The sequence below is a fragment of the Cynocephalus volans genome, chromosome 9, assembly GCF_027409185.1.
Source record: "Cynocephalus volans isolate mCynVol1 chromosome 9, mCynVol1.pri, whole genome shotgun sequence".
In the NCBI taxonomy this organism is placed as follows: Eukaryota; Metazoa; Chordata; class Mammalia; order Dermoptera; family Cynocephalidae; genus Cynocephalus; species Cynocephalus volans.
The window spans coordinates 5,007,733-5,296,090 of NC_084468.1; the positions used below are offsets into that span (position 1 = coordinate 5,007,733).

The window sequence follows — 288,358 nt, forward strand, 5'->3', positions numbered from 1 at the left end:
CATTATTAATTCTTTTAACTGCAGCAAAATATATGTAACATAAAATTTGCCGTTTCAACCATTTTAGGTGTCCAGTTCAGTGGCGTTAAGCACATTCACGCTGTTGTACACATCACCATCGTCCATCTCCAGAACTTTCTCGTCTCCCAAACAGCAACTCTGGGCCCACTGAACGCCAACTCCACCCTCAGCCCTGATAACAGATATGCTACCTGCTATCTCTGTGCCTTTGTCTATTTGGGATATTTCCTAAAAGTGGAATCACACGATATTCGTATTTGTCTGTTTGTGACTGGCTTAATTCACTTAACATAATGTCGTCAAGTTCCATCCATGTTGCAGCATGTGTCAAAATTTTATTCCTTTTTAAGGCTAAATAATATTCCATTGTATGTTTAGACCACAGTTTACCTGCCGATAGACATTTGGGTTGTTTCTGATGTTGGAGGTAGGGTCCAGGGGGCCCGATAGTTGGCCTCAACCCACCCTGTCCTCTTACCAGGTTCTCGGCTCTGCCATAGGAAAGAATTCAAGGGCAGAGTCACAGTAGACAGTGAGAACAGGTTTAGTATAACAGATAAGAAATACAGGTTCCACAGACAGAGTGCGGCACAGCTCCAGAGACTGGGCAGGGCCCACAACAAGTGTAACATAGAAGTAAGTTCAGTGCAGACATCAGGTCTAACACAAAAGCAAGGAAAACATACTGAAAGTTCAGTACACAGTGCAGGCTGGCTCGAGAGAGTGAGCAGCCAGTCCAGTGCAGGCTGCCTCCAGGACAGTGAGCAGCAGCCCAGCCTCCTGCTGGGATTTGGCTTTTATAGTTTCTCTGCCTAATGAATATTCATTTAAGGGGGTGGCTTCCAGTTACGTAACATTAGTCTTGCACATGCTCGGCCAGTTTCTTCCTGGAGCTTGTTCATTGGTCAGACCCTATCACATGCACCAGGCACATTTAAGAATATTCTTAGTCTCTATTGAGCGTGCCCAGCCACTGGATTTGCATAAGCCCCTGTCTCATTTTCCCCTTGTTGATGCTAAAAATAGGTCTAACTGGCAACAGTAGGTTTCCTCCAAGGGAGAGCTCAGAGGAGGGGGCCTGAGACCTCAGGGAGTGGCTGGAAACCAGTGCCCAGAGAAACCGAGCATTTCCTGTCTCATTTCCACCTTTGGGCTGGCGTGGGTAATGCTATGAACACTGGCACACAGGTATCTGCTGGAGTCCCAGCCTTCAATTCTTCTGAATATATACCTAGGAGTAAAACTGCTCATCGAAAATTTTTAAAAAGGTATTTCTAACTTTCAAAACTCTTCAGTACTGTGCCCTGGGATATCACCTGATTATCTAATAAGTTAGTGGAAACCAAAAGATTCCCAAAGCAAAAGACTGATTTCTCAACAGAAGCTCCTGGAAACCGCAGCCTGTTTCTGGAGGCACAGCTCCAGGATGCACGGGGCTTCCTCCTGGTCGTCTCTGCACAGATGTATTCGGCTCTGCTGTCTGACCAGCTGGGGAGGCGGAGGACAAAAACGACAACAGCCCAGCTGACTCTAAGCCCGGCAACTCGCTAGTGATCTGGGGTGGATTTGAGGATTTCCATGTGGCAGGTTTACAAATCCAACGGTCAGACCGAGATGAGGACCAGCCCGCACCTCCGGGACGCAGGCTGGATTCGGTCAGGTGGAAAGCCCTGCACGCAACTCTCTGAACATGTGTTACCTCACAGACAGCCTTCTCGTAAATTCAGGAATCCTAGCTGATGCACCAAAGTAATGGAATTACACTTGATTTTCTAAGGTATACAACAGTGATCTACTGTTTGGGGGTTGGTTTTGCAATAAAGTTTTGACTATCGGCAAAAAAAAAAAGTTCAGCAAAAATGCTATCAAAAAAAGAATCCTGGGGTTAAAAATGGGCAGCGGTAGAATCAGGGAGGGAAATCAGATGTTGGTTACATTTGAAACGTAAAAGAACAGCAGGACTGGGGCTCCCCGTGCCAGGACACACACAGAGACTCACGTGGAGGAAGGGGCTCCATGCCCAGCACCCAGAATGAGGGGGGCTCCAAGCACAGAGGCAGGAGCGAGACCAAAGTTAAACCAGAGGTCCTCCTGTGGCCCATGAGGGGCCTGGTGGACAATGACAGATGAGTGGTGCAGAGACGGAAGAGGCAAAGGCTGTGCCGGGTGGCAGCAAGGGAGCCTGGGTGCCACCGTCCATGGCTGCTAAGGCCAGGGGCAGCCGATTTCCTGTCTGACTTCACAAAGGCCTCCACCAGTTTGCTCGCATCCGCACTCAGCCACTCAACATATATTTCCTTGACATCTCTCAGGGGACAGGTGTTCGTTCTCTGCCCGCCAGGAGCTTCAGTCTAGCGCTGAGGACACCCCCTAGTGCAAAGGCCACTGCCACGCCTGGGGATAGCCAAAACAGTCATACTCTGGATCCCCAGAAGTGAGGGGGGCCATGGTCAGCCCTGGTCAGTGGACGCTGAGCTCCTTCTGAGCGAGCTTCCTCTCTTGAAGGCCACCTGCTCTGGATGGTGCCACTTCAGGACAACAGACCCTGTCCACCAGGATTCTTGCGTGACTCGATGGAGCAGAGCCAGGATACCACAGACACAAGCATGGCCCAGAAATAAGCTGCTGGGGTGGCAAGCCTCAAGACTTTGCAGCCTGTCTGAAGTGGCCGCAAGTCCTGATTATCGTCACCAGCATGCTGGGCACATGGTTTACCCTATGAGCAACTCCTTGTTTGAAAATTGTCCCTGCAAGACCCTGGAGACAGATGAAGGGACATGTGGCCAGTGCTGGCGTGCAGCAGGCATGAGCCATGGCACTGCCTACTGACCATCACCTCCTGAGGCCACACTCCTCTCGGGGGCTGGGAACCTCCTCCAAAGAACTCTTCAAGCTGGGCAGGAATGACCCCTTTTGTGTGCCTGGCACTACTGTTATTGTGCATGGGATGGGTTTGCAGTCTCTGAAAGAGTATGTGGCCCAGTGACTGCGCTGCTGAAAAGAAACTCTGTAGGGAGAAGCCAAGCTCAAGGGCCTGGTCCTGCTCTCACTGCTGGAAGTGTCCTTTTAAGGACATCTGTGTGGTTGTGTTGGGGAGGTTGAAGGCAAGGGTGATTTTTCCAGGTGGAAGGCTCCCTGGGACACGAGACAGCTTAGGAAGGGGAAACAGTCTTCACTAAAGGGCAGGGCTGGAAGAAACACGTTGGCGCGGGGTTCCGAGGCCTGCTTGGCCACGTAAGCATTGTTTAGTTGAGCTTGGTGCATATGTCCTGATCATTGGTTTTAAAGGTCAGGCTGGGCTGTGTGACTTGCCAGGGTTGCCTTCTCTTGCATGCAAGCTTCTTCCCAGATGAACTGTCTTCCCTCTCTTAGAACTGGATGCAGCAACGTCAGAGAAGTGATTGTCCAGAATTGCCAAAGAGTCTTCCAGAGCTGGAAGGAAATTTGGAGATCAAGGCCAAGTCAGCTTTGGCCAAGTGAAATGAGAATCAGGACCATTATGAAGAAATTTAATTAAAATAAAAGGCACATCATAAACTTTGACTGATAAACTCCAAATAGAGTTATTATTACCTTGGTCAAATTACCTAGGTAATTGCTTTCATTTTTCACTGTATATTGACAAAAAAGACCAAGCTATTCTAAAAATCTGACTTCTAAAATGTATCCATTTCATCTTCTGGATCCCTCCTAAAACTCTTTCCAAATGACTCAATGTGATAGCTAGCTATTGCTGCATAACAAATTACCCCAAAACCTCATAGCTCCAAAAAACAAACAACCCCTCAACTTTTGGTATTTGCTGTCTTTTCATGTCAGTCATTCTGGGGGGTGGGGGTGGTTTCACATTGTGCTTTTAATTTCCGTTTTCCTAATGATCAGTAAAACTAAACACATTTTCCGTGTTTATGGGTAATTTGGCTATCTTCCTCTCTGAAGTATCCCAGTGTTTCCATAGGGTTATCTGTCTTTTCCTTAACGAGCTCTAGTTGTCTATATTTTCTGGATACAAGTCCTTTTTTGGATATTTATATACTGCAACTACCCCTCCCACTCTGAGGGTTTCCATTCCATTCTCTTGACAGTATCTTCTGATGAACAGTTCTTATCCTCAATGCAGTTCAATTTATCAGTTTCTTACTTCATGGCTAGCACTTTTTGAGTACCGTTTTCAGAAATCTTTATTTGATCCTCGGTCACAGAGATGTCCTCCTGTGTTTTCCTCTAAAAGCTTGATTTTTTTTTTTCACCTTTCACACTTAGATCCGCAATCCATATGGAATGGGTTTTTTATGTATGGTATGAAGCAGAGGTCAGGATAAGTCTTTTCCATATGAAGATCCAGTTCACCCAGAATCATTTATTAAAAAGACCATTTCCCCCTTGAGATGGGCTTCCTTTTATTTTTTGCTTTACATGTTTTGGATTGTTAGAAGTGATTACAACAACCTTTCATCACCTTAATAATTTAAATATGTATGTATGTCTATATTTGTTAATACCCGTGCAGAAGATTAGAAACATTTAAATGTCCACATATGGCAATTAGATTAAATAAATTATGATTTCATGAAGGTAACAGACCACCATGGAGCCATTGAAAAGGGTGAGTAGATCTGTGTGTACAGACATGAACAATCTGGAGGGTGGAATAGTTACTAGTTACATGAAAGAAAAAATGAGGAGAGGAGTGTGAATAATACACAACATTTGTGAAAAATGTGTGTGTTGTACACATGCACATGACTGTCAATGTGTAAAATATCTCTGCAGGCACCCACAGGAGATGGTAATAGTGGTTGCCCTGCAAGGTAACTTAGAGATGCGCACAGGAGGGGAACTGTCCCCAAATGTAGTTTTAAGTGGTTTGAATGATGATTTTGCAAGACAACTTGAGCTGCTTTGTGCAGAATGGAATTGGAGGTGGGGGAAGTCCAAGTGTGGAAGTCAGGGAGGAGATAAGAGCTTGGGGTGCAAGCGGGGTATATTGGTGGTGTGGAGTGCAGGAGTAGCTGTGGCTGGGGCAGGAGGTGGGTGTCTTGGGTATATGTTGAAGAGTGCCCTCTGTTACTAGGAACCTGCAGCAAGCACCACCCTAAACAGTAACACTTTCAAATCAACCTCATTAAAGTCAGGTACAAGGCAAGAATGACCCCCATCTGCTAAAATTCAACAATAATTAAGTCAAGACAAATGCAATACGACAAGAAAATGAAATGAGAGGTAAATAACAGAAAAGAGGAATGAAGAAGCCACAGCTGATCATGCAGTTGCTTGAAAAATAATGTTAATCAACTGAAAACAATTAAAAATAAGAGTTCAGTAAGGTGTAGTGAGTTTGGGGATTTCAGGGCTGATCAAGGAAAAAGAGACGACCACAGATGGCAGTAGCACACAACAAGCTTTATCTGAGCTACGTTTGTATGGTTTGGATGGGGACATTCAAGGGACAACAGCACTGGGTCACACCCAGAAGGGAGAAAGGCAGGGGAATCCCGGGGAGAGGGGAGTCAGGGAGAGGGGAGTCAGGGAGAGGGGAGTCAGGGAGAGGGGAGTCAGGGAGAGGGGAGTCAGGGAGGGGGAGTCAGGGAGGGGGAGTCAGGGAGGGGGAGTCAGGGAGGGGAGTCAGGGAGGGGGGTCAGGGAGGGGGAGTGAGGGAGGGGGAGTGAGGGAGGGGGAGTCAGGGAGGGGGGTCAGGGAGGGGGGAGTGAGGGAGGGGAGTGAGGGAGGGGGAGTCAGGGAGGGGGAGTCAGGGAGGGGGAGTCAGGGAGGGGGAGTCAGGGAGGGGAGTCAGGGAGGGGGGTCAGGGAGGGGGAGTGAGGGAGGGGGGAGTGAGGGAGGGGAGTGAGGGAGGGGGAGTCAGGGAGGGGAGTCAGGGAGGGGGAGTGAGGGAGGGGGAGTGAGGGAGGGGGAGTGAGGGAGGGGGGAGTCAGGGAGGGGGGTCAGGGAGGGGGAGTGAGGGAGGGGAGTGAGGGAGGGGGAGTGAGGGAGGGGGAGTGAGGGAGGGGAGTCAGGGAGGGGGAGTGAGGGAGGGGGAGTGAGGGAGGGGGGTCAGGGAGGGGGAGTGAGGGAGGGGGGTCAGGGAGGGGGGTCAGGGAGGGGGAGTGAGGGAGGGGAGTGAGGGAGGGGGAGTGAGGGAGGGGGAGTGAGGGAGGGGGAGTGAGGGAGGGGGAGTGAGGGAGGGGGAGTGAGGGAGGGGGAGTGAGGGAGGGGGAGTCAGGGAGGGGAGTGAGGGAGGGGGAGTCAGGGAGGGGGGAGTCAGGGAGGGGGGTCAGGGAGGGGGAGTGAGGGAGGGGGGAGTGAGGGAGGGGAGTGAGGGAGGGGGAGTCAGGGAGGGGGAGTGAGGGAGGGGGAGTGAGGGAGGGGGAGTGAGGGAGGGGGGAGTCAGGGAGGGGGGAGTCAGGGAGGGGGGTCAGGGAGGGGGAGTGAGGGAGGGGAGTGAGGGAGGGGGAGTGAGGGAGGGGGAGTGAGGGAGGGGAGTGAGGGAGGGGAGTCAGGGAGGGGGAGTGAGGGAGGGGGAGTGAGGGAGGGGAGTCAGGGAGGGGGGTCAGGGAGGGGGAGTGAGGGAGGGGAGTGAGGGAGGGGAGTGAGGGAGGGGGAGTGAGGGAGGGGGAGTGAGGGAGGGGGAGTGAGGGAGGGGGAGTGAGGGAGGGGGGAGTGAGGGAGGGGGGAGTGAGGGAGGGGGAGTGAGGGAGGGGGAGTGAGGGAGGGGGGTCAGGGAGGGGGAGTGAGGGAGGGGGAGTGAGGGAGGGGGAGTGAGGGAGGGGGAGTGAGGGAGGGGGAGTGAGGGAGGGGGAGTCAGGGAGGGGGAGTCAGGGAGGGGGGAGTGAGGGAGGGGGGTGAGGGAGGGGGAGTGAGGGAGGGGGGTGAGGGAGGGGGAGTGAGGGAGGGGGAGTGAGGGAGGGGGAGTGAGGGAGGGGGGTGAGGGAGGGGGAGTGAGGGAGGGGGAGTGAGGGAGGGGGAGTGAGGGAGGGGGAGTGAGGGAGGGGGAGTGAGGGAGGGGGAGTGAGGGAGGGGGAGTGAGGGAGGGGGAGTGAGGGAGGGGGAGTGAGGGAGGGGGAGTGAGGGAGGGGGGTCAGGGAGGGGGAGTCAGGGAGGGGGCGTCAGGGAGGGGGCGTCAGGGAGGGGGCCAGGGAGGGGGGCGTCAGGGAGGGGGAGTGAGGGAGGGGGATTGAGGGGGGGATTGAGGGAGGGGGTCAGGGAGGGGGAGTCAGGGAGGGGGCGTCAGGGAGGGGGGCCAGGGAGGGGGGCGTCAGGGAGGGGGGAGTGAGGGAGGGGGAGTGAGGGGGGGAGTGAGGGAGGGGGGTCAGGGAGGGGGCTCCCGTGTCCGGGGGAGTCTCTGGCTTAGAGAACTCCAAGGGGCAGGAGACATTTGAGGTCTTCCACAGTCCCAGGGTTTGTCTAATCTGTGCCAACCACCTGTTGGGTGTGGTTTGATGGGGGGGAAGGGACAAAGCAGGCAGGCCCTAAATGGCTGAAAATATGCTTCTCTGTATTTAAAGCAATTGGATGTGTAGAAATTTGCGTTTGGAGCTAGTGGGCTTTGAGCTAACAGTCCCAGCCTGCCATGAAGAAGTAATCAACACGGTGCCGATACACAGGCACCATCGTCCCCCATTGACACAACATAAGGTGACCAGATATAAGACCAGCATCTGAAGACCACGAGGTTCCCGCACACCAGCAATGGCCAAGGGGAAATGCAAAGGAGCAGCCCACTCAGAAGAGCTCGCAACCGAGGCAGCACCTAGGGTAACGCTAACAAAAAATATGTGCAAGAAGACAACAAAATCTTCCCTAAAAATCTTTTAAGAGCATCTGAGTAAAAGGAGAATGATACCATTTTTCTGGAAGAGACGACTGGATGTTGTAAAGATGCCAGCGCTCCCCCAATTAGTCTCTGCACTTAATCCTGTCACAGCTGAAATTCCAGCGGATATTCATGGGACTGAGAAGTGGACCCTAAAGTTCACCTGAAAGAGAAAAAGGAAGTAAAAACGAGACACTTGGTTTTAAAGGTGAAAAAAGGAAACAACCTAAGAATGTTCACAAATAGGGAAATGGTTAAATAAATTAACAGTTGCTGGTAAAGAATGCGTTTACTGGCGTGGAAATAAGGTTTTAAAAGGCAGTTGTAGAACACTGAAATCACATGATGCTGTTTTTACTAAACCCAAGCTGTCTCTGCCTACGGGTGTGTACGCGTATGTACACGTATGTGTCTGTGTGTGCACACGCACACCCATGCATATGTAAATGCCCAGGAACGCATCTGGAAGGATACACGACAACCTTGAAAAGTAGTAGATCATTCCAGCAGTGAGGACTTTCATTCTGCATTGTTTGGACTTTCACAAGAAGGTATTCGCTTATTACTTGTACAATTAAAATCTTTTTATATATTTTTATAATGCAGAGGGTTTTACCCGGACCCTGTCGTGGCTGGTGTTTCTGATAAACCTGAGCAGCCCTGAGCAGTAGGTCAGACAGACGTGGTTTTCTTCCATCTCTTTCCGCCTGTGCCACGAGACCTTCAACCACGTGCCTCACCTCGCAACGCGGCTCCTCCAGACGGATGAAGCCCCCCCACCCCCGCCTTGCAGAGCAGCCACCGAGCTGAGACCATGAAGGCGGAGCACTCGGCCCAGGGTGTGGCATGCAAAGCCGTGATGCGCGAAGCTGCTGTGCTCATTTGCACCCTTGTTATTGCTGAAATCACTGTCATCACCACACGCACGATTATTGAGAACCCCGTGGCAGCAGCCCATAGGCAGCGCATACGTCTGCCCGAGCCCCCTCCTGCCACAGATGAGCAGATCTGTTACCTGTAGCCTGGGGAAGTGGGTGACATGGGGTGGGGTCGGCCCAAGCTCTCCCACCTACAGCTGTGCATCCTCTCACCAGTGGTTCAGACTCCAGGGCCTCCATTCTCTCATCTAGAAAACCCCACTGGGTTATGGTGGAGCAGGCACGCTGTGGGTGTCAGGATGGTACAGTTGCAGGAGGGATGGAAATGTGGGTGCTGGAAAGAGTGTGGGTCCAGGGCACGAGAGACTGGAGCCCACCCCTTACTCCCTCATCTGTCAGCTGGGGTTATGATGCAGCCTCAGATGTGACTGTGGAGATTTGTTTTAGTGAGGTCCATTAGTTATAAGTGACACACGACCAACCCAAACAACTTAAGCAAACGAAGCTAATTTGTAGTTGGTTTTCAGTGCAGGGACGGATCCTGAAGTGCCCCACAGGAGTGAAGAAAAGGCCACCAGAACCAAGGGGCTTGGGCACTGCAGCAGGACTTGGACCCTTGGATGTGGGTCCCCAGACCTCCCATCTCCACTCGTCTCTCCTGGTCTCTGGCAGCAGCCAGAGTCCCTCTGGGGAGGCCGTGGGAGCAGAGAACACAAGGTTCCACACAGCCTCTTCCCAGCACAGGGACCCTGGCAGGGAGGAAGCTGCCTTTTCCCAGCTCCTGTATAGCATTTCCAGGGAAGGTTCCAATTGGCCCTGCCTGGGCCAGTGCCCAGTCCTCCACCAATCACTGTCACCCAAAAGATGGGATTCTATAAGAGGCCTGGGCCACAGGCACAGCCCTCTGGGCGGGGACACAGTGTGTGGCAGAGAAAGGGAATCAAAAACATGCTGAAGTTAAAACAAAGAAAAAAAGCAAAATAATGACCAAACGAGAGAAAACCACCACTGTGACTGCAGGACCCAGTGGGTTAAGGTTTGTGACGCCGTGGAAGAGGTGCTCAAGAATGCGGTGGCTGCTGTCGTGATGGAGCACTGGCAGGCGAGGGTCCCCTCCCCCTGCCATCGCTGCCACCAATCACCAGCAGTAAATCGTCTCAGAAACACTTCAAGATGGAAGTTCTGCGCATCTTCAAACCCAACTTTTGAGAAACGGCGTCTGCCCGAAGCATGTTTGCTGCAGGCTCTGGTTGCACAAGAAAATCCGGGGCTGGCAAAGCACACAGTGGGAGGTGGGGCCCGGGTCAGTGACGGTGGGCGGCTGGCCCTCTCCCTGGGGTCCCAGCCCCGGCCAGCCTCTGATCTGCTTCTCTGCTGTCTCAGGCTTTGTTTCTGTTGAAAGGAAAATCTTTCATTTTGAAAATTCCCTTTGGAGAAAGAGTTCTCCAGGCTGCCATGCTTAAGGGAAAAGCAGCCAAATCCGGGAAGCAGCTCTGACTTTCAGCATCCGTGGTGAGGGACAGAGTTCCCACCTAGCCATGACAGGGGTTTTTCTACGCCACCCTGCAAAGGCCCTCATTTGCGAACCCACTTGCTCCACAGTGGGGCTTGTGCTGAGCACCAGGGGCCCTGAGGGGCCCTCAAGACAAGGTGTATAGAGGAGACCCTGCTGCCCTCAGGGGCAGGGAGACCCATGGAAAACGCAGAGCAGGGTGGGTTGAGAGAGGCACAAAGGGGGAGAAAGTTGTGGGAAAAGAGGGGCCGGGAGGGCTGGGCGCACAGTGACCATCTCTAGCTTGTGCCTCTGGCCCCCTTGCCCAGCTCTACCCATCCCCAGTCACATGCTCAGGATGGGCCTCTTTCTAACAGGCACAAAGGCACCCTATGGACTAAGGAGTCAGTGTGGCCAACAGCTGGGACAGGGAGAGGGAAGAGGCAGCCCGAGAGGTCAGCTGGCCCCACAGGGTATAGTCGGCTGTGGCTGGGACCGCATGAGACGGGAGGCTGTGCAGGGAGGATGATCAGGGCCCTGCCGGCCACTGTGCTGAGAACAGAGTGGGCTTGGGGGCGAGGGCAGAGACAAGGACTGAAGAAGCGGCAGCTGTCACCCACCAGAGGCTGGCCCTGTCCCCACAGTCGAGCTGTAGGTCCTGCTAATGGATGGTGTGGAGCACGAGAGTGAGAAAACGCCAACAAGGGTGACCTTGCTGGGTCTGAGAGGGGGGACCTCAGCCCAGCAGGGTGGGGGATCGGAGCTGGGCTGTGGGCACTGCCTACTGGACGTGCCCATCAGATACACCCGTGACCTGTCAGGCAGGCAGCTGGAGGGGAGGCAAAATCCATCAGCACAGAGGCACAGAGGTGGGTCTAACCTCTCAAGGGCCCAGGACACCCCCTAGCGCCAAAGTACACGCAGAAAAGAGAAGCCTGGAAGACAGAGCCCGGGGGTCCCTTGCTGCCACACCAGGAGGGCAGGTGCCAGAGGTAATGGGGAAGTCTGCTCTCATCTCGCACCTTCAAAACACACTTGCAAATCCAAAGCACACAAAGTCGCTTTTTACTATTACGTTGTTTTAAGAGCTGGGCTAAATGATAGGTTTAATCTCCCCCATATCAGAGCATAGAGATGGAAAGCACGTCCAGGGAGTGGAATTGAGTGGTGGGGGGAGAGACAGCAGGAGCAGGGGGTGGACCCCATGGCGAGTTCTGGGAAGGCACCCCTTGCCCCACCCCCGCGCCTTGGGGGTTGGAAGAACACTGGAAACCCAGAGAGACTGAGGCTTCCAGGAGCAGAAAGGACCTGAGCCTCAACCCCAAAGGAGTTGCCCCTGCAGGGGTAAAAAGGGGAAGTGGAGGCAGGGTTGGTCTAAAACAGGCCCCAGGAACACAGGAGGGGAGGCTAACACCTTTAAATAATCCTTCCTTAGTTTCCACCGTTTCTGTAGTAAGTGCCCATTATTTTTATAAGGAGAACCTTGCCTTCCTGCCAGCCCCCACCCACGTGGCTTTTCACGTTCTGACTTCTGTCTGCCTAAGGACTGACTCAACCATCACACAGAGGGTTCAAATCACAGTGGCCTCGTTAGGAACAATTTAGTCGGCTTCAGATTCAAATTATCTCTCCTGTCCTCGGGCTTTTTACAAAGCTCTACTGAGATCCCAAGGAGTCTTCCTCTGTCCCACCCTGTCCTTTGTTCCCCCTGACACCCCATCGCTGTGCCGCCCTGGCTGCATCACGCTGGTGCAGGCACCTGCACACCTGGATTCCACCAGATCCAGACAGCCACATCTGTCTTTCAGGTATTCTCGGGAAATGGCTGTTAACTAACTGTGCAGCTGATTATCCCAGTCCCTCCCATGAAGTCTGGCTCTTTTCGCAACAAGTTATTTCAACTTGAATGTCTGTGGCCCCTTCTGGTGGTATTTTTCTTACCAAGAGCATCCTTTTGCATTTGGAGCCAGTATGCTGGGGACAGCAGCAGTGAATTTGCTGCCAGGTGGTCAGCTTCCCCTTAAGCTCGGAACCTCAGTTTCCTCTGGGTGGTGGGTCCAGGGGCATCAACCATAGAATCTACACCAAAAAACAAAAACAGCCGGAAGGAGGCGTGATGATGAGAATGGGAATAAAACTGCATGACGAATCCATTCTGTGTACCCAAGTTCAAAGCAAAGCTGATAAAATGGGTAGAGTAATGCCCGCCTCACGGGATCAGGACTGGCTCAGTGAATTAAACTGCTTCTCCAGTCTGGGTCTTGCAAGGTCAAAATCAAGGTGGCAGCTGGGCTGGGCTCTTACCTGGAGGCTCTGGAGGAGAATCCGCTTCCAGGCTCACTCCAGTACTTGATGGAGTCCAGTTCCTTGCCGCTGCAGGTCTGAGGTCCCCATTTCCCAGCTGGCTGTAGCTGAAGGCCACTCTCTGCTCCTAGAGGTCACCCCTGGTCTCCTCACATGGCCCGTCCATCTTCAAACCACAATGGTGGTGTGAGCCTTTCTCACACATCAAACCCAACATCACTCCATCAGGAGGGAGAAACTCCCTGCTGTTGAAGGGCTCACAAGGTCAAGCTGCTCGGAAAATCTCTGATCTCAGGGTTAAATGGCTCGGGACTTCACCTCCTCTGCGAGATTCCTGCACACCAGCACCCAGGTTAGTGTCTGACTGAAGAACAGGGGTGGGACTCTCGGGGTCCATGTGCAGAATTCTGTCTGCCACCCCATCATACCCTCATCTTCCTAAATTTGCTCACTTCAAAGTTGAGTAAAAGAATGAAAATCCATCTTCCTGCTGAGAAATCATCGAGCGCATGGCAGCAGCAAACACTCTGGATTAGACAGACGCAGCACTAATGCAGAATCCGGGATCGGTCAGGAGAAATACGCACACTTCTGCCTTTCTCTGCCCACATGACCTTGTGCAAGGCCCCTAACCCGGCTGAGCCGGCCCCTCCCTACTGCGGCGCTGGCCGACCCCCGGCGACATCTTTGAGGCACCGGGCACAGAGCCTGGCACTTGGCCGGCACCTGGCTGAAACTTTTTTCCTTTTTAAACAGCACCCTATCCTTGTTGGGGTACCACCTGCCGCTGAGTTTCCTCTTCCTGCACCCCAGCCCTCCCGCGCTGGTCCGCCCATGCCCATGCTGGACGTGCGCTGAGACGGCTGACCCGGGAGTCCTCCCATGCAGGCAGCTGCATCTCCACGTGGCGATGACGTGCACCGAGAAGCGGGACCCAGCAGGTAGGAGCCAGGAGGGGAGGCTCCCTTGGAAGCAGTTCCTGAGGTGGCCACGAGGTGGCAGCACAGGCAGGCCTCAGCTCGGGGAAATCCCACTGGTTTGGAGAAGGACACAGGGCCCAGCCGTGGTTCAGGGTCCCCAACGTGGCACCGCCACTGGGACAACCCGTGCCTGTTCGTCTGGCGACACAGCGGCAATAACCCTTTTCATCAGTCTCTACACTGCAGGATGCTCATCCGATTCACTGCAAGTTCCAAAGAGGAAGGAAACGAACATTTTCATCTCTTTTAAACCTCACAGCAAATGATAAGATCCCAGTTTTACACGTGAGCAAGTGAAGGTTGAGAGCAATTAAGTGACGTGGTCACAGCTGATAGACCAGAAATTTGCTCTGACTGAGCTCAGCTATATTCCAAATAGCCTTGGGGAATCTGGAACAGAGAGACAGGCACAACCACACACTCTGGAACTGTTACCACTACTACTTTTAATCTCCCACCAGGCTGACCAGCGCCTATGTATCTGGTGACCCTGACTCATATGCCTGTACCTAGAATGCAACCCAGAACCAATCGCTAACTTGTGTGATGCTATGTAACCAACAGAACGAAGATGTGCTGATTAAGGGACCGTCCTCTTTCAACCTCTTCATCCTTCACTTCCCTGTGATTATAAAAATACTGAAACCCAGGCTGAAAATTAGAACACAGAATTCAAATCCTCTTGTATCTATATTTTCCCAGGCTGTGGTCACACATACTGGCTCAAATAAACTCTTTGATATTTTATCAGTGCCTCAGGATCTTTTCCCAGGTCGACACAGCCAATGAGAAACATGAGATGTATTTTAAATTTTATTCCAGAAAGTTTCAAACATATTCAGAATAGGAGAAAATAGTTATAACCTCCACATTATTCATCACCCAGCTTCAAACATTCTCAACATTTTGCCACTTATGTTTCACCTATCCTCATTTTTTTTTAACTGAGTATTTTTATAAAGCAAATTCCAGACACTGTGGCAATTTATTCTAAATACTTTTGTTTGCATCTCTAAGGATTAGGACATTTTCACATGACCACTTGGCCATTATCTCTCCCCAAGAAAAGTATCAATAACTCTGTATTAGGAGAGCTCATTGCTTAAAAAGACCCTGGCACCTTCTCTCTCTATCTCTCTATCTCTCTTGCTTCCTTTCCCCATGTGATCTGCTTGTACCCGCCGGCTGCTGCCACTTTTCGCCATGAGTAGAAGCAGCCTGAGGTCCGTGACAGATGCAGCTGTCCCAGAATCTAAGTGAAGAATGGATTTCACAACGTCCCTTACTTGTTTAGCTGGATTCCTGAACTCACCTCCCTGGGAAGAGGCATCATGACAGCACGGAAGTCCAGCCAGCCTGGGGCCCATGCCAGATGCACCTGTCCCAGAGTCGAGAAAGAGTTTTTTGATTCCCATTTATAACCCTCCCTGCCATCTTCTCTTCCATTTCTGCAACGCTGGGAAATCAGAACTGTAAAAGCTTTGGCCCAGCCCAGTGAGCACAGAGTGGGGAGATGTCTGGCAAGGGAGGCGGAGACTCGGCAGAAATCACACACCCTGTGGGGCCGCCACTGCGTGATCCAGCAGGTAGGCTCCACTGCAGGCACCCAGCTCCATTCCCAGCCCCGCCTAGTGTGCTCGGAGAAGGGAGACGTCCGGCAGGGGAGGCGGGAACTCCATGGGGACCACACTGCTGCCGCAGGATCCAGCAGCCCAGCCCAATGTGTACGGAGCACAGAGATGTCCAGCAAGGGAGATAGAAGCTCCATAGAGTCCACACACCCTGTGGGGGGGCCGCCGCGGCGTGATCTAGCAGCAGGTAGGGTTCACTGCCACCACCCAGCTCCATCCCAAGCCTGGCCTAGCGCGCACAGAGCAGGAAGACATCCTGTAGGGGAAGGGGAAGCTCTGCAGAGACCACACACTCTGCGATGGCTTGGTGCATCCCAGCAGCCCGGGCCAGAGCACACGGAACAGGGAGAAGTCCTGCACAGGAGGTGGAAGCTCAGCAGAGACCACACACTCGGAGGTACCGCCCCGTGATCCAGCAGCCCAGCAGAGTCCAAGCTGACCGGAGAGGTGGCTCCCCAGAGAGGCCCAAGACCCGAGGCAACCACACATGCAAGGCACTAGAGGCCAACTGAGCAGTCACTGAGGTAGCCATACCAAATTGGCAACCACAGCAACATCTTAGTTAGTCAATAGTGTCAAACCGGTGGACTGTGAAACCCCCTGCCACAATGAATAAACATCAAAAAAAAAGATACCAGAAATACAAAAAATCAAGAAAGTACACCACCAAAAGTTAATAAATCTCAAGCTCTAGATCCTATAGAACAAGAAGCCCTTGAAATGACTGACAAGGAATTTCAAGTGATAATTCTAAGGAAACTGAATGAGATACAAGAAAACTCAGCTAGACATCATGATGAAATGAGGAAAAGTATACAGGACCTGAAAGAGGAAATGTACAAGGAAATCAATGTCCTGAAAAAAAATGTAGCAGAACTTGCTGAACTGAAGAAGTTATTCAGCAAAATAAAAAACACAACGGAGAGTTTGACCAGCAGGCTTGTGGAAGTTGAAGAGAGAACCTCTGAACTTGAAGATGGGCTGTTTGAAATAACACAAGCAGACAAAAAGAAAGAAAAAAGAATCAAAGACATTGAAGAAAATCTGAGAGAGATATCAGACAACCTTAAGCACTCAAATATCCGAGTCATGGGTATTCCAGAAGGGGAGGAAAAAGGAGATTCCATTGAAAACATATTCAACAAAATAGTGGCAGAAAACTTCCCAGGTATAGGAAAAATCACAGATCTTCAGATCCAGGAAGCTCAACGATCTCCAAACATATTCAACCCAAAAAGGTCTTCTCCAAGACATGTTGTAGTCAAATTGGCAAAACTCAAGGCAAAGAGAGAATCTTAAAAGCTGCAAAAGAGAAGCATCAAATCACCTATAAGGGAGCCCCAATCAGGCTAACATCAGACTTTTCATCACAAACTCTAAAAGCTAGAGATGAATGGGATGATATTTTCAAAATACTAAAAGACAGAGATTGCCAGCCAAGAATACTCTACCCTGCAAGGCTATCCTTCTGAAATGAAGGGCAAATAGTATATTAATCGGACAAACAAAAACTGCGGGAGTTCACCACCACACAACCACCCTTACAAGAAATTCTCAAGGGAGTACTGGGTTTGGTTCCTGAAAAATAACTACCACTGCCATAAAAACCCAAGAAAAATCAAAACACTAGTATAATAAAAATGGCATTCATGAAGAGAAAACAAACAAACAGAAACACTCTCTACAACCTAAGGAACCAACAAACACAGAAAACAAACAGTAAATCAGAAAGCAAGGAACAAAAAACACCTAAGACAACCAAACAATCAATAAAATGCTAGTAATAAATCAACACTTTTCAATAACAACTCTTAATGTAAAAGGCTTAAATTCCCCAATCAAAAGACACAGACTGGCTGACTGGATCAAAAAGGAGGACCCAACTATATGCTGCCTACAAGAGACCCACCTCACCCATAAAGACTCACATAGACTAAGAGTGAAAGGATGGAAAAAGATTTACCATGCAAACAGAAAAGAAAAATGAGCTGGAGTAGCTATTCTTATATCTGACAAAATAGACTTTAAACTAAAAACCATAAAAAGAGACAATGAGGGACACTACATAATGATAAAAGGACTGATCCATCAAGAAGACATAACAATCATAAATATGTACGCACCCAATGTTGGAGCAGCCAGATTTATAAAACAAACTCTATTAGACCTAAAGAAGGAAATAGACACTAATACCATAATAGCAGGGGACCTGAACACCCCACTATAAATATTGGACAGATCATCTAGGCAAAGAATCAGCAGAGAAACACAAGATCTAAACAATACTTTAGACCAATTGGACTTGGCAGATATCTATAGAACATTTCATTCAACACCCTCAGAATATTCATTCTTCTCATCAGCACATGGATCATTCTCCAGGATAGATCACATATTAGGTCACAAATCAAGTCTCAACAAATTCAAAACAATTGAAATTATCCCATGTATTTTCTCAGACCACAATGGATTAAAACTAGAAATCAATAACAAATGAAACTCTGGAAACTATACAAACACATGGAAATTAAACAGCATTCTACTTAATGACATAAGGGTCCAAGAAGAAATCAAGCAGGAAATCAAAAAATTTATTGAAACTAATGAAAATAATGATACATCATACCAAAACCTGTGGGATACTGCAAAAGCAGTATTAAGGGGGAAATTTATTGCATTAAATGCTCACCTCAGAAGAATGGAAAGATGGCAAGTGAACAACCTAACACTTCACCTTAAAGAACTAGAAAAACAAGAATAATCCAAACCTAAAGTTAGCAGATGGAAAAAAATCATTAAGATCAGAGCAGAACTGAATGAAATTGAAACCCAAAAAACAATACAAAAGATCAATGAATCAAAAAGTTGGTTTTTTGAAAAGATAAATAAAATTGACAAACCATTAGCATGCCTAACAAAAAAAAAGAATAGAGAAGATTCGAATAACAAAAAGTAGAAATGAAAAAGGCAATATTACAACAGATCCATCTGAAATATAAGGAATCATTCGAGACTACTTTAAACAACTATACACCAACAAATTTGAAACCCTGGAGGAAATGGATAAATTTCTGGACACACACAAGCTCCCAAAACTGAACCATGAAGATGTAGAAAATCTGAAGAGACCAATAACAATAAAGGAGATTGAAACTGTTATCAGAAGGCTCCCAACAAAGAAAAGCCCAGGACCAGATGGATTCACAGCAGACTTTTACCAACATTCAAAGAGGAATTGACACTGATTCTTTAAAAACTATTCCAAAAGATTGAAACAGACGCAAATCTCCCAAACTCATTCTATATAGCAAACATCATCCTTATACGAAAACCAGGTAAAGATATAAGCAAAAAAGAAAACTACAGGCCAATATCCCTGATGAATATAGATGCAAAAATCCTCACTAAAATACTAGCTAACAGAATACATACAGCAACACATACGTAAAATTATTCACCAGGATCAAGTGGGATTCATCCCAGGGATGCCAGTTTGGTTCAACATTCGCAAATCAATAAATGTGATATACCATATTAATAAAGTCAAACACAAGGACCATATGATCATCTCTATAGATGCTGAAAAAGCATTTGATAAAATTCAGCACTCATTCATGACAAAGACCCTCTATAAGTTAGGTGTAGATGGAAAGTATCTCAACATAATTAAAGCCATATATGATAAACCCACTGCCGATATCATCCTGAATGGGGAAAAGCTGAAAGCTTTTCCTTTAAGAACAGGAACTAGACAAGGATGCCCACTCTCACCACTCCTATTCAACATAGTGTTGGAAGTACTAGCCAGAGCAATCAGAGAAGAGAAGGAAATAAAGGGCATCCAGATTGGAAAAGATGAAGTCAAACTGTCCCTGTTTGCAGATGACATGATCCTATATATCGAACAGCCTAAAGTCTCTACAAGAAAACTCTTGAAGTTGATAAATGATTTCAGCACAGTAGCAGGATACAAAATCAACACACAAAAATCAGTAGCATTTCTTTTCTCCAATAGTGAACATGCAGAAAGAGAAATCAAGAAAGCCTGCCCATTTACAATAGCCACCAAAAAAAAAAAATACTTAGGAATTGAGTTAACCAAGGATGTGAAAAATCTCTATAATGAGAACTACAAACCACTGCTGAGAGAAATTAGAGAGGATACAAGAAGATGGAAAGATATCCCATGCTCTTGGATTGGAAGAATCAACATAGTGAAAATGTCCATACTACCCAAAGTGATATACAAATTCAATGCAATCCCCATCAAAGTTCCAATGACATTTTTCTCAGAAATGGAAAGAACTATCCAGACATCTATATGGAATAATAAAAGACCATGCATAGCCAAAGCAATGCTGAGCAAAAAAAAATAAAGCTGGAGGCATAACACTACCTGACTTTAAGCTATACTACAAAGCTATAATAACCAAAACAGTATGGTACTGGCATAAAAACAGACACACTGACCAATGGAATAGAATAGAGAATCCAGAAATCAACCCACACACTTACTTCCATCTGATCTTTGACAAAGGCACCAAGCCTATTCACTGGGGAAGGGACTGCCTCTTCAGCAAATGGTGCTGGGATAACTGGATATCCATATGCAGGAGAATGAAACTAGATCCTTACCTCTCACCATATACTAAAATCAACTCAAAACGGATTAAGGATTTAAATACACACCCTGAAACAATAAAACTTCTTAAAGAAAACATAGGAGAAACACTTCAGGAAATAGGACTGGGCATAGACTTCATGAATACGACCGCAAAAGCACGGGCAACCAAAGGAAAAATAAACAAATGGGATTATATCAAACTAAAAAGCTTCTGCATAGCAAAAGAAACAATTAACAGAGTTAAAAGACAACCAACAGAGTGGGAGAAAATATTTGCAAAATATACATCTGACAAAGGATTAATATCGAAAATATATAAGGAACTCAAACAACTTTACAAGAAGAAAACAAGCAACCCAATTAAAAAATGGGCAAAAGAGCTAAGTAGGCATTTCTCTAAGGAAGATATACAAATGGCCAACAGACATATGAAAAAATGCTCAACATCACTCAGCATCCGGGAAATGCAAATCAAAACCACACTGAGATACCATCTAACCCCAGTTAGGATGGCTAAAATCCAAAAGACTCTGAACGATAAATGCTGGCGAGGTTGCGGAGAAAAAGGAACTCTCATCCATTGCTGGTGGGACTGCAAAATGGTGCAGCCTCTATGGAAAATGGTATGGAGGTTCCTCAAACAATTGCAGATAGATCTGCCATATGACCCAGCTATCCCACTGCTGGGAATATACCCAGAGGAATGGAAATCATCAAGTCGAAGGTATACCTGTTCCCCATTGTTCATCGCAGCACTCTTTACAATAGCCAAGAGTTGGAACCAGTCCAAATGTCCATCATCGGATGAGTGGATACGGAAAATGTGGTATATCTACACAATGGAATACTACTCAGCTATAAAAATGAATGAAATACTGCCATTTGCAACAACATGGATGGACCTTGAGAGAATTATATTAAGTGAAACGAGTCAGGCACAGAAAGAGAAATACCACATGTTCTCACTTATTGGTGGGAGCTAAAAATAAATAAATAAATTCACACATACACACACACACAAAAAAAAAACTGGGGGGGAAGAAGACATAACAACTACAATTCCTTGAAGTTGATATGATAAGCAAACAGAAAGGACATTGTTGGGTGGGAGGGAGGAGAGGGAGGAGGGAGGGAGGTTTCGATAATGGGCCACAATAATCAACCACATTGTATATCAACAAAATAAAATTTTAAAAATAAATAAATAAATAACTCTGTATTAGCATTTAATACCCAGTTTATATTCAAATTTCCCCATCTCACAAACGTCTTTTTTACCCTTAATTTATTCTATCATGATCCAAATAAGTTCTACATTCAATCCAATTATGTTTTTTAAACTCACTTATTCTCTAACAGTCTCACTTCCTTTTCTATTTTCTCCAAGACCTAACCAATTAATAAGCAGGGTCATTTGACCTGTAGAACATCCCACATTCTGGATTTGGCTGTTTGCTCCCTTCTGCAGGTGGCACAGTAACTGGCAACCATTACGTGTTCAATCAGCATTAGCTGAATGAATGGTTTTAATGGGAGCAAAGCAAAAGAATAGAGGCTTGGTCCTCAGAAATGTAAGACAGCAGGCAGCAAGCACTGCACTCAGGGAGGCCACAGACTCATGCCCTGGGATCCTGAGGAGGCCGCAGGCTCCAGCCCCAGGATCTTGAGGAGGTGGCAGGCTCCATCTCTGGGATCTTGAGGAGGCCGCAGGCTCCTGCCCCAGGATCTTGAGGAGGTGGAAGGCTCCATCCCTGGGATCTTGAGGAGGCTGCAGGCTCCTGCCCCAGGATCTTGAGGAGGTGGCAGGCTCCATCCCTGGGATCTTGAGGAGGCTGCAGGCTCCTGCCCCAGGATCTTGAGGAGGTGGAAGGCTCCATCCCTGGGATCTTGAGGAGGCTGCAGGCTCCTGCCCCAGGATCTTGAGGAGGTGGAAGGCTCCATCCCTGGGATCTTGAGGAGGCTGCAGGCTCCTGCCCCAGGATCTTGAGGAGGTGGCAGGCTCCATCCCTGGGATCTTGAGGAGGCTGAAGGCTCCTGCCCTGGGATCTTGAGGAGGTGGTAGGCTCCTGCCTTGGGATTTTGAGGAAGCCACAGGCTCCTGCCCCAGGATCTTGAGGAGTAGGCAGGCTCCTGCCCTGGGTGTAGGCTGTCAGGACTGCACCACAGGCCACCTGAGGGACGACATTAGGAACGTAAGAACATGAGGCACGTCCTCTTCCAGCACCTCTGCTTCTTTGTGAGCACGTGATATAGTAGCACTGACCTCGTCAGATCAATGAAAAAACACTGAATTTATGAGCTTTGGTTGTGTCCAGGAGTTTTCCTATGCGCTCTTCTTGCTTTGGTTTCATGTGTTTCGAGAAAACTGAAGGTAATAGGAGGAAGCAAAACAAAACACACATCCATATTCCCACTGTCCAACATCAAAACTGCTCACATCCTGTCGCATCTGCTGTTTTACTGAAGCCGGTAGAGGTGGAGACCCTTGCTCGTCCCCTCCTCCTGCACAGACAGGGCAGCCGCCCTCAGGGATGGGAGCCTGCCACACGGGTTTCATCCGCTGTTGTCTCAAGCGCCTGTGACTGCCGCCCGGTTGCCCTCTGCCCCGAGCCCGACGTCCTTCTCCCGTCCCGCGGACACCGAGTGCCCCGCTCGCGTGCTGCACCGGCGCAGCGATGGCGACCGCGCTTCCTCCCCATTGGCTGTCCTCTGGGCCCCGCCCCTCCCGCAGAGAGGCTCCTCCCACTATTCCCTTCACCTTTCACCTCCTCACCTTCTGGGGCTCAAGAAGGCCTCAGTCCCCGCCCACCAGAGGCACGGTGCTCGGCCGCGACCCGCAATTATTGGTGACTATTGCCCGTCGATCACAGGAGAAGCGGCCGGCGATTGGCTGAAGAGAAGTAGTAGGCGGAGAAGTAGGCGCGCGGTATGCGCGCATGCCCGGTGCGTGCGCAGTGACGGCGGCAGGTAGCGGCGGTCATGGCGGCTCGGTGCGTGAGGCTGGCGAGGCACAGTCTCCCGGCTCTGGTGTTGTCTCTCAGGTAAGGGGTGCCCGACCTCCCCGGGCTGACGCGGGCTGCGGCTCCTCAGCGCTGCCGGCACGGGGCTCGGGGACGAGCGGGAGTGGCCACCTGGGCCGGGCAGCGCGGGGCGTTAGGGCGCCGCGGCCGGGAGCAGGGTGGCCGCAGCGCGGGGCGTCCGAGATGGAAGGGACGGTGGCCCACGTGTGCGTGTGACCAAGTGGCCGCGGCGACCTCGTGGGCGCGCACGGGAGCAGACGTGGCCGAAAGCGGCCGGAGACACCCGAGACTCGCCCCGGGCTCGCGGCGGGCAGGGCTCGCTCGTCCTTTGCTAGCTGCGGGCACAGCTCGAGGCCGCGCCGGGACGGTGCCTCTGGTAGGTCGGTGTCGCTACGCGGCCTCCCACTCGGCCTCGAATCCTCCTGCACCCCCGCCTTCTTGGGAGCCCGAGGTCAAGAGAGCGACAGGAGCCTGCCCCTTGGGGGAGGGAGCCTGTTACCCAGCGCGCACTTCACGGCCGGGGTCGCCAGAGTCGGCGTCCTCGCTGCTTTTCTTTTTCTTTCAATCTGCGGCTTCTGCGTTTTGAAAGTCTTAGGTCAGAAGTTAGTGTGGCAAGTCTTCGTATCTTCTCTGCTGGAGGAACTGCCTGGAACCAAGTTATTGATTAGAGAAGCTGCTCTGGGCCACACGTTGGGTGGAAGCTGGGCAGAGTGCGAGCTGGTCTTTCCAGGCAGGGGTATGGGATTAAGGGGTGAGTGCCAGCTTAATAAATTACACATTTTAAACATGGGGACCAAGAGCAGTGACCCATCTACAATACTCGAGTAAAAAGACTTTTTCCTCAAGTAATTTGTGGTTTTGTATTTGGAATTAATTATCGGGAAAGTGACCACCAACTTAGCATCATTTGTGTCTCTGAAATCGTGCTTTTGTGGAAAGATGTTCAACTAGGAGGAGAGCTGAATGGTAGTCGTAGCTCTCACAGTAACTAGGCTTTCTGAGACTCAGTTTTGCTCTGAAAACGGGACAGCTCTGTCTCTGGGTCCTGTTGCATCCCACACCCCGCTCGCTGCCAGACCCTTTGTTGGTTGTGCTCAGGAGAGGACCTGTGCAGAGAGCAGAGCTGACCCGAAGAAAGAACTGTGTGACTGTCACACACGCAGTGGCCTGAACAACTAGAGGAGAAGGCAGGCTTCACAACAGAACACTCAGTTTTTAGATTCTTAGCTTTTTTAAATCAGAAAAGTAAAATAATCACGATTTGTAAGAATCACTATGCTAATAATAAATAAAAAAATTTTAAGCAAAAAAAAAAACAATCATCACTCTTGCCCCCATGGTAAATAGACTGTGATAGATCTTTCCACTCCTTTCTAACGGCATAAGAAACATGAATGTACACAGGATTTCTAGTTTGTCTTTTCAAAAATGAGATCGTGTTTTGTGTATTTCTCTGTAAGTTGCATTTCTTACTTAACAGAATACCCATAGTGCTTCCAAGAGAGGGCAGTTTAACTCATTCTTTTTAGTAGCTGCATGGCATTACAGATTGTGGAAGCAACAATTTGTTCAACTGTTTCCTTACTGATGAACATTGTTTCCAGCTGGTGGCTGGTGGCTGCACGGTGTTGCAGTAAACATCTTTATATGTGTATTCTATGTACTAATAGCTTTACTGTTCATTGAGGTAGTTTTCTTTAACCTGTGAAGGAAATGGAACAAAGTTTTTTCTCAGATTGGAATGTGGTTTTATTTTAGTTTTTTTGATGGCTGGCAGGTATGAGGATCTGAACCCTTGACCTTGATGTTATAGCACTGCACTCTAACCAACTGAACTAACCGGCCAGCCCCCCATTTATCACTTTTAAACCCCAAATTATAGTTCTTTGTGTATACTTATGTATATACTTGTCTTACCTTTTTTGCATGACAGTAAGTGCCCTGTGGGCAAGATCTCTGCTGGGTCTATCTTTGTCATCAGTGTCAACAGTGGGCCTCATATCCAATAGTAGCTCCTCTATAAGTATGTGGTGAGCTGTGGATGACTACATCTCAGAAGTCACTGTACAATGGAAAGAAGAGGAGGAAAGTACTGTAATTTGGTACAGTGATATATTAGTTTGGCATGTATTGCAGAAGAGTGTGTGTGTGTGTGTGTGTCTGTGTCTGGCCAGTACTGGGATCTGAGCGTGTGTGTGTGTGTGTGTGTGTGTGTGTGTGTGTGTGTGTGTGTCGCCAGTACTGGGATATGAGCCCTTTACCTTGGTGTTATCAGTACCACACTCTACCAACTGAGCTAACCAGCCAGCCCTGCAAAAGACTTTTTTTATAAATAAAAAGTTTCTATACATCACATACAGTTTACCTTTATTAGATAGAAGATAAACTTTTTTCCCAACAAGTCAATAGCAAATAGTTTGAAATTATTCTAAATTTCTGAAATCATACATTTGACTTTAACAAGCAGCAGAAAAGCAAAGTGTTACCTTCTAATGTGTGGGCTTTTCTCAGGCCTTCTCCTCGGTTGTTGTGCACAGCTACAAAACAGAAGAACAATGGCCAGAACTTGGAAGAGGATGCGGGTCAAAATGAACAGAAGACAGATCCTCCCTCCACAGAAAAGATCCTCCTGGAAGAGAAGGTCAAGTTAGAAGAGCAGCTGAAAGAGACGATGGTAAGACTCACAAGCTCTTGTGGGATGTGTGCTCTGTTGCAGTTTCTCACATGGTCTACATGAAAGGGTCCAAGTTTCATTGATGACAGACCCAAGCCAGAGGGATCCAGTAGTGCAGTGGGCTCAGGTCGCAAGTTACTGCCAAAGCAGGGACTAGACCCAAATCTTTTGTTGCTCTGGTTCTGGCTTGAGAATAATCTTTACGTACTACATTTATTATATTGAGTTAAGAACTAAAATGATCTTTGCAAATGAGGAATACTCAGTATGGTTGTTTCAGCTGGAACTTAGGAAAGAAACCAGAAAATTTCAAGTACTGTACAAGAATTGGGAGCAGGAGTGTGGTTATGCAGTGCTCTCAGGGCAGGAGTTTTATGTACTACTTAATATGGCTTATTATCCATGCGAAAAAGCATATAGATGGCACACGTCCAGTTCTTTAAGGATTTAAGAATGGTGACATCAAATATTTATGTGCTGGTACTGTTCTAAGCACTTTATATACACAGTAGTCCCTTTATCCTGGGGGGACACATTCCAAGACTTCCAGTGGATGCCTGATACTGCAGGTAGAACTGAACCCTGTATGTGCTGTGTTTTTTCTCACACATACATAACCTGCGATAAAGTTTAATTATAAGTTAAGCACAGTAAGAAATTAACAATCATAACTAATAATAAAATAGAACAATTATAACAATACTCATAACTGCATGCAATTTTAAAACCTATGAATTATTTATTTCTGGAATTTTTCATTTTATATTTTTGGACCATAGTTGACAGCAAGTAACTGAAACCATGGAAAAGGGGGGTCTGGTGTGTTAATCCTCACTGCAGTCCTATGAGTAAACTGTTAATATCCTTATTTACAGATGAGGAAACTGAGGCACAGAAAGGCTAAGGAAACTTCCCAAGTTTCACCTAGCTACCAAATAGCAGAATCAGGGGTTCCACCATCCACCTCTCATTCCCCCAGCAGTGTCCAGGATAGCAAAACAAGTCTGCCCACCTCGTGATGTTGACCCTCAAGGGCCAATCTTGGCCCCCAGCCCTGAGGAATAGGGAATTCCTCAGAGCCCCTTTGGAGAGAGGCCCTCAGAGCCAGAGTTTGAAGTGGGACCGTCTAGCCTTTGAGCCCTTACTTTTAACCACCACACTATAATTGCCTCAAGACTGAAAATACATGCAGTGTCAAGAGACAGCCACCCCCCACCCAAGTAATTTATAAATGTTAAAAATAGAAAAGCTCAGGAGATGAGTGAGCTTATAGGAAAAGCGGTGAGAAATGAGGAAGATACTGGAACTCGGGTAGTTACCACACAGTGAGTGAGTGAACTGAGCCACCTCCAGGCAACACTGAAGATACCCAAGTTTCATTGATGGGGTTTTATCTCTGATGGGATAGAGACCTAAACTTTCCGCTCCCATTCGTCATCATAAACCTTTCCTCCATGGTGTGGGAACTTGAAATGGGTCAGCACCTAACTAGGGTTCTAGGGTTCCCCTAAGTTGGACATCTGCTGGGAAATTAATGGTTCTTCCTTGAGGGGAGATGAGATCATCAGAATCACAAGGAAGTAGAAGTTTTTTCTTGCCCTTTACCGAGCTGTACACTTGAATGAGAATGAATATGTGACACCTTGACACTTTTCCCCCTCACTGGAAATGCTGACACAGGTTCAAGTTACTGTTATTATCAAGCTGCATTGTTTCAGTCCAGAATCTCAAAAGTAATAATAGATGTTATTTGTATTTTGACTTGGAGTTTGTTATATTATCATTTTTAAATCAAGCTTGCTTTCCTATGAATTTGTTCCACATTTTAGGTAAATTTCCTTTTTCCTTTTTGCCTATTTTTTTAGGAAAAGTATAAACGAGCTTTGGCAGATACTGAGAACTTGCGGCAGAGGAGCAAAAAATTGGTGGAGGAGGCAAAATTATATGGTAACTTTAAACCTTACATGGTATTGAACCTGGAAAGAAGATACCTGGGGTGGGGAAGGGGAGGGAGCACGCGTACGTAAGCATCAAAGAGCGAGGCTAGGCAGGGGCAGGGACGGGAGGCCCGGCAGTTGCATTCCATCCAGGGTTTTTAGATGGGTCAGCAGAACAGCTCTCTGTTGAGGAGCAGAAATCACGCAGTTGTGATGAGTGTGTAGGATGGAGGGCAAGGAGGTGCAGGCTGCTCCGTAAGGAGCACGTTCACTGCGCTTCCACATGAAGACCTTGGCGTGAGCCTGGAGCTAACTCTAGCAAGTTGGCCTCTGTGATGCCCTCCCTCTAGCCACCCAAGAGGTACTGCTGATACTGCTTCAGAGCTCCGTGCATGCTGTCTGCATTGTCACTTTTGGGTACTTTGGTCACTGTCCTTCCCATTTTACAGTTGACATATTGAGGTTTAATGACTTGGCACACATCACAAAGCTAGTAATAGCACCTATGGAAGGCTAGTGCTCCCAACTCCGTTCCTGTGGTTTTCAGTGGACATGAGGCCACCGTTTGAGGGCTTACTGTGGATCTATACATAACTGTCCCCTGGGTTATAGGTGAGGAGCCTAAGGCTTACAGTGAGAGGTTAAATAAATGGCTTGCCCAAGGACACAGGGGTAAGAGGCCAATGGGAACTAAGACTCAGATCCCATCCTGCTGCCACATTCAACACAGATAACAAATCCCTCCTTGGAACACTGTTTTCCTAGAGGCTGTCGTCTCAGTTTCCTCGTATTCTTCCTCTCCACTAGTCTGAGCTGTAAAAGTCTAGTTTCCTTGGGACTTGGTACCAGGTTTCTTCTCCCTGGGTGTCTTTTCCATTCTCACACAGGTTTCTACTTCCAGCTCAAGTATTTCTTCAGAGTTCTAATCTCATCCGACTACTTGACATCTTTGCTTGGCTGTCTCAAGGGTTTGTTTGTTTGTTTTTTAATGGCCAATGTGATAGTGTCAGAGGTATTTTAACCTTAATTTTTTCCCCTTAATTTTTGTGATTCCTTTCTTCCTCACTTTAGTGATACCGGGTCTCATCCCAGAAAAGGCTTTTGGGATTTTGTTGTTGTTGCTCTAAATTGTCAAGCCGTTGAGATCCTAGGGCAAATAAATGATTTGACAAGTTATCACTGACTAACCCTTGCAGGAAGTAGACATTGCTCACAGTTTTGAATTGTCCCGTGTGGTGGATATGGAATGCAAACTATCTTCTTTAACCTCATTTAGGCATTCAGGGCTTCTGCAAGGACTTATTGGAGGTTGCAGACATTTTGGAGAAGGCAACACAGTGTGTTCCCAAAGAAGAGATCAAAGATGACAACCCTCACCTGAAGAACCTCTACGAGGGGCTGGTAATGACTGAAGTCCAGATTCAGAAGGTGTTCACAAAGCACGGCTTACTCAAGCTGAACCCCGTTGGAGCCAAGTTTGACCCTTATGAACACGAGGCCTTGTTCCACACGCCGGTTGAGGGGAAGGAGCCGGGCACAGTGGCGCTGGTCAGCAAGGTGGGGTACAAGCTGCACGGGCGCACCCTGAGACCTGCCCTCGTGGGGGTGGTGAAGGAGGCTTAGCTGCCTCCCGCAGGGTTTTTATTTCAAGTCATTTGCTATAACTCTTGAAAGGCGGCTTCATCTTTTCTCATCCACGAATACATTTGATCTTTTCCCAAACCTTGTTGGAAAGCTTAAGTAACCAGTGGCTAAACCAGAAATTAAGCCAGTTGCACAGTTGTGTTAATGAACTCTAATTTGGGAGTCTGTTCACTGATTTTTAGTGCCACATGTTTAATAGTCCCACATACTGAAAGAAGTGGGCCAGCGGGACACTACAGGACTTCTAGAGTACCATGAATAATAACATTGTATCTGCTCAAACTCTGGTGACATCCAAGTCTCTTAAACAAATAAAAGGTCTTCGGGAAGTCTGCTGTTTGGCTACCTGTCTGCGCATGTCCGCAGTGTGTCTTCTGCAGCTTACGGTCCCACGCGCGTCACTGGCATAGTTAGCCTGCTACACGTTTCACTCAGGGAAGGAAAGGTGAGGGTTGAAACATTTTTCTTGCTAAAAAAGAATGTGTGGTGACCTTTGTGAAGATTTATGAGTTCATTTATAAATCAGTCACTACCTAGCTGTTAACAGTGACCCGGCTTTTCCGTGGAAATATAAAAGGAGCATGCATGCTTTGACAGTTCTCACCACCTTGAGTTTGACAGAATCAATTCCTTTTTCCCTGTTTTGTTTCTACAAAATGTAGAAATGTTTAAATCTATATTCAATAGTTACTAACAACCTCAAGGTATATTTCCTAGTAAGATGGATTTTCTCAAAATATGAGGACTGCATGCTTTGGATACAGATGCTCCTCAACTTACAGTGAGCGTGACACCTGATAAACCCTTCACAGTTGAAAATATTGTAAGTTGAAGATGCATTTAATACGCCTAAGCTACCAAATAAAGCTCAGCCTAGCCTAACTCGAGTGTGCTCAGAATACTTACATTAGCCTGCAATTGGACAGAATCATCTAACACAAAGCCTGCTTTATAATAAAGGGTTGAACACCTCATGTGGTTTGTTGATGCTGTGCTGAAAGTGAAAAGCACAATTGCCATGTGGGTGCCTGAAGTACGGCTTCTACTGAATGCGCATCGCTTCTGCGCAGTAAGTCAAGAAATCCATAATCTAACCATCGTGACTCAGGGACCGTCTACTTTAAATGTTAATGTGTAATTTTTAAGTTTTATTTAACAGATTAAAGCCCTCACGTTTATTTTCCTACTTTCTGATACGATTTGTGTCCTTTGGTGGAGACCCTTGAGCCACTGAGGTGAGTACAACCTAGCTTTCCCATCCTATCTGCTCCAGCCCCAAGGCTGTCTCCATGACAGATACATGCTTCCACTAGGGAGGGAGAGCAGCTTCCACTGACTGGCTATGCCTGGGCCTCCGTTGCGGGGAGATGTGTGGCCTTGCAGCGTCTTAGAAGAACACGAGACAGAAAGGGGACTGGAAACACTCAGGAGACACAACAAGAACATACACAATTTGTGAAAGTTGACTGTAGCCAAAGGACCTTCTATTATTTGTTTACATTAGTATCTAGGGCTTAGGAAGAAAGGGGAGTGAGAAAGTACCTGTTACTAACTAGAAGAAGCAACCTTCCTCTGCCTTTGGTTCCAAGAGCTGCTTCTAGGATTGAAGGGCAATACTGGTAAGTCCGTTTACTGCATAAAAAAAAACGTGGCATAGTCAATGCAGTTTGCTTGGAATTTTGAAAGATGCAAGTAATAGTTCCATAATTAAAATTTAAATTTATGCCATTTCCAGACATTTTCTTCCTTTTAAGCTACCTTAAATTATTTGGTCAAAAACGTACCCCAGAAATAAAGGCAACGTGTATTAGAGAAAACATGCCTAGGAGTTACAGCGGTGCTTATTTTTATACTGTGCAGCTGGGAGTACATCATTTTACCTCCCTGGAACTCACCTATAAAGTGAAGGCTGAAGGAGGGAAGTCACTTCAAGCTAGTTTCTATGAATGTGGCAGTCCCCTCCCCATCACCTCCAGCTGCAACTGCTAAGAAGCACTCGACCTGGACAGTCTGGCTTACATGTGGCAAAATATTTCTTTACAGTTAGCTTCAATCATCCAGTCACCACTAATAGGAAAACAGCTTTTAATTATGTGCAGTTACAGTGGAAATTAAAGGCTTGTTGATGTTCTAATCAAGTTACTGGATTTTGCATAGTTGCAAAATGGGTAAGTTTTAGAATGTGGACAATCAAAACCAGAACTGAAAGTATAGCAGAACTTCAGAGGCACGTGAAAATCAGCCCAGCTCACGGGAGGCTTTTCTTTCTCCGGACATACTGCTGCTTTCAGGGAGTGGCTGTGGCATGAAAGAGTTTTTGCTTAGCAGAAAACATCTTTTAATGTTTTGGAGAAAAAACTGGTTTGATACAGAAGTGCCAAATGAACATGTCACATGAGATTTTTGCATCGTGGTTTTGGATGTCTGAAAAGATGTCCAAACTGAGACTTGGAGGAAGAAGTGATAAGAAGAAAGCAGTGACACTATTTTGTTCTCAACTCGTTTAATATGTAAAAGGGAAATAAAAATGGTAGTCAGTTTCGGTTTTTGATACATTCGTGGAATGTTGGTCATCCAGAGAGCATTATTTCAAATAGCTGAAGAATTAATTTTTTTGACTCAAAGACAGTTTGTTTAAATTCTAAAATGACCTAATTCCATGGGATTATGGTGGCTAATTTACCATGAGAATTAAATATAAAAATGTCGAGGCTCTGAGCTAACAGCAGAGGTAAGGACTAATGTGACAGTAGTAGCTGGTGTTGATGGGACAAGAGGCAACCAATAATAAAATGACTTCTCCCTTGTAACAGTGTTAACATTTTAACATAAATTAATTATACATTCATTATGGTGTTTTAGAACAGTCAAGCCTAAAATTCTTCATACCATCATCCAAAAGATATACATACTAAAAACGTGCTTAAGCACAAAGTTTTTCACTTGACAGCTCTTGGCCTGGGCCATACACATTTACAGGGACCTTCTGCTTCTCAAGCTTAATATTAAGTCTGGTAATCATTTTATATAAAAATAAGACTAAAAACCTCACCAAGCTAGGATTCTGGTGTAGAAAATCAATGAATGAGACTCCAGAATAGCTAAGGCCAGTCGTTCTCCAACTTCAGCTTGGCATCCCAGTCATGTGGGGGCTTGTAAAAGCAGCCAGAATTTCTGAATAAAGAGGACCTGAGAGTCTGCATTTATAACGAGTTCCCAGGGGACACAGGCTGCTGCTCCTGGAACCCCACTTTGAGGACCACTAGCTAAAACAACTAAAAACAGCACCATCTCCATCACTGTTCAGTGGTAGACAATGTCAGCTCTGTCGACCGTATTTATCCTGCAGGGGACAATATGGAGGTGGCCCTCATGACTAACACCACTGCTATCTTCTATTGTCAAAGAGAACCACCGAGCTTAGCTAATGGAGCACTTCTCTGCCAGCACGCAATGTATCTCACAACTAAAGCCACATCTGATACATTTGAAGTGTTTTATTTAATGCTGAAAAATTTATCCTAGGGGACAGAAGGATGTAAGAAGAAAGGAAAAGGCACCAGAATTAAGTCATCCTCGGCAATGATGAGGTGTGTTTTCCTCTTTTCTTGCAAATAACTTCACTTTAATGTAACTTCCAACCCAAACACTCTGGGAAGTAAACAGTCTCTCGGTACCTATGGGGGATAGGAGAAGGCAAGACAAGCTCTAGGGAGGGGGAGCCGGGGTCATGGTCACTCCATGGACTCGACAGCAGGGTCTTGGACAGGGGAGTCCTGAGCAGCCAGAAACAACTTCCTAAGGTCTCAGGAACAAGGTACCATGTGCGTCCTTGAAAGAGGGCCCTGGAAAGAACTTGTAACCAGGCTGGGAAGAAGCCACTCCTGCACCTGACTGAAGGCAGTGGCCGTGCAGCAGCAGCCAGGCCCCCAGGTCACACGCTGGTGCTGCTAGGCCGGGTGGCCTGCGCACTCTAGTGCATACCTGGCCAGGCAGGCATGGCCACATTTCCTGTGACTGGGTACTTGCAGCTGTGATGAAACTTGAGGAGCTAGTACCAGACCTCAGAACTCTCAGCCTTTTTAAAACGGGTGCTTCCGAGTAAAATACACTGCTGGTACTAACAGCAGCAATAGGCAGCCATGGGAAACTGCTTTAGAGCATCTGGCAGTCTATCCTGGTCCTTGTGCCCTTGCCACTATGTGCTCTTCCATTCCTGGGGACGTGGCCATGCTCCCAGAGCCTGCCCGAGGCACTGCTCTGCCCACAGTAAAGTGAGGCAAGGGTCGGTGTCGGGATCTGGGACCCACAAGCTTGGCCTTTGCCACTGCCAGTAGTTAAGTGGAAGCTCGCTTGGTCACTGTGCTCAACCAACAGCTGCTGCCTCTGCAGTCTCTAAGCAAATGTCATCCTGTCGCTGTCCTCTGGTCTCACTCTCTCCATCTGCCACACAGCAGAGGAATCTGTGCCTGGCCCACCTCCACATAAAGTGCCATGTGCCTGGCCGCGTTGGGACAGCCATGGCAGCAGTGGGTGGGGCCCACCGGGGAAGAGCTGTGCCCCCAGCAGGAAGTTGATGGCTTGTCGGTCGTGCAGGAAAACGGTACTCCTGTTACCCACAGCACAACAGGTTTTGTACCCAAAGGGAAGAAAGCTCACAAAATAAAAGTAAATTCTCCAATCTCACAATACTCTCCAAACTGAGCACACGAAGGCAAATCGTCATCTTAAAGTATCACTTTCAGGAGTAAGTTAAGAGACACGTCTGCTCCCCATGACCTAGCGTAAGACTGGTGCTACTGGGAGTGCTGCTTTCAGAGGACCATGAAGAGAATCTTTTAAAAGGACTCAATTTGTTTAAAAAGAGCAACAGTGGAGGGAAAAAGCACTTCGTCCCCCTCCCCGAGTCCTTTTGGCTCATGAACTATTTTAGCATCACTCTCCCGGCTTCAGGAAGCATCCCTGGATATCCAGCCACTCTCTGTGAGGAAATTTAAAATCCTTTTCTTTAGGACTTTGTCCAGATAGCTAGGAAGGCGGCTTTTGGAGGGGATGCCCTGTCGCTTCTGGAGGTGGTCCTTGATGATGATGGTTTTCACAGTCACGTAGCGGGCTGGGCTCAGGTTGACCGAGCTGCAGAGCGCCTTCTCACGGTCGGACAGGAGCTCGAAGCCGGGCAGGTGCTCGATGGCCGCGAAGTCCCCGTCCTTGCCGTCCTCCTTGCCCCTCTTGGCGCCGGCCAGGCTTTTGTTCTCCTTCCTCTTCTCGCGCTTGTGCCGGGCAGCCTCATACTCGGCCGACTCCTCCATCTTGGTGATGCCGTTCCGCCGGTACCTCTGCAACTCTCTGATCTTGGCCCGGAGCATTTTCTCCTTGTGCATGTTCTCAAACAAGTCGTCGAACTCCCTGCACGACATGAACTGGTAGAGCGGCCTCAGCTTCAGCCGCAGCTCCTTCTCCTCCTTGGTGATCTTGCGCTTCAGTGTCCGCTCCTTGTCCTTCTTGTCCCTGCCTAGAAAGGCTGGCACCAGGTTGTAGTCCCGGGCGATGTTCTTGCGTCGCTGCCGCTCCTTGAGCTTCCGCACGTACATGTCCACGTGGGCGCGCTTGAGCTCAATCTCCACATCGTCGTCGTCGTAGTTGACCGAGAGCCCACTGATGAGCGTCTCGGCGTCCTGGTCGTACTCGATCTCATAGTCGTCCCGCAGCGGCATGTAGCCCAGCTGCTGCTGCTCGGCCACCGAGATGTCCAGGGGAGGCAGTGGGGTGGTGAGGCTGGGCGAGAGGGGGCCTCCGCTGGGGCACGTGTGGTCTGTCACCCGGTTGGGGATGGTGTCGGGGATGCAGGCCTTCCCCAGGTTTCCATGAATGTACATGCTTACATAATGCTCCATCACTTCTTGGGGTGTCCGAGAAGCGCCGACGTGAGCAGCCATGTCCTCCTACAATGACAAAGGTCAGAAGTCATTTCCACACAGTCAGAGTGTCACACTCATGTTTCACACACATTCAGGTAACACTTGCGCAAAGACTTCCTATGAACATCGTTACACCTCCCGAAAGGCATTCACAGTTACAAATTCTCTCCTGAGCTGGCTTCATGGCAGGGATGTCAAGGAACCCGCGCCGATTTTGTACGTGGCACAAGGTGTGAACTTGCCCAAGGTCATGGGGTTAGCTGGTGGCAGAACTGAGACCAGACCCCTGTCTGGGACCTGTCCCTTGTTCTCGTTCCTGAAGCAGGACTAGCAGAGCCCGCCTGGTACTGGCCATTTCGCCCCACTGCAAGCCCTGCACTCTCAGGGACTGTCTGTCTGAGCTTCACAAGGACATAGGTGGGCAGGGGCAGGGAACGCCTGAACCCTCCTCATTCATAGAATGGTCTCGTCTGAGGATGTAGGGCAAAGTCCAATCCATGACCCAGGCCCCAGCTACAGGAGGGGACCTTGTTCTACTGTGTTACCTGCCTCCCAGGACAGAAGGGCCAGGTACTTGTCCTGGCTGCACACCCCACCCCACCCCACCCCTGGCCTCTGTGCTTCAGGAGGGCCAGCTTGTCCCTTTCCTAGGCAGAGGCTTTTCAAGGGAGAAGGCCTTCTTTTCTATCACGTTCCACAGTTACAAAGCTGAGAACTGGCCACAGGCTGAAAGCATTCATCATTCCTACAAGAAGGTAGCTCATAAATACAAGTTTATTAATGGGAGGAAACAGTGTAAGTCCCTCGATCTTTTCCTTCTGTCGAGAGGCCTCTTCCTCAAAGTCAACCACTAAAGCCACTTCAGAAAGTAACTGCCCCACATGCACACTCATTCACCGGCTGCCACTTCTCCCCACTCGCGCCTGACTGCAGCAGGCCTCGGCCCTCCAGGCTACGGGAAGCTGCTTCCACCCAGCGCTGCCACGCAGCTCCACCAGCATCACCAGCTGGTCTCGCACCCGCGGAGGCCCAGATGGAATCCAAGGAACCAGCCAGTCCATGTAGGCTGGCAGCTGACCCCAAGCTGGGCATCGTGGGACAGGGAAGCATTCCTGGCTCAGTGAACAGACTCCATCTGGGGCTGCGTCTGGGACACACGCCTGAGCCGCAGTGCTGGGCCCCTGCCCACTAGTCCTGGGAATGTTGTGGCTGGGACCTATGGGGCAGAAAGAAAGAAGGCAGTCCTGAGAACTAACTGTGGGGTCTCTGAGAATCGGAAGAAGAAAAGCAAAGGTAAGAACTAAAAACGAATTCTAGTTTTCTGGGGATGAATTATTTACACAATTTGTTCTTTTAAAAAAATCACTATTTGTATCAGATCCACTCATTTTATTTTCCCAGGAAGCATGTGGTCCACACCACCAAGTCACAACTATCCCCAGCATCTGTTACCACTCTGTGTGACCCAGGCTGGCCACTGCACATCTCCGAGCCTCGGATCCTTCCAGCAGAGGAGTAGGCAGCCCGTCCACCTCACATGGGCATGACAAGGCTTCAGACACAGCTGGGCTCCCCGCAACAGCCCACCACCAAGGCAGCCAGGGCCGAGGCCACTGATGGCTCCTTCTCCTCCCCCAACCCACCCTGGGGCCAGGGAGCCCAGTGATGATCTACACTGGCCTCTGGGACAGGGAGAGCTATAGCCATTTCTATTAGTGGAAAAGCATCCCTGACAACCCACCCTTTTGCAAGGGACGGGTCATGCCAGGTAAAAGCCCTGGCGGACCTGCTCGGAGGTGTCTGGAGAGCGGAAAGAAATGACCTGCCCAGCACCTCTCATCTGCGTTTCCACCGCTCGGTGGGCACCACAGCAGAGGCAACCTGGGCCTGAGCAGCTTCCCCAGCCCTCAGCGCCAGCCTCTGTCTGAGGCTGGGATGAAGAACCACTGCACACTCTCCAGCCTCAGTTTCAACTTTCCGGTGCCCCAAGAGATGGACACTGCTCTCAGCTCCCATGTCCCCAGAGGCCCAGAAGCCCAGCTGCTCACCCACGGTGCAGGGCAAGGAGCTCGGGCGCAGCACCGTCCCTGGTTCCAGTGGGAAGACTCACAGGGAGAGGCCTGCAAGTCTTCTCCCTCGGAGAGATTTTTTAAATATCCTTACTTGGAAAATCTTAAAGTTAGCAACTCTATGTTGGCCTCCAGAATACTTTATTTCATTTGACTGGTCTATGAAATCTGAAAATCTGGGAGCACTAATTGGTCAGGGTCAGCAAACTCCTCGGCGTGCCTTTTAAGGCCTGTAAGAGCTGTCTTGGCTCCAGCCTTGCCCCTCTGGGGAATTTCCCAGTGCCCAGCCAGACACCATGGGCCGGCAGCTCCCCCAGCAGGTGATGACCCTTCCTCCGGGTGCACAGGCTCAGGGCCAGACACACCCCACCATGCCAGCTTCTCCTGCTCAGGAGCTGTCGGCCTCACTCCCATGGCTTGTGCTCATCCCTCAAGACCCAGGCCATCCTGACCAGGGAGCCTTCAGCAACCCCCAGGGCTGGGTCGCATTCTGGCTCCATCACTTGCAATCCTCTCAACTGCTGCTGCTTGCTGACCAGTAATCCTGCCTCATACAGGTCTCGTTGGGATAGAATTAAAGTAAAACAATATGTGCAGGTAAGGTGTATCTGCACTCACCATCTCACTGAGTCCTCACAGCAGTCCCCGTGAGGTGGTAATGTTATTACTACTCCCATTTCACAGATAAGGAAAATAAACCTCAAGGTGAGCCACCATCACGGGCACCAGGCCAGGAAGGGCTGAGTCGTGTAACCCCAGGCTAGCTGGCCCGAGCATACGCCTCTCGCAGTCCCCAACGCAGTACACATTGGGGGCAGGGAGAGAAGGCAGTCCTGTGATCAGATGGCTTCCTAAAGCTATGCTAAAGGGCAGAGCTGAGCCAAACCACACTGATGCACAGACTGGGCACTGCAGGATCTGTCACTTCTGTGTCTAGAGTGAAAAGCCGCTTCTGTACAACCACAGCAGACCCAGGAGGGCCCAGGCCACCATCCTCTCAGGAGCTCCTCGCGCTGCCCCATCTCCCCACAACCGACCATGGGCCCCAGTCCCACACCACAGGGGCCTGACACAGCTCTGCAGCCTCTCATTTGGTCCTGCTGGCACCTCCCTCAGCTAAGTTTCTCCAGTGCCACCACGTCTCAGCACACCCTGACACTGGCCAACAAAGGACACCCAGCTGGCATCTCCCAGGGCCCTCCGCAGGGGGTGGCAGGACAGTGCAGCCAGGCAATAGCAGCCTTGGACAACATCAGCCCTCCAGGGCTGGCACGCCAGCTTGGTCAGAGTCACACAGTAGGACCCTGGACATGGCTCTTCCCTCTCCCAGCCTTGCCCTGTCACCCTTAAAGTGGAGAGACATCCCTCCTCCAATGCCTCAGTCTCAGATCCAGCTCGTTCTCCCAGGTTCTCAGGCAGTCCAGAGACACCCCCCCGCAACCCGTCCCCAGCCACTGCGCCTGGCCTGTTCAATGGAAGCCCTGTAAGCTTCAGTGCTGGGTTCCCTGTCCCCCTCTGTAAATTGTCTCAGAGAACTCACTGACTTACAGAGTTGGCATTAGGCCTCCAGGCAACTAAAGCCTTCAGGTCAGATGCGGCTACCTGTGAAAGAGCCTCGCTGTGGAAAACAGCACAGTGGTTCCTCAGGAATTAACACAGAATAGGATCCGGCAACTCTGCTTCTAAGTATTTACCCAAAGAACTAAAAGCAGAGTCCTGAAGAGATACCTGTACACCTGTGCTCCCAGCAGCACAGTCACAAAAGCGACGCAGGTTCCCACTGACGGACGAGTGGAGAGCCCTATGGGCCATCCAGACACTGCGGTACGATGCAGCCTCCACAAAGGGGCGTCCAGGTCCCCTGCTGCTGGCCTGCTGCTGAGGAAAAAGGGAAGGAAGTTCTGACACCTGACACCACACGCATGAACCGAGGACATTATGCTGAGTGAAATAAGCCAGTCACAAAAGGACAAACACTGGATGATGCCATTTATGGGAGGTCCCTATAGTAGTCAAATTCATACAGACAGAAAGTAAAATGGGGGCTGCCAGGGCTGGGGGCGGGGGAACAGGGAGGCAGTGTTTAATGGGGACAGTTTCAATGTGGGAAGATGAGAAAGTCCTGGAGATGGATGGTGGTGTGATGGCTGCTCAACAGTGTGAGTGTGCTCAATGCCACTGAGCTGTACACGTGAAAACGGTTAAGATAGTAAATCATGTTACATATATTTTACCAAAATAAAGTTTTAAAAAATAAAAAATTCTAAAAATTTTTAAAGTGGCATGTCTTACTACTCTACCCTAGTGGTTCTTCAAGTGGGGTCCCTGGGCCAGCAGCATCAGCACTGTCTGGGAGGCTGTGAGAAATGCACATTCTCAGGCTCCACCCAGACCTGCTGGCTCAGAAATCTGGGTGGGGAGATTTGTGGTGCACAAGCCCTCCTGGGTGTTCTGATACACACTGAAGTTTGAGAGCCACTGCACTGCACCCCCCTAGTAATTCTAGCTGGTGTCCCTGCCCACGCTCTTCCCTCCTCCAGCCCATCCTTCATAGCAATTCCTAAAAGTCCACTGTCGGGACACTCATGGGCCAGTGGCTGACCCATTCCCAGCAACACACAGAAGAGCCTCCGCCCTGGGCGGGAGGGTGCGGTGACCCTTCCACAGTTCTCATACACGGCTCCACAGACTCACTGCCTCAGAACTCACTGGGATTCTTTTTACACGTGCACATGTCCAGACTCCACCCCAGAGATGCCAGCTCAGCAGGTCCCTGGGGATCTTCAGGTGGACGAATGGAGCAGGTGGTTCTAAGCATGAGGTCGGAAGACCTGGGCTCAAATTCTGGCCCCACCATGGTCCGTCATCACCCACAGCTGTCTCTCATTAGGAAAAGGAGGGACCATTTACCTGCCTCATGGACTGGGGGGTGGGGGGATAGAGAGGTAGCGCATGTCAAAGCACCTGGCTTTGGGCTTGGCACCTGGGGAGTCTGAATGGATTTCGAAACCCCAGTTATGCCCTAGTGCCTGGTGCTCATGGATTTTCAAAATGTGACCCCATACAAGCTTAGCCACTTTCTCAACCCCCACTGGGGGTGGTCTCCCCTGTAGTCCTCCACTTGAGGCAAGCTGGCTTTTGCCTGCCCCTGAATAGACCAGATGCCTAGAATACAAAAGTCCTCCTTCCTCCACACAATCCTTCCACCTAGACAGCCTTCTCTTGTCCTTCCCACCACAGGACACCCCGAGGTCCACCTGTCCACACAACACCTAAAGGTTACACAGCTGTCTCACTCCTAGCAGTCAACCACAGGGGCTGACATATGACAGGCTCTGAGTGAGTACTAATCAAATGAATGAATGAATGAATGAATGAATGAATGAATGAATGCACAAAGCAACATCATCTACATATCCAGTATGACCCAGCCTTTTGGGTGTCTGCTATCATCTATAAATCATCTCTTTTTTAATGACATCCCGTCTGCCTCCAACAATGAGCCTGAACGGATGTAGATACACATGCACAAGGCCCTTCGGAGGTTACAGAGAACTTCACGTGCTTAATTCAAAACCTCTAGGGCAGCCTGAACCACACTTCCCCCCAAAAGCCCTCCAGACCACCACCTGTAGAGGAGCTCTGGCCTTCCTCAAACTGCCTCCTCAAGGACAGCTCAGTTTCTCTGGCAACCAATCAACAACCCTATGGCTCTTCAACCACAGTCTTGAATTGTCTTAAAATATCTACTTTTGTGTTTATGTTTGTGTTCATGTATTCAGCCAGGATCTGTGTCCTCTCACTCTCTGAAGCCTGCACAGAACCCACCAGAACCCGGCTGTCGAGCCTCTCAATACCCCTGCTGATCTGACTCTGAGGGTCACTGTCTGCTGTCAACTCTTCCTCATGAGAGCCAGGATCTCTGCACCCGTCCTCCCTGCCTCTTGCTATCAAACACGCACACGGGCACGCTGCTCATCCCAAGCCCTCCCTGGCTTCACTGTTAACATTCCTCAGCTACTCCCCATTCCCTTAGGGCCCCATGCCTCAGACCTGGTACAAAGTGTGATCGCAATGCTGCCAGACTTCAGCAACAACCCTCTTCCCCCGCAGGAGTTCCAATGAAGTAGCACAACCCTCAGGTCCTTGGTCACCATTTGCCATCGGAAATCAGAACTGAACATGGCTTATCTCCCTTCACACCACTGTCCGTGATTCCCACACTGACTCTTCCACACTCAACATCCCAGCCCAGGGAATCCAAGTTCTGCTCTCACCCAGTGCCCCTTTTCCCTCACTAATCTCCCCCTGACCAGGTCGAGGTGGCTCTTCTGTAAAGCCCTGCAGTCTAGCCACACCTCCGGTGGTGCCAATGAGCTCCCAGCTTCTGACCCACATTACCTAATGCTCTTACACCAAGTGGTTAAGGCCCAGACTTTGGAATCAGACAGGCCTACGTTCAACTCCAGCTCTATCACATGAAAAGCTGTGGAATCCTGGACAAGTAGCTTAGATTCTCAGAGCTGCTATTCTTCAAATGTAAACTAAGAATGAGAAGCCACCCCTTGTGGGCTGCTGTGAAGATCACATGAAATATGTAGGGAAAGAGCCTAGCCCAGAACTAGCACATGCTAAATATGTCATTTAAGTGGGACATACTCCTTCTGTGCACATGTCTGGATGTATGCTCAGAAGAGAACCACACATCTCAGAGCTGTGAAGAAGGGCCTCACGTGAAGAAAAATTAAGTCCAGATGGGTAAAGCAACTAGCCCACAACAGCACAGCTACAGAGATAACAGAGCCTCGCCACTCAGAGTAGGGTCTGCAGACCAGCATGAGCATCACTTGAGACTTGGCTGGCAATGCAGAATCTCAGATGTCTCCCTGAACCCATCACTGGTTCAGTAGGGAGAAGGCCTTAAGGGTTGCCAGGCCACACCCTATGCTAACAGCACTGTATTGGTCCATTTCTGTTGCTTATAACAAAAATACCTGAAACTGGGTAATCTGTAAGAAAATGAAATTTATTGCTTATGTTTTGGAGGCTGGGAAGTCCAAGCTCCAGGGAACTCATCTGGTGAAGGCCTTGGTGGTGGTGACAGTGACGCAGGGGTCTCACATGGCAGAATGGTGGAGCAGAGAGACTAACCTCCTCATTCACTCTCCTTTTAAAACCACCAGAACCACTCCCATTATTCCAAAAATGGATCAATCCATTCATGACGAGACAGTCCTCACAATCCATCACCTCTACAAGGCCCCACATCTCAAATACCACAATAGATTTTCCCAGCCTCTTAACACTGTCACAGTGGGGACTAAGTTTCTAATATATGGACTTTGGGAGACACAGTCAATCCACTGCAGGAACCCAAGCCCCATGCCCTTCTAACAGCAAAGAGCCTGTAGATTGCTTAGAGTCGGGATCTAACGCACTCCCCTGGTGACCCGTGCACATATCAAAGTTTGAAAAGTACTGCTCTACAAAAGAGGTCTCCCCACCTCCAGCCCTGTTTCTTCTAATACACCATAAATGTTTTGGTGCCCTGGTCTTGTGTTTTGCGTATTTTCCACAGTGCTACAGAGGAGGCAATGTAGACAGTGTAGTTAGGAGCACAGACTTTGAAGTCAAACTATTCCACCCGAAATCTCCAGTCTAGGGCTGTTGGGAAAATTTCATGAGATATGCAGAGAACTGGGCGCAGTGCCTGGCACACTGCAAAGACATCGCTCTCGGTCCACATCAGCTATTTTTAGCTGCTACTGTAGAGACAGTGCTGTGAGAATGATGTGGGAAAGGGAAGTCTCTGCAGTACTGATATTTAAGGACAAATATGTCACCAGCCATTATGTGTGGTAAGAGCAGTCCAGGCAGAAGAAAGAAAAAAATGATCAGGAGGGTAACAGATGACATCCCATTGGTCAACATACACTGTGAGGCCTTGTAGGCTATGAATTTTAATCTAACAGACCTGGAAGCCACTGAAGGCCGAGGCGCTGTGACGTATGCTTTAAAAAGATCACTCTAATTATGTATGATGTGTGAAATGAGCTGTAGGGACAAGAATGAAACAGGGATCTCAGTTAGGAGGCTCCAGAACTAAGGCAGTCAGAAGTGGTGAGACTCTGGACATATTCTGAAGAGAGGGCTGCTGATGATGTGGGAGAGGGAGTGAAGGATGGCTCTGTTTGCAGCCTGAGCACTGAGTAGGGTGCTGTGAGATCTGGGTCACGCAGAGCTGAGATGCCAATGGATAAGCAGGTGAGGACATCACAAGTTGGAGCTTAGAGAAGTGCTATGGGCCCAGGACCAAGTGAATACAACACTTATGGCTGCCTGCAGGCAAGGACAAAGCCTTCTCTTCAGAGTTCTTCACCACTGTAGAATCTGCACAAAACAGATGCTCCATCTGCATCAAGAAACAGCATTTAAGGACAAAGAGAGACAGAGTTTTTGGAGGGTGGCAATCACAATACTGGCGATTAGGTAAGACTTTGTAAAGTGGGGTCTTCACTAAGAGGTTGGGAAGAGAATAAAGATTTCAGGCCTGAGGAATGGGTAAGAGGCATGGTCCCTGAAGACTGGCTCACTTTATGAAAAGTAAAGCAAAAGGAAATAAAAGCAGTACAGGTTTGGAAACGAGGAGGGGCAGTACTGCTGGAGAAGTATCGGCAAGCTGAAATACGGGCCCAGTGGAGTAGGGGGACAATAACATACCAGAAGAGTCTGGAAAGAACAAGGAGCTAGGGTCAAGTCTTGCTTACTACTTCTCAGAATGACTGAATATGGATGGCCAAGTATCCTCGGAGGTTATGTGTGAGAATGCAGCTAGAGAGTTTTCCTTCCTACCACGGATGAAAGCTTCCTCTTCTGGAGTGGAAAGAGAGCTCCCTAGAGACCACCCAGAGAAGAACACCACGTTGCTCACAAGGAGCGAGCCTAGCACAATGTCTTGCTCGCGTAAATGAATCCAGTCCAGGTCTCACCGTCTCCTCTCAAACGTCTCTACCCAAACCTGACAAACGGAGCAAGACCCAGGACCAATGGCTCCTAGTCCGGGCTCTTCTGTTCATTACTCACTGACTACGCATCATGCAATGTCCTGGGTGTTGTAGGGACCCCAGGACAGACAAGGCATCGCTACCTAGAAAGCACTGTGCTCTGGTGGACCACACAGGGCACACGCAGACAACCAGGCAGCAAACAGGCCGAGGAGCGCAAAACGTGAGCATCGGGGACAACGTGACAGGCCGCAGGGCGTCTGTGAGGCTGGCGTGGCCTTCACCTCCACTGTGCTCCGGGAAAAACCCGCTCTTCCCTCAGCGATCCCACCGCTGTCCTGCCTCCAGGAACTCTGGCAAAGCGCCGGGTCTTGCCCGAAGCCTGTGCTCGGAACACCTACTGAAGGCGTTGCTGCTGGCAGCCAAGTGCAACCCCCTGTGCTCCCTCCTGGCTGTGTGGCCTTGGGCGCGTTACTTAACCTCTCTGAGCCTGGGCCTCCGACTAAACTGGGAATGTCCGCACGCCCTGCCTCACCGGCCTTCGGGGGCTGCTCATGCACTTTATGGAACGAGAGGGCCGGGCCGCTCCCAGCGCCCCGGGGCACGGCGGCCTGGCCGGCAGCAGGCCCGTCCGCGCCACCGCTCACCCAGTTTCCGAAGCCGAACTGCTCGATGGCGTCCAGCAGCAGCTGCTCCTCGCGGCTGGTCCAGCCGCCCTCGGCCTCGGGCCCCCAGAGAGTGAAGCGCCCGCCGTCCACCAGCTGGTAGCCGTGGTAGCGGCGGTGGTGGCCGATCTCGGCGCCGGCCGAGAAGCACTCGGGGCACAGCTCGATGTCCTGGCACTCGGTGCAGCGGAAGCGCAGCGGGCTCACCTCGGCCAGGCAGTACACGCAGTACTTCTTACCGAGCTCCGCCATCTTCGCCCGCCCGCCGCCCGCCGCCCGCCGCCGCCCGCCGCCGCCGCCGCCGCGCCCCCGGCCGTCAGCGCCCGGCCGCCCGCCGCCGCCGCGCACGAGCAGGCGCCGCCCGCCGCCGCCGCCGCGGCCGCCGCCCCCGCGGCTGCCCCCGCCCCGGCGCCGCCGCCGCCGCAGCCAGTCAGCCGGGCCGCGTACCGCCTCAGCACGCAGGCGCCATCCGGCCCGGCCCGGCAGCCGCCGCCGCCGTCGCCCCGCCGCATCGCGCAGGCGCCCCGCGCGCGCCCCCTCGCGGACGCCCGGCCCGCCGCTCTGCGCCTGCGCGCCCCTCGCGCCGGGAAGCTGCCGACGGCTCTGGCGCACCCCGGACGCCCCGCCCCAGGCCTGGCGGTGGGAAACGCGCGGACAGGAAGTCGGGAGGGCGCGCCGCGAGCCTAGGCCCTCTTCCAATCAATCCCGTCCGCCGTCCGCTCGCGGCCTCCCATTGGTCCGCTCTTGCCGGGAGGCGGGGAGGAGGGGGCAGGGCGTCGCACCGACACCTAGCCAATCGCCGGGCCCACCGCGCGCGCTCTTGGTTGCCCCGGGAAACCTAACAGCCTGCAGCTGGGGTCCGCGGCTCTAGGCGAGCCTGGCGGGGATGGACGGCCAGTCGGAGCACACTGGGGGCAGCGAGGGGGACGGCGGAGATGAGGGCGGCCTGGCCTCGAGGCCGTCTGAGAGCAAGGCCAGCTCTGGTCCCCAGAGCCCGGCCGAACCCGCGGAGCCGGAGCCGGACCGGGAGCCGGAGAGGGAGCCGGAGGCGGAGAAGGTAGAGGCTTCGGAGGGAGGCGCCGCCGCGGACGCGCAGGCCGGAACCCCGGAAGGGCCGGCGGCCACAGAGACTGCGGGCGAGGGGGGCTCCGGAGCGCCGGGGAGGCCGTCCGAGCCCGGGGAGACGGCCGAGGCCGGGGACGAGGAGCTAGCCAAGCCGGAACCCGAAGCAGGCCCCCAGGAACCGGGGGCGGCGGCGGAGGAGGAGCAGGAGGAGGGGGAGACGAGGGAAGCCCCGTCCCGGGCCTCTCTGCCGCTGTCCACGGCCGGCGGGGAAAAGGCTGCGCCAGGCCGGGAGGCCGAGAGAGAGAGCGCGGAGGGGGAGGACGAGGGCGCGGAAGCACGCGCGGCGACAAGTGGCGAGAGGCGGCAGTCTCCGGGCGAGGAGGACTTGGAGTGGACCGCGGAGGTCCGCAGGCTGCAGGAGCAGCAGCTGCGCAGCGAGCTCCTGGAGCAGTACCGCTCGCTGCTGGTGGAGCGGAGCCGCTACCAGCGCTACAACGTGTACCTGCAGCACCAGATCGTGGAGGCGCTGCGCAAGAAGAAGGGCCTGGACGCGGCCGAGGTGCCCGACAAGGGCGTGGAGGCCGAGGCCCCCGAGAAAGAGCAGGCGTACTTGGGCTATCTGGCCGTGCTGGAGGAGCTGAGGAAGCAGCAGGCAGACGACCTGGCGTGGTACCACCAGGAACTGGACCAGCTGAAGCAGCAGTGCCAGGAGAAGCTCGCCAGGGTGGAGAAGGAGTGGCGAGGCTTCCAGGCCCTCAAGAAGCAGGTGGTGATGCAGGCCATGGGCAGCTGTCGGATGAGGGGTGGGCGCCAGGCTGCTCTGCGGGAGGTGGAGCAGATCCAGGCGCTGGAGGATAAAAAGGAAAAGGAGATGAGCGCTGTGCGGCTAGAGAACGTGCAGCTGAAGCAGAGCCTGGTGCATTTTGAAACCAGGATGAAGGCGCAGGAGGAGTTGAGCGAGGGTCTGCTCTTCATCGATTTTGAACAGCTTAAGATTGAGAACCAGACCTTCAATGAGAAAGCTGAGGAACGAAATGAGGAACTTTTGAAACTGCGCAACAAGGTAACCAACAATGTGCAAATAGTAACCCATGTGAAGGAAAAGTTGCACTTTATGGATATGGAAAATGCATGCAAAAAGGCACAGCTTTCGGAAATTGAGTCTCAGGTGGCCCTAGGAAGGGATATCTTGACCAAGACTAAGAAAGCCCGAGACAGCCTGCGGATTGACAACATCAGGCTGAACCAGAAGTGTGGGCTCCTGGGCAAGGAATCACTCCTTCGGGACTTGGAAGAAAAGGTGGAAAAGGCTGAGCTGCTCAGTCGGCGGCTGGAATCCCTGAAGCGCCATCACGCTGGGCTGACATTGTCCTGCAGAGGCGTGAAGCAGAAGATCCGGGAAGCCAAAGCCTTTCTCCCCTCTTGACACAGTTGATAAGAGTCAGCAGAACGTGCTCAGTCTCAGCAAACCTTGTCCTTTATTAACTTTTATTCTACACGTGTTGCCATTTTTTAAAAGGCTTGTGATATTTGGGATGGAACTATATTTTGTATTTATCCCATAATTTTTCGGCTTCCAAATTAGTGCTGAGCACAAAATTGGGTTAGCAGTCAATTTTATATGGGATTAAGCAAAATAGGTCCAGAAAAACAAACAAGAGGGGTGACAATGTAACTGACTTCTCATGAAAAGCTGTCAAGTCTGTTTATATCTGAGCAATTTCATAATTTCAATGACAATACTAAGGAGTGCTGTTCCTCTTCCACATGTAAGTGGGTTTCCAAGTTCAGTGAATGGGCAGAATACAAAAAAAAATACCTGTGCATTAAGCTAATTATTAAATTCTCTTTGGATTTATTATACTGTGTAGTCCTGATTCACTGTCTCAATTAGCAGCTCACTAAATTTCCTTAGATTAATCTTAACCTTAAATTGTTTTGTATGTAGTTAGCACAAGCTTCTGGGGTAATAAAAAATATTCCATGAAGCAGGAGAAATGATAAACGGGAAAAGGAGCTGGTGTTCCTTCACCTTTCCTTTTTCAATGAAAGGAAGCTCAGTCTACTAACCATTAATGTTTGTTTCTGCCTAATAAGTCTTCAATTCTAATTAAAAGTTTTCTTGGATCTTCTGAAAAAATGCCTTAATCTGTACCAAAAAATGAAATTTCATTTTCCAGCAAAAACAAAATAATGATTTTATTGTTTTGCCAGGTGCAAAATACGAGGGTACTTCAGAAAGTCCATTTCCTAATGCAGTATCAGTGATTAACTTGGAGCTAGGAGCTTGGTTTCATTTCTTTTTAATCTTAGGTTGAATTTTGGGATGTGGAGATTTGGGATTAAAAAAAAGTACTCTCCCATTCCTAAGTAAGTGGATCGTAAGAAAGACTATTTTCTGGTGCTAGATACCTTTAAAGAGTAGAAACCCCACTCTGGTAGGTTGGTTGTGAGAATGTCACAATAGATTTATCTTTTTGATGGCATGATTTTGTTTTCTAAAGCATGTTCCCTTTGAAATCGATGAAGGTTGATTAAAATTCCTTTTCTAACTTCCATGGCCTGAATACACTATTTTTTATCAAACCACACAAATGTAATAATGAGGGGAGTAAAAAAAGCTTGGAGTTCTGGCTTCCACTCTCCTCCTTACTTTCCACAATTTGGTCTTCCCTCTATCCTGTTCATCAGGACCAATGTAAAGCGGTAAATCACTGGCAAATATAACTTTGTTTTCTTTGTGCCTCGAACTAAACACAGTACAGCCCCACTGGGTTCCTATAGCTGGGGAGATTTCAAAATGAAACTGGCAGTTATGCTCAGTGTGTTGACCAAGCAAGCAGCTTTCGTTATAATGGCGTCCATTATCTCTTTGGTTCACTATAGGGAGAATAGGTTATTTTCAGCTGATTTTGACCCATCGGCAATCACCCAGGTCCAACCAAACATTCCCTCACCAGCCTTGAACCCAGGACAAGCAGATCTCTCAGAGCACAAAGATACAAATGAGTTTGATGGGTTGGCATTGCTTTAAGCTGAGCAAACCAGTCCTAAGTAAATGATGATAAAGCAAGTTACCAATATTCTCTCAAATTACAGTACTTCATGCTGGAGATGTTAGAATTAATTAGAAGACAAATTTTTTACTTTTTTTTTAATGTTTTAATCCTTAAATTTATTTATTTTTTTTTAGAAGAAGACAATCTTCTGTTGATTACCTCCTAAAGTGGTTCTTTCTAATTAGATTACAGGAGAGCACTTATGTCACGAAATAGCAACACATTCACAAATTCTTAGATCATTTCTGAGGAAGAATTCCACAGTCCCTAAAGTATTCTCTATTCCAAAAGTCATTGAAGTCCTCCTATTTGTACCCCACAGATGCCTGTCCTGTGCTTAGGCCCATCCCAGCCTCTGACCCACTGCTTAGTGACTGTGAGTTATCTGTACCCCAATGACACAAAGTCCCTGGAAAGCAAAAATCGTTGGTGGGTACTCAATAAATTTGTTGGAATAATACATCAACATAATGCCAATCTCATTCATTTTCTTAAAATAAGTATTATTTGAATAATTAGTATGTGTTAGGCACTGATAAGTCCTACGTTGGATTTAAAAATACAGGTAAAAAGAGGATCTTTCAACAAGTAGAACCAATGAGGGAAAATAGCCGGGAGGCAGGCTTGACATCAACGTCAGAAACCACTACAGGTAAAGAGATTCTAGTCAATTCTGGCAGGAACCTCCAAAATGCTGGCATCTGGACAAAAACCCGTAAAACTAAAATTTTTTCTGAGTACTAAAAACAAAGGCTAAAGACTGTCTTTTCATCTCCTTGTCAAAAAGTACAAGGCCTGAAAACTGTAGCCACTGAATACATTTTGAGTGAGATGTTAAATGTAACTAGGTTTTTTTTAGTGGTAGGAAGGGGAAGGATCCCCTTTAATACTACAAGAGGTTGTTTTTCTAAAGCAGCACTGGTGGGAGTAAATCAGGCACCCACTTAGATAACTCGCAAGGCATCTGAAAAGGAAACACTTTTCCATTGGTAAATGAAAATAATTTTTGGTGACTTACCACATTCGAAATTTTTAAATTATATAAATAGAAATATATGCTTTCTTTTTAATATAAGTGCATTTGCAGCCATAATTTAGAGTTTTGCCACTGGTATGAGGTGCCCGTCCATAAAACATCGGAGTTAATGCACCCCAACTTGGTACATTTCATGTTTTAAACTTTTAGATGGTCTTAATATCAGAGTGATGAATCATATAAATGCTATGAATGGAAAGAACTGCAGATCACTTCAGCTGTGCAGACCACATCTCCTGCTTCCCATGTAGTATTCCATCCAAAGGATCTGTTAGCTTTTATTTAAATAACCAATGGTTAAATATATGCATATTTTAATGAATAAAATTACACTATCCCCAATTTCCTAATAGTGACATTTGCTAACATTTTACCCAAAGGACACCAAGGAGAATACAAAGATAAATCTAGAAAACATAGCATGGCACTAAGACTTTGCAGTCAGGCTGACTGGATTCAGCTGTCTTCTGACTGGGACCTGGGACAAGACACTTCACCTCTCTAAGCCTTGATGTACTCATTTGTAAAAAGGGGAAACTTTTATTTATAGAAAAAAAGATCAAAGTATAAAAACATTCTCTCTTCTCTGGACAGTAAAGAATTTTTATTTTCTTTGTGCTTTTCTATATTTCCAAATTTTGTACCATGAACTTGTATTTAATTGGGGGAAATTTTTTTTTTTTTTTTTTTTTTTTTTTGCATCTTGCAATAATTTAAGGGTTGGGGGCCAGGAAGGAACAGGGAAGATATCTCCCTACATAAGAAAGAGGGGTTTCTATCAGCAAACCAGAGGATGCCAGAGGTTGGGGACACATTGTTTTCCAACGACAGAGCACATGTCCTCGGTGAGGGGACTGAGTTGGGTTCCTCAGGGTCTGGTGTCTGGGTAAAAAAAGCCATGAAAAGTGGGTCTTCCTGCCTTGTTCATACTGTTTACTTGGCCTGCAATTCACTCTCCTGTTTTCTTGATCAGGGTTGGTGTGGTTTTAGCACGCAGTCCTCAGCCTTGCCAGCTGTGCTGGGCAGTCTGTATGCCTTCCCCAGGCAGAAGTGTAACTCACCCTGCTCTGTCTAGCTCTGTTTCCAATTTTTTTAAAAAAAATTAGTAAGTTCAAGAGTGTAAGATAGTAAAAGCTTACATGTCATGTCAAGGGCACAATTAATGACACAATTAGTACAGCATCTTATTTTTGTCTTATCCTCACAAGCCAGTGGATAGGTGCTGGGTGTCCTTATTAACCTTTGGTTACGAAAAAGGAAAACAAGGCTTAGAGAATTTAAAAATCCAAGGCCACAGAGCTCCTAAACAGCAATGGTTAGCTACAAGATTTAACTCCAGGGCCCTGTTCTTAACTAGCCAAACTGCACCTTAAACTTCAGCAGCAAATTTTTGGTTGGAGCAGTTTCTACCAGGAGCTCCAGAGCAGGAACAAGAAGCTGAAGGAACAATATTTAAGAAAAGCACTGTGGGGTTCTGGGGTCCACAGCAAGGCCCCCAGGTCCACAAGTAGCTCGTTTTTTGTCACATCTGGGGAGAAGACCACTCTCCTAGCTCCATGCAGAACTTCACATGGCTCAGACATCCTGGGATGGGGGCCTTTGGCAGTTAATCCTAGGAGAGAGGGCCTCGGCATGATCCTGCCTAGTGGAGCAGCACGGGTCCAGAGCAAGCAGATGGTGCTCACAAAAGGGCCCAGAGAAGCATATGAGCTAGACAGCGCTCTGGGCTACTGGGAGATATCTGCGTGCTCTAAGTCATGGCCCAGTTCCTGGGCCTGAATAACATCAGCAAACATTTGAGTAGGTATTTGGTACCATGCAAAGCAGATACACCAGTTTCCCCAGGAACCACACAATTTCTCCACACATGGTCCCATCTGAGGACTGGCCTTTAGTTCTAAGACTTCCCTTTGCTGCCCAGGCTCTTCCCTTCGTCCACCTGGTAACGAACAGCTCATCTCAAGATCCAACTCGGTGTCATCTGCCTCCCTACACTGCACTGGCATAGCGTTTTGTTTTCTCCTTGTGCCTCTGTGCAGGCTCCACACTTCGGGTGGTGCTTTTTAAACTGTCAACAACCACTTTGACTGGTCTAGAGCGCTTTCCTGTTTTCACATACACAGCATCTGTATAAACATTCCACAACTCTACCCCCACTGCTCATGCCCTTCCCATGGAGCCAGCCACTGGGCTTGGCTACATCTCCTCCCCAGCAGGTGTAGTGCCTGCACACAGGTGCTCAGAAATGTTAGAGAATCCAGGCCTCACCCCAGACCCTGTACTTGGAGTTGAGGTCACAGCTAGAAGAGTAAGGTAGCCCACACCATCTTGCTGACCACTGTGGAGAGAGACCTCAGTACTTGGTTTACAGGCTTTTGAGAAGGTTCTGAGGGGGGATGTGAAGAGCCCTTGACCCATCCCCATTGGCTGGCACAGAGTAAGCATTTACTACATGCTAGGATAGATGTGGCAGGCTCGGGAGTGAGTGGTGGGTATGGCCAAGGCATGGTGGGGGCTGTGGGGGTTAAAGCTGCAGGCAGAGCCAAGCTTGAGGGGAGGTGAAAGGTGGGGGGTCTCCCTCCAATGGAGACAGGCGCACCAAACTCCTGAAGCCCCTGACTGCATTACAAAACTGCACTTCGTGGTTAGCAAGCCTACCAAGATTTAAAATATTCAAACAGCATAATGCTCAAAGTCAAATTTCTGCCATGTTGCCAAGTGAGAACTTCAACTTTAAACCAAACTACAGTGAACATAAGTAACAATTTTACATGACTTTTATTTAATAAAACCACATATTTACAATTCAAAAAGTCCTTCTTTGATACACTTTACTAAAGAAAATTAAAGGTTAACTGTACAAGCAATTAAAACATGATATGTAGCAAGTGTTATCAGTTTTCTATCAGCAAACTATTTAAAATAGTCAAAAACTGGGCAGTTAAAAAGTACCTTTTGAAGTGAACACTGTTTCTAAATGGGATTTCAATGAGTGGGGGAGACGCAGCTCCCGACTCTGAAGTGCAGGCCGCACAGCGGCTGCGAGCCTGCCTCTGAGGTTCGGAGCATCAGCGGCACATGGGGTGGCAAGTGCAGACTTGCGCACGTCTGCATCTGCCTCGTTTCCCTAAACAATAATGACAGATGTGTGACTGTACACTCAGCAGCCCTCTGTGGAAAGGGGCTAGGTGGCCCTGGAAGGGGACTCAGAACTTTCCAACCTCTGAAGAGGACGAATCAAACTGGCAAGACCGCATGTGATCCCTGACCAGGTCATGAAAACCCCATCTGAGCTGAAGATTTGGTCAGTGTTCCATATTGGCATGGAATCCTGTTTAAAAGCTTAATGCATACGTGGTGCTATCCAAAGAGATTTATGTCAAACTTTTTGACAAGAAACATTAAGAGATGGGTTTGAATACTATGAAGTTCCACAAGCGCACTCTTAACAAAAAACCCAAGGCCCCTGCCACATCGCTTTCTGTATGACTTAAGGAAATCTTTATGTACAGTACAAAAACATATACATCTTTAAAGAACAGAACACCCACATCGTGGAACAAAAATAAGTACATCTGTGAGGCAGGACAGTGCACCTCCCACAGGCCCTGGCTCTGTCATTCAACACCTTGCCATCAGGGAATGGCGAGGTCTGGAGGCTGCTGAGACCTCCAGCAAAGATGTCGAATGCTGCCTCCAAGAGGTCAGGCCGGTCAGCATCTAAAGGCTGAGGCAGAAAGTGGTATCCATGATGCCCTGCAACCTCCCAGGGGAATTCAGTTAAGAATATAAGGGGACAAAGGAGAACGACACATGGTACAGAGTTGGGATGGAGAGCATGAGGGTGACCGCCAGCTTGGCTACTTGCTATTGCACCTAGAAAGATCATTAGCAGGTATGGCAGATATAGAAAACCTAGAAAAATAATGCCATAGTTAGGCTTTATCCCCCCGACCCCTGGCCAAGTCTCCTAGTTGCATGCTACATGGTCAGAGCCAAGGACTCCCCCACATCAGAAGCTAGATCAACCAACCATGGGGTATCCCTGGGGGTGAGGAGTATGGCTGAAAAGGGCTGAAGTGTGCAGACCACTCTGAGGCACTCACGTCTGCCTCACTGTGCCATGAGACTGGTCCACTGAGCACCTCCACAGTCCAGCACGCCAGTGCACTGCCACGTGGGAACTTGCTTCCACAGATACTGGCCCGTCCTTTGGACTATTCCATGCAAAAACTGTTCATGTCTGTGAATTCAGATAACCCAAGTTCTTATACAAAGTTCTCAAAATTAGTCAAGGAAAAGCTAGAACAAAAACTGTGCCAGTGAACTTGGGAAAATCAGCTAAATCGGGGGATAGGCTAATGGTGCAGCTACTGAGAATTCTGACAAGACCATCTGGGCTGTCAGGTATGTGCCGCTCACTCTCAGTCCTTACAAGGGTTTGTGAAGCACATATTTCAAAATCAATTGTGTGAGCAGGGAATCACTGGCACTTAGGACTGATCTGGTGGTTCAGGCAACAAAGGCAAAGAGCAAGGGAGCAACCTCCCCCACTGTGCTGTTTCCATGGACTGCACCTGCCACACCCTGGCCTCCATGGAAACAGCAAGGTGAAGAGTGGCAAGTCTTAACATCCCCTTTTCCTACCTTTTCCTTAAAGGGGAGCTGTCTGCACTGCTGTTTCCACCAGCTCTTAAACCTCTCTCTATTGCCTCAGGCCTTCTTTGCAATTAGCGCCTCCTGCTATTTTTTCACCGAAGCAGGAGACAATCTCTGGAACAGGTTCCCACTGGAATCTAAGTGTGCATTTCCACCCTTCCTGCTATAATTTTGTCAAGGCAACATGGTAAAATGTCAACCCAAGGTCAGGTCAGTTCCCAGGGAGCCCATGAGCACTCACCAGCGACTGTCCTACAAGAGCCCATTCTCCTTCAATGCTATCTTTGGTAGGTAGGTTTTGAAAACATGACCTCCAGCTCTGGAAAGATTATCTCAATAACTAAATTAGCAATCCCTTTCTTACCTAAAATATGTAATTATGAGCCAATAACATCTCGGAGGTCTCCCAAATAACATCTCATGCATCCTGGCTAAGAAAGATTGTAATGTACTTTCCAGTAGTTGACATAAAAGCATTACAATTTAATTAACTTTTGCTGAAATAAAGGAGAGGGGGGCAGTCAGCCACTGCCCTATCTTAATCCCATGCAGAAAATGCAGTGGTTGGCCAAGGTCAACACTAGGTCATCATACCACTGAGCTTCTTAAGGCTAAGCCTTGGTTTAATTCTTTATAAGTTTCTTTTGTTTTGCTTTGTTTTGTTTAAGGCCAGCTCTGGGGTTAGGAATCCAACGTGAAAAGAGCCCCTGTTCTCCCTGGCTGCCAGGGTGTCGATCTGAGACAACACAGGTGCTGCGTGGAGATCTGCTGTAGTGCCGAGCATGCGCTGCTTCTGCAGCGTCAGTGTCTGAGGGATGGGCTTCCTTTCTCCGTTTCCCGGCTGTCTTTCTGCAATGTAGTCAGTACCTAGGAATCACAGGGAAGATGTCTGTGGTTAATCTGCAATACACACTGAGAACAGAGACACTGACAGGAACAGCCCAGAGAAACAGCAGCCACCTCCCAACTGGTCTCTCCATTCCCCACTTCCATCACTTTTGTGCCCTCTAGGCCAGCTTCCACCCCTGCATCCAAAGTGATGTTTCTAACATGGAAACCCGACCATGAGGTCTCTGGGCTATACTCACCCCACCAGCCAAGGAACCAACATGGAAGTAGGGCTGTGGGTCTCATCTCTTTTCAGAGTCTGGCTGCAGCCCCTGCACTCCTCATCATCAGAGCCCCAGCTTCCGCTCCAGGATGTAACAGCCCCTCCTCCGTGCCTCATGCCTTTACACACTGCTGCTCCTGTTGTCCTGTCCCTTCCTCATCAAGAAACTGTGCAGCCTTTCAAGCCCTAACAGATGTCAGTTCTTCTCAGAGGCCTGCCTGAGCTTCCCAAACTGCCTCTTCTCCCTCCTCTGTGTTCTCACAGCTTTTGGATAACAACTTTATTTTAAAAAATATTCCATTCCATTATGACTGCTTAACAGCAGTAGTGACAAAAACAGGCTCCACATCTTGAACACCCACTTCATGCACCTATCTGCTTAATCTACACAACAATCTCAGGAAGGTTAATGGCCTTTTATAAGGGACCTGAACAATGGACGTTTGCAGAAGTGACTTTCAAGGTCAGACGGCTCACAGGGATCCAAATTCAGATTTGTTTGATTTCAAAACCAAGGGAATCTTGTTAGCATCATATTTATCGGCCTGGGGCCAGGTACTATGCCACTTTCGGTCACAAATTACAAGGGATAAAGCAGAACCATTTCATGTAGGTTTCAAATAAGTTGTACAAAACAAACAAGGGTAGATAAAAGTCCCCCTCCACCTCTAAGTAAATGGGATTGCTAACTAAACAAACACTTCTAAGTAAATGGGATTGCTAACTAAACAAACACTTGTTTTGAAAAAGCTCACTAGTGTCTTAAACTTCAGCACAGCATTTAATTCTTTAAAAGGGTATCTTAGGGCCACAATTCCCATGAGACCTGAAACTGTTTATAGGTCGCTGATGCCTATGTCCCCCCCCACCCCAGTCTTATCACTATCCCATTAATTAGAAAATGTCCTACTATTCAAACCACCCCTGACATAGTTTTAACCAATAGTTTTTACTAGTCCCTAAAATATGAGAAGCAAAACGGCAGATTTGGGTTTACTCCATCCCTGTGTGTGCATGTGCAGTGTGTGTGCAATGTGTGAAATGTGTGCACATGCAATGTGTGCGTGTGTGCAATGAGCGTGCATGTGATGTGTGAGTATGCAATGTGTGCATGGCATGGGAGGGGAATGAGCCTTCATCTCACAAGCCAGCAGGCCATGACTTGCCAGTTGGAAAGTCAAGATAGGAACGTCCTACATGTTGAATAAAGGCCATTAGGCAAGACCCTGGCTTTCTGTAGCTACTTCAGAAAACCACTATGAGCAACTAAGTCATGGGAGATTCCAAAGCAAACCCACTCACAGGGCCAGCTTTAGAAGCGCATGCACTGTGCAGTCACACGGCCCTCAGAGGGCCCTGGCTGGCTTGACACTCTTCTGCTGCAATCTTGAAATTCTTAACTTTCGTACAAAGGGCCCTGCACTTATTTCCATTTGCAGTGTCTGTGTATTTAGTAACCAGAGAAAGGCTCTTCCCTCTCACTGGATCCCTGATGACTTCGGAGCTAGTCCTGCTCCCACGTGAGCTGAGAATACTTTAACAGCTTTGCTGAGATGTAATTTATGTGCCATATAACTCACCCATTTAAAGTGTACACTTCTATGGTTTTTAATATCTTCACAGATATGTTCAACCAGTCAAATTTAGAAATAAAGAAATCTCTATACCTTTAGGATGGCTCCCCTATCCTCCCATCTTCCTCCCCCAACCCCCAGCCCTAGGCAACCACCACTCTACTTTCTGTCTCTACAGATTTCCTAGTTATGGATCTGCATATGAACGGAATCATACAATATATGGTCTTTTGTGTCTAGCTTTTGTCACTTAGCATGTTTTCAAGGTTCACACATGTTGTAGTATGAACCAGTACTTCAATCCTTTTTATAAACTGCACGTATTTAATAATTCAGAAATATAATTCGCATTACCTTAGGCACAAAATAGCACCTCCCCCCCAGCTAGTAAAACCGGGGGAGCATTTCATGGCATTACTCAAGGTCACGTTACAGTGGCCATGCTGCTTCCCAAGAGACAAAGTCCACAGCCAGACAGAGCATCACAAAACAGGACAAGAGGGAGAGAACAGGCAAGCTAGGGAGGCCCAACAGAGGCCCAGGTGAGAGGGACAAACCTCTCTCTGGTAAATAAATAAATAGGCACTGAACTGTACACTTTAAAAGTGTGAATTTTATGGCATGCATACATACCATGGAAATCTCAATAAAGTTGTTATAAAAATAAATAGGATGCTAACTAAGATCAAAGAGAGACAGCCTGATGACCTAGGAAGTAATCTTGCCAAAAAAACCCACAAACTTGAAATCTGATAAAGTTGTTAGATCTACCAATTTACAAGAAATACAGAGGAACATGTAAAACACACCACAAAGTATACAACCAGAAAAATCCAGATTGTGGGAAATATTATATAAAAAATGACCTGTTTTCTTCAAGAAATAAAGCAGAAGGAGAGAGGGATAAAAGGGAAGAAGATGGAGTAGCATACATATTTAAAAAAAAGATTTGAAAGGTCACCTAATAATGCAGGGACCTTATCTGGATCATATTTCAAACTATAAAGCCAATTACAAAATTTGAAACCATTAGAAATTTGAAAACTGTATATTTGATGATAGGAAGGGATTAGTAACTTTTTGAGTGATTACAGTATTGTAGTTATGTTAAAAGAGCCCTTATGGCTTAGAGAGAGATCCATAACATTTACAGATGACATGCTGCCTAAGACTCATTTCAAAATACTTCTGGAGAGGAAACGCAGCTGGGAGCACAGCTGAAGCTAGACAGGCCACACATCAACAGTTACTGAAACTGGATGACAGGTGCACGGGGATTTGCTAGGCTAATTCATTCTATTTTTGTATATATTTTAAATCTTCCATTAACAAAAAAGTGAAATCAGTGCTCACTTGGTTAGAGCGTGGTGCTGATAACAACACCATCAAGGGTTCAGATCCCCATACTGGCCAACTGCCAAAAAAACAAAGATTGAAAAAATAAAAATAAAATTAAGTTCCATGAAGGACAGGCAACTATGTGGCATATATGGAAGAGTATGAGCCTCCACAGATATCAACCAACTAGGACCTAAAATGGAGGCAAACTGAGCGTGTGCAGGAATCAGAGCCAAGGCTGGTATGTTTTCCTTTTTAGTGTGATAAAGCTTGGAGTCAGGGGCCAGCCCATGGCTCACTTGGGAGAGTGTGGTGCTGATAACACCAAGGCCAAGGGTTCGGATCCCTATATAGGGATGGCTGGTTAGATCACTTGGGAGAGCGTGGTGCTGACAACACCGAGTCAAGGGTTAAGATCCCCTTACCGGTCATCTTTTTAAAAAAAAAATAGACCTGGAGCCAGACAACACCGGGCAATCCTACAGGGGACGAGACCTAAGAGGGGTGTCCAGAGGAGATCCCAGGAATCCAGAAGCAGGCCCAGGCTGGAGATAGCTGCTGGGGGCCACAGCAGCACATCAGAAGGGAGAAGCTGCAGGGCCCTGCACCCTCATCAGGCGACAGCTACCTCTCTGGGCCTTCCTTTGTTAAAGATGGGGACAATACCACCCACTTCATGAAGTACACAAGAGCCTGCCACAGGGCCTGGCCCACAGCCCTGGAGCTCAGTTAGTTAGTCCCTTTGCATTCTATCTCTGGCATTACTTTAAAAAGGGTGGGGGGCGCTTGGCTTACAAAAATGCTTCCTAACAGTAGGGAGCACTACAATGGCAAACTAGAAGTCTGACCCTTCCTCCCAGTGCCACTGGAGAAGGGATAGGAAGGTTTCTGTTAGCCACAGCCCCTCCAGCTCACAGAAACTCAAGAGGAAATGACTTGCCTGAGATGCCCTGTGGCAGAACCAAGACTCAAACCCGTCTCTCTTCACATCCAGCCCAACCACGTCAAAGATGGCCATCTTCTCCAGGAGCACTTTAAATAGCATCCTTCCTAAATTATATAATTGTGTCACTACTCTATGGGGAAAAGAGAACAGAAGTCACATTTACCTGAGCCCACTTCTTGTTTCGACTTTGCATCTGAATTGTAGCAATGGAGGCAAACAGTTCTTCTGCAGGCAGGTCCTCGGGCAGCCTGGTCAGGAACTGGGCCATGTGAATGAAGTCCATCTTGGTCAAGATGTCCTCAAACAGCTTGAGGACACCCAGGGCCGTGCGGAACAGGAACTCTTCCCCATCTCGACAGAATACATCCCAGATACGACAGGCCAAGTCAAGGGGCAAAGATTTACTATACAAGGTAAAGATCCTGGAGAAAAAGTTGGAATTTTTCAGATTTCGGATGGTACAAAGAAAGAACTCTGAATTCTGAATTCCAGTCTGACTGCAGAAAAACACTCCATGAGCTAGTCACTTTCATACATTACATGGGGGGCGGGGGGGGGGAGAGACTAGGTGTGCATTCATTCTGAAGGCTAATTTAAAAACTTTATAGAACACAGCATTATCAGCTTCCACACAGAATCTCAAACACTGTACAACTTCTGAATTACTGATACTGATTACTCCTCCTTTCAACAAATATTTATTGAGCACATACTATGTGCTTATTACTCTGTGGTAGGTGCTGGATACAACGGTTAAGACAGAATACCTGCCTTTAGAGAGCTTAGAGTCTGGTGGGGATCGAAATGGTAAACCGAAATTCACACTGCAGCATACACACATACACATTACTTCTGAAGAGGACTGTACACTTTTCTCCCAGTAGGGGTCAGCAAAGGAACAACGGAAATTTTTCCCAATAAATCTAACTGTGGATTACAAAAATCTGATCTTACACTTCAACAATGCAAATCATCAATTAGAAAAGTGCAACACAGGTATGTATTCCCTTAAGAATTATAATGACAATCCAAACTACCTAACAAATACAATCCTGAGTGGTTGACTGCTCACCAGGTGTAAGCAGGAGTGTAGGTCGAGACACAGGCCAGACTGGCTCTTGGTGAATCGCCCCCTCCCCCTACCTCAGCTGTGAGACCCAGCACAGGTGCCATCCACAAGGGTGTCTCCTCACCCCTAGAGCCAGCCGGAGGCTCCTTCCTGCTCTGGTGCTTACCACACACAGTGCTTGCTTGTGTCTTCCTCAGGGAGACTGCCCAGTTCATCCCGATCCTCAGCATCCAGTACAGATCTGATAATCTTCACTGAGTAAGTGGGTTGACAAGTTCCCAATGCGCCTTAGGATTCTGTACATGTTAGTGGTTTTCAATACTTTTTCATCAGTATTAGGACTTGCTATAGTGGTGATTCCAACTGGGTGGGGGACATTCTGTCCCTCCTGGAAAACCACTCTTCCACAGACCTCAGTATTTCCCATGCCAACTCTAGAGATAACTGGGGCCAGGAAGCACCTGAACTCTGGGTGCTGGACTTAGACTGAGGGGATGGCTTGGTCAGGAGGCAATGCCATTAAACCTTCCACACCATGACTCTTAATTTTCCTGCAATAGATTCCACCAGAAACACTGCACCACACTGGAGAGTCTCACACATTCAGGGGCGTGGGCTTTCCGTATGCACTGAACTCCAAGATGCAGTTTAAACGGAACTCTCCCCGGACAGCGCACTCCTCCCTAGAAGCAGGCTTTCCTCCAGGACCCAGAGGAACAGAGGACACGCGTTCAACACAGCCTGTACCTGCTAGTTAGACAAGTAACCCTCAGCTTTGTCAGTACCTTAAACTCAGAGAGATTCAAGGAAGGCATCACAATTTAGATTTCACTTGACTCATGATGGAAGAGGGAGACAGAGGCCACAGAAAACCCTTCCGTCATAAAAACAATGGAATCCAAGGGCCTGCTGTGCACCACTCACTACCCTAGGCACCCAGACACACCACACCCAGCACTGAACCACCCTGGGAGACAGCTCTTATCTCATTTTACCTGAGGGACTGAGCATCAGGATCAAACAGCCCCAGACCCTACCACCAGTGAGTGACAAAGCCAGACTGGAGCCTGACTCCAAAGTGCCTGCTCCAATGTCACTGCTATAAGGCAACACACCACCATGGCCTTGGTAGGAAATTCTGTTTTAAAAAGTCACAACAACAAGCGTTCAGCCCGAGCTTCTTACTATTTCAAAACCATCTCATCAGTCTAAAAAACATGATTAAAGAAGGACCAAAGACATTTTTTGTTTCTATCCTCAATCTAGAGAATATTCTCAATTGTATACAGTGAACACACTTATCAACATAATAAAAAAAAAGAACTGAACTAATCCACACCACTGCCTCTTGTGTACCAGCTCCTACATGAAAATCAAGCTCTTACTTCCTCTTAAAAGCAGTCTCAAGAAAAAAACTGATGGGAAAAATAAAGTAGCAAAGAAGTGGGAGAGTAACAATAGAAGAGATTTCTTCAACATAAAATTGTATCTTCCCCCCAAAACTCATACTAAGTAACTTCATCTTTTTATCTTTTCTCATTTAGCATAATATTCTTGAGTTCAGATTTGTGTGTGGGTCTCTATAAACTGCTTTAGACAGGTACTGAATGTTACAAATTGAAGCCGTCATCTGAATAATCCAGAACACCTCACGCCACACCCACGACACCCACATGCTGAGCCTCACCACGAGCCCTGGTGCCACCTCTCCTGAGATATGTGGCTGAGGTCTGAGCCCTTCTGACACCAGACAAGCCAGTCCACTCATCATGAATGTTGTCTGAAACCTACTGTAGGCTCGTCACTGTCCTCTGGTGACGAGGACACGAGTATCCGGCACAGCACAGCATGCCGTGCCCTCAGGGCAGAGGAGACGAGTAAAACACAGTGCATGTAAGATGATGACTAAAATAAAAGCAAGGGTAGAAAACAGGGACTGCCCAGAGGCGTGTGCACATGTGGATGTGCGCACACACACATTTAGGGTGATCGAGGAAGAACGCCTCACTGAAAAGTGACATTCCTGTGAACCCCCAAAGAGGTGGCAGGGGGCCAGGAGTGTGTGTTGGGAATGCACGGCAGAGGAAAGAGCAAGTCCAGCAGCTCCGAGGTAAGAGCAAGCGGCATGTTCACGGAGCAGCAAGGCAGCTGGCCGGGCACAAAGCAGCAAAGGCAGAATGAACAGAGGTGCTGAGAGACATCAAGGGCCCCGAACCAGCAGCGCCCTCCAGGCCATCACGAAGTCTCTAGTTTTTGCTCTGAAAGAGGAAACAGAGGGGCTAATCGACCAGTGCTGAGAAGAACCTGTAGGGGGACACAGACTGAAGCAGGGGGACCAGCTAGGGGCGACTACTAAGAATCCTGACGGAGTCGGAGCACAGCAGTAGCAGTGGAAGTGGCCAGAAGTAGACAGACTGGACAGATTCAAAGTGGACTGATCTCACGGGAAATGTGAGAGTGGAGTCCAGGGCATGGGTCTGTGGCCACACAATGGCTAGGACAGAGCTGTCATTTAAGGGGGAGGGGTCTGGTTTGGACAGAAGGTCAAGGGTTGAGTTTTGAGACATGTTAAGTTCAAGAGTCAGACATCCAAGTGAATAAATGAATTGATTTGGAGTCCAAGGGAGGGCTCTGGGCTGGGGACATACATTTGGGAACAGCCTGTGTGTAGATGGTACCAAGTCAAGAAAGGACTGCAAAGATCAGAGAGTGCAGACTGTCAGATGCTGCTGGAAAATAAAACAAGACTGAGAACTGACTGCCTAGCATGTACGTCATGTGGAGAAGCATAACTGTGCCTTACTCTGTATCATTTACTGTTTTTTATGTACTGAGATGGAATTATTAAGGCTTTGAGTGTTGTTATATCTTAAAGAAAATGTACCTTTAAAAAAAATTTTTTTTAAACTTTCACTTGGTGAACACCCTCTCATCCAAGTCTCAGCTAGCTGACCATTTCCTGGAAGGCTCCTTCCTGGCCCTGGGGCTAGCCCAGGTCTCCTGTTAAATGTCCATACTACCTCCTGCACACTCTTTCACAACAGCCATCAATGCCAGCCACAAGTATCTGAGAGAGCATGTGCTAGCACAAAGTGGATCTTCCACTATACTCAAGTCACGGAAGGACACCCCTGGCTACCTCCCCTCTGCCTCACATGCCCTTCACATCTCCTGAGCCCAGCAGGCTCCAGCAGCCTTTCTGCAACCAGCTCCCAGCCCCTCCGCTCATGGCCTCGCCCAGAGCTACCTAAGCTGCTTCTGTTCCTTGATCTAGACTATGAGTACCAAAAGGACAGAGCCCTCTGTCCCCAGCAGTCTCTGAACGATGAGGGCATTTACCTCCCACCCTGTCCTCCGAGTGGGAGCTGGTCAGAGGAGCTCCCACTGTCCCTGTGCTCCTCCTCCTCCCCTCTCCTTTCCCTTGAAATGCTTTCAAATGCTTGGCTGTATTTTAAACCACGTTTAGAGTCAAAAGCCAGCCGTGAATACCACACTAAGACAATCCTCTCAGAAAAGAGAGCAGGCCCCCTTCAACAGCTGAATAGCCACTCGGCTCCAACCCACAGGTCCAGGAAGGGAACCAGGTGCTGTCCTGGTCCCACAGGAGCCCTGCCATGGAATCAGAAGTGTCAGGAACAAGAGGGCTGCTGTCCACACACAGCCCTCCCTACCTCGAGGCCTTCAGGTCCACCTTCTCCTCCATGTCTGCGGGCTCCATCCTGCTCCCAGCCTGGTAATTACACGTAGAAACAGGGACAGGCAGCAATGTTCCTTGACCTTCCCAGAACCTTCTCAGTGCCCTTCCCACAGAGGAAGAATTAGAGAGATTTTCTCTCCCAAGAAATGGTTGTGTTTCCCCCCTGGGCCGCTGCGTATTATGGCCCAGTACACCAAAAACGGTAATTTCAGGTACAAATTCAACTGATAGAAAATAACATATTTCTACATTGCTAAATGAATGAATGGGTTATCAGCTGGTAAAAGACACCCAACACAAGCTGCAGTATCTATTTCCCCCATAATGCGTGTGGGAGGAAAGGGACAGTCTTATTCCTGTCAAGCCTTCACAACTTCCAGAAAACATTCTTATCTGGCAACGTCTACTCTAACTGCTTATCTGAGTTTGCTGGAAAGCAAAGGAGCACCATGGGGAAGGGAGGAGGGGAGCTCAGGGGCATGCCCTAAGCCAGCTACGGAGGAGGCAAAGGCTCGTTCTCAGGACCAGCCATGAAGAAGGAACATGGCGTCCCCGTAACAGAACTGATACCTCCCCTGGTCAATGAGAGAGGCCTTAAGGCTGCAAAGAGCAGCAGAAAGCACTTGCTTTATTTACTTTTACCTGAATCATCCAACTTAATCCTTACCATAACCCAAGAGGAGGTACAATCACTATCTCCATTTTACAGATGAGGAAACTACAAAGAGAGGGTAGGTAAATGCAAATTTTAGCTTAAAGTCAAAAGGTAGAAGTCACCTAGCAGTCTGACCAATTGAGAAGCCATAACCAGAGACCTGAACCTTTGAGGCCTGATACCACCAATTTCCAGCTTTGCCCCAATTTCCCAACCTGATTGGTTCCTACAAATGAGCCTTTGTTCCCATAGCTGGCTTAGGAAGTGGCCCTTAGCCTCTACCTCCAACCATGGTGCTACCTGTGTTCCTAAAAACTCAAACAGAATAGACAGTGCTACATAAGAATGGGGTTACTATTTACCCTCATTATATTTTGTGAGGTTTAAATAAAACATTAAACCCCCAACATAGAATTCCATTCACTAAAAATTGGAGGTAGTTATTTAAGGTTCAGTCAAACTTAGTTAACAAGCCCAGAAACCACCCAACCTTGATGCTGAAAGCAAACAGATACCTATATCCACCTCTGTCCCCTCAGAGTGTCTTCTCATCTGAGCCCAGTGGCATGCTAGTCTTTTATGTCCCAGCACTGAGCAGGGGCCAGTAGACACCAGGACAATAACGTGAACCCTGCATTGGAACACAGGCTCCATCTTTTATCAGGCCAGAGCACGCTGCCAATACACAGGTCGAGCGGCCTTTTGTGCAGGCAGGACCCCACATCGATGAAGGCCTCAGCATATGCTCCACATGCTTCCAGGTGCTCGGGAGTCGGCAAGATAATCCCTGGCTCCTGAGGAGTTCTTGGGCAGACCTGTAACCCCGAGCTAAGAGTTATAAATGAACTGCATGCAAGATGCAATGGAAATGGAAATCTCCCAACAGTCATTTCACCTTAAACCTTTCCTTTAAGGTAGAAATTCAATGCAATGATAGGATCTTCAAGTATCATTAAATGTCATTTCAAGAAATTCTAATCACGATATGTAACATATTGCTTCATTCTTTTACTGATTCAAGATTATTTATTACAAAACCCACTCACGCCTCCAAATAATTCTGCCATTGGACAGCAAGGGAAAATATTTTGAGCAGTTAAATGACCAGTCAGTCCTCCCACAAAATGTGGATTCATGACAGTTGGAACACTCAAAAGTCTGTAGGAAGAAGAAGGTAGTTGATGAGCACTTGTTCTGATCCTGTCTGCATCAGAAAGAGTGGCCAATCACAACTAAACAAGATCCCATTCCAGGAAGGCAGTATGGGCAAGTAAAGTGAATCCTCAATTGTGAATCTGTGAGCCACTGGGCAGACAACACACAGTGTACACGGAGAGGAGTGGCAAGCATCGACGGGCCTCAGCTGGAATCTGAGTATTTTTAACCAGAAAGGCAACCCTCAGGAACAGGTGCATTCCTTAACCTAGGAACCAAGGCCAAGCACAGGGTCAAGCACCAGGAACTCAGCTGCAGGAGCAGCAGGAAAGAGATGACACCCTCAGTGTGGCTGTGCTGGGATGAAGGGAAGCAGGCCCTGGTGGGCACACAGCAGGGCAGGAAAGGAGACTTTCCTCACCGAACTATAGCCATATTATTTGAGCACCTGCACAGCACACCTGGGATGCTCAGCTGGCCATGCCACACGTGGAACAGGAGAAAGACTGTCTGCTCAGGTGGTTAGCTGCCGGCGCCCTGGAATCCATCGCAGTTCACACACCACACACACAGCACAGGGCCACAGTGCACATGCGGGTAGGAGGAAGGGCCAGCAGTTAGGGGTGTGCATGTGGCTGTGTGACTTCCTGTGCGCTTAAAATAGGTATACCTGCTTCTGGACACTGTGAGGACAGAAGAAAGCGGTGAGCGTTTCTCACACAGTGCTTCTAGGGTACGCCCAAGTTTGCTGTTTCCCTCTGCTTCCTCCCCGCTGCCCACCCTGTTCCTGATCTGAGCTTTTACCTAACTGTTGGCATCCAACAAGGAGTCTGAATCATCACTGACCACCCATAAGCATTGACTGAGAGAAGAAATAATGAATACATGGTTTTCCAGTGTTTAGTTCAACTTAAATATTTACTGATATTTACTATGGGCCTAGGCCTGCACTGGAACCGCAGCTCTAGACTATGTCCTACTTGGTCTTATTCTAGAAAGCAGTTAACATTTCATCAAGAATGAGCCAACATCAGCAGAGGCCTCATCAAAGCACAGCAGGCAACCTTCCCAAGGCCTCCTGTACCAACCACATCACAGCACAAAGGTCTCAGCAGCTAAAATCCTTGGAGCTTCTTTTTCATTTAGACACCTTGTATTCTGGCTTGCTTTTCATTATAAACAAGTCTGCCCCATGTTTTAACTCCTGGGGGCCTCAACAAGTTGATGTGATCTTTGGAGCCTGAGCTACGGAAGTCTACAGGGAAGTAAACGAGGGCAGATTATCACCAGCATTTTTTGGAATAAATAGAACAGAAAACTTCAGAATGCTTCACACAGTCAAGGTTAGGTACTGTTTCTTGAAACCCTTGTTCCTGGCATATTCATGCAACGTATCAAGTTTCTGCACACACACCCCACACTGGGTCACAACATAAAACCTATTTCCTTTTGCAAGTCCAGGTGAAAAGGTCTGAAAGACACTATTGACTTTTAGCCTATAATCCTAAGAATTTAACTTGGAAGCCCTAAAATAAATAAGGTAGAAGCTGAAGGCTCAGGCCCTGTCCAGATCCTCCCCTCTCCTAACACTCTCCACTGGTGTCACAGGCTCCAGGGCCTGGGATCTAAGGTTTCATAGTCAGATGAACGGTACGGGGCAGTCTATGCAGTGGGTGAATATTCACAGGTGTGAAGAAACCATCATTTGTTGAAGAAAGGTGCCCTTTACAGTGGGCCCTAAACACTTGCACCCAGCAAAGCCAGACAGGGCAGCCCAGCACTCCTGCCAATGGCCAACCCACAGTCTGGTGTTTACTACTCCACAGTGACATCAGCTCCTATGGCTTCAGCTGTAAGCTTCAACCTCCAAGCCCTCATTGTTCATGGCAAAAAAATCAGTGCAGCCAGAACAGTCTCGGGGCTCAGAATAGAAGCAACAAGTGCCAAGAATCCCAAAGGCTCATTCCCAAGGATCCAGGCAAGTCTGCTTTATCTAAGAGATTCAGCCTCCTTTTGAATGAAACCCGGTTTTTTTCCTTATTGAAACCCTTTTCTTACTTGAAAAAAGTGAACCGAACCCCCCCCACCCCCAAAAAAAAAACACCCAGCCAGGTATATGTTTGCAGTAGTTCTAGATTTACTATGACTTAGCGTCAAAGCCTAAATGGACCTTTCTGGGAAAATAACATCTTCTTTCCTTCTGCAAGTAAGGGATGGTGCTGGGTGGTCACCCTACCACACCATGCAAAGTTAATCATCGCAGTCTCCAGAGAGGAAACCAGGGCTCAGGGAGTAGGGTCCTTGCCAAGGCCACAAGGCAATCACGGGAGAAGCTGGGGTTTGGGCCAGGACTGCCGGGAAGAGTCACACTCTTCCCACCACGTGATCAGAGAGACTGCTCCTGGTGTCACGCAGTCTACCAGCCCTCTCACCTGACCCTCAAACACGTGCTCTCTGGGGTGACAGCCACACCCTGTTCTCAGTGACCATACCCATCTCAGTACAAAGACTTGCCTAGTCTACTGCTCCAGCACAGAAGTTTCTGGACTCTCTTATCTGTGTGTTCCAGGATGCCTCTAGTTAATTGTCCCACAGGCACCTCAAAATCATTGCATCCAGTCACATCCATTAACTCCCCTTGCCCAATTCGCTCCTCTGTCTCTGATCTCAAATGGTGGCACCAGCAAACCCCCTCACCAGCTGTATACTCAAGAGCAGACCATGACTCTCTGGTCCATCTACAAAACATCCCCTGGGACCTGCGAGTCTCTCTGCTCCCTACTCTCCACACACTTCTGCTTCTTCCCTAATTTGCCTCTCTGCTCCCAGGTTCTCCTGCCTCCCAAGTAACTTAAAACTCACTTCTGGATATACCCCACCCTCACCCCTCGTAAAAGCTTTCAACTGTGCCGTAAGGACCTGCAATCCTGCCCAAGCTCCTTAGCCTGGCATCTAAGAACCACCATGACCTGGCCTCCAAACCTCCTCACCTGCCATTCTCTGCCCTTTTCTTTAGGCCTTAACACCTAATTATCAGCACAAGTTTCCAACCTACAAAAAAAAGTCAATATATTTATACCTTTAGAATCTATAGACTAGCTGCTATAGCTCATGCTAATTCCAGCACACTACATGATGCTTCTCACCTTCATGCCTGGCTGGAATGCCTGTGTCACCTCTGTGTACTCTGAGCCCTAAGGCTGGGTCCAGGGCCTCTGGCTCCCTTCCTTCCTTCTAAAACAGCACTGTCTGCATGTTGGACAGTGTCTGTCGCCACATCTGTTCCAGAGACAGGAGCTCCTGACAGGCAAGCTCTGGGTCTTGTTCACCACCCACTTCTAGCACCGAGCAGAGAACCTGGCACAGACCTGCTGCTTAGGGGCATTTCATACAATTAATGTACAGATAGCACTTGGAAAACAAATAGGTCCAAGACACCACTCCTTCTCTTGAAGGAATTCAGAAGTACCATTGGAGAATCACAGATAGTAATAAACACAAGCTCATGGTGCTAAGTCAATGACTAGCAGCACAGGAGCCTGGAAAACAAAGGGCACCTAAAGGGCACGGCAGCTGGGACAGCTGGAGAGCAGGACATGGAGATTCAGCTGAGCCCTGGAAGGAGCTGGCAGTAAGGATGGTAGAAACAGGGGCAGGGAATGAAAAGATACTCAGAAAACACATGGAAAATTCAGCCTTACCAATCAATTAGGTAGATGTCTGGAGTTAAGTTGTTTTTCTTGAAATGAGCAAATAATTTCGGCAAACTTTCTTCAAAGAATACCTCAAACGCAGCAAAATAAGTCAACATCTAGGGAGATAATGTGAAATAAACTAATAAACTAATTATCAGCACAAGTTTCCAACCCACACACAAAAAAGTCAATATATTCATACCTTTAGAATCTAACAATTATCTTATGGAACTGCTAACACATTTTGAATGGCAACTCATCGCAGGCACTATACAGGCAAATTATAAATAAGTACTCTCTCTGATCTTCAAAATCACATCACTAGCTATGTCTTATTATTTCTTCAATTTATGGAGAGAGAACTGAAACCCTGACCAGTTATGCAGCTTGCCAAATAAGGGTGCAGTGTTAGTATGTGGTGAAGCCAGGACTTGAATCCATGCCTGTCCTACTGCAAAGGTTGAGTCTTTTTAGGCTCATTTTTTTCTAAGAACCAGGAATGAATTTATGTCTAAAATTATATAAAAAGCAAGCATGCCTCACTCCCAACCCTAGCACTTCCAGAGAAAATATACTACTAACACGTCCTCAGGCCAGGGCAAAAAATGCAGAACTCTGAATGCAGTTCTAGGGAGAAAACACTAAAGGAAAATGAAGTAGTCACAGACTGTATTTTACTTGAACTTGCTTTTTCTTCTTACAGGTTTTGTAAGAAAACAAAATGCACAAAGCAAAGGAGCAGTGCTAACAGAGAAAGAATGCCAATCAGACTGGGAGCACCACACATCAGAGGTGGCCCAGTGCTGTCCGTCCCACCGCTTACTGGCTGGACGCACGGGACGGACCACAACTCTGATTCTGCTTGCTCATCTTAATGACAGGGCTGTACTGTACACAGTGGCTCCCAACAGAGTGATTCAGCCTCCCAGGGGACATGTGGTGATGTCTAGACATAGTTTTGATTGTCACAGCTGGAGGGGAGGTGCTACTGGCATTGTGTGTAAAGGGCAGGGATGCTGCTAAATATCCTCCAAGGTCCAAGACAGCCCCCACAATAGTTATCTAGCCCAAATATAAACAGTGCTGCTGTTCAGAAACCCTGCTGTAAATGAAAGTCCCACTCAATATTACAATTCTACAATTTTGCCTTTAAAAGATAAACTAAAATTCCTAAGTACAGCTTTTATTATACATTTCCAAAGAGAAAGCTGGGGTCTTATCTTTAAAATTAGCAGAAATTTAGATGGTAATAATTTTAAAATAGATAAAAAGATAAAATTAAATTTATATCCAGGAATTATTTCCAAAAATTAATATCATAAGCAATGTAAAGCCAGTATATATTAGTATTAATGAGTTATTTCAAGGGTAAGATTCTCTCCTACAGATTTTTTCAATTTCTGACTATTATTTTTCTTGGAAAGATAAGTTTTTACCTGATTATGAAAGTAATACCTGTAAATGCTCACTGTAGAAAACTTAGACAAGAAAAATTGACAGAAAACAATTATCCAAAAATTATCCATCTATCAACATCAACTGTGTGATATATTTCCCTTTATTGTTAAATATGGTAACCATTTACAGTGTATGACCTATTTTACACTTTTGAAAAAATGAGCATTTTATCTTAAACACTTTCTCACAGTACAGTTCTTTGCAAACATTGCTATAACACTGGATATATTACCAGATTTTAATTTACCATTTTGCATTCCCCTCAGCCCCATTTTAGATTTTCTCATGTTCACAATTATAAATAATTGTGTAATGACTATCTTGTGTACAATGTTTTATCCATATTTACAACTTTCTCAGAATTGAGAAGCAGAAACACTTCTCAATTTATGGCTGTTGATACTTAATAACAAATTGTCTTCCAAAAGGACTCTGCCTATTTATACTCCCCTAAGAGCCAACAGTCTGGCAGTACTTTCTGAATGCATTTTTTTTTTTTTTTAATGTACATAGTACCTGAGCAAGAAATACTCGGTAGTCCTTAAGATATTAAGGAAGTATACTCCCTAGATGCTTTGGTCTTGAAGTACCAGTGATAATTATCAGCAAATCAAGACAATAATTTAAAAGCTGATGGTTTCATTAACTTGGTGACTTTTCTTCTAGGCTACAGAAAGAACAACAGCTTGGGAACTGGAATGGATTCAAATCACGGCTCCTCCCCTTACCAGATGCCCGCCTTGACCAAGCTGCTCCCCTTCTGAGCCTCCTTTCCTCATCTGTACCTTGCAGAGGACTCATCTGCTGCAGTGTGGAGGGGCCTCCCCAGGGCAACTACGGCAGCACACTAAACAAACTGCTGCCTTTTTTTTAACATTAAGAAGCATGGTCTTAAACATGTCCCCTTTCTCCCATGTAGGAGCTCACTTCATGAAGCAGAGCCCCAACGTGACAATGAGCAGCACAACGTTCAATTATGAGATGTTCTGCTTGGTAGACCCAAATGTGGATACTGCTGTTGAGCTCTTCCTTTGACACAAAGTGTGCAGGTCAACACAGAAGCCACCCCTCCTCTCTCATTTAAAGAATACACTTTCAGAAATACTGTCTTTCAGAAAGACTGGATTAAATTCATACATACGGCTATTAATCCCATGTTTTTAAACTTAAGTTCAATACAATGCCCAAAGAATCTTCCACCTCACAGTACTACTTATTCTAAACATCTCTCCATGGAAGGAAAATGTATCCTTTTTTCTGCTGAAAAAACAGGGTGATTAGGCAACTCCTGATGTGTAAAGACACAGTACCCAGGGAGAATACTCACAAGGCTGTGGTCCACTCGGAAAAACGCCATTTGACAGGGTTTATTCAAGAGATTAGAAAAAGCAATAAAGGCATCTGCAGTATCTAAGTTCAAGATCAACACTGCTGCTATAAAGGACATGCCCTGAACCTGGAAAAGGAGAGAAAGGTGCATTAAACTAAAGGTGGCCACCAAAGTCAGAGCAGATCTTTCATTTCATTAAGAGGAACCAAAACATCCTCATACTAAAAGGTCCACACAGCCACCCACCTACCACCATCCACCCAAAGCTGAACTGCCAGCCCTTCGATTATGACCTGTCCCTACTCAGAACCGCCACTCTGCCACAGCAGCCATGTGAGCTGCTCTCCCCAGCCCCCACCCCAAGTGGAAAACCATACACCGGCCCCCTTAGGCATTTTGCATTGAAATTCTGCCCTCTAGTTTGTAGTGTCCTGGTGCTGCAGGCATGTATGTCTAACTGAATGTGTTTAATGTAAAACCATGCTCTCTCACACACACGTTGCCAAGCTGCACAAATGTCAGCAGCACATTTTTTAAAATGGTTACTGCTTTTAAAATGGTTAAAGCTTTTTTGATTTGTTGGGAAAAAATCACATGCAAAAAATGAAAATTACACCCAATTAAAATGTGATTAATGCCACAGAGCAGCCACGTCAGCTTAATTTATGAGGAAACTGAGTCACCTTATTTACCATGAGACCTTTCATACTCCTCAACAAAAAAAGAGGCTTTTGACTTGACATTTGCAGCTAAGATGTGCTAAACAATATCTGACTTTCTTTTTAGATGATAACATTATAAAATACTAAAAAACTTCACTTACATAACCCACATCCGGTCTGTAACAAGTGTAAGCGCCCAAAACACTGTGCAACATGTCATGATATGGACCGCCCTAAAAGAATCAACATACCAAAAACAGTACATGCATAAGTGTTGTTAGTGCTCAGAATAACATTTGACACTACTGCTACTGCCACCAGTCACACCTCCTATTTACAGAAGAGGAACTACTTGCCAAGCATTATGCTAGCAGCTCTCTATGCATTATATAATTTAATAAATTAACTATTAAATCACAGTTAACAAGTAAGTCTGCAGCTCAATCTATAAGCTGCTTTGAAAAAAGGTGCTTGATCAGGTATGAGCACCACCCCAGAAAAACACCCTTAATTGGGCTCCTGCTGTATATTTGTTTCCCCTTCAAAGTTCGACAGGTGAGCCAAGTACCCAGAAGTTCTTCAAAGCAGGTGACTGCTCACTGCCACTCAGACTCTGACTCCCAGCTGTTCCCTTCATCCCACCTGTCCTTTCTTTTTTTTTTAAAAGATGACCGGTAAGGGGATCTTAACCCCTGACTTGGTGTTGTCAGCACCGTGCTCAGCCAGTGAGCCAACTGGCCATCCCTATATAGGGATCCGAACCCGTGGCCTTGGTATTATCAGCAACACACTCTCCCGGGTGAGCCACGGGCCTGCCCATCCCACCTGTCCTTTCTGCCTGCCTTCCCCCACCTACCATTCTCTTTGTTTCTTTTGTGTTTTCCTGTACAGCAAACTTAGGAAATATGCTCTAAGTCTTAAGTCCTAGAAGCTACTATTTTACTTCATTCTCTTAGCTCTCCCATCCCACCAAGATTTCCATTTGCTCCTGTAACTGCTTCCAAAAGTTTAAGTGTTGAAATTTTTTTCTGAGCACAGAAGAAAGCCCAGAGGTGCCTCACACTGATGTCAGTGTGTCAGAAGACACTATAAAAGTACTGGCTCAGTCCAAATCAAACCCTTGCTATCATGTCTACCATGTGCCCAGAGTTAACACAAGGAATAAAAATTACACATGCTATGTAACTAGGAAGTCACTCCACAGGTGATCACAGGCGACTTAAAAAAGAATGCCGTGGTCTAGACCCTCACGTTCTGACATGTAAAAAAAAAAAAGCTAAGTAAAAGAAGAGACACTTCTAAATCACAGAGAGACAAAAGAAGAAAAAATAGCTATGAGAGGGTAAAACAGATGACATCCAGGGCTAAGAGGGTAAGGGGGTTGGTAACTTGAGGTAGCAGCAAATCCCAAACTAAGGACCAGGGTACTATAAGAAAGTTTTATCTAGTCCAAGGCCAAATAAGGAAAAACTATAGTATTCTACTAAACTTTTCTTAAAGCTAAATGCTTTTAACGTAAAAGATGTTCTACCATTGTAATCATATCCTTCTCACTTTGGTGCTAAATGTCATTTCTTCAATGCAAAGATAGCGCTGGTAGATGGTAGACGGCAGTTCCTTATTTTAAACACCCTTAACTTGTTTTGGACATTTCAAGTTTCCCCACACTCTCCCTTCCCATTGTCCTTTGTTTTTCTAATATTAGCCATTTATGAGATCTAGACTTTGGGACCCACAGACTAAGGGAGGCACATGTAAAGAAATCTAGAGAGAAAGAGAAAAGGCAAACTCTCTGCCTCTGTCCCCAACCCCACCCAAAAAAAGACCCCTAAAGCTCCCCTCTTCTGAGCACATCTTTCTGCACCCAGATAAACACCCAGTGATTCTCAAAGTCAGCATTTCTGCAGCTGACTTCCTAAGAGATGTTCCATAAGAAACATTCTGGGTTCCTAAGTATGGGAACAGTTGGTACCCGGCTTCTGTAGGGCTTTAGCATAGGGCACTCAGGACAGATCAGGCAATCCCTGAGCCTCTCACCACAGAAACCCTGAGAACACTACACACAGCCAACCCTTCAAGAACCATGTGGGAACCCCGCTCAGGTGCTGTCTGAGTTCTATCTGCTCTCCTTTCTTCAGGCCGGTCCTTCTAGAATTTTCCCTGTCTTTGTAGCACGTTCAATCTGTGCTAACTAGAAAGGTTACTAAGCTACTTTCTACCAGGACTGAGAGATCCATACACCAGACTAAAACACCAGGAATGCAAACACCTCCTGACAATACCACACTCCCACTCTGGGCCTGCATCACCTGAAATGGCTTTTTCACCTCCAGTTGAATTTAGTTGTCTTTTAGATTCAAATTATGCTTTATGTTCAAAGATATTTAATAATAATTAGCACTCATATAATACCTGTTAAGTGCCAAGTACTGTTAAAAACCTGTGAAGCTGGTATGGTCACCCCCACGTTACAGATAAACTGGGGCTCAAAGAGATTGATTTGCCCAAGGTCATAATGACAGTAAGAAGGCAATCTGGGATTCCAACCCAAATGTGTTTAAAATCAAAGGGAAAACTCCTTTCTATAAAGCAGTATTTCCTAGGCCCCCTCCAGAGTTCAGCAAGAAGGTAGGTGAACTGTCGGTCTGGGGTGGGGAAAGGGCCTTGGAGTTCAGGGAGGAGGAAGCCTTTTCCACCCAGGGTAAGAACCAGGAGCAGCTCTTACGAACAACAAGGGGGCTACACAGCGTGGTGTGGACTGAGGCCTAATGAAACTAACTGGATAGGAGAAAAGTGAAGCGGAAATCTGCCCAGCAGGAGGGGAAGGATTCTAGAAGGCAGGCTGCCCAGCCAAGTCGACTGCCTGCCACAAAGCCAGGGCAGCACTCACAGGGCTTACAAACCAGACACCAAACCTTTAAGGAGCTTTGTAGATTCCCTCTCTTTCTTCTTTTGAAAAGATTTCTGAAGACCAAAATGGGAAAGTTTCCGACTAGATTTAGAAACCAGGGGAAGTGAGAAAGTAAGAGCCCCACCAGGTACCACTAAGGTCCTCACTCTGCCCTGAGTCAGTCCATGGCAGCAAAACCACAGCTTCAGTCCTGCAGGCACAGGGAGTCAAGAGGAGCAGACAGGAAAGGGGGCGAGAAGCAGAGTGGGCCTGCAGACCCAAGACACTGTATCCAGCTGGCAGGACACATGCCCTGCATTTTAGGACCCTCGACACTCAGGCTCTTGTGTCCCCTGCTTTGTGGAGTTATTCTGATATGGCAAAAACTCCCTGATCTGGGAAGCCAAAGGTTCCTCTCAGGCCTGCCCTCCCAAAGCACTTGCAGTGCCTGGCTTCAATGCTGCCCACTCAACTGCCCACTCTTCTGATGCCTGGACCCTCCTGGTTCTCTGACTGCCCTTTCTAAGCTACACAGCAGGTATGTCTCAACTCTACACTCAGCACTCTCTTTCTTCCAAAGCGGGGAGCAGTCTTCCTCATTTCCATGCCCCCACCCCACCGCAGCTGGTTCCCAGCTCAGAATAGAATAACCATTTATAGGCAGTATATACAGAACTGAACTATGTCCTCTGTTCATTCCTTTAGCAAGGTTCTCTCTCCCAAATGGAACTGGGAATTCCCTAACAGTCAGCTGCCCGATGCTTCCATTCTAGTCTGCTGCTGCCTGCCATGACTTTCCTACCCTCTGGTGAGACTGTCATTCAAACCCAGTCCAAGCACAGCCTGAGAGCCTCTTCCTTCCTCTGAGACACTATCCCTGACCACACCCTGCCACACCATGGGCAGAAGGAACAGTGCCTCCCCTGTGCTGTAAGAGTACCTGGACACAACCACATTCTTGCCAAGCCCATCTAGCCTCTACATCTCCAGGCCTGCTCATTCTTATGACCACTTAAACTAATCTGCTGTAATTTATTCCACCATCCTTTCGTGGTTACCTACTGTGTACAAGACATAATGCTAGAAACCTGGGCATGACGGAGTTGGGAATGGAGATTCCAAGATTGCTCTGAGGTGAATGGAAGGAGGTGGGGGAGGCCAGAAGAGATGAGGGGAGGCTGTGCAGTGATCCAGAAAGACAAAATCTGAACTAAGTAAAGGCAGTGAGAATGGAGAAGGGAATGCAGAGATATTCTGGAAGGAAAATTGCAAAACCGTTACAGGTTAGATAAAGGAGGGGTCAAATGAGAACCCCAGATAAATGACTGCTGGCTTAAAGAATAGAAAGTCTTCAAACACCTTCACTCAGGTTGACTCCAAAATCTGCTGCTGGCAGCCCTGTCCTGTGCTCAAATGCCCATGGAGAGCTCCACTCTGCTCACTGTCTGTCCTAACTCCCACAGCTGGCTTCTGTTCCCAGCAGCATTGCCACTCTCCTGCTGCACCTGCTCAGAATCCCCATTACCTCCACTCAGCCACCCACCCTTGCTACACTAAAGCTGCTGAGGATTTCCCCTTCTCCCCCAGGCTCGCTGCACTGGGCTCATCTGAGCCAAAGCCATCACACCATGGTGGCCCTGCTGAATGAGGGCTGCAGCATGCAGTCTGAAAACAGAAGAGTGACTTGGAAAACTCTGGCAGACAGAGCCGCCCCACAGGGTCCTCCTTGGGCCAGACCTACAAAGGCTGAGATCACACATCTCCAAAGAAGAATACAATCACCTTTAAAAGCAGAATTGTGGCCATCTTAAATATTTGTTGGAAAGGATCAGTTACACTTATTTTTTAAAAGTCTAGTATTAACAGTAAGACCTGCCCAACTCTCCACCCCCCCCCCCAAAAAAACCTAAGTACTTTTCAATCTTCATTACAAATATATGCGTCTATGAACTGCAGACAAAACATACTTGAAAGGACAAATAACCACCACTTACTTGCTGGAAAATGCAGAGATTAGGAAATGTTCTAGAAATGTCCAGTTTAATAAGCTCCAGACTGGCTTCTCTGTCTGCTGCTGAAGAACCAGCATCTACAAAAATATCAAGAGTCATTACACTCCTCACAGGCACAAATGTGGAATAATTACGAGACTTTGAAGTTTTATAAGAATGAAACAAGGAAAGAAGTACTTCAGAAGTACAGTGACCTAATTACATCTTGACTCAGAGCACAGAAGAGTGTGTAGAGTTTCCTACTTAAAAACTTATGAAACTAGCTATGCTAGATCACCATTAGATATTTTCTTGTCTTAAATAAAAGCTAATTTGATATGGCCTTTCATTAACAACAATCAGCAGAAAATAAGGACAAGTAGGGGAATATACACAAATGAATTCCAGTCACAGAAAAATCACACACAAAAATCATTATTTGATCTTAAACATCACTGGTATAAATACAGTACACGTGGCAGCTACTGTAGTGTAACACTCATGTGCAAGTAATATTTCCAACAAACATTCATAAATAACTTATTTTGTATTTTTTGAACTCCAATACCACATAGACAGTATTTAAAAAGACCATATACTTCTCAATCAACAAAAGCAATCATTCTTGTGTGTTATGGGAAATTCTGAAAGCATAATCTAGCAAGTAAGCAGTGTTCTTGTCTCTTTGGAAGCAGTACTGATGTTCCTCTGTAAGCCAATAGTCAACTAATCTTGTGCACAAGGCTACTATCTATCATGTGAATAGCTTTAAAGGAAACAATATTGGTTATGACCAGCTCTCCAACACATTAGGACACAAACACCTTTCAGGAACTCGTATGTTCTAATTCTTACAAAAGCTTTTTTCCTTTAATTTTTGCTTTAAAAACCCCTTCTCCCATGAAGCATTTTATAAATCCATATCAACCATGACTACAATTAAGCACACTTTCTTTGTTATGTAACAAAGAATAACATACATAATTGATCAAAGCAGCACACTGGTTTTAGAATGGTCAATACCTTCATAATCCACTTCAGAGCCTCCTATGCTAAGGGACCGCCATCTCTCCTTGGCTCGGGCAAGACAGATGTCAAAGAGCTCTGGAAGAAAAGCCTCGAGTAAGTATTACGTGCACGTTAGTATTTTTCATCAAAAACATCAGAGAACACACTACTATCTCCTTCAGATGTGTACGTTCAACTATAAGAGGCTTAATGCACTTAATAGGCTACAATTTCCCCCAACTTAGCCTGAAAGCATTTTTATTGTTTAAAGACACAGCCATATACAAAGAAAGAATACACAAATACCAATATGCCCAGTATTTACTTCTATCACCCAACTCACCCACAAAACTAACCTGTTCTGATTTGCTTGTGATTTGTCTATTGTCTCCACTAGACAGTGAGCTCCTTGGGGGTAAGACTGTAGAGGTCTCTCACCACCTCCACATCCAGAGCAAACCACACTGAGATTGATATAGAGCAATACAACTGATGAATATCTGACCAATGGAAGGAGGGAGAGACAAGCAGAAAAACTGTCTGCTTTCAAATCAGACATGATGGAATTGCTACCCACATGGCAAAGGCCTCCTAGTCTTGGTGCTGGAAGTGGGGTAGGTAAAGGAGCAGACGCCCAAGACTAGGCAGAGGTTTCAAAAAATCAGGATTCCGGGCCGAGCCGTGGCGCACTCGGGAGAGTGCGGTGCTGGGAGCGTGGCGACGCTCCCGCCGCGGGTTCGGATCCTATATAGGAATGGCCGGTGCGCTCTCTGGCTGAGTGCCGGTCACGAAAAAGACAAAAAAAAAAAAAAAAATCAGGATTCCTTTCTGCTGGCAGAGAAGTGTCACAAAATTCTCAAAATGACCCCCATATTTAGAAGTTACTCTCTCAAAAGATCTTCTCTTTCATAGTTTGGTAATAGTTAAAGAAGAACTCATGCTCAAATTTTACTAGTATTCACAGACCTTCTTGGGTATGTCTATGATCCATTCTTCTTTAAAGAATGAATGTGAAGACTGGGACCACAGAGCCTTTTCTCAGAGCCCTGCTCCCCAACCACGTCCCAGGCTTTTCCAGTTCCTCTGGCTTTGATGTGCCCAGCTCCCAGACATCCTGGGTCACCAACAATCACTAGTCACTCACTGAGATTTTTTTTTTTTTTTTTTTTTTAAAGATGACCGGTAAGGGGATCTTAATCCTTGACTTGGTGTTGTCAGCACCACACTCTCCCAAGTGAGCCAACCGGCCATCCCTATATAGGGATCCAAACCCATGGCCTTGGTGTTATCAGCACCACACTCTCCCAAGTGAGCCACGGGCCGGCCCTTACTCAGTGAGATTTTAATTGCACCTACTTATAGAATTTGTACCACTTTATTTTTTTCCATCACTATCTTTGGAAAATACAGCAGAGCACTTCTGTCTTCCGGGCAGTGCACGCTATTTTACTAAAACGTAACTCAAATTCTAGTAACACTATTATAATCCAACAAGTAAAATCTTGATTAATGACCTTGTTCTAGCCCTGTAAAGTCTAACTTACAATCTATGCTAGCCTGCCATGGCAGAAGAGGACACAATTATAAAATATAATTTCCTATTATCATTATCAACTCAAGTGCTTTCAGGGCAAATTTGGAAGTGTTTTGAGTAGGTGGCTAGAGCATCTGGTGGGACCTCTGTTTGCTCTCAGCTTCCAAGAGGTAGGCTAAGCTTTCATCATTTTGGCAAGAGATGGACAAAAACAACTGTGTGGCCCATGACCACTGCGGAACCACTTCCCAAATGAGGTATTTGACAGTTAAGGCACTGATGCTCGCAACCTCAGGGTAAAAACAGGTCAAAGTGTCAGAGCTTAAAAAATCTCCCTCGTGGCTTTACTGGTGTCTATTTGGGGGGAGCGGGGCTGAAACAGCTACTACACCCTCTTCATAGACCCTCAACCCCAATTTCAAAGTACTAGCCTGACTTCCTTAAGAGTAAAGTTTTAACAGTACTACTAGGTTGACTTTCAATAAGTTTCTATTTGTACAACCACAAGAAGAGCAAAACTCTGGGGCTTACCAAGCCAGAAAACGGGCTTTAGAATCAGCCAGGGCTAGAATTAGAATCCTGGCTCCACAAACACTAGCTGGGAGGCCCAGGGCACAGTGAATAGCATTTCCAGGACACTAAACTTTCTCAGGAGGAAAATAAAGTCAATAAGACCTGTCCCAACAGGATTACTGCCAATATTAAATAAGATGTGTAAATAAAGAACCTAATATGAGGCCTAGCACTTAACAACTGGAATCCAAGACCATCTGTGTTCTTAAACTGGTGTGGAGATGAAGTTGGACCTGATAAGGTGGCATTCATCGCACTCAGCGAATATTTCTTGAGGGCCTGTTTTGTGCAGAGAACTGAGCTGGGCAGGGGAGCATGACAGAGGAGGCCAGGGCTCTCTGAGCACCAATTCTAGTGGGGGCAACTGACATTAAGTAGCTAATTACACGAGACAGGCACGATTTAAACAAAATGAGCCAATATCAAGGTTTAGACAATTGTTGAAGACATGTAATTGATTAATTAGCCATTTAGCCTGATCTACTAGGATATGGTCCACAGATGGTTTTAATCTAAATAAAATCAATCCACTCATCAGTGAGAACAAAAAGGAAATACAAACACACAAAGTCCTGTGCATTACATTCAATTTGTGTAAACAGGATTATTGACAGGGTTTAGAAATTTTCAAGAACACAGGCTGAAATAAATGCTCAACAATTTCTCCAAACCTCTACTTCTGAGGTACCTCTACAAGTTAAATCTTATAGTCATGTGTCGCTTTACAATGGGGACACATCTGAGAAATGCACAGCCAGGCGACTTCATCGTGCAAACATCACAGAGTACATTTACACAAACCCAGATGGCGAGCTACCACACACCTAGGGTGTATGTAATCTTACAGGATCACCATCGTATAAGCAGCCCACCACTGACCAAAACATTGTTGTGCAGTGCATGACTGTATGTCTACTCACATAAACATGTGAAAGCAAATTTTTGTCAGGTATGGATTTAGCCAAAAAAGGAGCTCTGAAGAGGGTCACTGCCCCAACGTTCCCACTTATGACCCTATTGTACAAAAGCCTGTCACCAACCAACTGGCATTACTCAAGGTGGAGACATTGCCTAGGACAAGGTTATGATAATGGGATACACTAATCTATTGAGATAAAGATACTAACAGAAACCCCAATGAGAGAGGGAAGATACAAATCAATCTGTTTTAAACTCAAAGGCCGTCACCAGAGTAAAAACTGCCATCCTCAACTCCATAAGCAGATACGGGGCACTAACAGAAAGAGAGCAGGTAGGCAATCCTGTTTTTCTGCAGCTTAGACAGACTGCAGACAGAGAAAAAAATAAAAAGTAACAGCTACCATTCAAGAAGCATTTAATTTTAAGTCTATGAGCTGTGGTGCCAATTTCACTCTAGATGCACAGAGCCCTGCAGAGTGCTAGGAACACTTTGTGAAGTGAATCGAGCTGGTGAAGGAGATGCACAAGTGAACTGAGTAGAGATGCAGAATTCAACTGCCGGAGCCCCAAGGATCTCAGTCCCAGCACAGTTCGCTGTCCCCTCTAAGGGCCTGAAAAAAATCCCACAAAAAACCAGCAGGTATCCCAAGTACACTAAATACCCTCACAAAAAGAACCACCTCCCTCCCTCCATTTTCATGTCACAATCAAGGCCTGCCTTCTACAGGACTTTGAGAAGTGAGCCTAATGTAACTCAACCCGCTGATGCTTTGAGACCCGTATTTGCTATCCCCTCTGTTCAGGGAGTTTGCTCTGACTAGCAGATAAATGAAAACACTTAGGACTAAACCCAGGCCTCTCAACCGCCCTTCCCTAGAGGACACAGTCACCTGGCCTCTCAAAAGACACAGCTTCATGGCAATGGTTGCCATTCTTCCTAACAGGGCAAAAGGGACAGAAATCACAGGACCCAGGGGGTGGATTCCCCAAGCCTAGGATCATGCAAGCCACTCACCATGGGTGATATTTAACTCGTTGCCAATGGCTAAGCTCCAGACTTTGCCTCTCACACTCGGAGGTATTCCCTGCCACCATAAATCTCGAACTTTTTTAGAGCACCACCTGGACAAAAACAAAGCATGAATTTTATAAGCTTGTTCTCCATGAAGAAATATTTGTCTACTGGTGTACCTAGCCCCAAACCAGCGGGAGCTAGGAAGGTACAGCTGTATAAGCCACAGCCCCTGCCCTCAGAGCTTGCAGTCCAGGGTTCTACAGAGATCAGATCAATGATCACCTTCCACAGGGCAACTACTGTAACAGGAACTGAAGGAGACAGCACAGCAGGGAGCACCAAAAACAGAGGGCCCGGGGCATCCTGGAGCCAAGCTCTGAATGATTGGGTAGCAGTTTAAGCACATGAAGAATGGGAAAGACCTTCTGAGCAGAAAACACAGAAATAAGAAATAAACTGGCCTCCTACAGGAATTGCAAACAGCTGGGTATGGGTGAGGAGTGCCAGGTGGCACTGTTACAGAGCTGGAGGTGAAAGGCAGACCCCAAGGGGCCTTGTCAGGTGAGCCCAGAGACAGCAGACAGCCACTGCACTACGGCACACAGGTGGAACACTCAGGCGTGAGCAGCCCAACTCTGAAGGCAGAGAATTCTGCTGACTTTAGAACACTCTGAACAGCATAGCATTCAGATCTGCTGGTCACATGGTGCCACAGACACCCACGGTACTTCTGAACACTGCATATGGGGGAGCACAGGCCTTGGGGTTTCAGAAACCAGGCTGCATCCTAATTCCACCCTTACCTATGGAATCTGGAGCAAATCATTTCTCCTTGCTGAACCTGTATCATCCTCTCTAAAATCAGAATGATGAAGCCTGCCCCCGCCGGGGTCGATGTAAGGATTAAGTGGGATAAAGTACAAAAACACCCATCACATGCACAGCACAGTGTGCAGCCAGTGGCAGCTGCTGTATGTGTGTGTGCATTTGAATCACATCCAACATAGGACAGTGTAAGAAGGGCCAGGGGTGGGCTCTGCTGCGTCTCGGGGAGACAGGAAAAGGTTCTGGGAACCTCTACTCTCATTACTGGGTCCTGTTTAAGAAAAGGTATTTCCTAGCAGCGTCTAGTCTTTTAAGGATGCTGCCTAGAAAATCAGGCTCTGAACATAGTGTATTTCTCTGAGCACAGCATTCCAACATGCGGGACAAGAGTGGAAGACAAGCTGGCATCCAAGCTCCCTGCATGCCTCTGGGCATGGGCTTGGGACTGCTGCCCATACACTGTCCCCTACCCATTCTAAACATGCAGGAAGAAAAACAAGATGTACAGCTGTCCCTCAGATGTAAAGATGAAAGCAGCTGCCACACTCTGCTGGTGCGCACTCTGTGCTAGACACTAGGGATTGTCATCAAGGAAGACCCAGTCTCTGTCCTTTAAGAGAGGAAGACAGAAGCTTGAGCTGACAGCTGCAGTGTACCCAGGGGACTTTTCTACAGGCACCTAGAATCAGCGTGGGGCAGGAAAGTCTTCCCTGAGGAAGACTGAGCTTTAAAGAATCAACAGGAGTTAGGCAGATGAGGAGGTAAGGGCAAAAACACTCTAAGCACAGGGAAGGGAACATGCAAAGGCCCTGAGGCTTAGATGTGGCAACACCTGTTGGTGGCTCCCTGGGGAGAAGGCTCGACCCAAGTGGAGGAGAGGTGAGGGGGAGGGTGCAGAGGGAAGGCAGGTCGTCTCACGAAGGGGCCTGTCAGCTGAGGAGCTGCTAAGGAGCTAATGTTATACACAGAGTCACAGGAAGTTACTGAAATTTTAAGCAGGGAAGTGACACAGACTCACGCTTCAGAAAGATGGCTCAGGCTCCTGAATGGAAGAACTGGAGGGAAGGGAGAAAGGGATGTCACAGAATCCAAGCAAGGAACAACAAGGGCTGAACCAAGGTAGAGGGAAGGCAGACTACCCAACCTAAACTTGTTACATCAAAGGTTTTACTATGAGCTGCAATAACTACAGCTTCTACCTACAGGTTCTAAAATGGAATGATCTACAGTTCAGCACAGCCCACTGCATCATGTCTTACATTGTTTCCCAGTTAGGTAAAATCTCATTATTCCAAGTGAGGACTGCGTTTCCAATGCTTTCTTCTACTCTGCATCTTTCTTCCAGCTGCTTTCTCCTCCGCTGGGCTTCTTTCAGCTCTAGAAATCACAATTTAAAATAAGGAAACATCTATTAACTGACAGCCACCATTTTTAAGCTAGGTGATCTTTCTCAAAGAGTCACAGTGCAAGACCACCAGGAAAATGGCGCTGAAGCAGAACGAATGTCAGCTACCAAACGTCACTTCATACCCTATGGGTTTTAGAATGCTTAGACATTATCCATCTTTTAGTAAGCTTTTTAAGTACAACATGCATACAGAAAAGTATACAAATAAGATTACAATTCAATTAACACAAAACAGACAACCCTGTGAAACTACCACCCGATCAAAAAAACAGAATATTACCACAGCACCAGAAGTCCCTCCCGTGCTCCGCCGCCCCATCCTTTCCAATGTGACCACTATGCCGACTTGTAACTGCTTAAGCACGACTCTTAATGGATAAATAGCAACTCAGAGAAACGCCATACGCTTATATACTTTTTTTACTGTGGTAAAATATACATAAAATTTCTCATTTTAACCATTCTTAAGTGTTCGGTTCAGTGGCATTAGGCACATTCACACTGCTGTGCAATTGTTACCACCGTCCATCTCCAGAACTCTCCCATCTTTCCAAAGAAGATGGAACTCTGTCCCCATTAAACACTAACTCACATTCCCTCCCCCTCAGTCCCTGGCACCCACCATTCTACTCTGTCTCGATGGATGTGACAACTCTAGAGACCTCACAGAAGTGGAATCACACAGTATGTGTCTGTTTGTGACCGGCTTATTTCACTCAGCATAAAGTCCTCAAGGTTCATCCATGTTGCAGCACGTTTCAAAATTTCCTTCCTTTGTAAGGCTGAATAATATTCCATTGTAGTTTATAGACCACATTTTGTTCATTATATATACTTTTTTTCTTAGTTTTAGTTTTTTTATTTTTTATTGAAACAACTGATTGTACATATCTGTGGTATACTGTGTTGAATATCAGTACCTGTGTGTGCTTATTATACAGACTTTTTACATACCCTAGAATCAGTTTGACAGGGGTTGCAAGGGATTTTATCAAATCCAATCACATATTTTTGTAAATAAAGAAAACAGCCCAGAAAAGGAAAGAAATTTGCATGTCATTATTGGATAGAGCTTTCTCTAGTATTTTTATCCTACAGTCTTCTTTTGTCTCATGTAAGTTCAAAGTATTATTATATTGAGTAAAGCTACCAGGAATGGATAGTAGATGCATGCATTTTGGGTAGAAAATTATAAATTTGAAAATATCAAAGCATTTGGCAAAGTTCAAGTTCTAGGGCTTCAAAAGGTAAGAAGAAAATATTCAGAAAGACACAGGATCTCAGGCTGCCTATGTAACCAAACTCATATGAATCCATTATTACCTCGTTTTTTGGCCTGAACCACCATCTCTTCATATTGCTGCCTATGCTTCTGAGCCTCTTCAGCTGGTTTCGCTGGGAGATTTCTTGAGGAAATAAATGGTTTTTCACCATTGTAAATATCAAATAAAAGCCTTAGATTATTTACTAAAAAATGTAAAGCTCAAAGACCAAAACTAAATTTTTTTAAGATTACACAGTTCTTTCACAAAAAATATTTCTTACAAAAGTAAAATAAGCTCACTATAAAACAACTGAATTATAAACATTAGTAGAAAGAAGAAAATAATTACCCATAATTGCAACAGAGATAAACATTTAATCTTTTGGTATTTTTTTACCCCATCCTCCAAAGAAACTTTGATTAGACCACAATAAACTAATAATTGTCAACAGTTATCCTTATTAGGGTGCCCTAACAGCATATATTACATATATGTATGAATACATTTTCTGGCCAGTTTTTTTAAGTGTGCAAGTTTTATATTAGCTATGTGTTTCATTTTATATACACATACACACACACACACACACACACACACACACACACACACACACACACAAATATGCATACCACAGTTCTAAGCATCTAAAAAGTACTATGCTCCTTCAAATCCTATTTTAAAAAATAAAGTGCACGCTCTCAGGAATGTGCTTATACATTTGCAGGCACATTAATTAATGGGAGGCAACAGGTCTGGCTGCTCATGCCCCTCATACAATATTGCCCACATTCCCTGGGACACATGAACAACTGTCATTTGCTGCAGAAAAATGTGGCAAGCCTCCCAGTTCATGTTTCAGAGCATTAAAAGGACTGGTCTTCATAGTGTAGTGGCTTTTACCAATGGTCTCTAATTCTTCAATCCTCCACTTCACGGTTTTCTTCTCCACACATCCTCAATTTTCAAGGACCAAGACTTAACAGTAGAAGATACATTTCTTCTTTAGATTTCACCAATTTAAAATTTCAGAGGTGACAAGGGTCTTAAGGATTAACTAGCCCAATGTTTTACAACCTTCTTTTTTAAAAATTTTTCTTTTATTAAGCAGGGGACCTTCTACTCAAACACAATGTTCTATGGAAACTCAACACTTAAAAATAGGTAAGCAATCATTTGTACTCCACTATGGTCTCCATACACGAACTCCTTATCACATACCTGGAAAACACAGGCCCAAAGAGAGGTGGGGACCTGCCTAAGATCACGCATAGCCTACTTAATGCAGATCCCAAAAAACCCAGCAGGATGGTCCAGGAATTGTTTTACAATGCCAAGGCACCTCCAAAACACCCACTTTAGAGTACACTTTCCAGTGTTTCTTGCAGTTATTAACCAGTCTATCATTTATAATACCTAGTGTTTTAAAATGTCAAATTAAAAAGAAAAATCACTTAAATGGAAAATCCTGGTCAAAACTTCTGTGCTAAAGGACAGTTTTCCAGATTAGTAATTTAATATCTTTATAGAACACATGTTAATATAGAAAATAATAAGTGATAATAGCCTACTCTTCTTCCCTCTTCTGACCATAGTTCTTTTCTAATGAAAAGGTGATTAGCAAGTTGTATTTATCCACTAAAGCAGACACTCTACAGATTCTTTTTAAGACTCACGCTGGTCTGTCTTCAAGGATGAGTGCAGTGGTGGAGAGTGGTTCAAAATCAAGATTCTTCCTCACATTCTGTTTTGGAGAGGGTGGCTTGCTAGGTCTTCCAGCCTTGTCTTCATATTCCTAGGACAAAGAAACCAGGGATAACTCTGGCCAGAGCAATTCTAATACTATGAAGTCCTTCTGAAAGCAAGAAGCTGTTTTGTAATAAAAGTCCTTTAAGTCAATTTTGAGGATAACACACTAAAAATCTTCCCTGCTCAGAATGAAAACCTGCCGGGCCGGCCCGTGGCTCACTCGGGAGAGTGCGGTGCTGATAACACCAAGGCCCCGGGTTCGGATCCCATATACGGATGGCCGGTTGGCTCACTGGCTGAGCGTGGTGCTCACAACACCAAGTCAAGGGTTAAGATCCCCTTACCAGTCATCTTAAAAAAAAAAAAAAAAAAAAAGAATGAAAACCTGCCAACTAAAGGGTTCCAGTCAAGATGGTGGAATAGATGGTCCCCAGTGTCACTCTCTCCCACAAATCAACCAACTTACAACTATAAAATTGTAACATCAGCCCAGATGGGGCCAATGGAGCTCAGGGGAAGAGGAGGAGAGGTCTACAGAGTTCATGAAGGCATGATGAGAGAAAGAAAAAACTGCTTGGGGCATTTCGGGCCATGGCCACTTTAAGGCTGGAACTGCTGAGTGCATGGAGCAGGAACTGTGCACAGCTGCAGCGGTGTCCTTTGGATAGAGTTACTTGGAGGTGGCAGGGAAGAAGAGGGCCTTGGTGACCCCCAGGACAGCAAGACCACTAATAGGGTTCCCGTGGACCCACACAGGAGCAAGGAGCCAGAACAGCTGAAAAGGGGGAACCATTCAGAGGTTGGTGAGTTATCACAAGGGACCGGTGCAGGGCCTGTCCACCAGGAGAACACTGGGACACAGCACGGACAGCCGATCTGCCCCCCAATCACCACAGGACCACTCAGAGGAGAGTGATCAGAAATATAGAATTGCATGTGGTGCAGTTTGATGAAAAAACTCAGGCCCAGATCAGAGTTTCTATACAACCCAGGTGCATCAGGTCTCTGGAGAGCTGAAGTACCTAAAAGGTCAACCATTAAACCCTGAGCTGCACAAAAAACCTTCCATAGGGAAAAAGCAGCAAAGCAGCAATTTAGCTCAACCACAGAGCTCAGCATTGGTTCCCACAGGAAGTTCCCCTGTTTTAGAAGTAAGTAAAGGACAAAAGATTAGTTCCAGCCAAGGCATACCACCAGTGCCTTGGGATCCGCCAGGGGACCTGAGATATGGAGCCAGGAACCAGACCCCCTCCCACAACCACTCACACCACCAGCTCCTCAGGGCCCCACCTGGGGACCTGAGGCATGGAGAATGCGACCAGTCCCCCCTCCCACAACCAGGCACACTGCGCCAGTGCCTCAGGGCCCGCTCAGGTATCTGAGGTATAGAGCCAGACCTGGACCCCCTTCCAACAACCTGGCACACCACCAGCTCCAAGGAGCATGCCAAAAACATCACCTCCATGTGTGTGGCCCACCACAGCCACCACAATAACCATGGCTGCCACGAAAGAGGCTAGATGCCACAACTACCACGCAGATGGTCTGCCAGCCACTGGAGTGCATTTGACACAAGGAGAGTCACCAGCAGAGATAAAGAAAAGAAGGGGATGTCTCTCTCCACAAGGCCCATGTCAGAGTGACAGAAGAAGCATCTGCTCTATCATAATATTGAGGGACTTGATCACACCTCTCAGCATCGGACATATCATCTAGGCAACAAATCAACAAAGTAACCATTATTCTTTCAGAAGGAGAGAAGAAGTCTAGGGTAATTAGAGGGGGGTGAGGGGGATGGGGAGAGACTGGACAAGGGGCATAAAGAATAATCAAGATTTGTAACAATATATACTAGTAATATTGATCTGATCAACATATCTCAATGTTGAACCCCAAAAATATGTATGATCAATTTTGGTTCAATAAAAATTAAAATATAAATAAATAAAAAAGAAAACCTGCCAACTAAAGGGGTTCTATAGCTCTGCAGTTGAGGCCATCACTCTGTGACATGAGGACTGCACTTCCCTTGCTGGTGGTAGGCTACTAAAAAATCTCTTCATCAGTGGAGCCCCTATATAAGGGCCCACAAACATGTCTCATGTCTCCCGTGCTGTTCTCAGGTAAGAGGCGTATTTTCTGTCTTCTGAGCACTGTAAATTTTAACAGTTTATTACAATGGCTACCAGGAAGCCATCACTGCAAACTGCTACCTAAATAATTTGGCCATGCCCCGGAGCCTAAGAGCAGCTGCCACACCACTGGGTCACCAGTTAGTTCCATGGACTGCAACCACAAAAGCTTAGTCACACCTGGTGACCCACATTCCAAACACCCAGCCAGAAGAGTTCAGGAGAGCCAAGCAAGTTGGTGCTTCTGAAATAATGTGTGTGTGTACCCTTCTCTCTTCACAAAATCAGAAAACAGTATTTTCTTGTTGCATATTACAAACCGAGGTTCTCAGGACTGTCCCTTAAGGAAAGATAATCTAGTTGGGAAGTAAGGACACAAACAAGCATGGATTTAACCTAAGATTCCAATAACCATCCCAGATAACAAGAGAAGCATTGTCATGAGGTGGTGATTAATTGTTAAATTAATTTTATTGACACTAGCTGTCTAGAGGGGTGTTACTGGTAAAAATTATTTGACAAGCAATTATTCTCTCAGCCAGAAAGGATTATAGAGGCTTCTGAAAAGGAGAAAGGAAAAATTCTTCCCTCAATATTATACATAGGCTATAAGAAGGGAGTGTACCACGAAGCAAGTGGGAAGGGCAGTTTCTGTACATCTGGATGTACAAGGTTAGCTGTCATAGCACTGTTTTTACTCTGACTTAAAATGGTTCCATTAAAACACTAAAATTACTTCCACTTATCAAAAACTGAGAAAACAGACTCACTCATTCATGGATTTAAACATCTGGCCCCTTCAATGCGCCAGGCACACAGCTGTGGGTTAACATGACACCAGCCATTAGGAAGCCTCAGATCTAGCAACTGGATGTCAAAATCTTCAATTTTATAGGAAATCTACCAAAAGCTATACATTGAGAAGGATTCTGAAGTTGCTACATTTGACAAAAATTAGTAACAAATACCCTATAAGGTGCTACTTATCTGCTGAGCCTGCTCTATTAGGTGAACTGTATGCAAATGCATATATGGTTAGGTGTAGCCCTTGAAACCAGACAGGTCTGGGAGCAAATTCTGATCCACCAACCACCAGCTACAACCTCAGGCAAAGGACGTATTTGTAATCCCTGAGTTCATTTCCACACCTGCAAAGTGGGAAACAGTTCCTACCAGAGGACTGTTCTAAGAAATGAGGAGATGCTCAAAAAGCAGTTAGCACAGGCTTTGATGCAGAGGGAGTGCTCGATAAAGGGAGCCCTTGTTGGTGTATGCCATCACCTTTTTTTTATACCCCTCAAACCTGAAACAACTGTATAAGGCAGGAAAAAAATGCTCTAGGGTCAAACAACAATCAAGGAACCCTGCAGAGTCTGCAAGCAGCACAGATATGAAAAGTAGGAGTAAAAGGCAGGAGATGCCTTGACTCATGACCAAGAATATCAGGTCTCTTCAGTTAGAGCTTCTCACTATTAGCAACAACCACAAGCAGCAGCAGCGGCTGCCACCATTAATGAGCCAATCACTTTTCATGGGCTCTACACATACTGAGTTAACTCAATTTAACCTTCACACCAGCCCTGAAAAGGTGCCACCATCCCCATGTCACAAACAGGAACGTGAAGGCCTGCAGACTCACCCAGCGGGTGGGTGGAGAAGTGGCATCAGAAGCCAGGCACTCTGTTCAGTAGCCACGTTTCTCACCATTGAATTCATGCAAGCCACTTGCAGGCATGAATTGGAAATAATTTCATCATTCCTATCCAGTCTAAATAAACCTTTCAACCATGGCAGAAACCTGTAATACTAAATTAAGTACACAGCATTAGTGAAGATGCAGGGTCAAATACTTACAATTTAATCACACAGAACAATGCATGATTTAAAAAATAAAATAATAGAAGAGACTTGGCATGCCCGTACTTGAAATCCCAGGCAAAGCTTTTTCAAAACCGAAGCCAAATGGTGTTAGTAATGGTTACAGATGCTGCTCCAGACCCACTTCTCTTATGGCTACCTAGGGGTATCACAGTAAGCTCGCTGAGCCAGACGAACCGACTTTAGAAACAAGAAAGAGGACTATTTGCTCTAAGGCTCGTGGCGGGGGGGGGGGGGGGAACCCCTGGAAAAACAACACTCAGCTGTGAATTGTCAACATTAGAGTCAGCACATGATGTAGCAATAGCTAAGGCTTTGGAAGCAAAATGACTGAGTTCTAAGTTCTGGCTGGATCTTAGGCAAGTCATCTTGCTTGTCTCTCAGCCTCAGCTATAAAATGTCTCCTCAGCTATAAAATAGGGGCAACTGAGAAGACCGTTGTGATGGTTAAATGAGATAATATATGTAAAGTGGCTGGTTGTCCATTTAAGCACTGAGCCTTTTCTGTGTGCCAGGCAAGTATCTGCGTAGTCCCATGTCAGTCTGACTTATCATTCCAAAGTTTCTTTTCTGCATGGGACCAAATTTTGAAGTCTCTTGGTTGAAACCCAGTAAAAAGGTCCCTCATTGCTGTTCTCATCAAAAGCCCTACTCAGCAAAACAAATCACCCATTCAACTGACTGCTGCAGAGTCCATCCTGAACAATCCTAGAAGAATTTAGAACAGGATGTTCCAAAGTTCTAGTAGCAAACCAGTTTAATTGATCACAAAAGCATTTATTTAATGAAATGACAAAAAATAAAGTACACCTAATAAGGGCAGTTTGTTTCAGTTCTACACCTAGTTTATACCTGTGTACTGAGTCTCAAATTGCTTAACTGGCGATAGTTTCGATAAAGTTCGCAAGCCACTAATTTAGAAGCATAGTAGGTCGAAGTCCCTGAGTGGTTTATAAGGAACCATGCTGGGGAAGACAAGACCACACAAACAAGGCAGCAGCAAACAGAAACTGCTGTACCGCACCAGGGGCTAAGGTGCTGGGTGTGATCTGATGGCCCAGCAAAAGTTCAGGGAAAAAAGCAGGGAGCCAGGGTACCTGAGCAGGGCCTCAGCTCCACACAGATGAGCAGAACAGATTTAGCAGGCAGGAGGAAGAGGGAAGGGGACCATGCAGAAAAGAGGAAGTTCAGTTATGAAGGGACCACATGGGGCCTGGCACTTTAGAAGATCCTCAACCCTGCAGGGCTCACTCAGTAGGGGCAGTAAGATGTTGGCCGAAGCTGTGACACAGGGGAGACTGTAAGAAATGCCAGGAAGAGAAAGCAGCCTGCTATGAGCTTCAAGAGAAGCTTCACGTAAAGGAGGCCATTGGAGCAGACAAAGACAGGCAGGATCTGGGCTAGAGGCCATGAGAGAGAGACATTCTGACAGCACAAACAGCAGCTAAGGGATGACCATGAGCAGGCTTACTCGTAGGTTAACATAAGCATCTCAAACGGGGAATGATGCTGAGTCAAAAGTTGTCTTGCTCTAGATTTGATGGTGTCAACAAGAAGCTACCTAGAACTAGTGAGACAAGCCCCAAGAGAGGGAAGAAGAGCCAGACCTGGTGCAGAACCAGAAAGTAGAGAGTGTGAGGGGTGGGGAGCCCATCAGAAGCATCCAATGGCCTGGTCTACATTACCTGTGTGATCTGCACAGCGCTAAGGTGAAGGGCACTCGGACTCCTGAATTAGTTCAAAATTTGTCAATTAACAAAGGAAAAAAAAAATGCCTACCTCAACAGACATTTGTCTTAAGAGAAGAAAAGATCAGTATTCTCAAACAATGAAAGGAATGTATTCCTGGTATACAAACAAAAGGAGTGGTCGATGCAACTTACAGAACTGGGAGAGTGCTACAAAAGATAGCCAATTATGCCGAAAATAAGGCCAGTAGAAGCCCCCTGACTTCCTGGAAGTGGCCCATGGCTTCCTGGGAATCTATTTTAGCTAGGAGAAAGGGTCATCAGTAAAAACTATGCTCCAGTGCCTGACTCAACTGTCTACAGTATCAAGATCAGCCTGTTAAAATAACCCGAGGGTTTAGGATGCCTATCTGGAATAAAGCTACCAATACAGGAAAGCCATCTCATGTGGTACCTATTAAAAGACTGACGTGAACTGATGTCAGTGACAGCACAGCCACCACATCTGCACTGGCTGAGGACCCAGGCAGCCTGCAGGAGAATCGTTGGGGACTAACAGCAGGCCTGTGTCTGAACCATCACCACCAGGAATGTGACCTTGGGCCCCTTCCTTCACCCCACCAAGCCTGTGTCTTCATCTGCTAAATATGAAGATTAAATGAGAATGAATAAGTTTACAACATGTAGCCACCGCAGGTATCCAGAAAAACACTGTTTTACGATAAAATTGCTTTTCAAAGTATTTCACTTTAAAAGGTACTAACAGAGTTGTGGTGAAGACTAAATGAGACTGAAGTGCCTGGAACATTGCAGCTGGTTTCACACTTCGCTATTTCTAACAAGCAACTGTTTGGGAGAGAGGGGCGTTGTTTCAGAATCTGGGAGCTGTTTTGCCATTTTAACTGGAAAAGAGTGGCCTGTAGAGGTCTTAAGAATGCTCAGCCTTCCAAAAGACAGTCCTGATGACCACTGAAGCTTGATCTTTCAGTAACTAAAGACACAGAACTGAGAGGCTCCTCCTACTTGGATTCTTTTATCTACCTACCCGGCAGTATTCTCCCAGAAAGCATTCTCTAAGTTACTGGGAATGCTGGCATCTGGGGAAGCAACTCTCAAGCGACCTCTTTTAATCTCATATTCCTTACAAAGCATCAACACACAAAGTTAATACGTGAACTAGTGAACGAAATGTATTACAACTGAACTGGGTCTCACCAAGGCTGGCTGTGACTGCACACTGGGCCCCGTGCACCGGGGCAGGCTCCACTCACACAAAGGCTTCCCTCCCACCACAGGCGGGCCACCAGGCGCCTGCCTGGCCTGGCTCGGTTCTGAAAACAGGAGGAATCGCATTTGGGGTGATAAGAATGACGCCTGGAAGGTCGTACTCTCTCTTAAAATCTCTCGCTGAACCCATTAAAACTGAACTCTGGAAGCAAATCATGTAGCAGCACGGACAAAGAACGCCGGGGAAGAGAAACGCGCACCACCCATATCCACAGCACCCTTCAGCCCGGTACGACCGACACCTGTGATGTATGCACGCACACACGCACACACGCACACACGCACACACACACACACACACACACACACACAAATGCACACACACGCGCCCGCGCAGGAGCCTCAGGCCAGCAACCGGGGTGGACAGGCCCCCGGATGGGACAGGCCTGAGGCACACGGGCGGAGGCGCCGGCCCCACAGTCGACTCACCATGAACGCCGGGCTCAGAGGCGCGCAGCCGGCGGCTCCATGCCCTGCGGGCGGAGGGCCGCCCGGCCTCCGTCCCTTGCTCAGCAGACCGCGGCGACCGACGGCAGATCCGCAGACCCGGCCGGGCGGGGCGGCGGCAGTCCGCTCAATCGCGCGCAGATGCAGCGCCGCCGATTGCGCTCTCGGAGTCGGCGCGTCGGGACTGGCTCATGGAACCCTCCGCGGCGGGGGCGGGGCCGCGGCGCTGGAGACCCCGCCCCCGGGCCGACCACGCACCGGCCACAGCTGCAGCGCAGGTGTCACGATGGGAGCTGCACGAACTGAGCCGCACACAGCAATGTTCTGTTTGGTGGGATTCGCAGAGTGAATGGAGAAATGTATGCTACAAAAGCAACTACATAAAAATGCTAACACTGGTAATTCTGAGCGATTTTCTATTTTCTTTTTTAGTACTCTTCTGTGGTTCACACGCTTTCTTTTCTTTTTTTTTTGTCTGGCGGCGGTGGGTACGGGATCCAAACCCTTGACCTTGGGGTTACAATGCGGCGCTCCCACTGAGCCAAATGGCCAGCTCCAGCTCGTACGTTTTCTACAGTAAGATTACATTAAAATGTCCAGGTACACAAAAATATATAAACTGACAGAAATCAGACTAGTGGTTGCTTCTGGGGGGATTGACTGGGAAGCGGGGACGACAGAAATGATATCTTGTTATGAATTCATCAAAAGTAACAGAGCATTCCACTGTTCATAAATTATACCTCAACTTCTTTTTAAAAAAAGCTTAAAAGTCTGCATAGGGTCAAAATTATTTCTGGTCAGCTCGTAGGTCCACTGTCCCAGAGCTGAACTAACTCGGCTATAAAGTTCAAGGCTTCCCTCCAGGTGATTTTCTGGAGCTTGGAATTACCAATTCATTAGCAGAAACTTCTTCACTCATTAGAAGCCTACGACATCCGCCAGGGAAAAACGAAAAAGACAATAACAAGTGATGACAAGCATGCAGAAAAACTGGAATTCTCATAAATCCTTGGTAGGAATGGAAACTGGTACAGCCGTTTTGGAAAAGAGTTTGGCGATTTCTTATACAATTCAACATACACCTACCACACCCCAGGAACCTACCCGAGAGAAATTCGTCCACAAAAAGACTTGCAAGCAAATATTCATAGCAGCGTTATTCATAATGACCAAAAACTGAAAACAATCGAAATGTCCAACAACTAAGGAATGAATAACAGCGTTGAAACAGCAATGAAAAGAAACAAACCACTGATACATGCTAATACATGGATGAACCTCAAAAACATTATGCTCAGCAAAAGATGCCAGACAAAAGATAATTTCATGACTCCGTTTATACGAAATTTCTTAAAAAGTCAAATCTCTAGAGAGAAAGCAAATTCAGGTTTGCCTGTAGGTAGCAGTAGGGATCGAATGCAAATAGGCATGAGGGAAAATTTTTGGCTGACTAAAAAGTATTCTAAAATTTAAGGAGATGAAACTATTCTTAAAACTGTATTGCGGGCTGGTCAGTTACTCAGTTGGTTAAAACATGGTGTTATAAAAACAAGGTCAAGGGTTCAGATCCCCTTACCAGCCATCCACCCCCCGGCCCCACACCAAAATATTATATATTTATTTACATATATATTATACATATATATATTTTTTTTTTTTTTTAATTTCTTCACTCGGAAGAAGCCTATGACATACACCAGGGTAAAATGAAAAAGACAATAACAAGTGGTGACAAGCATGCAGAGAAACTGGAATTCTCATAAATCCTTGGTGGGAATGGAAAATGGTATGGCTGTTTTGGAAAAGAGTTTGGAAAAGATATATATACATATTTAGATTGCAATGATAATTGCATAACTATAAATTTATTAAAAATCACTGAACACATAGAGTGAATTTTATGGTATATTAATCATACCTCAACAAAGCCTTCTTAAAAAAGTAATAGAATAAACAGAGGAGAGGCTGATTCTGGCTAGAAGGATTAGGGAAGGACTTTAGAAAAATTATCCAGAATTTGGATATAAGGCAAAAGCAGGAGTGGGAGGGAATGTCCTTTCAATTCATACCTGGGCTTTTTTAACATTCTGTCTAAAGATTATTTGATTCTCTAGGGGACTGTCCCTAAGCTATTATTTGAAATTACATATTAACTTGTAGATTTATGTCCAATAGAGAAGATAACCCCAAAGATTATGTGTTATTGTCCCCACCAGCTTGTTTGTTTAAATCTAACCTAACAATCTTATTCTCTTTTTGGTTTTTATGCCTATATACATATATATAGTCATAAAATATATATATATTGAGGAACTAGGTATCTAGGTATCTATCTATCTATCTATCTATCTATCTACATATATATATATATATAAAAAATAGTTCTTCAATTGCTTCTATCTACATATATATATATATATATATATAAAAAAAATAGTTCTTCAATTGCTCTTAGAATTAGTTTTACCATCTTACTCGTCTCCTCAAAGTATTAAATAAATCTTTGACCCATGGTCATTTTTTTTAAAAAGGTACATTTCATGAGAAAAAAGTAGAACTGTTTTATATTAAGAGAATAAAGGTACATATAGCTAAGGGCAATACACAGACCTGACTGTACCCTGGTTTTGGTAAAACTGAGGAAATTAGTACATGGTCTGGGTATCAGATGCTATTGTGGAATTGCTGGTAATTCCCTGGCTATGGTAACAGTTTCGTAGTTATGTAGGAGAATGTCTTTACTCTTGAGAGCTGTATGCTGAAGTATTTAGGAGTCAGATGTCATGATATCTTCAACTTACTTTCAAATGGTTCCATTTTTAGAAAATAGATGCACAATAAAGTGAATAGGGAAAAATGTCAACAATTGTTCAACCTAAGTAGAGCATATATGCATGTTTGTTAAATTATTCTTTGAACCCTTCCATATGTTTGAAAGTTTTCTTCACAAGAGGAAGAACTAGTAAGAAGGCTGGGTGACAGACCCTTCAGATCTCATCTTAAACACCCATTCTCGCAGAAACACTCCGTTGTCCAACTAAACTACAGCAAGGCCCCTGTCATTCTCCTATCACCTGTTTTCTCGCAGCACTTAATCACAACTTGCAATTGCACAAGTATGTGATTAGTATTTCCCTCCCTCGCTAGACTGGAAAGCCTCTGAGCAGGGCACAGAGGAGGCACTTGAGTACCTGTGGAATCAGTGTATCATTCATTACATGAAGTCATTTGTCCACCTTCCTTTCATCCAGCAAGCGCTTACTGTGCTTGGCCCTAGGAATAAAGATGAACAAGGTTCCTGCCTTCGAGTTGCCCACACTATCCTGGTGGTTGGTGCTATGACAGAGAAACCACTGAGGTTCGGGGGAGCCCCAGGAGGCAGCTGACCCAGCCTGAGGGGTTAATGGTGATTTTCCGGAAACTATGCCTGCAGCTGGAAGAAAACTAAACACTGAAACTAAACACTGTGAAGCTCAGCTCTTAAAGAGAAGCAGGTTCTCAGGCTCTCCACGCCTCTTAGCAACACCTGGGCCCCCAGCCCAACACCTAGTGCTACACACACTTTAGAAGTGAGCCAAATGGGGCTAACACAGGGAGTCCACAGACTCATTAAGTTAAACATGGGAGAAAGATGCTTACCAAAACACACTGCTTCTCTCTTCTGGCAGGTTCTAACCTGTAAGTTACTTTAATAATTTCTATCTCAGTTTAGAACTGAGCACCATTTACAAAGTTTTAATTATTCATTGTACCATGTAATGATAAGTTTGACTTTTACTAAATTTTGAAACTTAAAACAACAATCAGAATTAATAGACTTTTCTCCATCTCCATCTGACATTAGTTTTTACATCTGTCTTAATCCTCATGTAAAGAATTTTCCCCCAGAATATACAAGGAACTCAAACAACAGTAAAGAAACAAATAACCCTATTAAAAAATGGGCAAAGGAGGGCTGGCCCGTGGCTCACTTGGGAGAGTGCAGTGCTGATAGCACGAAGGCCAGTGGTTCAGATCCATACATAGGGATGGCCGGTTCGCTCACTTGGGAGAGAGTGGTGCTGACAACACCAAGTCAAGGGTTAAGATCCCCTTACCAGTCATCTTTAAAAAAAAAAAAAAAAAAAAAGGCAGCAAAGGAGCTGAATAGGCACTTCTCAAAGGAAAATATACATACAAATGGCCAGCAGACACATGAAAAAATGCTCAACATCACTAATCATCAGGGAAATGCAAATCAAAACCACAATGAGATATCATTTCACCCCAGTTAGACTGGCCATTATCAAAAAGACAGAATAACAAATGCTGGTGAGGATGCGAAGAAAGGGGATCCCTCCTACACTGTTGGTGGGACTGTAAATTGGGGCAGCCATGGTGGAAAACAACATGGAGGTTCCTCAAACAACTACAGATAGAACTGCCATATGATCTATTAATCCCACTTCTGGGCATTTACCCAAAGGAATGAAATTCAGCGTATCGAAGGGATACCTGCACTCCCATGTTTATGGCAGCTCTATTTACAATAGCCAAGAGTTGGAACCAACCTAAATGTCCATTGTCAGACAACTCGATAAGGAAAATGTGGTGTATTTACACAATGGAATACTACTCTGCCATAAAAAGAAGAATGAAATCCTGTCATTCACAGCAACATGGATGAGCTTAGAGAAAATTATGTTAAGTGAAATAAGCTAGGCACAGAAAGAGAAATACCACATGTCCTCACTCATAAGTGGGAGCTTAAAAAAAAAGAAAAGGAAAAGAAGAAAAGATATAGATACAACAATCACAACAATAAGTGGAACTTTCAAAAGGAGAGAACAGAACTGAGGTTACCAGAGGTGGGAAAGGGGGGGAAAGGGGGAGAAAAGGGTAAAGGAGGAATTAGCAAAGGGACACAAAAAACGATTACATTGTATAATGTTGACTGCACTAATTATCCTAATTTGAGCATCACTTATTGCACACAGGTATTGATATTCAACTCTGTACCCCACAGATATGTACAATCAACTGTTTCAATTTAAAACAAAATTTCTCCCCCCTGAAGCTTTCTGAGTTAACCAAGGCTTATTCCTAGGTTTCTTGTATCCCAACTAGCACACTGGGTTCACTTGCTCAAAAAGGTAAAAAAGGTATCTTTTATGCTCAAAAAGATAAAAAAGATATGCCCAAAAGATAGAGAAAAAGCTAGTGAGACCAGAATAAAGTGGGGGCAAGTTGGGCAGGAGTCAGACCAGGTGGTCCTTGTAAGGTCATGGCAATGAATGTGCATTTAGCCCAAATGTGATAAGAAACCTTAAGAAGATTTTGAGTAGAGAAGTGACATGATTTCATAAGATGTACGAAAAAGAATGAAAGAACACAATGAGAATGTCAGCAGTGGTTATGTCTGGGTGACAGGATGTAGGTGATGCTTAATTCAATTACATTCTTCTATCAGATTTCCAAATTTCCTATAACTATTAACTTTTATAGCCAAAAATTTTTATTTAAAAAGTAAAACAAAGAAATTAAACCCAAAACCAAATAAACCACAGTAGCAAATCAGCTTACTTCTTAGTAGAGTCTGCTGAGTTTGTCACCAGTTTGTCCCTGGGGGTCATATTTCCCAATGCCAGGCCTCCCTCCCCTCCTCGTTTGTCTCTGGTTACTAAGGTTCTGTTCCCTCTGCTGAGTTTACTTTCTCTCCCCTACACCACCCTCCCCCACAAAAAACCAAAACCACTTATTTGTCCTTCAATGTCTCCACTCACAGGAGACCTCCAGCGAGCAGCTTCAGCTCCAGAAAGAGAGTGGACCTCTCCAAGGGTCCCCCTCTGCTACAACATCTACCAGGTTCTACCTCAACCACTAGGCTGTGGGCAAAGTCTGGAGGCTGATTTATATTCATTCTTTATTAGCAAAAACATCCAGCTCTCAGAAGGCACTCAAATGTGATTTAAATACTAAATAAAATTCTTTTTCCCTCTTTAACCAAACATTCCTTTAACTCAGAGACTCACTGCACCTTGGAGTTGAGTCCTGGGCAGTAGAGTCCTATAGGCAAAAGGACACCCACTTACTTGAACTCCCCAATTACTTATAAGGAATGAGAGGTCCAACCAAAACAATGAGGAATGCCAACAACTTAAATTCTGTTTTGAATGTCTGGAATTCTACAGCCGCTACCACCTGCCAAGTGCTTGCCACGTGCCACTCACTGAGCTAAGCGTCTAACGTGCATTATCTCATTCAGTCCTAACAGCCCCATGAGGTAGCTTCTGTGGTAGGCAGAATAATGCCTCCCCCACCCCCCAAGTATGTCCACATCCTAATCCCCAGAAGCTGTGAATGTTACTTCATATGGCAAAGGAACTTTGCGGATGTGATTAAGGTTATAGACCTCCAGGTGGGGAGATCATGTGGGTGGCTCAAAATAAGCACAAGTGTCCTCATGAGATGGAGTCAGAGGGAGATCTGACCACAGAAGGGGGAAAGCAGTGTGTTGATGAAAACAGATGGGAGGGGATGCAGTCACAAGCCAAGGAATGCCAGAAACCTCTAGAAGCTGAAAGAGAAAGAAGAGATTCTCTCCTGAAGCCTCTAAAAAGATTCAGGCCTGCCAACACCTTCATTTTAACCTGGAAGACACATTTCTAACCTCCAAAACTATAAGAGAATAAATTTCTGTTATTTAAAGCCACCAAGTTTGTGGTAATTTGTCACAGTAGCCACAAGAAACTAATACAGGTACTATCCACATATCTTCCCCCCTACCCTACCCTCTTTTTTCTCCAGATACAGGAACTGAGGCTCTGAGTAACTAGCCCGGTCAAGAAACTGGTAAATGGCTGGTAAGTGGCAGGGTGGGATCTGAACCCAGGTAGTCTGACTCCAGAGCCTCTTACTGTCAGCTACCCCTGATGCACTGCCTCTGAACTAAGATTTCAATTTCCCCAAACAGTGTTGCCTTCATGCCCCTAATGCCACATTAACTATCAAATATAGGCATAAGGCCAAGGAACAAATGCAAAACTTGCCTTTAATTCACGAATACCACGCAGCTTCTAGTGCCAAAGAGACTCCATCTAAACTGCTCCCACACCAACAAGACTTTTTTTTATCTCTCAAAGATCCAGTAACATACTGAGTTCAACTGAGACAAGTAACTTAAAGAAGATAAGGTTTAGAAATAGCCTTACTCCCCTCAAATCTTTGGTTTCTGAGAGTCCTTTGTGGTCGCTTGCTGCCACGTTTCCTCTGAAGGGCCTACTGTGTGCCAAGCCCTGCACTGTGCACTGGCAGTATAAGACAAGCCAGCTGAACCTGTGTCCTCAAGGTGTACCAGGCTGGGCCAATCGACCACTGGAAAAGGCCCAAGGAAGTGTCTCCCCTGCTGCCTGTGTTTAAGAGGCTACAAAATACTTTAAAATCTCACAGTCTTCCATTGGGAATTAGATCAATATGAAAGGAAGGTTTTCTTTGGCTGTCATTGTTTTCACATCAACACATTAAATTGCCCAGAGGAGGGCAAAAGTGTTTGAAAGCTCCCAAGGGCCACCTTTCCTGGTCTTCCTAGGAAGTGGCACCAATTCAGCTACTTCTATAAAACTGCACCATCTGGCTCAGCTTACACAATAGGCCATCAGGCTGCAGATGTTATTGCCGAGTCCCAGGTCAGCCAGAAACTGGATTTAGAACACGAGACAGTCCCCTTCCTTACAGTCATAGGCTACTGCCTCTTCAAGTTATGTTCAGCAAGTTCCCGAGTACCAACCATGTATATACTGGAGAGAAGCTGCAGAACTCATATGATCTACAATTACAACATGTAAATGAATTTGTGTGGATGAAATTTGTACATATGTAATTTATCTCAAAGAAATGCCTGGGGGCCGGCCCATGGCTCACTCGGGAGAGTGCGGTGCTGATAGTACCAGGGCCACGGGTTCGGATCCCATATAGGGATGGCCGGTTAGCTCACTGGGTGAGCGTGGTGCTGACAACATCAAAGAAATGCCTGGGATGGTGGACACTAAACCATCAGAGACTCCATCCAGGAACGAGGCTGTAGAGTCTCACGGTAAAGAGGATTTTCCTGTTTTACTCTGCTTACTTACATCATTTGGATATTTTACAAGTATTTTTTCATAAGTTATTTTTATAATTTGAAAAAACAATTTTCTAAGCTATTTCAGAAGGAATCAAAACTGATTTGGCCAACTGCAATTTCCAAACCCCATGAACATTACTGCAGCAAAGCTGGTTTTGGCGGGGGGGGGGGGGGGGGTGTTGGTTTTATCTATGCACAAGAGAGTGAAGAGAGAGTGAAGGTACATCCATGAAAGGAGACCAGACTAAGAGAAGCCACTGACCATGACTGAGCTCCCACTGGATGCCAACTGCTGCTCCAGGAGCACCCCACACTTTATTGTACTTGACCCTCACAAGCACAAGCAAGGTGGGCATTACCTTTGCAGAGGAGGAGACTGAGGTTCAGAGAGGCAAAGGAACTGGCCTAAGTCCACATGACTGGCTGCAAATGACAGAACCAAGGTGCATACTCTGATCCCAAAGCAATAGTCCTCCCTACACCATTACTCACCCTTCGCCTCAGAAGCCTGAGATCCCTGTCACCCCAGCGCTGTGAGAAATCTCAGTGAAGAGCTATGAAAGAACAAATATGTGCGTTTACTGTTCCCTAATTCCTACTTCTTCCTGGGACCCTCACCAGTAAGACTGAACACAAGATTTACAGCATTTGTACCAAAGAAAGTGTGCTCTAAACACTACCCTCTCAAACTAATGGGGAAATTTATTTCCATTATTTATACAACCTTATACAAATATCATTATACAACCATCATTTCACCATATACTAATTCATCTGCAGGAAAAATTCCTAGAAGTAGAAATGCTAGGTCAAAAGTACTCTAACAGGGCTGGCCAATTAGCTCAGATGGTTAGAGCACAGTGTTATAACTTCAAGGTCAAGAGTTCAGATCCCCTTACCAGCCAGCTGCTAAAAAGAAATAAAATAAAAAAATTTTTTAAAGTATTCTAATTGATTCATCCATTTATTCATATATTTTTTTAAATAAACAGTTAGCTTTTTGGTGTCTTGTAGCCACCACCATGATAATCAAGACAGAACAATTACATCACCCTCAAAACCTTTGTGCTATCCCTTGGCAGTCATATGCTACCCCACCACCGGCACTATGGATCTGTTTTCCAACACTGTAACTTTGTCTTTTCCAGTACTTAATACAAATGAAATCACAGCACGTAATCTAATATAATATCCCTGAGATTCACCCAAGTTGTTAGGTGTGTTTACAACTGAGTACTATTCCATTGTATGGATGTAGTACAGTTTATTCATTCATTGAAGGGTATTTGGGTTTTTTTCATTTCTTGGCAATTATGAATAGAGCTGCTATGAAAATTCACGTACAGATTTTTGTGTAAACATAAGTTTGCATTTCTCTATGGTAAGTACCTAAGAGTGGGATTGCTGGGCTAATATTAAGCATATGTTTCACTCTATAAGAAACTTCCAAACTGTTTTTCCAAAGTGAACGCCATTTTGCATTCCCACCAGCAATGCACTAGCTAGGATTTCCAGTACGATGGTGAAAGGAATGTTGAGAACAGACATCCTTGCCTTGTTTTCAGTGTTAGAGGGAAGACATTCAGTCCTTCTCCATTAAGTACGATGTTAGCTGTAGCTGTTTTTGTAGATGCCCTTTATCAGGTTGAGGAAGTTGTCTTCTATTTCTACTTTGCTAAGAGTTTTTTTTTTTTTTTTTTTATCAGAAACTGAATTTTGTCAGATGCTGAATTTTGTGTCAAATGCTTTTTCTGCATCAACTAATACGGATCATGTGTTTTCTTCTTTAGATTGGCAATACGGTGAATTACACTGATTGATTTTCAAACACTGAACCAGACTTGCATTCCCAGAATAATCTTTAGTCAAGTGTATTACTTTTTTTAACATATTGTCGAATTCAGTTTGCTAATATTGTACTGAGGATTTTGTGTCTGTCTTCATAAGGGATACTGGTCTATAGTTTTCTGGGGTTTTTTTGGTACTATATTTGTCTGGTTTTGGCCTCATAAAATGACTGAGGAAGTATTCCTTCCTCTTCTAAAATTGGCATTATTTTTCTTTAAATATTCAGTAGAATTCATCAGTGAAGCCATCTGGGCCTGGAGATATTTTTAGAAGGTCTTCAACTATAATTTCCATTTAGTCAATAATTACAGGACAATTTTGGTTAACTATTTCATCTTGAATGAGTTTTGGTCATTTCTAATTTTCAAGGAAATGAACCATTTCATCTAAGTTACCAAATTCATGTATGAAGAGTTGTTTATAACATTCTCTTATTATCCTTTTTCTTCTGCAAGTTCTACAGTGGTACCTCCTTTTTCATTCCTTTCATTTACTCCTCTTTCTTTGTCAGTTTTGCTAGAGAGTTTGATCAATTTTGTTGATCATTTAAAAGAACCAGCTTTGGGTTTCAGTGACTATTAGTTTTCTGTTTTTAATTTCATTGATTTCTGTTTTTATCTTTAAGATAGAAACAGATTATTGATTTGAGACCTTTCTTCTTTTCTGCTATGAGCATTTTAATGCTATAAATTTCCCTCCAACTACTGTATCCTATAAATTTGGATATGTTGTATCTTCATTCACTTCACAATATTTTCTAATTTTCCTTGTGACTTCACGGACCCATGATTAATTTAAAAGTGTGCTTCTTGTTAAATTTCCAAGTTTTTGGAGATGTTCCTATTATCTACTTGTCACTACTTTCTAGTCTAATACCACTGTGATCAGAGAACATTGTATTTTTAATCCTTTCAAAATTTTAACGTTTCTTTTATATCCCAGAATGTAGTCTATCTTGGTGACTGCGGTGTGTGTACTTGAAAAGATGTGTATTGTGCTTCTGTTGGAGGGTGGGGTGTTCTCTAAATGTCAATTAGATCCAGTTGGTTGACGATGATGTTCAGTTCTTTTATGTCCTTGCTGATTCTGTCTACATTTCTATCAATGACTGTCTAGAAAGGAGACAATTATAAATGTGGACTTGTCTGCTTGTTTCAGATCTGGCAAATTTTGTTTCATGTATTTTGCAGCTCTGTTATTTGGTACATATACATTTAGAATGGCTATCTCTTCATTACATAATGTTCCACTTTATCTCTGGTAATTTTATTTGCTCTGAAGTCGACTTTTTATAATATTAATAGATCCATCTTAATTTTGATTAGTGTTTTCATGGTATATCTTTTTCTGTTTTTTAATTTTAACCTACATTTTTTTCTTTCTATTTATTTCCTGGGATATTATATATTATATTTGAAGTGAGTTTCTTGTAGACAACATATTTGGGTCATTTTTTTTTTAAAACCCATTCTGGCACTCTGGCAGAACTATATATTGACACAAACAATTGGTGTGCTCAAAACATTTACATTTAATGTAATTATTATTATGTTTAAATTCAGGTCTACAATCTCATTTGTTTTCTTTCCTCCATTTCTTCTTTCTTGCCTTGATTTGAGTTTTTTAAACATTTTTTAGAATTCCACTTAATTTATCTATTGTGTTTTTTACTATCTCTTTGTACAGTTTAGTGGTTGGTCTAGGGATTACAATATACATATTTAATTTTTCACAATCTAATTAGAATCAATATTTTACCATTTCACATGGAAAGTAGAAACATTACCACCATGTCCCCTCCCCCTTCATATTTTCATTGTCTTATATATTACTTACATCTACATACACTGAAAACCCCGTAAAATATTATTTTTGCTTTGATCCAAATGTATTTCTATTTTGTCTTTTTTTTTTTTTTTTTTTTTTTGGTGACCGGTAAGGGGATCGCAACCCTTGGTGTGGTGTCGCCCGCACAGCGCTCAGCCAGCCATTCCTATATGGGACCCGAACCCGCGGCGGGGAGCGCTGCACTCCCAAGCACTGCATTCTCCCGAGTGCACCATGGGGCCGGCCCATCCAAATGTATTTCTAAAGAAGTCTTTAAGAGAATAGTCCGCTATATTTATCCAGATATTTACCATTTCTGTTCCTCTTCCTTCCTGATATTTCCAGTTTCCTTCTAGTGTAATAACCCTTCTGCCTGAACAACTTTCTTTAACAATTCTTTTATGGCAGTTCTGCTGGCAACAAATTCTTAGTTTCCCTTCATTTGAGGATATCTTTATTTCACCTTCATTTCTGAAGGGTATTTTTGGATAAAGAATTCTAGTTTGACAGTTCTTTCCTTTCAGCTCTCTAAAAATATCATTTCACTTCCTTCTAGTTTCTGATGAGAATTTCACAGTCATCCAAATTGTTATTCCCCACTAAGTAATGCACTGTTCTTCACTGGCTCGCTGTTTTTTACCTTGTCTTTATTTTCACTAATTTGGTTATGATGTGTCTGGACATGGACTTTTCAGAGTTTATCTTGTTTGGGGTCATTGAGTTTCCTGAAGCTATAGGTTTATGTCTTTTGCCAAATTTGGGACATATTCAGCTATTATTTATTCCAATAATTTTTCTGCCTTACATTCTTTCTCCTCTCCTTCTGAGACTCTAATGACACAAATGTTAGATTTTTTAGTATTGCCCCACCTATTCCTAAGGCTCTGCCCATTTCTTTTTCACACTTTTTTCTCTATATTCTTCAGAAAGGGTAATTTCTATGTTCTGTCTTAAAATTCATTCACTCTTTTCTCTATCATCTCCATTCTGATATTGAGCCTGTATGATTAGTTTTTTATTTCAGTTACTATATTTATCAGTTATAAAATTTCCATTTAGTTCTTATATTTTCTATTCCTTTACTGATCCTTTTTATCTTCCCATCTCAAGAGTGTTCATCTTTACTTGCCAGAGCATTTTTATAATGGCTGCTTTAGAGTCTTCGTCGGACAATTTCAATATCTGTGTTATCTTGGTATTGGTGTCTGTTGACTGTCAAAAGACAATCCTTGTTCTTCATAACTAAAGTATGTTAGTCTGTTTCTGTTGCTTATAACAAAATAGCTGGGACTGGGTAATTTATAAGAAAACAAAATTTATTGCTTACAGTTTCAGAGGCAGGGAAGTCCAAAGTCTAGAAAACACATCTGGTGAAGGCCCTGGTGGTGACAGTAACACAGGGGTCTCACATGGCAGAACGGTGGAGCAGACAGAGAGAGTCTCTCACATGCTCTCCTTTTAAAGCCCTCAGAACCACACCCATGACCATCATTAAACCATCAATTTAATCACCACTTCAAGGCCCCACCTTTCAATTACCATAACAGGATTTCCCACCTTCACAGTGGGGACAAAGCCTCCAACACATTAAATTTTGCGGGGGACACAATTAGATCCACTGCACCAAGTAATTCTGAACTGAATTCTAGACATTTTGAATATTGTGTTAAGGGCTCTAGGTCTTGTTTAAAACCTTTGGAGAATGTTGACATTTTTTGTCTTAGTAAAGCAATTGACCCAGTTGGATTCCAGACACAAGTTCCAACCAGCCTTCTGTGAGTTGTGGTTCCAAAGTCAGCTGAGTTTTCAAAGCTTTTGCAGTACTTTTTCAATTTATCCCACATGTGCACCACCACCCAGTGGCCAGTCGAGAATTTGCATAAGGCGTCTATCCTGAAATTCAGTTCTAAAGTCTATGTATGCTATTTAGGGTCAGATCCATGCATGCACAACTTGGCAGAAAGTCCAGGAGTTCATAAACAACCTTAAAAGATCACTTTCCTGAGCTCCTCTTTTCTGCAGCCCCCCTAGTACTTTCTGATTCCCTGACTCTCCTCTTTCCTGGTTCTCTAGACACACTTTCCCACAACTGTGCCCACATCAGGGCCAAAGGGTGGGAAGAGAGAGAGAGAGAAGAAAGCATCAGGGGTTCACCCCACCTTCCTGGAAACGAAGCTCTTCTTAATCAGTTCCCCCTCCTGAGCCTCCTGAGAGTTTTAGGCTCCTGCCAGCCCCTACTGCTGCTGTCATGAGAATGCCTGAGAGCTGGAGTGCAAGAAAACAGAGAAAAGAAAAAAATGAAAAACAGAGTTTCTGCATTTTCTCTGAGTGTTAAGAAACTACTCCTCAAACCAGAACTACAGAGCTTCTCTTAGTGCTCTCTCTGTCCATGTTAAAATCCACTTCTGGGTTTGGGGCTGCCCTGGGTTCAGGCTAAGGAATATTTTGAACATCAGAGGGGGAAAAAAAATCATAACTCAGTATCAATTCACTGGTACTTCAAATTCTGGTCCTCTTCGCCAGTCCACCTGCTACTATTTACTGTTCAGAACCCACAAATAGCTGCTCCGTGCACTCTGCTCAGGTGTCAGAGTGCATTCACTGCGAGAAGCAGGCTGGAGTGTGCTTACGCCATCTTACCCAGAACTGGGACCCACTTTATTTGGTTTTGTAAACTCATTCACACCCATTTTCCAAAGGCATACGGGATGATGGACGTGAAGATAGTTTTCTTGTTTAAAATTTACTTGTAGGCCTGCAGCCAATTACTTCCACTGATCAGCCAGACCTATCTTTTCTGCAATTTGTGATGTTCTGTGACTTTCTGAGTACCCCAGACTTCTCAGAACCCAGAGATGAGCAGAACGAGTATCACTTTATGCTGTCCTGGATTTGTCTTCTTCTGGAATTCTCTAAGATGTAAGAGCTGACCTGAAATTCTAGAAGGCCACCCAAGACATTCCCAGTTATACTAACCCAGGCTCAATAGGCCAGGATAATGTTTTATCCAGGACACTGATATCTACAAGCCTGTCCTTTCCTGCAGCCATCATTGCCACAATCAGCAGCTGCCTCAGAGCCCAACCAGGACGTAAACTGTCTTGCTCAACCTCATTTCCTGACAATAATGTCAATTCATCAAGCCTACGTACATAGAGTTATGTCTAAAAGATTCCCAAACTCTGTTCTAAAGCATCCCCCAATGTTTTCAGCCCTGAGCCTCTGACATCTCTTCAAATTACAAAGCTTCATTTTTACTTTGTAAATGGTCTTTTAAAGGTCTCTTAGGCATCTAGATGCCTAAGCTGGAGTTCACGGAGTAGTCGGGGCTGTAGCTGTAGGCCTGACTGCTGAAGCCTCCAGTCCAGCTGAGATGCCCTGGAGGGTGACTGTGGATAGGGAAGCACTCCAACATATAGAGGGTTGGGAAGGTGAGGGACCCATCAAAAGGAACTAAAAAGCAGGAAGACTGGGTGACTCTGAGGCTGAGGTAAGAAAGTCTCTCAAGGAGCAGGGCAGAGGTCAGCTGAGGCAATGCTGCTGATGGGTCAAGGAAGACAAGGTTGAGAAGTGACCTTTGCATTTGGCAACTAGCACTTGAAAACCTGATCTCAGAGAAATGGTACAAAGGTTAATGGTACAAAACTTCTCATGATAATTGCACTCTGCACTTCTCCTTCACAACATTTATCACAACTGCAATTAATTATTTGCAGAGTTATTTATTTAAATCTGTCTTTCCTTGATCCATGGTAAATTCCAATGAAGGCAAGGGTCAAATAAGTCTTACACTTCGTTGTAATCTCAGGATGGGATTACAGGATGGGATTCAGTGGCTCAAATTTGTGGAACAAATGAAAGGACCATGGAATCCAAGAAAGAAGGTTCCCCTTAACTCACATGGTAAAGGACTGCACTTCTGAGACAGCATCACCATCCATGCTGTCTGGCCAGAGCCCCGTCCACATAACCCAGCAACAGGAGACCTGAAGGCAGCTCTCTTCAAATACCGTCTCCCCATCTTTATTCCCAAGTTCTCCAGTTCACTAGCAATTACCAAAAGTTGTACGGTAGTGTTCTTTGGGCCCTCTACTTAACCTGCTGTAGCAAAGATGGTTACTTTCCTCCCAATACCCAACATTCCCTTCTTGCACAGCAGTGGTTCTTAAATTTTAGCATGCATTGGAATTACCTGTAGTATTTGTTAAAACAGGACTGTTGGGCTCCAGCCTCAATGTTTGTTTCAGAGTGTCTGGGTTGAGGCGTAAGAGCTTGTATTCCCAATAAATGCCCAGGTCATGAGGAAGTGACTAGTCCAGGGGCCGTACTTGAGAACCACTGTTTTACTGAGGTTCGTCTTATCCTTGTTTTCCCCCATTAAGAAAATCTCTCTGGAATCATAATTTAAGATGATAAAAAATGTGACAATTTTCAAAATTTTTATGTAATTTGAAAAGATGACTGAAAGTAACATTTCAACATTTCCCAAAATAGGGTAGCATGTAAAGCCTAAGCAAAGAGAATGTGGCCCAGTTAGAATAAGGTCAGATGTGTCCTACAGTCCCCCGAGCAAACCACATATATATAGCACCTGTGCCATAAATTGGGCCTATTTATTAACTAGAAGCCACGATAGCCACTCCTTGAGTACTAAGTCTGAGCCACAAACTGTGCTAGACCCTGTGAATTAATTTATAATAACCCACTGATCAGCCCATTTAGCAGATGAGGAAACTAAGAAGAAATAATTAGCCCCAGGTCATACAGACAAGAAGAGGTGAAGCCAGAAATCAAATCCAAGCCTGCAAGTCCAAAGCTCTTGGCTGGTGTGCACACCTGTCCCCTCAGCTCAACCAAAGTCTCCTTAAGGCAAGTCAACCCAACTGCTTTTGTGCTCCCAGTACCCAGCACAAGACCTGGCCCCAACATGGCACAGTGTTTGTTGAACATGCAAATGAAGAGATTTATCAACGGGCTCATTCCCTCCTATCACGTTCCATTTCCTGCTCATTCCCTCCTATCACGTTCCATTTCCTGTTGTTCGAGGTTGACTTGTCATAGGAAAGAAACAATGATAACAGCAAACACTTTTACAGCCCATCGTGTGTATTCATTCACTCACTTAATCCTCATCACCCTGGAGGTAGGTATTGTTCTCCAAATTCTAAAGATGAGGAAAATGTGAGGCTGAGAAAGGTTAAGTAACTTGCCCAAAGTCACACAGCCAAATTGTGGCAGAACTGAGATATAATCCCAGGCAGTTTGACTCCAAAGTCCATGTTCATAAATCACCATGTGATGCTGCTTCCCTCAAGCAATAAAAACATTCCAAAGAGACAAAGAAAAGGAATTAGAGTTTCTTAACATCTTACTTATGCTTTAGCTCCAACTGGAGTTACTGTCATTATCTTGGATCACAAGTCTGGACACTCAAGGTCCCAGCACCTGCCTCTCTAAAGTGGGAAAGAGGGACCTGTGTGAGCTGACACTTGCGACAGCAGCCAGCTCAAGCCTGGTGCCCAGAGGCCTCCCCACAGTAGTATGTCCCAGACCCTGAATCCCTCTCAGGCTTGGCCAGCCTGGGCAGGAATGACAGATAAGAGGGCCAGAGACACAAAGCACTGGCAAACAGGTCACGGCAGAATTGTATGACTCATGCAGGTACAATTACATTCTTTATTACTGATGACTGAAGCCAGATGGCCCTCTTTGCAGTATTGTGTTAGCACATAATTATTTGGCTTAGTCATTTCAGTTCAAAAAAAAAAACCTTTAAAGTCAATAAGATAATCCATGTTCACCTTAAAAAAAAAAAAGGCAGGGTACTAAAAAGATAAAAAAACTCAAACACGATGAAAGTGATATTAAGAGCCACGGAAAAATCTATTTAGTGCAATTGTTACTTTTTTTAAAGTGCAGATTTCCCTTGTAACAGCATGGCTACTTGGTTTCCTAAGAAATTTATACCTGAGCTTTGCATATGAACTTATCATATTTTATTTGTCTGCTATTTTAATAAGCCTACACAATAAGTAATTAAAATTCAAAATGTAACAATCGACAAAAACAAATCCTAACACTGACTGACTTAGTGAGTCTCCCGGGTCCAGACAACTACTATCGGGAACAGTAGACAACATTAAGGACAAATTCAATTTGCCGAAACATGAAAAATGCAGTCTGTGGAAACCACTCTGTGGCCCAGGCCTGGAGCCCAGGGCTGTACTCACCACCTGGCCCTGCACGCACTGCACCCTATTCTAAAAGGCAGCCAGCAAGTCTGTTCGTCCCATTTGTTTAGTACTCAGAGGGCATCCTCTGCAACCCCACATTGACTGCAGCACTGGGCGGACCCCACTTCCTCTCACCTGGCTAGTCCGAGAGCCATACTCTTGCCAGGGTGATCTCACCACTCCTGACCCTCAGGCTAGAGACAGCCTACCAGGCACATGACACAGGACCACAGACAGCTGCTCCCTAGACTCGGCCTCCTCGACTCAGGCTACAGTCTGTCCCTTAGCTCGTGCTGTCCCCACTACCTGCTCGGCCCTGCCTGCACAGAGGGCCCTAGCACCAAGTGCTGGGGTCACATCCCAGCCCTGCTACTTACTAGCTGCATGAGAAGTCACTCAGCCTCTATGTCTCAGTGCTTCTTTGATAAACTGAAGATAATAATAGTATCTTCCTCATAAAGTTGTTGAGAGTTTTAAATGAACGAAAAACCCAGTGCTGAACCATTTAAACCTAGCCACAGTAATCACTCAGTACATCGTCCCATAACAATTTTGTCACACCTTTAAACTAAACTGTCTGTGCCACCTTGATGAGAAGGTCATGCCTCCCTCCTCACATACCTGTGGTGCTCTTTGAGTTACAGGTGCTGGCATCATTTCCAGAGCTGTGCTCTTGAGCATATAAACTGTGTCTTTTCTCCAACCTCAGTGCCAAGCATGAGGCCTAGCACTTAGTAGGTCCCCAAAAGTGTTCATTAAATAATTGCTAATGAATATGAAACTAAGGTTGGAGGGGCAAGGTTCCTAGGGGGCAATGTCACATCACAGCACTGGGCAAACAGCAGACCATTAGGATGCCACGACAGCAGCAACTAAGGACCCTGGGGAAGTTGCAGTGGAACAGTTAGGGCTGCCTAGGCCACAGGCTTGCTGTGTCCCTGCATGCACCCCCTCCTTGAAGAGAGGAGCAAATGCCTCCAGCTGCTGACATCACTTCCACAGCAAGGAGCAAGGCAGCTGTTGGCAATGATACTGCAGGCCTGGCCTGACCCTGAACCCTTTCCCCGCTAAAAGTGGGCAACTTCAGAGTGAGCAAAGGGGAGGGGCCCTACCACAGCCCGGGTGAATGGCAGCCCCAGTGTCCCAGAGCAGCACCGCAAGGATTTCAGCTCCAAAGAAACCCATGAGAGAATTCTTTAATGTCAAACACAATTAATAAAAATTTGATGATAAACACATTTGCAACTATTATTGAGAAGACTGATTAAATCAAATCAAGTTATAAATATCTAAATCCCAGCTCTGTCAATTGAACTTTCCTATGTGCATGTTAAAAACTATAAGAAATAAAAAAGATTCGATTCATCCACATTCTGAACACAGACTTAATTTGGCATGCAAATAATATGAAACATTTTCTGATTTCAAAGACTCAATAATGGTCATTTTTACAAGGTTCATAAATATATGCTGTTTACAGACAACAGCATATTTCTGTGTTTTCATATCTTGTATACCTTTTGTATTTTCTTTGAATCTCTCTGAGCATTCTCTCGGGGTGGTGGTACTTTTCCAAATAACTTCCATCCCAAGTCATTTTGTTTGTCAAGTCTTGCATTTTGTTTTCTAGCAAGCAAATTCCTACAAGGAAGAAAATAAAAGGGTTAGAGAATCTCTGGATATTTAAAGAAACACTAGGATAGCCAAGTCACTCTAATAAAAACAAGTAAACTTTCCTTTGAGAGGGACAATATGATGAACCACATACTTTAATTCTTCAGACCTGATTTTCATACAGACACAGAATTACACAGCAGGAAAATGACCTTAAACCAGAAATAAACTTTGTTATTCATTGTTACATGTACAAATTCTACAATTTAGAGTAAGGAAATGTGTTATATTACAACAAAATATAACAGAAAAAGTAAGTTTTGACGTCAAACTAAACTGAATTAAAACCCTGGCTTATCCATTCACTAGCTGTGCGACTCTGACAGTATATTAACCGCTCTGAGTCTCACTTTCCTATGATTTTTTTTTTTTTTTTAAAAACGACCGATAAGGGGATCTTAACTCTTGACTTGGTGTTGTCAGCACCACGCTCTCCCAAGTGGGCTAACCGGCCATCCCTATATAGGAATCCAAACCCGTGACCTTGGTGTTACCAGCACCACACTCTCCCCAGTGAGCCATGGGCCAGCCCTACTTTCCTATGTTTAAAAAGGGGATACCACCCCACATTCCACAGGTTGTTATACAAATTAAAATTTCAGTTATACAATCAGTGTTTAAGAGGAATAGTTGCTTTAGCATTTAACCTCTAGCTTAAATTATCCACAAAGTAAATCTGTATTATCTATTCATAAATAGTCTTCAAATATCATAAAAAGAAAGTCACCCATAAGATGGTCACAAGGTCTTCTCTCCCGAGAACATGTAAACAAAAGTCCCAAATAACATAAATATATTCCAACTGGTAGTACAAAATAAACTATGTTATGGAATGCACTGTGTTGGTGCATTCATTAAAATCAAATGGTTTCCAGAGCTCAACAGAAAGTATAAGATGAGCCTGCAGCATCTTGCTGTGCTAGAAAGAAAGTGCTTAAAGAAATATGGGAATGTGTCTAACAGAAATAGTAGCCAGCTTGAAAGGGCTCTCACTAACTAAATCTGAAACAATTTAATCATCAAAATCAATGAGAAGAATAGATTATAACCCACTGAATAAAACAGAAATCCGTGAGCCCATATAGATACAAATAAATAAATATATAAACAAACAAGGAGGGGAGCTCTTAGAATGCCACCTACTAAGTACAGAAGGACTAGTGGAGTTAAAAAATGATCACTGGATGCTTAAACTAGTGGGTGAAAAGTTGGATGAGAAATAGGATTTTCACATACCTTGAAAGTATCTCCTACAAATTACTTATTAATTACAAAGGCAGAAATAGTTGACTTTGCACTGGAGAAACGTGGGGGACACCACCACCTTAGCCAAGTGATCAAAGCTAACATCACCAATGCTAGGACAGACAGCACAGGACACCTGATCTGATGCACTGAGAACAGCACGTCACATGGGTGACATTGGTGCCCGAGAATGCGTCACCTGAAACTAATCATGAGAAAAAGTGAACACACCTGAACTGAGGGGCAGTGTATAAAATAATGGATCTATACTCTTTAAAACTGTCAATGTCATAAAAGACAAAAAAAAAGGCTGAGGAATTGTTCTAGATTAAAGGAGACTAGAGACCTGACAATTAAATACAACGTGTGATCCCTACTATACCCTAGACCATGTTGGGGGCTGAGGGGATAGCTATAAAGATTATTGGGAGAATTGACAAAGTTTGAGTAGATTTGAAAACAGCATTGGATTAATGTTAAATTTCCTGATTTTGATAACTGTACTGTGGTTATGTAAGAGATTACCCCTGTCCTTAGGAAATAAGCTGATATATTTAGGAGTAAAAGGACATGATATCTCCAATTTAATGTTCAGGGGAAAAAAATGCATATATACTATACACACACAGAGACAAAAAATGAAGCAAAATATAAACAGTAGGCAAATCTTGGTAAAGGTTGTTTATACCAAAGTTCCTTGTTATTGGTTTTTTTCAAGTTTTCAGTAAGTTTGAAATTATATAAAAAATAAAGTTACAAAAACTTTCAAAAAAGAAAACAAATGGTTTCACTGTTTTCTTCCTTGCTTTTCTGTCGTGGTTATAATGGAGTCCATTTCAGAAACGGTTCATAGATCAAGGCAATTTCTATTTACATTTACAAGAAATGAACTTTGAACTGTCTCAAGATTTGACCCACTTAACATCTAAGATTTCCCCATCAGTGAAGGACTTATGCAATTAAAACCAGGTGAAAACCTCAGGCACCCAGAAGCCACTAAGAACTTGGGTATCTAGAACTTGGGTCCACTAACAGTTTACATTTTACTAAAGAGGAGTTGCCTCTCTCTGGGGAAGGGAACTGGCTAAAGGGACAAAAGACAGGGAAACAAAATGCACTCCAGAAGGGGAAGGCTCCAGGAGCAAGGACACACCTCCTTACCCTGGAGGGACAGGAATCACTGAGGGTCTAGATTGGAGAACTAGATCGGAACTTCCCAGAAGTGACTCGGTGTGGGGGACAGGAAAGAGGAAAGTTCTGGGCTCCCAGATTTGTGACTTAGGAAGGTAAGCACAAATGGTGGTGCTGTTCACTGAGACGGGCCAGCAGGATGACTTAGAGGGACAGAAACCTTGGTTTCTCAGGCCTCTGTTAATGCTCCATAAGTCTGTACAAAGATAGTATAGATAAACTTAGGGTATCAAAAATCAAAGTTGCATGATTATTTTTAGCATAAGAGCTTAAGCTCACATGACTGGCCGTGACTTTTGAAAGGTTCATAAAAAGCATCTTGAATCACAGTACTTTTTGTGGATAAGAGGTTGAAGTACAACCCCAAAACAGGTCATTACAAGTAAAAAGGCACTGAAGTCAGGGGCTCTGAACTGAAGGAAAGCCTGGCATGGAGCCAGCAGCTGGGCCCAGGAGACCAAGATGAAGCCAAGGAGCCACATCGGTTCATCACATGACCACACCCCATTCCCAGTCCAGGCGCAGTAAGAGGCCACTGATGGGCCAGGAGCAAGCCTGGGCAATGTGCGCTCTGACCCTCCATCCCTTCAATACCTGTGCTGTCTTCCTGACAGGGATCTGGGAGCATCTCTCAGGACACCCTTTAGGAAACCCACATGTCCTTTCACAGGCTGTGTGACCCGGTGAGTTGGCCCACCCCTCAGCCCTCAGACACTGGAGCACACAGTGGCCACAGCCACCATCTCTCGCTGACACTCACAAAGGGACAGAACACAGGGGCTGCTGGATTCAAGCTTCCTCTTTTCACTATGTCAAATTCACATCTCCCACCTCCAGCTTTAGAAGTCCTCACAGGATCGCTCTGAGAAGCCTTAAGTAACCAGCTGCTCAGGCCTAGCTCCCCGGCAGCTGTTTCCCAAGCACTCACGGCTTTGTGCCATGCCTGTGGGAGGGCCCTGCCCCTGTCCTCTCCAAATGCCTTTCCCTTGGGATGGGGTCTCCTGGAAGGCAGGCAGGGCAGAGTCAACTCTGCATCCCCAGAATCTAGCCAGCACGCAAGCAGGCGTTCGATATGTGTCTGCTGGCAAATGGAGCAGCCACCACGTGTGTTTGCAGGGGAGGCAAGTGCAGGGGGTCATGGCTGAAGGGGAATGCCTGAGAACTTTTCCAAGGACAGACGAGGACTATTTCTCCTTTCTCAAAGGCAACATATTGCGTTGAAAGCCTTCATCAGCCTTGGCTCAGAAGCACCTCTGCACACAGGAGACCAGACTGCAGATGCTCTCTCAACAACCTCTAGGCCTCATTCACTTAATAAATATTTCCTGAGAGCCTCAACTATTTCAAACAACAAAAAAAGACAGTCTTATGTGCTCAAAAACCTTCAGTCTCTTCCCATGTTAACCCCAAACCTCTGTACCGCCCAGCCCTCCTCCTCCTTCTGTCTTTAACGGGCTGCAGAGACCCTGCTGACAGGCACATGTCATGCCCCAAGTGTGCCTGCTTCACCCCTTCTTCGGTTGTCCCTCAGATACAGTTCCATGATCCATTAAGCCCAAGACCCCTGCAAAGCTCTAACTGCACATACCAGAGCTGTGTTCTGATCGCACCAATGGATCACCCGGCCATGACCACAAAGCCCTTGATGACTTGCATCTGTTTTTGTGGGAGTGGCCTAGCCCAGACCACTCTCCACCTCAAGCCCATCACACAGGCTATTCCCGCTGCCCTAGGACTCCCCAAAAAGAGAAGACATCAGGATCGAATGAAGTGATGAACCAAGGGGCTCAGCCTGGCCGCACACACGTGGCCCCAGAGTAGTAGCTCCCCCCACACCAGGCATTAGTCCACTGCACAATGAGTGCTGGAGAGCAGGGAGGGACTGTCCTCACCTCCACCCCTCTGGCTGAGCCAGCACTCTGCACCCCAAAGTCACAGAGACTGGAGGGGAAGGAATATGTTTACAAGAATGGTGAGCTCCCAAGGAAGGTGGCCCTAGTAGGGGCTAGCCCCAGCAGGGTCTGTCCACAACGCTACACAGAGAAATTTTTTAATGTTGTGGCAGCCACAGCCTTGCAAAGTTACTCAGGACTGTCAATGATTAAGCCACACACAATTATGGGAAAAGACTGATTTTAACAGGCTGCGGGAGGCAAAGAAAACTTCAGGCAGGGAAAAGAAGCCAATGTTTCGCTGTGGCATTTATTCAATGGCTTTCAAAGGAATTATTTTCATCTCAATAGGTAACACCTCAGAGGAAGAGATGTGAGAAACCAATGGCAAAGTAATTTTTAAAATAATGGCCTGCCAGATTCTGCTTTCCATCTCTTCTCTGAAGCCAGCAGCTCACAAGTATACTGCGGAATGCCAGACCACAAGAACACAGCATCGGCAAAATTGGGAGCAAGATCAGTCACTGACACATTTAACTGGGACAAAATGGACCCTCTGGATACCGGTCTCCAACAAGAGTACCCAACCAAGTACCCAACCTCTCAGCTTTCTCCACACCCTTAGTTAGCGGGATCTTCACTTTCACAGGCTTGCCTGGTATGCCCTTTCAGGCAGGAAGTAGAGTAGACCGACATCTGAAAAGGGGTGTAGGAGGCTGGAGGCTGAGTGTGAGTGGGGAAAACATCAAACCTCCCAGAGATTTCAGCAGCTTTGGCCTTCTGACAGCAGGTATGGATCTGTTCTGTGCGATACGGGGGCCAGCAGCCACATGTACCTATGGAGCACCTGAAGTGTGTAAATTTTCATGTTGAAATGACATAAAATATATTATTTTTTTAAATGTCATACAAAGACTGAAAACAACCCAAGAGTTCGTGACACACTCATATGTAGCTTTAAGAAGCATGAGGGGCTTTTTTTTTTTTTTTAAACTTAACTATCTACTGCTAAAGGAAAAACAAGGTACATAATAGTACAAAATATGCCATGTAATACAAGCACCTGCATTTGCCTGCATAGGCACAGACTCTCTGGAAGAACACAAAAACTGGTCATATTCACTGCTTCGTGGACAGGTTACTGGGTGGCAAGAGTCACGGGGCAGAAAGGCAAACTTTCACTATATACTCTTGCATTTTTTGAATTATGAACCATGCAAATGTATCACCTATTGAAAAAGTTCATAAAAAATAAAGCCATTGCAAAACTAGGTATTTCTGCCGTTAGAAAATGAAATGCTTTTGTTCCACTCCCACCCCATCCTTCACATCATTAAGACTTCGTCAAACCCCCCAAAAAAGCACCCAATTTTTCTGCATATCTAGCAACACAATTTGGTGAGTTGAGGCAGCTCCTGTAATGTTAGGTACAAAGTGCCTTAACAAGCAAAAACCTGAAGAGAAAATGAAATTATTCAATGATGCATTGCTGGTACAGAAAACAATACAGCCTTTTTGAAGGGAGAAGTAAAAATATGTTTATTCAGCTACATAAATATAATCATTGTAACTCAAATCATCATACTTAAGTATAATCATCGTGCCCACTGCATGAGCCTCAGAAGTGGGCCCTGAGAGGATTACAGAGAAGGGGCTGCATGGAAAGCTGCGGCCAGTCACTCACCCCACATGGTTTACTCTCAACAGCTCTTTGCTGAGCACCTGCCCACACTGTGTGTCCTAGAGGCCAAGCCCCTGAGCCAGAAACAGTGGCAGTACGCCGTGAGCTCCAAGCAGGACCACAGCCTTCACATTAAGCCTTGGGGAGGAAGGTCCAGCAGGAACCAAAGGAAAGGCATTCAGCCGAGCAGAACCCAGCAGGCCCAAGAGCTTCAGAGAGGCAGAGAGAGCTGGATCTGCACCCCGACTCGCCCTTTGGTAGCTATTTCTTCTGAGCCTCATTTCCATCCCCCAGGATTAAATATGATACACGAGGCTAGGAAAGCACCTACTGAGGGGCCTGGTACCCGGAATCTTCCATGATTAGTGAGTACCTATTGTGTCCAAGGCCTAGACTACAAAACAAACAGGTGAATTAATAAGGCTGTCCAACCTCAAGAAGCCCACCCACAAACTGGCTGCCTGAGATGGGGGTGGGGCTTCCTCAAGAACCAAGAGAAGGAGTGTCTAGCCCTGGGGGGTGAGAGAAAGGAGAAGATTGATGATCGAGAGCATTCCAGGGAAGAACATTAAAAAGACCGTTCAACGACATGTGTGTGTCCACGCACACGTGGGGACCACCTGTGTCACCTTACCACATCACCCACCTCCTAGAGCCACCGAAGCCATGATGCTCGAGGGATGCAAACTATCGGACACAGCCACCGATATGAAGCAGGTAGAGTTACTGGTAAGTGGCTGACAGGGTGACTGTAGGCCTGGGCTCTAACTGCAAGTCATGCTATGGGCTGGCTGTCCAGAGCAGCCGCATGGGCAGCAACATGTCTCCCCCTGACCTGCACCTAGTACTTTGCTCAGCTGCTAGGTGGGACACATGATACAGTAAGTGGTGTCTGTTCCTGCAGGGCTAAAAACCTGGGAGGAAGACAAGACTGGCCCATGTGAAATGACCAAGTTACACTTGCAGGCAGCAGTGTAGGCTTAACATCCTCAAGAGGGACAGGATATCCCAATAACTGGATGAAAAAACCAGCCTATTAAAAAAGGTTAGCATCCCCTAACTTTCTAAGACCAAACCTAAAAGACATTTTCCCCCCAGGAATGCAGCAAAAACTGCCCCTATTGCCAAGCCAAATTTCTCTCCAGTAATGCTGAGGAGACCAGGAGGCAAAGCAGGATGTGAGCCCTGACAAAACACTGAGAGGAGAGGAATTATGACCACAGCTTCAGGGACACAGAAACAAGAGAGCTTTGCATAGCAGGGAGACTACATATTGTGCTGGTAAGTTTTACCTTCATTGGTTCGAATATTTATTATTTGTTCAAATACATATTTACTCTGTGTTGGAAACTGTTCTAGGCATAGAGCTTCTGCCCCATGGAATTTACATGTAAACATCACCCACTGCTTCACTGTGAGACTGGTGACAGTGTTCCAAGGAAAATGGTCTAGAAATTTTAGGTAAGTCCCCAAGGCCACCCACCTGGGACTCAAACCCAGGCCCTTACGTGCCTCCCCAGAAAGGTGGAATCTGCTCTACTAGATGCAGCCCACAAGTTGCTCTGATTTCCTACCAATACAAATAAAGAATGGCTGGCCACTACCCTCAAGAGGGATGTAGAGCAAGCAGTATGGCTGTTAGTGCAGCGCAAACATGCTCCTGTTCCACTCCCAAACTTTTCCTAAGAAAGGGCAAAGCCGTGAGGAGTTGGAGAGGGCACATGAGAGAACGGTAAAAAGGCAAACATGACCAAGTGGCCAGAAGAAGCTTACTTGCTGTTCATTCCATTCCCGCGGCTACCCCTGTTTCTGTACCACTTGCTTCCGGGCCGAGGGGTGAGGTACAACTGTGCCCTTCCTGGTAAGAAAGCCCCACACCTGAACCTGGCCACACACCTTTGCATTCCCAGCACAGGCAGCTCAGGCACCTATCTGCATCAAGAAAGCCAAAAGGTGCGAGATAACCTCTTATCATCTGCATCTGGTTGAGAAGTGAAATGCGGAGTTGGTACAACAAACAAACAGAAAGGACATTGTTGGGGGGGAGGGGGGGAGGGAGGTTTTGGTGATGGGGAGCATTAATCAGCTACAATGTATATCGACAAAATAAAATTAAAAAAAAAAAAAAAAAAAAAAAAAAAAAAAAAAAGAAGTGAAATGCGGGAACCTACATGGAGACCAGCTGACTCTGCCGGCTCTGCCCCTTTACAGAGCAGCAGCCATGGGCAAGCAACCACCAACGGGGTCCCATGTTTCTTACGTGTAAAAGGAAATAACACTAACTTCTTCCGTGGGCCATCATGAGAATTAAGTGGGACAAGGCATAGAAGTGCTCCAACAACCACAATGCTCAAAGGACAGGTCTGCGGGGGGCATGCAGGGACCATCAGCAGAGCTGACACACAGATAGCCTGTGTCTGTCTACACTGTGTTCTTCAGTTCCAACTATCTGTCAAACATTTTTAAAAATCAAGAAACCACAGAAAAACCTGGGTTTCTGGCTTCTCTCGAAACATAAGATCTGGCCCCCTGGGCCCATATTCCTGCATGACAACAAGCCAGAGCTAAGTGGTACCTTTGCTGGGGATGCTCTGTTTTGTACAGTACTCCCCACTCCCCCACACTGCATCATATCTGCTACTTCAGCATTTCCATCATCTGTCTGAAGGAGTAGACCCAGGTTTTGGGGGACCTTGAAGCTTATACAACTTGGGGAATCCTCTTTAAGAAAAAAAATTTTTAATTATGAACATAAAATTAGGCACAAGTGAGGGGTCCTGAAGGTTAAGATCATTAACACTGTCACAAATCCAACCCTGTTTCTTTGGCGTGTGAAACCCGGGACATGTCAGCACCTGTCGCTATGTGCTTATAAGTGATGCAAATCCAGCAATGCTCCATCTCTCTGTTCTCAGACAAGAGATTGTGTAGCTAACAGAATGGCATCCCTTTTTTCGTTAGGTGCTGTGGGGAGGGTTGTTACTTCTGCCTCCCACTAACTTAACTTTTAGGAAGTAACCGAATTCAAAAGAAAAAAAAAAGCATTTAAAATTGCTCCCGAAATCATCTTCTTTTGAATTCAGTAACTCCCTAAAAGTGATTTCAGGAGCAATTTTAATGTTTGCTGACAATATGCACTGCTGCATCTGGGTCTGCTGCTAGTGGTTTTCAAAGTGCTTGCCCTAGAGCAGGCACTCATAAATAATGTCATGGATAATATCAACTTATTTGTTGTTGCTGCTGCTGCTGTTGTTTTGGTGGGGGGGTTTCCAGCAGCTGGCCAGTACAAGGATCCAAATCCTTGACCTTGGTGTTATAACACCATGCTCTGACCAACTGACCTAAACAGCAGCCCTCAGCTTGTTATTTAATTTATCTCCTTCACCAGAATGTAAAGTTCATGAGGGTGAATACTGTCTCCTCTACTTACTGCTGTGTCTCTAGCTAGAACAGTTCCTGGCACTTAGTAAAACAACCAAATTTACTGAATAAAGCTTTTTCAAGGAATTTTCATAAAGATTATGTGAGAATTATTATCATGAAAATAGAGAAAGATAGGATTCAGAGAGGCTGGAGAGACCTGCCCAGAGACAACTGGCTAAGCGACAAAGAACTGAGACTCAGATGTAAGTGTCCCAAGCTGCTACCTGTCCCGGAAGGCAGAGGACAGCTGGATGGAGCTGAAGGACGCAATCCTCCCTGACCTGGTGGAGCAGGTTCCACCAGCCACGGACTCACCAGGGTTTCTCAAAGCTTCTCAGAATCTTAAGAAATAAACCTCAAAGGCCTCCTCCCTCAAGAGACTGTGCATTTGAACTCCCATTTGTAATTCAATCCTTAGGCTTCTTGTTCTTTCCCTCTTTTGTCTCATAACATAAACTGTTAGAAGTTTCTGATTCCAGAGCAATGAGAAATAAGCTGAACCTCGTAGCATTCAGCTCCCATGAGAACTACCTGGCCCAGGAGGGTACCTACTCCACCATTTTCTGAATCAGTTACCTGTTACAGGTCCCCTATCACGTGCCAAGGACTGCATCAGGCACTCCACATGTTTTCTGTACTCCTCCCAACATTCTACAAGAAAGGTATTACAGTTACCAGTGTACAGACAGGAAACTGAGGCTCGGTGGTGTTAAGAAATTTCCTCCTGAAAGGAAATACAAATCCTGGCACTCTTCTGCAGTAGAGAAGGCAAGAATTTTGAAGGCAAAAATAATTACTCTAAAGTCCATTTTCAGGTATATTTTCCAGATTTCCAACTCCCCAAAAGTGACATGCACCACCACTACACATATTCACACTGGGCCTCTGACTCCCCTTTGAAAATACAAGGAAAAAAATACTAGCCCACTTCAACCGTCAGAGAGACATGAAAAACAAAACAGTATTCTTCAAAGCATACCTCCCATGTACTAACATTCTACCTACTCCACGGGAAATAGGAAGTAAGACACTGAGGTTTATTACTGTGATCAGTCATGGTGCTAGAAATTCCTAGTTCCACACACAATTAAAAGTACCCAAGATCTAGAAATACTTGTACTTGGAGTCTCTCTTCTTTCAGAAAATGTTACCCAAGTAGCATCAGATACTAACTAAAAAGTTAATCCCTAAAAACAGAGAGAATATTCATGTCATGGGAGTATATGTAAACCCTGGCCAGTGGGCTCCTGGCATATAGTAGACCCTTGCTGGATATAAAGGATCACATCCATTTTAAACTGAGGCACACCCAGGGAAACAACTCTGCCCAATCAAGGGAGTGGGGTTAAATCACAGGAAAACCTACAAACACCACAAAGACCCTGCTCTAGTTAGGTCTCTAGTTATAAAAGCAGGAGAGGCAAGACAGCACCCACAAACCTGTCCATGAGCAGGAGCGCAGGGGAGACAGCCATCGCGTCTGCTGTGGTCTTTCGTGGTCTACCACGACCACACAGCTCCGAAAGACCGGCCGCAGGAGTGCAGACTTTCCCTGCGCCACATTTCTGGCAAGCTGGAGCCACAGTCCCAGGAGAACACCATGGGTGCCCTTCCGCCTGGAAGGTGAAGGCGTGCAGGAAGGGAAGGACCAGCTGGAAGGGCGGGGGCGGGGGCGGGCAGGGCCGACTCCTCACCAGTCACAGGGAAGGAGGAGTACAGGCAGAGCCTGGGACACACACCCTGAGTGACTAGGTTCCTGGAGCCTGGGGCACAGCTCTGAGCACTCTCCGCCGCATGCCATGAAGGGACAGTCTGACTAGTCACAAAACCCACTGGCACTTCTGACTGGAAGAAGGGCTGTGTGGCATTTTAAACAAAGTGCTGTCCACAAGACACCACTTCCTGAGCCTGTGTTGTATGCCAGACACTGCACTTTATGAGGAGTGATCAGATCTGCAGGCAGGTCACAAACACGGTCATGTGAACCCTGTCCAAACACCTACAGTACAGCCGACACTCGGGGATTCTCCCTCATTCACAACTTCAAACACTGTTTAAAAAAAGAAGAAACAAGATGTAACTAACAGCCTCAAGTTCAACAAAGCTGATCCAAACCCATAAGCAATTACTACAGATGGTTCCCCATGGAGCTGACATTATTCAGTCATAAGTCAACAACTGGCCCTGGTAAAATCCTCGTCCTCCACATGCCTGGCCAGGGTCCTCTTTCTAAGAGTCAGCTCCATCGTCCCTTAACAAAGAAAGCATCAGTCTGTGTGTCTGTATATTTGCAACCATACTGAAGAAGTCTGCTGGGAGACACAGGCAGCCGATGGCCATCTCTGGGAAGAGGAGGAAATGAGGGGCAAAGAGGGGAATTTTACTTTACAAATTTCTGTATTTAAACATGAAAAAATTTATTATTTTTGCAATAAAAACAATAAGACAAACAAGTATGGATGATGGCTTGGCACAGGAGTGGTCCTGAGCACTAGTCCGTGCCTGGGGACTAATGGACAAAACAGACAAAATCCCTGCCCCAGGGCAGCCAACATTTGAGGGTGGGAGGGAGGCCAACTAATAAATATACTCTAACCCCATGGTTCTCAAAGGGGGGGGTGCCTGGACCAGCAGCAGCCTCACCTGGGAACTAGGAAGAAATACAAATTCTTGAGCCCCACCCAGCTCTCCTAAAGCAGAACCTCTGGGGTGGAGCCGGCAGTCTCCAGGTGGCACTGATGCTCATTAAAGTTTGAGAACCACACTTCTGACTAAATTTACTCACTTAAAACGGTTATTCCCACTCTCCTACTGAAACCTTCTCATCAACCTCATTACCTAGAGTCAAACCTACATTTCTTGGTCTAGCACATCAGCAGCTCAGGGTGAGGCCCAGAGTCATCATTCTATAAAGGAGCAGGGACAACGACAAGGTGTTGGCCAGAGCCCTCGCTGGCTCCTTCCTCCACCTCATTTTCAGTCTCTCACCCAGACCACCCTGCTTCCTCCTACACCATAGAACCTACAGCTTCATGTTCCCACAGCTCTCTAAATTCTTCCTCAACCTTCAATAGTCACATTTTATATGTTACACCTCAACCAAAAAAAATTTTTTAAGTCCATAAATTAAAAACTCACAGGAAACTCTATATCCACATGCCCTCATTGGTGAAATCTTCCAAACATTTAAGGAAGAAATACACACTCTTTCAGGAAACAAAGCTTCTAGTAGCCCTCCCATGCCCCACCCCCAGGAAATTTATTAGGTCATTCAACAAACACATTTAATGGCATTATTGACTAAGGAAAAAACAGCATGGTGCTGATAACACCAAGGTCAAGAGTTTGATGCCCATACCAGCCAGCCATCACAAAAAAAAAAAAGGCGGAGGGGGGACACTCAACCAGGACTTTCTGATGTCCCTTTGAGGATCATTTGACATGGAGAGAGAGAGAGAGTGTGAGTATGGGTACGGGTGGGTGTGTGAATACATTTCTTAAAATTCATCATGTGAAGGCTTTTTATTATTATTATTATTTTTAACTCATATACAAGGGCTGGCCAGTTAGTTCAGTTGGTTAGGGCATGATGTTATAACACCAAGGTTCAGATCTCCACACAGGCCAGCTGCCAAAAAACAAAAACAAAAAAACAAACAACGAACTCATATACAATAAAATTGACTTTTTTGGTGTACGATTCTATGAGTTTTAACACATCAGTAGGTTCATTTAACCATCACAGGAAAATCTTATCCAAACTCCCTGTATAGCAGAAAGAGGAACACTCCCCAACCCATTTAATAAGGCAAGCATAATCTTGATACCAAAACCAAAAGGAAAATTACAGCCCATACTCATGTAGACAGAAAAGTCCTAAACAATATATTAGCAAATCAAATCAATGATAAATTTAAAGTATATCATGAACAAGTTGGGTTTACTCTAAGAATGCAAAGTTAGCTTAATATTAGAAAAATACAATGTTATTCACCACATAAACAAAATAAAGGAGAAAACATATAACCATCAATAAAGGAAAAAAGCATCTAATAAAATGCAATAGTTATGATTTTTAAAAAAACAAACCTTAAAACTAGGAATAAAAGAAAACTTCCTTAATCTGACAAAGGTACCTAATAAAAAGTAAGGTATCTGATGAAAGGCATCACACTTAATGGGGAAATAAGGAAAGCTTTCCCAGAGACCAGGACCCAGACGAGAATTTCTGCCAGTGCCACTCAATTCAGCACTGTACGGCAGTGTCCAGCCATGAGATAAGGCAAGAAAACAAAATGAAAGGAATAAGAAACAAACTCATTCACAGCATGGTTTTCTACAGGGAAAATCCAAACAAATCCACAGATAACATATTGGAATTAATAACTAAATTTAGCAAGATCACAAGATTCAAGGTCTACACACAAAAATTAACTGCACTTCCAACAAACACTGCCCAATGAGTCAACCTATATTTCTGGATATTTGTAAAACCATCAAAAAATAACAGTATCTTGGGATACATTTAATGAAAGAAACACAAGACCTTTACATTTTTTAAAAACTCTAAAACACTGTAGGGAAATGAAAGAAAACCTAAATAAGTGGAGAAACATACCATATACAAGGATCAAAAGTCTTCCACAGTAAAAATCGAACCATAAATTCAATGCAATACCAAACTGATTATAAAATTTATATGGAAATGAAAAGGACCAAGAATAGCCGAGACAATCTTAAAGAACACAGTAGAAAGGCTTACTCTCTCAGACAGCAAGAAATACTATATAGCTACAGTAACTAAAAGAATGATACTAGTAATATTAGTGAAAGAATAAGTAGAGTAACGGAATATGTATGGTGATAGAATTTGGATGTGTTGTCCCCGCCAAAACTCATGTGGAAATCTGATCTCCAAAGTGGCAGTGCTGGGAGCTGTTTGAGCCATGGGGGCAGATCCCTCATGAACAGATTAATGCTCTCCCTCAGGGAGGGGGAACTGAGCAAAATCTCGCTCTACTAGTTCCCACAAGAGCTGGTTGTTTAAAGACCCTGGCAACTCCTCTCTCTCTCTCTCTCTTCCTCTCTCTCTCTCTCTCTCTCTCTCTCTCTCTCTCTCTCTCTCTCTCTCTCTCTCTCTCTCGCTTCCCCTCGCCATGTGATCTGCTTGTACCTGCCGGCTCCCTACCACTTTCCGCCATGAGCAGAAACAGTCTGAGGCCTGTGCCAGATGCAGCTGTCCCAGAATCGTAAGTCAAATAAACCTCTGTTCTTTAGAAATTACCCAGTCTCAGATGTTCTGTTATAGCAACACAATACGGACTAATATGTATGGTCACCTGATTTACTACAGACGTTCAGTGGGAAGGATGACCTTTATAATAAATAAACCTTAACTGCTCCCTCACACCACCCATAAAATTAACTCCAAATGGATTGTAGATACAGTTGGTAATGGCAAAATAATAAAGACTCTACAAGATAACACAGTATTTCTTAAACAGTAGACAAAAAAGCACTAACCATAAAAGGAAAAGATTTACAAACTAGAATTCATTATAATTAAGAAATTCTGTTCATTAAGAAAATAAAACATCTGATTTCAGCTGCTTTAGGAAAAAAAGAAAACAAAGAAAACACTGAAAGAATAAAAGGTAAGCCATAGTGCAGGAAAAGATATTTATAATACATATATGTAACACTCTTATCCAGAATATATAAACTATGCCTACAAATCTGTAAGACAACCCCAAAATAGGCACATCACAAAAGATCCCGAATGGCCAATAGGATATGAAAAGGTACACCATATCATTAGTCATCAGAAAAACGCAAATTAAAAGCAATATAATCCCTACCCTGTCACCAGAATGGCAAACTAAACTGAGAATACCAACTTTTGCTGAGATGTAGAGCAACCAGAATCCCATACCTTGCTCGTGGAAGTGTAAACTGGTGCACCACACTGGAAAACCATTTAGCAGTATCTGCTAAAGCAAACTCTGAAATTCAACCTCTAGATACGTGTGCACTGTAGTGGACTGAATTATGTCCCCCCAAAACTCACAGAAGCTTGAGTTGTGTCCCCCAAGTTTTATGTATTAGAAACTTGGTCCCCACTGTGATTGTTAAGAGGGTGGAAAATCCTATTATGATCATTGAAAGGTGGAGCCTTGAAGAGGTGATTAGATTGCAGGACCATGCCATAGTGAATGGATTAAAAATGATGGTCAGGAGCGTGGTGCTGAGGGCTTTAAGAAGAGAATGAATAAGGAGGTTAGTCTCTCTGCTCTCTGTGCTTCCACCATCTTGCAATGTGAGACCCCTGGATCACTGTCACCACCCATCAGATGGACTTTGAACTTCCCAGCTTCAGAAACTATAAGCAATAAATTTCGTTTTTCCTTATAAAATACCCAGTTCCATGTATTTTGTTATAAGCAACATAAATGGATTAATACATGCACCAAAACACATGTACGAGAATATAATTAGCATTATCCCTAGTTGTCAAAAACTGAACAAATCAAAGGTCCATCCATAGAAGAACACAGAGTGTTATATTCATACAGCTGAAAACTATACAGAGTAAAAGAAAATGAATACTGTTGCTATGCAAAAACAACCAGGGTGAATCTCAGACAAAGTAGAGCAAAGAAGCCAGACATAAGGGTACATATTGTATGACTCCATTTATCTAAAGTTCAAAAAAGGCAAAACTAATGTACAGTGATAGAAGTCAGAACAGAGGCTACCCTTGGTGAGTGAGGTACTGACAGGGAAGTGTCTGGAAGGAGACTTTGGGGGGTACTGGTAACATTCTCTATATTGATCTGGGTGGCAGATATGTGTGTTCACTTTACACACCTAAGATATGTACACTTTACAATACTTTACATTAAACTCCACTAAATGTTAACCCAGCTCAAACCCCTCTCCTCTGTAGCCTTTGTGGGCTGACGTGCCCCCTCCCCACATGGTCCCTCTTCTGTGCTCCCAAAGCACTTTTACATTTGTCTTTGACACAGAGCTGGCAGTACTGTATTTTAGTTATTTACACATCACTTGCCACTACATTCTGGGGGAAGGAGGGCTTCCTACTTGGTCTTTGTATCCCTTCCAAGGCCTGGCATAGAACTTGCTGTACTATACTGCACTAACTGGTAATTCATTAACTAACCCTGAAATGACTCTGCCAGGTATGTCTGCACTAAGTCACTGGGTACATAACAAGATCCTATTCTCCCTGCGTTCACAACCTCCTTCAAACACTCTCCAACATTTAAATACAGGGGGAAAAAATTAAACAGGGATCCACTCTCCAACATCAGATTATGTTTTTACAAGAAGAGAGAGAAAAGGCAGAGCAAAAATGCCTATGTAATTTAGTACAAAACATTAGCAAGGAAAAAAAAATACCAATTTATTCTTAATCTTCAAGTGAATACTGAGGAAAAGAGGGAAAGAAGAGTTGCTAGTCAACAGCAGTCTGTAAGCATCACAAACCAGAGTGGTCTGGGGATCACAACAATATTTCAAGGAAGGAATGAAATTTTATCTTAATGAGTAAGAGCTCACCTAAGGTGGAAGGACTACACATGGGATTTAGACTCAGGCAGACTGGGGCTCAAATCCCAGCTTCATAACAAACTGCCTGACTTTGGGCAAGAAATGAACCTCTCTATCCTCAGTGTTCTCATCTGTAGAATGGAGATATCACCACTGAGTGTTAAGTGTGCTTATTAATAAATAACACTAGGGGCAGTTTATCAATTATGCAGGGCCAAGCATCTCATCTCATTTAATCCTAACCATACTCAAACATGTTTTTTTTCATTCAACAAATACATATTGAGAACCAACTACGTATTAGCTATTGTACCAAGTACTGGCAATACAATTATTAATGACCAGAAATACAGGTCTCCGTTCTCAAGGGTCTCATGTATGATTGACCTCGTCTTAGGATGAGGAAATTCAGAGATATAACCTTGCCTAAGGCCTGCAATAAATTGAAAAGCCTGGATTTGGACTTCATGTCTCAATGTAAAGCCTACCCTTTCTACTAGTGGCTCTCAATCCTAGCTGTACACTAGAACCAACTAGGTAGTTTTTCTGAAAATCCTGATGCCCAGGTCTCACCTCAAACTAATTAAAAGCAAGCTCTGAGAGTGGGACCTGGACATTAATTTTTTTTTTAAGTTTCCCAGACAATCCCACTGTGCAGGTAGGGCCCAAAATTTGCTCCTTAACTAGTAAATATTTCCCTTCACATGCTATCTCATTTCTTTAATTGATGCATCAACCTATATGAATTTACGATAACTCCCTTCCAGCAGTTTCTATGAAAAGTGAATTATCATCTTCTAGATTTTGCTTTAAGCTACTCCAACAACTCTAAGGCAAAAGTCATATTGCGAACACCTGCATCATGATATAATCTTTCTAACTTCTTCAGGTCTCTATCTTCACTTATCCACGCGGGACGCGGGTCCCTAACCCAGGTGGCTTCTAAAGCTCAGCCAAGTGTGCCCTCCCCTCCACCCCAGCAAATCTAGGCATTTCCCATGGAACCCAGCAGATCCCTTGTCTTCTCTCATATGGAAAATGCCTAGCCCAAAGCCTGGCTTAAAGCAGCCCCCTCCCCATGAAAATTAAAACCAACCACTTCTATACCAGCTCCAGGAACATGAGTCTGTATGGCACAAGTGGACAGAATCAATCTGCCAATGTTCCAGGGCCGATCAGAAACATTAGCTGGGGGTGAGGTGGTGATCAGGGATGACTAAGACCCAGGCCCTGTCCTTGAGGAGCTCACAGTAAGAACAAGACACGGGAAACAATGCTAGACTAAAATAACGCTGCAGGAGAGATAGGAACAAAGCACAACGCATCCTGCAGGAGGCCACCTCTGCCCTAGAAATGCTGGGAAGACTTCATAGAAGGAGTGTCAGCTGTGCTGGGCCTTAAAGATATTTGCCAATGGGGACACAGCATGGAGGGGAAGGGAACACCATAGACAGAAGCAGGGAAATGTGGACCAGTGACACTGTGCTCACTCAGCCCCCTGGAGGGAGCCAGCACAAACTTGTAAGGAGCAGAGGAGAAAACCAAAGGCATTCTGTCGACTGGAGGACCCCAGGAGGGCAAATCCTCCCAAACCTCAATTTACAGTAACTGGAGGCTAGAGCTATGGTGAATTCTAACATTCCATCAGCCACTGTTGGGAGCGTGCTCATTCATAAAGCAGAGGCTGCGTTCTCACTACCAGTAAATGGTCACCGAGGACAGAGGCCTCCCAGCAGTGCACCACAGCTCCCTCTGGAGGGGACAGTGAGAGCTGACCAGCAGTTGGGGATGGTGGTCATGAAGCAGCAAGCACTTGGAGAATCTGACCTAAGGAAATCCTCTGCAAGGCAGACAGAGCACACTGAACTGCACACAGGTAACTTTATCATCAAAAAGATGAAATGAAAACCATTTCCTCATGTCGGACAAGTAAATGATTTACAGGATGGAATACCACAAAGACATTAATAAGTGTATGAGCAATTTTTAATTATGTGGGGAAACATTTCCTCTAAGTATAAAAAGCAGGACACCAAACTCTAGAATAGCATGCATTTTTTACATGTTTAAAATTCACAGAAAGTCTGTAAGAAAATAAGGAAAAATTAGTATAGATGTGAAAGGACAAATATAGAATGAAGCCAAAAATCTTCCTGTACATTTTTAAACAAAGAGAAGCTTTAAGAAAACTATATGTAAGTTAAAAAGGTCTGTCATCAAAAAAGAAAAAAGAAACCACCAGCAGAATGTGCCAGCATCACAGACACCGCAGGTATGGTGCCAAATGGGAAATCTGAAACCTGCACAGATGTGTGACCTGATATGGGAGACCCAACCGTTGGGGAGGTCTTCTCTCAATATCCAGAACAGTAATATAATTAAAAAGGAAAATATTTAGATTCAAAAAGTTTGCCAAATCTCTTTAACTACTACATTTTTTAGATTTATATTCTACCCCTCATTCACTCAAGACAATTTACTGAACACCTGCACTGGCTAGGAAAACAGGATGAATAAGACATGGCCCCTGCCCCCAAGAAGTTCACAGTCAGGGGGCAGGGGAGGCAGCAGTCAGTGCTATCTCAAAGGAAATCCAGGGACTGTGGGATTTAAGTGAGGGCTCTGGAAGCGGTGACCAGAGGGGGCTTCCTAAAGGAGGTGCCACTTAAGCTGAATCCTAACGGACAAAGAGGAATTTACCAGGGAGAGGCAGCAGAACAGGCAGCGGTGCAGAGACAAGAACTACAAGTAAGCAGCAGTTCAGTGTTTGTGGCTGCGGCACAGAATGAGAGCTGTAGGCCAGAGATGCAGGCAGGGGCCAGATCCAGAATGCTCCTATGCCACACTAAGTAGCTTGGACTTTACCTTGCAGGTGGTGAGAACTATCATTTAGGCAAGAGAATGATACAAGCACTCAAACTGAGGCATTTAATTCTCAGAAAGAAGGGAGAGGGGGGCAGAAGGATCAAGAAAAACACATTACGGCCGAGGCTCCTAACTACTGACCAAACCTATTTCCTCAATATCCTGGGCACTGGTCCTGTATCCCAACCTCCCGTACAGGTCGTGTGGCCTGTCCCAGCCAATTAACTCCGAGTGGAAAGGCATGTGCCGCTTCATATATACCTGGCCTGAAGAAACCTCCCACATGCAGGCCCTGTACATGCTGTCCCCTTTCTGCACCTTGATGCAGAGGAGCCCAGCAACCTTGTGTTGAAAATGACAGGGCCCCAAGATGGAAAGAAACTGGGAGAGCATGAGCTGGAATAACGTCTATTGTGTGTGAGCCTTTATATACGAGGATACTTCAAAAAGTTTGTGGAAAAATAGAATTAAAAGATAATATGAATTTTTCCATGAACTTCTTGAAGTACCCTCACATACTTCAAGTTTGTTACATTCACCTAACTAAATATATATCCATGTGTTTGCCCCATGAATTTTGACTGCGACTCAATTTCTTCTGCTTTAAAAATAACTGCTCTCGAATCTCTAAAATGAATGAAATCTGTCCATTCCAGGGCAAAGACAAAGTGAATGAACAGCCAGGTACTAGGGCAAGGGTTGACCCAGGAAACATTTTTCCTCATCCAACTGGCCCTTGCCTTCCCTTTTTCCTCATGCCTGGCTCCTCCCACCTCTGCAGGATGTGGACTGGGGGGCAGAGCCCACCTCCCCTGTAGCAATGTGTTTAACACCCAGATCTGAAACCTAAAAGGAGATGACAACTTAAATCCAACCCTTAATTTTCAAACACCTGCAAACAGTTATTATTTCCTGTAACACCATACAGAGCCTGGATTTTAAAAGTCTCTTGCTGGAAGCAAAAGGTAAGAATTAACAGAACAACTGGACTGTTGTGGGGCCCAAAATGGCTATTGCGCAAATCTGGATGACTCGACATTCTTCCATATATAGAACCTTACGGGAATCCTGAGATAAACCACAACTATTCACAACAAAGAATCAGCAAAACTGGAATTGAAACAACTCTCAGTTACAAACCCAGCTCCCTCAACATAAACAGGAACAATTTGATGTGGCAATCTAGTAAGACATATGTGCACACAAAAAACACAGAAGGCATAAAAGAACTGAATGTTAGCTATACTGAATATTTAATGTTCTAAAAACAAAATAAATGTGTAAATGTTTTTAAATAAGCACTATTCAAAGTATAAAATAGGATAAGACAGCTTTAATTGTTGCATTAGCCTAGTATCCACTAACATTTTTTTTTTTTTTTTTTTTTTTTTAATTAAAAGATGACCGGTAAGGGGATCTTAACCCTTGACTGGGTGTTGTCAGCACCACGCTCAGCCAGTGAGCAAACCGGCCATCCCTATATAGGATCCGAACCCGTGGCCTTGGTGTTATCAGCACCACACTCTCCCGAGTAAGCCACGGGCCGGCCCCCACTAACATTTTTAAAGCAGAACAGAATCTATACCCACCTGGGCAAAGGGAAGTTAAAAGTAGAAAGTAGCTGGTGGCCGAAGAACTGCTTTGCAGGAATAGTCTTGCCTGTGGGATTCTCAAAACCCCATACCCCTATGGTCCCACAAAGTTTCCTGCATTTCATACCGAACCACCACTTCCCAGGGTGACCAGAACCTCATCCTGGCCAGAATAAAGGTGGGCTGCCATCTACCTACACACACAAATTTGGAGTTTCCTTGAAGACATGGCGTATTGTTTCCCAAGAGTACCAGCATACTTGAGGGTGTTCCATAAACACAGGAAGCCAGATGTATCTTGCAAGGAACAAATTCATTCTCTTTTTCCCTCACTCCCCAGAACTACCTTGCTAGCTATGAAATTTCTAAGGATATCAACAACTTCCAGAAACCAGGGCAGAATCACTACAGAGAAGTCGGAGTGTAACTTGCAAGGTTTATTGAGAACACGATTTGCCTACTGAACAGGTCATATAAACAGACATGCAAGCTGAAGTTCTTTTTGCCATTCCTAAATGTTATTGACTCTAACACTCCACAGTGAAAGTGCCCGCCCTCCCCACCTGGGATGACAGGAATTACAATGTCAGTACCAACATAAAGTCAGTGGAACTTAAAAAGTCGCTTTCCTTTGATACAGGCAAGTTTTCTAATCCACCAAAGGAAAGAAACAGATAATCAAACCCAGCTGGGATACAGAACAAACACCTAGTAGGGAACTGGCTGGATCACAGAAAAACCAATCAGCAGCCTGCTTTTAATCAAGTCATTAATAACGCAAGAGAAATCTATCATGTTTCCCTTTCAGGACTGATTAAACCTTTTGTTTCTCCATTTTCCCTTTGCTGCTGCTCACCTCTCAGGCAAGTCCGCACTTGCTGGCATGCATGCATGCCATAAGCAGGGATGGGGTCCCTCATTTCTTCTAGTAAGAGTGCAGCCCTGACCACTGGGCTGAGCATTTCATATGCACAGTTCGTTATGGCCATTTCAGAGATAAGGAGACCAAGGTTCAGGAAAATAAAGCAACTTGAGCAGCCAACCAACCATCATGGTGGAGAAGATATTCAAATCTCTGGCTCTACAACTGCACTCTCCGAATCCCCACTGAGGTCTTGGCCCCCACACTGGTCAGCACAAGAGACACCTTCAGAACACACCTCTGAGAGATGTAAGCTCCTCGCTTCCACCCTATCATCCCCAGATATTTAAATGTGCACTAGAGTTCACAAGTAGCTCCAAACACAACCTCATCCAAGATTCTCAAGCCCTGCGAGGCAGCTATGGTCTCCAGTTCCAGGGGAAAAAACATCAACAGAGTGACTTAGTCGGCGACTGCAAGTAGGGACCCACCCTGCTGCCCTTGCCTTACTAGCATCCACCTTGCCTCAGTGTCCTCCCCTCCCCCTCCAGTGGAGGCTTTTTTCTGCAGGCTTCTCTTGGCTTCACACACTTTAGTACTGATTTGATTGTTTGACAACCACCATGTGCTGCTTGCATACATCAAAGAGAACAACAAAGGTTAAAAATAAAGTCACAGATTGTCCTCTAGACCAGCACTAAACAGAACTTCCCACAATGGTGGAAATGTACAAATCTGAGCTGTGCAACATGGCAGCCACTAGCCACATGTGGCTACTAAAAGCCTGAATGTGGCTAGTGCGACCGAGGACTGAGTTTTCCATTTTAAGTAATTTTAATTAAATTTATATTTTAATAGCTACGTGTGGCTAGTGGCTAACACATTGGACAGCACAGTTCTAGACTCTATTTTAAGCACCAACTGTGCCGCAACGTAAGACCCCAGGCAACCAAAAGGGGCAACTTTGCTATGGGGGCATGAGATGCTGTGGGAGCCAGGGATGAGGAGCCCCCCAGTGCCCATTTCTCAAGGAGCTAAGAATAGATCTTGAGGCCATAAAACATGTACGTCTGAAAAACAAGGCAAGTCCCTGCCAGCCTCCAAGGCTTTGTCTGTGTCATGTCCTTGCCATGAAGAGAACACCCTTTCCCCGCACCTCCAAGTTTTGCTCAAATGTCACTTTCTCAGCAAGGCCCTCCCTGACCACCACCCTCCTCCAGCTTCCTCCCCCACTTCAGCCCCGACCACTCATCCCTCTCCTGCTACCCTGCTTCTGATTCCTCCACAGCACCTACAGCCTGACACAGAGCACCCTCCAGCACTCTCCACAGTGTGCCCTCAGTAGACTGCTGGTGCCATTTGGTACTTTTACTTGGGAGGAGTGGTGTGTTGACTGTTACATCCCCAGGATGGATCCTTCAGTAGGTACTCTCTAAGGAAATGGATGACCTGTGAATTCAACTATTTGTTTGGCAAGCACTTACTGAGTTCTAACCAGGTGCCAGAATACAATGAACAAGAGGCAGTCCCTCCAGGGGCACTCAGTCTGGTGGGGAGGACCCAGTCGGATGGCACTGCACAACGAAAGGTGCCACAGCAACCACACGAGCTGGGAGCTAAGACGCAGAGAAGGGAGCCCTCCACCCTCCCTGGGGGTCTCTGGCAGATTCTTCCAATTCAAAATGTGCACAGCAGTGAGAGGCAGGCAGGGAACCCATTCCAGGAGGGGGTCTCCAGACCCATGGAAGTACAGCAGTCTGCAAGCAGATGACATGCTGACTCAGGAAGGTTCCTCCCGCTGGATGGCACTGAGACTGCCTGGCCCAACTCTCCACTTGACACATGGGGAAAACCATGTCTGCAAAGCAATTTGCCCCAGATGCACAGGGAGTGGGTAGCAGAGCCGGGACAACTCCCACTGCTGATGAGGAAGAGGCCACCATGTGACACTAATGAGGGCTCCACTGTGGTTTCTACAGCCCTCTCCCATGCACTGCTCCAGGCCAGCCCACATCAGCCCACAGCAGCTGCTGCTATACGGCTGCATAAGCAGGTCTTCGCTCCCGCAGACCACATGCTATCCTTTAGTAGGCTCCAGCCGGGACAGATACTCTGTAGAGTGCTGCTACAGGATAGGTACCCACGGATCTGGAATGATGCGATACTGGGCCCACCAGGAGGGCAACCAAAGACACAGCATCTGAGCAGCTGCGATGACACACCCTGCTCACCCCAAAATCTTCTATGTGCCCCCTTGGGTAAACAGGCTCCTTGAGGCACACAGAAGGCTTGTGAGGCTGGTCCTCAGATGAAGGCTGGAGAGAGCTTCCTGGCAGTGGCTAAGGATATGCAGAAAACATTCAGGGATGTGGATCCCCAGAAAAGCATGGAGAAGGTATCTCTGAGGGAGCAAGCCCCACCTCTCTGCAAGCCTGGTCCAGGCTAATGCCTGATGGGGAAGGCTAAGGGAACATCAACTGCAGGCCACCAGCTGAGAGTGAGGTGCGGTGCCCTGAAGGGGACCAAGGACCAAGGAAGAGGAAGTAATGCCTTCCTGCCCACGCGATAATGGCCCACGTGCCTCCGGGACACTTCCTCTTGGCATTTTCTTTCCCTCTTGCTATCCTGGACTGATCCTCTCCAGAAGATCACAAGAAGTTATGTCCACCTGAGGGCAGAGTGCCTCAAGCAGGGCACCACTGTCCCACACAGTTCCTTAGCATTGGGGCCATGAGTGAGTCCCCAGTAGGGGGGTCTGCACAGCCTACATTCAGGGCTGTTCATCGCAGTTCTCCCCCGACTCCCCTCTCCCTGAGGATGGGGTGCTGTTCACAAACAGGAGTGTTCTTATACCATAGGAGGAAGATCTCTCTTGGCAAGGCCAGCCCACCAAAGCAGTGCCCACCTTAACACTGCCCTGGGGTGGCACTGCTGCCCCTACTCCCCACCCAACACGCAAGAGGAGTGCAACAAAGGCACCTCAAGGCCTTTCTTCCCTGACCAGATTCACCAGACACAGCTCGAACTGCGATGGTACTGCCCAAGGCAGAGCTTATTGTCAAGACAGATGGGGGCAGAGGAGCTAACCCTCCAAGCTCCCCTGTCAACTGGAAGCCTCGATTTATCCACACAGTGAAGACACCCCCACAAACCCCAAGGTTTCAGTCTTTCCACGTTGCTCCTCTAATCCTCCCTCTTTTTGCTGCCGCTCATCTTTCAGACAACCGCACACAACTTACCCAGCTTAAAGGCCAGTACCCATCACTGTCATCTCACTCTTGCACGTACCCTGGGCACCTGCCTCCTCTCACTTCACCATCCTCACTTAGCAAAACTCAAACCCTGCCCCACATGGGCTCCTTTTCAGGGGAACAGGGCTGGAGAGAAATACACAAGCAGCTGACTGGTATCCGATCAGCTAGCACGACTCTTGCTTTCCTCTCCATTCATTCTCCCACTCACCAAGAGGACTTCCACACGTTCTTCTCTCCCCAAACCCAGCACTCCATCCCCTCACTACAATGTGAATGTATATGTCCCCCCAAAATTCATGTGTTGAAATCCTAGCCCCAAGTTGATGGCATTCGAAGGTCGGGCCTTTGGGAGGTGATTAGGTCATAATTATGAAGCCCTCATGAGGGGATAGAGGCCCCAGAGAGCTGCCTTGCCCCTACCGTGTGAGGACACAGCAAAAAAATGGCAGTCAATTGAACCAGGTTCAATGGCTCACCAGATACCAAATCTGCTGGCACCTGGATCTTGGACCTCCCAGTCTCCAGAACTATAAGACATAAATTTCTGTTGTTTATAAGCCACCCAATCTATGGTATTTTGTTAAAGAAGCCCAAATGGCCTAAGACACCCAACCTCACTGTCAGCTAAGGATCCTGCTTCCTACTTCACAAGAAAAATGGAATAATAGAACAAGAATTTACACTGACAACAGCATGTGCTGATGAGGATGTGGGGCAACACGAACTCTCATTCATTGATGGTGGAAATGCAAACAGTGTAGCCACTTTGGAAGACAGTTTGGCAGTTTCTTAAAAAACTAAACATACTCTTACCATATATTCTAGCAACTGCACTCCTTGATATTTACCAAAAGGAACTGAAAACTTATGTCCACACAAAAATCTGCACATTGACATTTATAAAAGTTTTATTCATAGTTGCCAAAACTTGGAAGTAACCAAGATGTTCTTCAGCAGGTGAATAAATACACTGTCATATCCATACAGTGAAATATTATTCAGCATCAAAAAGAGATGAGCTATCAAGGCAAGAAGAGACATGGAGACCTTAGATTCATATTACTAAGTGAAGGAAGCCAGTATGAAAAGGCTGCATACTGTATGATTCCAACCACATGACATTCTGGAAAAGGCAAAACTATGGAGACAGTAAAAAAGATCAGGGGTTACAGGAAGGGAGGGATGAACAGGTGTAGCACAGAGGACTTTTAGGGCAGTGACACTAATCTGTATGATACTACAATGGTGGATACATGTCATTATACATCTGTCCAAACCCACAGAACATACAATACGAAGAGTGAACCTAACTTGGACGGGATTAAACTAAACTATGGACTTCTGGCAATAATGATGTGTCAGTGTGGGTTCATCAGGCCCTTCTGTGGGGGATGTTGATGGAGGGGGAAGCTGTGGGGGACGGGGGGGGGACAAGGATTATAGGGAAACTCTCTGTACTTCCTGCTTAATTTTGCTGTGATCTTAAAACTACTCTAAAAAAATAGTCTATTTTTTTTTAAAGTAAATATGTAGAAATTAAAAACCTATATTCAGGCTGGCAGTTAGCTAGGTTGGTTAGAGCACGCTGTTATAACACCAAGGTCAAGGGTTCAGATTTTCGTACTGGCCAGCCGCCAAAAAAAAGGGGGGGAGGGGATTACCAACAACAGTCTGCACACGCTGAGAAAAAGAGAGCACACTTCCAGACTCCTGTGCCCACGTCCTCTGCCCTGGCGCCTGCCATGCTAGTTGATTCTCCCCAGCCAAGGCCCATTCTCTACTTGACCTCTGGATCCATGCCTTCAGATGCAACTCAAGGACAATGCTCCAGCGATTCCCTCCTACCTATGATACATTCAATTCTTATTCTTTTACTATGTTGCTCTCAACAGTAAACAAAAAAAACTGTTATTCTCCAATCTTAAAAAAAAGTCTTATGCCACTTCTTCCTTCAGCTATCACTCCACTCTGCAGCAAACCCACCAAAAGAACTGTCTGTGCTCACCATTTCCAACTTCTCCCATGCTCTCTAAAATTTACTCCAGTTACACTTTCACCCGCACCACTACTCCACTAAAACAGCTCTGGTCAAGGTCGCCAATGACCTCCCTCATTGCTAAGCAGTCAGTTCTCAGCTCGCATCTGCCCTGCCCTATCAGCACCTCTGCACAGGTGACCACTCCCCTCCCTGATGCCAGTCCTCCCCTGGCTTCCAGGACATCACACTCTGTTGCCCTCCTGCCCTCTGGCCCCACCTTCTCGGTCTTGTGGCTTCCTCCTCCTCTCCCAGCCTCTTCACTGGCGTGCCTCAGGCTCACTCCTTGTTCCTCTACTCTGTCCACACTCGCATCCATTGTGACCTCACCAAGTTTCAACCGTCTCCAACACCAACAGCTCAAAATTTTTATCTCTTGCTCACACCCAACTCCACAAGTCCAGTCTCCTATCTAATCACCAGCTCCGCCCACCTTCTTGTAAATATCTAAAATGTCCCAAACTCAACCACTCATCTTCTCTCCCAAACCTAACAACTCTATCTTCCATTGCTTGAGGCCAAAAATCTTAGTCATCTTTGACTCATTTCTTTTCTCCACACCCCACATCCATTCTTCAAATCACAGCTATTTTTCATCCTCTCCACAGCTATGGCCCAGTGGAAGCCATCATCATCTCCTGTTTGAACCTCTACAACAGCCTCCTAAGGTCTCCCTGCTTTGCCCCTTCCCCTGACCAAAAGCCAACTCTCAATACAGCAAGTAAAGTCATTCTGTTTGAATCTCAATGCAATCACTACTTCTGTAGTAGGCAGAATTCTAAGACAGCCCCCACAATGCCCTCTCCTCAATGTTCACGCCCTGTAAAATCCCTTCCCCTTGAGCATGGGCATAAAGTGTGAATAGATGGGATAGTCACTCCATGATCAGGCTATGTCATATGGCACAGATGACTTTAGAAGACAGGTTATTCTTGGTGGGCCTTACCCAATCCAGTGAGGACTGAAAGTCAACTTAGGGCTCTTCCTGGCAAAAAAGTTTTGAAATGTGAGAGGGATTCGACACAAGGGAGATTCTGTTGCTGGTTTTGAAGATGGAGGGAACCACATGGCAAGAAATTTGGAGGGCCTCCAGGAGCTACTCCATTGGTGGCCCCCGGCTGACAGCCATCAAGAAAATGAGGTGCTCAGTCCTATAGCACATGGACCCGAGTTCTGCCAACGCCGTGAATGAGCCTGGAAGCGGACGTTTCCTTAGTCAAGCCGAAGGTGCGGCACAGCCACCAACATTTTGGTTTCATCTTTGTAAGATCCTAAGAGGAACCCAGCCACACCATTGTGCACCAGCAATGTTGTTATAAGCCACCAAATTTGTGGTTATTTGTTACAGAGTATTAGAAAACTAGTACAACTTCTCTGCTCAAAACTCTCCAGTGGCTCCCATTTCCTCTGAGTCAAAGCCAGCATCCTACGATGGCCTACATGCCATACAGGGTCTGGTCCCACTGACCTCATCTCTTCCTTTTCTTGGTCCACCCACATGGGCCTCTTTGCTCAAATGCCCCAGGCCTGCCAGGCCAGCCTGTGCCCTTCCCCCTGCCTGGATCACTCTCCCAGATACTTGCTTGGTTAACTTCTTACCTCCTTCAAGTCCTTGCTTAAATCTCTCCTTCTCTTTCAGGCCTACCCTGACCAGCCTTTTAATTTTGTAACCTGCCTTCTCCAGTTCTCCCAGTATCTACCATCGTTTACTTTCTTGTTTTCTCCATAGCACTTATCACTGCCAACATACGTATTTTATTTACTTATTGTGTTTATTATCTGCTTCATCCAATAGAACATAGCTCTTCAAGGGCAGGGGTCTTTGCTTTGTTCACAAATGAATCCCAAACCCCTAGAATGGTGTCTAGGCATATGGCAAATGCTCAGTAAATATTTTTTTAAAGAATGTGTGATGAGAAACATATTTAAGGACCTAGTGCAATGCCTGGCATACAGCAGCCACTCAATAAATGAGTTATTATGACTGTGATTGTCTGCCAAAAGAAAACGAAGCCCAGCAAAGCACAGGGAGGCAGCACACCCTTGATAAGCCCGGCTGTTCTTTCCGAGCACAGCCGTACCACTGGCAGGCACTCCCAATGGCGCCTGTGGCAGTATTCCAACACCCTCCAGGTGTGTCCAGCACAAACACAGCTGGCCTCCTGTAGATCCATCCAGCCATGTCTGCACAGTGACACTACTGGCTGCTTCCTCTCCAAACATGAAGGACAACCTCAAAATGAAGCTCACCTGGATTTAGAGAAACATCTCTAGTCAAGGTCACTGATAACCTCCAGGTGCTGAAGCAATGCTTTGTAAGAGCTGAGCTGTGTAACCAGTAGTTGGAAAAGTAGTAGAGACATTCTTTAATCAAGAGAGTTAAGCAGCTGAAAATCCACCTGGTATAAGAATTCACAACCTGAGAACTTAAACCCTTGGGGCGGAGGGACTGAAACAGGGTCAGAGGACCCAGGGTAAGTGTGTGCCTGTGAAAACACTACATAGAAGAAAGAACAGTGTGCTGAGTACCCTCAGATCTTTAGTGAGTAAGAATGGGAACCACCCTACTAGTTCCTTGCCTGCTAAAATCTTTTCTGCTTCTCTCCTGCTCAAGGCATCCAGGAGGCGCCAACACTGATTCCACTCTCCCACAGTCTTCCTTCCCCTGTAGCTGGCAGACCTCATGTGGCAGGGCTGACTCCGGTCTCACTCCCACACTTGTAAATGCCTGGTATTCCAGAGTTACTACTCAGGAGGAAAAGACATTCTCCACCTTCTCACAAACAATGGCTCAAGAGGGGATTCTCCAGCCCTCTTCCCACTGAGGAGCCTCAAGGCCCTGATAAGGACGCCACAGAACCAATTTAGCCCTTTCCTCTCCCCTCACACCTTCCTCCCACCCTTTCCCAGAGCATCAGTTAGCTCCACCGACACTGCCCCACAAAATCTCCACTGAGCCTGTGATTTCTCATTCACTGCCTTTTGCTCTCCGAGCCCCAAGTTCCCCTTCTTTCTAACCATGGTCTGCTGTTACAAGAGGAGGGATAGTGTCTTTTGTAGAAAGAGCATGTACTTTGGGATTAACAAGTGAATATTCAAATCACCGCTCTGCAGCCTGTCTCCAGCAGGCTGTGAGATGCTTCAGAAAGAGAGAATGTGAAGTGCCTGGTCCAGAACATGAGCTCCGAACAGGGCAGCCACTGCTTCCCCCAAGGGAGCTGCTTATCTTGGACCCTCTAGCTAACAAGCTGAACCCCTTCTCATCAAGGCAGCTCATCAGCTCCTGTGTAGATCTTTATCTTACTCCATCTGGCTGCTGTGAGTCTCGAGTTTAAATGTGTTCCTCAACACCCTGCCCCACCTGGGCTCCTACCCACCTTTCCAGTCACCTCTCCTACCTATCCCTGATCTCTCTCCTGAGTGCTTCATGCTGTGCCACTTTCCCAGAAAGGCTGGGCTCTCCCCTGCTCCCATGACTTTACACATGCTGATCCTTCTGCCTAAGAAACCCCTCAACCCCTATGCAGGTGGAAATCCCTCAACCCCTATGCAGGTGGAAAACACTTTCAAGGGCCAGCTGGCACCTCAGCGGCTGCTAATTCTTTCCAGGCTCCCTTGGAGGGTTGCTGATATGTTCACATCTCTCTTCACACCCTCATCATGCTGTAGAGGGTTTTACACAGTGGATTCCAGCACTGGTCTGCCCATCTTCAAATCTTCCTGGAGAATCTGCTGCCTGCACTTGGAGCACAACACCTTGATCAGACTTCTCCTTTCATCTTCACAACTCCGTATGATGGGTACCTTCAGCTCATTTTGCAGGTGAAGACACTAAGCCCAGAGAGGCTGAGTGCTCCTTCCCAAGTATCACAGCAACACACAAGCACACACACACAACAGCAGCAGCTCAGGTATACGACACGTGTTTTCTGTATATCCCTAATGTCAGTTCAAAGTCACCAGGAACATTAACAAACAGATTTTGTAGAAAACTCATAGTTACAATGTTACCATCTCAAGTCACTGGTGCTAATTCTAAAATGGTCAAAGCAGTAGAAAATTACAATCAGGCAACCTAAAAAACAGAATAGTCATTAATACGACTGCCATGTGCCTGGTACTTCCCATCTATGTGCATCCCCCCGCCCCCATTTAATCCCAACAATCCTTTGAATTATGAACTTATTCCCATTTTGCAGATAAGAAACCAGAAGTTCAGAGCCCCAAGCCCTGCATCATCTTTGTATCTCTTGGCAAACTACTTAACCACCCCTCACCTCAGTTTCCTCACTTATAAAGGAGAATTAACAGTATCTGAACTAACCAGCTTTCAGTGCAGGATACAAAAACCACTCAAGGTATTTTAAACAGAAAGGGACTTAATTCAAGGAATCAGATGATTTCAAAATTGTTGGAAGGGGGCTGGCCAGTTAGCTCAGTTGGTCATAATGGCCAGCCACAAAAAAAATTAAAATTAAAAAACAGTTGAAAGGGCTACAGTAATCAACCCTGGAAATGGCTTCCTAACCAACACAGAAATGATGCACAGAAAAGCTGCCACGTCTGAGCTGCCCCTGTAACTAGGGAATTCAAGAATACAACAGGATCAAGAAGCCACCACAACTGCTTCTGGCACTGGTAGGATGCAGCCACCTCCTCCTCCATAACTGCCTCTCACATCCAGAAAGCTAAAAACAGAGACAGGGACAATGCTGCAGGTAAGCCTCACATCTTTATGACATCGCCAGGTAGCAGGAAGCAGCCCAAAGAAGAAGAAAAGTGGTTTCCATCTAACTTCTGCTTCAACCCTCTTTCAAATAGGAGAAATTGATGGTAGCTATTTCATATCCAGACCCTAGCTGCAAGAGACTGTGGGAAATGTACATTTTTAACTCACCAGTTGCTACAGTGCAGGAAGACACACTAGAAGGAAGGTGGCCAGGAAGATGAACAAGCCAGCCTACAGAATCCCACACCACACCATCTCACACGGTTGTTGAAGATTAAACAAGGCAACCACATAAAAGTGAAGAATGGCACCTGGCACCCAGCACATACTAAATGTTGCCTGCTATTCCCTGTGCCAAAGGCTCAAGTTGTAACATGTCTCTAGAGTGTACCCACCTGTTGGTAAACAACTCACCTCCCTGAAAAGAAAGCACTGGGCACATCTCTTCCTTAGCACTACTCTGTCATTTTCCAAAGAATCAAATCCCAAAAGCCTAGATCAGTACAGGAACTAAAATTTTGGTCGACCACTTTCACATCAAGTTAAAGTACCCTGAAGATTCCTGTTTCTTAAGCCAATGGTTTCAAACATTTTCATACAGCAGAACCTTTAAAATAAAAATGAAATATGTGAAACTCCAACAAAAGCAGAGAGCAGGGCCAGAAATCCAACCTGTATATTGAGTATGTTCTCTGTCCAGAGATTTATTTGTATTATCTCATTTAACCCTCACATCAACACTTTTACAAGAGGTACAATTAATCCTGGTCACCCAAGTACACACTGGGGATTCACAGAGATTCAGGGACTTTCTCAAGGCCACACAGAATAAAAATGGCAGAGCTGAGGTTCAAACTTGGGTCTCAGCAGTCCCAGATCTCAACCACCACAGTCCTCTGACTTTGTTTTTGAATTACAACTCAGTGCCAGGGTGAACCAGACGCAGACTGTGCCCCCAAGGGGCTCTTAGCTAGGTCAGGAGGCAGACTGGAAAAATCCATCATTCCAGTTCTTTAAACACAGCCAGGTGCCCTGCACCTCCCAGCCTTCCACAAGCTGTTCCCTCTGCCCCCACATTTTCATTTGGCAAGTTTCTTCTCATCCTTCAAATGCAGTTCAAACATCTCTCTTCAGCAAAGGATACTCAGATCATCTCTTCTGAAAGCTTAATAAAGGGGCCACACAAAAGAAGATGTAAGTGCTCAGAGCTAATTATTACCTTCCAAACCAGCGCAGATTAGCAGATTAAAGCCTTGGCCTCACAAAAACCAACCCTGTCTCCTGTGGAAAATAAACACACCACAAACGTGTTACTGAATTCCTCTCAGACTTGCTATCCAGGTTTTTAGAGAAATACCATTAAACTACATTGGGCTCATAGGATCCCTTAACACAGCATCTCTCTTCTGTACAAGATGAGGATCCTGTTCAAATTACATTACATTAGTAAATTTCCTTCAAGGAAGGAAATAAATACCAACATTTACAACCTGCTAGCTCAATGGTACTCAGACTGGATGATTTTGCCCCGCCCCCTCTCCAGCCCCCAAGACCTTTGGCAAAGTCTGGAGACACTTTTGGTTGTCATAACTGGGAACGCTACTGGCATCTAGTGGGTAGAGGCCAGGGATGCTGCAAGACATCCTCCAATGCATAGAACAGCTGCCCACACAAAGAATCATCCACCCCAAAATGTCAACAGTGCCAAAATCCTGCTCTAAGTGATTCAGCAATGGGCTGACTGAAGTAAGCACAATATGAGGTAAAAACTAGAGAAAGCCTTAGAAAACATATCTTTTAGAAATGATGATTTTTATGTTAGAATCACAGAAAGCTACTACTTACGGAGTGCCAGGAAGTTAGACGCTTTACCTACTTGATCTCTAACCCTGCACACTAATTTTATCCCCCATTTAAGGCTCAGAGCTATAACTTACCCAAGGTCCCACAGCAAGTAAGTAGGAGAGCTCACAATGAACCCTGCCAGTCTGAATCCTGAACAAGCACTCCTGACCACAGTGCCACCCTCCTGCTCCACCTGCAGTAACAGCACTCATGCCCCACCCCTAGTCCCTGAAATGCCTTGTTTATCTCCCCCACAGAGTGTAAGCTCCTTAAGAATAGGGACTCTCTAAAGCTCAGGGTGCTGGGACAGAGGTACTTATTATAGTGTGGGTGGAAAAAGAACAAATGGGAGCTGGGCCTGCAGCTTCTGGGGGCAGAGGTCAGGCCCAGCCAGCCCTCCTGTCACTCTCCTGCTCTTCTCTCACCCAGGCTGCCTCATCAAGCAGTCGGCATCACCAATAGGTCTGCTATTCCTTCCAGTCACAAGTTCCGTGACCACTTCCACCCCTCCTCTGAGACGTGTTCTCCTAGACCAGCCTTCCACGATGCTACCCCTGTCCTTCTATAACATAGGAACTGACTCAATGAGGACAAGAACAGAAGGGCACACGGGTGAGGGGACAAACCAGATGGCTCAGGAGCCTGGGCTGGGAACCCCAGAGGACCAACTCTAGCCCTGGCTCTGCCCTCAACAAAAACTCACACAACCCACAGTCATCTGAGCACCTGCTGTGGGCCAGGTCCTGGGCTGAGTTATTGAACATTCTCTGTAACTCCATTTTCTCATCTGTAAGGTGTTTAGTGGGCTCCAAACACTTCTGACACAGAACCCTTTTCCTCTCAAAGGAACTCTAGATAGAAAGTCTTCTCTAACATTTTAAGACTTTAAAAACACACAAGACTCAGCCGAAGACATCACTTATTTTGATTCATGTGTCATTATCTTTCACCCACTTCCCAAAGGTACTTAAGAGTGGCTCACAACAATATTACAGCCACCAAAACAAGGGTCAGGAGACAAGAACCAAGGAATAAAACAAAGAGCCATTTGTTTTCTGTGTCACAAAGCTGAGAGAGATTTTCAAGAAACAGTAGCTTTAGAAATGATCTAGAAATTACATAATTGATGATGTTTCCTTTCAAAGGAGAAGAGGTTCCAACACAGATCAACTCAGCCATGTCCCAGTCCTACAAAGGCAGCAGACAGACTAGGGTGCAGCCATGATAACCAGAAACAACTGAGGCTTAAGAGCTTACTGTGTGTCTAGATCTGCACTACATCTCACGTATGCTGACCCACTTAATCCCCATGACCTCCAGTTGAAGAAAGGCTCATTATCCCCGCTTTATAGATGAAGATGCTGAGGTAGAAAGCACCATGATGAGGAGGACAACAAAGGTAAGAGTGTAACGTACATCAACAACATAGAAGGCACTATGTGCTAGGCTCTTATTAATGCTATTTTAGGGAAGAGAAAACTGACTCGGAGAGGTGAAGTAACTTGTTCAAGGTAACACAGCGAGGACATGGGTGCAGATCTGCTGAATTCCAAAGCCAAGCTGTTTCTACTACACTGCCTTCCAGATTGCCATGAATCTCAGATAATTCTGAAAGCCTGTCTCCCAGGTCCTTCCCTTGAGATTCTGATTCTGTAGTTCTGGGTGGATCTCGAGGATCTACATTTAACAGGCACCAGGTGGTATTCCTAAATGGGGAAAGTGGAAAACACTCATCTGAGTAAAAGAAATGGTTCAGCCATACAAATCTGAATCACAACACTACAACATGACTACAGCCTCAGAAAGAACACTGACAAACAGAGTCTCCCCCAAAGCTTCTAGGTTCCTCCCATTGAAGGCAATCACTGAGTTACTGAGTTCTGAGACCAGGAACTCTATTTATGGTAGGATACCAACCTGTCAGCACACCAGAGAGAAAAGGTGATCATTTCACTCATGACTGCTCTGAGACTCATCTAAGATGATCCCACGTTTAGCTGATGAAGCACCTGAGGCAGTGAGTGATATGTTAATATGTGCGCCCACAGTCACAGAAGTCTGCGGCTGACAAGCCAGCACATCATGCCATCTCAAAGGGGACCCAGTGCTGCAGTGTCCACCAGGGGCTTTGCTGGGGGCACATGGGGCAGCCAGGGTCAACCGCCGAAATGCTCCCACCTGCCAAGCCCTGGGCCCAAAGCCCTCCAAAGAGCAGCTGTGGAGCAGATCACAATTCTGCACATACTCTCCACATCCCCACACTCTTCCTCAGGGCACTTTACAGTTTGGGAGTTCACATTTGCTTGAGCAATTGACTGATGTGTTCACTCCCACCATTACCAGGCTATAAGCCCAACCTAAGTCATTTCCTAAGATCATTTCTATCACCATACTACCCCCATACAACCCACATAAAACAGGGCTAGGACACAGACACTTGTTGAACAAAAGCATGAGAGCACAAATAAGTGGCAGAAGCTGGGGAGCTGTCCTCACAGGGCTTTAGAGGAGACACAGGGAGCCCAGCAGGCCTGACTTGGCACCTGGGGTGCAAGGCCTGGGCCCAATACGAGTGGGAATGCATGTGGCTGCAGTGCAGTGACAGCACACACCTCAAGGGCCAGAACATGAACAAGAGCAAAGCCATACAGAAGCACAGGGAACACAACCAGGGGCACCCGGAAATGCCAGCCCAGGGCTACGCCAGTGGGGCTGAAATCAGAAATGTGAGTTACTAACTCTGACATCACCCTTGTCAGCACCCTGTGCTTGGCCCAAGAAACTTAAGTTATTAGTGTGAAGGACCCTTCAGAGGCTAAGGCTGACAAACTAAGGTTGCTAATCTGGTAATGCAGGCCCTGTGGGTCACCTGTAGCCACAAGAGATCAGAGGTTGGGAAGTGACAACAGACTATGCAATTGAGTCAGGGACCCAGAAACAAAAGCTGGCAGTGAGAAATCAAACAGCAGAATCACCAGTCCTATACACAGCTCCACAGGATTCTGGGCTATTGGGAAAACACCCAATTATCTGTATGACGCAGTGCCTGCTTAACAAGACAGGAGAACACACAACACATTTTAGACAAAAACAGGCAACTTGTCTGAATTCAATAACCTAGCTTTTCTAGAGAGACAAAGATGGCATTACCTCGTAAAGAAGTTACTAAATGGTCCCAATATTTTCAATTTACTCCCCTCCTCAGGTTCATCAACACAGTCCTGCTGGTGGCGGTCAATGGTTTCCTTGATGGAGCTCAGGGTGACATCAGTGAACTGTGGGTCATCATCATTCTCCAGGGTCACGATGGCACTGGAGTTGCTCGTGACCAGGAGGTCCAAGATGTCCTCATTGCTGACGGACAGTGTGGTTGACAGCTCTGTGCCAAGACTGGATATGCTGCAGACAGAGACATCGTCACTGCGGTTCAGGGCTTTGGAAGTGGGGCTGTAGAGCTTCACCGAGTCGTAGCCTGTCCTGGGAAACGTGGAGGACTTCCGCACGCTCTGCTCGGCGCTGGTGGGAGCCGGTAGTGCACAGGATGGCAGTGGGCATGCGCTCTGGAAGGCCCGCTCGGGGATGATCTCTGACTCGGACTGTTTCCTCTTCACATGGACCACGCTGCAGGGCACAGGTTCCGGGTTGCTAATCTCCAGGGTAGGAATGCCCGAGTCCACTGACTGAAGGCTCTGTCGATCTTCTAAAGCACTGAGTTTCAGCTTGGGCCCATACTCAGGCACTGATTGGGATTTGGGCACCTTGAGACTCACGTGTTGCAGGTTCTGAAGGGGGTTTCCTGATCGGCCATCCAGAATGCCCATCAAAGCTACACCATTTGTGGAGGTGGAAAGGTTTCCATCAGTCATCTTGGTCCAAGGAGAAACTAGAAAAGACACAAACATGGAAATTGAGAAAGCAGATATAAAAGCCAAAGACGCCACTCATCTGACACACAGGTCAAATGTTCTCACACCCCTTTTAAAGGAAGAAACCTTGAAAAAAGTCCTACCTACCCAAGTTTTGATTCAGAACCAGAAGCTAGAGTTTTAACATATATTACAATGATATAAAATAACAGGAAGATAACCCAAACAAAGAATATATCCAAGACAAAAATAACCAGGGGATGGCTGGTTAGCTCAGTTGATTAGAGCATGGTACTGATAACACTAACGTCCAGGCTTCGACCCCTGTAACGTCCAGCCTTCGACCCCTGTAACGTCCAGCCACCAAAAAAACAAACAAGGTAAGCTGGCCGGCTAACTCAGTTGGTTAGCGCGCAGCCCAGTAAAAAACAAGGTAAAAATAGTCATCTTCACCATTGCCATCATCACCGCCCCACCAGTCATATCTCTGATCCCCAAGACAGCACTGGGAGCATGAGGACTATGATAGGCAGAGAGAGGATTTTGGGGGGGGATTTTTCTTTTGGAAGGGGTTAAACGATAAATAGAATACCTCTGTAAAAAAGTATGTGAATGCACAACCCATACATAAGTCAAGGTTTTTTACTTCTTCTGAGACAGCATAGCAATCAAGCTATCTTCATTAAGACAGAAAAAGTAAATTACACACACCATTTGCAGCAAGACTACTCCAACCACATCCAAGTTGGCCATGCCTCGCCATAAATGTGTCAATCATGCTCCCTCATGTCCATGAGGCAGGGCATAGCACCCCCATCCCCTTTACCATTGAAGAAACCGAGGCTCAGAGAGATTAAGAAACGGGTCCAAGATCACTCTGCTATTTAGCAGCAGAGCTGGGATCAACGGGACCCCAAAGTAGACCACACCTAGTTTAGAATGGTTAGTTTAGGGTTATAAAAATCCAGGTCAGGAGGCTGGCTCGGTGAAGATAATCAATAAAAAATAAAGACCAGGACCTACAATACTTGAGTGAAGGAAGTCAAAACTGTGGTCTCTCTCTCTCTCTCTCACACACACACGCACACGCACACACACACACATGCCCCTAGGGCCTTATCTAAATTTCTCTAGACTAAGAGAGGTGGGGAAGAGGGGGCGCAAGGCACACCAGCCTGGAGAACACAGCAACAGACTGAGAACCCTGGCATATGTTACGTTACCTTTTACTTTCCTTTAAAATATCAAAACTAAAGAAATCAGGTGGTGCATTTAAATCTGATCCATAGAGTAGAACAACAGAAAGAACAGGACTTTGGACTCAGCCATTCCTGGATTCTAATCCCAGCTCCATTGCATTGCCTTGGGAGAATTAAGGCAAACACCACAAGAAAAGCATGTAATAGGCCCCTGGCCCCCAGCAGGCACTTTGTTGGTAGCTGCCATCATCAAACTGCAAGCAGCTGAAGGTTTTAAAGCACAGAAGTAACAATGACAACTACCGTTGTTTGGGTATTATTTTAGTTTTTGCAAGGAGCTTTCACGTTCTCCCTTTAGGAAGCCTGGCCTGCCTCTCTCACTGTCAACACAGCAAATCAAACTCATTAAAAGCAGAAAAGGGGCAGGGGAGTAATCACCCTCCCTCCCTCCCAGAAATTGAAGAAGCCAGTCAGACAGTGCAGCACTGGAGCAAAAATAGAAATGTGAAGGAATGAATCAAAATGCAGAATTCAGAAACAGACTGAACTACATATAAAAACTTTAAATATGACTCAATGAGTAAGGAAGGATAATTTAAATCATGGTATTGTACTAATTGATTATCAATTTTTTTTAGATGTTAGAACCACACTGTACTACACCAAAACAAAAATACAGACAAAATTAGAACTTAATATATAAATAAAATTATAAAGGTGCTGCAAAAAAATAAAATGTTTCTCTAACCTACAAGGCAAAAACTCAGTTCATCTCGGCATCACCTCACCACATGCAAACACATTTTAAATGTTTCATGGCTCACACTGCCCTGAGTTTCCTCGGCTGGAGCCTCCATCCCAAGGCCAACAGCCATGAATCCCTCCAAGGCAAGTTCACTTCAGACCGTCTCTGTGTCCCCTGCTCTGAGAAAATCCCTTAAGTTGTTATGTTATGAAGCAATAGGATTCACAAAAGGAAGACATAGGTAGATTCCAATGTATACAAATTTGAAAGTTTTAAGTATTTTTTTAATTAGAAGGAAAATACAGTAAGAAACATTTTTAGCACATAGTTAAGAGCTGATCTTTGACATTGTCAAAGGTAATTAGGACTATCAAAACACCATCAACACCCCAACAGATCAAACTAGCAAAAAGCCATAAACCTAAGAGGAAATGCTTAAACTAAACAGCAGCCTCTGACAAGACCAGCTGAAATCTGGCTCTGCCATTTACCAGTTTGAGCGACCACAGGTGAGGTGCTTAACCTTTCTGAGCCTCAACTTCCCTCCTCCCAAGCAGTAAAATGGGACAATAACATATAACTCACAGGCTGGTATGAGGATAAAAGAAATGAGAAGGTTTGGTGCAAGCACTGGCAAACCCAGCACCTGACACATAGCAGGTGCCCAATAAACATGCATTTCCCCTACTTTCCAGCCACATAAAGAGCTAAAGGACCTGCAAAAAATGAACTTAAAGTATTACAAGAGATGTGGGTTAGCCCACAAGAAATTTTGAGACTAGAGTAGACAGGAACACATAATAAGTGTATCTTTCCTAGAAAAATCAGTGCTTGGACAAACAGAAGGCATTCACTAATATCTACGGAATTGGAAACCATTTAAGTGAAACAACAGTATTTTATTCATGGCAACCCAAGGACTGCCTCTCTGAATCACTGCCAAGATTAAAGCACAGAGAAGAAGGAAGCACCATCTGGCACAGCCCAGCTGTTTTGGTGGTGGCCTCTTTCTCCACTCTTGTCTCCTCTGCCCTGTCAGCCAGGGACAGCAGCCCGAGGGCCTCTTCCAGGGGGAAGCTGAACCACCTTTGAGGCCTCTGCTGGTCCCCAAGTTCCTTAAACCTCAGGAACACAGTGTCAGCCTTAAGGGAAATCCACCTAAAAGGGAAAAAGTACTTCTGCTTGCAACACACTCTAAATCCAAACTCTGCAAGGGCCAAGGCCACCTGTCCTCTAGCCCTTCTGCATGGTGCCACCAGTGACAAAAAACTAAAAGCTGCACTCCAGGCCACCTGCCTTCTGACGGTGCCCTGTAAGGGGGAGGTTGTACAAACAAGGTGCATGCTTCTGAGACAAGGCTACAGGGTGGACTCTGGAAGATGGCCAGGACACTAGCTGCAGATGGCCTAACTCCAAGTCACATTTTCTAAAGACAGACTATGCCTGGATTCTCGGAGCTGGCACACACGGCCCCTGATCCATCTGACTGCCTCTCCAGCCTTGTGCTGCCCTCCTTGCCTTTCAACCTCCAGCCCTACTGTGCCACTGCCTAGAGTGCACTCCCCAGCTGGGTTATCGGGGGCGCCAGGGGCTCGGGAAGTGTGTGGCACAACAAGACACTCAATTAGTGCTTTCAAAGGCCACCTCCTCTGAAAGGCCTTCCCCAACTCTCCCAGGAAGCTGCAGGGCCTCCTACTGACCACACCCCACCTAAAACAACTGTATTTTACAACCTCCTCTGAAAAGTCTCTCAATTAGTGTGAAACAACTGTAGTTTACAATTGTTCTCATGTCTCTCTCCCCACTGCATTCTACCTTCAGCCAGGCACAGTTCTAATGCTTTCCAGATACCACTTCCTGGTCAACTTGCCAGGCACAGATTAAGAACTCAAAAATCTATTTGCTGAATTAATTACTAACAACTAAGTTCTTAAGTGAGCAGATTCCAGGGACAGTCCCATCCAAGAAACATCTACTGAGAGCTAGGTTATGTTCCAAGAATGAGGTCAGCATTGGAAGTAACAATACAAGGAAGAAAATCCCCGACTATTGAGTTCCTGGTAGCATGTGCAGACAACAGATACAAGCAGCTAAGCAACAGCCATACCATACATCAGGTCAGGTACTAGACCAGATGGTGAAGAACACTGTCAACACCTGATGGGTCAGGAAAATGAAACAAAATTCCTCCTACATTTGTTTTCCAAAGTCCAAATCACCAACATCTAAGTAACACAATCTCCCTGCTGCAGTGGCTATTACAGTACACAGCCTCAGGAGCCTAGTCAGATCACAGGAAGGAAGAGCCCAGAAATCTAGCCCCGCTCCCTGCCCTGGGAGGCACTAAATCCAACTTTAATAATGATTAGTCATCCCTTTCCAGACAAGAGAAAAACATACAAGATATGAAGTATGGATAAAAGACTTTTTATTCCACACAGCAAGACCATCTGAATTTTATTTGCCTGTCACAACATGAGTTCAGCAGGAAGCAAAGAGGATAATCACTCCAACAGAGTGGACAAGCATCACTCTACTGAGACAACATCTTCAGTTTAATACAAGTCAGAAAGTGGACAGCAGCTCTGCTAGTGACTCTGGATAGGGCTTTGGGAAATAATTCCATCTAGAAGCAACAGTTTGAATTTCTCCTTAAAAAGCACTAAGACTAGGTCTTGACCAAAGTCTTTGTGAATAAAAGAAACCGTGTATGAAGTCAAAACCAGATGATTTAGTTATGTGCCCACCACAGGGAAAATCCTCTCACTGGGGGATTCAGGGAGAAGCAGACCTTCACTGTGCAGACCTCCTCTCTTCCTGCACTCTCTTCCTGCAGATCAGATAGTTCCACCTGCAGGGCGCATGTTCCAAGCAGCCCTCCCTGGCCCAGCTCCTCTAGAGGGCTGCTCCAGAGGAGCACTGACCCCTTGCACCCCACCAGCAAGGTGCTCTCTCTGCTCCTCAAAGGACAGCCCACCCACCTTCACTGCCAAGCCTCCCATCAACCCAGCTCTGCCACTGATTTCCAGATCCTTATTTTTAAGGGTCGAGCACACACAGCTCATTTCTCCTCAGCCATGAGAGAATGTATGTCACAGAGCCAAAGTTCCATGAGGGCAGGACCTGACCATGACACCTGACACAACACCAGAGCATCACCAGAACACTACAATTTAATGAGTACCAGGCTCTGTTCTAAGTTCTGAATATACCATTCTGTTTTATAGCCCCTCAACAACCCTATGGGCTAGGTACTATCCCCACTGCACAGAGGAGGAATCTGAGGTACATGGCTTATGCAAACTCTCCGCTTTTACGCGGCAGAGGTGGGCTCAAACCCAAGTCCACGACTCCAAGGCCCACGGGTAAGCTGTGGTGCTCCCGAAGGCTAACACAGATATCAGGCATTCATCCCCCTGTGAAACAGCAGACTGTATCCTACCATTTTACACACAGGAACAACAAAACTGGCCTGAGCCAGATGCAGGGCTTGCCCCAGGCCTCACAGGGGGCCCCACCTGAATCTTCTGTCTCCAACACCCCCACAAGGCCTCTCAGGGTCCTTCGTGTTTCCCAGTGAGGACTCTGGTGGGACTAACGGCCCCACAGGAGTGGCTGCTCCACCAGGCCTTCACCTCAACCTGGAGGACAGCACCATTCAGGAGAAACAGCCCAACTGAGCCTCTGAAATGAGGTTTCAACACAAAGGAAAAGCCACTAATCAATGTGGCATCTCCTGTGTAAATTCTCCTGCTTTGTAGAGGGTTCCACAAGCACCAATCACTATGAGTCTCTCTTTAATTCAAGTCCTAACAGGCAGAAAGGACCAGGACGTTCCTGGATCTCAGGTGCCTCAGCATTAACAATTAACATGAACAGCTGCCTCTGCTTACCTAGTACACACAACATGTCGAGCACTGTGTTCATGTTTTCACCCCTTATCCCTGTAACCTCCGCAAGCACCCAAAGACCTTAGAGTATTACAACCATTTCCCAGACAAGGAGACGAGGCATAAAGGGTTATGTATAATAAAGTAGCTACACTGGGCTGACCTGGATTTCACTCCGAAGTGCTTATTACACTTTCCACAGCTATGGATACACGCTGCATAAATAACAGATTAATCTGAATTATGTAGAATGGAAAAGTGAATTATAAAAGTAGTTTGGTTTTTAAATGGGTTATTCTTTAGGATAAAAGTAATCCTAAAAACATTTCTTAGAAGCTCATATATTCCTCCGGAGGGTAAATGGCAACTTTCAGGTACCTGGAACCTAACACAATTCTGTTTAAATAAATTTCAGTCCATGAATGTTTCGGCAAACCAGGAAAAACTGGAGTTAACCTGTTGAGGGTCCCCAAAGGCTTCTTCACAACCCTAAAGAACAGACATTTACCTTATACTGGCCACAGGTGGTTATGTTTAACAGGCACAGATAGGACATTTTAAATTACAGACACTGGGAGATAAAAAAAATAAAATAAAATAAAAAATAAAAAATAAATTACAGACACTCAATGCATGGGGTGTTCTCCCCTCTCCAGAATGTTTCAGCTACATTTAGTGATTTACCAAACTTAATTGTCATGACTACCTCTGAAGTGATTGGGAGGCAACTAACTACTCAGTCCACTTAACAAAGCCAATATAATTTACAATCTTAATTATTACCAAGAGAAATCATTTACTGAGAATCATTTACCAAACGTGCTACTACCATCACATGCTCTAATCCTCAGAAGCCTGCCAAGTACACTGCCGAACTGTAAGATTCAGAGAGGCTAAGTAACTCACCTAAGTTCACACAGCAACAGAAACTGGATTCAGACCAGGTCTGACATCAAAGCCCATACATGGACCTTAAACTTTGTGATAATCAATAAGCTGAACAAACTTTTACACTTTTCTGTATGCATGTTAAACTTCAATACAAAGGTTTTAAAAATAGGCTGGCTGGTTAGCTCAAAGCACAGTACTGAGAACCTATTCCACAGGTCAAGGGTTCAGATCCTTGTACTGGCCAGCTGCCCCCCCAAAAAAGAAAGACAAGTTTTAAAAATAAAATAATGGGGGGACGGGGAGTGAGTGGGGAATAATGCAGGTTCTGGAAGTCGACTGCCTGGGTTCAAATCCCAACTCCTCCATTTACTAGTTGTGTGACCTTTCACTAGTTTCTTAACTTCTCTGTGCCTCAGTTTCCTTATAGTAAAATGGAGACAATAACATCATCTCATTAGGCAGTTGACAAGATTAGGGGAAGAAATCCACATAAAGCCTTCAGAATCATATCTGGCACGAGTTAAACCTTAGAAGATGTTGGCTGGTGTTACTCTTTCTTGGGCCCCGGATAGGGCCAGCCCCTCTATTTCAGCAACCCATTTGCATAAGCAAGCCCAGACACAGTCAGTCTGTGCCTACAAGGCTTCACCGTATAGCTTCTTCCTGTCACTAACATTTCTCCTCTCACTTGCTGTGTAGCACTGACGGAGCTATGGGCCTAGACAACAACTAGGTGCTAACCTCCTGCACATACCGGAGCAAGAGTGAGTACTCTGCCCCCAAGACACCGCCATGACAACCCTCCTCAGCTAACCTCAGTAAATAAAATAATCAAGTCGATACCCAGGAGCCTCCAGTAGTGGCAAGATGCATTGGTGCATATAGAACCTTCCAAAGCAAGCTTCCAATTCCATGTTGCAGAAAACGGTGCCCCATGCAACTTGCACACAGAAACGGTTTCACGTGGCCGGCCAGGAGGCGGTCACTAAAATGCCCGCTGCCTGGGTTCACAGCGGCTTGGTCTGGAGTCTGCAGGGCCAGGGCTCCTGACCAGCCGTCCTCATCACGGCCACGCCCCCTCAGCTTGGAGACGCTCCCGGGGAGCGGGGAGGCCAGAGGTCCGGGCGATTCACTCCTCGCGGCAGCTCCCCGCCCCACCCCCCCGCGAGGGTCCTCACCGCACCCCCCGCGAGGGTCGCCGTGGAACGCAGCCGGCTCGCACTCGGCTCCAGCTTCCCAACCGGCCCCGTGCGCTGGGTCCCTGGGCAGGGGTGTGCGCAGCCTGAGGATGGGGTGCTCCCCGGCCCGGGGACAGAAGATCCGAATAAGGTGGGGGCCCGGGGACAGGGCTCCGAGGCACAAGGGGGTTCCGGGTGTCGGGGGCTCCGGGGAGGATGCAGATCCGCGGCCCAGGGACAGGGGATCGGAGGAGGAGAAGGTCCGAAATGGAAGGAGGCGCGGGGTCGGAGGCTCCGAGAAGGGGATCCGAGGTAGAAGTAGATCCCGAGGGCCAAGCGGAGCTGCGAGAGGAGGCTCTGAGGGGACCCGAGGCTCTGAGGAGGAGGCCCGAGACAGAAGGGGGTCCCAGGGCTCGTGGGTCCCCAGGAGGACGGGGGTCCCGGGGCTCCCGCGCGCCGCGCCGGCTCCTCTCCGGCCGGGGAGCTTCGCGCGTACCCGGCGCGCAGGAGCCTCGAGTCTGAGGCGAAACTTTTCCTCAAGTTCCGGGAAAGGAGCGGGTCACAGCGCGCGTCCCCCCGGGAGCAGAGCGCCGCCGAGAGCCGCCCCCCGCGCGCTGCCCTCGCGCCGGAGGAAGCCACTGCCGTGCGGCGAGGGGCGCGCGTGCAGGACGCGACCCCGTGGCTGGCCTAGGGCGGCTCCCGGCTCTGGCCAGCGCGGCAGCAGGTGGCAGCGGCCCGGCGCGCCCTCCCCTCCCACGCGGCCCGGCCCCCCGCCGGAGGCCCACAGTACCGGAGTCAGCGCAGCTCGGACGCCATCCCCGGAGCGCGGGCCGGCGGCCCAGGCCCTGCGGGACACGCAACTTGCGCGGAGAGGACGCCGAGCGCGCGGCAGACGGCGGTTGGGGCGAGTCGGGCGGGCGGGCGGGCGGGCGAGAGCGGCAGGCGGTGGGTCGGGCTGGCAGGCGCGCGCGAGCCGCCCGCGGCGATCAGCGGCGCGCGCCCTCGCCCCGCCCCGCGTCCCGCCCCCGCGCGCACGCCCTCGCCCCGCCCCTCGTCCCTCCCCCTGCCGGCACAAGTCCGCTCTTCCGCCCGGGCCGCCGTACCCCTCCTCGCCTCACGCTCGACGTTCTCCCGGCTGCCCCTCCTCCGGCCTGCCCGCCGCACACCTGCCAAGCGGCGTTGCTGGCCCTTTTCCGTCCTATGGGCCAAGCGGAGCTGCGAAGGGAACCCCTGAGAGGGTCTTGGTACCCGCAGAGCTCCCGCGGACACCCGACAGGGTCCCCTTACCTGATGGGCTCCACCTGCGGCCATCTTGGAAGTGGGAAGCGGCCGGGAGGGGGAAGGGGCACCAGCGGGCAGGGACCAGGCGTGGGGAGCCGAGCGGCGGAGCGCATCGATGGGCGCCCCTGCCCCGGGCGGGCAGGCAGGCGTGCCGGGGACGGGGCCCCCGCCCGGCGGAGGGGTGGTGGTCTGCGTGTGCGGGACCCGAGCCCAGGTCGGGTAGGAGGCCTCGGGAACGGCGCCGTGGCGGTCTCTCCATGTGCCCAGCTGGCGTTTCTGGTCGCTCTCCTACACCGTGCCCAGCACGGTGGTTTCCAAACTCGTCTGCACTCTACTGTAAAACTCCAAAGCCCAGGGAGCAGCCCAGGTCGGTGAAATCCCGGTCTGTGGAGATGGGATACAGGCATCGGTTTGGGAACTAGCCTAGCGTTATGTGCGTGATTTCACAGCGGGAAACGGACTCGGAGACGTCCCGGGTGGGGCAGAAGCCGATGCCCGCCCCAGACCGTCCTCCACGACCCGCTCGTGGAGGTGATGCGAGATTCTGAGCGAGACCGTGTGTAGGAAAGCTCCTGTTGACGGGCAGCAGATTCTCAGCCCCTCTGGGATGTGGGCTGCCTGAGCCACGCCGGGCTTATCTCGCTGACTGCTGTCTGCGCTGGGCCTGGCAGGTAGTAGGTACTTGACTATTTGTTGGGTTATTATTACATTCTGGAACCTCCTGGCAAGAGGAAAGACTCCAGTGGCTGGGAGCCAGAGTTTACTTACACTAGGGCTTGGCTCCTACCCACCAGGAGCCTTGAGGGTGGTCCTAGGCAGAGGAATTGCCAGAGAAAATCCCAGAGAGACTGACTACAGCTGAATCTAACGGAGGACTTCAGCCGGCAGAGCGGCCAGGGCAGGAAAGGTGATCTGCCCAGCACAGTGCACCTGGAAGTATGCAATAGGAAGATTCGTTTGTCTGGACTGTGGTCCTTAGGGAGGGGTCACAGTACCCCTAAATTGTCTCTCCTTCCAGGTACATAGCTCTAAAAACTGTCAGCACCTATTAGTTATGATGGCAGGAGGGTGAGAATTTTTAAAAGGCAGTCTCTTGATAAACTATATTAACATCCCTCACAGTGTTTGGTGCAGAACAGAAGCTTTATAAATGCTTAAATTTCAGGTGGTTTTAAGTAAAAATAATACCAGGTCTCCTCAAACCCCTACGGGCCCACTCAGTCCTGACTTAATTAGCAATTCGATTCATAGGATTAACAGATCTGCTTTGACAGTGTTCCTTGCAACTCCCCAAATCCCTTGCAGCCCTAATTCTGAGTCTTAGGGTTTAAAACCTTACAAGGGGCCATTGTTCTATATCCAGAACCAAAGTTTGTGGTCCACAAACTTGCATTTGGCGCCCTCTGTCTGTTTTTCCCTCACCCTCACCACCCTGCTGCCAGCGCCTTTCCCTGGGAGCCAGTTGTCACACCAACATGATTAGACCCATGTCTTACCTTTTGTCATCAGCACCCAGAAGCATTCTAGATAATCTTCACTGCAACTTGAGTGACAAAATTAAAAACACAGTGAGCAGTATTTAGCTGCGTAGCAGTGTACAGTCACTTCACCTCTTAAAACCTTCATACCTCCCCCATCCCCTTCTCTGATATGGAGGTAACAACTGTATCAGGCAGTCAGCCCCATGTCTCCTGTCTGCTGGCTACCTGCTGACCCTTAAGGTCCAGCCCCAGCATAACCACCTTGCTGAAGCCATCCCTGTTGCCCCAGGAGGTTCCCAGAAGGATTCTCACCCCCAGTCTAGCCTTCACTTGATGTGAACAAGAGCCAGGCCCTTTAGCCTTTTAGCTCCCTCTCCTGGGTTCCAGGCACAGGACCTGTGCATCGAAGCCTACGGCCTGGCTAACTCCTCTCCCCCCTGATTCCCCCCAGTGTCCAGGAAGCCTTCCCTGCCGCTCTCCAACTTTCCTCATCTCTACAAGGCACATAGCTCCTCCACTTCCTGGGTTGTCATGAAATTAAGCCACAGTAAACAAAAGTGATGGATAAATGTAAAAATAAACTGGCTGTCTGGCTTTGTCGGTCTCTGGCATGTTTGGGGAGATCTTGACACACACACCCAGCAACATAATGTAGAGAACGTGTTGTCCAACCTGCCAAGGTGGAGAGACCCCACCGTGGGACCTCCTCCAGCCTGAGCTCTGAGCTTCCCAAAACTTGCTAAGCAGGAGTGCCAGCCTAGCTCACCAGGAGCACAGATGTCTTTTCTGGGATGTCCAGTATCCGAAGAAACCATCCCTGAACACCAGCTCTGTGCTGGCCCATGTTGGGCACTGGGGATACCAGAGAGACTGACAGCCCATAATTTTTGCCTTCACAGGCTCCCTAGACAGACAGACATGGTTCCTCAAAAATGCAGCCAGGTCCTTTTGCAAGGAAAATGGTCATCTGACCAGATCCAGACCCCAGAAAGGTCATGACCAGGGTGTCTGAGCTGGCAGGACCCTTACAGATCATCAAGCCCACTCTCTGACTGATTACTCAGAGGGGAACTGAGGCCCCCAGAGAGGAACAGGGAAGGGCCCAGGTCAGGTGGGATGGGAGGTGGGCACACAACACAGGCCAGAGGCCTCCTGCTCTGCCAGGCCCCTCACACCTCTTCTCAGGAGACAGGGACATCTGGTCTCCCAAACACACATTTTGTCCCCCAACTGTTCCCCAGCCGCCAGGTGTGAGCTCCATAAATACTTGCTGAGTGGAGAATGGATCTCGCTCATACCTGTATCTTCCTGGAGCCATCCCAGGTGCCCTGGGCTGTGCTGGCAGTTTCACTTCCGATACCACAGTCAATCCCCACAACCTGCCAAGCTGGCGCGATGACTCAACATTTTACAGGTGAGGAAACAGGTGCTAGGAGGTGAAGCCAGTCAGCCCAGTTCTCGCAGCTCTGCACCCACTGTCCAGAAGCTCCTGCCCAGTTGCCATCCTCCCTTCTACCTGCAGTGCCCCTGGCCTCGCTCCTGTTCAGAACCACAGGGCTCCGGGATGAATGAAAGTAGCTGCAGCTGTCACACTCCACACTAGGAGCTCAGCTCAGCAACCAGCCCATCCCTATGGGGCAGAGGCAGATTGCGCAGCATTAATTTATTTCAAAGAGCCTCCCTTTCACCCAAGGGCTTTCAGAAATCCACAGGAAAGCTGATCCTTTCTGCCTCCATACTCGGGGTGTTACCTCCTTCGTTCTTCACCATGGAGACAGGAGTTCTCATTTTTAGGACACAATGCCTGGAATTTGGGTTTCTCTTGTTGGTTCTGGAAATTGAGCAGTATGAGAGGAGAAAAAAAAAACCTCAGGCACATAGAAGACAGCCAGAGACGCAGATGGAGAAGTATCAGACAACCAGAGGAGCCCCTTGAACCTCTGCGCTTTGCTGCAAGAAGCAGCACCCGGCCCTCACACCAGAGCCTTCAACTGGTATTTTACTCCAGTTTTAACAAGTACAGTTACCTGTTTCCTAGCCTGCAGCAGATTCAAAGCAGTGAAATCAGAGAAGCAGAACTCCTACAAGCAGCACACTCATGAAAGGGAAAAGGCGGGGCTCCAGCAAGGGAGGGTGCAAAAGAGAATCACAACACGCAGAATCCCTCTGGTCTAGTAACACAGCAAGGGAGTTATCCTCATGAAGCTACCCCAACATTCAGGCAGACTGTTGTAAAAAGTGCTATTTACAACAGTAAAATGGACTTAATATAGGTGTCCAACAGTGAGGTTAGGGAAGGGTAACTAAATGGAGTGATTTATATGCATCCATCAAAAAAAAATCTTTAAAGAATTTATTGTAGCGTAGAGGAAATAACTCAGTGATGGTGAATATAAAGTATATGAAATACACATCATCCACAGGAACAAAAGAAAACAGGAAGAAACACCAAAATGAATATCCCAGCCCAGGCGATTATCTTCTGCCTGTATACATTTTGTAACTTTTAAATTTCCACTATACGAGGGTCATGGAAAAACAATTAATACAAATTTTTCCATGAAATTCTAAGTCTCCTATTTACAACAGAGATGTGCCGAAATGGTCACTGATGGGTAACCAACAAGCTGAGAGGAGCTGAGTAGCCTGGGGCTGGGGATGAGGGCGCTTCTCCCCAAAGCCTCGAGGCAGACAGGTCAGCACTGTTCTCACTTTCTGAACGGGAATCTCAAGCTCCCAGCGGTTACATAATCAGCACAAAGCCTTGCAACACTGGCCATCACTGGAAGTGAGGACAGTAGACCTGTGTGACTGCTGGTCTGCATGACCCACCCTTTCTACACAGCATCTGTAATTGTCCTAGATGCCGCATGATGCCATTTTACTAGGAGTGCATGAACCCAGGTGGGTCTGGTTCACAGCCTAAAATCACTCATTCCCAGATCATCCCAAGTAATTGACTGGAGGAAATAAGCTATAATGAAATGAATGGGTCCTCTGTGGAGCCCGTGGCCTGGAGGAGGAGACCCAGGGGCTCCCCCATGGCCCAGGGCTCACTGATTCTTAAGAGGTGCCCAGTGCTGGTGGCCTTCAGACTCCAGGTATAGAGAAAACACAGAAAGCACTTGGGGGTGGGGCTCCATGTGACAGCACACCAAAGTGGAATTTTCCTAATAGTCTTGCTTTTAAAGGCATCACAGAGTTGCCTGCTGCCACTACCATCAGAAGGCAAAGCCGGATTTAGAAGCCTGCAGGAATCAGGCCTCATGTGGAGCTGCGTGAGGGGGTGGGGAGGGAAAAGGTGGGCAAGGGGGTGCAGGCTCAGCTCCTCCCTACCCGTCCGGTGTGAGGCCCTCCATCACCAGGCAGAAGTCTCCCCAGGCCCCCAGAACCACCCGGGGCTCCTCAACAGCACCTGGAACTCTCGCACCCAAACATGCACCCCTGCTCTGCCCTCTCCCAGGACCTCCCTTCCTTCTTTAATTCCTGCTCCTCTTCAGTGCTTGGCTCAAAACGCTGCTCCAGGTTTTCGACCCTTAGAAGACGGTCCCTGGCTCTGACCCCATCTCCAATGCCCATGGTGAGGTGGGCCAAGCCCTCTGGCCTCTAGTTTTCTGCCAGAGTGTCCCTTTCCTGGTCCTCTGGACATTAGCCAGCCTGGGTCCCAGTCTAGTCTCTAGAATTGCCTGTCCATCTGCCTCCATCAGACTGTGAGCCTAGATCTGGCACACAGTAGGTGCCCAGGTCAGTCTGGGGATGGCTGGTCCAGCCTACGTGTCCCACCTCCAGACATCCCCAGTCCCAGCGGGCCCAGTCCTCCTGGGAGATCCAGCCTTCACCAACACGCACAAACCACTGCCCCCCACGGTGGGGATCGCAGGAAAGACAGGCCTGGGGGTGCTGAACAGAGCTGGCCTACGGTTCAGGGGAGGGAAGGAAAGAGCTTCTCACCTACTCCCTCAGGGCCCACCAGGCCACACCTTCCCTGCTGGCCTGGGGGAGGGCAGGCTTCTCGCACCAGGACTGACCCAGGCTCCAGCCCCCGTCCCCTGATCCCGGCCTCGCCTCAACACTAGCTACTACCTTCAGCCCTTGAACAGGCTCAGCTGCCTCCGTCCTGGAAGGAGAGACCCCGCGGAGGCTTATTCCCTGCTGCCCCGCTGCTGCAGCCCCCTCCCACCCTGCACAGGGGCGCCTGTCATTGACACATCTTGACTTTGTGCCTCTCTGAGCCCGTTTCCTCATCTGTACAATGCAGATGACCATTGCTACCGCCCTGGGCTCTTCGGAGGAACTGGGGAGATGCAGTCTCCAGGGAGAAGAGGGCTGAAGTGGGCTCAGGTGGTGGCAGGTGGGGGTGTTCGTGTAGGAGGGGGGATCGTGGCACCTCCCCACAGGAGGCAATCAGGTAGATTTCAGGGGGCACAAACTCAGGTCAACATTCTGGCAGCTTGGCCTGGGCTGTCCCTCCCAAAGGGGCCACAGAGACCACCAAGACTGTCTCGACTCCCCACCCATTGCCTGCTACCTGACTGTCCCACCAAGAGATGGGGAGGGCCTCAAAGGCAGGGACAGCAGCCACTTCATAGAAGATGCTAGCACGTTGATTGGCAGGTATTATTATCACCACTTCACAGAAAAGGAAGCTGTGATTTGGGGGTTTCACCACCTTGCACAATCACATAGCCAGAGAGTGGTGGACCGCTGCCCGGCAGTGGCAGCTTACATGTCCAGTCCGGGGTCCCCACGGTCCTCACGCTAGATGCTTCGTAGGCAGGTCATAGGAATCTTCCACCTGTGAAGGTCATGTTGGCTCTAGATCCACCAAAGGGCCCAGGTAGTCTGGGCTCCTGCTCATGAACCAGTTTGTGGCATGGTTTTAGCTCTTAGCTACTCTTTATAGGTTAAAAAAAAAGTGCTCTTTTATCCTTATTCAAATACTTACCAAAGCATCTCCTGTGTGCTAGATGGTGTGGTAAATGCTAAGGACCCAGAAATAATTCAGAAACTAGCCCTTCTCTGTTTACAGGGGAGGCACATGTGTAAAAAGATATTTTTGAAAAATAACTTTTTTCTTCCATATGAATGTTATTCATACCCATGGTAGAAAATTTGGCAAACTCAGGTGTATCCAAAGAAGAAAATACATAGCACCTGTGATCCCACCTCCCAGAGATAACCACTAAAACATGGGTACCTTTCCTTCCGGCCTCCGTTTCTACAGATCATGCGCTGCGAATGAGCGTGAGCTTTAGAGTCAGACAGCGTGGACTGGTTTCCCGATCGATCTGCTGCTTATTAGTGGTGCCAACCACCACCTCTCTGAGCTTCAGTTTTCTCATCTCTGAAACAGAGCTTCAAAAACATTCTTTACCCCACGTGGAAGTTAAATGAGACCATGAATATAGAGTGTTCCATAGCCAGCCAGGCCATGGGGGTGCTCGGTAGAGACTGGCTGCTAAGTAGTGATGCATGGAGTGCTCGTAGGTTATTAATTTATACTCATCACACAGCCAGCAGAACAGCCCACTCCTCATTCTCCAGATGGATAAACTGAGGCCCAGGGAACAGAGAGTTACAGGGGGAGGGAAGTCCAGAGCCAAGCTGAGAACCCAGCCTTTTCCTGTCTTACCCAGGACCCACCACAGCTGGCAATCTGTGGCGACCTCTCCTGCGCCCCATTCTGTGCTGTGGCTGAGCTACCAGCCCTTCCACGCACGTGCAGCAGCCTCTAGGTGAGAGGTTTTCGACTTACTCAATGGCATTAGGAGTTGTTGAACTCTGAAAAATGTCCACAGAAAATAGTCTGTGGTAGGGTTTTTACCATATATGCTTTTTACTTTTTGTTAATTTTCTGTGACAATCTTATTGTGTCTTTATAATCAGATTTAAAATCTTTACTAAAACAATGTGGTGCAAGGGAACAGAGGAACAGGTTTGCAGGGAGAAGATGTTTCCCTATTCAGAGATTCTTCTGGAGCACCCACCGTGGCAGGACTGGGCATGTATGGACAGCAAGTGGAGTCATTCACCCTCTGTGAAGTCTTAGAGGGGAAGGGGGACACAGATCAAATATTCACGTAAACTCGAGATACTGCAACTGTGACAAATGTCACAAAAACATGTACTGGGGGCATGGGAGTGACTGGCCTCAGGAGGGAAGCTGAGACCCGAAGGCTGATGAAAGTTTGTAGGGAAAGTGAAGGAAAATGGTCAGGGCCCCTCAGATGTTCAGAATCTGAGCTGAGCATTTGATGTAAATATGCACGTGCGCCCATGTGTTCCTTGGTTATTGTCTAATGTGATTGCACATGTGCACCCAGGTGCCCTGGGTTATGGACTTAAGTATAAAAGACGAGTGGCTCTGATCCATGGTGCCCCCTGCCACTGGGATGCCCCCGGGGGGGGGGTATGGGAAGGCCACTACTGCTGCTTCCAGCTATTGCTGCCAGTGCCCCTGGGATACCCCAAGAAGGCCACTGCCACTGATGCTGCCACTGCTGCTACTGCTGGCGACTGAGCTTGTGTCATCTGCCAACGGCTCCCGGGATCTTTCCCAATTACCTAGTGTGGACATGTGTGTGAAGGGTCTGGTGACCAAGCCTGGCTGTGTGGGGTTTGAAGGGTCTTAGGCCCTAGCCCTGACAATAAAAATAGAAACCTAGTATAACTAAAATAATGAAACATTTTGGCTTTAGTTATGAATCGCTTTAACAATTGGCTATGATGGCAGGAGTCTGATAATAGCCCCAGACAATTAGCGTTAGCTATTGCCTCAACCCAACAACTGGCACAGTCATGTAGCTTTAGAGTTAATCAGAGGAAGAGGGGAGGAAAGATGCCCCAGGCAGAGGAAACAGCACATGCAAAGGCCCTGAGGCAATGGTGTGTCTTAGTCCATTCAGGCTGCTGTAACAAAATGCCATAAACTGGGCGGCTTATAAACAATAGAAATTTACTGCCCACAGTTCTGGAAGCTGGGAAATTCAAGATCAGGGCTCCAGCAGATTCAGTGTCTGGTGAGGGCCCATTTCCAGTTCATAGATGGCACCTTCTCACTGTGTTATCACATCATGGAAGGACGAGGCTAGCTCTCTGGTGCCTCTTTTACAAGGGCGCTAATCCCATTCATGAGAGCACCTTTCAAAGGTCTGACCTAACACCATCACATCCGGGGTTAGGTTCCAACATATGAATTGGGGGAGCAGGGAGACAATCAGATCATAGCATGGTGGAAGCAGCAGTGAAGAGGACCCATGCAGTTGGAGCAGAGATGGGGTAGATATGATGGGATGAGATCAGATTTTCATTTTGCAAAGATCGTCCTGTTTGCAGTGCAGAGAATGGCTGGGTGCCTTGAAAACAAGCAGGAGCTCCAGTTTCCAACTGCCCAGAGCTCGTGTGCTGACAGCAGGGGTGGTCTCAGCCTGGAGCAGGTGATCCGCTGTACCAAGCAGGGAGTTGTTTAGATTCTTAATGAGGCATCTTCAGAGGAAACAGAGTCCCTGCCTCAGGAGTGTTCTTGAATACCACAGCAAGGCTACAAGGGAAACCTCATGACTGTTTTTTAATAAGATGACTTGCTATTGCTAAGGTGGGTGGGTCTCAATTAGAGATGGGGGACTGGCATTTGTTTTCAGCTTCAGCAGGCAAGGGGGAGGCCCCCTGTGAAGTGAAGCTGCACCCCAAGAGATACAGGCAGGTATAGGGATATGGGACTCCAGCAGCAAGGGGAGGCCTGTGCAGGCCTGCGGAGCCCCGCGGATGCTTCTACTCAGGAGCTCAGGTCTGGTGGGAGGCCCAAGGTCTGAAAGGGTGGGAGGGGCTCCTTGGCCTCCACCATATCTGCCAGCCTTAGCCTTATGTTAAGCTCAGCAAGGCTTTGGGCAACCAGGGAGGGTTGATTTTACACACCACTTTGCGGCAGCAGGACCTTGTATTTGAAAGTGTTAATGGAGAACCCTCCCCAGTCATACCGGGCATGGCTGAGTGTTCATGGTCCATCAGCCTCTGGGAGATGGGTTGTCCTGCATGCCTGGGAGGTGCTGCGGGCTTCCCAGGCAGTAGGTACCCCATCTCTGTTCCCCAGAGCCCAATAAATGGGCACAGGCTGTGAGAGCAGTGACATCGGCTGCAACTTGTCCTTCGGATTCCACCTGGACTCTTCAGAATTATGCTCCATTGGTTGCTGAAAGACCTCACTTTTTCATTTCCAATGTTCTTTAAAAATCTTTAGAACAACTTTTATTACAGAAAGTGTCAACTATATACAAAGTAGAGAGAACAGTATAACCAGCCCCCAATACTCATCTCAACAGTGATCAATATTCTGCTCTTCTAACCTGTTCCCCATCTTCTTGCTATTTTTAACTTTCCTGGATTCTTTTAGAGTATATCTCAGATATTTCAGTTCACATGAAAATACTCCAGCTTGTTCTATACATCTCTCTAGTAATAAGACTATTTTTGGAGCATAAGCAATACCATCAGCATACCTAATACAATAAATAATTCCTTGGATCCTCTTACAGGCCAACCGCAAAAAAAAAAAAAAAAAAAAAAAAAAAAAAAAAATTCTTATCTTCAAATATCCCAATTGTTTTAAAAAGGGTTGTTTTATCTTCAAATATCCCAATTGTTTTAAAAAGGGTTGTTTTATCTTCAAATATCCCAATTGTTTTAAAAAGGGTTGTTTTACAGTTTGTTCAAATCTGGTTCCAAGGCCACATCCTGCATTTGGTTTATATCAGGGTTGTAAAATGCTGAGACCTATTATTACTTTTTCAATGTAATGCAATTATGAATGTAATAATTTCTCACACACAGTTTTCAAAGAGCTTTCCCATCCATGACTGCCAGGCAGGAGGTGGGGTGGATAAATCTCCATTTTCTCCAGATGAGGAGACAGGTCAGAGAAGGGAAGTGGTCTGAGCAGGACCCCACAGCTCAGCAACCACAGCTCCTGGCTAAGCCCGGGCCTGGTCACCTGCCCAGGGCTCCATTCACACTTGTGTACTGAGCTTACCCAAATATGGGATGGGAGAAAATGCCATAGTGACCTTCTTTTAAAAGGGACAAAAGGTCTAGCTTATTCTCTGCTTTGTATCAACCGAATCTAAACTCCAATAACAATAAAGGAGATTGAAGCTGTTATCAGAAGGCTCCCAACAAAGAAAACCAGATGGATTCACAGCAGAATTTTACCAAACTTTCAAAGACGAATTGACACCGATTCTTTACAAACTATTCCAAAAGATTGAAACGGATGCAAATCTCCCAAACTCATTCTATGAAGCAAACATCATCCTGATACCAAAAGCAGGTAAAGATATAACCAAAAAAGAAAACTACAAGCCGATATCCTTGATGAATATAGATGCAAAAATCCTCAATAAAATACTAGCAAACAGAATACAGCAACACATACATAAAATTATTCACCATGATCAAGTGGGATTCATCCCAGGGATACAAGGTTGGTTCAACATACGCAAATCAATAAATGTGATACACCATATTAATAAAATCAAACACATATGGTCATCTCTATAGATGCTCAAAAACATTTGATAAAATTCAACACTCATTCATGACAAAAACCCTCTATAAGTTAGGTATAGATGGAAAGTATCTCAACATAATTAAAGCCATATATGATAAACCCACTGCCAATATCATCCTGAATGGGGAAAAGCTGAAAGCTTTTCCTTTAAGAACAGGAACTAGACAAGGATGCCCACTCTCACCACTCCTATTCAACATAGTGTTGGAAGTACTAGCCAGAGCAATCAGAGAAAAGAAGGAAATATAGGGCATTCAGATTGGAAAAGATGAAGTCAAACTGTCCCTGTTTGCAGATGACATGATCCTATATATCGAACAGCCTAAAGCCTCTACAAAAATCTCTTGGAGTGATAAATGATTTCAGCACAGTAGCAGGATACAAAATCAACACACAAAAATCAGCAGCATTTCTATTCTCCAATAGTGAATATGCAGAAAGGGAAATCAAGAAAGCTTGCCCATTTACAATAGCCACCAAAAAAATACTTAGGAATTGAGTTAACCAAGGATGTGAAAAATCTCTATAATGAGAACTACAAACCACTGCTGAGAGAAATTAGAGAGGATACAAGAAGATGGAAAGATATCCCATGCTCTTGGATTGGAAGAATCAACATAGTGAAAATGTCCATACTACCCAAAGTGATATACAAATTCAATGCAATCCCCATCAAAATTCCAATGACATTTTTCTCAGAAGTGGAAAGAACTATCCAGACATTTATATGGAATAACAAAAGACCACGCATAGTGAAAGCAACGCTGAGCAAAGAAAATAAAGCTGGAGGCATAACACTACCTGACTTTAAACTATACTACAAAGCTATAATAACCAAAACAGCATGGTACTGGCATAAAAACACTCACACTGATCAATGGGATAGAATAGAGAATCCAGAAATCAACCCACACACCTACAGCCATCTGATCTTTGACAAAGGCACCAAGCCTATACACTGGGGAAGAGACTGCCTCTTCAGCAAATGGTGCTGGGAGAACTGAATATCAATGTGCAGGAGAATGAAACTAGACCCATACCTTTCACCATACACTAAAGTCAACTCAAAATGGATTAAAGAATTAAATATACACCCTGAAACAATAAAACTTCTTAAAGAAAACATAGGAGAAACACTTCAGGAAGTAGGACTGGACACAGACTTCATGAATATGACCCCAAAAGCACGGGCAACCAAAGGAAAAATAAACAAATGGGATTATATCAAACCAAAAAGCTTCTGCACAGCAAAAGAAACAATTAACAGAGTTAAAAGACAACCAACAGAGTGGGAGAAAATATTTGCAAAATATACATCTGACAAAGGATTAATATCCAGAATATACAAGGAACTCAAACAACTTTACAAGAAAAAAACAAGCAACCCAATTAAAAAATGGGCAAAAAAGCTAAATAGGCATTTCTCTAAGGAAGATATATGAATGGCCACAGACATATGAAAAAATGCTCAACATCACTCAGCATCCGGGAAATGCAAATCAAAACTACACTGAGATACCATCTCACCCCAGTTAAGATGGCTAAAATCCAAAAGACTCTGAACGATAAATGCTGGCGAGGTTGCCGAGAAAAAGGAACACTCATCCATTGCTGGTGGGACTGCAAAATGGTGCAGCCTCTATGGAAAATGGTATGGAGGTTCCTCAAACAATTGCAGATAGATCTGCCATATGACCCAGCTATCCCACTGCTGGGAATGTACCCAGAGGAATGGAAATCATCAAGTCGAAGGTATACCTGTTCCCCAATGTTCATCGCAGCACTCTTTACAATAGCCAAGAGTTGGAACCAGCCCAAATGTCCATCATCGGATGAGTGGTTACGGAAAATGTGGTATATCTACACAATGGAATACTACTCAGCTATAAAAAAGAATGAAATACTGCCATTTGCAATGACATGGATGGACCTAGAGAGAATTATATTATGTGAAACAAGTTAGGCACAGACAGAGAAATATGACATGTTCTCACTTATTCGTGGGAGCTAAAAATAAATAAATAAATACACACACACACACACACACACACACACACACACACACACACAACACAACCGGGGGGGGGGGGGAAGAAGACATAACAATTTTAGTTCCTTGAAGTTGATACAACAAGTGAACAGAAAGGACATTGTTGGGAGAGGGGGGAGAGGGAGGAGGGAAGGAGGTTTCAGTGATGGGGTAATGGGCCACAATAATCAACCACATTGTATATCAACAAAATAAAATTTTTAAAAAAATAAATAGAGTCCCTATCCAACCTTGGAGACCACCACTCACCCATGACACAAATGGCGCCCCGGCTCAGAAGCCCCTTCACCACCCTGCTGAGTCCAGAAGGAAATCCGGGCCCTTCAGGCACTGGCACCTGTGACCCCTCTCTTCCCATCTCTTCCCACATCCCATCCCCATCCCAGCCAACCATCACTGGGACACCAAAAGTCTGATCAACTAACTGAGTACTTCTGGTATGGCTAGACAGTTGATTTTAGAGGGCACTAAGGAGGAATTAGCACCTATCAAACACTCATAGGTGCCAGGCACATCAATCCTTTTAAACCTGGGAAGTAAAATTCCTATTTTACAGATGAGGAAACTGAGGCTCAGAGAGGATGGATGACTCACCCAAGGGTAGCCAGTGGGAGCCAGGATTACTAAGAACAGGCTAGCCTAGTCCTACACCCTGAGTTCTTCCTGCCCCAGCAGCCCCTGCCCCCCGCCTGCCATAGGGATGGGAGCTGGGCATAGCCCTGGAAAAGGGGAGGGGGGACCCCATTTGTATAGAAAAAGGCCCCTCACACAACCCTGCTTGGCTTCCCAGTCCCAGGTAGCTGTGCCCTGGCAGAGGCTTCCACTGCTGTCTTTGATCTGCAGCCACTGGCTGGAGAGCCGGACGCTGCCAAGAAGCAAACCACATTCCCAATGGTCAATCTGCAGAGTCATGAGGCGGAAATCGACCTACGTGTGTTTCCTGGAGATGAAACGTGTAACTTACTCCGCAGGAAGGGCCACACCCTCTTTGAGTGTGTAAAATCGCTGACTGCCTGCCTCCTCCCCTGGCTCTTCCCAGAGACACCAGAGGCCTTGGTCACCCCGCCAGTCAGTCAGGGCAGGGCTGGGACCAGCAAGCTTCAGCCTGCACCACCAGCCACCAGTCGATGACTGCACAAGGTCCCCAAGGGACTGCTGGGCAGGGAAGTTTGGGGGCAAGATAAGGAGGCACTTTCCAGTGCAGAGGGTTGCCCAGGCTTGGAGTGGGGTTTCAAACATTCCCTTGAAACCCCTGAAAAATTCAGAATGGTCATGGCTCAGGCAGGCGGAAGAGATTAAAGAGGAAATTGTGATATTGTTACCAGAAGACTAGGGTCAGGGGAGTTTATTGGTTTAGAAAAATAAAATTTATTAGCAGTATCAGGTTGAGGGCGTAGCACAAGAACATAGTAGGTTCTTGATAGTGTTTACTGAATGGATGAATGAAGGAATGTTTCCCAACCCTATTTGCAACGCTGAGGGCCTGGGCCCTACAGTTGCTATGGTGACTCCACCTCATTCTTCTAAATTGTTTCAAATGGGGCCATGACACTTCTTGCTGCCTAGTCAGCATCAGTAAACTACCCTATGTGCTGGCACTGTCTTGAATTTGGGGGCCTCTCCTCATTTGTCTGAATGACTTACGTACACCCCAGGTGAGAGGAGCCCCAGGGCACCCTTGAGCACCATCATCACCCATTCCACAGATACTGGAGATGCCCCGGGTGCCAGGCCAGTGCCACACCAGCCCGGAAACTTCCCCAGAGGCTGCTGCTTTGTCCTCATTGGGAGAGAGGCCTTCTCTGAACTGGAAGTGGCCCTCACCCCCAAATTTTACAGTTGGGGAGACCAAGTCCCAGAGATGTCTTTCCTCCTAATTAGCAGCTTAATAACAACATGAAGACACCCTAGTCCCCAGAAAACCCCAACCTGCTGTCCCCGTTCCCACTGTGACCATGCCGAAAGGTCAAGGCATAGAAGATCAGTAGGAAAATGAGGCTTCATTGCTCACCAGCCCCATCCAAAACATCCTCCCATGCACAATGCCACCCAGCTCTGGAAAGAAGTGGGAACCTGTGAGTAACAGAACTCTCTTCTGTACGAGGAAGTCACCCAGAGGCTCTGGTCTCTCCAGTTCCTCCCCAGCTTGGGAGGAGGCGGCGGCAACAGGTAGTGGTGGTCTGGGGAGGTAGGAGAGGAGCACAGAGGGACCCTCAAGATGTCTGCAGAACACCTGCTCCACATGGAAGAGGCAGGCTCACCTGGCATCTCTGGTGAGGCCATATGGCAGTGGCGGGGGCTGCCAGGGGGACTGCCAGGTAAATTAAGGCTCGCAAGGGGTAGGATGACCAGCGCAGGCATGGGGGCTGAGGTCAGCTGCATGAATGTGGTACAGCACTGCAGCTAAGAGCCAGGGTCAGCCACTGATTGGTTTTGACAGCCTGTCGGAGCCCCTGTCTGTGATCACTGTAAGGCTATAGTGGGGCCCGAGGTGAGCACACAGGTCAGGCAGCCCACACAAGAATGGGGTGAGCTTGGCTGCTCCTGATGTCATTGGCTCACAGCTTGTGGTCTGTGGGAGGAAGCGATGGTTGTATTTGACATTTGTAACCACCAGGAACTGGATCCTGAGAATGAGAGGAGCCATGGACAGTGCCCTAAGGCCCTGACAAGAGAGTTGGCCACTCATTGTGCAGGAGCTGAGAGGCCAGGAGAAGCCGGGGTCCAGGCTTCCTTGAATGCTGCCCCTCTCCAGCAAAGGGAGAACACTCCCAGCTTTGTCCACAAGCCAGCTAGGCCACCTCCTCTGGGTTCCCCCAGCCAGTGTTGGGCGTCCTGTGCTGTTGAGGGCCCCCAGGGTCCCAGCTAGCAGCTCCTGAAGGACAGGCCTGTGTCCAGGCCAGCCACACTGGATTCTCTGAGCCCTTGGAGGGTATTCCCAGATCTCAGTTCCTCAGTCTGTTCAGTTCCCTGAAGGCTCTTCTGTTTGTGGGCCAGAAGGTGTGAGCCTTGGCCAGCTTTGGGGGCAGGGCCAGTGGTGGTGAGACGCTGGTTTTTCAGTTTGTGGAGGCCACTGTGGCATGAAGGCGCGGCCCTGCGCCAGGGAGTCCGACAAGCCAGCAGCAGACCTCAGCTCACGACTGATGGCAGGTGCTCCTGGGCCAGCCCCTCGGACTCTTCGAGCCTCGGGATGGACACCCAGGATTGCTGGGAAGGACCAGAGATGGCAGGCACGTCATACATTCTCTCTGTCCATGGCAGGTAGGTTAGAGTGGGACAGGCTCAAGGGCCTCACTGCCCTGCCCACTTACTCAGGCTCAAAGGTCCTCTTCCTCCCTCCAGGGTGCAGGGAGGCTTCACTGCCAGTCCCCACCGTGGGGACTGAGAGGGGAGCGCATGGGGAGGGCGAGGGGTGCTAGGGAGTCTGTACTCCGTGCCAGGGGATGAGGGAAGAGCTTTGCCTACTTCCCCCAGCCCTGGGAGGGACGTGGTGTCCCCATTTCAGTTGGGAGAAGGGACTGGCTCAGGGTTGTGCAGCTGGCGAGGGGAGGGCTCTTCCTATGACACCTTCTCAGGTGGGCAACAGAAAGGGCAGAGCGTCCCCAGGCAAACATGTGCAGCACTTAGTGTGCCCTCTGCTCCAACACATGGCCTCTTCTAACCCTCGGGACAGTCTGGGAGGGAAGGGTCATTTTCCTCATGTGTGACAGGTCCTGTTGGGGTGGCAGGCCCCCCAATAAGGGCTCCTCCACCCCTGGGGCCTTAAGTGGTCCCATGGATTACACTGCAGGTGCCATCATCTCCCCTGCAGACACCCTGGCCTGTCGCCCCCTGGCCCAGCTCCCATGGGCACACTTGGTTCTGCTGCTGCCCTCAGCCCCAACCCTCTGGCCCAGCCACCGCTGGGACCCAGGGATGGCCAGAGGAGCTGGCTTCCTGTCTCAAAGGGATAGTGCGACCTCACTTCAGGGTAAGATGCTGGGCCTGAGCCAGCCACGTGACGGTAATGTTGCCGAGGTCAGCACCCAGCAGTGCATGACCTCTGCAGGGCCTGACCCCTGCTAAGGGCTCCATGGAAACTAACGGCACTGACCTCAGGCCTGAGGCACAGACCCAGCAAGGGCCCTTACAGGCTTTTGATACCACTGGACGAAGGGAGGAAGTGAGGGCCAGCCTGCGAAGACGCGATTTTCTCCCAAGTTACTGGACTCTGTGTGGCAACTTCTCCTTTTTGTTTCCATCTTTGCTCTTTTCCTGTCAAGGGATCAGCAGCCACAGGGAGCACAGGGCCTGGACTCAGCCACAGGGAGAGGCCCTCTTATGACCTCCATTCCCACCAAGGGTGCACAGCCTGGGGTGACAGAGCCCAGACAAGCCAGGACTGCTGAGTGTGACATCCCTGCAAAATACACAGAAAATACCTAAAACACAGGATGAGAGAAAAATTGCTAGGTAGAAGCAGCCAGCCAACACCTCCCCCCAACACACACACTTTATAAGTGGTGGGATTTTGGTGAGAGGGCGGCTTTGGAGTGTCAAATGGACTCTGTAGCCATGGTGCCTAAGCTGAACCCTGGCTCCACCATTCACTAGGTACAAGACCCAACGTCTCACAGTGCTTGTTTTCTCATCCGTAAAATGGGGCAACTGTACCTACCTCACAGGGTTGTTTGCCAGCACCCAGAGGGCTTAGAATGCTCAGCACATGGTGAGCCCCCAGCATTAGCTGTTACTAGCACAGACAATACCAACACCATCCAGGTGTCAGGTGGCCGTGTCATTACTAGTCACTGCTAGTTTGATAAAGAGAGGCAACTGTCCCTGCACGTGCTATTAACCAACCACACCAGTGACGTGAGGCCAGCAGTGAGCTCTGAAGCAGAAGCTCACTTCCCGGTGGCTGTGCTCACAACAGTGCCCAGGCGTGATGCCATCCAACTGGCTGCTTTCAAGAGAAACCAGGGGCTGGGACTTCCTTCCTGTTCCTGGACTGCTGTGCAGATGCGGGCCTCCTGGGCACTGCCGCAGCCACTGAGCATGTGCCCAGAACCTACTGGGGTGGCGTCTGTAGTGGCAGAAGCAGCAGCAGCAACAGCAGTGGCCTGAGCACTTCAAATGAAATAGGTAAAGAGAAGCCTTTATACCCCGCTGACATCACTCAGCAGTGATGTCAGAATTCCTGGAGACAGGAAGAGGCCAGAGGCTAATGTGCACAGAGCAGCCCTGGTTAACAGGCTAACTAGCACCTCACCCTGATGTTGGAATAGTGAGAAGCAATTATGCTGACAGCATCGAGAGTTACAGCAAAAGGTGGAACAACAGTCAACAAGGCCATCAGACACACCTCCGAGAACCATGGCACCTGGGTGGGAAAGGGTTCTGCACCAGCCACAGCACCTCTCCTCTTAGGGGTCAGTCCTGGTACAGGAACACCCTCAGGGGTCCTCAGGAAGGTGGTCTATGCCATCTTGCCATGCAGCTAGGCACTGCTGCCACTACTGAGGAAGACTTAGTTCAAACCAAGTCAGTGATTATAGACTAATCTTGGCACAATGCCCACCAGCTGGCCAAGTTTAAAAGCTTAACACTCCGAAAGGGCTTACCAGGCTTCCAAACATCTGACTTGAATGACTTACTTAAGATCACGAAGCAAAAAGCAGTCAGGCCAGTTCAACATTCAAAGTGCACTGATACAGGTGTCTCTTCAAATCAGTAGGGTCAAGGATTTTATAAAAAGTGTTGGGGGTGGCTGGCCAGCTATCTGGGAAAAAATAAGGCTGAATCCTTAAGCCTCACCCTTGTATACAATATGTATGCCTCAAAGGTTAACTCTACATAAAGTATATAAGGTTTAGAAAAACATGGGAGAATATTTTTATACTCTTAAGGTGGAGAAAACATCTTAAAACATACCAATACATCCAAGAAACCACAAAGAATAAAAAAATTGAAATACTTGTTATGAAATCCACTTCTCTGCCCCCAGATGGAAGGCACATGCTAATGTGAAAAAAAGTACTTTCCTCAAATAACCAAAGTCAAGTATCAACTCACAACAGGTGAGAAAAAGGATGCCCAACTTCACAGATCCTCTTCTTTTACATGGTGTCGGTGACACTGTGACAGTTAACAGGAGGCATTCCACAGGATGGAATTTCTCATTGGGGGTGATGTACAAGGGTAAGACAGACATTTAGGGATGTCCACAGATATGTTATCCAGATACCAAATAAACAAGAGGCTTTGTTGGGGTTTTTTTGGTGACCGGCCAGTACAGGGATTGGACCCTGGACCTTGGTTTTATCAGTGCCACACTCTAAACAACTGAGCTAACTGGCCAGCCCCAAGATGGCACACATTCTAAATGGTGATCAATGAGGAACCTCTTAAATCTAGGTAACATTTTATATTATCTATAAAAATAACGTAGCTCTGTAATTACTGACATGAAAAGACATCTGAGTAAAAACTTCAGAAGTTCTACTTCTGAAGTTACAGAACAGGTGCAGTATACCCTTTAATGTACATTTCTCTACGTATATATCCAAATGTACATTCAGATGTCTGCACAAATGTTAGTTACTGTCTCAGGATGATGGAAGTACAGATGACTTCTCCTTTTCCTTTATACTTTAAAAACAGTGATTTTTTTGGCCAGCCCGTGGCTCACTCGGGAGAATGTGGTGCTGATAACACCAAGGCCACAGGTTCGGATCCCTATATAGGGATGGCTGGTCAGCTCACTGGGTGAGCGTGGTGCTGACAACACCAAGTCAAGGGTTAAGATCCCCTTACTGGTCATCTTTAAACAAAAAAAGTGATTTTTTTTTTTTTTTTTTTTTTAAAAAAACAATGACCATCAATCATGTCAACATATATAAAGATTTTCTTTTCAGAAGAAAACAAAGACTGGGCTTTGTCTACCATCTACGGACAAAAATGCTGTGATTTTTGCAAGGCCCTAGTAGTAGTTCTTGTGTGGGTTGGGGGTGGGCAGGGTCTCAGCAGGCCCCGCCCACTTTCTTCTCCAGCACAGCAGCAGCTGGCATTCTCGGTGATAACTGTGACAAGAGCTCTGTGATCTTCATTTGGAGTAATGTGACCTGAGCACTTCCATCTCCTACTGATGCACATAATTAACAGGACGCTGGGTTCATTATAAGGGAAATTTTGCTATGATAAATAAGAAACAACAACATGGTTTTTATAGTTTTATTTGGTGTTAACTCCACAAGAAAACAAAAAATCAGTTACTCTGGTGTACGTGAAATCAGAACAATACAACCACGGGGAAAAAAGTCTCAGCCCAGGAATGAAAGCTGACACTTCAGTGCTATGGATATGCAACGCGCTTCATACCACAGTGCGTTTCAGCGTTTGCCAACTTTTTAAAAAATGCTTTTTCTTTGTGATCATCCATTCACAAAATTAAAAATTACCAAACTTTCAACTCTGTTGCTGAAAGCCTCTGAGCTTCAGCCACTTAACTATGAAAACAAATACACACATAATTTGTTAATCCCTTTGCCCATCGCCCTGTGTAGGGCGCTGTAACTCCCACCCATGTCTGAGGAAATCTGCACCTCTGCTGCCTGGAGCCCTCTCCTCCTCAGCAGCAGCTGTCCAGAATCAACCGCGCTCAAGGTTGTGTCAGAGACCTACTGATTTTGGTCTCTGCTACATAAGCAGCGATTTCTAGGATAATCATCACTGTAATGATGTTAGGAATTTACAACTTCCAATCCTTTTCTGCCTTTGCTGTTAAATTATACTTCGGTGCAGATGCTAATCAATTTTAGGAAGCTTCAGAAGAAAGAAAAATACATAAAAACTTATCTGAAATCTGTAAATAAATAACAGCAACATAAAATCTTACACATGCACACACACGCACACACAAACTCACTTTAAAGTGTCAAAAGATGTGCTGTATAAAAATGAGCCCTAACATGTGGTGAGATCAAACCCAACGAGCACGTCAGGTTACTCAAAGAGAGGACATACAGAACCTCGATTACTCCACAGACTTTGATGGTGTTTTCTGTTATCAATTAAGAAAAGGCCACAAAACCCAAATGTTCAAAGCAAATCATATAATTCACAGCCAATTCAGCTCCCAGCTAATAAATTACACATGTGTTTATTGCCTGCCAAAATTAGTGGTGAAGCTGTCTAGTCCATTAGACTTTTCTGCTGTTCCTGATATTAAAGACATGCTAAAGTGATTTCAAAGATTAGGTGTTCTTTTTTTTTTCTTTTCTTTTTTTTTTTTTAAATGAGTTCGTTGTTTAAAAAAAGACAGACAATTCAAAATGTTTAGGTTTTGCAAATATTGCTCCTGCTAGCTTCACCTGTTGTACAATGTCATGAAGCTCTAAGGAGGTGATCATCATGTACAGCTATGACTTGTATAAGATTAGCTGACTCCTGGGGTTCACTGTAAAACTGGAGAGCAAGCCACATGAAGCAACAGTCAGTATAGCAATCACACAGGTATGTGGAAAAATTGTTGCTCTACCCGCCCAACCCACGACACACAGAACTTGCCCAGAACATTCTCTCAAACACAAAATGAGATAGAAGCTACACTACATCACAGCCACAAGAGCAGCTAGCTGCAGCAGCCAAAGACTTATTTGGGGTGATGAGGTGGACTTTATTGCATGTTAAATGTTTACAATTTCAAGTTTTGGGGGTTTCAATTCAATGTATGTCACCAGAAAATAATAATTTGCAACTAAGGTCCTCACCACGTATTGTAAGACTCACCACAAAGAACCTGAGTGGTGTTTTGGTGTAAATGTAACTGCAATATAAGAAAAGGTTGGAGGTGTGCATCTATACCCCACTTTGCCTCATGTACCATCACACACCCCAAATCCTTGGCTTCTTCAGTTAGCAGGAAAGTCACAAACCACAGTATCTTCCATGATACTTTAGGGGGGAAAATCCTAAGATAGAAAACACAGTATTTTGTAAGTCTCTAAAAGCACACCCTGTGGTTCTACTTCAAATGTACATGAGATTTGACCGAATGAAGACCATGGATGAGTCGCCCATGCTTCCCTCTTGCCTTCAGAAAGGCTCTGACCCACTGCAGGGGTACTTATGTCCCAGTTCTTAGAGAACAAAGCCTAAATGTTCCAAGCTAATGTCTCTGAATAGCAGAAGTGGATGTTGACCCTGCAATGCTACCAAGGCGATGTGTGCAACAGCAGTGAGAAGAGAGTAACAGCGGCTAGGGTGCACAATGCAGCGATGCTTCTAGGACAAGCACATGCACACCCATTCTTGATTTGACAACACAATCTAGTCTATTTCAAATAGTCAAGAACTGAACAGCTTGGGGAAAAAAATCTTCAACAGGATAGCTGTCCTCAACTCTAAAGTAAGCAAGAAGAGAAAGACAGTTACCGATCTGCATCAGGTAATTGAAGAAGAAGAAACCTAAGTTGTTTTAGATTAACAGGCCTCACAAAAGGACAATTTTCCATCACATATCATTTTTAAAAAATAATTTGTACTACTTTGCAGGTTTAGAGATGAGTTCGAGAAAAGAGCTCCTCTTCGCTAGGGTCCGCCCATTCGCCTCCCACTTCTGAGCCTGTGTCTTCCGAGCCGGAGCTAGCACTGGAATACATCTTTCTGCGGAGGCCGTTTGATTTCACTCCAGATTTTCTCTCTCCTGTACATCTTGCTTCATAAACAGAAGACACCTGAGATTAAAGAAAATATTGTCAACAGATCAAAAAAAGGGCTGAAATACCCTTTATTTGTACACAAAGATGAAATAACAAATCATTGATGTTTTCCCATGGAGAGTTACAAAAACGTGATGTTTTATTGTTTCGGAGCAAAACAACCTCTCCTCCCTGATCCATAAAAGATCCAAAATCCTAATTCCACATGTTCAGTCACTTGGACAAAATGAATGTTGGCTATGTTAGTGCAGTATGAAAAGAATTCTTTAGAGCTGGCTGGTTAGCTCAGTTGGTTAGACTGCAGTGTTGTAACACCAAGGTCAAGGGTTTGTACCCAGTCAGCTACAAAAAAATAAAAAATAAAAAATAATAATAATATAAAAAAAGAATTCTTTGATTTTCAACAAGTCTCTGAGCGCCTCCTGTAGGTGAGGAAGTGCACTGGGCACAAGGACTCCAACAGTAGGACTGACAAGGCCACGCCCTTCCTGGGGCTCACACTCCAATGGAGACCAACCAGCAAACCCACAAACAACCTCAGATGTGTTGCCATGGCGAGGGCAGCACCTTAAGACAGGAGCAGTCAGGGAGTTCTTGTGAGAGGTGTGCTCAGCCTCAGCCAAGGAGCTGGCCATGCAGAGGTGCCAGCAGGAGCCTCTCACCTGGGAGCCTATTGTCATCCAGTGCTTTTCACAGAAAACTCTTTATGTGGAACTGCCCCCCCCCGACACACACACACCAGATGGTTAGCATCTCCAGCCCCCAAAACAGTAGGTGTAAGTGGCAGCCCCTCCCCACAGTAACTAGCAGCACTCCCCCACCCCATTTCTAAATGGCAGCACTGTTCTGGGCTGAAAACCCCAGAGGAAGGAGCACAGAAAAGCCACAGTAGGGGAGAGGAGAGGACATGAGGTCAGAGAGGCAGATGGACCTTCTACGTGTGGCAGGAGGTTTGGATTTTGAGCCAAGTGCAATGGCAAAAGGGATATCGCGGTTGGAGTGTGGGTCCTGGAGTCAGCCTGCTGAGGTTCACAGCTCAGGTCTGTACTTAACATGTGGCTCCATGACCTTGGACACATGGTTCTAAATCTTCATGTGCCTCCACTTTCTATTTTTCAAAATGGGCATGACAGCAGCACCTGCCTCACGGGTCACTGAGAGGACCATTTAAATGAGTTGTGAGGCAATCCTGTCTTGCTGTGTGGAGAGAAAACTGGAGAAGGACAACAAGCATAAGCAGGAAGGACAACAGAGAGACCGTGCTGGCTGTTCAGGAGAGGGACAGTTAAACAAGGTGGTCCATGCTGAAGATGGAGGGAAGATGGAGGGACTGAGGTGGCTGAGAGGGGAACAGTCAGGACCGGCAGACAGACTGCGTGTGGAAGAGGAAAGAGAGGAATGAAGGATGACTCTCAGTTTGGGGCTAGAAAAGCTGGTGGGGGATGATGTAAATTGTTTACTGAGAGGGGAAAGCAGATGGTGGAGGCCTCAAACATCTGCCTGGACAGGTTAAGCCTGACAGGTCTATGAGCAACAGGATAGAGTCACCATACTAGGGGGTGCCTTGGAAGAAATTTCTTAGAGAACTTGAACTGACAATCAATACTGGGAAGAAAAAAAAGCTTCTTAGAGTCATGTGCCTATGTGCCTGCCTGCCTGACTGGGGAAGGTCTAGAGACTAGATTAGACAGGCCCAGGCCCTGCACCCACCTTCAAGGCACTCATGGGCTTGTCAGGGACAAGCAGAAACTGGATGCAGCCAAAGGCTACAACAAGAATGCCACACAGGGTGCAGGGAGGGCACAAAGAGGTGGCATCCATTCTGCAGAGGCCAGAATGGGTAGGAAAAGAGCACTGAGAGGACTTCCTTGTGGTGTAATTGGAGCGATTAAAAGGGTGCCCACCCACGGGCTGGAAGGGAGAGTGACAGGGTCAGCTCTGCACTTAACAATCCCTTCTGGCAGCAGAGTGAAGGAAAGACTGCAGGGGCCCTAGCAGTGACAATCAAGGCTGGAGATGACACAGCCCTAAAAAAAGGGTCAGAGAGAAAGGCTACAATGCCCAGAGACCTTGCTGATTTCTGGGGGGTGGAGGGCGGCACTCAGTGACTCCCAGGTTTCTGACTAGCATGACAAGGGGAGGTGGCAGCTGTTTTTAAGTTAGTAATGAGGAGGACAGTCCACTTACCCTATTAAAATCTAACAGACGCTCTTCGTTACTGGGTATTTCTTTAGCACCTGGATATTCTTCTACATCATTCTCTCCCTTGGCGTCTGTATAACATTCTTAATCATTGTGAATGGAGAAGGGAAAAGAGGGAAAGGGGGAAATTCCATTAAGACACAGTTATGAAACATATATTCTTGTTTCATTTTTCACTGAAAAATTAGATCAGTTAGGTCTCCCAACCATTTGGAAATTTTAAGTAGTCACTGAAAGCTCAGCCAGCTAGGTGTGTATGAGAAAAACACCATGCCAATTAAAAATTCTCACAACAGACTGTTTAGCAAGTTTTTTCAAAGATATGCCCCCATAACTATGCATTCCTGTTATTCCCCCATGAGACATTCATTCAACAAATACATCCTCACACCTACACTGTGACCGGCCCTGAGAACACAGGATGAAAAGGCCTGCGAGGTCCGTGCTCTTAGAGAACAAACACTGAGTGGAAGAGACCGAGGACACCCCCCACACACGTCCACATAACAGTGAACAGAGGAATTTCAGACAGGAGCAAGGGCAGCAGAGAGACAAAACAACGGGGGCAACATCTTGTTTGTTCTTCCTCCACTCAACGACTTGCTATGTACTTATTATGTCTGTGGAAGAAGGAAAAGAAATGTACACTGGAATGAGAAGAAATCAAATAAATCCTGTAAATCCAGCGGTTCTCAACCCTGGATGCATATTCAAATCACCCAAGGAGCTTTAAGAGGGCCTGGAAGCCCAGGCCCCCAGAGATTCTGACTGACCCAGTCTGCGTAGGGTCTGGGCATTAGCACTTTCTGAAACACGCCTGGGCTGAGACCCTCAGGTCTTTATCTAGACCAACCTCGTATCCTGCTTAACTCCATGAAAAGGCGGCCGGGGCAGAGGCACAGTGAATTTGAATCGATAGGGCTGGATTTGAACCATGGCTGTGACATTCACCCTGTGTAAGTCCTTTAACACCCCAAGCAACTATTTCCTCAAAATGGGGGTAACGCCCCGCATCCCGCACCAGTAGTCAGCATAAGGTGTCCAATGAGATGAATGCCTACCCTGTGCCCTAAACCATGGAGCACAAGGCCGGTGCCCAGTGACCACTGCACCCCTCTGCCATGGGGTGCCGATCTGGGCCCTGCCAGCCTCTCACCCCGCTGCGCTGGCCACGGGGCAGACTCTTCACAACCTTCAGACCTCTCTGATGGCTTCACATGCTAGAAGTTACTAGTTTAGGTTCATGAGAACAACCCAGGCTCTGGGATTAGGCAGGCCTCAGCTGACTCCAGGTTACACTGTTTACTTACAATATAACTTTGGGGGACTATTTAACCTCTTTGAGTCCCAGTCCCTCATCTCTGAAACGGGAACATCACCATTTTCCCTCATGGGTTTCTGTACAAACTAGGAGAGGGGATCCACGTGAGCTTCAAGCACAGTGCCTGGCACACACATACTGCTGACCACAGACATAGGCTTGGGACTTGTCTGCTTTAGGATGGTGGGGGAGGGTGCCACATACACTCTGCTAAGACCTGGGGAACCCCCGCATCATCCCTTCTCCGGAGGCATCTTCTTCTTGCTTTTAACCAAGCTCCCACTCACCCCCCACCCATGTGGTTACCGCTTGTACTTGGTGGAGGAGGATAGTGGGGAAGGTGACTATTTCCTTGACTAGGATGTACTCACAGATGGAAGCAGAACCATCTCCACCCCTGCCCCTGCCCCTTCACTTTCTCTCCTTGTTCTAAGAGTTCTGTTTGTACAAAAGTACCTTATCATGCCACAGGGCATCAGACAGGGCAGTGTTAAGCAGCTGTCAATGTTCTTCACAATGCTCATGTTGACAGCCGCCATGTTTCGTGTTATGCTGACGCCAGGCACTGCCCTAGACACTTTTCCCTTCACCACTACCTGACAAGGCTCATTACTTTGAGCCTTCTTTTGCAAATAAAGACAGCAGAGGCACAGAAAGGTTCAGTCACTGCCCAAGGCACATCTGCTGGAAACAGAAGCACTGGATTCCTATTCAGTTTTGTCTCTCAAGCCCGAGCCCTGACCGCTGTCCACACTGCTTCCCTGCAAGGCTCTCCATGGCTAACAATACAGACATTTACATTAACTGAGCCTTCAAAGCACTGAAAATCCAAGGACGTGAGCTGTGGAGATCGCTGTTTGGAACAGCCTCACTGTTACACATGGTCTCCAAGGCCCTCTGAGGTCTAGCTCCCTGCTGCCTGGCTGGCCTTGTCCCCACAACGCTTCTGTGAAGTCTCCTCTCTGTCACCCACAGTGGGACCACTGAATGCGCTCCTGCACCAGCCACTGCTTCTGCCTGGTAACTCTCCCTGCAGGTAGCCCCAGCTGCCATATGGTCTGTGCCCTGTTTTTTCAGAAGGTACCAGATCAGAAGGACAGGGACACGGTCTGTCTGCCTCTGCATTTCCATAGCCTAGACCAGTGCTGGGCACTGACAGGCATGGAACTGCAGAACAGATGCACACGTGAGCACATGCAGGGCTGGCAAGGGGCAGAGTGCAAAGTGCTTGGGCTCTCACCACAGCTAGGCACCTGTACAAGCTGCCCCACTTCTGAGCCTCAGTCTTCTTGCCTTATGTAAAAGGGGACAATGCCATTCCTCCTTTCCAGGGATGCTGAGCACTCCCAGGTCAGACCCTGACTGAGAGGAGCACGTGCTTTTTATTAATCATTTGCAACATGAGAAGCTTCAGGAGTCCCCAGCCACTTCTCCTGAGTGGGTAAGTGACTGCCTGTTTTCTTGGCTAACCGTCTCCAGAGACTACATGCGCCCCACCCCTGTAAGCTGAAAGAAGACTACTTCACAATGTCACTCCAAGACATCTGTGCAGGGATTTAACTCACAGTTGTGAGTTAAAGGTCATTCAAAAGAGTGGTTAACATTATTTAGCCACTGAGAGTTTAACTATATGCCACTTCACTATAAAAACAAAAACATTACATGCTAACAATCATTTACCATTACCTACCGAGAGACTAACCAAGAACCTAGAGTTAAGAATTGGAACTGGATTCCTTACTAATCATAGAAAACTGGACTAAGGGTGCCAAGATAGCCCTTGACCCACTGACAAAGCATGAACTCAGTGTGTGAAAATCAACCTGTGCCACTACCAGGAACTAGTTTCTTGCCACAAGGTGGCATCCCTTCCTCCTTCCTGCCTGGCTCTTCCGGGGTGGTCCTCTGCAGCACACTGCTCGGGACTTCCTGCCTGCATTCCGGTTAGCTGCATCTACATCTTACACTTGCCCAGTTCACCAGACTGGACATACATAAGGGAAAAGTGTCCTCCTGCAGCCCCAACACGTATCTCAGCTCCGAGTGCAGACAGCCGCTGTAGAGGGCAGAACTTCTGGACCACAACAAAAAAAATCTGGATTCTAGCCTATGCTTAACAGCTAACTGCATGATTTGGGGCAAATTACTGAACTTGAGACTTAGCTTCCTCATCTGAAAACTAGGGAGAACATCTCATAAGGCTCTTGTGGGAGTTATAAAGGAAAAGATTAAGAGCACCTTGCAAATAACAAAGGGCCACCCAGATATCAGCTAATGGTAGAGCAACAGTAGCAACAGGCCTCTAATGTTAAATAAACAAAGATGCCAGAAGTGAAGACCCAGCTCTCTACTCTCCTGATGATCCAGCTGAACCTCTGGGTCAGGAGGAAGGTTCTGGGAAGCTGTCTGTGTCTACAGAACAGAGGAAAGCTACCATTCCTAAAGAGTCAAACCAGCCAATCCGGCCTTCTATCCAATAGGCTAAGGTGCAGGCTGTGAAGGAAGGCCAGTGGAGGCTTTCTGAGCAACCAGTGTATATGAGGGTCCTACAAAAAGTTCATGGAAGGATTCGTATTATCTCTCAATTCCATTTTTCCATGAACTTTTTGAAGTAGTTTCATACAAGGCTATTAAGAGAAGTCACTAGCTCCAAGTTAACTCCAAATCAGCTGGGGACCATGACAGACATGTAAACGTGTAAATACTAAAAAAACAAGCCCAGAAGACCACAACCTGGACCAGATCAACTTCTTGAGTTAATCCATTTAGAATGCACGTCCTTAGTCCCCACTTCTCCCAAAAGTCCAGGTCAGCATTTCCTATGGCTTCTCGCTGTGTCTACCTAAAAGGCCAACAGACTGTTCATTCAAAACATGCCCCAAACTAAAATTATCTTCCTCACCAAGTCAGTTCCTGTTCCTATCTCCCTCTCTACCCGGTCTCCCCTAAATCCCTCCTGCTGCTCACTCCTCACAAAAAGTGAATCAACAAACTCATCCTCTACAAAACCTCTGAAGCTGTTCCCTTTTATGTATCCCCACAGCTACTGCCTTAGTTCAGGCCTTTATCTTATTGCTCCTAAACCCCTGCAAGGGCTGAAGAACCCCAGCAGGTGACCTTTAGTTTTTCAATTCTTTTTCCACTATGTTAGAATATTCTAAACACACACCCTCTAATTTGAAATGCCTTAATGACCTTCCCATCCTGCATGTTAAACTCTACCTAACTGAGCCAAGCTCCCAAACCTGCTGATAGGCTCCTTCCCCGTCTACCTTTCCGGTATCAGTTCCATCCAAGCTGAGCCCCATGTTCCCTTAACTTGCCACAGACCCTCCTGCCTTTGTGCAGGCCATCCTTCCCACAGTGACTCCCTGATCCCTTCCTCCCCCACCATGGTGTGATGGTGGCTGAAGCACACCTCATCAACCTTCAGCACTGCTGACGGATCTCCACACCTTTACCTCCACCAGGCTCGCAGTGAGCTGAAGAACAGGCTCCAGTGCATGACAGTGTTAGCCACACAGAAACCTCTCAGTAAATGTTTCTTGGACTGATATTTATAGCAAAAGAACTTATTGCTCTTAATGAATTAGAAATCTGAACGAACAAACAAGTGAATGAACTAATACAGGTCTCCTTACCTTCACACTCTGAAGCAGGAAAAAGAGGAGAGTACAAGGCTTTTTCCCACCATGTCCGCTTTTCTTGACTTCTATCTATCCCTTGTACATCAGTGCTCAACACAGGAAACTGTTTAGATTAAGCCAGATAAAGAAAAAGTTTACAAATATTCAGGATACAGGAAAAAATTCAAGCATTATTAACTATGGACTATAAGCCCAGGATTCTTAAATTGGTGAGTTTTTCTGCTGTTCTGAATAAGATGAATAAAAAAAACTAGTATGTTCATAGCATACCAAGGAAGTTTTTCCTAAGAAGTACTTGCATTGGAAGTGAAACAAAACTCTTAAGAAAACTCTTACAAGGCAAAAACATAATATAACAGGAAATATTTGTACTCCCAAGTAAGGCAAATTTCTATATTTTGCAAGTGCAGAGAGATAACCTAGAGGCCTTGAGCCTCTACTGGCATGAGGTGCTGCAGAGAGAACAGGGAGGAGCCCTCTCCTCCCTCATATACTCAGGCAGAAGGTAGCAAAGTAGAATAAATGGGATAGATAGAGGAAATTCTTATAAGCAGAGTTACAGACCTAAATGTCCTCATAGCAAAATTAACTGCTATGTGAGAACCAGAAGGAAGTTGAGGACTAAAATCAAATTACAAATTCAAATTCATTCAAATTCAAAACAGGAAATAGCCATCGAAATGAAATGACAGAATGGCCTACAAGGAGAGACTCTCACTCTGTGTGTTGCCACGGCAGAGCAGAAGGCGACCAGGCCCAGAAGAGAGGCTCCATCCTTCACTAGAGGAACTCCCAAGTCCTAGCTGGACCCCATCCACCTGGCTGGGCAGGGAAGACTGGACACAATGTGGTCGGTGGTTGAAAGACAGCAGCTGTCATCGGTGATCAAGGAGAGTCCTTGTAAGTAGTGGTCAGTCAGAAGAGCTAGGACCACTTAGGGCACCATGTGTGTCCTGGTATGATGGTGGTCAGGGCAATCGCCTGGCATGCACCTTCTTCACGATGCCTGAGAGGCAGTGTGCCTGCCAACATCCCACTCAGAGTAAGGCCTGGTGTTTTTATCTTTGTACCTCCCATGGCCCCTAACGCTGTGCTCTCTGTGTCTGCTCTGTGGAGAAACCTGAAATACTGCATCAGTCTTCACTGTTTCAAAAGACATTTCCTTATGTGTTCAACTTTAAAATCCGAACTGTTTTAATAACAATGATCATCAATTCTTTTATAGGATCTTGCTATGCTTGCAACTGTAAATTATCCTATGGGTCTAAAACTGTTCAATTCAATGACATTTGTTTTTTACTGTTTTACCAAGTGGAAAACACATTTCAAACTTTCATTTTCACTTGACATAACTTTCTAGAAATACTCCTAAATTAGAAACCGAAGGAGAGCTTCCGGTCAAGATGGTGGAATAGATGGTGGCCAGCATCACTCTCTCCCAAACCAATTTACAACTATTAAAAAGCAACGACAGCCAAATTGGGTCCTCTAGAGCTCAGGGGAAGAGGAGGAGAGACCTACAGAGTTCAAGAAGCAGGAGAAGCAACGATGAGAGAAAGAAAGGATTGCTCCCATCATTTTGAATCCTGGCCGCTTCAAGGCTGGAGCTGGTGAACACACAGAGCAAGAGCTGGCAAAAGTCGCTGCTATGCCCTTCCTATGAAGTTGCTTGGAGGCGGCAGGAGAGAGGAGGCCATCCTTGGTGGCCCTCAGGCCAGCAGGATCACTAACAGGGTTCCCATGGACCTACACAGGAGCGAGGAGCCACAGACACCTGAAATAAGGAGCCACTCAGAGGCCGGTGAGTCACTGCAAGGGGCCAGCACACAGCCCATCCCATGGGAAATGTTTGGAATGCAGGCGGTGGGGAGACGGCCCACCTGGGGAACATGGGGGCACAGCATGGACAGGTGATCTACTCCCCAATCAGCACAAGACCATTCTGTGTAGACTGGTCAGAAATACAGAACTGCAGGGGAGAAGTTTGCTGAAAAGACTCAGGCCCAGACTAGAATTTCTACATAACCCAGGTGTACCAAATCTCACGAGACCCAGAAGTACCAACAAAGTCAACCATTAAAACCTGAGCCACACAGAAAACCTTCCCCAGGGAATCAGCAGCAAAGCAACAATTTAGCTCAACCACAGGGCTTTAAGTGCTTGTCCCCACAGGAAGTTCCCCCATTTCAGAAGTAAGCAAAGGACAATAAATTAATTCCAGTGCAGAGTTTAAGTAGTGGGAACAGCGAATACTCCAACACAGAACTGAAAGAAGAAACAAAAAACCCACAGGTCAGAGACAAAGCTTGATATTAACTAGTAAAGGTCTCACTTCACCAAAGAACACCTATGAAACCTCAAAGGATCAGAAGTCCCCTGGGCCCCCAAGCCAGGGAGAGGGGAGGGCCGGGGGCCTCAGCCATGACCCCCCCCCCCGACACCCACAACCAGTCAAGCGACAACCACCAAGCCACTGCAGAAGCGCCCTGAGCTCCTGAACCAGGACGGTGGGGAGTGAGGGGCTGAAGGCCTCAGCCATGCCCCTGCAACACCCACAACAAGCCCAGTAACAACCACTGAGCTGCCGCAGGAAACACCCCAGGCTCCCAAGCTGGCACAGTAGGGGGCTGAGAGCTTCAGCCACACCCCGCCCAGACACCTGCAATCAGCCCAGTTATGACAACTGAACCACTGCTGGAAGCTCCCTTGTCTCCCAAGCCGGGGTGGTGGGGGGCCAAAGGCTTCAGCCACATCTGCAATCAGCCAAGCAATGACCAAGCCACCACCAGAAGCCCCCTGGTCTCCCCTGCAGGAATGAGGAGGGTGCCATGGGCATCAACCACACCTCCCTTCCCCCTTCTCTCACCTCATTTCCTTCCCCCTTCTCCTCTTCTCACCCCACCCACCACCCAACTGCTCTCCAACAACGACTTGGAATGCAAAAACAGATGGAGCTGGGGACTGACCCCTCTTCCTGCAACCAGGCACACCATCGCTGCCACAGGGCCTACAAAGGGTCCTGTGGTCTGGATCAGGGAACCAACCCCTTTCTCCCATAACCAGGCAAGCAGCATGTCCAAAACACCACTTCCATGTGAGTGACCCACCACAGCCACCACAATAGCAACGGCTGCCACCAAAGTGGCTAGAAGCCACAACCACCAGGCAGATGGCCCGCCAGCCACTTGGGTGCGTTGTCACAAGGAGAATCACCAGCAGAGACCAAAGAAAAGAAGAGGATATCTCTCCCCACAAAGCCCATTCCAGAGTGACAGAAGCTGCATCTGCTCTACAATAATAAAGGGAGACCTGAACAGACCTCTCTCAGTACTGGACAGATTGTCTAGGCAACAAATCAACAGAGTAACTGTTATTCTTTCAGAAGGAGAAAAGAAATATAGGGTTGTCAGAGGTGGGAGGGGGAGGGAGAGGGTGATGGGGAGAGACTGGAGAAAGGACATAAAGAACAGGTACGATTTGTAACAATATACATATTAGTAATATTGGTTTGATCAACATAAGTCAACGTCAAACCCCAAAGATACATATAATCAATTATGATTTAATAAAAATTATTTTTTAAAAAAACTGAAGGAGAGAATTGTGCTGTCTAAACACAGGGGTCAGTTCACCTTCACTGTTTTTTCCTGCAGCTTATCCTAACAATACGAATTAGTACTGCTCTTAGATAAACAGAGCCAAGGCCAACAGATTTCACAGGCTAGGCTTCATGCAAATGGGCCACCAATGTGCAAAGCCTGCAGTTAGTTCAAGGTGGTTAATAGCGCCTGGCACGCAATTTACAGTACCATGAGACCTTTCAGAAAGGCCTTACCTATTCTGTGAGATTACTCGGTGTCACTCAGGGGGAGCAAGGAAGGCTCCCCTGGCCAGAATTCTCTCCATTATCCCCAAGGTACTACTGAAGAGAGGGATTTGGAGGTGACAAGTTCTTATTTCAGAAACAAAGTGCCCTAGGTAGGCTGTGGAATGATCAGTTTTATTCATGTGAGTTTAATTATATTGCTTATCTTTTAATCCTTTCTTGAGGTTTTGGGAATAGGAGCAAGGGCAAGAAAGGGAGAGAGTGTTCAAGGTAGAGGGCGTATCACGGTCAGGGAGAACAGGCAGAGGGACAGGGCGCTGGCAAGTGCTGGGCAGCATGAACCCAGAGGAACTTCGATATGAGCGGAACCAGACTATGTAATTCCTAAGGGCAGAGATCACATTCTCTTCATCTCAGCACCTGCAGGAGCAGGGCCTGGCATAAAGCAGACGCACAGTGTCTGCTGACCTGAAGAAAACTTTCCACCAGGTTTGAAGGTTTCCGATTATACTGCACATCCTTTCCTCTCTCGCTGAAACCACTGTTAAGAGCATGCCAGTTTCTGCTATAATTTTAGGAGTTTTTCACAAATATGCATCATTTTATGATATCTTTCCACTCAGTTGTTTCCAACTTTTAGGCCGCACAGCAAAGATTACCAACTTCTGCTCATCTAATGTCTGTTTAATGTAGTAACTGAACTTCTTGTTTAGTTGTGAATGAGAAGAATGAAGACAGAGTGGAGGAAAAAGAGAGGAGAAGAGGACAGAACATGAGCCCCTTAGATGCGCAGACACACCTGCCTGCCTCAGGACTGCTCCCCTGAGACTCCCTACTGACATCATCTCAGCTCACTCTCTTAAATGCAAAAGTATTTCCTCAAATTGCACCTTCATGTGGAAGCTTGCTCTGACACTATGCTCAATTGAGCAGAGTCCTCCCAGCAGTCCCAATCCACCACATCCCTTATCCGGTCCTCCTCCTCTTCAATAGCACTTCTGTTCTAACACACCACATAACTCAGTAGGCTTATTGTTAGCCCCCCAAGGTTGCATATAACTCCACAAATGCAGAGATCTTTGTCAATTAAACCCAGCACCTAGAACAGTGCCTGACATAGTAAGCACTTAATAATAAATATTTGATGAATAAATAAAACTGAAAAAAAAAAGACATAAACAATACCAAAAGCATGATGAGAAATGTTTTTAGAAGACATAACACTCAATAATTCTTTAGAAGACAGAAGTTATTAGGCAAAAGAAACAGCCTCCACAGCTTCAAATTCAGTAAATATCCCTACTTCTGGTAAAGAGAAAGGTGCTTTGCTTTTAGCTTCACTCTGGGGACAGTGCGCCTTTGCCACACTCAGTTCTCAGTCATGTCGGTCACAAAAAGAAAAGAATGCTTTCCATACGCCTTGTTCTTTGGAAAAGAAGAAAGGAAATGTAGATGCAGAGAGCAGAGTGCAACAGAGACAAATGAGAGACCCTGACATGCCTGTTGGAAGTTTTCGTTTGTTCACGAGAGGTGCAGAAAAGGGGAAAGAGCCTTGCTCCACATCTTACACTGGAATCTGGAGCAGGTTTCCCACCCCTCTGAGCCTACAGGTCCTCAGCTGTCAAGAGTGGCAGATGAATCTACTGCATAAGGTCTTCTTGGGCATCTGGTCAGATGGGCTGGGTGTCACACCACCAGGATGACCCCCACTCCCACACTACTCATCGGCCTCCACGGCCTCCAGAACTGCTGGCCTCCACCACACAGTATCTGCCAGGGCAAAGTGGCCTCCTCTCCTGAACTGGACTCTAAACTCCTTGAAGTCAGGGACTAAGCCTTCTGCTTCTTTTCTGTGCTTCAAAGTGCTTGGCACTAAGTCAGCAACCAAAGCAACGACGAGGCAAACACTTTTGCCACAAATTTATATGCAAACAGATACCTGTAGTACACTTTGCTTCCCAGAAGCCCTGAACACATATTTGCTTATACATGCAGAAAATATCCTTGGAGGATACCCCAGAACGCATACTAGTGGCTGCTATTAGGGAGGGAGCAGCTCTTCACTGTGTGTGTGTGTCTGTGTGTGTGTGTGTGTATACACTCTCTTCTAACTACTAAATTTGAGCCATATGAATGAATTTCTATTTCAGTTAAGATAAATTATCTATTTACAAATTGGTCTGCTTGACTAGACTGAATTCTTCAAGGGCAGGACAAAGTCTTATTCATCCAGGGCACCTGCCTTTGTGACAGGCATGTAACAGGTATGCAAAAGTTTAGTTGCACGGAACTAAACTTTATGATGCTTTTCATGTTCCTAGACTCCAATTCTATTGAAAGGCCATCATTTCCATCCTCTTGCTCTGAAATAGATGGGCAACTAGTGACCTTTAAGTGGGGTTCCAACACTGCCTTCTGGAAAGATTGGCTTCACTCAGGAAAATGCTGCAGAAGTCTGAGGAGTTCCCTAAGACTGATCAGGCAATGTGACAGGCTGGAAAGACACAGGTTCTAGTCACAGCCTGGCCCCAACTGTCCCTTCAGGCCACTCGCTCAACTTCTCTGTACCTCACAGAACTCTATGATGTGAGCTCCAACCCAGTTCTAAACTGTAGTGACACTGCCAGGAGATCAGTGCTGATGGTACTCATAACACCTAGACTATGAGAAAAACCCAAACTGTCCTCTGAAAATTTTTTGGCAGCTAGGACCTTTCAAGAAACCCAGAATTCTGAAAACACATAAATACATTAACACAGTAGAAAGCAAAGGAATATGAAAGAGGTATGATGTAGAATCTCGCTTCTTCACTCTTTTTCTTTCTTCTTAATCTGGAATCAGGTGAAATACAAAGTACATAAAGGAATATTTAAGGATGAAAAATGGGGCAATAAACAAAACAGATAAAAAAGCTAACAACATTACTGGTTTTTTCCTTAGCGGTTCAGATTTCATTGGGATTAAACTCATCCCTCTACAGATCTCTAGGCCAGCTATTTACAGCAGTAACTATCGAGTCACATGGGGGCTTCCTATAACTGCAGGCAAGCAGCTCCACACCTGGGCACTCTGATTCCACAAATGAGCAAGGCATGATCCATAATCATGAGGAATTTATAATCTAGTACATAAATTACTCATGAAAAATGGAAAATGCAATAAAAAGAGAGACAAAGTGCTTAAGAGAAGGGAGAAATTAATTCTGATGCAGGGTGGGGGTGAAGTAGGGGAGAGAAGAGGAATTAGGAAGAGGGCCAGGGAGGTGGATTCTAAGGAGACCATGATATGGGTAGGATTTGGATATGGAAAGGGGGTGGGGTATGCAGGACAGACAGGAGGAAGGGCAACACTCATCTGCTCTCCAGCTACAGGTGGCATGACTCTTAAAAACCTGTTTCTGGAGAAAGGTCAAGCACTGCTACCTCAAATAATAGGTGAAAAATGGACAGATCACTATGCTTTTTTTTTTGTGAAACAGGCTTTTTGCCTTAAGTGTTATTTCTTGTACGATCAATTTAACCTCAAACCACTTCTTAGGAATATAGTCAAGGAGTACAATGACTCCCATAAACAAAACTATTAATATTAACTTCATTTGATAGACTTTATATATAACTCACACAGCTTCAGGAATATGTATTTTGTATGAATATAAAGCAAGGTACCTATACAGGTTCTGTATAAGCTTTTTTGCTGCATTTGGATTGTGGGTTAATTTTTACCTGTACCACAATGTATTTTAGAAAACCCCATACAGATATATTTATTTTACATGTAAAACACAAGTTTTAATAAACCAATGAATGTCTAAGAGACAGAAGGGCTTGCTACTAAAAGAAATTCTTTACTAGTAGCCACTTCATGATTCAACTTTGAAAGCTGGAATGTTTATATAGGTTTTTGCTTTAAGCAAAGTACACGTATTTTAAAACAACGCACAAGAATCTTGCATCCTGTGATTTATTCAAAAATGCCTTTTCTCTGCAGAAAGTCTACTGTCTAGTTCAAACTTATAAATATCAAGTCCATTTTAAGTCCTTAAACGTAAAACAAATACCAACACACAGAGACACATACCTCTTCCAGCTGTCCAGAAGAAACTGGATTATCTTCATAAGCAGGGAACTGACAGCCTGCTTTGCAACTGCAAAAATTATTAATTTCTTCCTCACATTGTGCCATTATTTTACAATTTGCTTCTGAGCTTTCTAAATCTATTTCCAGAGATTCATTCATGCTACATTCCAAACACTGATTTTGTTTTCCTACTGGCAGAATCCCAGTTGATTCCTCTTGGGAATCCAGTGATGTCTGAGCACTCTTTTCCATTCCAGACTTTTTTAACCTGGGAAGGAATTTTCCAGACTCGAGCTCTGATTTTCCATAGTAATGGCCTTCTTTCTCTGCATCTTCTTCCAGAGGTTTGAGATCTGCCTGTGGATCGTCAAATACATCAACTTGAGAAGGAATGGGAATACTTACTTCATCCTTCTCAGATTCAAATTCCGACTCGCTTCCTCCTCCTGGGGACAGTTCAGATGCAGAAATTGGGCGAAAGTGAGTCCTAGGAGAGATCCGAATAGCCCTGTATTGTGTTCTGTCAACGCCACATATCCTGGGGTGAAAAACTTCACTGTCAGAATCCGAGCAGAGGATTGATTTCGGTTTAAAACTGGGGCTGAAAGATGCAATCCCCTCAGGTTCAAATGAACATTCTACGTGAAGAACTTGTGAAAATGGATTACTTAAGTCAAAGGAAGAGAATGAATATTCAAGTCCAGGATCTTCAACTTGAAAGTTACCACAAGCTCCTAGTAAGTCTTCATGGAAGATAAAAGAAAATCCCTTATTTAATCCATTTTCCCCACTCTTCGGCTGATCATTCTGTTCAAATGACATGAATGGTTTCCATAACTGCCTGTGACCAGGAGCAAAACTGTTTCCTGAGGTCATAAAGACATCTGTACCAGCTATTGTCACTACATCAGAGGCTGCACATTGTAACAAACTTCCTTTTGTGTGACTAGGCGGTACAACTGCCCATTCCCCATCACTATTAAAGGTTTTGAGTTCTCCATAAACTCCTCCAAGAATGAATGAGTTCTCCTTCTCTTGGGCTACACCCCAAGGTTTAGAGGGTGTAGTATAATCACCCCCATCCACCTTTGATAGCTCACTACAAACAAATGCTCTTTTCTCCAGGTTCTCTTTCTGTCCCTCCCATAGATGATATTCTGATCTCTGCACAGCCTTATTAGGCTCCTGAAGGGTCTCCATTTTAGCTTCCGCATCCAAACAGCAGCAGTAGGTATTTACATCTGTTGAAAACAACTCATTATCAATGCTTTCTATTTCTACTGTAGCCACAGAATTTCTATCTGCCATCTTTGTCCAAATGTCTTTAATAACCCCTGAGCTGTAGCCATCTCCATGTGGACTGCTTTCACTACATACTTGTGTAGTTTCAAAGTTTTTGTTTTCTGTTTTTTGTTCTAGCTGAATACCACAGACAGATTCTAGCTTAGACTTTTTTTTGAAAACTAAGGTAGGAATTTCTCCTAAAGTTCTACTGTTTTGCTGGCAAGTTTCATCTTGCAAAAAATCTAGAAGTTCTTCATCTACATAATTTGACGAAACTCTAGGAACTACATAATTGACATCTTCTGCATTAAACTGTGTGGATTCTTCAAACTGAATATTTAATGTCTCATTGTCTGACCGTGTTTCTTCTGAATGGGACCATGGACTACAAGTTCTTGTTGAAAGATTAGAACAGTGTTCGTTTTCTTCAAAGGCACTATTTTTGGTCCATATTAGCAATCTAGACTGTGTTTTCCCAAGCATATTAGCACTAGAATCTGTATTTTCATTTCCCAAGTTGAGTGTTTCAAAAGAAAATGGTAGAACAGAATTACTGCATTGCACTTCAAACACTGAAAAACAAGAGTTTATACCAGATCCTTCATTAACATCTGAAAAGAGCTCTTGATTGCCAGCAAGCAAGTGTGAATTAAGCATTGTGCTGTCTAAGATCGGAGAGAGTCTAATTGGAGAATCTCCTCCAAAACTCTCTCCATCGGCATCACCAGAGCTGGATGAACAGCACTCCCAAAACTGAGCCAGATTGCCAAGGTCTTGCAGGAATAAGCCCTCAGCACCCACGGAGCTGGTAGAATCTGTCCATATTGCACGCTCCCCTTGCAACTCCATACCATCTAACACTATGCAACATTCTGCCTCAAAATCTGTTTTCTCTTTGCTTTTTTGTCGAATCATATTCAAAATCCGACTTTCTCCTTGCATTGTTTCTGAGGCACCAGGATCCAACATGGATTGATCAATATCCACTTCATAGAAGTGTGTTAATTCTGAGAGATGAATATCATCCAGGTATTTATTGTCCTCTGGTAGAGAACATAATGAGGTCCCAGTGAGGTCAATATCCTCATTTATAACTGCAGGCATTTCTACAAAATGACCATCAATGAAAGTACCTGCTGCGAGGTATGTTTTATGAATATTGTTGCTGATACAAAGACCATGCACTGATTCAGACAATTCTTCCACTGCCTCTGATGTCAGATCACTTGTATCTTGTCTGTTTCGGTATGTGGTCTCTAGTTTACTTTTTCTGCTCAAAGGAACAAAATATTCAGCAATTGGTTCAGTGTACCACAGTGGCTCCTCTTTATATTCTCTGTCATTTCTGCTCTCCATGTACAGGTCTTTTCCTTCAATGCTCCCGAGATCTTTTCTCCCTATCTCTTTTAATGGTCTCTTACCCCGCTTACACAGCTGTTTGACAGAACCGCTGCTGCTGCTACTACTACTTCCAGTACGAATGTTTCTTTCAGCCTTTTCACCGTGCTTCAGCGAAAGCCTGCTTTGCCCATTCCTCCCTTTTTTGTTTCGAACTTCTCGTGCTTTGTGTCTTACTTTAACATACTTCATGGATGTTTTTAATTCACCCTGATTACCACTTGAACTTGAGCCTGCTTCACTAGAGCCAGAAGACCACGAGCGAGGGCGAATCTTTCCTTCAGGTTTATGTCGGATTTGCTTTTTGTACAAAGCAGGCTTTTCTTCAATTGTGCCATTACTAAATTTGTTTTCCTTCTCATTTTTACTTTTGCTCTGAGTTTTCTCGTGTTCAGTGGTGGACACTTCATTGCCTCTTTCCTTGATGACTTCACCTTCACTATTGCAGTCCTTGGGAGAGGATGTATCTGTGCTAGCTGGTGGGGCTGTGGATGATGAAGAAGAGCTAGAGTAAGAACAGACTTTAGACTTGTTCCACACAGTCATGATTTCTTGCAGGCAAACTGGTTTCTCAGAAAGTGGTGGAAATGCTTCATAGTACCTGGAAAACAGAGTAAAGAGTTCAAAAATGAGCACTTGGATATATTAGATACAGTAAAACAACAGTACCAACCCGAGAAACAGAATATCTCATTTCAACAGAGTTAACATTCACATCATACATGAATCATTAACTTTAAAATAATTTATGATATAGTAAAATATGCTTTACACTAAAATTAGTCCCATGCATCAAGCACCTTTTTGCTCAGGACTGTGATAAGCTTTTACGTAAGATGACAGTTTTTATCTTTGAACTCTGAATTTTAATTAAGAAGTCAAAAATGACAAATACAGTGTAGTAGAATGTAGTCTTCTCGGAAAAGAGTGCCTGAATTTGAGTCTAAGCGCAGTCACTTACTATTCTTGTGACTTTAAGCTCATTACTTAATGTTTTAGTCTATTTCCTCAACTGTAAAGTGGTGGTCATGTAACTCACCTCACAAAGTTTTTGTGAGCACCGAAAGTATACACAATTGAAAAGCTGGATAGCAACTTAGTCAAGAGTATGAGCTCTGAAGCCACATTCTCGGAGGATAAATCCTGACTCTGCCAGGTACTAGCAGTGAGACCTAAGGCAAGTTACTTAACCTCTCTGTGGCTCAGTTTCCTCACCTACAAAACAGGGGTAACAATAGTATCCACCCCACAGAGTTGTTGTAAGGAACAAAAGAGTTAATATGCAAAATGAGTCACAACAGCCCCTTCTTAAGTGATTGTCATCGTTACTGTTATTTTATCTCAGGATACTAGCATTATCAGAAGTGGTAGGGACTATCACATTCAAGTGTTTAGAAAAGAGGATGTTGGTGAAGCCTAAAACATCTAGAGAAAGTGGACCACAGCTGAGCCTTGAAGTTCCAAAAGCGTAGCATTTTCGTAAGTACTAATTGTGAGGCATGGGAACTTGTGTGAGGACATGAAAATACTCAAGGGCACACATGAAGTATAAAAGGCCATGTTTTCAAAGGGCCTGAACCTGACCCTCTTTCCCTGTCTATATCAGAGCTGTCCAAGAGAAACACACTGTGAGCTTCATATATAATTTTTAATGTTCTAGGAATCACATTAAAAGCATAAGAAGAAACAGGTGATATTAATTCCAATAATATATTTTATTTAACCAAATAAATCAGAATATTATCATTTCAACATGCAGTCAGTATTAAAAAATTATTAATGCAGTATTTTACACTCTTTTTTATACCAAGTCTTTGACATCTGATGATAATTTTACACTTACAGCACATCTCAATCTGAACTAGCTATATTTCAAGTGCTCAACAGCCACATGTGGTTTGTGGCTACTGTGTTAGACAACAGAGGTTTATACAAACCAGCTAAATGCTATTTTTTTCCTTAAGTTTTAAAGGTTCGGAAGATGAAATAAAATGTATAATAAGGAAGTCTGCTTATAATGCAGCTTATTTTTAATACTAGTCATTAACAAAGTATGAACTAGAAGTATCTTTAAGACACAGGTTTGGCAAGGTCAAGGATTTGCCCATGTTCTCTTTGCAATAAGCATGGGAACTCCGTTCTGTTTTATTTATTTATTTATTTTTTTTTTAAAAGATGACTAGTAAGGGGATCTTAATCCTTGACTTGGTGTTGTCAGCACCACGCTCAGCCAGTGAGCGAACCGGCCATCCCTATATAGGATCCAAACCCATGGCCTTGGTGTTATTGGCACCACACTCTTCCGAGTGAGCCACGGGCCAGCTCTTCAGTTCTGTTGTTTTAAACAGGATAATAGTAATTTCTTACAGCTGTCTCAAAGGATTTCTGTGAATTTCAATGGTAACAGTACATGAATGGGCTTAGTAAACAATAACCTTCTTTGTTTCATTCACTAATTTCACAAATATTTATTGAATGTGCACGATAAAGACAGAACCATGTTATTCATCCTTGAAGTTTTAGCATCAATCACACCATAAGTGCTCATTAAATGTTTCCTAAATTATAAAAAATGAAGTAAATAAAAGCTGACAAACAAAAAATGGAAACCACATAGCAGTTAGTCTAATTTTAACAAATACACACTTTATTACTGAATACAATCTTACATACATTTCCACTTGATCCTTTGCTGTAGGGGATAATTCTGCCTCTGGAGAGGGAGACCCCTCTAACTTTTTGTGAATCTTCTCTTCTGTTACAAAACAAAAATTCAGAAAGATTTGTCTTATATCTAGTTAAGAAATGCTCAGGTTTTCAAAAGATTTTTAAGTGATTTAGTCAGAAATGATATAGGCTTTTGTGGTTTAAAAAGAGAACTCTATACCAGTTTGTCTTTTTAATGAAAATCTATTCCATCCACCTACCAGCCAGACCAAAAATAAAAAAATCTATTAAAGTCTATTCTTCACTGTAACAGAGGGAATTCTCTGGCTAAACCACATTAGCATTAGTCCAAGAGGTGAGAGTTGTTCATCTCGTCACTGATACAGAGCTCTAGAGGCACTTAATTAAGGGACTAAAGTCCTCTGTGGTACTTATTAATTAAACTAAAAGGAGATAACATCTGTTTAGATTCCAAAAATATTTTCTCACAAAATTCTGCACATGGACTTATATTAAGTCATCTTGATTAATACTGATGTGTAAAGAAAATTCTACATTTCAATTAGCTCTGTTACTTAACATTTATGGGAGCATGGGCTGTGTTTCATCTAAAACAGAAACTAAGGGCTATACCCTTAGCTTAGCCCAGGATACCACCTTAGATTAAAAACAAACTGTGCCCATATTAGGAGGGCTGAAGGCTTGGTGGGCAGCAAAATTACCATGAAGAGGGCAAGGAAACAAGGATCCTTAACCTTAATATGTAGGTCTCATTCTTAGGGCTTACAGAAAAGTTGGAAAAGAAACTATGAGGGTTCACATATCAAAATGACTTAATGAGCTTGTCAAGTCTGCCTTTCCAAGAAATTCGAGAGTAAAGACAGAATTTCCTTCCAAAACTGAAATAATCAGTGCTGACACCTTAGGAAGCCTTCATATCAATAGGCAGATGTGACTGACAGAGGGGCGAGGATGGGGAAAGAGATGAGAAAATATTGCTCCCTATCTCTGAGGTTAAAAAAAAAAAAACGTTTCTCAACTAATAAGGGCATCTGCAGATTAAGTCCTTCCTTTGGGAGCAGGGGTCTCTACGAGGGACTGCTGGGGGTGAAACAGAAGCCACTAACAGAGTCGAAGACTGAGCATGACACTGGTCTGGTGACAAACACTGAACACAAAGACCTTATTCTTTTTTTTTTTTCAAATCAATTCTAAGATTTTCCTCAATTCAGATTCCTCGGGGATATAATCCTGATGTGTGTCAACACAGTGCTCTCGAAATGCTCTCACCTTGCTTACTCTGAAGGTCTTTCAGTCTGGAGCAGAGCTCCTCCACTAAAGTCTCGATACCAGAGCTCTGCATGACAATAAAAAGACATATTAGTTTACTTACCCCCAGGTATATATAAATCAGGTATGTATATACTTTGTTTTATTAAAAAGGTTTTACAGATCTTCCATGTTCCAAAAGAAATGTGATCAATATTTAAATGAATTCCAGAATTTAAAACTTACAGGTTTGTAGATCCAAATAAGTATACATATTTTACTAACAAGGGATATTAAATGGAACTTACTGATAAAACATGAATATACTAATGTACCTCTTAGAATGGTTTCTGTCTTCTCAGAGGTATATCATCTTGCTCATAGGGCAGACTAAGGGTGTAAGTGCCTATCATACAGCCAAAAGTTAGTCACCATCAAAAACAGTATGAAATATCTATGTGAGTAAGGTCTTGAACCAGACTCAATACAAAGAAAAATCACAAAAACCTTATCTTGGTCCTCTAGGAGCTCACAATCCAAAGAAAACAAGGTGTTTTTTTCTTTAAAGTAAACACTCATGGCTGCAACACAAAGAGCAGCACAGAAAACAAAGTCAATACTGTAAGCCAGTGTGAAAGCTTTGTTTTCTTTTAAGGGTCGGGAACAGGGTGTAAGCCTCTATACAGAACTGCAGTGAAATTTTAGGAGAGTGAATGCAAGAATCTGGAATTAGGAGGATAAAAATTAGAATCAGCCTTTAAAAAAAAAAATGAATGTTGGAAACAGGCACAAGCAAATAACCTTTCACTATGCAGACTTTTTAAACTTTAAAAATTCTCTACTGCTTACAAGAGGAAAGAAAAAATTTTTACAATGGACAAAAATGTGAATGTATTTCTTAGAAACTTTAGATTTGTTCAGTGGCCAAAGTCCTGTTTAAATTGGAATCAAGTCTCTTTCGGTGGGCACAACCCGAACAGATGCACATGACAGATCACTCTGCTAAACCAGCAACCCCATGCGGCCTGGAAGGCTAAAAATAGAACTTTAGCCCTTTCACTTAACTTGAAATGACTCAGCACAAGTATTATAGATATCCTAAATAAGAAATCCCACAGTTACACAGTCTGAGCAATAAGAAAGAGATTACAATGAAAATGGTTCATTTCAAGAATCCATACTTATATTCTATCCACATCACACCACATCTTTTAAGAGGGAAATGGGAAAATGGGCCAGACAAGATCTTCCCTTTCCTTCAAAACATTCTTAAAAACTATGGCAGATATTGGTCATAAACACTGCTCAACTACACAATTCCACCAGAAGAGTCTGCTTACCATAATGTTCAAGGTGTGACGAGTAGGGCAATTATATTCCATTTCCTCCAGATCATGAAACTAACACCAGTGTCAGCTGACACGCTGCATACTGTTCTGTACAACAAGCCTATGTCACTATGTTTTTAAACCTAGGGCTAGTCTCCAGCGCAGAACACTGAAGATTTCTAGGGATCGCTTATTAAACTTCTTTCAATATTCTAAAATGGACTGCCATTTAATATACTACCAAAGAATGATCATTACAACCTAGAAACTACACATTATTATGCTTTATCTTGAAAATTAACTACACATAAGCACACACATATATATGTATTTATATATGAGGGCAAATATATACATATATAAGTGAGTGATATATATTTGCTCTCATATATATTTTATATGTATATATGAATATAATTTATTTATAAATATTTATATATATATTTGCTCTCTCATATAAATAGCAAAAGAAACAAAGAGCTTACTCCTAATTCTGTATGTAAAAAGCAAGCTCTGCTGACCAGGTTTTTCTTTCCCTGACTACCTGAAGCATTCTACTTATTTAAAAAAAAAAAAAAAAATCATTAGACAACTGAGTTATCATAACAGCAAATTGAGAGGTAGAAAGGAATATCAGAAGCTGCCATTATACCCTGTCATTTCCTGGTAGGTATTTTAAAGTGTTAATTTAGAGCTGTTAATGAGAATTTTATTCATTTTCCCAATCATGGCAAAAACTATTAGAGAATTTTAATAATATTTTGGTAGTATACCATATACATAAGGGCATTCAAAATACTTTGAGGGGCCGGCCCGTGGCTCACTCGGGAGGGTGTGGTGCTGACAACACCAAGTCCATGGGTTCAGATCCCATATAGGGATGGCCGGTTGGCTCACTGGGTGAGCATGGTGCTGATAACACCAAGTCAAGGGTTAAGATCCCCTTACTGGTCATCTTTAAAAAAAAAAAAAAAAAAAAAAAAATACTTTGAGAACCTACACTATCTTAAGAAACAAAGAAAGATTATGCCAACATTCTATCATTGTCATGAACTGCTTTTTCTAAAGCTAAAATGGATAACCGTCACTCACCTCCCAGTATCCAACAAACATATGTAAAAACACTCTGCAAACCATAAGAGCACTCTAAAATTCAAGTTATAGCACTCCAAATCTGCAAAGTAGTGAGCCACACATGAAGACTGGCAGGTCTTAGGAGGTGTTCAGTAAACAGCCTACAGAATGCACAGCCGGCCACTCACTGGCTTATCATTCACTCATCTAGTGAGCAAAGTCATGAGCATCCCACATGCCAGGAAGGTCCCATGTAGAAAAAAGGGACCCACCTCTGTGGAGTTTACATGCTAGCAACTCTTACTTCTCCAAGAACAGGGCTGAGTAGAATGTATTTGGCTTTGGGATCCCACAGGCCTGGATCTGAATTCCTGCCCTGCCACATTCACTGGGTACCAAAGTGTGTGTGCCACTCCCTCTCTCTGAACCCAAAACTACCACCACTTCCCTCTTGAAATTCAACAGGGTAAATTAAGATGTCATACCTGTGAGGCAACCACCATAGTCCCTACCACGTTAGTCACTTAAATGTTGATGCCATTTCTAGATTTTGTACATCTTTCATTTTCCTCAATCTCATTTTCAAAGTCAACTCTTTGAAAATGCCTTTAATTTTTGCTCTGATTTGAGCTGGAGGTTGGAGGAGTAAGAGAGATAATTAACCTGATACAGATCACCAAAATCCCTCTGGAACCTGACTGGATTCTCTCTGACCAACACTGGGCCCTTACCACTGCCACACTCTGCTCCTAGGCTGCAGGGTGGAGTTACAGACAGCTACACCATGATGGAGGCTGCAGCTAGCGTCCCATGAATGCTGGCAGATTCTTATTTGTCCCTATTGTTTCCCATCGCCACATTTCCAATGCTTCTTCATCCTCTATGCTTCTCAACTCATGCCCTTAATTATTAGGCATAAAGAAAGCAAAGCCAATTTTACTTACTCTGCCTCATTATCTCTCCTCTCCATAATTCAAAGGTTTCAGTTGCTATATTAATCATCTCACAGGCTAAAGCTGTATGAAGAACTCATTTGGGTTGGATATTCCCTAAATGCTGGACAGACGCTCCCACCCCAACCCTGTGGTCACCAATCAATACGATACTCAGTGGCACCTAACAGCCTATTATTTTCCCTGTGCACCTGGCATAGTGGACTCTAAAGAGAGGGTTGAATTTCATGTCACGGTCAACCAAGCAACCCTACATAAATCATTTACCTATTAAAGCCTCAGTTTCCACATCTGGAAAAAGGTGCTAATACCAGAGACTCATTTCCTAACAGCTGGTTAGAGGACTTCTTGTACTGGTCCCCTAATTTCTTTTCTCTATTTACCATTTCTTCATCTTTTGGGAGATTTCCTGAGCTATATCCCCCAAGCCTTCTATTGAGTTTTTTGTTTCTATTACCATGTTTAGAATTTAAAAGATCATCTTGTCCCTTGAATGTTTCTTCTTCACAGCAACTTCTTCCTCAGGGAGAAATCTTCTATTCTTCTACCCTTGGAACATACACCCACTTGTCAGTGTCTGGCAGCCAGGCAGCAGAAAGGGATGGGGACTCACCCATCAATCTACCAACTTCCATTTAGTTTCCAATTTTCATTAAGGTGTCTCATGCTTTGCCTCATAGATGCCTAGTATCCCAAAGTCCAGAACCCGTCTGTTCACTCTCTCCAGAAAGAAACTGCCAGGGAAAGCCTGCTACTCTGGTGCCCCCAATGAACACATCCCTAGCGTGGACCCCTCCCACAGTGACTAGCTTTACAAAGGGACATTTGAAAGTGTAACACGTGCCCTCTTGGAATGCTAACTCCTGGCCTCCATCTGTCATGTGGATAAAGGGCACAGCTCCTGAGCATGCTGGCTAAAGCACTAATCTTGCAAGGAGAGAGATCCTGGAGGTTCCAGTCCCAGCTGCCATCTGATTGCAGATCCAAGATATCCCAAGCAAGTCCAGCAGAAGAACCTACCAGCTGAGCCCTAGCTAATCCATAGAACTGTGAGTAAATAAAGTGGTTGTTTTTTTTTTTTTTGTCATTTTTTCGTGACCGGCACTCAGCCAGTGAGTGCACCAGTCATTCCTATATAGGATCTGAACCCGCGGCGGGAGCATCGCCGCGCTCCCAGCGCAGCACTCTACCGAGTGCGCCATGGGCTCGGCCCTAAAGTGGTTGTTTTATAAGACACTAAGTTTTAGGGTACTTTGTCATGCAGCAATAATCAAAGCACAGGCTTCCAAAACACTCCTGCTTTAAAGCCTGTCAAGCTACCCGACTATGCCAGTTGTTGGGTTGAGGCAATAGCTATGCTAACTGCATGGCTAGACAGTTCACAACTAAAGCCAAAATATTTTATTATTTCAGTTATACTAAATTTCCATTTGTATTGTCAGGGCTATGGCTCGGACCCTTCAAACCCGTTGTATAGAGTGGGTCACCAGACCCCTCACACGCAGGTCCATGCTAGGTAACTGGGAAAGATCCCAGGAGCCACTAGCAGGTGATATGAGCTCAGTCCTCAGCAGGAGCAGTAGCAGCCTCCCTGTGGCCACCCCCCACCCCCCAGGCCATCCCAGGGGCGGAGGGCACCGTGGACCAGAGCCACTTGTCCTTTATACTTAAGTCATAACCCAGGACACCTAGGCACACATATGCAAATACATTAAGCAATAACCAAGGAACACCTGAACGCATGCGCCTATTTACATCAAATGCTAGGTAAGATTCTGAACATCTGAGGCGCCCTGACCATTTTCCTTCACTTTCCATACAAAGCCTTACCCTGCACATGGAGCTCTTTTTCAGATCTTAGACATTAATTTCTAAAGCAAAGTTGGAAAACTAGTGGGAGGAAACCCATAGTTATTGGCAAAAAGAATTTTACTGGCTGGCTTTGCTGAATGTGAGAAGATAAAGTGAAATGGTAGACTCCACTACACCAAGGGTGTTAATCCTCTGTAAGGCTTTTTAACCACAGAAAGAGTCAATTACCCCGGGTAACGAGCAGTGCTATTACTTTCAAAACTCACCAGAAAAAGTTATGACTGCATTCTAACTTTATTTAGTCCCCAAACAGGGCCTCATTAAGTTTCTAATCTTCTAACCATCCTGGAAATGGAAGATGAAATACTAGCTTTGATTCACTTTTAAGTGGCTCAATCAAAATACATAAAACAGAAATATAACTAATTATTAAAAACAAAACAAAAAAGCAAACAATATAAAAAAGCTCTAACTTTGGGGTGGAAGAAACAGAACCAGGTAAACTTAAGGATCCAAAATATAGTTGGGGCACAGTTCAAAATTCTGTATTATAATTTTTTGAATGGGGAATCGAAGGGAGGTCTGGATATATTTAACAATATCAGATATATGCCATGTCCACTATATCAGATATATGCCATGTCCACTGATAACAGAAACGAAACAGCTTTGGATAATATCACTTAAAAAATAACCACCTGGAGGAAAGCATGAATTGCATATTACTGAATCATAGTCCCATTCCTCTTTAACACATCCCGTTACTAAATGAAACCAAAGCAAATGCAAAATATATCATAGAAAATGAATACCCAAAGGCTGGCCAGTTTCTCAGTTTGTTAGAGCGCAGCCTTATAACTCCAAGGTCAAGGGTTTAGTTCCCTATATTGGCCAGCTGCCAAAAAAGAAAAAGAAAGAATATGATACCCAAAGACTTGTATGTTATTTGCATGTGTAAATTAAAAAGGAATTAGCAAAGGCAGTTTCAGCTGGGACCTAACAACCAACAAAGCCCAAAGGTCATGAGTCCCTGGAGGAATAAATATTCACCAACTGTGTAGATCTTCACAGGTGCTGTCAAATTTTAATCAACCTATAAACACACAACTGAGCTGCCATACTGTTTTGGCAATATCTCAGATAAAATATGGAGCTGAGCAGGTCAAGAGAAGTGCTGTAGTGTGTAACAACTTGTTACAAAGATAAATGAATACATAGGGTGATATCACAAATATGTAAAAGTGGAGTCAGAAAAGTCATTCTCCTTAAATCTCAACGCAATGAATAATAGTCTGATTACCATGGACGCTTTTATAGAAACAGTAATAATAGTCACAGGCACACAAACATAATGACAAAAGAATTCATCTCACATGTAACACATAACACCACAACCTACCTACACCTCTAGCTAATATAGTAACATAACCTATATCATCTTATAATTGTGTCATTAATATTTTAATCAACTAGACGGTAAACTTGGATTGTTAATGATTTTTTATTGTGATCAGCTGGTAGTGGTTGTCTAAAAAGCTGTACTGAGAAGAGCTCTAAGAGGGCACTTGGCCTGGGTGGGAAGTAACTAGAACATTATCCATCCTCAGAATTCAGGACATGAACAACATACCCATATGAAAACATTCACTGTGGCCTAAACATAAAATAAAATTTTGCATTATAATTTCCAAAGCAGGTCCTCCTTGCTCCTTTCTCTCCACTGAAGCCAACAGACACATTCTAAAAAGAAAACCAGGGGATATCAGATAGCCTACAATTCATGAACTACCACATTGATTCTTTCTATTGCTACAGACAATAATTAAAGAGGGTTCAAGTTCTTTTCACTGGCTCCCAAGGGCCAGGATTGCTGGTTTAAAGGGTCTGTAGATCGATGCACACATAACAGCAGGTGGCTCTGGAGCAGGGGACTGGCATTTAAGGATCTTCTCTTCATTCACTCCATAAGTAATCATTGAGAGTAATCACTGAACACCTGGCATATGCCTGGCAACTTCATTTTCTCAGCTGATTTTAATTTGATGAGATTAAAAAATCATTAGGAAAAAGCAATGTAACAATTGTTTATAAAATGAGAAAGAAAAAGCAAGACAGGACAAATATCCTTTACTGGGACTGAAAAAAATCCCATCTGTGACAATCAGGCAAAGGAAAGCATTTTTCGAAAGCAATGACCTAAAGAATCAAAGATCATAGCAAAGCCACTATCATTCCTTGAACTGTTTCTACCTCATACCAAGTTCTTTTCAGCACACAATATACTCAGCTAGTATAAATTACAAGCAAATTAAGCGATAGGAGTAGGGTTTTGCATTACTCCTGAGATAAGGTTCGTAACACTCCTCATTCTTTTGCAGTTGATTTCAGCTGCCCCTGATGTTCACTGAGCTTAACCGTGAGTCAAAGGCTAGTCATTTCTCAGCAACTTTTGCAAAGAAGAAATAAAATCCTTTTCCAGATTGAACATGCCCTACTCATATTTTCCTCCCAGTCATGACTCAGCAGCTTCTTTGGGTTTTGCTCAACCTGAACTAACCTCTCACTTGTAAAAACCATCTGCATTCTCAATTCCTTTAAAAGCTCCAAATTACTTCATCAATCTATTCCTTCAGTGTCATGACAAAAACAACTTTTGGGTAAATGTCTACCTCACACTTTTCTCTGCAGACTGCCCATCACTCACAGCCCCTGCTGCCGGGGTGGACCTCCAGGCAGCCTTGTCTCCTTATCACAGCTTATCAAACAGGGGTGGACACCTGGCTCAAGCCCAGCCAATTAGATTCTCTAGTTGAACAGTGCTGGAAACTAGAGTTCAACAGTCATGCTTGGCGGCAGCTGAAGTGGCCATTCCTCACCATGTGTGTACTAAAGCAGAGAGAGCAGGAGTTCAGATACGGAATGACCCAGAAGCAGGGAGAGAAACAAATTAGAGACTGAGGTCATTAGAGAAAGTGACTTTGCCAATGGTACAGTTCCTAACTCAGGTCACTCCTGAGGCTGCTATACTTCCAGCACTTGATTTCAGCAAGATATCCCTATATCCTTTAAGTTTCTTTTATTTTCTTAAGCTAGGTTAATTATGTTCCTACATGTAATGAAATGGTACCCAACTAAGTCATATAAAAAGTAACTTCCAAATTCCTATCCCACAGAATATGAAGCAGCAGCTTCGAAAGATTTAGAAGTTAAAAAATCAAAAGGGAGGGGGAGAAGACAAGAGTTGGGAAGAGGGAAAAGGGTGGGATAAAAAGAGTAGGCTTTTTTAAAAAATAAATATTCTATTCATTTCAAGAGAAATTCAGTACCTTCTATGTGCTAAGGTACTCACTCTGCTAGGCACAAGGAGATAAAGAAGGGTAACTCACAATTCTTGCCCCAATGAATACAGTCAAGTCAGATGAACAATTGCAGTTTAGGGTGTGAGGGCCCCAATATTTGAGGTATACACAAGATACCATGAGTACATGGCCAGGGGAGCTGGGCTTTCATCATAGACAATTCTGAGTTGGATGAGAAGACAAAGGTGGGAAACGCTGAACAAGGAGTTTTAAAAGACACAGCAGCCAGAAAGAATGAACTTCTACAGATTATCAAATGCAGCAAAGCTGGTTATCCCAACATTACACCACTGAATAACTTGGTTTAGGAAGTTAGTTTCTGGAAGTCAGAATCCTCCCAATTTAACCTTGCATCATAAAGGTATTTAAACACTCTATTGCAAATAGAATAGTCAAAGCAAATAATTTATTTTTTTGTGTGTGTGTCTTCTTCCCTCCACCCCCCCAGTTTATTTGTGTATTTATTTATTTTTAGCTCCCACAAATAAGTGAGAACATGTGATATTCTCTTTCTGTGCCTGACTTGTTTCACTTAATATAATTCTCTCTACGTCCATCCATGTTGTTGCAAATGGCAGTATTTCATTCTTTTTTATAGCAGAGTAGTATTCCAAAAGCAAAATCATTTAAGTAGTTATGATCTCAGAGTTTACATCTTAGAGTAACAAAATAAGAATTATAGTATTAATTTTGAAAGATGATCATATTCTAAAATTATTTTGTTATTTCAGAATTTGGAAAGACACGAGAAATATTTTATATAAAGTGTTAAAAGAGGAATAAAATAATCATAACATTTTCTAAAAAAAAGTTACAAATCATAAGCAAAAATAGTGCTCTTAAAGTGTGAGAACTGATATCCCACTGCTAGGAATGTATCCAAAAAATACATTATAGACCATGGGAAAAAAATTACACATAAAATATTCTAGACAGCATCACAAAAAAATCAAGAAGCAAGCCAAATATCCAGTAATAAAGATTATATTATACTGCTTTGGAATACTAGCTGATGAAATACAACTTAACCACTAAAAAGAATAAAGACAATTTAATAACAGGATGAAATATATAATGTTGAATTGAAAAAAGGATGTTAAATTTTGTGTATACTCTAATTAGAGTAGTACACATAAAAGAATACATTTTAGGAAACTAAAGATATATGAAAAAATGCCATAAAGGAAAAGTGATAATGGTCATGTTACAGTGGTAAGATAATGAATAGTTTTTTTTTTCTAAGTTTTTTTGGTCGTTATATTTATAAACTTTTTTAAAGCACCCCCTCTTTTTTTTCCTCAAGTATTAGAAATAAAATGTAAACTTACTTCATCAGAAGCAGATCGAAGACACTGGACAGCAGCCTGTTTTTTCATTTCTTCTAGAGTTAGATCTGAACACTTTTTCTTACTCTTTCCCCATTTCTTATAAGCTCCTTTTTCCCAACCCAGGAAGATGTCATTCTCCTGCAATAGGATAGCACCAGGTTAAATGACCAAGACTAAGTAAGATTCAAACACTATTGTTTTCCACCTACTTACACATCCATTCCTCTACCAAACATATTCATTCACAAAATGGTACACACTAATAAAGAGATGACAGAACTCTGTCAATCACAGCACTTCAGAAAAGCCTATTTGTTTGCTTATCTATTATTTAGATTATCTACGATCTTAACACATCTGACCAGCTTATATTTATGTAAATGCTAACAGGTAAACAACTCAGACATTTGTGTGTAAATGTAAATGCCATAATTTACGTTTCAGTATAAATTCTAAACAGTACAAAGAATTAAATGTCCTGTTCATCCTACTCTTCAATGAGTATTCAGGTTATTATCAGATTTTGACATTTACCAGTTAAATAGTTCAATCCCTACTTCTATATATTGTGGTCTAAAAAATGACAAATATAAAATATTTTGTTAGTATTTTAATTTTTCCCAATGATATATGCCCACTATAAAATCTGAAGAAAATACAAAAAGCAGGAAGAAAAAAACTCACCCATGATACTACCACCCAGTGAAAACTAGAACAAATTAGTGTGCTTCAGTCTCTTTTTTGTATGCTTTAAAAAAACACATCTGAATTCACACCATTTGTATAATTTTATACCTGATTTAACTTCTCATACTGTAAACACTATCTCATGTTAGTACAAATTCTTTGGCTCCATAATATCCTAAGATGTAGGTTTACTGGGCTATGTCCCTAGACTGGGACTTTAATATTTTTTCATTGCTCTGCTACTTTGTTTTGCCTTTTAAGCCTTTCATTTGATAAATAAGATTAAAACTAGTGGACAAACAAGGAAAAAAAGCCTAGAAAAATGGCAGACAATGAAAAAATTAAGAAAACTACTTACAAGAGCATTTGGCCTACAGTGGGCCCTCAGGAAACATATAAATGAATGAATGAGATGGAATAAAGTAGGAAAAGCAGAATAACAAACTCAAAAGATCTTTTAAGATCAAGTCACATACCACCAACTGCCTAACCCAATTTTCACTTTAATCTAATACATAAAAATTACTTTTATGCCACCAAAGAGTGGAAGAAAGATCACTCCCTCTACACTTATCGTAATTAGCATACTTTTTACTTAATTTCATGGGCATGTTTTCAGATCTTACGAACCTGAAAAAAAAAATTTCTTTGGCTATGTGGTGTTATTTCCATTTTTCAAGGGAAAATATGCCTCATAGCCAAATAAAAAATATCAATATATTTTCATTTATTGAACATGTTTAGCTGGACTACACCTGAAACTTGATATTTCTTATCAATGATATCTTCTGGAGATACGGCTTGTTCAATAACAGGAACATAGGATAAAATCACAGAAGCTTCTCGAAGACACAGAAAAATGTTATTTCCTGTTGTTTGTTATTTATATAAAACAAAGGCAGAAAAATTTACAAAATTATTCAAAACAAGATTCATTTTTGTCTGGGCTGCCAAGATTGGCCCTTTTTCCTTACTGAGCATTTTTAAACATGTGTCTCTACTGCAGCTATATTAAAGCTCAGCAAAGACAGCATACATTCAATGATCTCAATACATTTGTATTATACAGACAGAAGATACTTTCAAAATTCACATGGACCTGCAGTCCTTCTAGAGCAAAGCTGGACAGTACATATTAAACATCTTAATCATGTACGTGCACTTTTGATCTAATAATTCTACTTCTGAGAACTTATCCTAAGGAAATAATCACTTATGCGTACAAAAATTTAGCTATAGTGATGCTGATCATACTGCTGTCAATAATGGCAAACATGTAGAAATGACCTAAATGAAAAAATAAGGAGACGTGGATATAATATCTAGGTGATGGGATATTATACCTACTAAAAAGAGATTATGAAGTCTACTTGTTGACAGGGAAAGCTATCCACAATATATGAGTTTTTACAACAGTATCTCATTTTTGATTAAAAACACACACACACATGCATGTATGTACAGACACACATTAATGTGCATCAAAAGGTCTGAGAAGAAATGTATTAAGAGGTCACCAAGGAGCTTGACTCTTGATGGGAAGGGGTACAATACTAGATTTTTATTTTCTGATTTTTCTTGTACTGTAGCTGAGTCATCTCCTTGAATGGCCAAAAAAAGTTTGTTTTTTTAAATAGAAAATTTATAAGTCAAGAGTAGAAATAAGAAGAGGTCCTATAGATCTTCACCTAGAACAGGTATGTGGCAATAGCTTTATATTTTCAGTCTGGCATCCTTCTGTTTATACATGGATATAAGATTCATTCAGTAACCATTTAAGTGTCTTCTTTGTGGCATTAGGGATATAACAATGAATACAACACAGTCCCTGCCTGCCAGAGGTGCACTGTCAGGGGGTAGGGGGGAGGGACATGTAAGTCAACCACACTACATGACTGTTGCTATTATAGACGTCCATAGGAAGCATTAAGGAAATGCAGAGAAGGCATGATCCTTTCTTGGACTGGGAAGTAAGCAAACGCTTCCTACAGAAGGAAGGGTCACTGAAGTGAAGTCTTAAAGATTGAATATACATTTGGGCTAGAGTGAGGGGGAATATGAGGTGGAACAAACAATGTGCTAAAAGCAAGGGACAGCGAACTTTTTCTTTTTCTTAACCGAAGTTTGCTTTATTTCCCCCAGCAAATTGTTTTTCAACAAAATCTTAGTTTAAAAAGTAATTCATAAAGCTAGTATAGTAGTTTTGTTGTTGTTGTTGTTGTTTTTACACATATTTATGGGGTACAGAGTTGACTATCAGTATTTGTGTACAGTATGTCATCAAATCAATATTATTAGCATGTACATCATTACAATTGTAAGTACTCTGTGTCTCTCTTACCCAATTACTCTCTATCCCCTTTCTCCCTCCCCCACCTGTAGTAACTATTAAGTGTGTTGCCTCCTTCTGAAAGTTCACAGTGAACTTCTTCTGTAAAGGGCCAGACAGCAAATATTTTAAGCGTCATAAATATTTTCAGTCCAAGAGGATAGATCAAGGATATAATGTAGGCACTTTTATGAAAAAGAGAAAACACATTTCTGCAATTTTTATTGATAAAACTCAAAATATAATCATTTGGCACAATCTTTTTGTAATACACGCCTACTAATGAGAAGAGTGGAATTCTTTTAGCGGGGAAAGAGATAACACGTTATTAACTGGGGTTCAAATGTTCCCTATCATCAAAATCAAATACAAATATTCACCTGTTAATACAGATTTTTTTCTTCCCAAATTTTTATTGTGGTAAAATATACACAAAACATCACTTAGCCATTTTTAAGTGTACAGTTGAGTGTTAATGCTGATTTTTCAAGTAACGGCTTTAAACTGAGGTTACCAGAAATGGGAAAGGGGGAGGAGGAAAGAAGGTAAAGAAGGAATTGGTAAGAGGACATGAAAAACGATTATAGTGTATTATGCTGAATATACTAATCATCCTGATATGAGCATCACATATTGCGTACAGGTACTGATATTCATCTCTGTACCACAGATATGTACAGTCAACTATATTACAATAAAAAATAAAATTATATTAAAATAAATAACAGCTTCACTGACATATAATTAACAAACCATAACATTTACTCTTTTAAAGCGCATAATTCACTGATTTTTGGTACCTTCACAGGGTTATGAAATAATCACCACTAATTTTAAAGCATTTCATCACCCTCAAAAGAAACCCTGTACCCATGAGTAGTCACTTCCTAAGCTACCAAGCTACTGGTAACCACTAAACTGCTTTCTGTCTCTACAGACTTACCTATTCTGGACACAGCAAATAAATGGAGTCATTCAATATATGTCTTTTTGTGTCTGGCTTCTTTCACTCAGTGTGATGTCTTAAAGGGTCATCCATGATGCACCATGTATCAGTATTTCAGTCCCTTTTTTGACCAAATGATATTCCATTGCATGGCTGTACCATGTTTTGTTTATCCACTCATTCATTGGTAGACATTTGAGTTATTTCCACTTTTTGACTATTATAATACTTCTGTGAATACTCAAGTATAAGTTTTTGTATAGCCACATATTTTCAGTTCTCTTGGGAATATACCTAGGAGAAGAACTGCTGGGTCATATGTTAACTCTATGTTTAGCCTTCTGAAGAACTGACAGACTACTTTCAAAAACAGCTGTACCATTTTACAATCACACCAGCAAATTATGAGGGCCCCAATTTTCCTCATCCTCACCAACATTTGTTCCTGTGTTTTTAATTTTAGCCATCCTAGTGGGTATGAAGTGCTATTTCATTATGGTTTTTATTTCCCTAATAAATAATGATGTTGAGCATTTCATGTGCTTACTGCCCATGTGTATATCTTCTTTGGACAAATGTCTATTCAAATCCCTTGTTCGGTATCTATACTTCTAGCCATATGCCAGAACCAAACTCTCTTAATTACTGGAGCCTTGCATTAAGTTTTCCAATTGGGAAGTGTGAGGCCTCCAACTTTACTCTTCTTTTTTCAAGATTTTTTTGGGTATTCTGGGTCCCTTGCATTTCCATATGAATTTTAGGATCAATCTGTCAATTTCTGCAATAAAAACAGCTGGGATTCTGATAAGGACTGTGTTGAATCTTTAGATTAGTTTGGGGAGAACTGTCATCTTAATAACATTAGGATTTCTGATCATGAACACAGGAAGTTTTTCTATTTATTTAGGTCTTTGATTTCTTTCAATGATGTTTTATAATTTTATAGTGCACAAGTCTTGCATTTCTTTTCTTAAATTTATTCCTAAGTATTTTATTCTTTTTGATACTATTCTAAATGGAACTGTTTTCTTAATTGCATTCATTAGAATTTCATATATACAAGATCATGTCCTATGGGAATAGAGAGTTTTACTTCTTCCTTTCCAATTTGGATGTCTTTTATTTCTTTTTCTTACTTAATTGCCCTGTTAATGCTGATTTATAATAACATTTTACATACTTTATGTTTGAAAATGTCTTCACACAAATAAATCCTGCCAAATGCTGATATTAATCCACATGCATGAGTTTAATTGAACATATTAATTGCTCAGAAGGCATTTATAGAATTCTGTTAGATTCTTCTCTTGATATTTGCCTTTCAGCATGTCAGTACACTGCTGGTTAATCACTTCCACGTGAAATTTGCCAATTAAACAGGTAAATAGACTGAGCTAAAGAAATTCTTGGGCCAAGCCCGTGGCGCACTCAGGAGAGTGTGGCGCTGGGAGCGCAGCGACGCTCCCACCGCGGGTTCGGATCCTATATAAGAATGGCCGGTCCACTCACTGGCTGAGTGCCGGTCACGAAAAAGACAAAAAAAAAAAAAAAAAAAGAAATTCTTTGCACTGTGTCAAAATGGGAATAATGCCTCTGGAACTATAGTTTGAACCTGGACAACCGATCCACTGTAAATGTGTGTGAGAATGGATATTTCACTCCTTTTCACAGAATGAGAAATGTACAAAACAGCTTGATATTATTTATGATTCAAACAACGTAAGTTGTTAGAAAGACTTCACCACATTTTGTGTTGTAATTTTAGATTGAATTAAGAAACATCCAACCTGTAGTAAAAGCTACACAAACCATAAAAGACAACACATACTTTTTTGTATTCTTTTCTTTTTATTTATTATATTTGAGAGCTCCCTCATTCTTTTTCTTCCTTCATATACTGTGTGAATATATCATAACTTATTTAACCAACATTTAACTAACAGCACTGAACCATATACAGCATGTCCTCGCTCATAAGTGGGAGCTGGGAGAAAGAAAGATACAATAATCACAATAATTCCTTGAACTTTCAAAACAAGAGAACGAAACTGAGGCCACCAGAGGTAGTGGGGGGGGGTAGGGAGAAACGGGCCATAAAAAATGTTTACATTATGTATGATTATAAAAAAAAGAAAAATAAGGGGAAAAAAAGCCTTTCACTGATGGAAAAAAGAAAAAAATCAAATTTAAAAAGAACATAATATAAAAAGATCAAGATATTTCTATTTTATTTATTGTTACCTTTTAAAAAGTCTCCTCTGCTGCACTAATTAAAAGCCCATTTATACATAAATATAAAATATTAGACATGTGCCAAATAGTTACTCAAAACACTGAGTAAAATCAAGTACCAAAAGCAAATATGGCTAAAGAACTTACCAACATGAGAGTCTATTTATCACCAGGTACTTTTCTAGACACTATTGTGAGGAAACACAAGGCTAGAGTTTTGGCTGGCTTTCTCATACTCTCTTATATCAAAGAAATTGGGAACACCACCAAGTCTGAAGGTTCAGATTCCCTTACTGCCAGCCACCAAAAATAAAAAAAATCAATCTGGTAACAGGAGGAAGAAAAAGAACACAATATTCTGAAACACAGCTGGTACCACTGATGCCTGCTGTCAGCTGCTGAACATCCACCCCTGCCTCCCACACCTTCCTGCTAACAGCATCCTGAATAACCGAAACCATGATATATCTGTTTGGGACTCATGCCACCACATCTTCAGGCCATAATACAAAACACTTAACTGGCTTTATACAAAATAGCACGTTTCATCCCTTTGGCCACAAGGATTGGCTCAGAAAGAGGCACATGACCAATAAGAAATGAGCACTTCATGGTTTCTGCTGGGAATGTAGGTAACACTTCCTTTGGACAGTATGTGAGAATATGATGCCAGAAACATGCTCGCTGTCACCACCTCCACCCTACAAGGAGCTGGCTGCAAAACTGATCTGCCAGAGGGAGGCAGGCACGCAGAGAGGCAGAGCAGAAGCCCTAATGACACTGAAGCCTTGAATCAAACCAAGGCAAGGCCAGCCCTACTTCTGGACTTTTATTTACATGAGCCTTTTCCTTCTCCTTAAACCAATTTAGGCCAAGTCTTTGGTTCCTTGTAAATAAATGATATAGCCAGAATTTGAGGAAAAGACTCAGTGATAAATACTCTGGCATCTCATTGCTCGAAAGAACTGCTATTTGCCTCTAAAAAATGAGGAGCTCCAATAAACAAGCATAATTTCCACTCAGCTAATCTACTTTTTTCCTACTAGTCTTCAGCCAACAGTGATGATTCCTCGCTGACCTCCCCACCTTCAGCTGCCCAACCAGCTGGTTCACTGCATGTACTACTGACTAGCCACAGCAATGCATCTTTTTGTCTCCAGGACTAAAGTATAAACCCCCTAACACAGCACATCAGGTTCTTCAGAATCTGTGTCCTGCTGGCCTTGCACAGTCTAATCTCCACCCACTCCTTTACCATACTCTTTTCTGGCCTCACAACATCAGGCCCCTCCTGTTTCCAGTTCCTTTCTTCTTCCTTCAAGACTGTCCAACTGTTATCTCCTCTGTCACTCTTACTATAGTCATCCACCATCCTCCACACTGCCACAGTATTTCACAGATCCCTAAACTGGCAGTTGTCTCCCAGGGACTATCCCCAGTTATCTCTGTATTCGTGATACCTGACACAGTGTCAGGATTGCAGCTGGCACTCACATTTGAGTAAAAAGCAGAAATATGAATTTTTAAAAATGTAATCTTTATATTCAAAACTTCTCTACTCCATGAAAAGATTTTACACACAAAAACTTTTAAATGGTATCTTGGGAAGTATGTGGATGTGAATTGCATATCCATCATTAGTACTAACTCCTCTTCTGACTTTATTTTCATATTCCTTATGTGTAAAGTTTTATGTATTTTCTTCTGCCTAACATAAGTGCTCACACAAAATAATTCTAAACCTGACAGGTAGTAGTTTTAAATCTAATCAATTTTCTCATAATAACCCAAGCTAATCCTTTTCAAGTTCATTCCCAGGAGCTTGAGGTGGAAAATCCTTAGCTTTACTTATTTCAAATGTATCAATACATAAACTGTTTTAAAAAACATGCGTTAGCTGCAAGCAACCTTTAAAACAATTTTGAAATATACTAAAAGAATTTTTAATATACAGATTTAGTGGTTAATTTCATTATAAAATATTAATTATAAAAAATGCAAACATGTAGAAGCTTAAAAGTGGCTAAAAAAGGTAAAAAGATAAGTCAGTTCCACCCTAATATCAATCCCAAAAGGTAACTATTGTTAACAGCTGGAATGTATGTAACTCAATTTTTTAAAATGTGGAATTTATCGCAGAGTATATACAAGTACAATGGAAATGTACAGTTTTAAGAATAGTAATATACCTATCAGGTTACAGTCAGACCAAGAATACTCCCAGTAATCTTAGAGAAGCCATACCTGCCAAAAGCTATCTTTGTTGCCCTCATACTTAATAGTTTGGGTAAGATCTTTTGGATTGGAAGTCATTGTCTTCAGAATCTGAAAGGTATTGCTCCATTATGTTCTCAAAAGCAACACTGGAAGTGAGAAGTCCCAAGTCTTTAGTAAGGCCTGTTTTTTAATCTCTTTGGAAGACTATAGCCCTTTGAAAGAGTGATGTCCCCTCCCCTTGAATCTGTGTGGGCTGGAGTCTGTTTGACTAACAGAGTACAGTGGAAGTAATGCTATGTGACTTCTAAGACTAGGTCATAAAAGGTCTTGAGCTTCTGCCTGGTTCTCTTGGGCTGCTTGTGTTGAGAGAACCAGCCAACCATGTACGAGAGATCTTCAAAAAGTTCATGGAAGGATTTGTATTATATTTGAATTCCATTTTTCCACGAACATCTTGAAGTACTCTCATCAGTCTTGCTACCCAGTCTTGCTACCCCACAACCTACACGAAGAGGCTGGTCAACAATCCCAGATGAGCCCAGCCTGCCAGCACGCCTGACAAGGTGACAGACATATCAGTGTAGCTATCTTGGGTTCCCCGAGCCAGCTCATCTGCCAGCTAAGTACCACTGAATGACTTCAGGTAACACTACAAAGAGCAGAAGAATCACCCAACTGAGCCCTGCCCAAATTTCTGACTTACAGAATCTGTCAGGTATAATAATGTTTTTTTAGACATCTGGCCAGTACGAGGATCCAAACCTCTGACCTTGGTGTTACCAGATGATATTCTCCCAAGTAAGCTAATCAGCCAGCCTGTTTTTTTTAAGCTACTAAGTTTTGGGATAGTTTATTATGCAATAACACTCCTACCACCAAAAAAAGGATTTCTTTTGTACTGAACATCTCTTTTAAACTCAAAAGAACATCCCCTAAGCCATCTCATTATACCTTCTGGTGAGCAATTCCAGATTCATTCTATCTGTATATACCATCAAAAGATTCTTACTTTAGTTTCCTAAAATTTACTATTTTTTAACCTGGTCATCATGTCATTAAGACATAATAGTAATTGCCACTGGAATGTGTCACTCCTCAGTTTAAGGAAACACCTTTTTAAGAGACTCAACTGTGTCACAGGTAATAACTACATCCAAAAATATAGTGACCATGCTTGCTGAACCCATAATTAGGATTTATACATAGGCCTAATATTTCAAGTTCAGATTGTTCTGGAAAAAGATGGAAATACAGTATCAGCAGCTCATCTTTGACTCTAATAAATGCATTAGCCCACTTGCTAGAAGAGGGGTAGTTAATAGAAGAAAATAGCTATTTGATGGAGAGATGGAAAGGTTTGGATGAATGGCAATAATAGTAGTAGTAGTGCTTGTTGTCATCAGTATTTACTGAGCACTCACTCTGTGTCTGGTATTGCTCTAACTATATTACCAGTACCTAGAATGATGCCTGGAACCTACAGCAGCTCAATAAATACAGGGTCAATGAATAAATCTTCTTTAATCTTCAGTAATGCCAGCAGATATGCACATAAGGTACATGTTTTAAAAATGAAGAGACAGGCACAGAGATGTTAACTTGCCTAAGTTAGTGAAGAAGGTGGGGTTAGAACCCAGGTCTTCAGACTCCACAGCCCATGTTCTTTACTACGTGATAATGACTCACAGTAAAGTGGGGTGGGGGGGGATTCCTCAAAGGGTAGAGAGAGAACAGAAAGCTATGGGTCTGACAATCACTTGGAATAAAGGTCAAAGTGCTACAAAAGGAAACTTCGGTCTAGTGAGTGGTACAAGTTTTCTCACCTTATAACCCTTCTGATGCCTCCAGCTTAATTTTTCATGAATTATCTGATAATGTTATTATCTCTATTCCACACACACACTCCTCAGAATGGTTCCTGTCCCTTTCGGAGTAAATGTGAATAGTAGCATATACACATTCTTCCATTAGTAGCCGGGGCAAATTCTTACAAAGACTTCATGGCTAGGGAAAGTTCTAGGAAGACATTCCTGGCTTCCTTCCTGGAGCTCTGAAATGCTGATTTAATAAACATTAAACTAAGTAGGTACATATAACCAAATAAGAGAATGAAAATAGGAAGTGTCACCTGAATGCAAATAGTAATGCTTATTATAAAGAAGTTATTTAATTAATGTCTGTTGAATAAATGTTTGCTGAAATACAGTATATGCAGTAAGACACCTGAGGAACCCAAGATGGGTTTTAAAAGACACAGCAGCCAGAAAGAATGAACTTCTACAGATTATCAAATGCAGCAAAGCTGGTTATCCCAACATTACACCACTGAATAACTTGGTTTAGGAAGTTAGTTTCTGGAAGTCAGAATCCTCCCAATTTAACCTTGCATCATAAAGGTATTTAAACACTCTATTGCAAATAGAATAGTCAAAGCAAATAATTTATTTTATTTTTTTGTGTGTGTGTCTTCTTCCCTCCACCCCCCCAGTTTATTTGTGTATTTATTTATTTTTAGCTCCCACAAATAAGTGAGAACATGTGATATTCTCTTTCTGTGCCTGACTTGTTTCACTTAATATAATTCTCTCTACGTCCATCCATGTTGTTGCAAATGGCAGTATTTCATTCTTTTTTATAGCAGAGTAGTATTCCAAAAGCAAAATCATTTAAGTAGTTATGATCTCAGAGTTTACATCTTAGAGTAACAAAATAAGAATTAATAGTATTAATTTTGAAAGATGATCATATTCTAAAATTATTTTGTTATTTCAGAATTTGGAAAGACACGAGAAATATTTTATATAAAGTGTTAAAAGAGGAATAAAATAATCATAACATTTTCTAAAAAAAAGTTACAAATCATAAGCAAAAATAGTGCTCTTAAAGTGTGAGAACTGATATCCCACTGCTAGGAATGTATCCAAAAAATACATTATAGACCATGGGAAAAAAATTACACATAAAATATTCTAGACAGCATCACAAAAAAATCAAGAAGCAAGCCAAATATCCAGTAATAAAGATTATATTATACTGCTTTGGAATACTAGCTGATGAAATACAACTTAACCACTAAAAAGAATAAAGACAATTTAATAACAGGATGAAATATATAATGTTGAATTGAAAAAAGGATGTTAAATTTTGTGTATACTCTAATTAGAGTAGTACACATAAAAGAATACATTTTAGGAAACTTAAGATATATGAAAAAATGCCATAAAGGAAAAGTGATAATGGTCATGTTACAGTGGTAAGACATGTTACGCAGCTATTCATTTTTTTAATAAATATCTGATCATCTTTTGTACTCCAGAAGCTGTTTTAAAGACTGGAAATATAGCAGAAAACATAGTAGACAAGCTCCCTAACTTCATGAATTGTACATTCCAACAGGGGAGACATACAAATAAGTAAAATACAAAGGTCACATCCATGCAACTACACCCAGATAAAGAAAAAGAACATTACCAGCAACCCAGAAGTCCCTTTCGTGCATCGCACAACTTCAGAACTACTCACATGTCCAGACAGGAATGCAGTGGAGTGGCCTCTTTCCCACCCATTCCTTTTCCTGAGATCCTGGCACCTGCATCTCTAGTTTTTTCTCTCTGGCCCTGAGACACTTCCCCAAGCTCCACTGCTTCCTTTGCTTCTTTAAAGGGACACCTTTTTCTGAGCCTCTCGCCCCAGGCCTAGGTCAGCACATTTCCCTGGGGAGGAAGCAGCTGCAGACATCAGCGCCTTGTGCCAGCAGGTGTCCCTTGCTGGGCGCTATCTCCTCAAGGCCAGTTGCCTCAGCAGGTCTCTGATGCCTTAGAGCAGGTGGTGTAGGTCTGTTTTGGTTTTGTCTTTATCTGGCTTTTCTAGTTAATCTGAGCAAGAAAGTTGGTCTGCCACCATTAAATTTCTAAAAGAAGGTATTTGTTTACTTGCTTGGTTTGGTTTTAATTTGTCTTATCCTCAGTCTTTCCCTGACCCACTGTATTTAAAACAGAAGCCTCCTCCTCTCAGTCCTCTAGCCTGTTTTATCTTTCCTCACAGCACTTGTTACTACCTGAATTATGATTATCTCTGTCTCACACGTATGTCACATGCTGTGTGCCAGTCACTATTGCGAGTACTCATTTTCCATTCACAATAACTCATTTAATCTTTGCAACCATCTTACTGTCATCCATATTTTGGGGTGGAAAAATACTTAGATACAGTGGCTAAGTAACTTCCCCAAAGTCACACAGCTAATAAATTTGAGCACTGTCTGTTTTTACTGTTCCTTCTGTTTAAGGCAGAAGACTGAGCTGGGTTTTCTGACATAACCACAGACTCCTGATAAGAGTAATAAACAAAGAATTCATCATGCTGAGAACACTAATATATAAAGACATAAGAAAGGGGTTATAAGAATGACAGCCCCATCTTCCTCAAACATCTCTTCCTGTCCATGACAGATCATGGGGAGGAACTTGCTGTTGACTATCAATCTAGCACAACCTCAAGGAAAGTTAACTTCTATGTTTAAGTTATATTTTATTATAGTTTCCCTTTTAGGCTCTTTTGAACAAGACTGTCAAATATTTTGAACTAACGTAACACAAACTTATTGTAAGATTTACAGGATAGCCAAGCTTGATGCTCCAAGTCTCCAGGCAATGCATGCTGTCGTGTAGTTCACTTTCATACTACGGGAACTTAACTCATGAGTCAACTATCAACAGAGCAAGCAGATGAACACTTTCATACTCTAAAAACTACAAGATAGCAGACCAATTCCACATAATTTCTAAAGCTTGCCTTTACAGCAGAGTGTTTTGTCTTAGTCATTTAACATTATTTGTTAAATATGAAAACAATAGCAAAATCCTCTGGTATAAAAGATGGGTCTTACAGACATGACTTTAAATCCTGACTCATCACTGTGTGGCCTGAGGCAGATCCCTATCTACTCTGACCTCACATTTCCACATGAGTAAAAATAAGGAAAATAATGCTTACCAACTTCAGTGTTTGGCTTGAAGATTGAATAAGGAATCCTTACACATGAAACGACTGGCATCGCATTTTGCACACTGTAGTGTTCCCTACATGCCTGAGCTACTGACAAAGACAAAGGCACTACAGTAGGATGTCAACTACCAAATGTGAATGGATAACTGAGTTAGAAAAATCACCATTTTTCATCCACCAAAGTAATAGCTGATTCATCCTGGAATCATCAATGGATGGCAAAACTGTCCAAGTCTCTCTGCCCAGGTCACTTATAAATTACAAAAAGAAGAATGTTCAGATTTACAGCGGAGAAACCTGGCAGACGCCATCTGAACCAAAGTCAGCATCGCCAAGAATGAAACAGACCGCCCTCACGTGCCATCTGAGGTGACGCACAGAAAACAAAACGTCATTATTTATGTAATGTTACCACCATAAATACATAAGCTGACTCTAAGCATGAGAAAACACCTGACACCACAACTAAGGGACAATCCAGGCAAAACAACTGGCCTGGATTCTAAAAATGTCAATGTCATGAGACACAAAGGAATGATAAGGAACCATTCCAGATTAAAGGAGATTAAAGAGATGTGACCACCAAAGTCAATGCAGGATCTCAAACTGGATATAAGATGAAGGGAAAAAAATTACAATGAAAGACATTATTGGAACAATTGAAAAAACCTGAATATTGACTCTATATTAGATAATAATGCTGTATCAATGTTAATTTTCCTGAATTTTATAACTAAGATGTAAGATTTATATGATCTGAAGAGAAACTAGAATATCCTGAATTACTATGGCTATGGATCTATTCAGGACAGGTAGGCATAAGAGAAGAGAGGACAGAAATTAAGCAAAAGTGGGAAAATGTTAACAATTGGTGACCCACAGAAGAGTACATGAGTTCTTTGTGCTATTCTTACTGTTCTTCTGATGTTTGGAATCATTTCACAAGAAAAATTTTTTAAAAGAATGAATATGTGAGTACTGTCCATAAAGATGTTCTAATCTGAGAAAGATAATACATTCCAGTAACTATAAATGAAGAACTTTACAGTAGAAACGTGATCAAGTTTGGTAGAAGACATTGATTTCATCAGGAATTATCAGAAAAAGTTTCACAGAGAGAGGTGACCTGGGTGTTGAAGTATGGAGAAGAAAAGCAGTTTATAACATGTAAAAATGATATATAGTGAATTCCTGATTATCTGAGAATATCTAAACACGACACACACATACCTCCCCCCCCCCAAAAAAAAAGGGGAAAAAAAGAAAGAAGAAAATTCTGTGGAAATAAAATCACTGACACAGCTCTGCTATCACCATACTAGAAGGCAGTTGTTCTCTAGAACTACACAGTAACCAGCTGACATCACAACTGTGTTTACAACTCTGCCAAATCAGAGGATTTAAGGTAAATCAATGTGGTTATTCAGCCTCAACCAAGACTAGGGTCTGATCAGCCTCACTTCCTACCTAATAATGACCCTGAGCAGCCGAGACCAAATTCATGGTCAAAATCTGTTTCAGAACTCAAGAACTTTTGTGTGTTTTTCTTTTAACCAAGACTGGGAAAGATGATGGATTGAACATAGCAGGTATGGCTAGTAGTTGAAGCAATGGCCTTAAAACTGGCCATTTGCAACTCAGGGGTAGACTAACTCAAGGACCAAGGGGTGAGAAAAGTGATGAGGAGACGGACACCCAGGCGTGGAGTAGTTTGGCCTCCACCTGAGGAGCTAGGCCACCACAGCGTGAACTAGAGATCAGGAAAGGTGGCAAACTCCTCACCTAGAACAGGTCTGCTAGCCTGACTGTCAGCTGGAGTTCTGAATCGCAAAAGCTAAGCTGAAGCCCCTTCTGTTCTCCTTATCCCTGCTAGGAGAGAACTTCCCTGCTCCACATCCTAACACTCTTCCTGGGGAAACACTGAGCACATCCTCCCCTTGAGTCATACATTTGCTTTTGCCACCTTTAAGAGGAAAATATAACTCCAGGGAAGAGTACCATAGGGACTAACTGACCCTCAAGTCACCTCTTATTAAAATATATCATTTTCAATTTGACCTTCCTCATCAGCATGGGACTGGGCACACTCTGCTACCCTGGGCTAAGTGGAAGAGCATTTTAGGGGCCTTTTATTTCCCTGTGGATTCTCCTTGTAACTCCAGACATGTTATGTTTTCATTAACCTTCATCTGTCCTGTGTCCTAAAGAATGAACAAGAATTTTGGAGGAAGGATCAAACACAGCTGCAGACACTAATAGTTTCCCTGATCCCTAACCCAAATCCCTACAGCTAATAAAGAAACCAGAAGAGTCACAAACAAGTCTGATCAGAGATGTTTGACTATAATCTTATTAACAAAAGGCCTGTTTTATCCTGGGTCCTGTAATACCAAGCACATAAATACTTAGTGCTAGAAAATTTATTAGTGTTGAAATATTCTAGGCTGACATACAACTCTAAGAAATGAGAAGTTACATTAAAGTCCTACAAAAAAAGCTATTCATTCCTTATGAGTACACGTTTAAAAGTGAAGTACATGATTTTCTGAATTATGAGAAATATCTTCCTCATTTCTGCAAATAAAAGTACTTCTATGTTTGCAGATTTAACATTTTACCTGCACATAAAGAAGTTTATTTCACGTTTACTAGAAAGAGATGGCAAATAATAGAGCTTTGGGAAGAAAATTATACAAAATACTGACCACCAGGATAACACATTTGCTGAATTATTAGTTAAGTCAATCCCCTCATAACCTCACTGGACCTAATTCCCCTCAGCCGAAGCAGCAAGCAACAGGGAAGCAGAGAAAATGCAGCTGTGTACATCTACAAACGATTAGGAAATATGCTCTCTACAACTGCTGTATGAAAATGTTAAACACCTTGGTGAAATTCTCTGTTGTATTATTTATAGGAGTTTGAAGCTTTTTTTGTGTGTGATTTGGAAAGGCAAAGGCAGTTTTTTCTGTCGATGAAACTTTGTTCCTGCTTTCAGTGTTAGTAACAATGGTTTAAAACAACAAAAACTGCCCACAAAATATCTCCTTCTTCCCCCCAAGGGTCTATAAAAAAAACAAAAGATTTTTTGTGAAATTTGTATACAGAAGTCACAGAGTCATTCACTACTGATGACTCTGCTTCCCTTGTGGCAGGCCTCACTTTCAGTAGCTGCTCTTGGAGAGTAAGAATGAGACTGAGATTTTTATCAAGAGCCTAGATAGATTTGGTTGGTCTCTCACTTTAAACTCAGCACCAAAGTCAAATAAAATGTGTAACAACCAACTTACACAGTGATACACAGTGAATTATGGCAAAGTTATATGCCTCACAAAACTTTAAGTCTACTGACTTGTCATACACACTGTGATTAATGAGCAGTTTAACATCATTCCTGCAGCTAAAATATAACATTAAACTTTGGAATGGTAAGAAGTATGACAGACACATAATTAAATATCTAGTCATAATGTGTGATTTTCCTAAATAGTAGAAACCAACTTCTCAGAGCAGTACTACTCAAAGGTAGCAGGTCGAGAAACCATGACCAGTCCATGACAAGATCTGGAGTCTGTCCCAGAATATAATCAACACTGAGAAAGGCTAACTATAGAGGAAAAAACTGAACAGTGAGCTTAGTGACACAGCTGATTTACATTCCAATGCAATCTTATCTTGTCATTGACAGGATAAGTTTGCACACCACACACTGAATAGCCCTGCTCTACAATATAAATGTGCTCTTTTAAGAAGAATGCATACAAATACACATCATCAATTTTCACAAAACATTTAAAACACATAAATACCTGTTCCTGTAGGTCGTAGTCATAGCTGTCATGCAGCAGAAGACTGAGGACATATCGAGTATAAATCATGGCATCAATGCCACATTTCTCTAGCTCTTGTCCCAGCCAGGTCTGCACTGGACCCAAAGCATGAAGCAGAGACATTTCAGAAACAGAAACAAGGCCTGGATAAGAACTTGAGGAGCTTTCAGATGGCAAACCATCCACCACAACTGTACAGATAGGGCGCATGAATTTAGGTTGCTGACATCCTTAAAATGCGAAGCATTTTCTGTAGTTGATATTCTGTTGGTAACTGGAGATGATTTTCACTCCAGGAAAAAGGAGAGATGCTTGACATCTAGGATAAGCATTTATTCTTGCTGGTAGTCAGCCATCTAGAACAGAATTTCCCTCTTCAGGCATGACCAATGAATCAACATCCTGATAGCAACATGCGTGTAGATCTGATTTTCTACTTTAATTTCACATTGAGGCCAAATGTAACTCTTCGGCAGAACCTACAAAAATGACAGAGGGGAAAAAAGGTATACATTATATATAGATATAAAATAAATTACTGAACTTTTGAAAAAAATCAAATAAACTGTTCTTTATTAAAATATCTTTGGTACCTTAGAACACTGATTTTTTTCCCCTATAATCTTTGACATTTTAAACTAAGTGACAATGTAAACTTTTAAAAGAAAGGAAAATTCAGTAGTGTTCTCCTAGTGCTCAATTATACTGATGTTTATCTTGCCATCAAGAGACTGGACTAGTAAAATTTTGTTTCTGTAATGCTGAAAGAATTTATCTAGTAACAAATCACTATTTCATTTTTTTTTTTTTTTTTTTTTTTTAAAGATGACCGGTAAGGGGATCTCAACCCTTGGCTTGGTGTTGTCAGCACCACGCTCAGCCAGTGAGCAAACCGGCCATCCCTATATAGGATCCGAACCTGTGGCCTTGGTGTTATCAGCACCGCACTCTACCGAGTGAGCCACGGGCCGGCCCACAAATCACTATTTCATATTTTTAGTTTTGTCCTTTTTGGCAGGGCAAGGGTAGTGACTGGCCAGTACAGGGGTTCAAACACTTGACCCTGGTGTTACGACACCTTGCTCTAACCAATTGGGCTAAACAGCCAGCCCACTAGTTCATATTTAAGTATAACAGAAGTAAGCAGTTGAATAGTAATTTCATGCAAGCACTGGTAAAATCAGTTCTTTAAATTTAAGTTTTATACAGGTAATCGATTATTTTGTATAGCTAAAATTTTTAGAACTGATCACCACTTATTTCATAAAAATTAATGTGAAGCACAGATTTGTTTTATAGCCATGCCAGGCTATACTGTTAATAACTGTTAAACTTATTGTAACTTTTCTTCTTATATACTTAGGATGAATTAATTATTTGTGATAGAAGACACTCTTTAATAACTTTCTCCCCTAAATTAACATATTTTCAATGTCAAACTAATCTAACAATGGCTTTATTAAATTATAGTATTCTTCATATTAGAGTTCTGATTAATTTATACCACTAGAAAATTAAAAGAGTGAAAGGTAAATCTCATCAGTTCAGCCTTTGCATGAATTTTAGAAGACTAAGAGGGCTACCAAAAATGACTTCCAAAGTAGTATTAATAATTATTGTTAGTAAAAGCATCTTATCAGAAAGACACTCTTCCCAAAGATTTAAAATTGAGTTTCTTGTATTTCATTATTTCAAAGTAAATTTTACATACATTATAGAAAAAATTTTTAATCCACCATAGGACTGTTATTATATTAATGTGTCACTAATGTATATTTTGCTACTTTCAAAAATCCTCTTTACCATACTATCTTTCCTGAATTATGAAAAGTAGACAAATTGAAGCAAAGACTCTCTGTAACTTTCACCAACTGAAATTCTCCAGATGACTCTCAGAATTAAAACATCTTACATAAATTATTTAATATGTTTAGATCTCAGGAGAGCAGACAAGATCCCCAATAGAGTAATCATTCAATTCTGGTAATGTCACATGAAGCAAGCTGACAAGTCAGTTATCACTCAGTGAAGATCAATCAAGATGCTGAAGAGACTTGAAGCAATGACTGAAGGAACTAGGTGAGACTCTAAGGCAGCTAGAATTCACAGGACAAAGGACAAGAGAGAGCTGCACAGCAAAGAAACACCACAGATTTGCAAACGGTTGCCTCAAGCATTCATGCATATAAGGAACTAGCCAAGGCACAGGAAAGGGTCATCATAAAGGATAGGAGGAAACAGTGTCTGATCCTACCAGCCAGACTGAAAAACCTCATAATTCAGGCGACACTGGGTAGAGTACTCAGAAGGGTCTTGTCTTAGTAGTAGGGAATAAAAAATCTTCTGGTTCTGTGCAACAAATCTTAAAAGCAAGACCCAAAAGGATCAAACTGTTTCCAATTAACTTCACTGTTGTCCCAGAGAGCTCAAGAATATTTTTAGGAACATAAAAATATCTAGCACCCAAAGAGGTAAAATTTACAATGTCTGGCATCTATTCAAAAATTAGCAGGCATATAAAGAAGCAGGACACAAAGGCAGTAGAAATCAGAGGAAAAATTAAGGAAAGAAACCCAAAATTGACACAGAAGTTAGAGCTGGCAGAAAAAAACATTAAAACATTTATCATAACTACATTCCATGTGTTTGAAAAGTTAAGTAGAGAATAGAAGATATAAACTCAAACATCTAGAGATGAAAACTATATTGTCTAAGATGAAAAATACACAGGATGACATTAATAGCAAATGAGGCATTTCAGAAGATTATTTTAAACTTTAAATTGCAAAAGAAACTACAAAATAAAATAGAAAAAAAATTTTTTTTCAATGAACAGAGCATCAGTGAGCTGTGTGACAAATTTAAGAAGCCTAATTAATATACATGTAATTGATGTCTGAGAGGAGAGAAGGGAACAGAAAAAAATATTTGAAGAAATAATGGCCAAAATTTTTCTAAAATTGATGAAAACTAAAACTCACAGATCCAAGAAACTCAATGAACTCCAAGCACAAGAAACGTGAAGAAAATGACAGCTAGGCACACCATAATAAAATTACTCAAACCTGTGATAAAGAGAAAAGCCTTAAAGCAGCCAAAGAAAAAAGAAACATTAAGTATTAAAAGACAAGAACAAGGATGACATCAGATTTCTTGCTGGAAACAATGCAAGTGAGAAGATAACGCAGCAAAAACTTCAAAGTACTAAAAGAAAAAAAAACTGTCAACCTAGAATTCTATGATCATTAAAAATATTTTTCAAAATGAAGGTGAACAAAGACTTTTCCAGACATGCAAAAACTGAAAGAATTCGTCACCAGTAAACCTATCCTACAAGAAATGTGAAAGGAAATCTTTTAGGCAGAAGAAAAGTGATACCAGAATAAAATGTGGATCTACTCAAAGCAAAAAAGATCACTTGAAATGGTAACTACATTTGTCTTATTATTTAAATATCTTTAAAAGATGGCTGTTTAAACAAAAATAACAACAATGGATTGTGGTTTATAATACATATATATAAGTGCAATGTTTGACGAGTAGCACAAAGGCCAAGAGTGGAGAAATGTGAAAATACGATTATAAGGTTCTTATATTATTCCATTTCATGAATAATATCACTTGAACACAGAGTCTGGAAAGAAACCTGTTAATAATCATAATAAATGTAAATGATGTAAACATACCAATTAAAAGGCAGTGATAGATTGGATTTTAAAACAGCAAGACCCTATTATATGCTTCCTATAAAAAATGCACCTTAAATAGAAAGATATAAATAGATTAAAAGTAAAAGGATGGAAAAAAATATACCATGGTAACCCTAATAACGAAAAGAAAGTTGGGAATGTATACATTAGTATCTGACAAAATAGATTTTACCACAAAGAATATTAACAAAGATAAAGAAGTGGGTAACAAAGGGGTGGACTCATCAAAAGGACGTAACAGTCCTACACACTATCCACCTAATAGCATACTTCCAAAATATATGAAGCAAAAACTGATAGAACTGCAGGGAGAAACAGACAAAGCCACACTTACACTGGAGGATTTCAACACCCCTTCATCAAGTGCTGAAAGAAAAAGTACACAGAAAATAGTAAGGATAAAGAAAATCAGAACAACATCATCAACCAAATCAATCTAAGATAGACTATATTCTCAGCCACAGAGAAAGTTGCAACAAACTTAAAAAAAAAATCAAGTATGTTGAACATACATACATACCAGTATGTTCTTAGACCACGTGGAACTATATTATAAATTAATAACATAAAAATGTCAGAAAATATCTCAAATATTTGAGTACTAAAAACATTTCTACATAATCAACAGGGCAAAGAAGAAATCAAAGGAAAAATAAGATAGAAATAAGGTAACTTGCATTCCCTAGCATAAGAGGAAAATATGGTGCCTTGGCAGGACTCTCTGAATTCTGGAGACAACACATTCTATACCCTGGAATACTGTTCCAACCCATACTGGGTGGCCCAGAAGGTTGCCTTCCTTAAGCGAGGCCAGGAGCAGGAAAAGGCCCTTTGGCAGGTCCAGTCTGTAGTGCAATTGGTCCTGCTTCTTGTATCATACGATAGATGAGTCAGCTCGTATGTGAGGCCCAGGAAGAAAACACTCAGCAGGTGTACTGCAGCCACATTGAGAGGTGGCCCTGGAAGCCTGTGCCAGGGAAATGGAATAAAAATGAAAACACAAAATATCAATATTTTTAGGATGCCACAGAAGCAGGTACTTAGAAGAAAATTTACAGCACTAAGCACCCATATTAGAAAAGGTCTCAAATCAATTATCTCAGTTTTCACCTTAAGAAACTAGAGAAAGAAGAGCAAATGAAACCTAAACTAAGCAAAACAAAAGACCACAGCAGAAGCCAATGAAATAGAAAGCAGAAAAACAAGGAAACCAAAAACTGGTTCTTTTAGACAATAAAATGGACAAACCTCTAGCCAGATTGATCAGGAAAGACAGAAAACATAAATTACCAATATCAGGAATGAGGGAGGTGAGATCACTATGGATTCTACAGATATAAAAATGATAATAAGGGGAAAACTCTATACCAATAAATTCAACAACTTAGATGAAAGGAAAAAAATCCCTCGAAAGACACAAACTACCAAAGCGCACTCAAGAAGAAATAGAATGAATAGCCCTGTATATGTAAAAGGAATTTAATTTATAGCTTACAACTCACAAAGAAATCCCCAGGCCCAGATGCCTTCAAAAAGTGACTTCCACCAAATATTTAAGGAAAATGTAATACCAATTCTATACACACTCTTCCAAAAAAAATGAAGAGGAGAGAACTCAGATCACGTTATGAGGCCAGCATTATACTGATACCAAGAGGATACAGGATAAATGTCATTAATGAAATCTACGTAATTGTATTTGCCATAGAACGTCCAAAATACTAGCTTCACTGTGAACAACTCGGTAATTGCTTGTTCTCCCATTATTTAAATGCATAAAGGCCTTAAAAATTCACACTGTGAAAGACTTGGTTCACCAGTAAAGACTGAGAAATAATTGTTTGTTTTTTATTATGTTTATTTTAAAACACAATCTCAACCCAACCACGGGATTCTCTGATTCTCTGTTTTAAGAGATTTTTTCTTTAGCCACATGAAAGGATTCAAGAAAAAAAATTTTGTTTACAAATGCAAAATAAAACAAAACACAATGAACCACCTGATCTCATCAAAGCTGGTTAGTACCTTCACTTGTATTATTACCCCTAACAGAATGCTTCCTATAACTTGTTCAACAGCAGACTGCACACAATTTTAAAATAACTGGTTATATCCATAGAGTCACTAGTGATTAAAGTCTGTCAGTACAGACTGCATGTAGAGGACCAAGGAAAAGAAAGTAAAGGCTGGGAAGTTTGGTAGCTTCAGACTACTCTGCATTCATCTATGCTGTACCTTTCAGTGGATACTAATGGAACTGGGGTCCTGAGACAGAAGCACCCACCAACCATAAGAAAGCTTCTTCTTGTGCCATAATGACAGATCTAAATGTTCTTGGAGCTAAAAAGTATCCATCCTCCTTGCTTTGAAGCTCAAACTGTTAGCAGATGACCCAGGTAGAGAATACTGGGCACTAACCTTCCTCTACCTAAGCAGCAAGCCTTTGGTAGAGAGGCAAACACTTTAAATCAAAGACTCTTTACTTCTAGTTCTGAACTGAAAGGAGGAGACTCCTAGGTATTGTTGGTTCATGAATTATCCCTGTTTAATTAAAACTTACTTCAGGTATGACCCACCTCAGTGAAACTTACCTCTAGTAGTCAAAGCAATGGGCGGGCAGGACGGGGAGAGGGCGAGGGGTTCTGACAAGTACAGACAAAACCCATATTCATCCACCTGGTAAGTTCAAGAACACAGCTGGCAAACACCCACATTTTTAACTATTTGTCTTTACACTCATTCCAAATGTGAAATTTAGTCAGTTATGAATTTAAATTTCATTTAGTTTAATTAAATTCTATAAAAAAGTTTTGAAGAAAAACCACAACTGTATATACTCAAAAGTGTTTTGTTTTAATGTTCCCTTCTTCAAAGGTTTATGCCAAGAGAAAAGGACAGATCATGTTATCTTTCTCATGCAAAATTAACACAAAACATCCTAAAGATAGGGTTCTATAAATGATAAATTAAAAGATCCCACAATGAACATATTGTATTTTAGAATTTATCTTTTTTACTTTAAATTTTAAATGGTTTCTATTAAGGATGTAAAGACAATATAGCTAGTTAAACATGAAAGAAAGTGATTGAGACACCAGGTACCATTCAAGTTTTATTAAAGGAAAAGAATCTGCCAGGCTGCACTCAAAGTGGGGAACAGCCCAGAACTGCCCTGAAAATGGGGGACAGCAGCAACAATGGGTTTGCAAGAGTTTATATTAGCTGTCGGGTGCGAAATGTATGGCGGGGAGGGACCATTAGGTTGACGTAACTGGGTAGAGAACTATGCTGATGCGGAAGCTGGAAAGTTGTTTCTAAGTCAGGAGGCTTCTCCTAAAAGGAAGCGGGGAGCGGCTTGGTGCTGGAGTGGAAGACGAGGCCGGCGGCTTTTTTGTGCTGTTGCTTATTGTGTGCACAATGGCGCCAGTCACATCCAAAATCCATCAAAATACAATGAAGGTTTTTACATCATTTGAGTCTTTAATTCACGGAGGCAGGATGGAAGAGTGGACAGTGCACTAGCCTAGCAGTCATTAATACCTAGGTTTTTATAGTCAGTCCCATCTCTGCTACTTAATAGATGGATTTTGTGCCCATAACTTCTTGAGGTCTTTGTTTTCTCATCTGTAAAACAGAGTAACACGAAGGGTCTTCAAAAAGTTCATGGAAAGATTCATACTATCCTGTAATTCAATTTTTCCACGAACTTTCTGAAGGACCCTTGTACATACTTACTTTCCCTATCTCTCAACCTCTCACAAGGGTGTCACAATGAGCAAATGAGAGGTGCATCTATGTATTTTGTGGTCTTTGCATTTCACAAAATGACACACAAATAGAAGGTATTATTATAAACCACCCTCCTAAAATGGTCTGTTTTGTATTTGCTTAAACTTACAGGTTCCTTCACTAATAGGACTATTTGAAGAGTAGTAATTATTTTAAATATCAAATATTAAAATATTAGAACAAAAATTTTTGTATTAGGAAAAAAAATTTCCTTACTTTCCTTAAAAAACAACAAGGAAATCACCTTCATTTATAATGATCTAGTTCTAGTCCTATCAAGGGCTTTCCTCTTATCAGGTAACATTGTTAGTTTTCTACTACTAAGTTCAAATGTGACATGCAAGAATCGAAGTGGTTAAGTGCAGAGGAGGAATACAGAAATACAATGGCCTTCCTCTGCTGTTCAGTTTTCTATTTGTTTTGGAATCTAGACATCTGCAGAGCAATCTCCTCACATTTAAGCTGCACAACCCCCAAGCAGTAACATACTCAAAGAAGTTCAGCACACACTGGGCTTTTTTTGCTGGCTAGTGTACATTTCAAGCCATTTTACAAACCTTAGTATTAAAAAGAGCCCTGGTGGTGAATGAAAAGTATCCCCCACAGACTGAGGCAATACTCTGCATGCTATGGGGTCAATATTAACATTGCTCTGCACCTGGCAGTGACAGTGTGGTGGAGAGAGGGGAGAACGGCCTGGCCCTGCTCACTCCCATGACAACACCCAGGAAACCCTGCACCAAGTGTAAGTGCACACCACTCAGGGTCTCCAGGAGTCAGTGGTCTGTGAGTTTATGATCAGACCTGGGACCAGAATAACAAACTGAATGTCTAAAATGAAAGTACTTCATTCTTTAATTATCTAGTCTACATGTTTTCAGGATGATATAAATAGCCCCAAATGGTTCATCCATTAAGTAAAAAAGACAACAGATCTAAGTACTTAAGTTACTACATAGGTTAATCATTTTTAAACAGATAAAACATGATAATGCCACAAATTTCAAAAGAGTAATTTGATAATGAAGGTGTTTTTAAGGAGAGTTAGAGGTCGTTTTGAAGAAATTCACTATCTCTCAAAATCTCATCCCTTTTCTGACAATGTTCTGAGAGCTATAGTGCCATCTTTTTACACTCCATAATAACACTCAAATCACTGAAAATAATTCAAAGTACAGCTCCCATTAATGTTCCTAGAGAGTTATTTAGGGTGTGCTAGCAGCATTTCCTATAAGCTATAATAGATATACATACTTTCAGTTTCTTTAGTGTTCAAGTTCAGCAGACGTGGTTAACTTAAATATTAAGGTGTTTCCCTTTTTTGTAACATACTGTAAATATTTTTAGGTGTGACTGCAACACATGAAAATAATTTCAAAAAACAACCTCTTTCTCACATGGTTGTATGAATATTATTTGTGGACTGTTTTCAATTTGTGCTACAGCACAACCAAATATAAAGAGCAGAAAGTAGTTACAAATCGGTTTCTCTGAGCAAAATGTAAAATGTGGACCTTGTTGAGAAAAATCTGGGCAGCTCTGTTCAATCGATATAGTCACATGCTGAAGTGGTCTGTTAGTCTCAAAGCACTTCGTTTATTCTGCTCGACTTTGTCATATATACTTCTATTATAAAAGGTTTTTTTACGTACTTTTTTTTAAAATATGAAAGTAGAAGAATACCCATAAACAATTTCAACACCTAATATTCACTGTTTTGGTGTGCTTATTACCTGTGTTTTTTCCTTTGCATAGGACTTTGACTTTTTTTTATTAAATAATAATATACATATTATTCTATATCGTGCTTTTCTCACCTAGCATTATGTCATCCCAACGTTGTTCTGGAGTCTTACTGCATTATCCAATATGGTAGCCATTAGTCACGCATGGCTATTTACATTTAAGTTAAAAACAAGTTCCTCAGTCACACTGGCCACACTTCAAGTGCTCAACAGCCACATGTAGCTAGTGGCTACTGTGCAAATGTAGGACATTATCATCATCACAAAAGTTCTACTGGACAACACTAGCTTTCACTCTCTCTGGCAAATGACTATGCTGAACTAAACAAAGACGCATTAGCTCCTTTTGACAGAGTTCCCATCCCCATGTGCCTATAGATTGTAGAGACACTTTTCCTTATACCCAGACGATGGGATACTAATCACAGCTATTATGAGATAGCACAACATGGCCAAGAGGAACAGTTTAAGGGAATGGAAAACATCTACCTTTATGTTTGATAGGTCTCAAATTTCAACAGGTCAAATTTCATTATAGATCAATGTAATCACAGAAGGTCCAATGACGAAGTCAGACTGTATGGAACACAAGTACAGATGAAGCTCATTGACAAAGCAAAAAGAAAACAGAATAACTATGGCTCACAGGTTGGCTCAGTCAGTTATAGCACGGTGTTATAACACCAAGGTCAAGAATTCAGATCTCCATACCCACCAGCAACACACAAGCCCCCCCATAAAAAGAGAGAGAGAGAGAAAACAACTACGATAAGTGGTCAAGGGACAAACTTCGGGAAGAAAGATTATTTAGTTAAAATAGGGTAAATTGTGCTACAGAAACAAACAATCCTCAAATTACAATAGCTTAACTCAAAGATTTATGCCTTGTTCGTGCTACATGTCCATCCTGGATCAGAAGTGATATCACTCAACATGATCATTCTGGGATACAGGGTGACAAAATGGCCACCATCTTGAACCGCGCCTAGTCTAGGAGCCAGAGAAAACAAGACCTGTGCCAAAGCATGCACTGTTGCTTTGAAAGCTTCCTCCCAGAAGTTAGATGCTCACACTTCAGAAGTCACCTGGCCTCACTTCACTGTAACAGGGAAAGGTGTCACACCAGTCCTAACAACCACTTCAAGAGGCAAACTATGGGTCTCTTAATAGGAAACAATTCTAAAGTCTAACACTGTTAAAACCAGCATTCTGGTAAACTTGGAATATTAGAAGCACAGACGAATTAAAATATTGCAAAAGAAAAAATAATCCACAAAAAAAGAGACAAAAACAATATGCTCAGAAAGGTTTCAGAAAGCATGAACACTGCTGAAAGATTAACACCAAACCCACAACGGAATGGATTCCTATCTTACCTCCTCTAAGAAGCCCTCTCTAATTACTTAAGGCTACCCTGATCTCTTCCTCCAAACACTTAGGTCACTTGCTGCATTTTGATGATAACCATTCACAGAAGTCTCAAACTGCCTCCTGGGTATGGATTCCTTACAAGTGAAGCTGAAAGTTCTTCCCACCAAACTGACATATTCTATGTACTTATTTAACAGAATGCTTAGGCCTTTGCAGGTAATCAAAACTGTTTTAAATTAACTACTTTCCAAATCTAAATGGAGGGGAATTAATTCTGAAAAAGAGAGGTTTAGTAAATAAAACAACATTCACAATATTAGGATATGGGGTAAAAAACCCAACTCTGATCAAGTTCTGAATCCACAAGTGACTCCCTAATCTAGGGATTCTAATTCATTCTTTCACCAACCCACATGTACCAGAGCTTTCTTGTGTAACGGGCACTGCGCATGATGTTAATGACACACAGATGAAGACCTACTATATATTTTAATTGGGCCTTTCCTCACTATGAAATTCACAAGTTTATTGAAGTGCTCAGTATTAAGGGTCTGCATTACCTGCAACTGTCTTTCCATAATTCAATTTGGGTGTCTATAGGACTTGCATAGAAAGAAAACCCTTAAAGAGCAAGAAGTAAAGGATATAACAAAAAATAGAAGAAAAAACAAAGAAAAAATAAAGAAAATGAATATTTGAAATATTAAGTAAGACTCTGGCTTTTAGATTATACTATTTTTCACCAAGATCCCAAATAATATTTGTCTGGCAAACAAGAGAGTGCAAATACATAATGAGGCAGTTATACATTTATAAGTAATTCTTGCCTGTTATTTTCTGATCTCAGTGCATCCATTTGTAACACAAGATACCTCTAAGTTCTCTTTAGCAGGTAGCCTGGCTCCAAAACCAATCTATGGCCACAATAGAAAATGCAGAAAAACTACAACCTAAACTGGAACTCTATCAGTGAAAACAGGAACCAAGGATTACGCTGATCATGTAAACCATTTACCCTAGGTACGTGAAGAACAATGCAGAAACAATCAGACCTACAGTTTTCTGCCCCATTCTAGAAGTGTGTCAAGTCTTAGGAAATGAATAAGGCTTCTTTCTAAGATAATGTAATCAACAAAACTAGTGTGGGACCTGAGTTCTTTCTATGCAAACAGGAAGAATTGCATAAAGATTAAGAAATGCCATTTTTACTAGCCAACTTATCAGAAATGAACTGGTAAGTACAGTGAGCCCTCAGTATTCATGGGTTCCACATCCATGGATTCAACCAACTACATACTGAAAATAAATGGATGTTTGTGTATGTATGAAACATGTTCAGACTATTTTTCTTGTCATTATACCCTAAACAATACAGTATAAGAACTACTTACATATTATTTACATTGTATTAAGCATTATAAGTAATCTAGAGAGGATTTAAAGTATATAGGAGGATGTGCGTAGGCTATATGTAAATACCACACCATTTTATATAAAGAACTTGAGCTTCTCCGGAGTTTGGTATCTGTGGGGGGTGGGATGAGGGGATGTACTGGAACCAATCCCCCATGGATACCAAGGGATGACTATATACATTCTCCAGTGACAATTAAAATTAATTATTTACATAAATATAGGATTGTTTTTATAGATAAGGTAAGACTACTATACTAGTACTTGACAGTATCAGAATTATTAAATGTCTTAATAAACTGGAGGCCTGTAATCGACCTGGTTAATCTCGATGTTTAAAAGATAAGGGGGAAAAATTTTTTTTTAAAAGATAAGGAGAAAAAAGTGAGGAAGATAAGGAAGGAAAAACGATCAACTTTATAATGATTAAGTATAGGTGAAAGCAGTCTGTTCTACAAAGAATCAGAAGTACTAAATACACTTTCATTAAAGCAAAAAAATGAGAGCTAGATCAAGTTGTAACAGACTAAATAAAAGGAAACAGCTTTCCATCCAATATGGATAAATTCTTCTCTAATTATCACACAACTGACAAATGTTCATAGATCTGAAAGTTTTAAGCAGCCTCTATGTTATTATTTTAACTCAACTATTAAGGAGATGAGCTATGTATGTAATATTACATTGTTTTGTGTCTTTTACTTGATTCTCCATTATTTGGTGATTCAAATGCACCTGTTAGTATTTCTGGTTTGAAAAGCTGGACCGCCAGATTGAATTTTTTTGCAGGTTATCACATTACAATAACCAATGTAGACATTTATTTAGTTCATTTAGATCTATTAGCTATCAGAATTCTTTAGAAGGCTACAAAATGGCAGTTTTTATGCTTTCAAAAAAGTCCTTACAGGGATTTATAAAAATGTCCTTTTTCCCTAGCCAGGGCAAACTTCACTTCAGACAGTTTACAGGATGAAAAACATGCATGAAACATTTGGGCCAAAGAGAAGGAGGAAAATGTATATGCTCACAACTAAAATGAGTAGTCCTCCTCCCCTTGCAAAAGGTAACAAAATAGCTACCAAACAAAATCCAAAAACAAAATAAAGTTTTTATGAAATTCTAAAAGTTTTTAGAAAAATAGTTGGAAAAGTGATGAAACAACTAAACTTTGAAATTTAAGAATTTCAATTAGGAAAAATTGAAAGAAATGCAAAATTCCAAAGCCCCCTAAGCAAACTTACTAGAAACAAAAAATTGAAACAAGTGGATTTTCAAGGGGCTGGCTAGTTAGCCCGTTGGTTAGAGCCTGTTGTTATAACACCAAGGTCAAGGGTTCAGATACCAGTACTGGACAGCCACCTAAAAAAAAAGAAGATCCCCCAAACATCTTGCGGCTGGCCAGCCACAAAAAAATATATATAAAACAGTAGATTTCAGAATTTTTGAAAATGCAAAAAGCTCCAACATAATGAAACCCACATTGTCACAGCTGAAACATTTTATCATGTAAAATATTAGATCATAGTGCACTGAAATAATTTTTCAAAGCGCTTGTAAAAATGTCTGAGCATAAAAATCCTACAGCTTTCAAGTACTAAACTCAAAACCACAAAGTGATCAATCTTCTGAGTTTCAATGAGTTGGGAAAAAGTGGCCTGAAATTCTGCAAGGCACTCATGAGACAGTGAGTTAAATTTTTCTTAATTACTATAAAGCCATAATCTAAATGATACATATTATAGTTCTCCAAAATGGACTTAGGTAATAAGCAATACTTCAATGTTTTAATTTCTGTCAATAAGAGATAATACCTAATTTGACGTAAAAATTTTATATGGATTATCTGACTCATATCCTACTAGTTAGGAATTTTAAAGGACCCAAATGAAATTTTCTATTTGGTTATGCAAAAAGATAGACACTGGAGAATTCAGAAAAGAATAAAAGTACATGCTTTCATTTTTCATCCATTAATTATACGCTTCAAACATTAATCAAGTCTTTAGATGTGGCTCTTAAGATAACTATAGCAATTCTTTTAGCCCCTAGGAAGCTACTTAAATAAACAGTATCATAATTTAAAAGATAACCTGCTACACATTTTCCCAAAGTATATTCTGGGTGATATAAAAATGTATTATTTTATAGAGAACTACCTCCTTGTGCATAAATTAGGGAAATATCAGAGCTGAAACGAGCAGGTTTGTTTATTTCAGGACATCTTGAAACTTTTAGTGTGCATGTGGAACCTCCAAGAAGGAAACAAAATAGACAGCATTTTCCATACTTATTTACAGACCCTTTTTGTCTCCTTGGAACATACTTCTAATCAGAAACAATTAATATTTTCCCCAAAGCCCAAGTTATAAGCAAAACATAGATCACCTGAGGTCCTTAAATCCTAAATGTCCCAGGACTGAAAAGTTAAACTACAGCTTTATGACACACCAAGTTCACGGGTTCAGATCCCCGTACAGGCCAGCCTCTTCCCCACCCAAAAAGTCAAACTAAAATGTAATTTAGGAATAAGATTATTAAGTACATCCTTCTCCTTTTCTTTCCTTTAACTTGCATAGACTGTACTATTCTATACAGTAAATCAATCAATACTCTTTTTTATATGGTATCAGAAACTTCCAGATTCTCCCCTTTCCCCTAGGAATGTCTCGATCCTCATGTCACCTTAGATTACACGCACTTGAGGCTTACTGGTCGTTCTCTTCATTCTCAGTGCTTTCTCTGGAACTGTTCCAAGGGCAGGGTCCACAGCACCTTACCTACCAGTGTACACTACCTGTACAGCACTGAAACAGGCATTTTAGCATCAAGGAGGTATTACAATCACTAAAATAATCCTAGGTTTCTTTATACTTTACAAAACAATCACAGTTTTTCGTGAGTCAACAGAAAGACATCTGACAGTACATTAATGGCAGAGCCTCCATCAGGGAGTGAACCCAACTGGCCAGTGGCTCTAAAACTGAGGAAGGCAGACACTCTAGTGTTCATGGACCACAGCAAGAGATAGCATTCCAGGGGCTAGTGAAGGGAAGCAAGCTCAGTGAGAAACACTTGTATTTAACAAACATTTGCTAAGTGTCAGGTACAGTTGCTATAAGATTTAGACATGCAACAGAATTTAATTGTACTTCAAGGCATCCTTGAATCTGGGAAACACTGAATATCCCTACTACACTTTAAACCAAAGCTAGCACTGATGTCTTCTTATCTCATACAACTTTTCCTAGATGAATAAAATAGACACACTCCTCAAAACTCAAAATAGAAATACTTTAAAGACAGGTTAACAACGTAACATTCTCAAAAATATTCTTAAAATACTCAGCAAAGTATGATACTCAGCAAAAGTGACACATTTTGAAGTTGAATTTTATGCTGAGTAAAACCCTTCCCCCGGGCTGGTCAGTTAGAGTGCAACCTTATAACCCCAAGGTCACAAGTTCGTATCCCCGTATCCCCGTACTGGCCAGCCACCTCCCCCCCACCAAAAAAAAAAAAACCTTCCCCTTCAAAAAATATACTGAAATAATTATCTAATAATTATCTGAAGAGCCCTATACAGGTCAAAACTCGCTTAAAATTTCACTGATATGTTCATATCATAAATATTATTACAAGGTAAATTTAAAGGAAGGAAAAAAGGTAGCACACACACACAAGGCATGGCTCAAAAAACATAAACAAAGATGAAAGAAAAACAGGTAACTACCCAAACACTAAACATAAAAGTCAACTTTCAAATGGCTCATGTTAAAAATAAAATCAGTTATTCCTTTCTCACAGATCCTGGTCAAGTTTTCTATCATGTGAAATATTTGATTTTGAGGTTAGTAATAAGTATTCTACTCAAGTGAACATGAAATTAAACAACGCTAGGAAGAAAGAAATTACCATCCCTTGAAATATTTAGTAACTTAGGGTATTCTTATCCAAATATCTTCCACACATCTTCCAGCTATTATCTAGCTACCAGTAATTATAACTCCTGAAGTGATTTTTTTGCCTAGAGTTGTGTTACAGATCCTCGAACATTCACGTTTCAATGTCTGACATTCATGCAATGTCAAAGACGCATACTTTATGCAGATGTCACCTCCTACAAGTCTCTTTCTTCTACTTTGTCCTCTCAGTCTAATATTTCCAACTACCCACAAGAAATCTCCATTTGAACTTAAGCTAGCTGGGCCTCGATTTGTATTAGAAAGTTCACACACATATATGCACTCATATTTATTATCCTTCCTGCAACTTTCTGTCATTTTTCCTTCTCTGAGACAATCTCATACCAACTAATTTCATTCTTCTGCGCTCCTTTTATCACCAAACTAGTACATCTTGTTCTCTACCCAAATCAGCACTGCATATTCCATCATGTTATAGCAAAACCCCTTTCTGTCTTTATGTCCTTGGGGGAGGGGTGAAGATGAAGCATTCTGGTTGGATTCGGCCTCCCTAGTAGAGAGCTAACATCACTCACTCCTTCAAGGCTAACTAGTGCTCTAGTAGGAAGGTGCTGGGAAAAGAGCCAGGAATCATGAAACTCAGAGAAAGGACTAACTAAAATATAAGGAAACCTCTCTCCCCAAGGATCTGAGTTTTTTTTGTTTGTTTGTTTTACAAAAGCAGTTGGGATAGGACTTAAAAGACAGTCACTTAAGACAGAGTAGCCCTGTCCTCTAGAATGCTGCTTATTGTTGATATTAATGATTGCCTTCATTATAGGAACATTTGTGTATGACATTTTTCAGCTAAAGGCATAAAAATGTAATAAATTCCACTGAACTCACCACCCAACCTAAAACTAACACATTACTATTTACTTGTCCATTCCTTCTCTATCCCATTCCACTATCTCTCCTTCCAGAAGTTACTAAATTTTGTCATTTCTTTAAATTTTTTAAAAGTAAAATTTATCACAAATGCATAGATGCTTAAACAATAGTTATCATTCAACTGTACTTACTCCTGAGAACTGTAAACACGGTAATAATCCCACTGCAATCTTCCGGGGACTTGTTTTCACTCAGCACGGTGTTTCCAAGACTCACCCATGCTGTGTTCAGCAATTCATTCACTTTCACTATTTTATAATATTCCACTGTATAAATACTATTTTATTTAATCTCCTGTCAATGGACATTTGGATTGTTTCCAATATTTTGCTATTATGAACATTGCTGCTATGAAAAGTCTTATATATGGCTTTTCCTATACATTTCTGAGTATATGTATATTTAAAAATGGGACCACCAAGTTATAGGATATACAAATGGTGAACTTTGGCAAGATACTGTAAAATTATTTCCCAAAGTGGTCATACCAGTGTTATACTCTAATCAGCAATGTACGTAAGTTACTCCTTAATCCACATCCTCTCTAATACTTACACTCAGAAACTTTTTTCATTTATTATAGAAATATTAATTTTTGTCAATGTAGAAAGTGTAAAAAAATACCTCAATGGAGATTTAATTTGCATTTCCCTTATCACTAATGATGAACACCTCTTCATATATTTATTGGTCATATATGTTTCTTCTCTAAACTACTAGTTCGTGGTTTTTACTCATTTTTCTGTTGGATAGTTTCTTTTTTATTGATTTGTAGGAGTTCTTCATTATTTGACACTAGTCCTTTGCCAGTTACATGTAGCATAAATATTTCTCCCAGTGTGTGGCTCATCATTTTATTTTCTTCATGCTGTCCTTTAATGAATAAGACTTCTAATTTTAAATATGCTGAATTTATCAATCTTTCCTTTTTATTGTTGGCACTTTTCCTGTCCTGAGAATTTGCCACACAAACTGCAGCGTACAGACCACGGCACTGTAAGAAATGCAGGCTCTCAGACCTCATCCCAGACCCACTTAATCAGAATCCGCCTTTCATCAAGACTCCCAGTTGACAAACGTACTCGTAAGTTTGAGAACATTGTCTTCAGACATCCTTCACTACCCCAAGGTCAGAGAGATGCTTGTCTATATTTTCTTCTAAATGTATTTCTTCTCATATTTGTAGTAGACTGAACTACTGTTCCCAAATATTTCTTCCCTTCCCTAAATGCATTATATGCCCCTTTATACGAGTATAGCAAGTCCCTGTTGTTGCCATGGATAAGCTGGCCGTGCTTCCATGTAGGCAGAATATATACCCTGCACCGTTCCATGTGACTGGTTTGGCCAACAGACAGCAGTGGACGTGACATATACCATGTCCAAGCAGAAGCTTTAAAAGTGATCACGTGACTCAGCCTAGCCTTTTGTTGTTCTCCTGGTATCACAGGACACGAACAGCAAGTCCAAAACACGGTCGATTCCTCAGCCTGGGTCCCAGGACGAGACGACATGTGGAACAAAACCACAGCAGCTAACTCACAACCACCAATATGTGATGTAAGCCAGGAAGAAATATTTGGTGTTTGAGCCACTAAGATTTGTTGTTGCTGTTTTTATACCACAGTACAACCTTGCAAAGGCTAATAAAACATTTAAGTACTTAATCTAGAGGTTACCTATATCTAGAATTAGTGAAATGGAATTGTGAAAAGGCATGTAATTTCAGTTTTTTCTTTATGGAAAACCAACAGTCCCCATATCACTTATGAATCAGCCCTCTATCCTCCATCTGTAAGGCCACTACTCTCATATATCAAAGTTCCATATAACCATAGGTCTACTTGAGACTCTTGTTTGTTAAATACATTCATCCCCATGCCAATACCACAGTCTAATTACTAGACTTTACATGAAGGCTTGAGATTCTTCTTCAGGAATGTGTTCTCTATTCTTGGCCCTTTGCTCTTTCTTATAATTTTAGAATTAATGTGTCACAGTCTATTAAAAACCCTCTAGGGGGGCCGGCCCGGGGCTCACTCGGGAGAGTGCGGTGCTGATAACACCAAGACCCCGGGTTCGGATCCCATATAGGGATGGCCGGTTAGCTCACTGGCTGAGCATGGTGCTGACAACACCAAGCCAAGGGTTAAGATCCCCTTACCGGTCATCTTTAAAAAAAAAAAAAAAAAAAAACCCTCTAGGGATTTTGATTGGAAATGCATCAAATATACAGATCAATTTGAAGAGAACTGACTGCTTTACAGTACTGTCATCCTGTTTATGAATAAGAGCCATCTCTCCATTTAACCAGGTTTCATGTCTTCCAAATAAATTTAATTTCTCACATACGGAGTCTGGCTGTTTAATTTATTTCTAGATACTAGGATACTAGGTTACAGATTGTCTTAGGTTTTCTACACAATTATCATCTGCAATTGACAACAGTTTTTCATTTCTAGCATTCTAATCCTTATATTTGTTAATGCTATTCTCTTAGCATGTTGGCTGGCACTCAGGTAAGATGTTGATAAGTAGTATCAATGGGGCATCTTTTGTCCTATACCTGATTATACAGGAAATGTTTCTACACTTCTCCCATTAAGATTGATGTTCTCTGTGTTTTTTGTTTGTTTTTGTTTTTCGTGGCTGGCTGGACCTGTGACCTTGGTGTTATATAAGGCTTTGCTCTAACCAACTGAGCTAACAGGCCAGCCCTCTCTGTAGGTTTTATGTTGACATTCTTTACTGATTAAGAACATTTGCTCTTACCTGACGTTTGCTAAGATCATAGATATTGCTCAATCACCTATATCTAGAACTAGTGAACAAAGATACTTTCTTCCTTATAATATAAATGTGGTTTTCTTAAAGCAGCAGCAGCTCTTGAGTCCTTACTATGAAAATGTTGTACATATATTTTCACTTCATTCTAACAACCCTATGGGGCAGACACTGTTATTCCATTTTACAGATGATCAAACTGAAACTTAGAGAATAGAAAATTAATTTCCCCAATCAAACAGCAAGAAAGAGGAAGAGCTGGGATTTGAAAGCAGGCTGCACTCACTCCAGAACCAAGCTCTTCACTGCCCTAGACCATCTGATAGCGACTCAATTACCCAGAAGGATCCTTCTGGCCCCAAAGCGCATGACTTCTGCAGCAATGGTTCTACATCTAACTTTGGCTTGCCAGGATTTACATTCTGTTCTAAGGCAGTCCAATTTGACCATGGACTCCTTAAGAAGTCCTTCAAATCATCAAAAGCAGGTCAAATTCAACAGGGGAAAAAGAGATGATGAAATAAGCCAAAAATTTTAAGTTCACGTAAAATAGGTTCTAAAATTCTAAGAATGAGCTATTGCTCCAAGGACCTTAATGCCACTGGTAAATATTTGAAAATACGCACATTGATGGCTAAAGAAAAACCAAGGAAGTCTCAACCACACCAAGAAAATAAGAGGCTGAAATTGTCAACTGAAACCAAGGCTGTTGAGGCAGAAAAAAATTTTGTAAACCTTATTGGCAGCCAAATATGAGGATCAACCTGGGAAACACCAACTAAGTCAGAGAATTGCTCCAAAGGTTATTACAAATACCAAAGGCTTTTTAGACAGAAAAGGCTGAAGAAAGGAGAAACAAAGAAAAACAGATTAGTCACTTCAAAGTTACTTTCCTCAAAAGATGGGGAGAGGCAGACAGAATAGGAAAATAACTGATGAGTTAACATCAGGTTACTGCAGGCTGTCTCTTCTGTGTCATTATCATACCTATTGAAGATTTTAAATTGGCCTGTTTGGGAAATTGACTGTTATCTCTTTCTCTTGACTTCTGGAAAGGTCAGATCACAACCTAAATGACCTGGAATTTAGCAGGGGTTACTCCATTTTGGCTTTTAGTCTGGTCTGTTGTGGCCTAGTGCAGGAACTTGGTCCAAAACAATGGCTTCCAATAATTTTTATTTAACAAAATCGATATCATGTGAAATACCATGTTTAAGGAAACTGATATGTTTAATTTGGGAGAAGGTTAATGTGAATTATAACTCTTTTCATAATACACAGACATACCCACACATATCACATATATAGTTATATAGCGGGCAGGGAAGAAGAGTTGAAGAGAATCACAGACAAAGGGAAATAGGTTTACCCTATGTTTCTCCAGAAGACCAATCAATCAAATCAATTTTTAAAACTTCTAAGAAAAATATTGTACAGCTGCCGCAAGAAGCGCGTAAGGCTCCCGAGCCAGGAAGGTAGAAGGCTGAGTGCCTTGGCCACTCCCCACTCACACACCCCCACACACCCACAACCAGCCCAGCAACAACCACCAAGCCACCATCGCTGGAAGCCCCCTGGTCTCCCCTGCAGGAATGAGGGGGGTGCCACAGGCCTCAACCACACCCCCTTCCTCCTCCCACCCTATTTCCTTCCCCCCTCCATCCCAACTGCTCTGCAACATCTTAGAATGTAAAAAAACAGTAATAATAATAAACCTAAAAAAAAAAAGAAAACTACTATACAACTGTGGCAGACACTGTGGTATGTCACCCAGACCCCCAACTGAAGGACATGTAGCCCCAGCTTTTGGGAATGCTATGTTGGCCACTTTAGGGATTGCCTCATCTACAGAGAACTGCCCCACCCTATGTCTTACCCTTTCTGGGAGTGACCCACATCCTGACTGATAAGTATATAGGCCTGGTCATCTAAGCCAACTCCAGGCAAATCCAAAGGGCTATCTATTCTAGATTCACAGCTCCCCATGGGGTTGGCCAAGACTATGCTATGGTTGGGCCTGCAAGGCAGCTCAACTTCTCCCTCCCCAGAGTGTAGACCCTAAAGGTATGCCCTAATCAACATTCTGCATGCTAAACTATCTTCATCTACTTCCCTGAGAAGCCACCTTCCAGAGAACCCAACTTGTGACAATTAAGAATCTAGTGCCATCGGACTTCAAATGCCCCTTAATTGTATTTAAACAGCAGATACAACCACCATTTGGTGTGTGTTTACTAAGTGTAACACTGGTGGGGGACACAGATAAGCTTCACCTAGGGGGCAAAGGCGGCATGTTCATAAATAACTTTAAAGCTAAGAGAGGACTGAACAGTTAGCTCAGTTGCTTAGAGCAAGGTGTTATTAACAGCAAGGTCAAGGGTTTGGATCCCCATACTTGCCAGCTGCCAAAAAAAAAAAAAAAAAAAAAAGCTAAGAGAATGGGATCTCAGCACATGTACAAAAAAAGATCATCTTCAATGGCTCTGTATCTTTTGCACTGCAGACAAATCAGAACCCATGTTTCCACTCTACAGAGAAACGCTTATGTTCCACGTGGATATGCTAATCAAAGTCCTAAGCACTATAGCCACTTTTAGTAGCACCTTTTCATTCCCTTACAATCACTATTCATTTTCAGTTCACTTCTGTTGAGAAAACTAGGTAAGTCCTTCAAAATGTCTACAACACTACTGTCTAATAAATATGGTAGCCACTAGTGGCCATTTAAATTTAATTTAAATTTAAAATTCAGATTTTGAGCGGCCCATGGCTCACTTGGGAAAGTGTGGTGCTGATAACACCAAGGCCACAGGTTTGGATCCCTATATAGGGATGGCCAGTTTGCTCACTTGGGAGAGTGTGGTGCTGACAACACCAAGTCAAGGGTTAAGATCCCCTTAAAGGTCATTTAAAAAAAAAAAAAAAAACAACTTAGATATGTATCAAGGGTCCCATGGCAAGTCAAAAACCAGGGCCATCATGTGTCTTACCTCCAAGCTGATGTCCTTTCCATCATACTATTCACCTCTCGTCTAACTCATAGCCTTTCCCTCATACAATTTTGAAAGATTAAAGCAAAGCCTTTTACTCTGCATTTAGCATATCCTTCCTAATCGAAGTTTTTGGTTTGACCATTATTATTCACTGTCTCCCCAGGCCTGATGGCATTTTGAGAAGATGAGAGGCCTGAACCCCCAAGCCAGAGAGAAAAGCGAGACCAGCTCTGACCCCACTTTAACCAATGATAAAATTGCAGGTTGCTACCTGATCCTTTTCAACAACATCTTTTGCCTGCCCTGGCAAGGCCCAAGCAAGTTCCACTAAGAGGAGTGTGTTTCCATGACAGTGTCTATCACATGGCTAGGAGAAAAACTGTTAGAAACACTGCTCTTAAGTGTATGAGTTTTGGGTTTTTTTTAGAAATGGATTAAAAAAAAAAACAGAAGAATGTAATGCAGGGGAAAAAAGTATAATGTCTAAAGGGAAGAAATATCTGCCTGATACTGTACTGACATAGCTACCAACATATTAAAAAGAAGCCATGAGCTATATGAGGAAGGTTCCCAGACTGACAGTTGTCAGTAAATGGCCCAAAGTCTGTTCCTCAGCTCAGTGGGGTAATTAGGACAGAAGGTAGATGGGGGTGCCAAATGATGACTGACTAAGTCACCAATATGTAAACCAGAAAACCAAACTGTAGGTTTATATAATGGAAGGAAACAAGCCCTCCCCTCATGGTAGCTAAGTCCACTCAAGTGGCTGAACTGAACATTCTAAGGTACCCCAAGAGCTTAAAATTAGCAAAAGGAAGGTAAGATATTCCTACAGTGTGATGACTGCAAGACGAAAGAAAGCTCAAAGCTTTAAAGGTCGTGAGGGTCACCTTCTTGCATTAACTGTATCAAATCTTATAAATATGTGCTTTTCTTTCTACTACCATGATTAATTCTTCAGACAGACTACTAGAGCTTTCTTTGAACAGGCTGCATAGACTCACCTAAAAAATAAATAAATAAAACAGTATAGGGAAATATCTCAATCCTATATACTATCTTCAAGACTTGTCCACTTCTAGGGCTGGCTAGTTAGCTCAGTTGTTTAGAGTGTGGTGTTATAACACTAAGGTCAAGGGATCAGATCCCTGTGACAGTCAGCCACCAAAAAAAAAACCAGGAAAGACACATCCACTTCTATAAGTAACCAATCCCATCTATTTCATATTAATGAGACCTAGTTTCTTTCTGAACTTTCCTTTTACCCAAGTTCTAGAGAAACTGTAGTAAAGCTCACTTATGCACAGACCATAACTATCACTCTCTCACCACTTCACTGGCTCCTCTGCGGCTCCTACTCCTCTCCTCAGCTCTCCAGGAACCATCCCTTGATTCCTCTATCACATTCTACATTCACCTCCTCCATCAGTGCCTCTAAGAGCAAACTAATGCAAGCCACACATATTTAATTATAAATTTTCTAGTAGCCATAGTAAAAAAGAAACAGATAAGATTACAATATTTGATTTAACCCATTATATCCAAAATAACAACACTCCAAATATAAACAAGGTAAAAGATTATTAATGAGATATCTTACATTCTCTTTTTTCATACTAAATCTTTGAAATCTGGTGTGTACTTACAGCACATTTCAATTCAGATTAATCACATGTCAAAGCTCAAAAGCCACATGTGGGAGCTGGCTGGTTAGCTTACTTGGTTAGAGCATGGTGTTATTAAGACCAAGGTCAAGGGTTCGGATCCTCTTACCTGCCAGCCACCAAACAATCAATCAAAACCCACATGTGGCTCATGACTACCTCACTGAACAGCACAATCCTAGCTGACTTCCTCCAGTCTCATGATTTTAAGTATCATCTATGCAGTGATTGCTCCAAACCCTCTCTTTATCCTGCTTCTCTCTCCTGAACTCCAGAATTGTAATGCCATCAAGCTACTAGATGGTTAGGTATTGTATTGGTCCATTTCTGTTGCTTATAATTGAATACCTGAAACTGGGTAATTTATAAACCAGCAGGGGCTGGCCAATTAGCTCGCTTGATTAGAGCATGGTGTTGGTAACACACACCGAAAGTCAAGGGTCTGGATCCCCATACCTACTAGCCACCACCACCCCCCAAAAAAAGAAAGAAAGAAAATGTATTTCTTACAGTTTGGAGGCTGGTGGGGCTGGCCAGTTAGCTCAGTTGGTTAGAGCACAGCCTTGTAACACAATTTGGAGGCTGGAAAGTCCAAAGTAGAGGAAACACAGCTAGTAAGGGCCTTCTTCTTGGTGGTGACTCTCTATAGCTATGTGGGGGTTATTATGTGGGCTCACCTGCTCTCCTTATAAAGCCAGTGACCACCCATTAAACCGTCAATGAATGAATCTATTCACATGGGAATAGTCCTGAGGATCCAATCACCTCTCAAAGGCCTCGCCTTTCAATTACCAAAAGAGAATTTCCCACCCTCTTAACACTGTTACAATGGGGGTTGAGTTTTTCATACGTGAACCTTTGGGGGACACATTTAACCGACAATAGGTGTCTAACTGGCATCTCAAACCTAGCACACGTCTAAAACAAAACAGAACAAAACTCCTCTGGATTCTCACCACCACCACCCTTGCTATGACCTTCCCAATGCTTGTCAAGGGCAACTTCATGCTTCCATTGCTCCTCCTCTCACATGTCACAGCCAATCCATCAGCAAACTCTCCGTAGTTCTATCTTCATAATACATCCAGTATTGGTGTCATTCACTTGCTCCTCCCTCCCCCTGAAAAGCTCTGCTCTTCAGATATCCCCACATCTTTCTCCCTTATTCCTTCAAGTCTCTCTGCTCAAGTATCGGCTTATCAGAGAGCCTTTCCATGCCGGCCCTATACAACACAACACCCCATATCTCCTGCTCTGCTTTTCCCCTTAGCACTCATTTTCACTTGCCATATATATCCACTTGCTTATTTGTATTGTCAGTCTTTCCCCCAATCCCCACCAGAACCGAAAAGCGCTGTGTGTGGCGACTGGCCATGAGGGTGCCCTGCTCAGATCACCCTTCAAGAGAAGCTGCTGCAGGGAGCTGAGTTGACTGACAGCCTCTAGCTGTCGCACTTTCAGAGTCGCCACAGCACTGACCCCAAGACACTTACCTCAGGCCGCCCCCAGCCAATGGCTAGACTGGAAGGGGATACTAGACCCAGGCCTTTCTGCCTGATGCAGGATGCATAACTTTGGCGTGGGGACTCCCTAATAGCCCAGCCAAGAATTTCTCAGAATGCACTGAGAACACAACACTCCCTTCTCTCTCTGCTTTCACAGGGATCAGACAAGGATGGAAGTCGGAAGGTTCTTCATACATACTCCTGCTCCCTCCCTGTTTATCCTTCCTCAGCAGTTCCCCCAATAGATCTCCTGCATCTCTACTCCATCCTGGCATCTGTGCCTAGCATACTGTAGGCAGTCAACAAATATTTCATGAACGAATAAATCTCTAGGAAGAGTAGGGCAGTAGAAAAAGCAGCACAAACTTTAACTTATAAGGATAGAAGTTTAGGCTCCTACTCTGCCACACATAACCTGTGACCTCAGGGAAGTTTTCTGAGATCTCTACTTTGTAGCTTCCTCATCTGTAAAGTGACAATAACACCACCTCTTTCAAAAAGTTGTTAGGAGGCCTAACTAAAATGGTTTACCTAAAATCCCTAACTAGACACCCAACAGGTAGGAACTGTTAACCTGTGTTAGCTCATTCTCCCTTTTCCCATTTTCTGCAGCTGCTTCTAAGAATCCATCACCTTCCACTTCACCAAGAATTCTTAACACTTTTTAATAAAATAAAACACCAAATAATCCTAGTCAATCCCTTTTTCAATTAAGCCTGATATAATAAACTTTATTTTCATTCCCAAATTATCTATGATGGGCTTAGGGTTTGTTTTACTTCATTTTAGAAAGTGAAATCTCATCACATTGATTCCTTAACACTGAAACTTAAGCTGTTTCCCTAAATCTTCTACTTAAGCATACTTTTAAAAAAACAAAAACACCAGCCAGCCACACACACACAACCAAAAACAAAACAAAACCTGAAACTGCAGTTCAGTACCAACTTCTTACGGCTAAGTTTTTTAGAACCTTTTCTCCCCCTTAATTTTAAAATCTGTAGCATCCTTGATCCATTACGGGGTTTTCCCAAAAAAATACACACTGACTTTGCATGGATTTCAAATTAATAGCTTTTTTTTTTTTTTTTTAAGCCTCAAGTATGGTATACATCATTTACACAGGCATTCTGAAGTCTCCAAATCGATAAACTATACTGTTAATGGTAGTCACTCACAGGGAACTACATTAGGAGGCGAGAGGATGAGGGATTCTCACTTTGCGTTTTTTTACTAAGTCTTTACAGGACTGACTACAAAATTTGTGAGGCCCAGTGCAGAATGATAATGTGGGTTCCTAGCTCAACAATGATTAAGAATATCAAGACTTTGACAGCAGATCACTAAACCAAGCAAGGGGCCCTGTGTGACTGCATAAGTCTCAGACTTATAAAACTGATGCTGAACCTTTATAAACTTTATTAATCTAATATTCAATGTACAATACAAAGAATTTGTGCTTCTTTAGTGGTCTGCAATTATATCACAGGACTACTTCAGAGAAGAAAACACCCAGCCTAATGTCTAAGATTATTAGAACTAATACAGCAACCATGAAAAATTTTTAAATGATAATTGTAGAGCTAGGGCTGGGTCTGAAGCTCACAGACCCCTCAAGCCCGTTATCCAGACTGGGTCACAAACCCTTCACACACAGATCTATGAGCTAGGTAACAGGAAAAAGGTCCTTGGAGCCTCGGTTGAAGGAATAATAGTCTTTATTCAGCACACACACATCTAAGAGTTAGGCAGCCCAAAGAGAAACTCAGAAACTCAACTGCTACTGGCAAAGTCCAAAGAAAAACTGAGCAGCTGCCAGCAAAGTAAACATACTCTACTTTTAGACATGAGCTCTGCTGGCCAGCCGCTGCTTCATAAACTCAAAAACACACACACTAGCAACAAACTAAAAAGATACATGGGTGTGCATGTGCACTAACTCCACCCACATGAAACTTGTTTACAAAGAATATGCTGCACCACCCCCAACCAGACCTGAGGCGAGAGGGCCTGACTAAACTACTCTATTTTCCTCACAATAATTCAGAGAAGTCAGAAACTTAATGGTCAATTTTTTTTTAAGACTACTGAGAATACAGAGATTACACATGAAAGCTCACCAAGACATGTACAAGAATGTTCACTATAGCACTGTATTACAGTAACAAAAACACAGAAACCTGTCCCATCAACGAGTTAAATAAATTCTGGCACATTCACACAATGAAATACTAGGCACCTTAAAAAAAAGAACACAGATGTGTACATGATGTATATCTGCATGCCTAATATGGAAAGCACTCAAAGATACAAAGTTTAGTGTTTGTTTAAACCATGACACAAGAACACACTCTACCATGTTTCCATTTTCTTCTATGGTATTCAAGAAACATAGAGGTTTTCAAGGGAAAATGAGTACAGGATGGAAAGGGGAATGAAGGAGAAGACTCACTTTTCATCTTATAACTTAATTGCATTTTTAGATTTTTTTAAACATGTACAATTTATTTATTTATTTCCCCCCCCCTTAATTTCATTTTGTCGATATACAATGTGGTTGATTATTGTGGCCCATTACCAAAACCCCCCTCCCTCCTCCCTCTCCCCCCTCCCACCCAACAATGTCCTGTTTGCTTGTCGTATCAACTTCAAGGAATTGTAGTTGTGTCTTCTTCCCCGCCCCCGGGTTTTTTGTGTGTGTGTGTGTGTGTGTGAATTGATTTATTTATTTTTTTTGTTTGTTTGTTTGTTTTTTGTCTTTTTCGTGACTGGCACTCAGCCAGTGAGTGCACCGGCCATTCCTACATAGGATCCGAACCCGCGGCGGGAGCGTCGCCGCGCTGCCAGCGCAGCACTCTACCAAGTGCGCCACGGGCTCGGCCCAACACGTACAATTTTTAAAACAGGCTTTGTAACAGATACTTATATTCAAAACAAGGTTTTGGTTAAGCATACAAAATATACTTTAACAAATTTAACTTAATTTTTTTCTCTTTTGTTTTCTTATTTTTTTTTCTAACAAACTGTAAAGTTTATAAAAATAAGAAACTCCTTCAGATGGTTATTGCAAAAGATTATTGACAAAAATACAATCAGTACTCAATTATCAACCAAAAAGAGGATCAAAAATGTATCTATTCAATTTCCTCTCTATTAAAATCTCCAGGGAAAATGCTTACAAGGAGCAAAATGCTAATCAGACACCTAAGAAAAGATTAGTAACTGAAGGAAAAAAATTAAAGGGCTTGAATAAATCTCCATACTGGGCAAACAATTTTGAAAGAGTTATATCCTGGCTGTTAAGAATCCAAAGGTACTTTGGAAAATATAATTGAGCTAGAAATAAACTCCTGGCTGAAAGGGAAAAAAAAAATCCCTCCCCAATTATTGGGGTAACAACTATAAGACACCTCCCCCCCCCCAAAAAATCTGAAAATGCATCGAGGCATATTTCCGCACAGTTATTTATCCCCAAGTATTTTTTTCTCCACATAGTTAACTGACTTATTTTATTTAAATATTTACTTAGCAACACCCTACCACCCCCATGCCAGGTACCACAAAGACTAGAGATACAGTGCCTAGCCTCTCCTACAGTAACTAGAGAAAACTATACACACACACAGTGCCTGTGTTCACAGAACTCACATTCATTCACCACTCTAGCTAGAAACACACACACACACTCTCACACAGGAAAACAGTCTCAAGCATTTTTTTGCACTGACTAATCTTCTAACTGTCCTAATGCCTTTCGTTTCTAAAAGAAATACTAGCAATATTAACACACTCGCCCACTGGTACAGCCCTATCATACCCAAATCCTTGAGTCAGTTTTTAAGAGAGATTGGGAATATATAGATTTCCAATTATTAAAAAACACGTAATCATAAACATAGTCGATGTAAGTTAGTCATCAATATGTTACCTTACTGAAGGTAGGGTATTCATATTATTTTAGAACCAAAAGATGTCACTTTTTAAAGTTTCTGGACACAACTTGTTCAGTTTAGGAACTTATTCAATCACTAAAGCACATAAACTTAAATACAGTAACTAAATAATTAATTAAAAGTTTCAAAATTATAGTCAGTTTTCATCATCTATCTGCTCCCTACCCAACTAGGGAGCAAGACTACTGACAAGACAGACGAAGAGGCACAGGAGTATAGGAAAAGCCTAGCAACAGGAAGTTTTGGAGATGCCAGAAACAGAATTTCAACACTCATTACAAATACTACATAGGAGATTCTACTGCCCAATGAATAATTACAAGATGTAAGATTAAAATAAAAACATTTGCTTTACTGAAAAATAATATATAGTGCAAAATTTGACAATTTTAATTTTCAACTGACTTTCTTAAACCACATGCAAAAAACCCTGCTCACCTACAGACAGGTCTTCAGAATAATTTAGGATTACCATCATGAATCTGTGCAAAAGCCCTCTTCAGCTTATTCCCAAAACTAATGGAAGAACATAGGTGGAGTTGGAGAGAAGAGATGATTTTTCTTTACACACGTGCCAGAAATAAATCTATGGACACTGTCATAATAAACTAGCGTATACAATCAACCAACTTACCCAACCAGTAGTTTTCTCTACACCTGCTCCAACTAAAAGCTAAAAGCTGCCACTTACTGAGCGCTTACTATATACTGAGCCCCAATCTGATTGTGTCCTATGGGTTACCAAAGTTGTCATAAAAAGCCGTTCCAACCCTACTCTCCTTCTGCTGAAATCAGAGATTATAAAATGATTGAGTTAAACTTCAGTCAAACGTTAATGAATGAAGTACTATGTAAGACTATATTGCACACTAAAGGGAATCAGCAATGAATAAAATTTTTTCTCTTCCCTCAAGGAGTTTATAATCCAGGGAAGACCTCCATATAAATAAACTAAAGTCATAAGAAAAAAACTGCTCAGTGGAGATTATCAGGCAAGCAAGCACTGTGTGGGAGAAAAATAATGACTTAATTCTGAAAATCAGGCTACAGAAATAGAAGTAGCAACATTTAAGCCAAGTCTTGAAGATTTTGACAGAATAGAAAGGTAGAAAGGACATTTCAGAGTAAAGGAATCAGACAATCAGGGAAATGGTCAAAGGTGTCAATTAAAATATAAGGTGACAAGAAATGCAGTAAGATGAAGCTAAAAGTTAGAATGGGGACCGGCCAGTTAGATCACTTGGGAGAGTATGATGCTGGTAACACCAAGGTCAAGGGTTTGGATCCACATAGTGGCCAGCTGCCCCAAAAAACGAATGAATGAATGAGAACAGATGACAAAGATCTTAAGAGTGATTTCCTAACCATTCAACACTAATTCTCAACCAGGAGAGGGGAGTGGGTGGCGCCTCCAAGGTGAAAATCCTTGTTGGAGTAAGCCTACAACCTTACCAACAGAACTACATCACATCCCTCAGGTGTGATGAAATGGAAGGAAATGTTGAAAACCTCTGGTGTATACTGGGGGGGGGGGGATGATATGCTTTGGTTTACATATTAAATAATCATGGCAACAGAACAAGGAGAATCAGAGAAACTAGAGAAAAGGAGGCCAGTCAGGAGGACTACAGTAACAAATTTTCATAAGGAATAAGAGCCTCAGGGAGGGCAGGGGTGGAGGAACCAAGGAAACGAAAAGGGTGGAGGAAAAGACTGATGGAAAAGACTCATTCATGGAGGCAGACCTGGTAAAAATCTGGTTGTCAAGAAAGAAAGTCTCTAAAGGTTTCTAGCGTGGGTGAAGAGGACAAAAAGACTGTGAAGCAAGACTTCTTATTACCTTGTATCTGTACAGGGACATGCAGTTCACAAAGTATAGCCACTTTAAGTGTACTTCAAAGCAAAAAGAACAGGGACAAGACTGTTCTTACTTTAAAGAATAAAGACTGAAGTCCAAGAGAGATTTAACAAACTTGCCCAAGGTGACCCAGGGGATCAGACGTGGGCCAAGACACAAAACTGAGTCTTTCAAATCCAGTTCTAATGTTCTTCTAATAAGCCCCCTCAAAAGCAATTACTTTCTGTGAGTATAATTAATCTACAAAAAACTTTTTTAAGAAAGCACGTAATCTGCTGGGAGTGAAACTGTATTTGAAATGTAAAGAATATTTTTAAACTTGTGCTCTGGTTCCCTCTACCCAAGAAACAGGGCAGCAGTTCAGTCAGGAGTGCAAGCACTGCATCCATTTCCTCAGACCCTGAAAGCCAAGACAGATGGGACTGATGATGGCTTTCACTTTGTACAAAATACCACTTGTTATGTGACTGCGTGAGAGGCTAAAAAAAATTACAAAAAAATATTCTAAATAGTAACCATCTTCAACATAGTAAAACTATATTTCTAATGTAGTGGTTGGCACTCTGATGTTTGTTACTAAAAGTATTTTTACAATATTAATATACACTTTAAGGTGGATTACAGACTGATTTTATTTAGCCAATGTTTGAGCACTTTCATATGTTCAAACCCCTCAGCAAGGTGTTGAAGGTAAAACAATCACATGGTCACTAGAACAGAGACTAACATAAACAATTTATAACACAACATGATATAGGCAAAAACAGAAGTAAAAATGGAGAACTACGAGTGCTGACATGACTTCCAAAGGGCTCCAGAGAGAACATAATGTCTCATATGAACTTTTAACTGAGGGGATGGGAGTAAGACAGGGCATTCCAATCAGAGAAAAGAATAAGCAAAGAAGGGTTGACGTAGCTTGGCATCTTCAGAAAACCAAGAGCAGACCTGTTTAGCTGGACAGTGTGGAAAGGGGACAAAGAGGATAAGGCAAGTACAGAGATGTCTGGGGACCAGAGTGTAAGAGGCCTTAAATTTGATGCTCGTGTGTCTGAATTCAAAGTTCCAAGCCACAGGCAGTTTCAGAAACTTGCTGAGCCAGAGGCCAGCAAGATCTGATTTGTGTTTAGAAAAGATGACTCTGTCAGCCAGGCAAAGTGTGGATAGGAAGGGGCGGGGAGGAGTCTGAAGACAAAGCTAAAAGCTTTAAGCCAGGGGCCGGCCCGTGGCTCACTCGGGAGAGTGTGGTGCTGAGAACACCAAGGCCCCGGGTTCGGATCCCATATACGGATGGCCGGTTCGCTCACTGGCTGAGCGTGGTGCTCACAACACCAAGTCAAGAGTTAAGATCCCCTTACCGGTCATCTTTAAAAAAAAAATAAATAAATAAAATAAAAGCTTTAAGCCAAGCAAAGAATCTGAGGTTTTAACAGTAATAGCACTAATCTAGTATTTTTAAAGGGTTTGCAGTTGACAAAACTATTTCATACCTTCCCTCATTTGATCATCCCAACCATCTTGTGAGACAGGTGTCATCTTTCTTCCCATTTTACAGATGAGAAAACTGGCTCTCAGGCCATTAACTGCTCCAAGTCAAATGCTACCGAAACAGGGACAGGCCCAGGCTCAATATTTTTTTTTTTAACACGCAATGAGAAATAAAATACATGAAGAGTGCTACTGTAAAATAAGGCACAAAGTGAGCTATATTACCTCTAGAGAAGGGCTATAAATTCATTTAATTTTCTTAAATGGTTGCAATTTGTGTAACAAGCTAATGATCCTTAAAATACTTATAGATTCGCCTTATGTTAATGTCATGTTAAAGACCTATCCTTTTTCTTTAAAACAAACAACCACTACATCTAATCCCACTTCCTATGGAATTAAATATTTAGGAGTAATATTCTCCCTTCCCTTCAATACCTCCGTTCCTGGAACCGTGGCCGAATTTGCATTTCCTTGACGAAACAGGCTTACATAAAACCCTTATACTCAAAACTGAAGCAGTAAACTACTTTTTGAATTATTAGAAATTGATTATTTAGCAAGTATAGCAATTGAATCTAGGATGTAAGTATTGATTAGAAGGAGCTTCCATAGGTATACGAAGGCGTAATTTCGGAAACAGTTTTTGTCACAAAGAAATGACAAAGATCCTGAAACCTATTTAAGAATGATGCAATCCAAACTAACTGATGGGAAAACATTTGACCGTCAGGATGCAAAGTGACAGATTTTTCCCACTTTAAATTCAAAGTCTATCAAATGGTCAAAGTGTTCTAGAATGGGTCTTACATTGCATAGGAGAAGTCCAGCTTGGGAATCTCGATGCATAAATAGTTTTATCCACAGTTTCATCGCCTGTTGTCGAAACTGCTTGGCCCACGAACTCACCAACCTTTCACCACCGTTTTTTAAACAAGCAAAGACCCAGAAATGTAAAAGCCATTCTTAGGAACTTGGGCGATGAGTCAAAGTATCCAACTCCGTTAATTATTAGCAAGAACCACATTAACTTACATTATCCCAAAGAATCGCATGGCCCCCTCCCCGCTTAATCTGCCTCCTACACTGTACTTTTTACTGGATTAAATCTTTATAGCTTGCCTTTGGACGACAAACACTGAGAGGTGGCGGAAAAGAATTCTGCTACCATTTGGGGGTCTGCCACCAAGAGCTGGGCAGGCCCCGTCATCTGCGTACCACATGCTGCAAGCCCAATTCTAGCGCCACACGAAACATTTCCAACACGAACATCATCTCAAAACATCTCTTGCTCCTAGCAATGCTGGCTGGGGACGCGCGTTCCTGGAACCGAGCCGGCGAGGAGCAGCGCGCCGGTGACTTTGTGGGCCTGCCCCTCGTGCCTCCGGCCGTAACCTTCGCCGAACCTCGCGCCCCGCCCGCGCCCCGCGCCACAGGCCCGCGCGCCCGCCACTCACGGCCGGCCCCGCCCGCCGCCGCAGGCCCTGCGGCCCCGCCCCGCGAACCCCCTCCCCGGGCCCCTAAAGGACAATGCTGGAGGGGCGCGGGCGAGCGGCCGGGGATGCCGGGTGCCTCCCGCCGCGCCCGCCTTCGGGGGTCCGCGCCCCGGCCTCGCGTACAAGCACCCCGCCTCGCCATGCCCTGAAGAGCCGCCCCCGACGCAGCGACGACAGCCCGGCAGGGGCGGCCCAAGCCGGCCCATTGTGCGGACTCATCGTCCACGGCTCGCTCGCGCCGGCGCCCCGGGCGCAAGGCCGCCAGCCGGGCTCCCGGGCGGGGGCCTCGGGGCGGGGGTCCCCGGGTCGCACGCCGCCCGTACGCCTAGGGCGTGAGGCGGTGCGGCCGGGGCGGGCCCGGGTCCTCGCGGAGCCCGCGGCCCGGCGGCAACGGCGACCCCGGCCTCCCTCAGGCCAGCCCCGGAGCCCCGCGGAGGCAGCGGCGGCCTGCCCGGGCCCGCGCCCACCGCGCCGCGGGGCCGCCGCCGCCCCACGTCCTGGCGCCCGCCCGCCAACTCGCGGTACCTGCCGAGACTGCCGGGCGGCGCGGCGGCCGGCGGGGGCGCCTCTCCTCTCGCGGCGAGGGGCTGCGGGCGGCTGCCGAGCGCCAGGCGGCCCTGGCCTGCGCCTGACGTAAAGCCGCGGCGGCCGCGGCGCCACTCGCGGAGGGCGGGAGGCGGCGCGCCCGGAGCCTCTCCGCTCCGTTACCCGGCAACTGGCCTCAGCGCCCCGCCAACCAGGGGCGCGCTCCATATCCTTCCGCCCAGGCGCCGGGATTACATCAGCGCCGGCCGAGCCCCGCCCCTGCCCCGCCCCTCCGGCCTGGCTGCAGGCGCTGGCGGGCGGTGGGCTGGCTGAGGGCGCGTGGGGAAGAGCCCGGGCCCCGCCGCCCCGGCCCGCGCTGGGGAAGTGGGTCTCGGCTGGCGCGGCCCCCGCCTTCCCCGGCACTCGCTCCACCTGTCCTCGCCCCCCTCCTCGCTGTGTCCTGGGATGGCTGGAGTGGGTGGTTTAAAATAAAGACTTTAGTTGTTTTTTTTTAAAAGAAACCCAGAAGACAAGCTAAAGAAATGTGACACGGCTTTTTCTTTTTTTAATTAAGTAGGCAAAAAGAAAAGGAATTCAGGAACATTCGGAAATGGCAACCAAAAATGTGCACTAACCTTTTAATCAGACTCTTCACACCCACCCACCTTCCCTAAATGTGACTCCTAGGCCTGTTCTAAAAAATTATATATCATAGACATCAGAAAGGAAGGAGCCGGGAGGTTACATACTTACAGAGAGGAAGCGGGTCCAGAGGGGCAGCAATATGCCTGGGGTGATTTGTTCATTGTTTCATTTATTGAGTACCCACCAGGTGCCAGGCACTGGGCTTTGTTCAGAACTTGCTGGCAAAGTTCCCACCCCAGCTCACAGGCTTGTGGGAGAAGCAAATGTGTACACTGGACAGTGGTGATCTGCTGAGGTGAGCTGGACACTGTAGTGTGCTGGAGAGACTGGAGGGACACCGTGAAGAACTATCGTTATACGCTACCCACAAAGTGTTTTTTCTTTACACATTTCTTTCGTTCACAAGAATCCTGGCACAAGGCATTATCATCCCCATTACACTGGTGAGGAGGCTGAGGCTCGAGGTAACAGGTCACACCCACACCTGGCTGCTAGTGAGTGGGCGAGGCCATCTGAAGCCCCTATCCACACTGCCTCTTGCAGGAGACAGGATTTAAACCCTGGGTCTGGACTCTGACATCTAGGGTCTTTTCCTTTACACAACTCTGTCCCTTCATCAGCTTGCTCCCAGTCTTATTCGCTGAGCGTTCATCTCAGGTGAATGTGTCTCATCATGAATCACAGTGCATTTGTTCAATCAATATCTTCTGAGCATGTGCTCTGCCCTGGCTCCATGCCAGGCAGAGGCGGTTCCAATACTCCTGGAGATCAAACTCTGGAAAGGGGGAGAGGATGGCAAAGTGTGGGAAATCCAGGAAGATCTGGGTGCAAAGGAGGGGAGGACAAGGGAGCTTCAGAGTCTATTTTCCAGATGCCCCCAGACTCCAGGATTTCACAGACCAGTGAAATGTTTCCCCAGACTATGGAGGATTTGCAAAAGGTGGTCAACTATTAATTTTTGCCACATTGGTGACACTGCTGTCACCAAAATTCATATTTTACAAATTACAAAAAGGTGTATTTATAGCAAAAAATTTAGGGCCGGCCCGTGGCTCACTTGGGAGAGTGTGGTGCTGATAACACCAAGTCAAGGGTTAAGATCCCTATACCGGTCATCTTTAAAAAAAAAAAAAAAAAAAAAAAACAGCAAAAAATTTAAAAACTAGTAACATATCTCAAGTATTCTCAGAAGAAAGGGAACAGTTGGCAACTTTCTAACTACACGTACACATAGTTTATTGACCTTATTTTTATCATTTTGCTACAGGCCAGGTTTTATAAACCATGAACAAGTAGAACCTGAAGGCTTCTTCGCAGAAGAGATATTTAAACTGAGTAGAAATTAACTAGGATTAGTAGAATTTGGAGGTGGTAAAGGAAAATTACAGATTAGGAAATGAAAGTGTCTTGATCACTTTGTTTCCTTAACAAAATTGCGTGAATCCTTCAGATTGTTTTGATAAAAGTCCTGGAGGGCTTGGCCGAGTCCAGCCCGAGGGGCTTGGCACTTGCTGATTCCTGTTTGTAGCACACTCCTTCCCCAGTAGCTGACTTCTTGTTCAAGGCTCAGCTACAATGTCACCTACCTTGAGACATTGTCCCTGAAGCTCAATTTAGGGTAGCCAACCTTCCCAGTCATGAGGCCACCCCATCCCCCGTTTCGTTTATTCACAACTCTTATCAGTATTTGAAATTATCTTGCTTGTATATTTGTTTCCTCATTAATATCATCCTCCCCCACTAAAGACCTGCATTCCAGGAAAGCAGGCGTTTTGTCTATGGTGTTTACTTCTGTATGCCCAGGGCCCACCACAGGGCCTGCTGGTTTGGAGGTGAATGCCTAAGTGGTCGTATGTAATGTAGTCAGAGCAGACATTCAGAGAGAAAGCAATCCTGCTTTCCTGCGAATAATCGGGAGTAGAGTTCTCATGCATGAACCCTGCACCCTTCATTTAGTGTGTCGCCTGCCCACGATCCCACCACCTTCCTCAAAGCTCCTGGATAGAGATCAGCCAAGTGAAACTCAGGATAACTGTAGCTTTCTTGCTCTCATGGGCTAAGATCCCCAGGGAATGCAGAGGAGGCCAGAGGATTCTGGCATTAAAGCAAAGTGGGTGTGGAGGTGGCAGACTGCCCCTTCAGGATTTTCTGAAAAGAAACCGTCTTGTATGTCTGAGATCATTCGCTGCATTTGTCTAGTCTCCAGAGCATCTGCCATAGCTCTTTAACTCCTGCACACAGGCACAGCAGTTAGTGACAACTCTAAGTGCCCTCTGACTTGGATGTTCTGGATGTCGGCAAGGAACCAGCAAATGCCAGCTGGGGCAGTGATTTTGTAATGTGCATATGTGGTGAGCAGCGGGGATGAGGCTGGGTCGGGGATGCTTTGTGATGTTGTGCAGCACACACTGACTGACAGAAAGCAGGGGCTAGGACTCCTTGGTTCTCGGATCCTGGGTATGTAATCTCCCTCTCTGGGCCTCAGTTTTCCCATCTGCATAGCAAGGGACTGGGGCAGGAAGATTTCAAAAGTCTCCTATTCTTTTCCTTTTTCTTTTTTTCTGTGAATTTTGGAAACAAAATTTCAGTGGAGCTACACTTTGATAAAAGAGTAAGTACAAACCCTGACCCACCACCCAGCACTAACAATACAAGCTCCTGTTCTCTGGCCCCCCAGCTGCATACCAAGGGCTTTAACACATTGCCCTTAACTCCCACGATAGTCAGCAGGGTAGCTGTTATCCCCATTTTACAGTTAGAGACACCAGGCTCTGGGAAGTTTAGATGGCTTGCCCCAGGCCACACTGCTCCTAAGTGGTGGCACCAGGATGTCATTATGCCACACTGCTTCACAACTTCTAAATGAATGATGCTCAGATAAAAGCCACAAGCAGATAAGCTGCCCACTGCCTCCCCACCGGACCAACACCCTCATATAGGATGCTAATTGTTCATCATCACAGCTCAGATGCTGTCAGTCAACTGGACCCTCCTTCGTGGCCATTTCTCTTAATCTCCCCAGGCCTGCACTCCCCCCTCTCAGCAGCCATCCATTCCTCTTAGGGGCAGTCAACACCATTATAGGGTCTGAAGAGTTGAGGTCAGGCCTCTGACACAGCCTCATGGCATGACCTTGAGTGCTCGCTGACCTTCATGGGGCTTCCTGCAAAGTACCACATGGTTACTTCCTCACAGCATTCGAGCTCGGCTCAGAAGCCTTGTGCACTCATTTGCTGTGGCTTCCATAACAAATATCACCGACGGGGTGGGTGGTTTCAAACAACAGTAACTGGCTCTCTCACAGTTCTGGAGACCAGAAGTTTGAAATCAAGGTGGCAGCAAGTCCATGCTCCCTCTGAAGGCTCCGGGGGGAGATCCCTTTGTCTCTTCCAGCATCTGATGGTTTAAGACATTCCTTGGCTTGTGGCAGCATCACTCCGAGCTCTGCCTCTGTGGTCACATTGGTCTTCTCATGGCCTTCTTCCCTGTGTGTGTCTCCTTGTCTTATAAGGACACTTGTCATTGAATTTAGGGTCCACCTAGATAACCCAGGATGATCTCAAAGAGATCACATCTGCAAAGACCCTTTTTTCAAAAAGTCACATTCAGGGTTAAGATCCCCTTACCAGTCATCTTTTAAAAAAAGAAAAGTCACATTCACAGGCTCTGGGTTGACTTATCTTTTGAGGGCCACCATTCAACCCACTATATTATGTCCCTAAAAATCTTCTGTGATCATAAAATAGCACAACACCTAACCCCTCCATGCTACCTGGGGGGTTTTTTGTTGGTTTTTTTTCATAGCACTAATCATCACATTGTATATTTATTTGTCTGTGGCTTCCACGCCACCCACCCACCCCCCACCCAAACAGTAAGCTCCAGGAGGGCAGGCAGGGCTCTATGCACTTTTTTCATTGTTGCCTCCCCCACCCCTAGAACAGGGGCTCACACACAGCGGGTGCACAAAATTAACATATGTTGAGTAAGTAAATAAAGATCAGAGAGTGCCAAAGATTTACAGCCTCAGCTGAGTCATTCCTAAAACCTGGAATTGCTACTAACAGCTTCTGATGCTATGGTTTTTATAGGGGATAAACATATAGGGATATAATTGATATTTATTAAAGTGGACATTATATTTATGTTTACATGCCATAATTATTTCTTAGTCTGATGACAATGCTTCAGTATCCTTGGCAGGAAGCTGGCATCTTCCAGAAAGAAGTGACTTGAAGTGATAAGAGCCTTCAAGTAAAGCTCTGCCACAGGTGTTGTCCCAAATGAGTCCTCAGTCAAAGGCAGGTGATTTCGCTTCTCAGAGCCTCCATTTCCCACATGGAAAAGTTGGAATGGTGGCCAATTCCTAAGGCCCCTTCAGCTCAGACTGGGAGACCTTGGTGGTAGGAACGCCCACCTGCCCTGCCTCTCCTGGCCAGAGGCATCTTCTCCACTGACTCACCACAGCCTGAGGCTTCCATAACCCAGCAGCCCCCTTAAGGTCCCTAACTTTGAGCAGGAATTCCACTCATTCTTGGCCAACATTTTCAGAAGCAGAAAGAAGTTCCCCAAAACACGGCATCCAGAGTGGGGGGCTTTTGGTGGGTTGGGTAGAGATGTTTAAAGGTTTGGGATTGGTGGGCTCTCCATGGGAGTTCTGGGGTCCCAGAAGGGGATCCTCTACTGAAAGTACTGGGCACCTGATGTACAGTGAAGGGGCATAGCCAGGATCCAAATGGAGCAAATTCCCCCAGGTGGCACTGTTACTTCCCTTCATTGTGAAAATGAGGGGAGTGAGGTGCAGAAAAGCTAGTCACCTTACCCAGGGTCACCCGGCATGCAAACATCAGTCAATTGGCCCCAAAGTGCTCAGTCTTCCACCTTCACGAGCTGCACATCGCCTCTGCTGCACACCTCATGCCTTCGCACGTGCTGTTCCCCAGGCCTGGGGCACACTTCTCAGCTCTGAGAAAGGTATTCATCCTCCAAAGCCCATCTCATGTGTCCTTTGGTCTGGGAAAATCTCCCACAAGTTGCTCTGGTCTCCCCATCTCTCTTGCCCCTGCCCTGTAGCTGATGCAGACCCCTACACAGGCACCTGCTTTGCTTATTGTGATGTGTTTGCGCCCATGTCTGTCTTCCCCACAAGACTGAGCCGGTGAGTTCTGGCTCCTGTTCTCAGGAAGGGAGAGGGGAACCAGGCTCAAGGCTTGGCCCAATCACCTCTTCCAGAATGTCTTCCTGGGGCCCCCAACCAGTGCATCCTTCCCCTCCACCAGGAGCTCTTGCTGCCCCCACCCCTGCACACCTCCGCCCCAAATCCCATCCTCGTTTCTTCATAGGATCTGTCCCTGTTCACTCACTTGTGTATTGCCCATCCTCCCCAACAAGATGTCACCCCCAGGGCAGAGCCCGACCTAGAACAGAGCTTGCTATATCATAGGTGCTCAGCAAACGTCTGCTGAATTATTTTTTGCCTGTAACTTATTCCTACCCCATCGACTGTGAGCTCCTGTGGGAGAAGACATCCCAGCATCTCACATAGGATCCTTGAGCAGGGAAGGGTACTCAGGCCTGTTGGAGCTGTCATAACATGCCTGGGCATCCCATCTCACCCCACCCTAGACCTTAGAGCTGAAAGGAACTGGATGCCCTCCCAGCCTAACCCTCAAAAAGGAGTGGAGACCCAAAGCCCAGAGAGGGTGAGTGGTATGTTCAAGGTCACACAGCAGAAGCAGCCTCACACCCATTCTCCTGACTTCATGCCCACTGATTTTTCCTCTCTCCCAGGCTGCCTCTTGTGTCTTTCCTCAATAAGGTATTTTCTTTCCAGAAGCCACCCTCTTGCCCTGAATTTTACCCTTTCAATAAGGCAGGGAGATTTCATGGTAGGGAGCCACAGGCTGGGGAGTCACTCAGGCCTACATCTGAATCCTGCTTCTCACACTTCCCAGCAGAAGGAACTAGGCAAGTTAGTTTATTTCTTTTCTTTTACATTTTTAATTCTGATAAAATACACATAGCATAAAATTTATCATCTTAACCATTTTTAAGTGTACAGTTCAGTGTTAAGTCCATTCACAGCATTGTGCGACTGATCTCGCGGACTTTTCCATCTTGCAAAACTGAAACTCAGTACCCATTAAACAATAACCCCCCTTTCCACCCTCTCCCCAGCCCCTGACAACCACTACTCTATTTTCTGTTTTAATGAATTTGACTGCTCTATGTCCCTTATATAAGTGGAATCATACGGCATTTGTCTTTTTGTGACTGGCTTATTTCATTAGCGTAATGTCCTCGAAATTCATCCACGTTGTAGTATGTGTCAGTATTTCCTCCTTTTTTAAAAGCTGAATAATATTCCATTGTTGGGATATACCACATGTTGTTTATCCATTTGTCTATTAGTGGACACCCGAGTTGCTTCCACCTTTTGGCTACTGGGAATAATGCTGCTATGGTTCATTTCTTCTTAAGCCTCATTCCTCATTTGCAACATGATGTCCCTGTCTTCATGCGCTTATATGAATTACTTTGCAGGCCATTTACTTAACAAGCCATGGGGCCTTGCAAGCCAGGTACAAATACCAGCATCTGCTGAGTGCTCACTGCGTCAGGCAAGCTTCTGCGAGCTTCACATGTACTTACACGTCAAATCTTCACAACCCTATGAGGTGGGTGCCATTGTTATCCCATTTTACAGAAGCAGAGAGAGATAGTGACCTTGCTCAAGGTCGCACAGCCCAGAGGTGACAGCTGGGACAGGAACTCAGGCCATTGACTCCAAAGCGTGGCCACATATAACCCACATTCCCTCCACACGCCTGGGGCTTCTCCCATCAGTGCCCAAAACATGTGCTTGTGAGTGTGCAGGGGACCGTTCTCACAGCCCCCACCGCCGAGTCCGTGCACTGGCTTGTCCCAGTGTCATGTCAGGGAATGAGCCGCCCCAGGAGTTCCAGTCATCCTGGGGAGGAGGACGGAAGAAGGCTCTAGAAGACTCTGCAGATCCTCTTGTGGACTGAAAGTGCCCTATTTTTCCTGAAAAGTAGATGCTCCTTCATCCATCTTTCTTATTTTTTTATAAAGATGACTGGTAAGGGGATCTTAACCCTGGACTTGGTGTTGTCAGCACCACGCTCAGCTAGTGAGCTAACCGGCCATCCCTATGGGATCCGAACCCATGGCCTTGGTGTTATCAGCACCACACTCTCCCCAGTGAGCCACAGGCCGACTCTCTTTGTCCCATCTTTTGAACAACAAAACAAACACCATCACCACCAAAACCATGCAGGAATTATGTGAAAATTCCTATTTCACACATCTTTTTTAAAAAATGCTAGAAAAACACATTCTGTCTAGTTGACATGATCAAGAGAAACATCAAACAATATTCACAGAAAATCCACTTAGTTTAACAGAACCAACTTCCACCATCTCGTCCGTGTCTGCCTTCAAATGGAGGGAAAACTGGATGGGACGCAGGGAGGCCTGGCCTTAGAGGAGAACGGCCAACCGGTCACCACACCCTGTTTGTGACTTGATTTATAGCATCACAGGGACCACTGGAATTTCTGCCCGGAAACCATCTGGCCTAATTACCCCCTGGCTGGCACAGGGCCTGAGATTGTTCCTGGGTTTGAAGTGAAAGTGCTTGTGGCTCTTCAGAAGAGCCATCTCCTGTGCCACCCCCAAATTTCAGCCACCCTCTAGGCAGCGCCAGCATTGGCTAGGACCATTTTGTCAGCCTGCACCAGACTTGGAGAAATCAACCGGTTCTTAGCCTCCAGGAAATAAACAAACAAAAACTTCTCTTGCCCCTAAGAGAGTTGGCCATTCACGGCGAGGGCAAAGCCTGTGGCATGTGTTGTTATTGTCACTTTCTGTACAGGGGGAGGTAACAAGTGGCTAGAGCTACCCAGACACAAACAACAGCAGCTCTTGTTTTCTGAGCACCTGCTGTGCACGAGGCACTTCACACTTGTTGACTCCTCGGTGGCCCCTTGCCCGCTTTGTCACATGAGGAAAACGAGCTCCAGAAGGGGCAAGTCATAGAGTGAGTAAGCAGCAGAGGTGGAACTTGAACCCAGCTCTGTCTGTCGAGAGGCTGACCTGCCAAGACCTTCAGAGCAGAAGGGACAGTGCTGAGGACCTGGGGCTGGGGTACATGGAGGGGAGCTTAGGGACCAGGATTAAGGTTAGGGGTGTCTTCATTTGGGGCCCTTAGAAGCCCTTCGACAAGGATTCAGTGCAAATGGCTTATTACAGAGGTGGGGTCTGGAGAATATGGCCCCCAAAGATGTGTACCTGGAATCTGTGAGTATGTTATCTCATGTGGCAAAAGGGATTTTGCCGATGGGATTAAGGTTATGGATCTTGAGACAGAAAAATTATGTCACCCCTTGCTCTGTAACTTCCCTTGGCTCCCCATTGCCCCTGCAGTCCTGGCCTGCCTTCTTTCCCAGCCCTACCCTGCATCCTGCCCCAGCAGGCATCCCAGCCTCCAGATGCACCTGGCCACTTGCACTTCTCTCATGGGCCATGTTTGTCACAGCTCTCTGCCTTTGCAAACGCTGATCCCACTGCGTGGAATGCCCCCCACACCTCTGCTTAACTACTGTTTTCTCCATTGTGACCTCTTTCTGGAAGCTTTCCCTGTGGTCTGCCAGGTGGGTGAAAGGCCTCTCACATACTCCTCTGCTAGCCCCTCTCCGGCCCCCATCCCAAGGTCCTGTGCTGGATGCTTGTGTCCCACCACCAGGCCTTGACCTCCTTTGGGTGGGGCAGCTGTGCCTGACCCAGCTCTGACTCCTGGGCTCCCAGCCCAGGACCTGGCACACTGGACAGCTCAGGGAAGGACTCTCCTCTGTAGAACCCGAGTCATGGGAATGGCACGCATTGCTGCCCACAGCCCAGTCACTGGCCTCTCTACCCGGCTATTTTTATTTCTTCCTCCTGTGGAGCTGAGGCCTGGGGAGCAGGTTCTCAAATGGAGCCAGTGAAACCTGGCAGAAAGACTGAAGACATTTGCTGGTGCTACCCCAACCAGAGGCCAGCAGGGTGACCACAGGGGCTCCTCCTCTAGAGTACAGCCCCGTGACCTCGACCAGAGAGCTGCAATCTCAGAGCCACCAGGGACTACAGGCACCAACGCACTTCTGGGTTCAAGTCCCAGCTTTGCCATGTTCTTGCTATGTGACTGGGAGCAAGTTGCATCACCTTTCTGTCTCTTTGTCTGCCAAATGGGTGGGGGTCTAGCTCTCTCTTGCAGGTTATTTTGAGGATCAAATGATATGGCAGTAAGTCTAATTTTAATGTAAATTTTAAAAAGGTAAAACAGTCACATGATCCCTTCAGGCTTCTAGCCAGCTGTCCTCCCTGGAATCAGCCAGTGTTGCTGTTCTCTGTGTGTATGGACAGAGACATAGGTGTATTTGCTTGTTTGTTTGTTTTGTTTTGGTGGCTGGCTTGAACTTGGTGTTATCAGAACCACCTCTAAACAAGTGAGCTAACCAGCCAGCTACATATACACCTATCTATACACATAACCACATATATCACCATTATGGAATACCTACCCTGTGCTACATGCTTTGGCACATATAGGTGCTCGTAAATTGTAACTTTTATGATGCACCCTCCATCACTGTAAGCTTCATAATTATTAGCTTCAATGACTGTTCCTTGAATGAGCAGCTACCAGGCACCGTGCTGGGTTCGTCATGAGCATTATCCTTATTTTACAGATGAGGACATTGAGGCTCAGAGGCTGGGTGACTTTGCCAAGGTCACACAGCTGGCTGGTAGCAGAGCCAGGAGTCAAGCCCCAGTTTTTGGACCACAAAGCCTGTGCTTGGAGTCACTTGGCTTCATTATTTACTGTGGCTACTGTGATAACCCAACCCCAAGGAAACAGCAGCCTCTTTCTCTCCATGATTGTACCTGAGCACCTTTCCCAGGTTCCAGGTATGACAGGTGCACTGAGCTGTCCCTGTGAGGGCCCTTCGTCCTTTGGACAAGCAGTAGGAGGGAATGTTACTGCCTGGCCTCCCACTCACCTGACAGGGCCCCCAAGGAGTCACTGGTGTCAGTCTGGAAGGGCCCCACACCACACAGCTCAGCCCCTTGTTGTGCCCATTGTCCAAAGAGATCAGGACCTTGTCCTAAGTCACATAGCAAGAGTGTGACAGGCTCAGAAGTGGAACACAGGCCTGCCCTGCCTTGCCCTGCCATTACCGGAAAGGGTGGCCTGCCTGTACCTTGTCAGAGCCCCCCAAAGCATTGCTGGGATTCTGGTTCCTGCGTCTGGCAGGGCCACCCACAGCTTATTCATCTCCGTGGGTCCATCCCCACCACTGCTGCCCTGTCTCCTGGGTCAGGGCCTGGAACTAGTTTGGATGTATACATAAAAGAATTCCTCCACCCTTCTAATATTAGGTTATTACTGATTGGAATCTAGACTCATACAATAAGAACTCTCAGTATGTTTGCATTCTGTAATATGTTGTGGTTCCTCATGAATGGGAGGCCCTGGACTGAGAATTGGGAGACTTCTTTGAATTCAAGTTGTCCTACTAACCAGCTGTGTGATACTGGGCAAGTTGCTCAACCTTTCTGAGACTCGGTTCCTCATCTGTAAACTGGAAATAACAAAACCTATAACATGGGGCCTGGGGAGGACAAAATCAGATGGTACGGGTAAAAGCACCTATTAACCACAACAATCCTAACACACACTGAGCCCCATTTCTGTGCAGATATTATTCTGGGCTCTTGATACCCTTTCTGTGGAGACACAGACGGGTAGAAGTGGTTTGCCCTGGAGCGAGACTTCCTGGACTCAAGGCCTGGCCCAGTGTGACCTAAGGCAAGTCATTTGAACTTTCTGGTCCTCAGTTTTCTTATCTGTAACATGGAGGTGATAATAGGAGCTACCTCCTGGGGTTGTTATGAGAATTGAATGAGCTTATCCATGTAAAGTGATTAGCACAGGGCAGGACATCAGTAACAAGAAGAAGAAACAGGCCCAGAGAGAAGTGGCTCAGCCAGTCACTCTGCTAAACTCCAGGCTCTGTCTACCACCCCACGCAAGCCCCACCATCTGCACTTATAGACCTCCTGCCTTTGGGGAGGGAGCCAGGCCAATCAGTGCGCTCCTGAGACAGTGGGGTGTTGGGGTGTTGGGGTGCTCCATCCCGGGCAGGGCCAGCCCTGGGGACTCTGTTATCAGCACCACATGCAGCTCCTGGAAATGGGTGTGCTCGTATTGGCCTGTACTGGTCTATATTGGCTGCAGCTGCTCTTACCCAGGCTGGGTAGTGAGCAGAGGAGTGTTGCAGGCCTGGCAGGGGGACTGGGGCAGGGAGGGGCAGGGGAAGCATACAGAGATGCCCAGGCATAGACCCCATGCCATTAGAGAGTGGCACTCCCAGAGGGCCCCCCACTGTGCTCTGAAGGGCTAACTCTCTTAACCAGAATCACTGGGACTCCAGCAGTTCTAGATGCCGGGTGTCAGCTTACAATGAGTCATAGGTCTGTCCAGCTGAGAAGAATACTTAGATCCATAGTCACCCGCCACCAGGACAGAATCAAATTCTGGTGAAGAGTTTTGGTTCCAGGTAGACCTTCCTCTGTCACTTACCATTTGTGTGACCTTGGGAAAATAATGACCTCAGTCTCCTCATCTGTAAGATGGGCATAACAACAGTTCTTCTTTCTAGCTGTGTTAAGTGAGACAGAGCCTGTAAAGCCCTTCCTCCCAGAAAATCCTCTTTCCATCAAGAAGGGGCAGTGGATCAGCAATTATTCAGACGTCCCCTGGGTGGGCTGGGAACACCTCTTCCTGGCGTCAGTCTTGCAGCAGGGGCCCAATGACCGTGACTTGGTACCCACGGCAAGGAGAGCGACTTACCGATGAGAGCCAAAGCACTATCAGAACTTTTCATGATGAGTATTCATGGGCTCTGGTATTTATCCAACATGATTCAGCAACTAGCGGGCATAGGTTCTGTTTGGCCCTCCCCCTGCTTCAGGGTCCAGGGGTTTATGCACAGCTCATGTCTACAGCTGTGACAGTTGCCACTGTGCACTGTGGCACAGACCTGCCATGGGGGTCAGGTACTCCACAGGTGGCCTGGGAGTCAGAGCTAAAGTTGTATCCTGACTCCCCTGTGAAACCTTGGGCAAGATACTTAATCTCTCTGAGCCTGTTTCCTCTTTTGGAAGATGAAAGAGGTTAGTCAGTGTCTGTGATGGGCTTAACAGAGAACTGAGTATCTTCCCTGCATCCCCAAGGAGATGGGGCCCTTTCTCACCTCACCCAGCTCTGGGTGCCAGGGCCCTAGGGTCACCAGGAGAGAAGGACAAGAGCTTGGGAGGGGACCCCTAGATGGCAGACTGAGCACGCAGGAAGATGGGATGAGGATGCCTCAAGCCTGTGAGCTGAGAGAGTGCACTTGGGGAGACCGTAACCTGAGTCCGTAGCCCTGCACCAGTACGCCCGTTCTGCTCCAGGGGACGGTCTTGTAGAAGGAAGGCTGGGTCTCTGCAAGAGCAGGGGCATGAGGACGGGGAGATCCAGAGAGCTCAGCATTACAAAAGGAGAAGCCAGGTTAGCGTGCAGCCTTGTAACACCAAGGTCAAGGGTTTGCATCCCTGTACCCACCAGCTGCCAAAATAAAGAGAAGCCAGAAGCCTCAAACAGACTGAGGGTCGTCTCAGAGAAAGGGGCCAGGTGTGGGGACAACGCCATTAAGATCTGAACCTTGGACGCTAAGCACATTTTCTCCTTGTTAGCTGTGCCTGTGTCCTTTTAGAACAAGGATGGGTGTCCCTGGGGCCACGGGAAAGGAAGCTGGGTGGCAGTCAGGCAGGGACAGAGACTCCCAGAGGAGTGGGTGCTGGCTGGCTAAGGAGGAAAGGAAGGGGGCCAGCCTGGCCCATGGGTGGAAACAGAGATCCAGAATGCCAGCTGGGCCTGGAGAAGTTCCCCAGGGTTTACCAGTTGTCACTTTACCGTGGGCCCCAGTGGCCTCCCATGAGCCTCCTGCTCTGGTACCATGAAGCTGAGCCCTCTAGACATCTCAGGACAGGGTCCCCAGCTGGGACTCTGTGCCTGGGCACCAGAATCCTGGTGCCATGACTGCCCAGGTGAGCTGTTCCCACCAGACTTGTGTGTGAGGAGAGCACAGGGGAGCTCCCATTGTGTATAGGCAAGCTCCCTGGACTGGGTGGGGAGGTTACTGGCCACTCCCAGACACTCATTCTGAAGACAGTGGACGTAGTACTGGGGAGAAATTACTCCAGCAGTGACCTCAAAGAGAGAGGAAAAGAATCCCTTTCTAATAACAGTATGCAGGTTAGTATTATGTATCAACTTGGCCGGGCTACAGCCCCATTTATTCAACCAAACATTCATCCACACGTTGCTGGGAAGGTATTTTGTGGCCGTGGTTAACACTGACTATTAGCTGACTTTATGTAAAGGAGATTATCTTTGCTAATGTGGGTGAGCCTCATCCAAGCAGTTGAAGGTCTCAAGAGCAAATCTGAGGTTTGCTTGAGAAGGAGGAAATTCTGCTGGTGGTGCAGTATCAGCTCCTGCCTGCAACTCTCCAGCTGGCAGGCCTGCCCTGCAGATTCCAGACCCCGCAAACATGTGAGCCGGTTCCTTGAAGTTAATCTCTGTTTCCCAGGTAGGAAGGACCCTGGCTGACACCTGGAGGAAGCTGATATGCAAGCCCAATGCCACCTCTCTCTTCTTTTGCTTGCATTTTCTGAGTGTTGAGTCTGTGATGAACTAGACACTGTACCGGACCCTGGGAATGTAACAGATACCTTACAGAGCAGCAAGGAACACTGATGTTAAAAAGACAATCACACATGATAAATGGTGATAGGCGCATCCAAGCACACTATCACTTGCGGAGTTGGCCCATGCTGGCTCACGGGAGCTGACGGTGCACAACTCTTCCTGACTCTGTGCTCAGTGATGTCATGTTTGTAGCTTGGAATTGGCTGTGGTGGGAATATTTATACCACGGAACTTGGCAAACTCAGCAATCTGGACTTAGGAGCACACCACTGACTATAAGAATAGAACAAGGGACGAACTTAGATTGGGGGGTTAGAAGAATCAAGGAAGGCTTCTGAGTGAGGTTCAGACTAATCAGTACTTAGCTAAGTGGGGTGGGGAGTGGGGGGCACCAGGCAGAGAGAAGGGCATGAGGCTCGCCTGAGGAAAGGCAGCTTTGTTGTTTGGTCCCTGTCTCCCTTGTCTGGGTTTCTCACCAGACTGGGGACTCCTGGAGGGTGTGCCCGTGTCTCGTTCATCTCTCCATCTGCTGTATGCAGCGTCACCACTCCAGGAGCTCTGTGACCTCAGGCTTGTCCCAGATCAGCTTCCTCATCTGAAAACTGGGGAGAGCAGAGCAGATAAGGGTGGAAAGGTAGGCGTTGGAGGTCAAGGTACAGAAGGCAGATTCTTTTCTAAGTTGAGTAGGAATCTACAGGGCAAAGACATGATCGGATTAAAGCTTTTAGAACATCACGGAGGCTGCGCTGGGGGGAGTGGGTGCAGCAGGGAGAGCAGCTAAAACACTCCCAGGTGGGAGGAGGCGGTGACCTGGCCAGACTGGCGATGACAGTGAGCAGAAGTGGTTGGGTTAGAGATATATTTTGAGGTACAACTAGTGGCGCTTACAGATGGGAAAGAGGGGAATGAAGGATGAGACCCATGTTTCTGGCCTAAGATACTGGGGGCTAGTGGTACATGGATGGATTGGGGTTTGTGGGGGGATAGGTGTCAGAGGGTGGGCATCAGGAGTTCTGAATGAGATGTAAAAAGCTAAATGAATTTCTGCTTGGGGCAGATTAAGGTTTAAGCCACTGATCTACCAGGCCTACTTGGGCTACTGGCCACTGGCTTGGGATCAGGAACAAATAATGTATCTCTTTGCTCTTCCTTTCTGAGTTCTGGCCTCTAACCTAGAGATCACTTCATAGCCCCAAATCACTGCTGGAGCTCCAACCATTATGTCTTCATCCCAGGCAGAAAGCAGGAAAAAGCAGAAATAGGCAAAAAGAGCTTTCACCATCTCTGTGCTCTTTTTAATGAGCTTTCTGCAAAGCCCCACTCACTGACTTCTACGTCTCACTGGTCAGAATGCAGCTACCTGCCACCCATGGCTGCAAGGGAGGCTGGGAAATGTAGTCTTTGCCCAGGCACATTTCTGCCTGGAATCAAATTAGGGTTTCATTGGCAGGGAAGAAGGGAGGGATAGATAGTAGGGAGGCAATAATCACTGCCACACGCTTTCTCTTATCGTTCTCTTGCCCCCCGGCTTAATCTACCGTGCCCTTCTGTGATGTACACAATAAAATCCAGACTTCTTGATAAGAACTTCAGGCCCTTCACAATCTGACTTCTACTGCCTAATCCATCCTCTCCCAGGCCTCTCCTTCCTGTGTCCTGTATTCCAGCCCCCAAATGTGATTCCTGTTCCTAGGTGAAGGTCACATCGTGGTCACTCTGTATCTACTCTGCTCAGGTATGTGAAAGGAATAGCCACTGCAGTGCTTTCTAGAGCTGTGCATGGCCCTGGGGATTATTTGTGACATTTAAAAAGCAGTTCTGGCTCAGGTGGTTAGAGTGCAGTGTTATAACACTAAGGTCAAGAGTTCGGATCCCCATACCGGCCAGCTGCCAAAAATAAATAAAATAAAAAGCAGTTTTGTTCTTTGTGGTGCAGTTGTCCCGGCTGTCCTGCGAGGTCCTCCTCCTGCAGAGGGGAGCAGTGAGTGGGGCTCTGCAATCAGGGTGGGCGATGCTGAGCCGCAATGCCTTGGAGAGGAGCTGCTGGCTGCATGGTCCCAGGTGAGAAAGGAGGTGACTACAGCTCAGCTGTAGATAGTTCTGAAATGTAATGTGCACGTTAGAAAGCAAGCCAAATGGAATATTTTAAAGACTGACATGGTCAAGGCAGGCAACAGGATAGGGGGCCAGTTGTGGGCAGAGATCCCTTTAGAGCCAACAGGGGCCTTTCTTAGCTGTCACCAGCCCCTTATCCCCATTTCATGGGTAAGGATGATGCGGTCCAGAGAGAGACAGAGGGAGGGGACCAATGCCTGAGAAACCCTGTCCACCAGACACTGCACAGAGATTTCTAGGCTCTCAGAGCTCCATGAGGATTGGTGATTATTCGGTTGTATGAATAGAGAAACTGAGGTCCAGAAAGATTAAACAACTTATTTGAGGCCAGTAGGCTGGCTCCTCCATTTTTATCCCCTGACATTTCATTTCATGTTGTCTTATTGCCTCTGCTGTTCACCCATCTGTCCTTCCTTCCTCCCTCTCTCTCCCTCAATCTCTCTCTTTTTCAGGCATATTACATGGCCTAAAATGCACAGATCTTAAGTATTCGATGAGTTTCGCCAAATGTTTGCATTCTTGTAACCACCACCCCAATCAGGATTTGGAACATTCCCAACCCCCAGAATGTTCCTTCACATCCCTTTCCAGCCAGCTACCTGCCCCCCTCCAAAGGCAATCCCCGTCCTGGTTCCTCTCCCCACAGGTTGGCTTTTTTGTGCTTTTGAACTTCATATACATGGATTTAGGCTGGTTTTTTGGCTTAAATGGGGACATGGAGTGGGGAGTAGAGGCACATGCAGGAGGGCCATGGTCAGGGCCTGCTGGGAAGGGCACAGCACCTCTGCCCACATGCCCAGCACATGCCTATCTGCATCGTGCCCACGCTCCCCAGCCCTACTGTCCGGCCCCACACAGTGTGCTGTCCCGCTCTCCCTGTCATGCCTTCCCTGCCACTGCCTGCTGTGTACGCTCCCCGCACTGGAACTTTCCTTCCCAGCCCTCGGCACCATCGTGCTGCAGTGGCTGCTTGTACAATTATGTCTCAGCACCTGTGTCACATGAGAGGGTGGCTCCTGGGCATGCCCAGGTGTGGAGTGTTCACACCACATTCCCAGGTGTAGCTTGCCCCACACTCTCCTGTGCTCAGTAAAGATTTGTTGAGCACAGGATTGTAGGGGAAAGTGTATATGGGTATCTGAAGAAGGGGTGTACGTGTGGGAGAGAGGAAGAGGGGTACAGGTAGAGAGCTCAGAGGTGCAAGGGATGGCCTGTGAAGCAGCCTGGGGAGGCTAGGGGACAGTCCCCTAGGCTGGGTTGATTGAGCCTGGTGCGACCCACCTGCTTGACCTGCATGTGCTCTTTAGATCCCATGAGAGGCATCCCGTGAGGAAGGTACCTCCATCACCACATTTTATACAGGCCTAGAAGATGTCTTGGTGCGTTTGGGCTGCTACAATAGAATACCATGGACTGGGTGGCTTGTAAACAACAGAAACTTATTTCTCACAGTTCTGGAGGCTGGGAAGTCCAAGATCAAGGCAACAGCAGATTCGGTGTCCAGTGAAGACCTGCTTCCTGATTTATAGGTGGCACCTTCTCACTGTGTCCTCACATAGTGGAAGGGACTAGGGAGCTCTCTGGGATATCTTTAACAAAGGCACTAATCTCATTCATGAGGAAGCCATCCTCATGACCTAATCACCTCCCAAAGACCTCCTTTCCAAACACCATTGCATTGGGTGTTAGGATTTCAACACATGAATGTTGGGAAAGACACAGTTAATAGCAAGAGGTTATGCAACTTAACCCAGGTCACACCAGACTAGCGTCCTTTGTACTTTTTGGTTGAAGCAGTCACAAGCCGTCCCAGAATCCAGAGGCAGGGACACAGACCCCACCTCTCAATGCAAGAAGTATTAAGGATTTCAGGATCATGTTTTAAAACCACCACAGTGCGTAATTACATCAATGAGAAAAACATCCAAAATTCATTGAGTCAGAGCCAGGCACAGTGCTAAATCTAGGTGGATAATTTGATATGAAATATACATTTATATTTAACATTTGCATAAATAAATGTGAAAGTGAAACCGCTCAGATAAAAGTTACAGGGCTCTGCTTCCTCCATCAGACACACTGGTCACTGTGCCATCTGTGGTCAGGGAGCATGGTGGCTCCTGCCGTGTCCCTGGAGCACCCACCTCCACATGCCTGGCCCAGCCCCCAGCAGCGGGCCGGCTGCGGCCACTTCCACTATCACTCCCGCATTTAAGAAGCTCTGTTCTAGATGGGCTGCCCAGAGAATCTGGCCCTGCATGCTATGCCTGCTGCTCATGCCCCCTCTCCTCTCTGACTGTGAGGCCAGGGCCCCTGGCACAGCAGCAAGAGGCCTCTT

At 44.7% G+C, this 288,358-nt stretch overlaps 5 protein-coding genes across 8 annotated transcripts; 2 read left to right on the top strand and 3 right to left on the bottom strand.

The window, feature by feature from the left end:
• The first annotated feature begins 22,683 nt into the window (after positions 1–22,683).
• Positions 22,684–29,344, top strand: GRPEL1 (GrpE like 1, mitochondrial). Its single transcript, XM_063107843.1, has 4 exons — positions 22,684–22,781; positions 25,272–25,434; positions 27,300–27,381; positions 28,648–29,344. Exons 1-4 carry the CDS (start codon positions 22,720–22,722, stop codon positions 28,992–28,994), a joined length of 654 nt encoding a protein of 217 aa, XP_062963913.1. The 5' UTR covers positions 22,684–22,719; the 3' UTR covers positions 28,995–29,344.
• Positions 29,345–32,492: 3,148 nt separating this feature from the next.
• Positions 32,493–44,935, bottom strand: TADA2B (transcriptional adaptor 2B). Of its 2 annotated transcripts, none has more exons than XM_063107840.1 (2): positions 44,654–44,935; positions 32,493–34,957 (listed from the first exon to the last, which is right to left on the bottom strand). In XM_063107840.1, the coding sequence occupies exons 1-2, from the start codon at positions 44,921–44,923 to the stop codon at positions 33,965–33,967; spliced, it is 1,263 nt and encodes a 420-aa protein (XP_062963910.1). In that variant the 5' UTR covers positions 44,924–44,935; the 3' UTR covers positions 32,493–33,964. The 2 variants fall into 2 exon arrangements, with proteins under 2 accessions (XP_062963910.1, XP_062963911.1); XM_063107841.1 differs by lacking the exon at positions 44,654–44,935 and adding an exon at positions 35,831–36,165.
• Positions 44,936–45,512: 577 nt separating this feature from the next.
• On the top strand, positions 45,513–47,238 carry CFAP184 (cilia and flagella associated protein 184). The gene has a single exon (XM_063108665.1). The coding sequence runs from the start codon at positions 45,558–45,560 to the stop codon at positions 47,160–47,162; it is 1,605 nt and encodes a 534-aa protein (XP_062964735.1). The 5' UTR covers positions 45,513–45,557; the 3' UTR covers positions 47,163–47,238.
• Positions 47,239–52,592: 5,354 nt separating this feature from the next.
• On the bottom strand, positions 52,593–162,300 carry TBC1D14 (TBC1 domain family member 14). Of its 3 annotated transcripts, XM_063107312.1 has the most exons (14): positions 162,217–162,300; positions 152,808–153,540; positions 115,318–115,441; positions 88,284–88,402; positions 86,669–86,751; positions 85,197–85,314; positions 83,113–83,219; positions 79,085–79,165; positions 78,065–78,159; positions 73,342–73,413; positions 72,516–72,644; positions 69,737–69,846; positions 59,623–59,881; positions 52,593–55,357 (listed from the first exon to the last, which is right to left on the bottom strand). In XM_063107312.1, the coding sequence occupies exons 2-14, from the start codon at positions 153,521–153,523 to the stop codon at positions 55,292–55,294; spliced, it is 2,079 nt and encodes a 692-aa protein (XP_062963382.1). In that variant the 5' UTR covers positions 153,524–153,540; positions 162,217–162,300; the 3' UTR covers positions 52,593–55,291. The 3 variants fall into 3 exon arrangements, with proteins under 3 accessions (XP_062963382.1, XP_062963381.1, XP_062963383.1); XM_063107311.1 differs by lacking the exon at positions 73,342–73,413 and having other exon boundaries at positions 162,217–162,285; XM_063107313.1 differs by lacking the exons at positions 115,318–115,441; positions 152,808–153,540; positions 162,217–162,300 and adding an exon at positions 95,771–95,960.
• A 20,698-nt stretch (positions 162,301–182,998) lies between these two features.
• KIAA0232 (KIAA0232 ortholog) lies at positions 182,999–269,555 on the bottom strand. Its single transcript, XM_063107887.1, has 9 exons — positions 269,445–269,555; positions 234,274–234,773; positions 217,047–217,184; positions 207,214–207,280; positions 205,930–206,011; positions 200,575–203,857; positions 192,666–192,774; positions 187,689–187,786; positions 182,999–185,516 (listed from the first exon to the last, which is right to left on the bottom strand). Exons 2-9 carry the CDS (start codon positions 234,502–234,504, stop codon positions 185,337–185,339), a joined length of 4,188 nt encoding a protein of 1,395 aa, XP_062963957.1. The 5' UTR covers positions 234,505–234,773; positions 269,445–269,555; the 3' UTR covers positions 182,999–185,336.
• Positions 269,556–288,358: the final 18,803 nt, after the last annotated feature.

What these genes read in the sequence shown, in the direction of transcription:
- GRPEL1 (XM_063107843.1), top strand. Translation starts at nt 22,720, where the DNA reads ATGGCGGCTCGGTGCGTGAGGCTGGCGAGGCACAGTCTCCCGGCTCTG. An exon ending in GCTCTGGTGTTGTCTCTCAG is followed by an intron (nt 22,782 to 25,271) that starts GTAAGGGGTGCC and finishes GGCTTTTCTCAG; the next exon opens with GCCTTCTCCTCGGTTGTTGT. An exon ending in AGCAGCTGAAAGAGACGATG is followed by an intron (nt 25,435 to 27,299) that starts GTAAGACTCACA and finishes CTATTTTTTTAG; the next exon opens with GAAAAGTATAAACGAGCTTT.
- TADA2B (XM_063107840.1), bottom strand. Translation starts at nt 44,923, where the DNA reads ATGGCGGAGCTCGGTAAGAAGTACTGCGTGTACTGCCTGGCCGAGGTG. An exon ending in AGTTCGGCTTCGGAAACTGG is followed by an intron (nt 34,958 to 44,653) that starts GTGAGCGGTGGC and finishes TTGTCATTGTAG; the next exon opens with GAGGACATGGCTGCTCACGT.
- CFAP184 (XM_063108665.1), top strand. Translation starts at nt 45,558, where the DNA reads ATGGACGGCCAGTCGGAGCACACTGGGGGCAGCGAGGGGGACGGCGGA.
- TBC1D14 (XM_063107312.1), bottom strand. Translation starts at nt 153,523, where the DNA reads ATGACTGATGGAAACCTTTCCACCTCCACAAATGGTGTAGCTTTGATG. An exon ending in ATTCAAAGAAAATACAAAAG is followed by an intron (nt 88,403 to 115,317) that starts GTATACAAGATA and finishes TCTTTGTCCTAG; the next exon opens with GAATATGAAGACAAGGCTGG. An exon ending in CGAGTTAAATATCACCCATG is followed by an intron (nt 79,166 to 83,112) that starts GTGAGTGGCTTG and finishes CTTTTCTTCCAG; the next exon opens with AGCTCTTTGACATCTGTCTT.
- KIAA0232 (XM_063107887.1), bottom strand. Translation starts at nt 234,504, where the DNA reads ATGCGCCCTATCTGTACAGTTGTGGTGGATGGTTTGCCATCTGAAAGC. An exon ending in ACTACGACCTACAGGAACAG is followed by an intron (nt 217,185 to 234,273) that starts GTATTTATGTGT and finishes ATCCTATTGCAG; the next exon opens with GAGAATGACATCTTCCTGGG. An exon ending in TCCTGCTTCAGAGTGTGAAG is followed by an intron (nt 187,787 to 192,665) that starts GTAAGGAGACCT and finishes ACAATGATTAAG; the next exon opens with AATGTTATACAGACGCCAAG.